General features: G+C 37.8%; 2 protein-coding genes across 2 annotated transcripts in view; one reads left to right on the top strand and one right to left on the bottom strand.

Moving 5' to 3' along the window:
• The window catches only part of ITGBL1 (integrin subunit beta like 1), a 141,184-nt gene extending 100,203 nt beyond the window's left edge, over positions 1 to 40,981 (bottom strand). The window contains exons 1-2 of the mRNA XM_018071520.2: positions 40,887 to 40,981; positions 39,404 to 39,615 (exon numbers count right to left, since the gene is read on the bottom strand). Coding sequence (XP_017927009.1) covers positions 39,404 to 39,615; positions 40,887 to 40,981 — 307 coding nt within the window. The remainder of the gene's footprint in view (positions 1 to 39,403; positions 39,616 to 40,886) is intronic.
• Positions 40,982 to 59,145: 18,164 nt separating this feature from the next.
• Positions 59,146 to 271,851, top strand: NALCN (sodium leak channel, non-selective). The gene is made up of 43 exons (XM_029960959.1): positions 59,146 to 59,358; positions 61,663 to 61,845; positions 72,674 to 72,757; positions 74,303 to 74,442; positions 75,267 to 75,395; positions 89,637 to 89,791; positions 120,048 to 120,190; positions 120,310 to 120,414; positions 123,071 to 123,157; positions 158,145 to 158,276; positions 166,245 to 166,412; positions 170,821 to 171,012; positions 178,752 to 178,889; positions 182,701 to 182,775; positions 212,019 to 212,155; positions 214,034 to 214,175; positions 227,810 to 227,883; positions 238,961 to 239,062; positions 239,502 to 239,571; positions 241,537 to 241,628; positions 241,790 to 241,912; positions 243,926 to 243,982; positions 244,337 to 244,457; positions 244,559 to 244,690; positions 246,642 to 246,809; positions 247,970 to 248,074; positions 248,797 to 248,903; positions 250,970 to 251,090; positions 251,176 to 251,274; positions 253,863 to 253,956; positions 254,452 to 254,558; positions 254,951 to 255,025; positions 257,129 to 257,248; positions 258,229 to 258,297; positions 260,473 to 260,621; positions 261,310 to 261,403; positions 262,188 to 262,320; positions 262,856 to 262,971; positions 265,186 to 265,343; positions 266,008 to 266,158; positions 268,252 to 268,401; positions 269,074 to 269,191; positions 270,969 to 271,851. The coding sequence occupies exons 1-43, from the start codon at positions 59,251 to 59,253 to the stop codon at positions 271,160 to 271,162; spliced, it is 5,217 nt and encodes a 1,738-aa protein (XP_029816819.1). The 5' UTR covers positions 59,146 to 59,250; the 3' UTR covers positions 271,163 to 271,851.
• The last annotated feature ends 16,507 nt before the right edge of the window (positions 271,852 to 288,358 follow it).

Raw genomic sequence — 288,358 nt, 5'->3', positions numbered from 1 at the left:
CGTGTGGTCTGGATATTAACTTATGTGTTAGGTGGGTCGGTATTTAGTTATTCAGTGATAGGAATGCAAGATGACAGCAGAAAGAATACCATGATATTTGTGTGAAATGAAAAGGAAGTTGGAACAGATGGTGGAGAATAAGGTTGGGATAAGACTTGGAAAAGAAATGAGTTCAAAACAGAAGAGTGCTGCAGGACTGTGCTCCTCCCTGTTAATAAGTTAGCAAAAAATATTATAATTTTGCCTTTCATACACAACTTTTTTTCAAGAATATCATGTGAAAGCAAAGGTAGTAAAACACATGTCCAAAAAGAATTTAAATTCATCTTACTGTCCCACATAATGCTGTGGCATTTCTCTGGCATTTGAGAGGTGATACCTCCAATGAGACCTATAGTAGAACAGGATCACAATTTTGAGCGGAGTATTTCTAGGTCTGTTAGGATGGAATTTTCTGTCACCAGACAAATAATGCTATTATTCTGAAGTTAAAAAAATTCCAAAGCAACAAATAAACTACATTGCCCATCCTCCACTCCCCAGTAAAATTTAGCATTAAGTGTTTAGTAATCTTCAGGTAATATCTGTTTCATGATAATGTTTTATAACAGAAATAAAAATAATAGTTTGTGATATTACTAAAGTTAGTAATGTAAAAAAAGACAAGCCCTTGCAGGGCAAGTACACAATTTCCCACTTAGCACTTAAATATATGTATCTGTTGCAACATTTTTCCATGGATGCCTAAAAGAAAGAACAGTATATAGAAAGTTTAAAGACGGAGCTAAATATTATACATTGTTTTTCTGGCATTAAACAATTCAGAAAGGTTACCTGGAAGTTTTTCCAATGCTTTTTTAGACAAATCATTTCCACACACAGAAATGTACATCCACACACAGATATAAAAATATAGGTATTTATATACCTATAAAAGTAAATATACTTTAAATAATGCAAAAAAATGATAGAAAATAACTAAAATTAAAGATAAAGAGGTATTTACTGTTGTACATACCATAAAATGTCAAGAGATTTCAAGGAAAGCAAATAGAACAAATTGAGTTTTGTTCTTTTTCTTTGCACACTCTTTTTCAATCTTTCACTTTTGCAATAATTTTTTTATTCTTCTGAAGGAAATCAAGAGATCAAATGTTAATGGCAAAAGGGTCTTATTACACATACTTCTTTATATATTAATTGAATATAGTAAGTATCCTCTTTTCCTTTTTCACACATATTGCTCTTATGAAAGAGTAATGTAATTTTGTTGATTTGTATTTTGTGATTTTTGTGCGTCTACACATGCAAAAGAGAATTCCATCAAAAACTCAAGAATTTCCAATCCTGTAGTTAGGCCTCACAGTTAACAGGACTCTGTGCAATAAGGAGGATTGCTTGAATTGGAAATGATCCCTGTGTTTCAGGGACACACATGCAACACAGACCTGAAAGGGGGAACAGTTTCCAGTTAGCCCTTTGGTCCTGTTTTGGCTGACAATACAAGAATATTATTCAATACAAGAGGGGAAAAGAAAGTTAAAGGAAAAAGACAACTGGAAAGTGATCTGTGTTCCCAGGAATATGGGATGGAATAGAATTTATTTTTTTCCAAGAACTTCTCTTCAGCCTTCTGTAAATTATATACATTTTTAACTAATGTAAGGAATTAAAGAGTTCCCTATCTCAAACACTGTCAAGGTCTCAGAAGGAATTTGCCATAGATAAGCCAACACCCCCATACTCATTTCTTGGGCCTTCCACAAGAGGACTGTGCATGCTCCACAGTGTTGCATCAGACAGTGTAAACTCCCAGGGAAGGTACCTGAGAGTTTCCACCTGAACTTGAACATATATTAACCTATTGAACTTTTCATTTCATTGGTTTCCCCTGGTAGGAGAAATATAAACTTTACTGACAGTATCCTGGAATGCCCAAATAAGGAACAATATAATCTTAGAAAAGTCGTAGAGAATTAGATAAGCATGTAACTCAAACAAACAGGATGTAAACTAAGTTCTGCGTACCCAAAAAAGATAAAGAACAAATGTTAGAGTTTTCGGTGGTGAAACACTATGACGCTGTGCCTGCTCAAGACGACAAAGACCACGAAAGGACCAAAAATGGACTTCCAATAAGGGTGTGGCTATGTAAAGCAAACTAATGAATATGGATTAAGTGAGAATATCTAATTATATGTAAACAGTATGTGTAATAAAAAGCCCTGTTTATCTGTCATTTGGCACTTTCGATTAGAGGAGCTGTCTTCTGAATGTCCAACATGCTGAATAAAGAATGCTGTTTTTAAAACCTACAAATTGGTCTTAAGAAGTTTCTGCTGCTTTTTGGTATCACCCCCACTTCTGGTGGATCAAGACTATGACCATCACTTCGACTAATGGACATCTAAATTGCAACAATCAAATCTCATTACTGGATCCACAGGTGGAGATATCACTCCACTTTCAACTCTTGTTCTTTCTCTCTTTCTCTCCTTCTTTCCTTCTTTCTTTCTTTCCTTCTTTCTTTCTTTCTTTCTGTCTTTCATTTTCTTTCTTTCTCTTTCTTTCTTTCTTTCTTTCTTTCTTTCTTTCTCTTTCTTTCTTTCTTTCTTTCTTTCTTTTTCTCTCTTTCTTTCTTTCTTTCTTTCATTTCAGTATCTACAAATTCCTACCAATTTCCTTTGGCAGGATTTGGACCAAGCCCTAAACAGCTGCTAAACTCACAGAATTATAGAATCACGTAGGTTGGAAAAGACCCTTAGGGTCTTTGAGTCCAACCATTAAAGTCAACATTGCCAAGTCCACCAGTAAACCATGTTACCAAGTGCCACAACTACATGTCTTTTAAATACCTCTGGGGATGGTGACTCAACCATTTCCCTGGTCAGCCTGTTCCAATGCTTGACAAACTTTTTGGTAAAGAATTTCTTCCTGATTTCCAACCCGAACCTCCCCTGGCACAACTTGAGGCCATTTCTTCTTGTCCTGTCACTTGTTGCCTGGGAGAAGAAGCTGATTCCCCCCTTGCTATGAGCAGTCTACAGGTAGTTGTAGGGAGTGATAAGGTGTTCCCTCAGCTTCCTTTTCTCTAGGCTAGACAACCCTATCTCCTGCAGCCATTCCTCCAGTCCCTTCACCAGCTCTGTTGCCCTTCTCTGGACATGCTCCAGCACCTTGATGTCTTTCTTGTTGTGAGGGGCCCAGAACTGAACAGAGTGCTTGAGGTGCAGCCACATCTGTGCTGAGTAGAGGGAAACGATCACTTCCCTGGTCCTTCTGGCCACACTATTTCTGCTATAAGCCAGGATGCAATTGGCCCTCTTGGCCACTTGAGCATACTGCTGGTTCATGGTCAGCAGCTGTCAACCAGCACCCCTAGGTCCTTTTCTGCCAGGCAGCTTTTTAGTCACTCTTCCCCAAGCCTGTAGCACTGCATGGGGCTGTTTTGACCCAAAGGCAGGACCCAGCACTTTGTCTTTTTGAACCTCAGACTACTGGCCTCAGCCATTGATCCAGCCTGTCCAGACCCCTCTCCAGAGCCTTCCTACACTCCAGCAGATCAACAATCCTGCCAAACCTGGTTTTGTCTGTGAACTGACAGAGGGTTCACTTGATCCTCTTTTCCAGATCATTGACAAAGATATTAAACAGGACTGCCCCCAATATTGAGCCCTGGAGAACACCACTGGTGACTGGCCACCGCTTGGAAGTACCTCCATTCACCACCACTCTCTGGGCCTGGCCATACAGACAGTTTTTTCTGCAATGAACAGCACACCCATCCAAGCCAGGAGCAGCCAACTTCTACAGGTGAATGCTGTGAGAAACAGTGTCAAAGACTTTACTAACGTTCAGACAGAAAACATCCACAGCCTTTCCCTCATTCACTCAGAGGGTCATATAGACCCTCTGAGTGAATATAGAGGGTTATATAGAAGTAAATTAGGTTGGTCAAGCAGGACCTGCCTTTCATAAACCCATGCCAGCTTGGCCTGATCACGTGGTTGTCCTGCACATGCTCAAGGTGATCTGTTCCATAGCCTTCCCCAGCCCTGAGGTCAGACTGACAGGCCTGTAGTTCCCTGAATCCTCTTTCCAGCTTTTCTTGTAGATGGGCACCACCTTTGCTCACTTTAGTCAACTGGCACCTCCCTGATTAGCCAGTACTGCTGGTAAATGATGGAAAGTGGCTTGGCAAGCAACTCTTCTGTTTTTTGCCTCTGTGGAAGTGCTTTTCCTCTGCTAGTAGCCTTGAAAAATACCTCCAGATCTTCCAGCAATAATATATAACAGATCAGGATATTTTAGGTTGGATTACACGTGGAAATGTGTGTAGAAGTAATATATAATTTTCTTTCCTTTTTTTCTTTTTTTAAAGAAAAGTAATACCATTATGACTTTTCAGACTGTAAATTACAGAATACTAAAAGCACAGATCTGGATATTCAGTTTGTTTCAAATTGGGTTCAAGGTGAGACTGAGATGCAATAACCAAATACTTCCCAGTAGAGCAATGCACTTCATTTGTGGCAGCTAATTGAGACTCATTTCTTAGTCAAGTTATAATAGCAGTTTCTTCACAATTTAAGCTGCTTCAATATGCATTTTTCCCTCCCATACTGCACAGGCAGAATCTCTCCCTTTCACTATTTCTGGCAAAAATAGATCAATGAGAAAATTCTTCTAAACATATTAATCCACTTTGTAGGAAGGGAACACCAGGACTTGAATAAAGCTGAAATGCTTGATGTCTGCATGATCTTGAGCTGACCTGAATGCAGGAGACCTCCCACATGCTATTAAGCTACAAAGTCAAGGTGAAGTCATATTTCCAATACCATGGCTTTCATTTGCAGTGAAAACTCTCAAAATAAAAAATAGTCTTGTTCAAATCAGATTTCATCCTCAAGAACCTGTGTCACCCACATCCTAGCACATTCTGTCCTGGTACTCTAGCTCAGCCTCTCTGAAGCAGACAGAAAGAAAAAAGCACCAGGGAAAAAAAATCACGCTATTTTCAGTAGCAGTTTCCACCCTAATTTCACCAGTGGAGGATAGAAACATCTCACACAATACTAGCTTCCCACTTCTGTTTCATGAATTTACTTATCCGGCAATCTGAAACTGCCATGAGTGACAATTAATTCAGAGTAACTTTGCAGGCTCCTATATGAAAGAGAGGACAAGACATTCTGCAGAGCAGAATGCAAGGAAGGCTAGAAATTTTTGGTTCAAATGAAAACATGAGGGGTCATTGTGATCTTACATCAGTATGGAAATCTAGAGGGGCTGTACATACTGATTTGATCCATGATCTGCATTTATTACTTTCTACAAATAATTTGGCTTTTAAGGTAGGTATTTATTGTATGTATCACTCATAGATTATTGAACAGGAAGCTATATGTAATTTTCTGGCCTTGCAAACTCTGTAGCCAAACATATGAATCTAAGGCTCGCTATGACCTTTCAGTGGTTTTTCTCATATTTTTAGGATAAATTTACAATTTTAGAGAATGTTTAATTTTCTGAGTATTGAATAAGTGAAACAATTCCATTGTAACATGCTATGGAAACCAGGTAAGTACATTATGTATGTGTTTTAGAGACAACAATTGCTTCAGTAAAGTGAGTTTCAATTTATGTGTAGTTGGTTTTACTTGTCTTCGTTAAATTTCCAGTTGTTTATACTTGTTGTTACTGTTGCATCATCTTTTGGTCTTTGTTTTTCTCTACTAAACCTTTCATGTAAAGATTTATTACAGTATTATTATTTTCAGATAACTTACTTAGAATATAATTTATTTATTTATTTATTTATTTATTAGAACCATCTGAATGCTCCTGTTGCTATCCTGATATCCTTTGGCTTTGTAGAAAACACCTAAGCAGCTTTGATGAGATATTCACTGCTAGCCCCTGCTTACACTCCCATTAACTGAGTTGGATTAGGGTTTTCATAAATTATCAATATTTCCTATACGAGAGTTAGAAATCAAAATATTTCACAGTTCTTAAAAGTTATGATCAGTTTTAAGTGAAAGTATTTAGATTCAACAAAGATAGTCTTATCAAATATGTCATTATGTAAACGACAGAGCCCAATGAAAACTGCTAGTGAGCCCTGAGTGTCTACCTGCTGGAAATAGCAAAATGAATGTGTGCGTAATAACAGGCTCATTTAGATGGACATTTGACAGCAATTTGCTACAGAGGTGCATCTTTCTGAATGTATAAACAACACAACTGACTTTCATTACTGCATTTGTTCTATAACTAGTAAATTTGCTGCTAAAGCAGGAGTTTGAGAAGAATGGCTTCAAACTCTATTGCCCAACTGTGAGAGATTTGAGGGCTAATAGAGCCCATTACATTCAGCTAATTCATCAAGCCAATTATCTATCGAGGCTAGGTGTTACAAGAATGCTATCAAAATGGAAATGAGATATTGTCTAAGGCAAAATACACATGCTAACCAACAGGATCTAGAAAATGGATGTAGAAATTTTGTTTCCATAGTTAACAGACTCTGACAATCATCATAACGAGTAGTACAATAAAACAGAAAAACAAAGTCTCTTGCACTTTCAGGTCTAAATAGCTAACACTGAAATTTTCTAAAACTGATTATGTCCACATTAATAAAGATAGGAGTAAAGAAGGGCAAGAGACTATACACAATTCCATAACTTTAGTAATTCTCTTCCAGTTGTCTTCGTCCAGAGGGATACAAGTATGCAATTAGTTAGTTTTTTAAACAGTAATTATGACACATTATTTAAAGACACTAAGGTGAAAGTGCTCTGAGAAGGAAGGCAGTATCATTCCCCCGTTTTTCTGGAAGCAGAACCCCTGACTGAATATCACAGAGCAAGTCACTGGCAAGTCAAGCTGGTCAAGCCCCAGTTGTCTGTCCACTAAGCATTTCTTACTGACTAGGTCTCTGACTCTCTAAAAACAGCCTTCATTTGTGAGTTTCTTATGTCCCATACAATTTCAGAATCTCTGCGGCTGACTGGAATGAATAACAATAAGGAGATTAAACTGGAAACCTAGTCCTTGGCATGCCCCACCAGTGGGAATGTCTGCTTACATATAATTACTAGCCTTTGAGCGTCAGAGCTGTCCAGGTGTTATCATTTTAACATGATCCCAGTCAGATTAAAACAAGAAAAGGCTAACAAGGGAAAAATTGCTAATGCTGGATATTGAAAAATGCACTAATCCAAATGTACTACTTAAAAAACAATACAACTCTGACATTTAAAAAAACTTTTCTTATTTGCTTTACTCTTTAAACTTGTCTCAGGTAAGGCTTTCTATATAACTCTGTATTGCTGTTTTTCCTCAAAAAGTTAAAATAAATCTTCCAGATTTCTACAGAACTGCATCTTATCATTTCTTGCTGACACTGAACTGAAACATACAGTATTCTTCTCCATGGTCTTCAAGCTATAATAATCTACCATGGCATGCCTCCATCTTAGCAGTCTAATATCAATATTTCTCTAATAGTCTAAAAATTAGCATTTAAAATGTTAATTGCTTCCTGACTAATGATGTAAATTATGAGTTAAATGTGTAAGAATTATTTATAAAGTGCAATGGCAGACTAATTTTCTCTTCATCTTATAAAAATACAGCAGCCAATGAAGAATTTCAGAGCAATTAGTAAGGTAGACTACACAAGTCTGTGCAAGTCAAGCTTTTGTAGTTTGTACTCCATGGTTTTTTGGTCCCTAAGGATAAAGAATGTCAAATTTCTTCACCTAAGACCTATTCTTGTGCTTAACTCATCTTATCTGAAGCGCAAAAATTTCCTGGACAGGCCACTCTATACCTATCAGTTAAATTCTGCTGCCACGGTAGTCAGTGTGCTAGTTCTGCATTGAATGCAGCAGTGGAATCATGACAACCTAAAGTACAGTTATTCACAGTAGGACAAAAATGTGCAAGCACATAGTTTCTCCTTAAAACAGAGATTAAACTTAAGCATCTGGCTAGAAGAAAAAATAACTAGATAAATTCACTTTCAGTGTTTTTTTTTAAACTTCCAAACTGAGTAATTCACTTCCATAAGGACTCAGTGAGGAAAAACAATAGTTACAGTGGAATCAAGTTTAATGTACAGACATTACCACAAACAGCTGGACAATTTAGCAATACAGATTTTTTACCATTGATTCTTCTAATATTTTGAATTTTCTTAGGTTCACATATTGTGAGAAGATGAATGAAGCCCCTAAACTGTCGTATGATACAAATTAGGCAAGGCAGTTCCTGCAACTTAAAATATACACATATATGTATAATATTACTGCATGGTACAGAAAAAAAGTATGTATAAATTTTCTGCTCAACAAAGAGAGAAACTGGGTTTATAAGAAGTCCCTTAAACTGGCTTCTTTGGATTCCCAAAATATTTCTACTGCAAGTTCCACAGCTGTGGTTCTGGCTCCCTATTCACTTCCTTGAAAGCCACAAAACTTGATCCTTTTCTCCAACTTTTAGTCTGAGACTATCCAAGAAATACCTGCAGAATTGCCCTAACAGGAATGAATCCTGAGTGCTCGTACTTCAATATCTTTCAAAATCCAGAGACAAATTTTTTCCAATTCATCTATTTAGAAAGTCACAGAGGAAAGCCATTGTCTGATTGTTAGGTTTCCCTGGATTTATTTGATGGCCCGTTGAAGGAAAGAGTTGTGTCCAAAAACCTAACAATTTCTTCCCAACAATAACAAAGGCAATCTAAACATGATAACCTTCTCTCACATGTCTGCACTAACCTACCTTTCAGCAGATGGAGGAGTTAAAAAAAATCCCACTCCTGGTTATGGACAACCCCCCAGCTAGAGCACAAGAGGACTCCACTACAATTCTAGTAGGATTTAAGATAAAATCGCAGCTGATCCAACATAGGGGATAGAAAAACCCACAATTTATTTCGAAAGAAGAAAATTAAATCACAGTCAATACCTTTAAAGAGCAATATTAAGGTTAGAGAACAAGATAATTACGGAAAGCATGTAAACAAGATAGTGATACATAATTAAGAGATAGAAGTAGAATGTTACAGTGACATTTTACAGAGAGTTTTAAAAAGCCTTCATTTCTAGTGTCATACTCCACTTTTATACTTCTTCTGGCCTCAAATTATCACTTTGGTAAGAAACGAGCTTTGTACCATAACCTACTTTTAGCCTATATAGTGTAGACTGAATTAATTCATCATCAGTATTCATTTATACCAACGTGCCTATGTCTAGAAGTAGAACATTCAGGTTTTTTAAAAAAGAAAGAAAATATTCTGAAAAAAAAAAAAGAAAAAAAAAAGGAAAAAGGAAAGATAACATAAATGTTCATGTATACTGTTTTAAAAGTAAATTAAAGCTGTATTTGTCCATCACTTTTTGCAGCAGTTATGCTAAGGGTAGAGCTATTTTCATAGCACCACAGGGAACATATTTTCGCATTGGTGACATATTTTTGAATAATTGCTCCAGTGTATTAGGAATAAAAGCATTCAAAAGAAGCTACACAGTGTTACTTTCATCTTTCCTAAATATGAATATATCAGACTGTAGTGGTTTGAACCAGGTTTTCCCCCTGAAGCTAAGAAAGTGGTAAACCCCAGGGAGTGGTGACCCCTGGAAGTTTTGAAGTTTTGTCCAATGGGCGCTTCTGCGAAATGTAAACACACCACAAGCAAACGGAAGAGAAAGGTAGTTGTAGTTTGGTTGTAGAAGTGGTAGCCATGTTCTGAGGCCATGAGGAGCAGAGGGCAGAAGCCCCCTGGGGGCGCTTTGGCCCCCAGCCCCCAGTGGGGGCCTGCGGGGACCTGGAACAGCATAAAGCTGGGCTAGGTGCCTGCAGCTGAGAGGTAAGAAAGTTTTCTCCACTGTGAGTGAGCAGAGACAGCAGCAGCAGAAGCAGCTTTCAGAAGCGATGGCAGAGAGCCAAAAAGATAAGAACGCAGCAGAGATGGTTTGCAGCCAGGCAAGCAGACACAGAGATGTCTAATGAAGAGAGAGAGAGCTGAGAGAGCAGCAGGGAGAGAGGAAGCTGGGGTAAGAACTAGAATAAGACCCCATACCCCTCTGAGACCTCTGAGAAAGGAGGGAGATGGACTCCTATTAAGGAGAGGAGCCTTGGAGCACTGCAGCACCAGAGAGAGAGGAGCTGAGAAGCTCAAAGACGTCCTGAAGCTGGACTAGGACGGAGAAGGAATGTGGGGGGTGACCTTGGCCCCCCTCGCTGCTGCTGCCAAGCCTGGCAGCCTGAGACAGAGCACAGGAGCTCTGGTAGAACTCTTGAGTCAAAGGCTTTCAACTGAATGCTGCCCAAGATGTTCTGACTCAGGGGTGCACCCCCCTGAGGAAGGGGCTTTCCCAAAGATGCCCCTGCATTTCGTGATATGCCTGTGGTGAAGCGATTTTAGTCCCTGCTGGCAGTCCACAGGTGAGACCTTTGCTTGGAGTCGAAGGAGAACCAAGAGGGGTGAAAGGAGACCCCCTTGTGTCTTGAAAGACCCTCATTTGGAGATGATGGGCCAAGGGGCTTGGAGACCCCCTTGTGTATATTGAAAAGAGATCCAGCTCCAACTGCTGCATGGAATGGAAGACACAGAGAACCTGCTGCCTTAGAAGATGCTGCTGCTCGGAGTAGAGACTAGAAGGGACCTGTCCTTCTTCCCTCCTGGACTTTTATTTGGAGGGGAGAAGAGATCTGATCCATTGTAAATACTTATGTCATGGTAGAGATAGTTGTGATAGTGTGTATAATGTATCATAATATTTATTTGTATAGTCATTGTAATATATTCCCTTTCCCCATTTTGAGTCTCATGTGTTTGTCAGGAAAATCCATCTCACATTGGATTAAGATGTACCAGGGGGCTTGGACTAGGGAATTAGATTTTTTTGTGGATCTCAAACCATGACACAGACCCTGCTCCAACACTGCTTTTCTATCCATTGATAGTTCATTAGGTATTGTAGTATAGCATATATTTTTGTACAAATGAAATTGGGGGACTGCTAAGTTATAAAATAACAGAATCTTAGCATTGTTATGGCTGGAAAATGCACCTAAGATCACTGAGTCCAAATATGAAACTATTCAGACAAATTATTAATCTGGATTAATTTTAAAGTCTGATCAACTTCAAAACATTCAACTGAGCTTCATTTTAAAAGCTGGAATAAGTCTGTAGGTCCTCACAAAATCTTTTCCAACTTTTCTGCTTTTTCACTACGTAGCATTCACATGAATCTTCAGTTACCACAGTTTAGAAATGATCTCCTACTCAACAGTTTTTTGCACAAGCAAACCATGATTTGGGGATCTCAGATGAAGCATGAAGGCAGTCTGTGCACCACACAGCCCTAATATACATAGGAACTCTCCATGCATTATATTGCAAAATTAGAGAGAAATAGCAGGTGGAATTATGAAGACTGACAATGTAACCAGATGCAGGATCTGGCTGTAATAAAAGAGGCCAAAGAATTATATGCTGAAAAAACTGCCTAAACCCTTTATGATCCCATTCATACCAAGCCTTGCCACCTGGTTTTGGCATTTGAAAGAGAATTTACATCAGAAGAGATTAACATTGTCTCTGGGACTAGTCAAATTTATTCTAGAAAACTAATGTGAGGCAAATAACACTCCCTAAGAGCATTTATAGGAATGAGACAAAGCAGATCAACATTTTAATATCCAACAGCATTATGTTACTCATCTATTGTAAAGGGAAAGAACTCACTATACAAATCATAATAATAAAAAAATATAAAGTAAGCACTACCTAAAATGCCATAATCATGTCTTACTATAAACAGACCTAATTTGTAAAAGCAAATGTGTGTATAAGACATCCAACACACTTTTCCAAGAACAAGACCCAATGTTTTTCCAAGAACAGCCATGTAACATAACAGCGTAGTTGTACAGAACAAAATTATTTAAAGCATTCTGTAAACAGGTAAATGATCAACTGATAGGGTAGTTGGTTGGAAAATATCAGCAAATTTTAAATATCTGCGATGTTGAAAATGAATAAACATATCCATGTGATATGTCAGTGTGCACAGAGTAGATGATGTTATTGACAGAGCTTGGTATATTTCATATTATCATTATGTTTGATCTTGATCAGTCTTATTCAAATAATTACTATCAGAACTTCCCCACATCCAGTTATTTATTTTTCTGAAAAGCTGTTTTACTTTTTCAACATACAGGATGCATTGGGAAATGCTGTCAGATATCCTGGGGCTTTCTCATGAATCTTGGTTACTGCAACTGCAAAAAATTTACATATAGCACACTGAGATATATTTTGTGAAAATACTGGCAGAACAGAATGCTCTCCAGGACAATATGTATCATGAGTATTAGTGTTTGGACAGCACACATCATCATCTTGATTGAGATTTTCAGCTAGTTTATATGCTACATGAAAACACAAAGTTGTTTTATTTTTAAGTGAATAATCTATTTTATAAATAATTTATTTAATTTATACTACGTCCAAACTTTTCTTTCCAGTCACCTGCAGTCTTTCAGTGATATTCCAAGCATAACTTTCAATATAAACATTCATTAATAAACTTAAAACATTTGAAATATTGTCTTTATCATAAAAAGAAAATCAGAAAAAATGGCATTAAGGAATTTGAGTCAATCTGCCAAGAAAAGCCAAATCATAAGGCAAATGAGGAGACAGCTCAGGAGCTGGCAACACATTTGTCTGCAGAATCTGCCAGATAACCAGATGTTTCTGCTACACAAGAGTGCCTAGAGCTTAGCATGGGAATCCTACCAGAAATAACTACAGTACAAAATTTATGACCAACACTTAATCTAGGGAAAAATGTTCATTTCAGACCATGCTTTCATTAATTGTTGTCAAGAAAGTTTAGAATAAGTACAGAAGAAAGTTACCAAACAACTAATTGATAAATGCATCTCTAATTCACTGTAACTACTGTCAGATTGTAACAAGTAACTGAAACAGAAATCCATTTCTGCAATATTTTAAAAAAGATATTTGAGATCAATCATAAAAATAACTAAGCCAAGTTCACCAGTATTTCCATAGAGAAACAGGATGTTTGAAGGAAATCTAGATCCCAACATTTGCATGTGAAAAGTAGAAAAGCGGTTAAGAGACTGATGACAGAGTATGACTTTACAGCCTTTACAAAACCACAGCATTCAGTGATATCAATAGCAATTGTTTCTTTGACAAAATTGCAAGTCATGCTGCTACAGCCATTGCAATGGAGCAAAATTAGTATTGCCCTTTAATTTTCATTCTTCCTTTTCTCTGCAGTGAAATTGCACAGGCAATAAAAAATAAAAACTCTTCTAGTGGTCATTGATGTGACCCTTTCACAGCTCTCTGCAGTAGTACATGCTGAATCTTTTGTTGACCAAATATAACTAATATAACTAAGCCTAGAGCCTAGTTTGAGTTCCTATGCCTCTAATTACCAAACATCAGTTGTTTTTTCTTTCTTTAACATTTGCAGTAGTTACTGTTTTCCATGAGAAAAGAAACATCCAGTTTGGGCTCAGCTTGTCACTGAAGATATATCCTAGCCTCTCATCTGCTACCATGGCACTGATCCTCTTCTGTGAGTACCAGAAGTCACAAGATTCTGGGCTTTGTCATTATTGTCCAGCCTGAAAAATGCCTCTCCTTAGGTACAGCTGTGCACTCTGGCTCCTGTAGCTGCATGGTGTTGGAGAAGATCTGACCATTTTTTTTTTTGTCATTTCTGAGGCTCTGCATCTGCTGACCTCCTCCTGCAGCTCCCTTACTTGGTGACAGACTCTCTACCAGCAGCTAAGGGCACCATCTCCCCATTCCCTGCCTTACCAAGAGGCTCTGGGCACGTGCTCAGACCCCAGACCTGGAGAGCTGCATCCTCTCTGGGAAGCACCGTCTGACCTGAGGCTTCTGATGTTCCAGAAGTAGTTGCTCCAGTTGGTGCTGAGAACAACCACAGAGGTGCATCACCACCAGCGCTCAGTACATGGTTTTATTGCAGTTTGCTGATAGCTCATTATGAAAAAGGTGTGCTTACCACTCTCTGTAAGCCTGCTGCAAAAGCGAACCTATTACCATCATTCACCTGTGGGTTGATAGTGAATCAATAAATTCATGATTTGCATTTTAAACACTGAATATGTCCTGTATATTCATGCTTGTGAGCACTTGAAGAAAGTCATGATTCTCCTCTTGTTCTTTCAAATGGTATCCCCAGTTCATTTCAGGGTCTCACAGTCATCATCCCACCATGACAGCATCTACCACTTCAGTGTCTTACCAGTTAATGTGAAGAGTTTATTTGCATATCCATTTTCACATAAGTTCTAACTAAAAATATCATTGATCTACTGAAAGGCTGGTGGTGCAAAGTGTATCCCTGGTAAACATAAAAATATACACTGCATTCAAAACCAGAAGTTTTTTTGTGAAAACCTTCTTTCCTATTTGACTTGTGACTTCCCCAGGTTTGCATCTACTGATGTCAGCAACTTATTCAAATACAAGAGATTCTCAATTGTGCATTTAAAGACAGCATGAAGACATGTATTCTTTTATTCAGAACTTAAAAGGTTTTTCATATTCCAGCACTCATACAAAGATGATCTCAGGTAACAATATTCCAACAATGCCCATTGTGAGAAATTTTGGGCAAATCCAAAAAATCTGCAGAATTGTTAATAGTGCAATGCCCTCCAGAGGACTCAGGGGTCCTTCCGCCAGGGAACATCCTTTCTTCTGCCTGCATCAGGCAGAGGATTATTGCAAATTAAAAAAAAAAATAAAAAAAATTAAAATCTCAGAACTCTGGACAGGCCATTAGGCAAAATTCATTCCTCATCCAAATGCACTGGAAATACTACTTCTCACAACAGGAAAAAAGATCCAGTTAAGTAGAAGCTGAATTTCTCTGCTTGTCTGCAGGCACTTGAGTATAATAATCATCCCTGCAATCCCATGGATCAGACTTTGTTCAGATCTGAAGACCAAGAGCCAGTAACCATTTGGCTAAATCATTATTCACGTGTACTGTTTAAACAGTTACATGTTTGCAGCAGCAGCAGCTTTAAGCTCTCCTTCTGAGGCTTCTCTCCTCGCATTAGCATCAAAGGTCTTCTGTTTGAACTCCCTCAAAAGGCAGTCTCAAGCTATTTTCCAGCTGGAACGATATATAGACAATCCTACAAAAAGCCTCCCACAGCCACCACCTTGTTGCCTCTTGCCTTTTCATGCCTCGCAAAGGCTCAGAAGGGTCAGTTTCCTCTCGGTGATTGGGAGCAAAAGCTTTTGCCCTGTACTGCCCAGCGCGGTACCTCTCAATCCTCATTTTAAAAATGCTGACAAAAAGCCTGAGCATTGCCATGGAAACACTTTACCCAATACTCTTGTAAATCTATTTGCCAATAGATTGGGTCTTCAAGGCACTAAGAAACCCTCACCTCCTAAATAACCAGCACATACTTTCCTCAAACAGAATGTTTTACCACTGTTTTAAAGCCAAGGCACAAGCTTTTCTTTTTTTCTTAGGAACTGCTAGTGCTGCTTGGACCCAGTAATTCTAATTTGCACAAGGAGTATTTAATTTCCTTCTCTCCTCCTCAAAATCAGAAAGTCCAAACGGGCCCCGAAGCAAGGCTTGAACACCACCTGTTGGTGAAAAGGCCATCAGCTGGGACCTTTATCATATACCTGCTTTTGTTACTGCAGAGGACAAACCTCTAGGATCATCTGAGCTGAAACACAGGAGAAATTGAGATGATGATGATGATGATGATGATACAGTGAACTTCCCTAGCAGTCTGAAAATGCCCTCTCTGTGGCTGGCCCACTAGCCATCCTTCCTTTGGCTGGGTAATGTTTTCTACTGCTCCTCTTTCCACTACTCCCATTAACTCCATTTACAACTTAATGATTTCTTTCTGTAGTACATCATTCTATTCTCCCTCCTGACCTGTGCTCTGAAACAACCTTCCTACAAACAGATACCACTGCATTTAACTCTGTATTCTTATGGGTTTTTCTCACATTTAGTCGGTTGAATAACATTTGCCATCTATTAACCCATCAATTTATCTGAATCATTCTGTAATCTGTCAGACTACTTATTTTTTCACTGTTTGCTACTTCATCTAATTGAACAGTATCTCAAAAATTTGAAACTTTATCCTTTAGTCTTGTTAAACTACCTAAAGTGTATAACAAAACCACAAAGGGATAAATAATACTCTTGTTCATAAATAATGAATTCTATTACCTCAGCATTACTTTTTCTCAATTCAGACATTAAATTTAAAGCCAATTTTTGTTCATTTTTATTCAGTGTTATATTCACTTCCAATTTTCATATTCAGTAGTTCTTTACTAGGTACCTTTCCAGATACACACAAACAGTGCATTTTGAATGGTCAGTGCCAATTTCAAGCAGTATTTTCCTCTCTGCTCATACAGCCAAGTAACTTAAAAAATCCATGGACAACACATTAGTAGGATGAAATCATCTCTTCTTGTAATAACTGTTGTCAAAAACTACTTTTTCAGAGATTTTTTTATGAGTTAATCAAAGTAACATTGGCCATTTTCCACGACAGCCTTGCAAGATATGGTCTTTATTCTGTGTCTGTCTCTGAAAAGAGAAGTCTCAGGGTTAAAAGCTGGATATTCCCTACTCCCTACCCTGAGTCCATATTACGAATTTAGTGATGAAAAGAAAATTCTGGTTCTTTTGCCACTTCTTTTATTATTTAAGAGCTTTCCTGGTCCTTTGGACCTATATCACCTAATAATCACACACCAGATCCATTAGCAGAACATGGATCACATGGGCATCCCTGGTGTCAGTTAGACTTATCACTGTTCTAGTGTTATATGCCCTGATCATCCTAATATTGACTCACAAAACTTAGGTATCCCCTGTGAGAAAATAAAGCATGAAGAACTTTAGCTATCTCCAGGCTAATGCTGTAAAGTTGCTTCCTCCTAATAAAAGGAGTACATTTAATAGACTCATAGATTTACAGTGGAGATTTTTAAGCCTGAACGGCAGAGGCCAGATATACTTGACAATGTACTTGACCATGTACTTGACCATGCATGCAAGGACCTATCCTTGACTGGAGTCATTTCACCTGAGCCAGAATAACCTCTCAAGCTAGAGTGTGTAAGGCACATCCACACTAATGGCTTGAACTCATGGTTCTGGACTGGCAAAGTTCTGTCCACTATGCCTCCAAATATACCTCTGCTAAAGGCAAAAAAATGTCATAATTTCCACAAGTGGTTTACTTCAGTTGCTGTGTTGTGTGATATGGTCCTTTGAGCCTGACTGCAGGTAGAAGGATGCCTCCCATAACACAAAGGCGAGGAAACAGGAACTCTTATGTCACATTTTTCAGACACAATACAGTAAAGGCAAGAACAGCAACTGCAAATAATAAATCTGAACAAATAGTAATAAACCCTTTCCTGTGTAGAGAAGAGATGATCACATTTACATACTGAAAAATAAGTACATGTGATGATTTCACACAGCTCAAAAATCACCTGAGGTTTTCTTCTTGTTCATAGCACCATTTTTCTGGTTGGAATTGGTTTTAGTCATAGACCCCAGGACTGAACTGGCATTTAGGGCAGCATCTGAAAATGAGTATGGAGCTATTTGGGACAAAAGTTCACAATTCCAGATTGTACCTACACTGCTTTGTTTATTATTTTAAAAGGTATAAATACCCTTTAACAAAAACAATCAGATCTCGTTAATTTAATCAAATTTGAGTTTCTCCTGGGAGTCAGTCTTTACCCCCACCATGTGCGCCATTCTTGGTCCTTCTACTCAGGCTCTCCTTTACTGCACATTCTTTTAGAATTGTGAATTCCTAGAGTTCTATTTATTGCTTTCCAGATTATATATTAATAATAATAAAGTTAAAAAATATCTTTATCAACCATTCTGCCAGTCTCTCTGTCTTGTAAATTGTAGTCAATGTCCAATGCCTTTTTAAGTCAGCAGATCACTATGAGAAAATAAATGGAATGGTGACTGTTATTAGAAATTCACTTAGTGATAGGAACTGGTAAGAATATTTTTAAACCCATAAAAAAATTAAATACATTAATAAAATTGAATCTATCCAAAAAATAGTCCCTGAGACTGATTAACGTACACGTTAATGATGGTAAAATTTTTGTCTAAATGGGAAGACTTTCAATAGTAAAACAAATACCACACAAAAATGCAGTGTCCCAGCTAAGTAATCACTTTGAACAACCAAACTTGTAATCTCTTTGAAGAATGAATTCACGGTAATTTGAAGAAAATAGTTTTTAAAAAGTAATTTCTGTAAAACCAGGTTGAATATTATAAATTCTTATTTGTTAATTCTTTATCTACTCAATCCCAAAACAATCCTTCTATTATTCCCCCTCAAACTTAGAATACCTTATAGAATCACCTGGATCACTCAATTTGGAGTTTTTCTAACAGTACTATTATATATCACTTTTTAGTTCTTATAAAATAATGTATAAGCTGAACATTACCTTATAATTTGGTGTACAAGCTTTTCACTTTTAAATGTTTTATTTTAATTATAAAATATTCTTTTCTCCATAAAAAAAATGTTTCATTTGGCCCTCGATAATAAAGCATTGAGCTGGTATTTTGTAATCATCACATGATATTAATATGTCATTCTTTCCAAATACAGAACATTAATAACCATTGAACAAATCTGCTTTTTCTGCCAAAGTACTCAGCAGCGCTAAGAACTGCCACTGTGTTCTTAATAAGAGAATTTTTTAACCACCATAGTCCAAAATAACACATCTTTCAACACTTGAAAGATGTGTTATTTTCAAATTGTTTCCTAAGGTGCTGGTCACAGTGGCAGTGTTGTGTTTAATTATATATTATCTGCATTAGTGGGACAGACACACTATTTCTAATAGATATCAAATAGTATAGGAGTAGGTAATACTTGTCTTTCCTTTGGAAAATTCTTGGTATCAAAAAGCGTTGTGGGGTTTTTTTTAAAACAACTTGCAAATTAAACTGCCTAAATTTGTAGTGTTGTATACTACTTATCTCCTTTATTTTTTGTTTCAAGTATTTTGATTTAATGTTAGTAGACAATTTAACACATCAAAACTATTTAAAGTTGCAGACAATAAGTCTTTCAGTATTTATGTTTCATCTTTGTCTCTCCTAATTAAAATCTGTAAGAAGTAATATCTTCTAATAAAGGGGAAAGAAGTGGATGAGGGAAAAAGGAAAGAGGTAACAGTGAAAAGTGTTAAAATTTCTTTCATTCCCAAGGTACTATTTGACCCATGAACTCATTTTTCTCATATTTGCCAAATGTTTTGCATTTGATTTTTTAATACTAATAAGATTATATGCTACATATATTTTAAGTAGACTGTTGCCCAATTTTATTTTTGTATTCATTTCAATATCTAATACTAGTTGAAAAGTAATTAGCAGAGAATACTCTTTCAGAGCAACATTTCTAAACAGGACTACATTTAACTTTAGTCTACAGAAACAGCCAAGGAGGCAAATGGAAGAAAGCTTTAACCAACATAACCAACCTGAGTTTAATCTCCATTAAGCCATTAATCTTCATACAATAAGGTAAAAAGATTAGAAATGCAACTTCAAAAAAAAAAAAAAAGAAACAACCTTACAAAGTCAAAGTATCTAAGTTGGATACATTTTTTTTGGTCTTTATTTGAGTAATCTAGTGAAAAATGACATAATATGCAATTCCTTGCATTACCCTAGCCATAATAATGCAAAGTATGTCACAATAAAAAGGACAACTTTCAAACAAGTAAGGCAACAGGTCTCAAGTAAGATGGAAAATATTTTTTGCCAAGAAAACAGTGTGAGTTATAACTGGCAAGAGTCAGAATTTTGATATAAGCATGCTTCATGAGAACAGACTGACAGGAGTGAGGACAATAAAATGCCCTGTAAGTGTCAGTGGTTAATAAAGCAAAGCAACATTAAAGGAAAATGCTTACAGGAGAGTAATGCCCAACTTTCTCCTTTTAAATGCCGTCCTTTATAAAGTTGTTAATGTTTATTCATGCTTTTCAGTCTGACACATTTTCAAAAAGTGCTATACGTAACTTGAATCTACATATAAATTCATTACCCATCATTCAAGAGCCAGTAGTGAAATTTTATAAAGCATATTGTTGACTTTCTCAAAGTACTGTTTCTTCTGATGTTAACATCAGTAATTTTCTTTATTTTCCCTTTTTTTAATTAAAAGCAGTGTGGATTTCTGTGTATTAGAGGGATACAGAGTTTTTGCTTTCCTCATCAAAGTTGGGAAAAGCATACCATTGTGTTATTCAACTGATTCATATGTACACTCATTATTTTTTTAAATCTTTTTCTGAACGAACATTAGGGTAAGGATAAGAGATGGTTCTAAACCTAATTACTTGGCTTGGCAAGGGTTTTGCTATACTTTTAGACAATAACCTTTCAGTACTCTATTTTACATCAAAAACCTGTACACAGAAATCCCTGGGAACATCCTGTCAGTTCCAATAGCAAATTACAGCATACATCCAATAATGTTAAAACACTATATCCCAGAAATATCAAACAAAGAATTAAAAGGTAAAAACAAGTAAAAAAAAAAAAAAAAGGCTTTCAGCCATTAACTTCCCAATGTCCCAGTGGAAATATGTGGCTCAGAACTATAAAATGAGTTCTTGTTTCTCTTTGGAATTGATCATTCCTGTCCTGGTAAATATTTTAAAAGCCAGCATGGGCTATCCCAAGACTTGCTGGCTTTTAAAATGTTTACCAGGATAGCGTATTAGGCCAAAAAGCTAGATGTGCTGTGCTCTTGTCTTCTTGTGCAAAACCAAAACTCTGTCTCTCCAGCTCTTGGTATGGATATGGAAACACATCTGTATTTCTTCTGGCAGCAGAGACTCCATGGTTCAACTTGCTTAGGCCCAGAAATTAGCACTGTTCTCCTAAATCCTCCCATAGGTGCTACACATTTTCTGACATTCAGCATTCCTGTGAGTCTCCTCGCTTACCACCTGCTGTTTGGGCATCCGGAGTAAAACTGTGTGGTGACAAAACAAGTTAAACACATACATAAGCAATATGCTTCTCTAGACAGCAGATACAGCTGCTCCATGCCTCAAGGTTCATGTGCTCACCACCTTCACTTCAGCATGTGTGATGCAGCCAGGTAACCAGCCATCCTTTTGGGTCCCCATTAAATTCCTTGCAGGGGAAGGAATTAACATCTGGCCCACTTGAGGAAGCCGGCTGGCTTTCCCTTCCTCACACCTAAGGCACAAGGCCATGGTGTAAAATGATCAAAGATATATAAACAAACTTTTAAAAGTTTAAATGTGGTTCTTTTATAAAGTTAACAATTGAATTCGAATTCACAATAATGAGACAACGTCTCATAAGAGTATCTCACTGAAGGGAACTGCCTTGACTTAGTTTCTTAGTACTGGGGAGGGACAAGTTTGTGCCACCTACTGTTGCTGCCTCCAACTCTGGGCATTCAGTCTAGGAAAGAAATCAGGTTTTAGTTGCTGCCAAACTGGAACCTCACACAGCAGTAAGTTCACAGTGCCATCCAGAACTTTGTAATAAAGCAAAACTTGAGCACCTCTTCATATTTACTGAGCACTGAAATATTATGCCAGAATTAAAGGGTATTTCAAATAGTTTGAATGTGAATCAGAGGTTATTTCAGCAGATCCAATGGGGTAATTACAGGGTAGGAAGAACAAACAGACTGTAATGGAATAGTGAGACAGGCAATCATAGACAAACTGTTTACTTCCCTGCTGATGAATGAATAGAGCAAAGGGTCACCTAGGTGAGTTTTTTTATTTAATTTTTTTCCTGGCAGATTTAGTCTTGAAAACAGGCTTAACGGAGAAGACCAGGCTGAGTATTTGGTAGCAATGTACTGTGTATTTTTAACACTGAACAGTTTAGTGGAAGTCTTCAATCACCATCCAAAACAGGTTTTATTATGGAAGAATGGTGATTATGTTCCAGTTATAAAAGGAAGGATGAGACACAAGAAGTTTAAGTTAACCTATCCCACAGTCAGATTGAGACAGGGTAACAAGACCTTCCAATTCTTAATCACAAGTTTAAGCAGTTTCAAAGCAGTTGGCTTTGTAAGGTTGTAATCAAGTGCTAAGAAAAAAAACCCTTTGACTGAAGCTCCCAGAAATTGCACCTTGGAGTCATTAAGCCTTTAGTGACCAGTGACAGCACGACTTGATGAAGGAGTGATCCTGCTAGGCATGAAGTTTGAGACAGAGATAGTAGTTTTATGATTGCACCTTATGTTAATAGAGAGATGTCTAGACCCAAGCAACAAATCCAATTTTTCTTTTTTGATTTTTTATTTGAACGAAAGATTTTCATGTTCATTCCATCAGTATATCTTCAACATATGAACTCTTAAGATCTTGAAACTTCAAAAATGCCTACTTGCATTATTAAGTCTCTGCTTTCTGTCATGTGTTGTGTACCATCTTCCAACATGTACTTGTCGTCCAACAGGAAATGTCCAAAAATGCATCTCACACTCCACAGAGAAACTCAGGAATAATCAGTGCAACCAGTTAGCATATATTCAGAAGAAAAAGTCAAGTCTACTACAGCTTGAGAGATCAAGGAAATGTGAGAAATAGAAAATAATATGGGAGAGATGTGTGTTAATGAGGTAGGCAGAACTATCCTAATTAACAGACCTTCCTTAAAAAGACAGTCCACATCAATGTTTTCTTTTCTGCTTTTGTGCTTGCTTTTTCCTGATGTAAAATAGAGAGCTTTAGAAAAGAAAACCTCACAGGATAAAGTTATTACATTTCTAATAAAGAAATGCAAAATAAGTTGGTTTAGTTTCATAACCCATCTCTCCTCATGTCAAAAACTATTTTAAACCGTTTCTAATTTTTGTCAAATGAGTCAAATGAATTAAGCATTATTTCAGTAGAAGTTCACCTGTAGTTCTGCTGATTTTTTTTTACCTTGTCACATAGACATACTTTGACTTTGTGTCTGTGATGACCCTGAGCAACTCTGAAGCCAGGTCTCCTTCAGCAGGAGCTGGACCAGCCAACCTCAACAAGTCTCTTCCAACCTAAATAATTCTTTGATCCTATTCTGATGATGGCTATGAATCAGCCCATTCTTTCTGTTTTCAAAAATTAACCAATGCTGGTGAAAAAAATGGCAAAAAAGTAAGAGCTCTGTGACTAGACAAGACTTACTTCATGACATCAAAATGTATTATTGTATATTTATAATAAAAGGTATATAGAAAAAGGGATTTGCTTCAGAGGGATTTCTAACTCATGTGTGTATTTTTCATTTTTCTCCTGCCAAAATTTCTGCTTGACCATGAGAATAAGCACTTTTCACAAAAGCAAAAAAAAAAACCAAACCTGATTACTTCTGACATGTGATGGATTTCTGGTGGGGAGTACAACTGTGTCATGGTTTGAGAGCCCCAAAAATCCAATTCCATAGTCCAAGTCCCCTCCCACATCTCAGCCCAGTGTGAGATGGTTTCCAGACACCACACGAGACTTAAATGGGGGAAAGGGAATATATTACAATGACTGTAGAAAATAAATACTACAATACATTATATACAATCTTAGCTATCTCTACCATGATATAAGTATTTACAATGGATCAAATCTCTTCTCCCCTCCAAATAAAAAGTCCAGGAGGGAAGAAGGAAAAAGATCCCTTTCCACTCTCAGAGCAGCAATGTCTCATAGGCAGCAGGTTCTCTTCTTCTATGCACCAGCTGTAACTGGATTGTTGTAGCTGGATCTCTTTTCAATACACACAAGGGGGTCTCCTTTCACCCCTCTCATCCTTCGACTCCAAGCGAAGGTCCCACCCATGGACTGCCAGCAGGGACAAAACTCACTTCACCACGGGCATATCACGAAGTGCAGGGGCTTCTTCGTGAAAGTCCCTTCCTCAGGGGATTTACCTCTGAGTCAGAACATCTCGGGCAGCTTTCAGTTGAAAGTCTTTGCCTCAAGAGTTCTACCAGAGCTCCTGTGCTCTGTCTCAAGAAGCAGGGGGGGGGGGCAAGTTCACCCTCTTTGCATTCCTTTGGTCATCCTGGTCCAGCTTTCCAGGATGCTTTGAGCTTCTCAGCTCCTCTGCAGTGCATGTTGCACTTCACCCCTCCCTTCTAGGAGGTGAGGGGTCTCTAAGGAGTTTGGGGTCTTTTGGTTTCAGTTTCTTACCCCAATTCTGTCTCTGTCTGTAGAGCTTAGTCTGCTCTCTCTGCTGCTGGTTCTTGTCTCTCAGACAACTCTGTGTCTCTCTTGCTCGGCTGCAATGCCTCTGCTGCTTCTTCAGTTATCTCTTGGCTCTTAGCCACTATCTCTGGACGCTGCTTCTGCTCTGTCTCTGCTCACTCACGGTGGAGAAAACTTCTCTAGTTTTCAGCCACAGGTACTTAGCCCAGCATTATGCTGTTCCAAGTCCCTGCAGCCCCCTCCCCAGCCAGGGCTGGGGAGACAGAGCCCCCCCCAGAGGGGGCTGCTGCTGTTTCTCCTCGTGGCTTTTACAACATGGCTACTTCTTCTACAACAACTACAACTACCTTCTCTTCCGTTCTGCTTGTGATATGTTTATATTTTGCAGAAGCGCTCATTGGGTAAAACCTCAAGGGTCACCACCCCCTGGGGTTTTACCATTTTATAACTGCAGGGGGAAAAAGTGTTTCCCCCCACCACAACCTGTATGTGTATATCTGAATTTCAGAAAAGCACACTGAAATTCCTCTTTTGATCATGAAGTTTAGTTTACCTGTAGTGTTGAGCATGTGACATAATCAAAATCATGACACAAAGATGGCTACTGTCAATAGCAGTGATAAGAGCCTGAAAATGCCATCTCAGCACAGCTCATAGTAATATTCCTGAAGTTTAATTTTTCTAACCTTGTCATTTCTGCTGTCTGAAAAAGAAACACCAATGTACTCTCTGCTACTTGCACCTAATTCCCTTTTGCATGTGATAACTTCACTATGACCACTGTAAACACTGCAGGCAATGTAACTGAAGTTTTGCAGGCAGGGTGAGTAATGAAGCAAAATGGTTGTTGTTTTTAATAGTTATTAAGAGCTGTATCTATGCCTATCTACTTCTTCCTCATTTCTTCTATTATGATGAAATCCTCTCTTTCATCCTCTGATGAAATTCTTCCACTCATCCTGTAGGATGAACTATTCTCTCTAGGCATTCTACACCATTTGTTCCAGTATCAGTGTCTCTGTCAATTCCTTGCTCATTTACCAACTGCACAATTGCTGATGAGATTCTAAGGACCACTTCTTAGGAAACAAAAAATATGTCTTAAAATTTCATGGCAATACTAGCTTAAAATATTTACATACAGAAGCCCACAAGGCTATTCAGCATCCTGTAAAACTCTGCATCACTTTTCATTCCCCAGGATTTGTAAATCAGAGAGCATTCCTACACTATTTGCAAAGCAGCAAAAGTGATCAAATTTCTCGGTCATATTAAAATTATTAAAACACAGGTGGAAATATATGTAGGAGAAAACACAAAATTTAGGGGTGGGACTGATATAAATGGTATGCAACACACTATCTTCGTATCTTCAGAGAGTACAACCTAGTATTACGTGTTTGGAAGTCAGTAGAAAATATTAACTAAAATTTCTATACATCACTAGGACAACATCTTGTAAAAGAAAAAAAAAGTGGTTTCAAGATGCATTTATAGGCGAAATAACTCCTAACAGAACTAATCTTGCTATATTACTTCTGAAACTGTTTGAAAGCCAGGTTTATCAAACTGCATCCTTGGCCAATGTACAAGCAATATCAATAGAAAAACTGCATGCAAGAACAGCAGAACAAATGGTCTTTACAGGCAGTATAGATTCTCTTTATTCCATTTACAAAAAAAAGAATATTTGTTTTTAAGGTTTACATCTCAAAACACAAAAAATTCAGTCTGACTTTGCATTGATTTGTCTCTATAGAAACCAGAAAAATGACTCTCAGTGTTTAGATGGCAAAGTTCTGCTCACGAAGTCACTCCACTGAATATGGACTGCATCTGGTTTAGTTTTCAAACTTATAAGTTTGAAAATCTATGATGCAAGTATTATTTTTAACTGCTTGTTTTACACATTCTAGTATTTTGGGTGGGGAATGAAACAATATTTTTACTTAAGTTGCATTTCTATTGCATAAAGAGTGTGAAAGTGCTTTTAACCTTAAAACACTACATTGGAAAAAGCCAGCACTGGGGGGAAAGGAATAAAGATATTTAACTAGGTTAATTTCCTTGCTCATTTCATTTTAATGCCAAAACATATCTTGTAATGCCAATACAATATGTTTCAATATAGCAGTCAAACAACCATCTTTTTTGGCTCTCTCTCATGTTTTTTCTAGAAATATATCTTACCTATCCAAATGTCTCAAATAGAATTTCCCCACCTAGCTGTTTGGCTGGAAAGGTGTTAGCATTTCCCTATTGATTTTTGGCATCTGTTAGTTTAATATATCCCTTCTGTACCACATGCACAATGTCTCCAGGCACTCGTCTCCTTCATTTTCAAGCTGAATGAAACCACTGGGTCAGGAATTTTGTGAATGTTACCATCACAAAATTAAGTCAGTTTAAAAACTGTGGCTGCTATAATAGACCTACATTTTCCTGTTCTGAGGAACACTTTGTACTGCATGAGGTCTCATACATTCCAGCCACCACTTGTATGCAAAGTCTTTACGTTTGTTTCTAGCCTTTAATCCTTTTCTTCTTCTCACTTTTACCACATTAAATTTCCTATGTGCACTTTGATTCTTTTTCAGCCAAGCAATAAGACACGGCAGAGTGGAACTCTTGGCTTCTGATGCTTGCCAGAAGGTGTTAGGAGCTATGCAGCCAATGTAATGCTCAGTCTGATCCATTTTTGAGAAAGGATTTAAAAATTCAAACTGACGGTTCAGAATAGAAACAAAAGCTTGAGATTTTGACATTGCTATAACAAAAAAAAAAGTGTGTTTGAGGAAGTAAGTACTTATTATAAAGGTGTCAAGGAGATGACCAAATGAAATGTTAGCTTTTAGGCAAGAAAGAGACTGTATATAGTGACATTAAAGTAGGGACAGAATTAGCAAAACTATATGACTCACTGAAAGACGCTTAAAACCACTTCTGTGACTCACATGGAAAGAAAAGAAAGATCAAGAGGGTAAGAACACTGTACAGTGGGAATGTCCGTTATGTGAAGAGTATTGGACTCTCCAACATCGGCTTCCGTCACTACACTTGTGAGGTGACAATTCTGTTGCTCAGTACAGATGGAGTAACATCACCGTCTAAAAGTACAGCCTTTTCTTCTGAGGTTAACCTAACAAAAAATTTTAAGCACTCCAAAGTTGTTTGGTTTCATAGAATACACAGTTCAGAAAAGCAGATACTTCCCTTACAGAAGCTTCTGAAGTCGTTGCTGCTCAGCAGCAACAAACTATTGACACATTATCACTGAGACCAAAACACAGCTCCATGAAGGGCTTGTCTGAAGGGATGTGGGGGACACTGAGCTAAAGGAGAAGTTAAGCAGCAATATTTTCACATTCACTGGATACAGGAGAAAAGGTGAAGACTGGGGAAGATTTCTGTGGGGGCGGAATTCCCTGTCTCCTTCCTACAAATGTGGACAACAAGTGTGATGAATACCATATGCCTGGGGAATGCAGGAAGATCAAGAGAAGGAAAGAAGGAAGAAGAAATATTCATACAGAACTGTGCTGTATGCTGTGTATATGGAATTATCCTGTGTACAGACTCGAGGTTTTAAGTTGAAGAAGGGAAAAGTAGGGGCAATTCCCTGATTGCCACTGGTATGAAAGTAATCAGGTGTGAGATACAAGTGTTGTCCCCCAACAATGGCAGCACCTTTTGACTTGCCATCAATCTAAGTAATGTTTTCAGCTATTGGCATAGGGTTCTGTTCATTGCCATCCAAGAATAATTAACTTTCTAGAGGGTAATATTGCACTGAGACAACATAGGGGATACATAGTGTCATGGCAGCAGTTAAAAAAAAGGCAATGTAATGTTACTTGCTACCCTTCTTTCATTATCTGGCAAAATATTTTTATCTTTTTACTTCCAGTGGAAAATGCAAAACAGACGTGGTTCCTGGTTAAGTAGGAATTATGTTACTTGCTTTTTAATGAAACCAACAAGGATAAGAATATCATTTTTGACATGCTCTGTATTATTCTACATCAAACTGCAGGGCAACCATTGGCTTTCCCTCACTGTTTTGCACATTTTGCCAGTTATTCAGTCAGTAGGTCAGTAGCTGACTAAGAATCCATTTGTTAAAACAAAGCAAATTAAAAAATAGAAATATTTCTGTTTAATACATCCACTCTTAACTTTCCATCAAATTTCAAGGGTTGGATAAAGTATGTTTTCCATGACTCTGAACTTGTTATAGGAGTCAATCCACCACTTATCTCTAGAAGGCATTAATTTATGCCTCTCTGTTGAAAAGATGCCTATACTTTAAACAAGCAAACTTGTTCTCAGAATCATTCCTGCTTAATAACTTGGTAGTGGTCATTTAAGAATGTGATCATTTAGAAACTTGAAACAGACACTCATATATTATAAATACTGCAGAAAATGAAAGTTCCTAGTATTAACGGATTAAATTCAATGGTTATGCATCAATTTCAATGAATTATTACATTTAGAAACATAATAGCATGACAAAAACTATGTTTATACTTCCACAAATACTCCTCACTAAGGCAGAACATTAAGTTGAGAACTGGTTTCACAGCAGCATCAAAGAAAATCAGCCTCAGAGACCTCTGGAAGAGATCATCTGGTTCACTTCTGTGCCTTGAGACACAAAAAAGTGTGTGTTGATCCTTCCTGACAGATACTTGTCCAACCTGTTTTTGAAACTCCCAGCAACAGAGGTTCCACAGTCTCCCTAAGACAAGCTTTTTACAACAGTCAAAAACATTCCCTCTCTTGGGAATATGCAGCACAATGCACAGATTATTGGAAGTAACTAAAATAAGCTGTAAAATTTCAGTGTGCTGTGCCACCTATCCCAGCAAGGAGAAAGGGGTGAAGTAGTAGAAGTGACAATACGGCAGTGTACACCTGATTTATGCCTATTTTAAAGTTTCTGTGGTTTAGATTCATATCCTGAACAAGATCTGTATGAAAAAAAGTGTGAGCTAAGCAACAGTATTTAACAGATTCCTGGAACACAAGAGGAGAGTTCATTGATTTGAAAAATGCCATCGGGGACATAAAAAGAGCTAAGGTGGGTCCAACTTCCACCCAGGTTCTCACAGAAACAACTGTTCTTTGATGAACTAGAGGAATGGATTAGGAAAACTGTAAGGAGCAGTGCCAAAGAATTGAGCCAGACAGAGACCACCCAAAAAGCAGAAAAGGTTCCATGAAGAGGGACTCGAATTAGGAAAAACAATTTGGCAACTGGAGATAACCAAAATGGTCAAAGTGGAGGTGGCAACCACTGCTCATACAGAAAAAGATGGAGAAAAAAGCCAAGACAACACCTGAAACCCAAAAATACAGAGAACTGGAAGCCCATATGAAGGACCAGAGGAATTATGTGCTATTTTGAAAGAGCTTGATAAAAAATGATCCAGGCAGAGTAAGACTACTTTAAAAACCTCCAACTGTGAGTTCCTTCGATAGGCACCTATGAAATAAAAGGAAGTCTGAGGTCACTGTACTATTTACATACAGCCTTCAAGATATTATCCTGAAAGAACTTAATTCAGAAATTCTCATATGATATGACCTTTTGAAACCCCCTATGGAGAAATCATTTCTGAACAATATCTGTAAATAAAAGCTTTTATAGACTGCTTGTAAGTGTAGCAGACATACATTTAAAGCAGTTGACAATTATAGTTAAAATAGAATTTTCTCATTTACAAAAACTTATATACAAAAGTATTAAGATGGTGAGAGGAGAGGGGATTGACATCCTGCTGATCTAATTACAAAATCTTAATTTTATTGGGACTTTCCAAATCGGCAGACCATTTAATAAAACTTGGCATAGTTCTGTCAGTGTAATCGATTCTTTTATTAACACAACAGTCTAAATCTTTAAAAGATTGGTTTTCATTTATTAGAATGTTTTCTCGCACAAATCTAATTTCTACTAAGTCCAACTCTGCCACTCTGGAAAAAAATTATTTTGGTAAATGTCCTATCAAACTACCACTGAGTAACATGTAACTCTTTAAAGTAGTACAATACACAGAAGAAAAAAGCAGAAAATCATGTAAAATGTTGTCAAGTTTAAAATCATTCTAAACTTTGGAGATGTCATTATTGTGGTTACTGCTTTACCATTACCGCTTGCAGATAATTGACAGGGTCTGTATTTTGCTGTTGTAATTTTGTCCGCTATTACCTGGAGATTCTGGTCAAACAAGGGAAGAAAATGTTGAGACCAATTCTCAGTTGGCATAACTTTATTGAATTTATTAGACTGCTGTCAGAAGAAAACATAGGTTTCCATTTAGATTGAAAAAAAAAAAAAACAACAAACCACCATCTGCTTTTATTAAAACATATTTTTAACCTGAAGAGTAGAGATGAGTGACAGGGTCCACTCCTAAATCTAACAAAGTACATGACTGGGGTTTGGTAATTTTGTCAATCCCATCTCCAATCCATTTTTTAAATTTTGATACACAAAGGTAGTAGAAAGTTAAGCATTATAAATCTTGAAGAGACCTTGTACAATTATTTTTTACTGTGATACACAAATTTATGCCACAGTTAAGTCTCTCTGTTTAGAAGAGGCCATATACAAAGGGAAGCAGTTTATGTCCAGTGCCAATGATATGCTCTAACATTTCTCCGCCACGCTTCAATTGATTAAGCAGCCTTTGGGAAAAAAAAGGCAGTAGGAAATGTTCCAGTGCCTCTCACTATAGGATGATGGCCTAAAGCCCTGGGAATGAGAAAATTATATGTTCAAGAAAGAGAAGAAAATTTCACTGCATCTGGGGTTGGTGGAACAGCTTAGGCAGAGTGGCTCATTCTGGGAAATTCTCAGATGGATTTTCAGCAATGGAAGCAGGAAAGATATTACTCCAAGAGCACTTCAAGGCAACCAGTCTTAGGTTAAGCTGCAGTGGCTGAATCAGACAGGGTTAAGAGCTGGGATTTTTTTGCCCCAGAAAGGGCAATTTTTAAAATAAAACTTAGAGATTTTGCCCTAAATAAAAGGATTTCCACAAACACTAAGTGTAGGCAAATTCATGTAAATGGAAAGTTGTCCTACTCAACCACAATTGCTCCTACATTCTCAGATCTCATCTAGAGAAAGTGCTCTTTCTGAAGGTATGGGAAATTTTCTTTCAGTGATAGCTTGCACCTGGACCTCTTCCTAAGCACAGGAAGTTGTGCTTCATTACATTTGCTGTGTCTGTGATGAGAATTATCTGTGGAATGAAACAGAAGTGAGAATGAAACAAAATTATTTCAAAAGACAGTCACTAGAAGTACCAGGGCTATGACAGTACTTCAATGAAGTGCTTGAAGACCATTTCTGATTTTAAATACATTTCTTACTGGTTATCTGTTTCCCACTGAATTTACCTGACTACAAAGGCACCAGACAAAAAGCTAAGTAAGTCTGTAATGCTGACTTCTATGATTCTGTAACAGGAGGTCTCAGCCTTACCTCTGGAAGTCAGACTATCGTTGTACAATATATTCATTGCCACTACTCTTTCAAGTTTAAAAACTGTTTAAGAAAAAACTGAGTCAGTGCAGATCATTGGGGCAAAAGTGTGGTTTGTTCTGAGAGACCACATAATTGTTTTTTCATGTAAAGCATATAGTGATTAAGAGGCACAATTCTGCAAAAGTGTTCAGGAGAACAGCAGTGCAACATGTTCTTATGTAACTTTTGTCATGGCATTACCACCATTCAGCATGACTTGGACTTTCTGCAAGCATGCTCATGAAATGAAATTGGTTGTCCTTCTCCATTTTAGTTCTTCCCTGTTCCCAAAGTGAGAAGTCTGAACTTCTCCAGTAATCCTTCAAAGTATGACTTTAAAAACCACTATTTTGAGGACTGTTCTCTGGAACACAGTCTACCAGGCATGTCGTTGCACCTACAGTTCTCTGTGGGATTGACCTGCTACAAAGTCACCTTATTTATACGTGGAACACTTTTAAGCCAGAAACACACTGGCTGTTTTCATAAACCAAAGCTGCTCTCACTTGGATAATACATATAGGAAATAACAATTCAGTAGTATATAATGCACAGATAGCTCTTTGGAAAAAGAATACATGACTATTTTTTGTAGGAAATAGTATTTTTAGCACCTAAACCTGAAAAAATGTATTTTTGACACAGTCTTAACTGATAGTTTTCATACTAACAGACTTTATCCTTACACCTGATGGGGACTCAATGGTTTGAGAGTCCCTGAGCAGGACTCAGATACTTGGGCAATCTTCTGAGTCTTGCCATCAACCTTAGATGATCAGGAGGTATATCTTTGATCTCTGACTTTCAGCTTCCCCTCTTTTCAATATCAGAAAAAAAAAAAATCTTTTAGTAACTTGTTGCAAGAACTGCAAAGACAGGTGTACATGAGAGCTGGATAGTCTGATCATTACAGTCCACTGCCATATACCAGACATGTTTGCACCATCGAAAATGGGACTTGCAATTCTGGATGGGAGGAACCTATCCTACTTGTATGAGCCGGTTTTGCCATCAGCTTGTGGTCCCTAAGAGTCCAATAAATCCTATTCAGAGAGAAAGAGAGATTAAAGAAAGAGAGTGTCTCGAAGATTCCCCAAAGTGAACAAGATTATCATTATTCAACTATTTGAGAAAGAAAAGGAAAGTGGTTAAATTTCAGCTTCTGAACTACAACTTTGGAAAATAGGTTATTCACAACAGAAATGTATTTGATCCATCCAGATTTGTTGTTAGTTTAAAAATCTCCCAGAATGGGTCAAAAACTGTATAGTTGTACAACTGAAAAGACAAAGAAAATACCTCAACTAATTTTTTTTTTAGAGCACATACTCACCAGGACATACAGACATAGAAATGGTTTGGATTACGTAAGTTTAGCTCTTGTTCACAATCAAATGCCATTCATTATTCATCTCCAAAAGATACACCTGTATCTTCATCTGCTGAAAAGCTATTCAAATGATATACCAGCTCCACTTGCAACCAATAATTTCTGAAAGGGTAAGGACAGACCAGAAACAAGTCTGGCTTTTTCAGGAAATGGAGAAGAAAACTGTTTTCTTAAAAAGAGGCACTTCTGGCTTCTGAGACTCAATCAGCTTATACCATTGAGTTTTGCAAATATTCAGTTACTTTCTGTAAAATATTGTTTAAAACACTTGGAGTAAGGAAATAGGATGCCAAGAAGCCCGCATTACCTGACAACAAGCTCTTTTGCCATATGTGTTCCCCATATTTCAGACAAATGAATGGAATAAGGCAAATACTTAACATTTTTATCTTGCTTTAAACATGGTATCAAGTTTGTAAACTAAACCATTTCAAATATCAGGAAGCACTCATTTTCTTCTTGTCATTGATGCCTAAGTCCACTGCAGAAAACCATAATGAATACAAAATTAAAAGATGCATAACAGTATGAATGCACAAGACTCTCCAATAGAGGTAGACAGATTTAGAATTTCGTAACTGTCAATCATGCATCTTCAAGATTTAAATAACTTTAATGTATCCTTTTAATTAAATAGGAAATTACATGCAAAACAGGAAAAACACTTTAAATGAGCTATTTTTACATGAAGTAGCCTCTAACGGTGGATCATGAAAGCTAACATCCCCAATATTTAAATTGACTGACACCACTTGGGCCTGCTGGAGGCACGCAACTGGATAAAGCATGTCTGAGAAAGGTAGGCTTTGGCAGTGTTTTCCCCATAAAAATGCCCCAGATATGCCTCCATAGACTCTGGCTGCCACTCTTTAGGTCACTCTCAAGAAAATGCCTCACTTCGTATCACTGATGCTACTCAGGTGGAGAGGCAGAAGGGTAAAGCAGGTCTTAGGAGTGTTAGGAATGTAATTGCTCTTTCAAGATAGGGGACAAGTGCAATTATAATTAAACTCAAATCTTTATTCCTCTTCATATGGTCATGTAACTGCTTGAGCTGTGTTCCAGCCCACTCCCTATGTATCAAACGTACACAAACTCTTATCTGCAAGTAAAGACTCCCTCCATTGCTAAGAAATGAAGTTTTAAAAGGTCTTTTAAAGTAGTGTTTAAAAGTAGAACATTTTTTCATTATATACTCAGACTTGGAACAGAGGAGTGGAGGAAAATATGCCTCACTGGCTCTGGATATGTGTCTTTTCAATCTAGAATTATTGTTATGAACAAGGTTTGCAAGTGGTTTTGGCCAAAACAATCCTCTCTTTCTAAGGACATGTGAAAAAAAAAAAAAAAAAGAATTAAAGGAAAAAACCTTGAATTCCAACTCCTTCACCTTTCCTTTTTTCTTCATAGTTTTTCCAGCTCTAAAGGAAATTTGACTCAGGCAATACAACCGTGTTCATCACAAAGTAATGTGGCCTCCCTCCACCACCACACCATTCAGTTAAAACACTGCTAAGTTCACACACCATGTAAATACTTTGGGGTTCTTCTTTGTATGGCCAAAGCCAAGCATCAGTCTTTATAGGCACAAATTGCCCTTTTTCCTGAGATAGCACTAGCAATGTGTTCTTTCCTCATCAAAAACCTCATGGGAACTTTTTAAATGAGTGACATATTCTTTGCCAGGACAAACTACCTGGGAACACCAAGGCTGAAAAGTCTACAGTCCTGTGTCATAAGTGATAGATAATTTGAAGCCCTTTACTCGACCAGCTATCAATAATAAAACTTTAAATAAGCATAGAAAATTTTACCAAGCCAGTCAGTTTGTCTGACAAAGGCTGTCATAAGAACACTTACTGAAACATAGCCACTGATGAAGTAGGAAAAATCATTAATAAACCCTTGTGTAACATCTACTTGCTATTCACCATATCTTTTTCCATATTAATCATCCCAACACATAAAAGTTACAAAAGGATGCAGTCTGTGAAAGCCATTTTGTCACAAAGAAAATTCTTTCAAATAAATGAAAATATACTTCATTATCAACCTGTGAATAGCATGATAATTTAAACACACTTCAGAACACTTATTTGCATGAACAAAACTTGCATAAAGGTTTGCTTTTTCTCTGCAATGGATAAGCTTGTCACCTCAAACTACAGAAGGACAAAAGGTGAAGGAGATGCTGCTCTCCTCCTTTGTTTTTGGTGATAGCCTGAGTGGTTATATTCATTGCTCTGCTAGGTGCTCCAAAAGCCTTTCCCTTCCACACGCCCAGCTTATTCCCTTTTATTTTTTAAACTAGCACCTATTTTCCATTAGTAGTATCTACAGATAAAGGTGCTCAAAATGAGGGTTAACAGTTAGCTATGGATCATTTAATGTTACTCTTAAAATGCTTCCCTTCCCTTGCAGTGTTTCTGAGTTTCCTTCTGCCTCCCTCACCATAGCTATGAACATACATGCTACATTTGGAACTACAGTAATTGCTGATATATCAAAGGCTGCTTGATTTTACCCAGATGAGATACCAAGAGCATAAAGCTGAGATTAATACAGGCTTTAGCTTGTGTTTTTTATGTCTGCTGGAACCTTGTGCACTTAGCAAGGAAGAGAACCTGCAATGAGGTCTATGCTATCATGATTTCACTTCTACTAGAACCTGAGTGACCTGTTTTGAGATGAATATGGATGGTATTATGACACCTACACACCCCTGCTCCAGGGAGAAATGTCACAAAAAGCCAAGTTCTGAAATCTGGACTAACACAAACTAGGTCAGAGCAGAACTGCAAACTCTATTTTCATCAGTAGCCTCCTGCCCTATTTTTAACTTGGTCTTTTTAGGAGGCTCTGTCTCCAATGATCACATGTGCCACAGCTGAGTCTTTGGAAACATGGCCTCTAACAGAGAAGTGGCTTACACTTGTTCTCAAAATCCAGGGCTTTGAATTTCACTTTGGATCAAATGGCAATCAATGCAGGTCACAGACTAGCTTTTCTTGACACTTTTAGCAAGAAATTCTGCTGAAAGAAAAATCAATGTGTCAGACCTCCCTTCAATATGAATATAAAAGCACAGTTGTTAGAACCTTTCCAACTCAACTGCAATAACTCTGCCTAAAGACACTATTCAGCTTTTGTGCAAAGAACAGCCTTCAGCTCAAAACATTCTCCAAGTTCCATTCTCAGATTCCTAACTCTCCCCAACTTATACATAGGACCAATAAACTCACATGGATGCATAGCTACGTATTACATTAATACTTTAATTTGGATTTATCTTGTATTTCTACATCTACTCCTTGTCGATTTAATTTTTCACTTGTGTTCTTTGCATAGTTTAAAACCTCAAAGAGCAGAAATTCCCTCTAAAGCACCTGGACACACAATGGAAGATAAATGCAGCAAAGAAGTCTCAAGGTAGAGTAAAAGGACAGAGACATTTACACCTGCTCTTCTTCATTACTCATGGCATAATCTCTTGCCATTTTCTTAAATAAGGTTATTAGAAAAAGCAATTCAATCAGATGGACATCTTCTTTATCTTCAGGCCTTCCCTCTTCAGAATACGGTTATTCAACAACTGGTCCAGAAAGTGGATCTGACACAGAAAGTACCTTTAAGATAATGAGCTGCATATTGAGCAAATAAGGATTTTGTTTAGCTTGGTACAGGCAAGGGAAGTGGGTCTGAACTGACCGGCAGGGAAACAGCTATTTTTGATGTTCATGACTCAAACAACTCTGCCTGTCCACCTCTGAACATGAGCATCATCAGTGCTTAGACATCAGTTGTTTGAAAAAGGCATCACTCTGGCAACTTGAAAAGTAGCCTGTTTGAAACAGCATTAACCATGGCTCTCTAGAGGAATATTGAAAGACTGTCTTGAAGTTCTCCATGTGGTACCAGTCACTGGGTACTGCTGTTGTATTTATCAGAAGAGATCCATAATGAAACAGGACATCAAACATCAAAATAAAAATATGAAAAGAACAGCAGGAAACAGGAATACAACTGCAGTAAGATATTTTGGCTATTCACTTAGAGGAAACACAATTTCATCGAGTCAAAAAATGTGCTCAGAAATACAAAGAAAGGAAATTGTTTACACGGGAAATCAGGGTGGTGATGTAATGTCAAGAAATATCAGAAGATGCGGTTCATTGAATAGTTGGCTGGGGGAAAATGTTATTCATACAACATAAGGTCCAGTCACCTGCCACTTATACTAGATCTGACCATCTTTTCTATGATCCCCTCCTCCCATATACACATAACTTCAGTGACTAAAAACCTGGGTGAAAAATGAAGAGGGAAACAAGCACAGCCTGAAAGGAAATATTTTACCACATGGATCCAGATCCTGTATCCCAGCCACTCTCCTGTAGTGCTGGGTAGCCCTGGACTGGAACAAAGTCAGCTGGATGTTCAGCACCATTGTCAAAAAAAAAACAAACCAAGCAAGCAAAACCCCTGCATCCTACACAGTTGTTTCTCTGCCCAGGACTTATTACTGAATTTTTTACTACTTTTTTTCCCAGAAGGGAGAATTTAAAGTGTTTGACGTCTCAGTGGTAACGTGGCTTCAATAATCCAGGTGCAAGAGGTGACAGCTACAGAAAACTGGTTTCTAAAAAACATTCAGTCACTTAACAATCACATTGCTACATGAAGTGTTACCCAAAAGTTAAATATTGCTAGAGATTTCTTGGCTCTGTTTATGCTGTCAGCACCCTTACCACCAAAGCACTGACAAAACTTGAAGCCACTGCTCATAACAATAACAAGAACGTGATAGTGGAATTTATGGCAGAATATTAAAATTGAAGGAGTTTTCGGTTTCATTTTGTGAAATTAACTCAGCAACAACAGCAAGCACATTGAAATCACACCACCAATCAGAAAATTCACATTTGGGACAGCAAAGAAATGAAATGCTATATTTCTTATGTAGCTGGACTTAATACTGGTAACTGCAGAGTCTATAAATCATTTTCTCCACAGGACTCTAAAGTCATACGTGACAAATATAAATCCTTTTCTCATAATCCTATCCTTGATCTTTTCATGTTGTTATTGAACTTCCTGGCTAAATTATTGCTAAAATAAGTTGCTTTTTTTCCTACAAAATTTGCCAAACTGCTGGAATTCATTTGTATTGTCCTTTTACTAGAAGAATTCCTGTAACATTCCCATTGACCTAATTGCAGGTTTTGGCCTGAAAAGATGACACGTTTGTGTGAATCTGGTAAAGCTGTTGAAGCAGGGATACTAGAAATGAAGTACCCTTCTGGCCCCTTTCATCAAGCTCCAGGCTGAATCCCCTTAGGAATGTGATGGCATCTCTTCTCCTTGTTTTTTTCTAAAATCTGTTCTAAGCTGCTTAAAAAAAAAAAAATCTGACTGGAATAACCCAGAAACTAAAGTAAAGACAGCTGGAAAGATGAAAGAGTGATAATGTTTAGACGCAAACCAAGCGACATGTTCCAACAACTGGCAGGGTCTAAATTCTGTCCCAGAAATGTATGTTATCAAGGAATACAGTGTCAGTGGGGAAATCTCTGAAATCACAATACAATGACGTTAAGTCTCTATCTGGAAAGCATTATCATTATTTAGAGAAAACCAGAATTTTCATATTTATATGCCTTCAGTGTGGTACCTCTTTCAGCAAAGAAATAAAAAACAATAATCACAGGATAAAATTGATTATTTGGAGACAGTTTAAAGCCTGGACAGATACTATATGCCACCATTAGGCAAGCGGTTCAAATGAAGTAATATCATATGAGCAATATTGCTTCCTATATTAGACTTAAAACACAATTTGCAGAGCCTCCAATCCAGAGCAGCTCCTACTTTTACCCCTGCTGCAGATGAAACTTGCCCTGGGCAAAGTCCCATTTTACGGCAGAGACAGTGCCTTTCACTTGTATCCTTTAATCTGGCAAAATCCTTGGATGTGCCCACAATTACATTTAGAATCACGGGTCAGGGACCCATACATAACCACGTCTCTATCAGTGTGTTGTGTTCCTAACATATTTCTAGTTTTAATATATATTCCTAATTTTCTAAGCTTCTGTCATCATAGTGGCTTCCTTACCAGCACAGATCTTCCCATCATAGGTCTCGCACACCCAGTCATGGCACTCACAGAGTGGACCGTAGTATTTGCCAGACTCAGTCACTTGGCAGATGCAGACTCCACACTCACATGTGCCTCTGTCATTGCACAACTTCCCACCTGGGACACGGCACCTGAGTTCCGACTCAGTCCGGGACAGCTGGCACAAAGTAGGACCACCCAAACTGCTCCTGTGGGGAACAGCAAGCAGAATAAGCTGGAGTCAAAGACAGGGGCTGCAGCTCAGAGGTGATGAGAGCTTGGCTCATAGGAAACCATCCTCCTTGGTTTCAGCCCATATCCAGAACACTGTTCTTAATGCCACCATTTAGTTATGGTTGCAAAATCTTATTTGCCTCATATACCCCCAATTTTCTTCATCAGCAATCTCACTGATACCTGCAGGAATGTTTCTATTCGATTTTACTTACCTTGTTAACTGTGTTAGGTTCATCTACTTCCTCATCATGCATATCTGGTATATATGCATAGGTATGTGTAGTTTGACTATCTATCATGAAACATTTTGATCTTAATTATTCCAAAAAGTTTAGAGATGACATATACATGCAAACATCTAGGTAGCATAACAGGAATATATGATATCAAAAAGTAAACCTATGGTTGATTCCAATAAAATATGTTTCACAAAGTAATCCTTTTGGTTGTCAGACATATATGATCCATGCTTTCAAAGGAAAAGGAAACTGAATTAATCACCACTTCCCATGCAATAGTGTAGTTTGTGGCTGTGGTTTTAGTAAATCCAGCAGAATCCAGATGCCGGATCAGTAGGTTTACAGCTCTGCCATGCAATTGTACCATGCACTGGAGCACAGAGACATCAGGACTTTCAGAACATACACAGGGAAAATCACACTTTGCCTTATCGGGAGCTGCATTGTAAGAAAACAGAACTAAGGACTGTGCAAGACAAATAGGTCTTTACAATGCTAGGGAATACTGGGGATTAAAGTGAGTAGTACCTGCCCTTCTCAGTAGATTTTGCAAGGCTCTAGAGCAAAGGAACTGCTGGTTCTAGGAGTCAGGGTGTGCTGGCTGTGGTGGAGGGGAAGAGTGAAGGGCAGTGTGCCTCACTGTGCTACTGCACCAAAGTGCAGGAACAAGCAGGGTTCTATGGTTAGATGCCTGCTCCACTCAGGCAGCAGAATTTAGAGGTTGGGCGTAAAGTCATCAGTATCCATCTCTTCCCCCTTTGCTGCTTTCAAAGCCTGCATCTTCGGCATCAAATACATCATTGCAAATAACTCCCGCAGTTTTCACAGGCACCTACCTGTTGAGATTCCCAGGGACCCAGAGTGCTTCCCTCAGTGTTACTTTTAAGCAGGCAGAGGAAGAGCTAACAAACTTCTCCACTGTTCCCTCTGCAACCCCAGCTTCCACGCTCCTGACATCTCAAAATCGGTCGCAACCCCCCGTGAGGCTTCAAAGCCACACTTACCGCAGGGCCAGGGGGCCAGCCGGCGGCGAGAGGTGACCGGCCGGCACCGAGGTGACCAGCAGCAGCGCCAGCCCCAGCAGCCCCTGTGCGTACATGGTGCAGGCTGTGCTATGCCGCACCTGGAGTACTCCTGCAGACGGGCCGACAGACAGCCGGACAGACCCGCCAGGCATGCGGAGAGCTGCGAGCTGGACAAGCCCGGCTCCAGCGCTGCTCCCCCCGTGCTGCAGTAGCTCTGATTAGCTGCCTGGGAGCGGGATTTGGGCAGCACTCTGGGAAGGAGGCCGGTGCCAAACCCCGAAGTTTACAGTCTAGGCAGGAAAGTAATTAGAAACAGTTGCGCAGCCAGATGGTTTATTTTGATGTTTTAAAAATGGCCCGTTCACAGATGGGAACGAACTGTCTCATTCTGAAAGTGCAGGCACCGTAAATATTTGAGGTATGTGTATTCCCCTGTCCTTTGATGCCTGGCTGCTTGGGATAATCTGTGTAACGTGGTGGGTGAAACTTGCACCGCCGAAGAGACAGGATCAGCGCTCCCCAGCCACAGCATCCCTGCCTGGCTGCTGGAGCACGTCCCTGCCGCCTGCCTCCCCAGGTCCCTCCCTTCTCTCGTTCCCCTGAGGTCACCTGCTCACGTCATTGCACTGTACGACACTGCAGGTTGCCAACCTACACCAGCCTGAGTGACTGCACATTAAAAATACTGTTAGCTAGCCATTTCCTAATGCCTTGTTAAAGCACACAGTCCAATACTTCATCACAGCAGTGGGAGATTTTGGAAGTGCTTTAAAACTAAGCTGAGGGATAGTCTCTCTAAATGAATCAAATTTCGCCATGTTCATTTCTTTATCCAACACTTCTTGATCCCTCTGGTTGTCCTGAGAAATTGCTGATTGCCATATACCTCCCTGAGATGGAAAGCTCTTAAAGAAACACACTTTGACCACAAAAGATAGTATGTTAGGGGTTTCCTACTCTGCCAATACACATACAGATTTTTAAAGCAGGCAGCTGACAGAAGAAACTTTCACTGGTTCTGGAGCCTGTATTGGATATAAAAGCCCTCAGTAGCTTTCTCAAAATGGACAACTCTTGGTTTAGTTTCATATTAAATATCTGGTATAACACAGATTATAATGTGTTTTTTAAAAAAATTAATATTTTGTTAAAATTCTTCGACTTATAGGCTGTCTCTCCTAAAAGTGTAAGTACGTGTCTTACAGTTTACATAGTGAAATCAAGGGTACAATTCTCAGCATTTCTGCTCACAAAACTGGTTCTGCTAATGGTCTTCCTGCAAAAAAATTGCATCAAGCATTTGTCTTTGCTCTGCTGGTCTTATAGATGCTAAAAGAACCCTTAAAGTCCAGTTTGGGGCCTGTAAAATCCAGTTTTCAGTAAAGTACCCATTCCATTGAAATAAAAACTTTCATCAAAACTCAAAAGAGACTCAACAAAATCTGTTCTAGCATATTTGTAAATATACATTCTTATTTCCTGAAGATATTCAGGTTAAACTCAAACATTATTCCAGTGGACACAAGACTCTTGTATTTTATTAGGTTATCTCGAAGTTCTGAAGTGCAAAACTTTGCTGTCTAGTGTACTACCCTCTATATGACATATAATTTTGCCCTAAAATACAAGCAATTAGAATTAGGATGTCAAAAATATTTGAAAGTCCCATATACAGCAGCTGCGTACTATATATAAGTTTTTACCAGTTTTGATGCCCTTTATAGTATATTTCATATCACAAACATGTTACAGAATTTTCTCAAGCAATGCAGATGGTAAAAATCCTGTGTTACGAGTAATTTGTTGGCTTCAGTCTTGTAAATGTTTGCAGTTGTGCTAACCCCATGCATTTGACTTACTTTGATGGATCTAGTGAAAAGGTAAATAATATTAGCAAGCCTTTATTTTTGACAGTCTTTGAAGCCCATGCTTAATGCAGCACTATGTGTTCTGTCTGTGTGATAGTTTTTTTAACTTATTTATAATGCTACAGTAAATATATATATAAAAGAGACATTACAAAGGGAGCACTTTTAAGAACAATGTGATTGTCAGAAATTGTATTGCCCGAAGTCTCAAGTTAGAGAAGAATAAATAGAAAGGTTTGCATTTTAAACAATAGCAATTCTCTTTTGGCACTAAATTTATCTTTAATCCACAAACTTAAATGTTGCCATCTGTTCATCTTCCCCTTTTTTCCCTGAGCAGACTGTGCTGATAGGTATTCACAAGACCTTCAGGCAGCCTGCAAACTATGCCTTCAAATCTATGAGGAGAAGACATTCATCATGATATGCTGACCTTATCGCAGCTTATTTTTTATTTATTTACATCTGTCAGAATTTGAAATAATATACACCTTTTGGCTGAGGACCTTTTGAATTTGGAGAAGGTGTACTTACACCAGTCCAAGGGTACGGTATTTGAAATGTGCACCCAGAGTTTAAATTTAATAATTGCTTTCATGTGTATGTGTCTCTAATACAATATCTCAGTGCTCTCTTAATGGATTTTAACCTTTGTTCAGATTTATTATTTAATCATTTAAGCCTAGAATGTTTGTAGGCATGTTTGCATATACATGTGTATATATATATGTATATATAATTATATACATGATGTATATGTATTCAGGATATTCAGGAGCTAAGAGGCTTGCAAACAGACTGTAAATTCCATTTAAAAGGACTCAGTCTTTCTAAATGAGAACCTGATATGCTGTCTTGAGGACTTCTCACTTCCTTTCAGCCACTCCTGTACATAATCTTAAGGAACTTTGTTCTCTACTGGGTAACATATACACACATGAAGCAGAGCATGCTTAAAATGCAACTTTTCCTGTGTATTGGAATTTCAGACTAAGGATCCAGACCTGTAGGTGCTTGGTAGATGTACACTTTATGAGTGGGAATATCACTACCTGCAGAGTAAAGGTAGAAAAGAGAAAGCCACATAGGGAACACATTGCTGAGGAGGAGGAGGAGCTGGAACGTACTGCTAATACTAAACAGCCTTTTGAAAAGTAGTCAATAGGTTTAAATAATACTTGTCAGACACAAATGTATTCAAATAAAGATTGGAATCAAGAAAATAAGTGCTGTTAAACATGCCTACACTTGGACTTCAGTTTAAGTGTATCCCTATTAGTGCTCTTTCTACAAGTTTGCAGGATTTGGTATGGACAGCAATTGGGATAAGCCTCTCCCTGCAATTTTATTTACCAGCAGAGGAACAAGTAGTATAATTTCCTATTGGTGAAGGTTAGTTTTGTGATTTCATAGTCTTCTGAATTGTGCAAAAACCAAGCCCAGAGGTAGATTCATAGGCAGTGATATTTTTTTTAAAGGCAAACAATATCTTAACTTTAACTTTGCCATAATTGTTTTTTTTTAGTAAAGTAAATAAGAATAATATTAAAACATAAGGAAAACAAACCTAAGAAAAAGCTTTTTTACTGTAAGAGAGGTCTAAAACTGGAACAGTATCCCTAGCAATGTTGTGTAATCTTCACCCTTGAAGATATTCAAAAGCCATCTGGACAGTGTTCTGGGCAACATGCTCTACGCAACCCTACTCTGAGTAGGCAGGGTGGACTAGACCATCTTCGGAGATCCTTTCCAACCTCAAACATTCCATAATTCTAAGGCTCTGATGGTATACTGTGCTACTGAACAAGATTTGATTTGGTGTGGGGAGGCAGATGGACTCTGCCTACTCCTTAATTACAGCCTCTTAGTGAACAGTTTAATTTTGCTGTCACTTTAATAATACCATTAGGTTTGCAAACCACATTCCATGCAATTCTTAAGGAGGCTTTTTTGTTTGGTTTTTTTTTTAACAAATCGAAGCAAAATGCACATCCAGTGAACAGTCTAAAGTAAAAAAAAAAACCTCTGGAGATCATCAAAGTCTGTCAAGTATTCTTCCTGGGTTTCCATTGAAGTAGCAGCATTTCCATTTTAGTAGCAGTATTGGTTAGTATCAGTGAAGATTGAGGCATTAGAATGCAGAGGCATTCGGTTACATCACAATTTTCTAAACTTAACCAGAAGTTGAAAATCTCACATATCAAACAAGTTACTGTTTCTCCATAAAATGTGGAACGAGGAGAGTTAGAAGTACTCAGTGATTCTTCTGCCAAGGATATACAGTCACTAAATGAGATGGTTGAAAAGATTTATGACAAAACACTTTAACACCCATGGAGCAAAGTACTTGATGGAGTTAACTAAAATCTGTCTAAATTAAACAGTTCAGAAATGCATGCAACTGTTGAGAGTCATCACTGTGATAGCCAATGGCATCCCTGGAAGGTGGTAGGAGACAGAGTATGCCAGAGCTGTACAGAACTGAAAACTTTGTGTTAATTTTGCTGACATGGCATGGAATCTGGGAGAGCTGATGATATCACATAGGGAATACAAATAGCTTTTGGAGTTATAGGATCAAGGTTAGAACAAGATTAAAGCTGAGCTCATCTGAAGGTAGCAGGCCTGAATAGTAGAGAATATAAGCTACCTAAACAGTTCATATATAAGCTACCCAAACAGTTCATAGGCCAATGTTAATCAAGATATTATTGTGTTATACTCTAGTGTAAAACCTTAGCTTACTCTTTAATGTCTCAGTTGAAACTTTAAATAGTTGGTAAGTCTCTCGTTTGTTCAGCGTTTGCTAGTGAACTCCCCTAAACAGCAATAACACCCTGCTTTTACAGAGGCCTTAAAGGAAGCAGAAGGTTTTTAAACATGAGCTTGCAAGAAAGCTCAGAATGCCAGCAATAACAGTGTATTTTAAAGAACATCCTACTGTGTTCTTAACTGTTTAGCACTTATTCCTGAAAGTGAGTCAAGGTCTGTGGTAAGCTGAGTTAACAGTATCCTTGAAGAGCCCAAGAAAGTAGATAAAAGGCATGTCATTTTCCAACATAAATTGTTATTCTGTGGTCAAGTTGTGCCTTATTTCTCAAAGGGATAACATTTCTTGATGCTGGGAATCTTAAAGAATAAAAAATAGTGGAAAATATAAGAATGACTATTGTTTGTGCTTTTGGACTTATGATCTTTTTAACAACCTTTAACCTGAATGAGTTACAATGAAGGATTATTCTCACTGTTTTGGCTGAAGAGTTGTTTTTAAGGTTAGCAAATTTAAAAAACAGGTACTGCTGACTTCCTAAGGTCAAAACTGCAGTAACTCAAGTTGAGTGCCTGAGTTGAACATATGCAAACCAGATTATCCAGGCAACTGCAACCACCTTGTACGGTTTCAACGCTCTGTCTTGCAGTGCTTGCTATCAAAGCAAAAATGAAGGAGAGACAGAAATTAAGAAAAAGGAAGTGTGGAAGAACACCATTATTGCTCCTCTTCTAAATACTTGGTACTTTTTGAAAGCAAACTAAACATATACATAGTTAGTTGCAGATTTAGGATTCTTTTTAAGGTTTAAAATTTTAAAAGCCATAATCCATGTCTTATATTCTGGATCATCAATGTTGACACAGATCATGGACACTCAAGAATGACAGTTTTCTAACCCATCCCAATCAAAATTACTCAGGAACAGTAACTGATCTTCTCTCATCATCATTAGTCTCAAGTTGTTCTGTGGCCATTTCTGTTATGGTTACATGATTCTGAGCAAGACCACCTCTAGCCTGAGCCATAAGGACCAGACAGGTGGAAACAAGTCAGGCTGCTCAGATAATTTGAATCATGTGGAGCTCTAGCAATACCAGGGGCTGCTTAGCATGCACAGAGCAGGACTTCTGACGATGGGACAACTTTGCGGTAACCATCATTAAGAGGACTAAGGACTTTGCATGACCTGGGGCTAGAGAGACAGGAATTGAGCAGCTTTTGACTTGTATCTTATACCTAAATGATTAAAACTTCCTTTGGGTCTGAAGTTTAATTCTGAATTGCTAAATGATATTTTGTGACCTTTTTTAAAAGCTCAAGTATAATTTCAAAATGAATATTTCATGAATTCTTTTACTCATTATAGACTATCTGAAATCTGATCAAGCACTTCATTCTTTCCTAAATGGTAAATCGAATTTCAACAATGGCAATTCCAACAAACTCAACTCCTTGGGATGTTTTTAAAATTTGTTTATATTACTCTTTAACTCCTTAACACATACTTATGAAAAGTAAGGACAAGAGACCAAATAAAGCTCAAATAAATTCAGAAATAACCCCCCACAATTCCACTATTTCTAATGTGGCTTTACTTCCTTCCAATAACAGTGGGATAGTTAAACTATGTGTCTGTCTGAGGAAACATGCGTATTTATACAGCCGTCAGCAAATGGGAGAGTAGCAACTGGATTTTGTAAGAACAAATAGTTGGCCCCCAACTTGTGTTGGGGACCTGCTAGTGCTTTCCTTTCTTAACCCTTGCTCTTCCTCACTGACAATGGGGAAGATGAGGATGTCCATTACTCTCCTTCTTTGGTGCACTCTAGAAATGCTTCACTCTAATTTTCATCCTTTTAATTGCTTGAGTTAACTGCGTCCCAGAAAAATAAAACAGGGCTTGAGGGCTCTCCAGATTCTGCAAGGAAACATGCAAAATAAGTAGATGCTTTACATTCCGCATTTTTCTTCAAGACTTATTGAGTTAGCAGGTCCACAAAACTTTCGTTTGTTAATTATCTTTTATCTAGGAAGATCTTACTGTGTTTGCAGATCATGTTACAGGAATTAAAGTGATAGGTAAGGCTGAGAATTCTCCCCTTGAAATCTCAGTATGACATCTGCAATTTTCCAAAGTTTTCCTTTTAAATGGACATTTTCCAATGATCAGTTTCAAAGTTTGATGATTGAATAAGGAAGTTCCTTTATCTGTTCCTGATTTATAGAGCTGAGAGGCAAATCTTTACTAAGACACATTTTTCCTTTTAACCTATTTCAAGTTACCATAAAGTAACATCATAAGATTAACTCCCAGATTCGGTCCTTACCTATATGTTTACGGTTTGAATTTTAGGTTGACGTGAATTTTCTAAATCAGAATAAAAACAGACTTCAGCCTTAAATACTAAACATTGTTATGGACTTCAAAAGACTGATAGAGTCTTTGCAAAATTATATCAGAAATGTTATAGATATCTAAGTTTTCCACTTTATCCTCATATATGTTATATGCCACTCAAGTTCTAAAGTGTTCATCATTGCTTTTCATGTGACAGATCTGAAAGTAAATTTGTGGTGAAATAGCAAAGCAAGACAGCACTTTTTCTTGAAAACAGCAGACTTTCTCTGTCTGCACAATTCTATAAATGGAAGACTGCTATTTTGCCCTTGTGCATAGGCAGGTACCTCAAGGCTTCAGGGGTTAAACCCTTTTTTCAGCACTAGCATCATCTGATGCAAGTGGTGCTCACAGACAGGCTGTACAAGAAAATCCAGTCTTCTGCTGAAATGTGGGTCCCCATTAGCACTTGTAGTTCATAGAGGCTCAGTATATGCAGGTAGTAACAATATAATACCAAATACGACACCAGGTAAAAGTTTGAAATATATAAGGAAATATGCATCCTATAATATAAACCACATGTAAGGAAATTAATACTTGGTTTTTGGCACTCATTAAACTACCTATAATAGTGCATCAAATTCTGAGCTCCCCTCCAACACCTGAAAGATGGTAATATGTGAGTTCAGTGGCAGGCCACTAAGGTGGTTGGGGCTGGAGCACTTGCTCCATGAGGAGAGGCTGAAAGAGGTGATCTTTTTCAGCCTGGAGAAGGGATGGCTGTAGGGGGCATCTAAGAGTAGTCTGCCAGGGTTTATGAAGAAGCTGTCAAGAGGATGAAGCTGGGCTATTCTCCAGGGTGCATTGCAGGAAGAGGAGAGACAGCAGACAAGAGAGGGTCCAACAACGTGTAAGGAAAAAATCCTTCACCATGAGGACAGTCCAGTACTGGAACAGGCTTCCTAGGGAGGCTGTGCAGTCTCTGTCTTGGGAGGTTTTCAAGACCCAAACAGATAAAGCCTGAGCAAGCTGGTGTGATCTCATCGCTGAGCCTGGTTTCAGCAGATTGGTCAGACCAGATGGTCTCGCAAGGTCCCTTCCAACTGGAAAATTGTTCTATCAAGAATTATTTTTCAGAAGCCAGTATATCCATAGAAAAACTGTTACACAAAGTCACATCTGCTGGCATACGCTGATTTCTTTTGCTTAGATATAGGTGCAACATTTCATTGTTTGCAACTGTCAGTTTTCATTTTTGAGATGCTATCACCAACAGCATAATGCTGCCTAGCAACTTATCCCAAGTAATAAAACTTAACTGGGGAGGAAAAAGACAAAATGTGAAAAGTATTATTTGTAAGCACATTTAAATTGGTTTGTTTGGTTTTTTTAGCAGCTATCAAATACACTAGCCCTGCACACACTACAATTAGGTGCTTAAATTTACTGGAATTGCTAATGCTGGTAATACACATAAGTAGTGCTGGCAGGACTGCATCTGTAATCCTGAGGCCAGCTCCCTAACTGGCTTATTAGTTTTTGTTGCAAGCGTCAAATAGACAAATAGATGTAATTTAAAGAAATGTAGTACAATTTGTGCCATATACCTTTCTTCACCTTTCTGGGTTATTTTCAAATCCTGTTCCATGTCTTTACAAACTCCATAAGTTTATGAGCTTACATTATTCACTATCATCAGGTTTCATTTAAACGCAAATTGTAATTTTTCAGAAATGTAACTTTTTTTTTCCAAGAAAACAAAAATACAAATTGGAGCATGTCAAATTCACATACAGAAACAATTTAGTATTTATCTATTTATTTATTTATTTTTAGTACCTCTTTCCTAGATTCATTCAGGCTAGAAAAGACCTCTAAGATCATCTAGTCCAACAAGTGATGCTATTTCATGAATTTAATTCACCATGTTAAGACTGAGCCTTTACTTGGCTCTTCATTAGTAACCAGATCACCCAGATGATGCTACCAGCGAAGAACAGGCAAAGAAGGTCATGAGTACTAAAAAAGCTTTAAGATGCACAAATAGGGTTTCTTGCCAAAATAAATAAACTATCCTAGCACTTGAGCATCATCATTAAACAAAAAACAAAAACAAACAAACAAACAAACAAAAAGACAAAAAAACCCCACCAAACCAAAACCAAGCAAAAAACCCAAACCCACCAACAAACAAAAAAGCTATACCCCAAACCAAAGCCCTACACCGTTGCTGTTCGGAGGGGGGCTGTGCGGGCTCAGCACGGGGCACCACCCGGCGAGCTCCGTCCCAAGCAGGTCGCCCCTTGAGTGTTTCGGGGCGCAGCGACCACAGTTCCAAGCAGCTATGGGGGTGTTTTGCGTGACGGGACCGCCGTGGGGTCACCCCGCTGCTCCGGAGCCGCTCAGCCCCCTCTCTTCCCGGCAGGAGGCTTTAGCAAGGCGGGGGCTGTTTGTCCCCCGCGCCCGTGGCCGCGGTCGGCACCGTCCCCCGCAACTGCTCCGTCCCCGCCCGCCCCCGCCGTCGTCGCCGAAGACTGAGCGCGGCCGCCGCCGGGCGGGCCCCGCCGCCGCGATCCAGCGCGGGAGGGCGGCGAGCGGGGGCTGGCACAGCACCGTAAACACCTCGCACACCCGCGGGGCCCCCTCCCGACCCGCGCCATGAAAGGAATGCTGGCGGTAGGCGGGAGGCGGCGGGCGCGGCTCGCTCTCGGTGCGCGGTGGGGCCCCTGCGCCTTCCCGCCCCTTCCCCGGCCCTTCCGCGGCCGCGGCCGCCGCGGCCTGCCCGGCAGCGCTGGCGGTCCCCAAGGAGGGGACGGGCGCGGGCGAGAGGCCCGGCCAGCTCCGCGGAGAAGGGGGAAGGGGCGATGGCGCCCTCTTCATCGCCCGCCCCAGCTGTCCTTCCCCCGCGGTGGGAGGGGGCGCTCCGGCCCGGCCGCCGCCGGCCTTCCCCGCCGGGACTGCTCCGGACCCCTCGGCATCCCTCGGTGGGGTGCAGGAGTGCCGCACTCGGCACTGAGGCAGGGCAGGGCCCAGGGGCGAACAGGCCTCTTCGGGGTGCACTGACTAATGGGGTGGCTGTGGATGGGGACGGGGATGGCTGTGGGGAGCTCTCTCCCTGAGGAGAGGGTTCAGCTGGTCCGCAGAGGCTGCGGGGTTGGGGTGGTTGGAGAGAGCGACCTACCCAGGCCTGGAGTAAATCTTTAGTTTGCAGTTTCAGGGGTTTGTTCATCAAATGGAGAGAGAGGTGCTTAATATTTTTTCGTTGTTGGCATCTTGTTTATTTTAGTACTCCCGGTAACATCAGAGACATATTTCTAGGAAGGATGAAGTTTTTTGATGGCCTTTACTTGCAAACGTACCTTTTAAGTCAGCTATGATTTGGTAGGTTAACCATTGTTGTGTTAAGGCAAATATTTACAGTGAGATAAAATTAACTAAATGCTATTTGAGTCTTTTGTCTTTGTCTTAAGCATCGTCAATTTCCTGTTAAATATTGATATCTCTATTCACTTCCTTCCAAAACAGTCCCATCCCACCTGCCCTCTAAGTGACCAACAGAGAAATTATACATATTAACAATGAACTATGTTGAATCAGGAAGTTGAACTTCAATGAGGGGCAGGAAATCACATTTTTTTGACTTAAACTCACTGGCTGCTAGAAGACTCCAGCTCTCTTCAAGTTTATGCATATACTTTTGAGACTTTTAGGAACAGTTGGGGAATTTTTTGTTTTACCATTTGAGCTTGTTACTGTGTTTTAAAATGAAATTTTAAAACTGTAACAATCAGCATGTCATTTGTGCTTTATGTGGACGCATGATCTTCTTGTTTGGTGCATTTGCTTTATTTTAATCTGAAATTTGGTCCATCACAGTTCATTCCCATTTAAGCTATACCACCGGGAAATATAACTCACTCTGATTTGACTTCCTTCCAGCTCCTGGTCATTGCTGGTACCATGAACACTTACGTAAATCTGTATGGCATTCATCCAAAACTGTATATTGAGTCAAAGAGGTTTTGGCTCTTAAACCTTCACGATAGGAGATCAATACTATCGTGCTGCACTGCTAGGAGTAACGGGCTACTGGACCAAGCTCTAGAAGAGGTGGCGAGTCTTAGACTTTTCATGGATAAGGATGTCTTCTTAAGGCATGAGTATCTCGTGATGAGATAGAACTGGTACTGGCTTCTGGGGATTTGGGCTTCCTCCCATCCTCCCTAGGTATTTAGGAATCTGGTCAGTTGCAAACAAGATTTTTGATGTGCTTATGAATAAAACACAGGTGTTGCATTCACAAATTATTTTTACTGTGTTACTAATAGGATATTTTCGTATTACTTAGATTTCCTGTAGATTTTGAGCGTGCAATCTTTTGGAGATAAAGAGCAAAGTCAGCCTAATATGAGCATTACGGATTGAATCATGTTTTCTTTCCCTTTCAGTCTTTCTCTGTTCTCCCTTTCATTACCTTCATCGCATCTTTTATTTTGTTTGAAGTTTCCTGTATTGGCTGAGTACTGGTAAATGCCTTGCTTTGAGCGATACCACTACTAGTCTATGGTTGCAAATTGCCTTGGCTCTACTAGGTAATCTTTTTTTTTCCTTTCTTTGTTTTCTGTGATGCTTTCATCTTCCATCTCTCTCTTAACCCCCCTCCTCCTTCCTTCCTTCCCCTGGTGAGGAAAATCAAGCAGTGGAACAAGTTGCTCAAAGAAATTGTATGATCTCCTTTGCTGCAGGTTTCCATGACTGGACTGGAATAACCTGAGTAAACTGCAATAACCTGGTCTTTCATCACAGTTGATACTACTTGAGCAGAAAATGGGACTGGAGACCTCCTGAAGTCATAGAATCATAGAATGGCTTGGGTTGGAAGGGACCTTAAAGATCATCTAGCTGCATCACCCCCTGCCATGGGCAGGAAACCATTCACTAGACCAAGTTGCTCAGAGCCCCAGGCAACCAGGCCTTGAGCATTGTCAGGGATAGGGCATCCACAGCTTCTGTGGGCAACCTGTTCCAATGCCTCACTATCCTCACAATATAGAATTTCTTCCTAATTTTTAATCTATACCTACCCTCCTTCAGCTTAAGGTCATTTGCCTTAAGTGTCCTATGTCCTTGTGAAAAGTCCCTCTCCAGCTCTCTCGTAGGCCCCCCCCCTTAGGTACTGGAAGGCTGCTAGAAGGTTTCCATGGAGCCTTCTCTTTTCCAGGCTGAACAACCCCAACTCTCAGCCTGTCTTCATAGGAGAGGAGCTCCAGCTTTCTGATCATCTTCATGGCCCTCCTCTGGACTCATTCCAACAGGTCAATGTCTTTCCTGTGTTGGGGGCCCTGGAGCTGGATGCAGTACTCCAGGTGGAGTCTCACAAGAGCAGAGCTGAAGTCTCTCCAACCTGATCTGTCTTACGATTCTATGAACTCAGTTTTCCTTTGTTTGTTTGTTTGGTTTTTCCCTCCAAAATAAAGTCTTCAGGTACAGTACCTACAGTATCAGAGATTATGGCTGTGACTTCTAGGAACTGCCCTGCAGCAAGGAGGATGTGTGTCACATGTCAATTACTTTGTTTTAAAGGAAAGATAAGAGGATAAAAAAGTCCTAATTCTGTTTTCAGGACTTCAGTTTTAAAATATATACGTGTTAACTGTTTCATTGGCAATTCCTTAGAGGATAGAAAGGGAAGAATTTGGGAAGGGAAGATGATCTAGAATATTTCAATTGCTTTAATAATTATTTTAGCAAAAACTGTAACAAATTCAAAATAATATAACCACTACTTATTTTAATTTTTAATGTATTTCAATTTAAATTATGAAAGGATGTGTATACAAGGCTCTAGGCACACTAACATGTAATTATTGATACACAAAAAAATCCCTGCAACCTTAAAATAATCACTTAAGCAGGCATGTCATCAACCATCTGCCTACAGAGAGGCTCCTTTCTACCCCTGTGTCATTCTGGGAAGGATGCCCTCACTCTTTTCTTTAAAAGTCTGAAAAATAGATCTGCGGTATTCATAGCATGTTACTGAATGTGGGGTATTTTAGAGAGAGGGTGGGTTGCTTCCTGAATCCTCTCAAAGAAAGACCTGGTACTGCCTGTCCCATTACTTTTGCAAAGGGCTAGACACAATTTCTACTAGGAGATGGGTAGACCGCAAAAGCAAATTACAGAACTTCACTCTCCATTTTTTCCAACATGATTCTTGCTAAGGACATTGCTGTGTGTCTTTGTCAGCTTTGGGCTCTTAAGGATATTTATATAGGCTATATTGCAGTAGACCAATCCTAGGGCAGCAAGTGGTGGGTAGGCAGCCCACAGTTGAAGTGAACTTTTGCAGTAAGATAGCTGTTAAGCTGCTATATATCCATAAAGGAAATAAATTACCATCAGTATATTCTCTACATATAATTACTGTGCATTCACAGAATCGCAGCATACGCTGAGTAGGAAGGGACCCACGAGGATCATCAAGTGCAACTCCTGACCCGCACAGGATCAGCCCCAAGAGTCACACCATGTACCAGAGAGTATTGTCCAAATGCTTTATTGAACTCTGTTGGACTTGGTGCTGTAACCACTTCCCTGGGGAGCCTCTTTCAACACCCAACCACCCTTAGGGTGAAAAACCTTTTTCTAATATCCAACCTGAACCTCCCCTGACACAACTTCAGGCCATTGTATATAAAAGAAGTGTGGTGGAATGTGCCATGGTGTGATCTACCAGCACCAACTGAAAAATCATCTACAGTTGTTTTGCCTTTTTTTTTGACACAACCAAATTTTTTAATAGAAAAATATAAAAAAGCTAAGCAATTCTATTTAAAATTAAGAAGTTCATTTTCTGACTGCATCATGGCACCATGTATATGCATGTGTAGAGTCTTTGGTATTGTATATTCTGGATGTTAGAAGGCCTGTAGTGAAAAGGACTTGTGATACATCATGTGACAATAGAGGTAGACTTTATATCTGACTCACAAGGGATCTGCCTCTGTATACAATGTGATAATTTGCTTCTGTCTGCTCAATAGTTCTGAATTATTTTGGCTGTGTCTGAATGGAAGAACTTATATGTAAGAAGTAAATACTTTGAGAGCATTGTCCTTAGTTGATAATAAGGCAAGACACAGGAGATGTGTTGGGAGCAAAGAGCTGAAGTCTGAACATCTGTGTATTTTCAGACTAGATGTTATTACATTGGCAACCGTAAGCAATTGTTAAACCTTCCTCAGTTGTGAACCCCAGTTCTTGTATTTTTTAGTCTGGGATTCTGTTACTAAGTACAAGATATCACCAGTTGTTCTTTCCTACCTGTATCCAAATGATTTGAAAATGTGAATGTAACTGATTTTTAGGATATTTCTTCAGTATACCGTCTTTGTGAAGAACCAGGTTTGTTTTTAATAAACACTAAAGTTTGGTTAACAGTATGTCGTGTACAAAATAATGAAGAGATCATTCATCAGATGCAATAACAATACCACACAGAGAGGAAAAGTACTGAAATAAGTTCTTCCTTAAAATTAGGTATGAGTTAATGGCATCCGTGGTGGCATGTGCTATGTGATTGTATCCACTAGAATTTTGTGTTTGCCCTTCTAAAATAAATATACTGTCACATATGTAACTTGCTCACTTCAATTTTTTTTCTACATGAAAACAAATAATGAAATGCCGTTTACTTGTACCTGCACCCAAAATCAGGGATGGAAGAACGTAGGGATAGAGGGAGCAGGCAATATAGAAACAGGGACAATTGGTAAAGAGGGAAAGGTGATGGCTATTGAGATGAAAGAATGAGAACTTATATTTTTCCTATAACCATATAATGCATACTACAGTTAAGAGCAATCAATTTCCTTAAGGTGGCCTGTAGTTTGAGGCTTTTTTAGCATATAGTATGGAAATGGGGTTTTGTCATCATGCTATGTGTATGGGTGTTCACATCCTCTTCTACCACCCCTTTTAGCTTTCACATTTGTAGTTATTGTCTTGAAGTGTTATGTGCCACTTTCTCTGTCCCTGCTCTGGGTGAAGTTGGAAGGGGAGTTGACATTTCAGAGAGAGAGCTGGTGTTGAGGAGAGTGCTTGTATGTGGCCTGCCTTAGGAGGACCTTCACGTAGTGCTCACGTGATCTCACGTGACCAAGTCAATCAGCAGTGAGAAAGAAGTTATGTTGGAAGCCAGACATTGCTGATTTCAAGGATTTTTCTGATTTTCAAACTCCATAAATTGTAGGTAGGAATATCTGCTTTATTTTGCTGTTTATATTTCTGTGAAGTCATTTTTCAACTGCCTTCTTTGTCAGCCAGAGCATTTATAAGCATGTTCTCTTGACTTTGTGATGGAGATCTTTTGAGCAGATTATGCTGTATACAGTGAGCTTGCTTTATAAATGAGACTCAGTACTCCAAAGAAATGTGAAGTGATTGTAGCCCCAAAACTTTGTGATATTTTCCTCTCTCAAGCCTGTGTTTTCCCTGCACCCAGTATGTCTTAAAAAACACTGGAACTGGAAGTACATGCTAGGGAATGTATTAAGCCTTTCACATTAATAACAGGTTGTGATCAAAGAAAGACCTAATGATGTGTGCCAAAATCAATGCAGGAACTGCAGGGGTGGATTTGTAGTCAGGGTTAGGGAGGACTACAGCCTCCCCATTAGCACAGCTTGGTGTGGTGCTCACTGCGTGTCACATGCTGGAAGGAGTTTGTGCACAGCAGCCCTTCTCTTCATCTTTCAGCGGGTTCCTCCTTGCAGTAACAAGTGCAAAAGGGATTTTAGTCCAAGGGTTAAAATTCTTTACATACATGGCAGAGTCCTGAAGCTGTACTAGGCTTTATGTTGCTCTACAGCAACAGACACATGGAAAAGCCTGTGCGTTCCCTGGTAAAACAATAGTAGTGAGAACAATAAAAATGCATAAAAGCTTGAAAGCAACCTTGCTATACTTTGAATAATCTTGCTGAAGACCATTTCCATGATATTCTTGGCTTGTCGCCTTTATTCTGCATTTTTTTGTGTGCATTTCTGGTCATTCCAAGTAGAGAAGTAGACAAGCTGATTCTTATATTCCATAAACGTTGCCTTCCCTTCCATCCACTAGGTTTAGATACATGAAGAGTTGTTTATTCAAGGCTTCCTCTTAAAAGTAAGAATTCTAATCTCTTTAGTCACAACATTTAAGTATGTGAACTGAATTCATTATGGACATCCATTATGAGCATTTAAGTTCACATTATTTTCTGTACCTGGACCAATTAAAAAAAAAAACCTTGAACAAAGAGGCACGGGATAAAAGGAAAAATGGGAATTTCATTAGAAGGACATGGCTAATCTTCCTACACATGAGATGTATGAATAAGCGGTATTGAGAAAAGCATAAAAACAACAGAGCCTTGCTGAAAGACAGTTGATAATTATCTACTTTTTTCCCTAAATGGACATAGCTTGTTATTTAGAGTGTCATTTATTTAAAAAAAAAAATCGGTAGTGGCTAAACAAAAATCAGTGTTTCATCCTGAGCCTTTTCTCATAATAACTGATTGAGCTTATCTTATTAATTCTCTATTTATTGCTGCATATTTTCTTAAAAGCTTAGGAGCACAGTCATAGCCATTACCAGAAATAGTAAACATAAAATTATTATTTTGTTAATTCACTGATTAGCTTTCGAGTAACAATTTCCAAAAAACATATTTGCAAGAAACATTTTAAACAGTGTCTTTTTTTTCCCTAAGGTTTTGGGAAATGCATCTCCCAAGGCATTGCAATGACTTCTTATCACTGTGTTAAATGTAGCCATTTTAAAGTTTCATGACTTCAAAAAGCACACCAGCATCGTTGAGGCTTCAAGCATTTCTAGTTATGCTTTGGTCCAAGTAGAGAAAAAAGGTCAATATATCAGGCTTAGAAAGAAATAAGAGAAAGTGGAAAAAAATTGCTAAAGAGAAGGAATTCAGTGAATTCAGTTATGATAGAGGTGGGAGCACGAAGTTTGAGCATGAAGACTAAGATAACCTACAACCTCTGTGAATATTATTTCAGTCTTCATTTGTTAGAGAAAGATTATTAATTTGTAATGTTCATTTTACAGCATTTGCATGGTTTTAGTGACAGCTTACCAGCTTCACTTGTACTAAGGGTGGTGTGAATGACCAGATGAATATAGATGTCAGAAGTTGTCCCTTATTTTGTGCTTTTGTGTTATTTCTGTTTATTTTAAAAAAACCAATCATCGCATAATGTCAGCTGCTCTACCTGGGTATGTTAGTACAAGACCTCAGCCCTGTTGCTGTGTGGTTTGTGCAAACAGAGACCAATGGTTCAGACTTGCTTTTAGAGACACAGGAGCTGTCCTCTTGAATCTGAAAGAGAGAAAACAGAGTAGGGGTAGACTCTGAGGGACTTGGAATAAGTGTAATAGTTTACATTTGCCATAACAGCTAAAAGACAAGACAGCCAAGGATGCATGCATAGTGTTTGGACATGAAGCAGGAGCCCATGTCATTGAAAAGGCCAGCTGAGACCAAGCACACGGGACTTCTGCAGTCCTAAGTCAACTATTGCCTCCAACTAATCGAGGACTAATAAGATCTAACTCACCTTTCTGCTCTCTTGTTGTGTCTCTTAGTTGTGGCTCACATCACTGAGCATGTAGAAGTCTCAGTCAGTGCCACCCATGCAGGAATGTCCAGATTTGGCCTGACTCCGTGCAAACAACACATTTTCCTCAGTGCTTCTGCGTGCCAGCACAAGCCCCAGAGACAGCCATCTGTCTAGGTGTTGGATAGATAATTGCTAACATTAAAAAAAGTATTAGAAAAATACATGTTAATAGTAGTATATAGCAAAAAGGCTCTTCCGATTTCAGTAAAGAACATTAATATGTGCTGGGGGCTTAACATTGCCTGTTTGCCTTTGGCATGTTGGGATTTATCTTAGCCTAGTGTAATAAATGGAAATGTCACCATTTAATTAAATGGCTTCAGGTCAAATCCATCCAGTGATTACTCTGTGTTGAAGTTCACAGCAATAGCATTCTTTGCATATTGGTACAAATTTTCTGTCAGCTTTGCTAAGTTTCTGGTAATTGTTTGTGTTACATACCTTTGTGTAAATTTTTTGTAACATAATGAGAGTCATGTCAGTGATTTATATTTAATCAAATGAATATCCTGTTAATCAGTAAATACAAAAGCAGTTTGCATGAAAATAAAATGCTTTAGGTTATTTATAAAACCGTTCAAAATGCATTATAAAATGGTTTTAGTGAATTAATGTTTGCTGTCTTTTTCTCCCGAAGGAGGTTTCATGATTGTAGATAACAAAAGTTAACTTCAGGATGCTAAAAAGGAAACAAAGTTCGAGGGTGGAAGCCCAGCCAGTTACAGATTTTGGTCCTGATGAATCTTTGTCAGACAACGCAGATATTCTATGGATTAACAAACCAGTGGGTATCTCTTTCTGTAGTTACTGATTTTAAGTTAAATGTATCTTGTATTGTTGAAATATGACTTCCACAAAAGATTCTGAATTAAATATTTGTCAGAAACAAATATTGAGCTATAGTTGCTAATCTACCAGTTATTTTTTGAAGAAAGTCCAAAACTAAAAAACAAGTTTCTTTTGGCTGTTGCAAAATGATGGGATGATCAAGCAGTGTTTTCCAACCTGTTCATCTACTGATTGATTCTTTTAAAACAGCCATCCTTTCAATGTCTCTGGTTCCTAACATGGTTGTTGAAATTAGAAGTTCATAAACTGTGCTTTTGAAAAGGATGTTAAAAGGAGCATTTCACTGCTCAAGTGGTAGCCAGCAGTCAACACTTTTGACTTTCAAATCTCTCCTTTTACATCATATATATCATAATAGAAGTGTATTTTGGCTGTTTATTTTGAAGTACAACTCTCATTTTTCTGATATCATTTCCTTATAATCTGCCATAAGAAATAGATAGGTGGAAAAGTGTCTGACAGCTTGAAACTGGGGAATATTTCATTAGGAGTGGAGTTAATAATGGATGATGCAGTATTAAGAAAATGTCTTTCCTGTGTAAATACGTTTTTTATGATTAAATTATTCAGCAGTCAGCATGCATCTGGGATTCCTATATGGTGAATGATTTGTGTTTTTGTAGAGAAGGAATTTTCACATTTCTCTTAAAGTAGTGTATAAATTTTTACTTTTTAAAAGCAGAAAGTAAAATATTCTGAAATAATACCTGTTTTTGGCATTGCATGCATTTTATGGAACTATCATCTCATTTGCAGTATGAATGCTAGATCCTTTCAGCTTTGCTGCTGAGTTTTGACACCTAAATCATCTACAAGACAACACCCTTGTATTTATTAATGCTAAATAGTTTTAAGTAGAATGTTTGTATTGACTGCTGTAAAAAGCTCAAAATGTCATTGCAGAAATATATGCTGGGTTATTTACACATGTTTCTCATCACACAATACATGAGGTTTTTATGGAATAATTTTTTTATTGTCATGCTGATGAACTAGTTGTATATTACTTAGGGCTTGTAATACTGACCTTTTACTGCAGCAGAGAACGAGTTTGATATCAGCCACACTTTAATATTTATGTTAATTTTCTCAGTTGAAACAAGGTTCAAAGCAAAGTAGATGTTAAAGGGACATTAGAGATCTTCGTTGGGTGCCTTCCACTTCCAGATTATTAATCTGGGCTGAGTATGCAAATGATAGAGCTATTCAATTCAGGTCAAATATCATTACACTTAGGTGAGCGAACAGTGAGTATTAAATTAGGTGCCTATTAAGTCTTCTGTATATCAGAATATCTGAAGTGCTGTAAATGAGTGTCAGATTTTTCCCCAGATGGAAAAATTTTAAAAATACCTTTCAATATTTTTTGTTTGGAGTTTTTTCTTGCTGAAAAGAACTTCTTGTTTTGATAGGTATGACCTTACCAACTCTGATTCATTACACTTGTGTGGCTTCAAGCTGTTTTGATTTAAAAGAAAAAAAATCCAACCTTAAACCCTTGTATTAATATATTCTACTTTTTTTGTTACACTTCCCTCTCTAACTGGCATTGAATATCAACCTTTTATTAATAAGGAGTGTCTGAGACCTAAGTAGTAAGAGAAATTAACTGTTCTCTTATAGCAACAAAACTTGATTGGAACAAAAGTGAATCCTGATCTTAAGAAGTAGCTTTCTGTGACATAGCCTTTTTTATATTTATTCTTTTCATAAATGGAAGGATGCTTTTAATCCTGTGCCTCTCACTTAATTTTTGGAGTTGTAAATTGATTTAAAAATAATTTCTTCTCAGTGTTGAACTAAAATTGTCGACAGATATTTTCATTTAATGTATTTACCCAATTTATAACTTCAACTAGTTCTACTTATTGTCTGCCCATAAATGTGGCAAGCTGTCATTTGAAAAGAAATTGAATTACAAATGCTGCAAAGTAGAAATGGTGGAATCCTAATTCTCAGTTTCATGGTTCTTAATTCTTGGTTTCTGAATTATACAACCTCACAAATTACCTAATAAAATTCTTTATATGCATATATAATTATAAATAATTTAGGAGTGCTTGTTTGTGGTTAAAGACCTTTAATATGTGGATCATGACGTAAAAGAACACAGATGTGCATTTACAGAAGGTGCCAATATAAGTTATGGAGGCTAAATATTTGAGCTTTTTTTAAAGATCCAAACAATCTTGCAATATCTTGTGTTTGGTTGTTTTGTTTGGTTTTGTTTTTTTTTCAGTGGGTACACTCTTTACTACGAATCTGTGCCATCATCAGTGTTATTTCTGTTTGTATGAACACTCCAAAGACCTTCGAGCATTATCCGCCTCTCCAGTATGTGACATTTGCTCTTGATACTTTGTTGATGTTTCTTTACACTGCAGAGATGATAGCAAAAATGCACATCCGTGGGATAGTTAAGGTAAGCATTTTAACAGTATTCTATGTGTGCTTCAAGTGATCTGCATTTCTGCTAATGACATTTGGTATTTGTTTTTCAGTTTACCAGCTCTTCTCACTATGATTGTTTTTAACTGCAGGCAACATTATGGCATATAAACTGAAAAGACAGATTGACAAAGATTCAGCTTTACTGCATATTTAATCACCCCAAAATATAATGCCAGCATGCCTAATAAGGTCTACTAGTAAGAAATAGATAGTTTCATTGCATTGGTATAAAAAATGGAAGGAATAAAAAGCAAAATATACATTAGGAAGAATATTTTGTAAATGTCTCTTGGTCCGTATATGGAGTTAGAATTTAGATTTTCGTTTCAGAAGGCTGGATGTGTTCTTGTGTGGCTACTTAAATAAGAACATATGTCTTACTGTGAGCTAAATGAGAAAGTTATCTTGCTTTGAATGTTTTTTCCTTAATATAATCCATGTTGGTAAACAAATGCTTCTGTTATATGTCTGCTGTTGTTACTGGGCTAATTTGTGTAAGTAGATACAATATTGCAGGCTGCAAAACTGCAGAATTTTTCAGTAATCATTATTTTGTACCATTATTTTACTAATTGTTTCCAGTCTTCTACAAAAAGATAGAAATCAGCTTCCATATAGAAAATCCACCTACAGACCTTATTGACAATGCAATTATGTCACTATGGCACAGAATAGATGACCAGTGTTATCCTTGCTTTTCACTTCTGAAAGGTCTGGTGACTCCAGAGACATCTGATGCTGTACTTAAGCTCTTGAAGTTTTTCTGAGTTTGCAGATAGCATTTTTTGTTCACTTCCAAGCTGAAATATTATTCATCATACTTAAAGAATATTAATAGTAAAATTTAAAGTGTCATTAATATTAATATTTAGAAAATCACTGAAATAAGATAGTTATGAGAAAATCTTCATGGACTGTATAAAGCCCAAGTAATCTACTGTGAAGTACTATTTCTAGCTGCCACCTATGCTTTCTTCTTCAGAGATGTCTATTAAGCAGGTGAAGATAAGGACACAGGATTATGAATGGAGAATTGGTGACCGTCGTGCACATTTGAACAGTGTGAGAATAAAAAGTTACTATTACAACCAGTACGGCCTTTGCAGAGAAAGAGACATGTAGATATTAATGCAGAGAGAGAGAGGGAAGGGTGGCCAACAGTGTGACTTTTGTAGAAAGCTTGATTTCTGAGCTTTTGTGTATGCAAATGCCAACTTCACTCACAGTTGACACCTAAGGGCTATGAACAATATGCTGCTTAGTCTGTCTTTCACTGGATTGTTTAAATTTGTGGGTTTGTGGGAAGAGAAAAAAGAAGAGGCGAGGTGAGGTGAGGTGAGGCAAGGAGAAGGTGGAAGGGATTGTTGGAAGGGACCTACAGCCATAATCCAGTCTCACTGCCTGACCAATTGACCAGTTCAGGGCTGACCAAAACTTAAAGTGCATTGTCCAAATACCTCTTAAACACAGGCTTGAGGCATTGACCACCTCTCTAGGAAACCTGTTCCAGTGTTTAACCACCCTCTTTACAAAAGGTTTCCCAATTTCCAGTCTGAACCTTCCCTGGCACAGCTTTGAACCATTTCCATGTATCGGGTCACAGGGTATCAGGGAGATCAGCACCTCACTCTTCACTTCTCCTCTCCTCAGGAAGCTGTTGAGAGCAATAAGGTTACCCCTCAGCCTCCTTTTCTCTGAACTAGACAAACCTAGAGTCCATAGATGCTCCTCATAGGATGAACTTGTCTATAATTGTCATATAATGAACTTGTATTTGAAGCGTGTCTGGTGAGCCTGGCCACACAGAATGAGTAGCTGTCTGGAGTTGGTTTCAATGCCTCAATTTATGTTATACATATATAGATAACAGCACAGATTATTTCCTTTGCACTGACATTTTACTATTTGTTTATTAGATAAAAATACACTAAAACAGATTAGACATAACCACTGTTACACAAAGATCATCATCATGGCTAGGCTACGCGAATGAAGATTTGGGAAGGGCTCTACCCACATTTGCTACAAGCACGCTGGTGGCTAAAGAGGCCAATGCCAGATAGACAAGTCTGGTTGCAAAAGCCACAGCAGAAAGACTCCTTGGATGGTATCGACAAGACACGATTCTTTCTGCATTGTCTTTTCTCCTCGAGAGTGATCCTGTGTGCATTCTCAAAGGAAGCAGCAGCGTTATAGATAATGTGTCTCCAGACCTCCCGATTGGAGGCCAGAGTAGACCAGTAATGAAGATCAATGTGGCCAAGGCTGAGATGTTGTTTCAAGGAGTCCTTGTATCTTCTCTTCAGGGCTCCTCTCTTGTGGCAGCCAGTGGCAAGTTCACCATAAAGCACGATCTTAGGGAGACGGTGGTCCTTCATCCTGGAGACGTGTCCTGCCCAATGCAGCTGTGTTCTCAGCAACATGGCCTCAATACTCGTAACTGCTGCTTGTTCTAGAACAGATAGTTTAATAGAAAATGGCTGCATTTTTTGTTTTTTTTAACAATTGAGCATTTGCTTAAAGCTTGATGTCTTGTAGCATTCATCAGTGAATATAGTTGCATTGAAATGAAGTGCCTTCTTTGGCGCTTATTCATGGGGTCATAGAATAACTTAGATGGTAAGGAGCCCACAGAGGTCATCTGGTCTGACCTGCTGCCCAAAGCAGGTCCAGTTAGATGACGTTGCCCATGGCTTGGGTTGTCCAGGGGAATTTCAGACTCCTCCAAGGATGAAGACTTCACAAGCTCTCTAGACAACCTGTTCCAGTGCTTGACCAACCTTATGGCAAAGATATTTTTCCTAATATTTAATAAAAAATTTCCATGTTTCTTTGAATGCTAATTAGTGAGTGATCCTTTTTAGTGAACTATTTGGATTTAGTGAATTTTGGATTATGGATTTTAGCGAAAATATTGGTTAAATATTATAATTTTGCCAAGAACATATTGATCCATGGTCTTCCAAAGACAGTGGCAATTGAAGTAAATAAGGCACTGTTTAGAACTCTGTTAGCATTTATTAAAGATGTTTGTATTTGAACCATCTTTACATAAGAAAATTTGTTTATGAAATGTAATCCTAATTTAAGTGCATTCAAGATTTTTAGTGAGCATAGGATCAATGAATGCATTGCCATATGGTTCTACTGAACTTTACCATGTCGGTATTTCTGTAAATGCTTTAGAAATTGAAAGGCTAATAAACATTTGAACCATGATTAATGCAAAATTATAGTCCAACGAGAAACCTAATTTATGGATAACATAGGCACCATCCACTTAAGTCCTAATTAATAAAAATGTAAGTATAGCTGAGCTAAGAAGATTTTGAAAATGTTAAGTCATGTCCAATTAACACTCTCTGAGGACAAGTGAGAAATATACTTCCTTTGGTGCCAAGAGTTTTTAGGCAAAAAAGTAGTTTCTGAAACTGCTAGCCTTTTCTCTGTAAAAAGTTTTCCTTTTCCCCATGTAAACTAAATGACAAAATAAAACAATGCCTCCATCCAAGAGTTTTGTTACCCCAGAAGGAAAGCTAAACTGATGTTTAGCTAAACTTGCTCATGTTTCCTTCTGAGTTATTGTTGCCGTGCTAGTAAAATCTATGCAAAATTTGGGCTGTCCATGCCTTGTAAATGCTGGTTGCTGCTTGTTCCATTTGTGAAGGCAAATGATACAGGGAACTCCTGGAATTACGCAGATAGATATCTACCTTCTACAAAGAAAGTAGATGTTGATGTGTTTAAAAAAGGAGAACAAAATACAGGTATTAAAGAAACCATAGCATGACAGCATAGGATATATCTACTACAAAGTCTGAGCTCCTTTTGTTTTCAAAACTATATATTGATGTTCCATATTATTGCTATCATTTACTGTTTGCTTTTAATAGGTGTTATGATAGGTTGACTTCTCTGAAAGAAGTGAAATGGGCAGTGTAACAGATTATATTCAGTATACAGGCACTACCTGGGAGGAAAGTACTGAAAGTACTGTTACTGTTCAACATTTCTGTTGGCAACATGAACAGCAGGATTGAGTGCACCCTCAGCAAGTTTGCTGATGACGCGAAGCTGTGTGGTGCAGTTGACACACTGGAGGGAAGGGATGCCATCCGAAGGGACCTTGACAGGCTTGAGAACTGGGCTGATGCAAACCTCATGAAGTTCAACAAAGCAAAGTGCAAGGTCCTACACCTGGGGCACAGCAATCCCAGACACACTTACAGGTTGGGCAGAGGTGATTGAGAGAAGCCCTGTGGAGAAGGACTTGTGGATGATGGTTGATGAAAAACTCAACATGAACTGGCAAAGACAACCTCATCCTGGACTGCATCGAAAGGAGCGTGGCCAGCAGGTCAAAGGAGGTGATTCTCCTCCTCTACTCTGCTCTTGTGAGACCTAACCTGGAGTACTGTTTACAGTTCTGGTGCCCCCAACATAAGAAGGACATGGAACTGTTGGAGCAAGTCCAGAGGGCCATGAAGTTGATAAGAGGACTGAAGCACCTTTCCAGCCAAGACAGGCTGAGAAAGTTGGGGCTGTTCAGCCTGGAGAACAGAAGGTTGTGTGGAGACCTCATAGCAACCTTCCAGTATCTCAAGGGGGCCTACAGGGAAGCCAGAGAGGGACTCTACATAAGGAACGGTAGTGATAGATCAAGGAGTAATGGGTACAAATTGAAAGAGGGAAAATTCAGGTTAGATATTAGGAAGAAATTTTTTATTGTGAGGGTGGTTAGACACTGGAACAGGCTGCCCAGGGAGGTTGTGAAGTTTTTGGTATTGCAGGCTATTGTCACATGTCATGAACTAGTGAACTAATGCTATTAATACATCTGTCTTTAATTTGAGTCTGAAGATGAAATTCAGGCTATAATTTCTTACTGATTAAGGTCTTTTTAAAAACAATATTCTAGGACAGTCTGCCTCATATTGTCTGGCTGTATTGTATAAAATATATGTACAAGCAGGAAGACAACTTGCAATGGCTTGTGAAGTTTTATATGAGATGGCAACAGGGAATTAGACCAAGTCAGTTTGTTTCTTATGACATATTTTTATGCTTGTATTCTAAATGATACTCTAGATTGCAGAATGATGGCCTGTGACAGTAAATGTAATAAAAAATTTAATAAACTTAGTTTGTGGTTAAAGCTTACTGAATTCAATTTGACATTGGTATTTTCATGATCTCTTCTGTTCAGAATTCCACTTTCTTCAATTAATCCTAGATTTGTTCTCATGCTCTTTATTTCCCATAATGTAAACGGAGTTCAGTGACTCTTTGGTTCTGTGTTTCCAGTGGCCACTGATATCTAATTGCATCTGGCTTTTTTTTTCTATCTTTGCTTGCAAAAAGTAGATTTTTTGACTTAACATAGAAAAAAATAATAGCATTCATTAGCACTAATTTGAGGGACTGCAATGGTCTGCAATTAGTTGTTTGTTGTATCTCTTTCGAAAGATAATTTATAATTTATCTGGTCTTTTTTTTCCCATTGACTGAAACGGAAGCTTAAAGTACCTACGCTAACACCCAGCCGATAGATATCTCACAGTCACCAATTGCTCTAACTCATTATTATGTATTATATATTGTTGTCAATGGACAGGTAGGGACCACAAAAGTTATATAGACAATGAGATGCCAACTTTTTCTTTAACATTTATGGCATTAATTCATTTATGTTTAAATGAGTTTCTTCTATAATCATCCTAATTCAGAAGTTTGTCTTGAGTTATCGATTACAGAACTGATTTTTAATGCACCTTATTACAAGTATCTGTTTTGCCTTCTTTTCAGTAGTTTTAATACTAAACATTCCATCTTCATCAAACAGGAATAAAGAAATTACAAAAGTAGATTAATCCTTCTGATAAATGATGAAAATATTAATAGAATTGTGGTGAAACACTGTCAGCTTGCTCACCGGGTTTTGCTAGCTTTGTTAAAGGAGTTTCTGTTGCGTTACAGACTGAAAATGGAAGACTGAAATTCTGAAATGAATGTGTTCCATGACTTTAGAAGTGCTGTATACCCGTAGTGTATGAATGAGTTAAGGATCAGGAAATTGTGTTCTTTTCAAAGGTTGGGTAGTAAAATAGAATATGTGGCTCCCATCATCAAGCAAGAGCATGCTCTGATGTGCTTGTGATGCCTTGTGCTGAAAAGTCAGTCTCAGGATGTGCAAGTCACGAACAAGAATGAGAACCTTGACCTTGAGGGCAGGGGCATAACCAGTAGAGTCATGGCAAGAACGAGAAAATTCTGAGGTTTTTTGACTAAACAGAGTGGAGGGGAAAAAAGAAAGTGAGAAAACTACTTACCTGTGGTAGTAAAAAGCTCACAGAGTAAACACAAAAAAGACCATTTGTCATAAGGTTTGAGTTTCTCTTTGCCCAGTGTCTTGGGATTTTAAGATGATTTTTTTTTCCTTATGACAAATTATTTTGCATACATATATTAGAAAACTGAAGTTTTGTACAGTGTATAATGGTGTTGGAAACCTAGATGTGTAGTGCAGGTCCCACGCTATTCTTTGTTGGCAAAGAGTATGTTATTTCAGATTGTTTTAAAATGTAACTTAAAAGAATACTGGAATATTTTGGTGTTGGCAGCTGTGATTCTTAGTTGTAAATATTATTTCATAGAAAACAGTATTTATATTCATCATGTGAATAACACAGTCTACAAAACTTGATTCTTCTGACTCACTTTTTTCCTGTGTTTTTTGTTGTTTTGCTAAGCATGTATGTCCATTGTAAAGGACATCTGTTCCCAGCCTACTGGGGTTGTGTTACTAGTGAAATGCTCCGATGCTGTTTCCAGTCACAGGAAATTAAAAAAATTAAAAGTGATTATCATGAGGAAAACAAATATGAAGTTGCCTGCAGCATGCTGCTGATTGTCTGTTGCTGCCTGTGGACCAGGGAAGGTTAGAGACCATGGCACTAGAATATATGCACCTGTTTCTATGGTTACTTGTGTCAGGTTTTTTTGGAGTGTTTATTACAGGAAAGTAATGACTCATATTACACGGTGGGGCTTTTTGCACTATTTTTGCATTAAAGCATTAGAAAATTTAAATTACTTGGTGAATGTACATAAGCAGTATTTCTAAAATATAAACAGTATTTTTTCTGACTGGTCAATGGGTCATGGAAGTTTTTAGTGAGAAATTATTTTGGGGCATGGATTGAAGTATGTGTCCATATAATACTTAGCAATACTTATGATCAAAATTTATCCTAAAAGTTGCTAAGAAAAAATACACTGCATACTGACTTTCATAATGTAGTTGGAAATTGCTCTTTCAATATATTTCAACACACCAATTAGATGAACAAAACTTTACTTTTTGGTAATGCTAATTTTTTCCTCTGTAACAGCACTTTCAAGGGTTACTTGCTTGTTATTCTTCATGACAGCAGCTATTACTGAGGGATATTTTTAATGTATCACTTCATATCAGGGTAGAATGACACAAAAGGAAAGCAGTGAAAGCAACATAGTGGATAACATGTTATGTATTCAGGTAGCAAGAGAAGGAACTTGGTCCCTAATGTACCTTTCTGTGTTGAAACTTGCATTTTCAAGGAATTCTGCTATAATTAAACAATTCTATTTTATTTTATGCCCATGTTTTCTTCTCTCTTAATTTGAGAGAATGAAACAAGACATGAAGATGAACAAATCTTAATAACATCTAAATCCCCGTTGAAGAGAATAAGAACTTTTCTATGCAGCTGTGTTTTCATGAAAATGATGAAATTTGTGTAGGATTTTTAAGGGAGTAAGTTGAATGTAAAATTTGATTTCAGAGTATTGTGTTCTCCAGCACTAATATAAATATGTCTTTCTTACAGCTACACTGTGATTTTTGTTTCAATAAGCTTTTCATGGTCTCTGGAGTATAAAATGTATTGTTCAACTTTTAATAATGCTAATTACCAAATAATACAATCTTCTTTCTGGAAAATGCATCCTTCTTACCTATTCCATTTCTCGGTGTTGTGGCTTTTTTCTGTTGAATAAGAGCTTTGAATGTCAATTATAAATCTGAGTTGTTGTCATGTTAGATGAGACTGTTTGCCTGTCAAACCTCCCTGTTCAATCTTCAGGCAATATTTGATGCTTCAAAGTGAAAGCTTTCACCTTGAATCATTTGGCTCCCAATCCACCCATTGCATCCACCATAAACACTGGAGCTGGGGGAGGACAGAATACTGCTGGATGAAGCACACCAGTGTTTAACACACATCACCTCTGCGAGGCTACAATTTCAAACTTATTTTTAAGGCACACTAGAATGTAGTCCTGCCTTAAAAATGCTTCCAACAACAACTAACATCTAATAAGGCCATACACAGTAAAATGAATCAAAGATTCCCAACCACATCCGCTGCCAGACAAATAACATTAAAAGGACTTAGCCCAGATCTCCCTACATGCAAAGTGGAAAGGGCCAGGTCCTCCCCCGAAATGAGTCGTTTCTACAGATGTAATTCAGGTGCCCTAAGTTTCTGTGGTCAATTCACTGAAAGCCTCCCTTACTGGGAGGATTTAGTGGTGGAAACTGGCCTGGTGTGACAGTGAGAGAAGTGAAGTGGTGCAGCAGCTTAACAGGTGAGAAGACTGGAAAGGGTCATGACATCTACTTTTGTAAGGAGAAAACAGCAAAGCTGTTTCTATTATACCACAACTATTGTGGAGAGAAAAAGCAGTTTCTAAAAAAAGGTTTGGCTTTCAGTGAGAACTTGATGGGTTATTCAGAAGAGTGTGAATACAAGAACTCGTGCACAAGTTCCTGCTCAGATCTGTATGGCTCAACTCAGGGAAGACTTTTTGCTTTAGACAAAGGGTACTTAAGAGAAGAAATGTAAGTTTCAAAGAATTCTTCAGCAAGAGAAAGACCAATCAGCATTTTTGTTCAGAGCCACAATTGAAGGACTCAAGTTGCATGTTGATACAAATCTCACTGGAGATTTATTCACTAGGAGAGAATGGCAGATGAGAGAGGAGTAAGAGATTTAGGGTGCGGGTAGCTGATTTCTGCAGAGAAATAACATGAATCTGCTTCAGGGTTACTGAATATAACCACTAAACATCTGAATTCTCTCAGCCCTGAGCAAACAGTTACTGATTAGCCTAGAGTTTACTTGAGGAACTAAGTCTACTTTCTTTAGGAAGGACAGGTAAAAATGTTGCAAAAGTTCCTGTTCTGTTGCTTCCCTAATTTGCAGTCTTCCTTCTCTTAAGTCTTGATTTGAGAACTTTAACCTCCTTATGTGTTAGAAAATCCTCATTTGAAAATAGTGTTGAAGTTCTCTGTCCCTTATTTCAGACTTGAAAATCACTTGCCGTATTTTCTTGATATCCTGTGTTCACTTCTACCCTGAAGAATTTTTGCAACTGAAATAAATTAAAAAAAAACTAAGCCAAACATAGTTTGTCTCTTTACACAATATATCATGCTGTCACCTACTGCAAGGAATGATAAATAATTTTTAGGATAGTGTATGTCATTGAAAACATTAGATTAAAACAAAACATCTTGTCTGTGCTTACAGAATCAATGAAAATGCTGAGACATTTAAAAACAAATACTGAAATAACTATCACTGAGATAAGGAAAAATGTGTATAAAGCCAGGAATCACATAAAAGGACAAAGTCCAATAATGTCTTCAAGATTCTTCAGACATGACAATAATTTTTTCCCCAATTATACCTTTGAAAAGTGGATTGTACTTTGTAGCTGTAAGATCTCTAAACAGAAAAGAAACGAGGGAGTGTATAAGGCAGGGAAGGCTATATTGAATCTGTTGTGAGAAACATCATTTGGAAGGGGTCATTTTGTGCCCTGGGATGTCATTGTCTCTGCATATGTTTTTACATGAAACTGTGATATTTACTTTCCTTAGGTATATTTTTGTCTAGTCTCCCTTTCAACAAGCAGCATCTATCTGTATGCATTTGGACCCCAACTTCCTCTATGCTCCATGTGGTACACAAAACTAACACTCAGCTGTGATCTACCTAATAAGTGTAGGTGTTTGAAGTATCAGGCATTAGCAGCCCAGCAAAGAAGTGTCGTTACAGCTTGCAGTGGAGGGCCTGTGTTGCATGTCAGGAATGGTGTGAAACATGAGGATATTGAAGCATGCAAACTGGAAGAGAGATTGAGAATTGTGTAGTGTAGAGGAAATTGGATGCTGAATTCTCCATGCTGCCTTTTAGGAGTGATCTTTGGATTGGACTGTCACCAAAACCATGTTCAGATGTTTCAGTGGTTACTGTTAAGTGTTTCTGATAGCAAGACTTCTCTAGAGCATGAAAAATGATTGAAAAAATATGAAAAAATGAATGTAAAATGATACTGACTTAATTGAAGCTGTTGAACAGTATTGAAGTAAGTGAACGACACAATACTATATTGCTACCATTTTACACTTACCTTCCTGTGTATTTTGTAATGGGCAATACAATGGAAAAGTAAGTGCAGTGTTAATTTTTTGTGTGTTTTTTGATTTACATCAAAGTCTAAATAGTAGGTTTATTTGTAAGTTCTCTCTGACAGAAGTACCACACAAGAATGAAGCTGGCATTTATTCACCCTGAAGATATGTATATATGTTTCCAGCATATTCTAATCCAGATACTAGACTTGAAGTCTTTCAAAAGTAGCATTCTAAAAGTCCACAAGGAACACTTCTTCTTCCAAGAACTCTTGTTTATGATATTTGTAAATCCTGACAGTAAAAGAACAATTAACCTCTTAGCTTTTCTTTCATGTAGGGTGATAGCTCCTATGTAAAGGATCGTTGGTGTGTGTTTGATGGATTCATGGTCTTTTGTCTTTGGGTGTCACTGGTTTTACAGGTAATCATTTCACTTCTTTTTTTTCAGTGAATGGTTCCTTAATTGTGAAAAATATATGGCACAACCAAAAAACTGTGAGTTGTGGAAGTACAGTTGTACTTGGGTCAAATTGTTTTTAAAAAAATGTACTGAATTCAATAGCTCTGTAATTGCACATTGCAGCATATCTGCATTAGTAGCAGAATTTATCTTGTTTAATTTTTCTTATTAAATCTGAAGCTGGTTACCATAAACTCTCTGCATGGTCAAAAGGAGAAAGAAGGATCTTCAGAGAGCCATTTATCCCTTACTCCATATGACAGTTGTGCTCATTTCCTTCCACTGAGTCTAGCAGGATGCCATGGTGACTAGCTTAGGCACCTAAGGGGAGAGTGATTCCAATGGTAAATGTTTCCCATGCTGCAGGTGTATTGATATGGTGAGTGGAGTGGTTTCATGTAAGATTGATTGCTCACAGCTAACAAAACATTTTCCAAGAATCAAGCTAAAGCACAGTGGGAAAAAAATCCATATTTGGAAATAGTTTGATAAATTTTTATAAAGAAGGGAACCTGGACATGTTGCAAAAAAGTACAGTGTTAAGGTAAAGGTGTCCTGCATATCAATCAGTCCTTAACCATAGGCAGTTTTTTGGGTAAGAACAGGTTGAAGACTGACGTTTGACCTGCAATAGTGTAAGGATTGTAAAAGTTCTGTAGTGATTGCTGTTAGGCACGTATACATTTCTGGCAAATTTTCAGACACATTATTTTTACACAGGGCAGACTTTGGTGGTACATCTTGTACACATGTAGAATGAAGGTTGATCATTACTATGTGTGTCCAGGTTCCCCCTCCGTTTTCTTAGTACTTTGAGTAAACATTAAATCAAGTAGTTACTTTAAGAGAGTGATAGACAAGGATTAAAACAAGACATTTTCACCCAGTCATTTAGCTAAACACTCTTTACAGTGCGTAACTTATCAATGTATTGAGGAAATGGTTCCCCATTCTGTGTCTTGGCTGAAATTTGTGTCATAAGTAGAGTCTAGGAGAAAAAAATGCAGTTTTGTCATGCACTTGGAATTAAATGGAGAATTTATAAGCATGTTGCAAGTCATAAGGCAATCTGTGTGTATGTATTTTTATATCATAGTAAAAACCTTAGTGCTGTGCAACATTAACAGATACTAATTTTCATATTTGGAAATATATATTAATCACTTCTAACAAGGTTGTGGGAAACCTATGGGGTAGGACTAGCACAGAAATAGGCAGCTAACACAGGCTTGCAGAGTCTTCTTGAGTTGTTTGAGACTGAAGCATTATGAGCATGGGCAGAGTATATTTTTGGAAGCTCATTAGGATAACTTAGAAATGGATTAAAGTATTTACAAAGACTTTTCTTTTTTAAAAATGTAATTAAAATGAATCATAAAATAAACCAAGAGAACACTGAAAATTAAAATAAAAAATGTGTAGTATTCATACTTTTAAAAGTTCTATAAATGAACACAGGCATAGGAGAGAGTCATCAAGACAAAGTACCGATTCTTTTCTTTGTAGGTGTTTGAAATTGCTGAAATAGTTGACCAGATGTCACCTTGGGGCATGCTACGGATTCCACGACCGCTCATTATGATTCGAGCATTCCGGATATATTTTCGTTTTGAGCTGCCAAGAACTAGGATAACAAATATTTTGAAGTAAGTAAGGCTATTATTCTTCAGATAATAGAGAATATTTCAGTGTTGGGTTAGAAGACTCACTATGCAGTAAATCAACAACCCTTCATGCTTAATGGGTATTTTCCTCCTGAGTTTTAGTTCTGGCCAAAAATTCTTGCTATTTTCCATATGTAAGGAATAATGAAGTTTTATAGAAAATGATCAAAACTTTCAAATATTTAAACACATTTTAAAGCACTTTGCTAATAACCGTAGCCAGCAATTTGCAACCAATGGCAGTAAATTCTGTTCCATTAATATCCCAATTTAATAATCAAGGTGAATACCCTTACTAGGGTAATATTTGTAAATAAAAGTACATGAGCACAGACCCTAACCATTACAGTTACAAGTGTACATGTATTGGTGTGTATACAGAGATGCCTATTTGCAAGCAAACACACATAATTATGCTTGGTAGAGCATGTCATGGCAAAAAGTATAATGGTAATGTGAAAGAGTTTTTTGGTCTTTATTCAGTATCAACTTTATTCATCACCATATCTTGTCTGTATAAGTCATTAGATACTATTTTACAAAAGCTAGACTTTATACATTTTATTTGGGCATTTTTGTTTCACCCTTTACAGCTTACAGCTGGTTTAATTACCCTAACTTAGGGATTTAGAAAAAATCATGTCCCCCTTTTCTTTTTGTGCAGAGTAAAAGTACAGTTTTAAGGACAATTTTTCTGCAGGATGAAATACTGCTTTCTTTGTATGAGCATATTTTCTATTCTAGAGATTTTCAGAGGAGGCTTCACATTGCCTGTGCATTCAGAGTCCTGTTTGTCTTTTTGCCAGGCGTTCTGGAGAGCAAATCTGGAGCGTTTCAATTTTTCTTCTGTTCTTTCTTCTCCTATATGGGATCCTGGGAGTGCAAATGTTTGGAACTTTTACATACCATTGTGTGACCGACGACACGCAACCAGGGTGAGTTAACCTGTGCAGGGCCTGTTCTTTCCTTATATATGTATAATTGTAGTAGCATCAGCAGATGTAAAATGAACTTAATGGATTAAAAGCAATCCACCAAAATACATTAAGGTAAATTGGGGAAACAAAAATGTTAGGAATTATGAAAAATACAAATTTTAACTGTGACAGAGAGGTTACAAATTGTGTCATTTGGCTGCAGTCTGAGTTAGAGAGTGAGTGACTGTATGTAGTGTGGGACAGGGAGGTGAGAGAGCAGGAGAGCAGAGGATACTTTAAGAGGAGCATTGCCATTTGTGGCTGCTCTGGGTCACTGACGATTCATCAGGTTTTGCGCTCTTCTATCTTTTCCTAGAATGTCTTGATGTGGGACCAGACCTAAAGAATGGGGCAGAACCACCCCTGGAACCATAGAATCACAGAACAGTTTGGGTTGGAAGGGCCCCCCTGCAATGAGCAGGGACATCTTCAACTAGATCACGTTGCTCAGAGCCAACCTGACCTTGAATGTTTCCAGGGATGGGCCATCTACAACCTCTCTGGTCAACCTGTTCCAGTATCTCAGGCCCTTTCTGGATTAATAGTTTGCTGGGATCTGATACTCGGATTTAAAGACCCTTTTTGTCCAGCTTCTGCAAAATACTTATGATATATATTTTACACTGGTAATCGAGTATACATCACATTTTGATTCAATATATACTTAATCACCTTGAAGTACAATAGAGCCTCTTGTCACTGGGATGACTGATAAAATCACAGATAATATGCTTACATGTCCTGTTGAATTGAAGACTTAACTGTGTCCTTGAGCACCGTTACATTGTGAGAGTCTTTTACATCTATTTGTTTTGTCCCTGTTTCTTTGGATAGTGAAACATTAGCTCTGGGGTTGTGGTCTTTGTTTTAGTCAAAATGGGATCCTTTTATTCCTGTATTGAATTTGTCAGAACATAAAATAAACAAAGTAAGCATGGTAAGAAAGCAAAACACCACTTAGTCTGCTGCTGAGCTCAGTAGGTCTCATGATCGCAAAACTCTGTATTAAAGATTTTTCTAAACTAGGGCCTAAAAACTATCAAATATAAAATGAGAGCATTAAAAGTGGCAGATTCAAAAAAAGAGTGCAGAATTATTTGAGAATATGCTAGATATTTTATGGTACTTTGTTAGATGAAAAAAAGTAATTTTGGGATATTTTCTTACTGATGTGGAGCTGATCTTCACCTCGACTGCACATTTATTCTTTTATTCTAACTCTTTTTATAAGAAAAAATCTTTATAGAACAGATTTTTTTTTGCCATTTCCCATAGACATGAGAAAAAAGTTCTTTGTGAAAAATTCATTTGTGTTAATAAGAAGGTATGTAATTCTGCAATTTACAGAATGTTATTTGGAAAAACAAGAAGTGACATAGACAACACAAGAAAGATCAGGCATCATATAATTGCTTGTGTGGGTGAATACAGCTTTTCCTTGAAATCAGCAGAAAAAGATGAAATGGGACATAATAATGTTTGCAATATGGAAATTTAAATTTATAACTTTAAGGCTTTCCATTAAGTTTTGGCTGCTTTCTCTGCATGTGTTGGGTTGTTCTCTGAATATGGCATTATTAAAAAAAATATACAGAAACCCCCTAAATTTTAGGTTGTTGAAGGTCTGAATTACAGGAAAAGGTTAAAAGCTACAAATATCCAGTGTATAAAATATTTAAAATCTGCCTAGGTGGGGTTAATGTTCAAAAATTCAAGTGTGCAGAATCAAGGGAATTTTAGACTTGAGGTTGACCATGTACCCCAAACTCCTTTTCCTTTCAGTTTCATCAAGTTTATATCTTTTTAGCTGTTTAAAAATTAGAAATCTAATTTAAGTTACTTTTTAGGTACCTAGGAACCAGATTTATAACTTAAAATGGCTCCCATGATTGTGTATGAGGACTACAGTTACATTGACACCACTTTTTTTCCCCTGGAAATGTTCCCCCATTTATTCTGATGAATGGTGCTCATACAAAGAACAATATACTTTTTTTCTTTGTTGCTTGATATGTGGATTTTTACCTTAGTCTTGGCATACTGCTCATTCCTACTCTGAAAATACTGATTTCCTCTTCTTGTCTGTAACATTCATCATTACACCCCCAGAAACACTTGCCCCTATCTCTTCTGTGTTTAATTTTTGAGGAGTGCAGTGCAGAAGGTCAGAGCGGAGTTGGCATGTGCCTTCTTCATGTAGGTCAGGGCTGACCTTTCCAGAGCTAGTTTATTAGCTGGGATGTAATAGAGCACAAAAGCATGAAAATTGCTTAGCCAAGTTTTACTTTTGTCTTTGAGGTTCAGTTTCTCAACTTATAATGAGGATTAAACATTCCTCTTAGAGGTTGAATTGGTCGGTCAGTCTGTCTGTCTCACGTGGCTCTGTTCCAGGCAGTGGAGAGTCGCCAAAGTTGGCTGTACTTGTCCTTAAATAACTTCAGTCTTTAATGAGCCACAGCTGTAAATTTTCGGCAAACCAGATTCCAGGCTCCCAAGTCAAGATTAGAAAATGAAAACCATCTAATTAGCAACCACCTGTGAGAAGTTTAATTTTAGGTGATTTTCCTGGTATTATGCAGAATTCTATGTCAGGCAACAAGGGTGAAATCTTATTTTTGCGGTCAAGGCTTCATCTATTTGTGACATTTTAGAAATCACTCTTTTTAAGTTTACTGCCTTATAAATTATTATTATGAAGGAGGCAAATGCCTTTTGAAAATGGTATCTTAAAATCTTGCCATTCTTTTTTATTTGAAAGGACATGGTATCCTCACCAGACAAGCGTTGCCTCTTTGACTGCTGCAAGTTCTTTTATCTTTCCATCTCTCTTGATGCCCACACTGCCTGACCTCCTGTCTCTCCACCTCCTCAGTCATTTTATGATGATAACTCTGACAAACAGAAATACTGAAGTGAGCTAACTGCAGTCTGAGTTTTCATTCTGTCTGAGAAACCAACAGAATCTGACTTCCTTCCAAAGGCTGAAAAGTTTATTGTTGTTGTTTGATGATAAGTCCTTTTTTCCTTTATTCTCACAATAGTCTTCCCTATAAGGAACACTGTCTTCTTCCGAGACAATTTTATCATTCTTTATTCCCTCATGATTATGACTTATCTTTTTTCAGCTATGCAGTAATAACTTTTCCCTGATGATTTCCCTGAGCAATATATCTTTTTTCTGTCAATAAGTGGTATATTACATGAATTTCCTTTGAACGGATCTTCTTTAGTTGCATGAAAGACACACTGTATGGTTGGAATGTAATCTATATGTAATCCAATTATCTTGATAAATCCATACGTTATAAGCAGTTTGATAGGTTTTTTTGTTATATCTGAGATTAAATTCAAAGAGTCAAACAAAATAAAGTGAAAAAAGTTGTGTTTCCAAAGCTACTAAATTTAGTCTTGGTCACCTCTAGTACATACAATGTATTTCCACAAGGAGAGGAGAGAGAAAATCTTTCCAAACCCTTCCTGTGGTTGTTAGAATATTTTATATATCCTCACATGCTACCTACTGAATGTTTTCTGTATTTTTTATTCCTAAGACATGTTTGATTACACAATAATGCTTCCAAACTGCATGATTAGTTTATATTTATTATATATTATATAATATAATATATTTAGATTATATTAAATATAGTTTATATTTATATTATCTCAGTCTGCATGGAGCTAAGGGAAAGGAAGCCTCATCAAAAGAGAAAGGCTAATGTGGCTAACAGCCATAAATTGTGGTACTTACCTATTTCTTTTCCCAAAGTTATTCTTTAGATCCTTTTTTTTTTAACATTTTCAGTGATGTATAGGCTGAATATTTCTGTAGACTGGTCTACCTCGTCACCATGGCAGTCAATTTAAAATCCTTCTTTTTTAAGGTTTCTTGTTTAAAGTAGGAGATGCCCAGGAAAACAGATAAGAAAAATAATTACTGTGTAATAGAAAGAGCTAAGAAGTTCTTGGTGATCTTTCCATCTGTCTACGGATAGGCCCCGAAAATGTCAGAAAATAGCTTCAAAGATTGGAGCTGAAAGCTCACCACAATATCTAGTAGAGGAAATAAATACGATTAAAAAGAACAAAAGGAATTTGTAATACTGTCTTACACCAGCCATGGGAAAATAAGCATTAGTAATCAGGTTTCTGAGAAAGAGAAGGAATCAAAGACCAAGCTTGAAAAATCAACATAACAGGACTTCATTAGCAGAGCACATTAATTTATTGATTTTAGTTCAACAACCAGCACCACTTTAATATTGTCTTTGGGATTTATTCACAATCTCTCTTACTGGTAATACATGTCTACTATAAACTCCTCAGGAAGAAGAGAAATGGAAAAAAATCTTATTTTTTGAGGCCTGATGTTGTTTAAACCCCAACTAAAAACAATTGAAATAAAGCACCAGTCAAAAAGGAAAGTAATTCATTTTAAATGGGATTCAGTCAAAAGGGTGGAAAGAATGTTGAGGTGGTGGCCTATGTTGGTGGCCTGTGTTGGGAAGCAGTCTTCAGGAGTGAGACTCTCGAAACTTTCAGAGGGCACGTGATTTCTGAGCAGAAATACTATTTTTTATTAGAACTTTTATACAGATAGCTGTCCAAAGTAATTACACTATTGATTAATTTAGCACAGACTTCACAGTGTTTTGTTTATCCAAATGCATTTTAAACAAAAAGGTGACCTTTTAACAACAGTCCAGGATAGAGTGATGAGAACCCAATTACCTCAGCTCCCGATGGCTCAGTAATGACATGTACTTGTTCGTATTAAGATTTGGAGCCATTTGGGTTCACACAATTCTCTGTCCCAATGCAGAAATCAAATTTATTGAACTTCTGCTCAGCCTGTCAACCTTTGTGGGATTTTTTTGAGAATAGATCCTTTTGAGTAATCTGCAGTGGATTTTATAGATTATTGTGAAGTTGGCTCACTATACATACAAGAATTTGAAGAACATAACTACCTAATCTCTTCTTTGCCATAAGGAAAGTTTTATATTTAGCCACAAGATTCTTATCTTATAATTGCTGTACAGAATTATTGATGAGTATTGAGCTTTCTACAGGAAACATGCAGGAGGCCAGGATGCCAGAAGTCAGAATATCCTCCGATATATCATAAAATTGAGAGAAAGACAAAAATCACTAGAAAAACAGAATTCTAAGAGTGATCTCCAGCAAATTTGCCAAATGGGTGATTGGGTATTGTTTGCTTTCTTAAATATAAAGGAAGAAAGAAAACTACTCTTCTTTATAGTGCAAGAGGAAGCCGGACAGCTAATGAAGACGGCTGTCTGTAGGAAAGATTTCTTCTTTCACTCATTTTTTTGTGATCAACTTCAGTGACTTTGTTACTTTGACTGGTAATAAATGAGTGATGGGAATTTAATTTCCCCTAATGCCAGTAACTAGTTATCAAAGCAATAGCTTGTCAAAATTGTTAATTAGCTGCAACCGCCCTGTTTTCATTTGGACAATGACAGCATTGGCTTTGCTTAACAGAAGCGATCTGCCATGAGCAGAGTATCATCTGATTTTGATGTCAGCAAACCTGTGTTAGAAACCTAAATGCCTTGAATTTCCTCTCTGGCTATCAGAGAGAAAAAGGTGCTTCAGGAGTGTGGCTGAACCCACCAACCTCTGAACTCGGGGGATGTATTTCTCTCTCTCTGTCTTCATTACTTAAAATGAGGCGGGATAAGTCAGGACATCAGACCTGCAGTCTTTTACTGTGCAGTTCCCTCTAAAGATTCAACTAAGAGGAGCTGGAGCTTTGAATTTTTGCATCCGGAAGTGTGAGATAGGGTCAGTGATTTAATTTGAATCTTTTCAGAGATACTGTGTGGTGAGTAGCAAGAGATGGAACATCAAAGGCACATTTTTTAGACTCTAACTTAGGTCACATATGAAATGAAAAAATGCTACAGTCAAAATCATATCAAACTTTACTCAGAATTACTGCCTCATGGGTCTGCTGGGTAAACCAAAGAGAAGAAAGTTTGAACTAAGGCATAGCTCCAACTCTGCTGAATGGGCATACAATAATAAGAAACACCTGCTTTTCTTCTCGCTTGTATTCTCTCAACCAGCAAATGAAAATCCTTATTTTGGACCAGTCCTAGGGCAATTTCAAATCAGACTTGAAAAGCTAATCATGGTGAGTTCTGGTCTGAGAAAAAAAGCAGTCAATAATATTTTCCATTCATGTTCAGGGTGATTCTGACTTCCTGCTTACAGCACAGACTTTTGATATAAAAACACCCAAAATGAATTGCTGAAAGTTACACATAAAATCTTGTACTATTCACCCCATTATCCCAAGGCTTCAATGAATGTCTTAAAATTCATCATTTTAATTAATCTTGCTTGTCCACAGAAAAGGTGAAACTCTTTAGTCTGCCCTTTAGTATAATTAGTATCTTACTTTTCTTCTGAAAGTCCTCTTCTTTTAATCTAACTCACAGATGCATTTGACGACTAAGTTGGGTGAACAGAAGCTTTCATTACTTTATTTTTATTGCTTTCATGCACTGCATGGGATAGCAAGACATTAATTGAAATCTGTCAGTGTGAAACCAAAGCTTCCTACAAAATTTTTCCTAGACAATCATAAGTGCCGAGAAATAACTATAGGTGCACCTATCCTGTAGTCATTTCTTTATGATTACCAGAGAGACATACATATCTACATGGATGCACACACAGACTTGTACAATTCCAGATGAAGTTTTAAAGAACACCCTCAAATTTAGCTGTGTGTGTAACTGAAAAGATAGACAGATACACAAGCATACACGTACTCATTCCACTTTTTGTAAACATGCTTAGCACATATAACTCAAGGATTTAAAAATTAATCTGGGCACCCTAATTACTTTATGGTAGAATATGTTAATTCGTACCCAGTTGTATGCTTTATGTTAGATTTATGATACTGCCATCCAAAAGCCATTATAATATATAGGATTATCATAAGACAGTATTTTACAAGTATTTTTAGAAATTAAAATTAATACATTGACTCAAGCAGATTCAGATCCCCAGCTACTGGTAGTTGATGAATTTCACATTATGGTTTGCATTAGAAAAACCCTCAAATCCCAAGAGGCCAGCAGTGTGAGCGTATATTACTAAAAGTATTGCTGCCTAAATCACTACAATGCAAAGCATTCATTTTAAGTGCTTAATATAAACGTAGATTATTTTTTTATTTAACCTCCTCTTGAAGAAAAAAAAAACTCTTACATGCATTGAGTATGATTTAGGCAAAAAAGGAAGAATCTCTGCTTATAGTACCTGTACAGATACAGGCCTTTTTTGGGCCACTGTTACTATGGGCTAATTTTGTTCTGCCTCAAGACAATAAATAAGCATAAACTAGTACACATGGACTAGAAAATATTAGATATTTAGAAATGGGTAGAATATCACCAGATGTTTTCAATATAAGATGATTTCAATTGTTTTATTCCTTCATAGGCCATATTCAACATCAATTAAGTACTGAGATGCGGATTCAGCACATAACTAATTTTAAGCATCTCAAAAGTTCAATTAGGCAATGTGCTTAAACATCTTGCTCAGTAGGGTGCCTTGATAAAATTATGAACAAGAAACAATTCATCCCAGTAGATCAACTGAATATTTCTACGCAGAGTATAGAGTGCAGTATGGAGTGCAGCATCAACCCAGCAAACAAGCTCAGAAATTAGTTCTTCAAAGGAATGCAAAGGATCCAGAAGGAGATAATTGACTCCACATCACTTGATAGACATCCTTCAATAACAAGATTGTTGCAAAAGACATAGGACTGTTACTCTGACATGTTTTTAATTGCCTGAAGAACATTCTGACTACATACATACATATGTACACCACAAGAAGAACCTGAGTTGATGTGTCTTGGCAGTAAAGTGGCTGTTTTCCACAGCATCTGTTGCGAAACTGGTCTTTCAACCATCATGTGCCCATGTGAGCACAATCTTTTAGTATCTTCTCCTTATTAAGGCAATTCTTCAAAGAGAGCTTTTGACAACTTAAGAGACAAATTACCCAACATAGCTTCTAGCTTCTTGTTTTCTGTTAGCCTGATTTCTCTGCTGAAAATAGAAAAGGAGGAAAAAAGGGATTTTTTTTTTTTTCTGGTATTCTGTTAATTTTCTAAGATATCACCAGAAAGCAATTCAAAATTACCAAGCTACTCATGTAGTTTTCAGATCCAGAAAATTAAATAAAAAACTAAGATATTTATTGATAAGATAATAAAAAATTATTCCAGTTGGCTGATTAGGTAAAGAAGTCAACAAGTAAAAATGACTTAGCTGGAGCTGAAGGATTTTCTGTATTAGTTGAAGGGAACCCTATGTCTATCTTTGCACCAAAACCAGGTACTGCACAGCACAGCTGCTGACTGAAGAGCTACCGCGTTGGTAAAAATACCACAGCAGACACAAAAAATGGCTGGTAGATCATGAAGCAAGTAAGTAGCAACCATACAGCAGTGAAACAGGGAGCAATACATTAACTAGGATCTCAGAGGAATTGGCACTGTGTTCTGTGCTATCCATTTTCATTAGTGACCTGGGGGACCTTGTGAACCCTGCATCATCAAAATCACACCGAGCATATGATGAAGGATAACAAAAACCTTTGAGAACAGAGAAAGATGATGCAGTTCTGAAGACTTTAAAGGTTACTCTCAATAACTGTGATTTAATGTCAAGTAATGAATTCAGAAAGTGATAGAACCTTAACACAAAATGGGCACTGCTGTATAGAAAGTAGTAATACAGAAATAAGTTTGGATCAGATGACTGATAAGAGTTTTCTCTTTAAGATATCAAGAATTAATAGTTTCCTCTTCTGCTAGACATCTTACTCTGAACATACAATTTTGATAAAAAATTTCCATTTCTCTACATGTTTCTAAAAGATGCTTCTGCTTTGCCATATTGCCAAAACACAAGGGCAAAGTAACAAGCTAGTGAGAATCTAGCAATAACTTAAAATAAACTCAGAGAGCTCCATGGTGCAGATAACTTGTTCCTGAAGCTCACATTAAATGGATTCTGGCCTAGGATCTCTCAGTAAATGTTTTCTGATGAAGTGATACTGTGGTTCTGCATTGACTTTAGACCATTTGTCTCATGAATATTAGTATACTGCTCTCTTACATATATAGGTGAATTATATCTATTAATTTGTCATCATTTTGAAAACCAGAGTGATCTACTGCTCTGGAACAACTTCACTGCACCATTCTGGACAATTAATATAGCCCGTTAATTTTTTTATTTTAGGCTCTAAATTCCATATCATATCAGTATTTTATGAAATGAGATGTAATTTACAAGCTGAATTCATAGTGGGAAAGTAAGGTCAGTTGTGCCACAAGCATCCTGATTTTAACAATGCTGTAGAGAATTATTTGAAGCAACAAAATATAAGTGCAAGATATGTATAGACTGACAGATTAATGGTAGCGGAATTTCCCAGGTCACAGATCTGATATAGCAAATGCTAATTGCTAGGGTAGCAAATACTAACTTCTTTTTGCAAATGCTTTACTCATAACACTTAATCATACAAAAGAACAGATTTTCACATCAAATGCAGAATAAGATGTTTAGTCACCAACACTTCACATCCTAGATTTAAAGCTCCCTCCTGCAATTGAATCCATGCAAACACCCAAGACTTGTAACTGAATTTTATTTTCCTCACAGAGATTGCTTGTGCTTTTCGGATGCGTCATGGTAGCCTGTGCCCTGCTTGAGTGTCTTGAATACATTAGTAACACCAAATGCCTACATGTGGATGAATACATCAGTAACACCAAATGCCTACATGTGGATAACTTAAAGGATAACAGGCCCTTTAAGTTAAAAAAAAAAGCAATGACACTTCCTATTGCCATCCAAGTCATCAACCTTAGTTTGCTTTCCCCCTATGCCACCAGCCAGTTTTAGAGCACAGAACATTGGATTCCAATGTAAAGATTTTCCTTAAAGAATTTAAAGAATTTACCGAATTAAAAAAAAAAAAAAGATACACATGGCATAAACATAATTAATGGCTGTAATTTTATACCAATAAAAATCAGAAAATATGAAATTAAGGTTCTTGCTATAACCAGTAACATCATGCAGAAGGGAAGTTTTGTATAACTTTTCTCTTTAGAATATATCCTCTTAGAAGCTCAGATGGCAACTGCTATATAGCTGCATTAGGTAGTCAAAAATATTAAAATATTTCTTTTTTATTCCAAGTTACACTTGTTTTCAGAGACTCTGAGAACTTAAAAGATAGGAAGCCTAGATGGAAAAGTGCTTGTTTTTTATCTGAGTCCTTGCAAAAAAAAAAACAAACATGGAGAAAGATTAAAGTTTATTTGTTGCTTAGTGACCATGAAAAGAATCTAAGCACCTAGGCAAATTTCCTTTGATTTGTCCTTTTAAACGTGTCTTATTCCCAAAGCCATATCTTAATTCTTACTGTGCTGATCCAGTCAAATCCATTTTCTCCAGTGGGAAACTCTGAACGTCCAACTGCTATTAACAGATGGTTCCTAGACCACTTTCTTACACTAGTGCTCTTTTTACAGACCTAACAGTAATAACAGCTGCTCCTGCACAATTGTTAGAATAATGATATTGTACTTTAATAATTACAACAGCTTTGTTTCTATAATGAAGTTTTCTATTTATCACTTTCATAATTATTACCACATTATGACCTCAGCTTAACAAGGACAATATTAACATATAAATCAGTTATATTGGTATTTCTAAAATTTGCAGTAGTAGTTTATCATTATTATTGGGTGTAGTGTTTTCCAAGTATACTCAGTGTCAGCAAACTCTTCTGTCACTGAAGTCAGACACATATATAATCATTAACTTCAGTGAGCGAGAGTAGTACTGCAGTTAAGATCTACTGACAGATCTTCTAATTTGTGCAGAAAGAGATTACAGCTTAGGACAATGCTGCTGCCGGAGTCATTACAGGTTCTGGAGACTCCAGTAACAGAGTCACCCAAAATAACGTGACAGTTGAAGAAATTTCAGAGAGTACTTTTCTAGTTTAAGGATTACAGATTTGTTTAGGCACCAATATTCCTCTGATATTTTATAATCTTAGCATTCCAAGGGTCATTTTTAAATGTTATGTTTTACTTTTATTCAAATTTAAGTCTAAAGTCATCATGTACTGTACTTACAGAACCAGTTTTCTGTTTTTAATCCAACAACAGTCTGTTTTATCTTTTAAACTGTGAGTGTGAAAACTTCATCCATATTTAACATTTTTCATAATTATATCTGTAATTACAACTATAAAGCTTTCAACCCTTTCTGGTAACAGATTGTCTCTGATATCTATTAATTATTTTTGTCACATTAAAAATAAGATAGGGCATGCTTACAGGACTCATGGCTTTACAAACAGTATAAACACAAAGCTTAAGCTTTGGCAACATTCCATATTTTACATTTTAGCTTGGCAAACACAGATTTCACTAATCAAGAATTAGTAATTGAGGAGAATATCAGAAAGCATCTGCTAGGGATAATTTTATTCAAATCAACAGGCCCAAATAACTGAGGGCATCTCTTCTATTAATTTTTAATAAATCTTGAAATAGCAGGGAAATTCCAGAAGAATGCTAGTATGCCATTAATTTTGAAAGAACAAGCAGCAAAACTGGTTAGCCTGACATCAACCAAGACAAAAGAAAGAGTGAGCTGATAAAAAGTCTAACTGGTAAAGAGTAAAGAAAGTTATAATAAATGGAAGGAAGAAGGGTTTTAGAGAAAATAATTCTCATCATAGTAACATGATTTTTATAAGATTACAGATTTGTCTAATAAAATTGCCTAGCTTAGACTTTGTAAAGCAATTCATTCAATAACATGACTGATTAAAAAGTTTGCACTATATAATATCAATAAAGCACAAGCTAAATGGGCTGAAAATTGATTAACTGATATGTCAAAAAATACTTGTGAGTGAAATGATTATCATGATCTACCAGAATCAATGAGGGAGAAACATGTACAAAATTAAGAATAAGGATAGAAACATAAATAATGATAAGGACAAGGCACTCTGACAAATTATCAGAATCATTTGGTTACCTTGATCCTACAAACCAAAATGTGCTTTAATACAGCCAAATGCAAAGTTATAGCAGTAGGATCACTGAAAGCCAATCTTACGGCCTATGGCCTCTGGAATAAATAGAGGATGGAAATATTATAGAATATAGATGCTACATGAGAGTTTGAGATGAGGGGATATAACAAGGTATGCTCTCATATTTGTCCCAGTAACATCATGGCAAGAAAAAGCCAGTGCTTTCCTAGACTGTACACAGAAAGAAAAATTAATTAATGTTCCTTTATGTATGGAACTCATACAAATTATGATTAATATTACATACATGGTTTTGATCCTATTTTAATATTTGAAAAATTGAGAGAATAACAGAAAAACATGAAAATGAGAACACTGGAGAACATACTTTGCAGTAAAAGACCTAAAGAGCTCAATAATGTTAGTTTATTAAAAAGCATATTGAAAGGTGCTTAATTTTTTTTCAGTGGATTCACACAGAGAAAATACTAGGAATTAAGGTTCTGTACAGTCTAGTGTAAAAAAGTATAACAAGAATAGGAAGCCAACAGTTGAAGACGGACAAATTAAGGTGATAAATTAGGAACATTTTTTAACAGTGAAACAGTTTTTGCTATTAAAAAAAAAGTTTCCATGCTTATGATTGTTTTTCTGCAAGCTAGTCAAGAATAGATACACACCTAGGAGACAGATACAAGCTATAAGGTTTCACAGAAGGGAAACAAAATGAAGTTTGATTAGATGACCTAATACTTTCTTTTAATTCTAAATTCAATGTATAAATACTGTAATTTTTTACTACTGCTAATATATTGTCTTTCAGTATATTTGCCCTAAGGTACATATATTTCCCACTTCTGTGCTGTGTTGCTTTGCAGACACTAACAGGGACGTGCTCAGGATGGATGGGAACAGTTTGCTAAAGTTACCTCTTCACTAAACTGCAACTTAGGAAATAGGACGATCAGTGTTTGGTTTTGGCAAAGTACTATGTATTGTGATTATTAACTGGGTGTTGTAAATTATTAGGAGGAATCAACTACCTGAGCTTCTCCTTCCCAAAGTTTGGAGTACTTAGATAAGCCATATTTATGTGTACATGCCACAGGCACATATTTAACAGAACAGGGAGCAACAAACTTGTCCTCCCTCTCCTTTTAGCTTCTATGTCCCTTAGTGTTGGGCCTACCTGAACTCCCATTGTGGTCCAGCATGACAGAGCCTCCAGCAGCTCAGCCACAGCTGCCAGAGGAGCTGGGAAGACAAGTGATGCTCGACCTCTGACAACAGTAAAAAATGATCAACACATTGTGTTGAGGCACTGGCCCTTGTCTCATGATCTTTCTATTTTTCAATGTTATAGTCACCAACATAAATCAGTTTGAACCAATTCAAACCAGTTAAAATGTTTTCACCTATTCTACCAAATCATTACTGGACTGGTCTAAAAGGGAATCAGATCTGTTTCAGTCATAGCAGAGCCTGTCACAGATACTAATGATACTACACGTGTAATGGTTTGACTTCCTTCCTGTGACCCTCCATCCATGGTGGAAACCTGGCCTGACCAAATTACAATCTGAATATTCAGGTGACTGACAAGTCATCCACAGTGATCCTTTTAAGGAGTGTCAAAGCTAGCACAGGTAATGCCTTTGGAAGTCAAAGTCATAGTATTGACTGCAGTTGAACACACTCTCAGGATCTGCAAAGAAGCCTGAAACACTAAGTGTCCAAATTGCGTTAAAGAGCATTTGGAACAGCTGAATGTCGAATCCTCCATTTCTTGGAGAGTCTCTGTTTTTATGGGGTCTCTAGGCATTAGTATGAAATTTCTGCTGTTAGTATTTGCACTATCGCTACATAAGGCTGAAGTTTTAGGAGAGTGTTAGCTTGCCCTTTACAATAAGTCCTTAATTAATGAAAATAGCGTATACCAAAGAACATCAGATAGTAAAAATAACAGCTGATGTACTTTTCACTATAGTCCTCTCGCTTTCAAATATTTAGTTTTGCTATTGTCTTAGTTTATGTAACACCTTAATTTTGTATTTTTCACAGAAACGTAACCTGGAATAATTTAGCTATCCCAGACACCCACTGTTCCAGAGAGCTAGAAGAAGGTTACCAGTGCCCACCAGGATTTAAATGCATGGACCTTGAAGATCTGGGACTAAGCAGGCAAGAGCTGGGCTACAGTGGCTTTAATGAGATAGGTCTGTCTTACTGGTAAAATCAATTTCAGTATCCATTTAAAAATGTTTTTTAAATGAATAGAACAAATAGTTCATGTTTGTGCTGAAAAGACATCGAGTGCAGTCAGTATTCTGCTCAACTAGAGCACATGCCAGAAAGAGAAGCTTGCTGTTTGCTTTGCAGTTGTGATACATTTTGCCTGGGATCTCAGGATTTAAATAACTTTAAAACAATGTCTTCATAAGGAGTCAACTGTTGATTATCACCAGTATACAAATGTGATGACTAATTTCTGTATAATTATATATATATATAATATATAATTCATCCTGTTTGTCTGATTTTAGTAATAATTCCTATGGGAAAAAAAAAAACACCCAGAATTACTTTGATAATCATCTTGTTACTAAGAAGAGGAGTGAGAAAGTGATATCATGTGTATCTGTACCAATCTTGATCCAGACAGTGTTAGTCAGAACGTCACCCAGAAAAATGATTGAGAGTCAGGAAGATTTTGCAATACAGGTGCAATTTGTGTTCTGTGAAAAACCCTGCAGAGTCACCAGGAGAGTATGATCTCTGATAGATGCAATGTGTCATGATATCCCCATGGGGAAATGAGTGTAGAACAAAAAATCAGGAAAGGTGGCAAGAGCATGGGCAGCTGTGGCAAGATCCACATCCCAATGGAAAATATGCAGTTACTCTGTCAGAACATTTTGGTTATCTCATTTATTTAACAGACAAAGGTCCAGCAGGAGCCTGCAACTGTAAATTTTTATTTCTGGACAGATAGGGAAGTCCCTTCAAATGACAGAGCATACACACAGGCTGCAGTCCTTCTGATGCATCTCTTTGACTTTGATAAGCTTTTTTTTTTCACTTTTCCTGGCATGTGCTCCAGACTATTGTCTTGTCCCCAGTTGAATTTGAAGGTAGTCAAAAGGTTTAATGACTGAATGACTGTACTCCAGAATAGTTTTTTGAGTATTGAAAGCCTTTACAGCTGAAATTACTTCAGTTGGTTCCCAGGTTGCTGAATATACAGAATGAGCCAGAGAGTTGCAAGAAATAGTTTCAGAATCCTGCTACAAGAAGTACTCTGTGATACCAAATAATTTCTGGACAGTAACTGCCATTTGTGTCCTTTCTTTTTTCTTGTGAGAAAGGGAGAAAAACCTGATTTCAACCAAGCACTGTTCTGTTTCCTCTGGGAGTCAGAAGCATACCAGTTGTACGAGTACTGTTAGCTGAATAGCACTATTGATAGTATCAAATTTTATATAAATTTTTTCTTCAATAGATATCAAAGGATAACCCTGTTGGATCTCTCAGTCAACCTTCAGAGTTATTGTTATACCTGGATGAACATGGGCTGAGTTCACAGTAGAGCCTAAAACCATCTGCACATGAGTTCTCAAGTTCAAGATGGTTTGACAGGGGAACATAAGATAGATGTATCCTCAGTGGAATAAGGCCTCAGATTGAAATCACCCTTCTTATCTTGACATGTGAAATTATTTGTGGCAATGAAGGGTGTTATTCTAGCTGCCTACCTAGTCACCCACAAAAAGCAGTTACAATGCCTTAGACAAGCTTAAATGGGTAGATGATTTGAATGAGGTCCAGAGTGCTTAATAAAGGAGGCCAATATGTTTTTAATGATGGAGGCAGGTTGGCAAAGACAGGTGAAATAGTTTGTCCATGCCTGCGATGCTGGGTAAAAAAACAGGACTGAAGATTTGGTCTCCTGAGTCACAGTCACACTTATCAATATGTCTTTTTGAGTGTTGCATTTTAAAGGTCAGAGATTGCTAGTAGACCTAGAAGACTTGTCACTGATAAATTGTTTTTGTCTAGAAATAGGTAAACAGGATATAGCACCTTTCAGTACAGTAGCCAGCAGTAAATTGAATATCAATTGAAAGCTGATTACTAAACTTTAAAATACTGGGTAAGACACAGGGTTTGCTACAAAATGTTAAATACGCTTCCTCAAATCAGGAGTGTTATAAAACAGGATTATAACCAGTGAGTTTATCAATATTTTATAAATATCCATTTTGTGATGCACATTTGTATGTAATTAATAGGTAAGTAATGAAGTCTTCTCTATGCAACTATACTGTTTTATTGTATACATTCATTGATTTTTACTTGAAGAGGTTATGATACAGCCTATCCTGTTGGATCCTGAAATCTATCATTACACAAAACACAAAAGATAGCAGTTTGGCCGCTATTGCAAAATTAGTAATATTTATTTTGCAGCATATAAGTACAAGCCATGAACATTTGAATTTGATAATTTCTGTTATTTTTCTTCTCTATAAAGAAAAAAGGAGGGATTTTTACAATTTTATTACTGGGTGAAAACCAAGTTGTCCTAATCAGATAAAAGCTAATAGAGATTTTAATACTGGGGGCTATGCCATTTAGGTAGTTTCATATTTGGAAAATACCTTGATTTTAGCCATACTCTGCTCCCACTTTTATAAATGGCTTTGGCTTTAAAAGGATGGAAATTGGAAAGATAATAGTGTAAGTTTTAATACTTATTTAAAAAAATAAAATTTATTTCTTTCCCAAGTTTTTTATTTTTAGTTTTGAGGTGTTCTGTTTATCTATTTTATGTATGCTTCCATGCAAGTATGTATGTACTGCATAAGGAAGAACATAGTTATAGACTACTGATAAATGGGGCTTGAATTCATCTTGTCAAGACAATCTAGGCCATCCCCTTCTGATGAGAAGCAGGCTTCATAATCTTTCGAGGCACCCTATTGTGCTGATTCATTGTCTGTACTCTTAGGAAGATTTTCCTAAAGGATAACCTGAATCTTTCTTCTTTATGCAATTTAAGGTCATAATTTCTCACCTTATTCACTATTGGCATAGACAAAACCTTAAAAAAATAGCTTTTTTGCATCTTTCCTTATGCCTCCATATCACTCTAAATGCTTCAGTCTTTTGCTGTTATATTTTATACCTTAAATTGTTCTTACTGTCCTTCTCTAGACCTTCTGTGGCTGATTCACCACTTTGTTGAAGTGCAGTACTGTCAGAATACCCCAGTAGAGCCATTACTTTATGTGTTTTTAAGCTCTGTTACAGTTTCTACATCCCAGTGAGATGTTTTCCATTTTCAGAACAACATGCTGTGGATGATTCATGTTTTTGTGATTTATTATAGCCCTTGCATCCTGTTGAAAGAGCTGCCATGGCTGTTTCCCATCCTTTATTTGTTTACTTATTTCTTTTTAAATGTACATTTGTCTCTGTTGAATAGCATACTTTCTTTTGTTTTTCCAGACTATTTCTTCAATTTACAAGATCTTCTGTAATTTTAATTCTTTCCTCCTGAATACTTTCTGTGCCTTTCCACTTACTTGTATCTGAAATTAGATGAGTGTAATTTATTTTCTATCAACCTGGTCAAGAGGGAAAAAATAAATAGAAACAGACCAAGATCAGACTCTGGAACCTTCTTTGATGAGTCTTACTCTTCTGACAAAGTTTCATTAATAGCTGTTCATAAGTACACCTAAGAAATGGTTTTGCACCCATCACAGAGCAGCATCACCTAGCCATATTCCTGTACGTTGCCATGGTGAGACAATGTTAAAAGCTTTTTAAAATCAAGATGTAGGCCATCAAGTGTTTCCTCTCTCTTTACAAAACCTGCCTCCATTCTGCATTTGTACAGCATTGATAGAATAAGATTTGTTCTCCGGTTCTCCATATGTTCTCCAGGGCCTGTACCCTTTAATATATATTAATATATTGAGACTTACACCTGATGTTTGTGAAGATAATTTTTCAAACATGGGCCACAACAGCTAATGCCTCTGTTCTTCAGTGTACATATTTCTAGATTGCATGTAGGATGAAATAAGCACTAATTAGTATTGCCAACTTCATCAATGTAATTTTAAAGAGAGCGAAGTTACTAAAAGCTGGGACAGTTCTGTCTGGCAATACCTCTGGAAAAGTTATAAGCAAAAGGCACAAAGGTCTATCTCATAAGTGTTTGTGAAACTGAAGAATTAATGAAACAGGAACCAATTAGCTAAGGTCCCAGTATCTCAAATCCCTTTCTCTGTGAAGTTCTGAAATGGAAGGAAGAAATAGTAAGGAAAGAACAAGATGCCCCTCTAAGTAAACTGACTTCAGCTGTTTCAGGTTACAGGTGATGAGAAGCTACAGGAAGTTACTGCTTTCTCTTAGAAAGTTGCTCATGAACTCAGTAGAAACCTAAGTACTCTTTCCAACAGTTTGACACAGAACTTGTCTTCTTAAGTATGTGTTGTTCTTACCCAGTGTAAGCCTTAATATTAAATTACCTCTTTTATCCATAAGGATGCCTGAAAGACTTTTGGAACACTAGCTATGGGGCTGAGTGGGAGTAAGAGAAAGTCTATGAATGAAAGGCTTGGCTGGCTGTGTGGATGTGGGTGGCAATATTGACTATACCTGTATGGTACTGTCAAGCTCTTTGCTTTCTCAGACTTAGCTGGTTTCAATTCAGACTTCTATAAAAAATTAGAACAGCCTTCAGCCTTGTCTCCCACTGAGAGCATCAGGTACATTCACAGATGGCCTGTTTCTTCTTTCTGATTTTATTTTCTTCTTCTTTGTATTTTTCCTAGCTGTGTTAAATTTCATAGGGTATAGCTGATAGCATGACAGTATTATGAAGCATGTAAACAAAGTTGAGCTAAATATTGAGAAAAATTGCTTTTGTTTTGTGAACAAATAGTAATTGTACAAATTATTAGTCACGTATTTGTTTAAGTATTTGCATCTGATATACCTAAAAAGCATAAATATAACTGTTGAATTAAATAAGAGTATGCAAATCTTGGCAATTGGGGGGCTGTGACAAGCACTTCTGCCTTATATTTCACTGTTTATCTGAATGTGCATCTACTTTAAGTCACTATTTAATATGGCAGTAATTGCTATCAGGGGCACACTAAGGGTGTTGGCAGAGCTGTCTTTATGGGTGCTGTTGGAAGGGGTGCCTCGTAGACACAAGTGTGCCAAAATCTGCACTGTCATTGGATCCTGTACAGTTTTCCTCCTTACCTATACTTTGCACACAGTACAGATGCTTATGCATTCAGGTTTTTGAAACATCAGCTAGTAATCATTCCACATGCCTCATGGGTGCATCTGTAATCATCTACAGATGTACACTTACAGCTACATTACTGATTTTACTCATCACATAATCCCAGAGAAAGGTTTTTTTAATGATTTACAGTGCTACATATTGCTTCAAATATTCTCAAAAGGAAAAGGGAGTCCTGAATAAAGAAACCTAAAAGTTAAAAAATATTCTACAAAGCAAACTAAAGAAGTTCTAGGCCATGAAAGATCTTTTTGAAAGGAGAAAAAGGAAATCTAGTTCTATCCTGTATTATTGACCCATCTGTCAATAGCTAGGGCCAGTACCCTATGAAATGATACTAATTACTTCTTGTACCTGCAAAGAGTATTTCACAAAAGCTACCATATTAATGGCCATTTTACATATAGGAGATAAACATATACATATTATATCTTGGAGACAAATAACAAAATTTCAATAGTAAATGGTAGTCTAAACGTAAGGTGGAAGTGACCCATGTTTTTATTTAGTAGTGCAGTGGTCAAAGTGAAAAACCTGCATTCTGTAAGGATACCCTGCTAACCTCCATTCAGGGACTGAGGCAGAGCATGGCTCCTTCCATCTCCCTCCTTCTGAGTCTGCAGCAGCAGGAATTCGTGCTGCAGGCGTCAGAAAGCAAGCAACGTGAAACTGGTTACTAGAGGGAGTTCTATAAAGACCTGCTCTTTGTCATTCTTCTGTGAAGTTATTTCCAATTTTTCTCCATGGACCACCTCACACCAAAATGGATAAAATAAAATCACTTCTAACATTTAAGAGGCTGAATTCTAACAAGGCATACCAGCATAAAACACTTGAAAAACCAACTTGCCATTCCTACTGCCATTGGATGAGAAGAGTGCCTCTCACGGGTGGCAGAGGCTAACCTTTTAATTACTCTGTCACCCCCACACAGGCTGCTTGGCTCTTGGTGGTGCTATTAGCAGACACTTGGTCTTTCCACATCCCAGGCATAGGCAAGAGAGGAAGGTGGGTTTTGACCGGTTAGTTGTCCTAAGCAACTGCCTACTTTGCCAGCTCTGAGACTTCAAGGTCCATGAGGAAATTATGAGTTGATGAACTGAAAAGAATTTACATTTGCAGGTTATTTGCTCAAAGTAGGAGATACAACTGATAGTGCAAAGGATTGAAAGGGTTTTTATCAGCCTCCCAACGTGCCTTCTTCCCCCCTTCACTACCCTTTCACACCATCATCTCTACCTGAGTGAAGCCAGTGTCATTTTGCACTGACATAGATGGACAGAAATGCAGATCAGCATCACCACCATAGCCTGAATCCCTTGGCCCTCAGTCATTTTGTATCTGGAATTATAGAAAGCAATGAGGGCGTGTAATTGTTTAGTCAGAGCCTCCATTTAATTGTACCCATTAAGGGCTGAGAAGTTGAGCCTTATGAAAGAAGCATTAATTCAATAACAATTTCATCAAAATTTTTGGTCAGACTCTTTTATTCTATAGATGATATGGATGCTTGATACATGTATTGAATCATCATGCTCTGTTTATCCTAGAAACTACATTATAGTATTAAATACTTTAGTAAACAGGTCTAATCTTATTCCAGTTATACGGCTCTTTCATGTAAAGTGTCTAATAAGGAGGCCTTCATCCATGACTGCAGCCTGTGGAGTTATCATGTGATAACATGACAAATGATAGTGATGTTAATGTGTGGTGTCAAATGTAATTAGGGAAGCCATTCAGACTATCTAGTAATAAAACACATTTTTTCTAAATGTGAGCCAAAATGATTTAAAGTATGCCCCATTACTCCACTGATTGAGAAACCACTGAAAACCATTATTTCAAAAATGGCGATAGATTTTTTCTTCACTGGAATTCCTTCTTACGCTTGCAGACAGAGAGCAATGGGGCCCTGACACCATCTGTGACACTGTTGTGGGGAAAAGAGTCTCCACTCAGGGAATTTCACTTATTTTTTTTACTGCCAATTAAGGTAGTATAATTACTTATTCAGGTATTAAGAAGCAAGGAAGACAAATAGTTAAAGAGACACTTACAGAAAACATCTTTCCTCCTTCACCTGTCTCAGCTTCAGTCCTCACACCTCTACTCCCAGTGTCCTAGTCTCCTCTCCTGTGTTCTTGCAGCATGTGAGGTAGGGAGTGGTGCAAGAATCTGGAGTAGATGCATAATGTTTGGGGGGTTTGTGCTACCCCTTCTTTCTTACTCTTCTGCTGCTGCTCCTTCCTTACTAATCATCTCCTCTGCTCCAGGATGGACTTGGACATGGGCTGCAGTCCCCTAACAAGTGCTCTGGAATGCCCCCTAGTACCGAAAGCCTACCGGTTATGATCACCAAAGGCACCTAAATAAACTTAGGCGTGACAGTCACCTTTACATATGCACCTTTAGAAGGTTGTAGAGGGTTTTGGTGAGCACAGAGGAGTAAAGCAAACAGTCTATATGCCCTGTGCAGGTGAGAACAGTTTGCAATCTTCGTTGTGTTGTTCAACTTGGGAAATAATTGTACTTAAGAAGGATGCAAACACTGTGAGGAATGAAGCATGGGTATGTTAATAAAGTAAATAAGTTCAGCCTTAGATATAATGAAAAAATTGAAATGGAATCAACTAACAAATCTTTGGGCTTAAGGCACACTAGTGTTTTCACTGGTTGCAGCTTGTTAAGGACCTGCTTACAAGACCATGTTTAGTTTCTCATCAGAAAGAGTTTAATAACAGAAGGCTTTGTGAGTTTTGTTTTTTCTTTGGTATTTAATTTTATTTGGCAGAAAAAGTACTAGTGAAATTCAGTGGTTGGAAGTCAAATGTAGACAAATATACTTAGGAAAACATAAACATTCAAGGCAGCTTGACTAACTTGATATCCTTCTACAACAAGGTGATCCAGTGGAAACAGACCACTGTTTCACTTGACTCCTGTTTTTATGTTTTCCTATTTCCCAAATATGATTCTAAACCTGTTCTTTCTCCCTGTAGTGAAAAAATGCAGATCTACAATATATTCAGTTTTCACAGAATACAAAAGAGAATTTTTTGACACAATATTCCTTTCTCTTGATACTCATCTTTGATTCCACTCACTGTTTAGTCACTCTTTCCTTTGAGGTTCCAAATGCCAGTTTGTATAGAGGCTTAGATTCAGAAAGCAGTAGCAGCCGTCTTTCTGTAAGGATTTTACCCACAAATACCTTTTTCCATTATGCTATTCAGCAGAATATGTAATTTTTGCCATCAAGTGAGTCTGAAAGTATTGGAAGCTCTGTTTGTCTTTACATTATGCTTGCTTGTGAGTTTTTTAGTACTAAATCTTGTGCAGGATACAGGATAATATCTTTTAGATCAAATTTTTCTCTCACTGAAATTTTCTTAAACTGACAAAATTGAGAGATTTAGCAATGCATTGTGTAGAAAATTCGTTTTGCTACCAAAGAATATTCAGAGTTGTCGAAGAAGAAAAATAATATGATTTCATTCTCAAATTGGTGCACCAGGAAAGGACCGTTGCTCATGAGAAGAAACAGAAATGAAGACTAGGCAGACTTAATTTATCAAAGTGTGCTTATTTAGCACAAATATTTCCAACCTTGGCAGTGTCCATGGTATATGCTTATCTTGCATTGCACTGGAAAGCAGAGTCTGGTAAACCAACACCTTGCAGACGACAGACAGCAATAAGTTTTTTCTCTTGACCTATCTCCATGTTCTGCAAAGTCGACTTTGTGTTTTGATCGTGTTTCTGCACCTTTCAAATAAGAAAAATTAGCAGGAACTTTAAAATTAACCACAGAATTTTCCAAGTGGGTCACCAGTTCTGCAGTTTCCACGGCTGCAATACTGTGGGGTGTTGTGGTCGTGGGTCACTGTTTCTGTGGCTTGGCAAGGATGTCGCACACTATGTTTGTCACTTGTCCCCCTTAAATGAATGCTTACAGTTTATTGCTATGTGAACTTTAGCTCAGCTCCAAATAGAGGTGCTTCTGTTTTACCGCATTGGGGCGGCTGAAAGACACTTATACTAGGTTGTTGCCTCTGCAGAATTATTTCTTTATTTGGAGAGAGCTCTGTCCTCATTATACTTGTTTTCTCCATATAGATTTAAGTTTTTTTGAGGGTTTGTAAACCTTGTAATCATACTAACAAGTTTTAAGCTATTTCTCAGGATAACTGGCTAACAGCAGAGTGGTTTTAGAAATGCTGATATGCTCAGTATGGAGTTTTCTTCTGAGCAGACACTGAGGGATCAGCCCTTATTTACTAACTTTCTTTGACCATAAATATGTATACTGTTTATCTTTTGCTGTCACTTGCTCCTGCAGCCTTACACTGTGGGGTTTATAACCCTCTATAAATGTAAGTGAATATCCCTGTACATAATACATAAAAAATACAGGTTTTATTACTTAAAAGTTATACAGAAATGTTTATAAAATGCAGATGAATGCATATGATTCACTATTTCTTCCTAGTAGAGATGAGATGTGGTAGTTATCAAACAATTTGGTGCTGATAGTGTTTCCAAGGTAAGTGGCAATTAACTCTGTTCAGCAAAAATTCTGTGGCACATGGTAAAATTATTATTCCTATAGAAGGACTGAACATGCCTTTCAAATATGAAGGCTTGATGAGCCTTTCACTGAAGAGGTATAGTTTGCCAGACTTCTTCAGATTATTTCAGTTTTATTCTTTAGTGTAACAATTCCATCTAAACAAGCAGAATCATTTTAAAATGGAAGTGCTCTAGCAGGGCCATGTTAGTGAGTTTCCATGTGTTGTGGAAAGGAGAAAACAGGTAATTTCTTGATTTGCAGGGAACACAATGCCAAAATGAGCAGGCTCTAGATGGGGGTATATTTCTTGAAAAATTTCAGTCTCTTAATTCTTTTAATTCTTGCTCTTGCTGAAGGAAGTCAAATCTGTCGTGTCTTTGTGAGGGTGATGTAGACTAAGTTTGATTGGTTTGAATGTATTAATAGAGAGTCTTTAATGAGAAATTTTTGGCAGATTAGAAACAACTGCATCTTAAGGACATTATGTCAGGCCATGAATTTTCAATGGAATGCCAATGGCTTAAACTAAAGATTATGTCTCAGCTGGTGGGCCTGCATGTCTGAGGTCTTGGTCCTATATACTTTGACTGTGTCATAACCTTATACCACAGACATATTTCATTGCTATTTCTTTATTCCTGCTTGCTTTTTGTGGGAGAAGGAAGCCTGATATGTAGACCAGAAGGCAGCTCCAGTCTCCCTTCGCCAGGGCTGAGGCACCAGTGTCCTGCCACTCTACAGCACACACCTGCTGTAACTGACTGCTTAAACTGCTTGTAATATGTGGGTACAAGGATGTGACTGGGATATAAATATTGGCTGTTACTGATGGTCACAGTGAGCTCTTTGTATTTCTGTTTTGGAAGAGTAACACAGAGATAGCTACAACCACAAACTTTTCACAGAGGATAATAAGACAATACTTGTGATTTTAGAAAACTGAATAAATGGTGTGAATTAAAAACAAAAAAACTTCCTTAGCTATTTGATGTTTCTCTAGGCTTCACTTTTCTCAGTGAGGCCATTCTCGTTGCTTAGTTAATTAAGACTTTTTAGTTTTAAGCAATGGTTTAGAGACACACAAAAATTGCACAAATAATGTCCATTGAATTAGCTCTTACACTAAGAAATGGTATGTGGGAAGTTGCAGAGGTTTGGAAACTTAGAGTAATTTGAGCAGCCCTCCAGAACTGTAATTTATTGCTGTGTTAATCCCAAAGTAATTGAGTCTTGCATTAAACCAGGCAATCGGGTGAAACTAATGTGAATAGATTAATACAGTTGTACTGACAGTCAAAGAAAACTTTACTGCTGCTGAGAGGCTTCAGTGGAACATACTTTCCCCTGCCATTTCAGGCTGTTTTGTGTTAGAGTCAGCAGCTAAATATATAACGGAATAAAAGAACTTTCCAGAAAGCTTTACTTTTTCTTTTGTTCTCTGTTTTGTTTGTAATTGTTGACCTTTCCTGGTGGACATCTTTTGCTGTCATTTATAGTTTGATATATCAGTTGTGTTATTATAGTATGCTGCACAGAATTTAATCATGTGTCCAATGTCTCTGCTGTCTTCTTCTTTCTATCTCTCTTTCATTTCCATCTGTGCCTGGGAATGCAGAAAGGGTTCTTTTGGTTAGATTTCATTTTGAAAGTAGGTATTTTGAAGTTTTCTTTCTAATATTTCTCTGATTAGTACTTGCATGATGGAAATGGCAATGTTAAAAAAAATAAATTCATACTTGCTACTTTTAGGTAAAAGGCCTATAAACTGTCCCTGATCATAAGCTGAAAAGGTGAAAGAGCAAAGTGGGGCAGAAAGGCAGTCTTATTAGATGGGTATAAGAAAAGGAAAGTTGAGGCAGGTCAAATGCAAGGTTTAATTACATCTGATTAGATTTTTTTGAACTGTAAGCTCTATCACCTCACACATATCAATTCCTTATTGACATAAAACTTCCTGTACTGTTTCTTAATTTAGTTGAAGTAGGATAGTCTTAAATTCTATGTAAGTTTTCCCCTGAGATCAGTAGGAGATCACAAGTATAAGAATAACGAAAAACCAAACCAAAACAAAAAAAAGCCCCAAACCAACAAAAAACCTCAACAAAAACAAACACACACATTCCCCCCCCAACAAAAAAACCCAGTGCAGTAGCACCAGTTCACTGGCACCAGTTCACTGGCACCAGCTGTTTGCTTCTTAGTGAACCACTTAAATATCCACACCTCTTGCTCCCTGCCACTGTGCATGGCAAGAGGACATATTTGCTCCAGCATAACGGTTTGAGGAAGCCTGGAATGGAGCTTACTGGGAAATGTGGTGCTGGAGACCTTGCAGCTGGCTCTGCAGGACCCAAGCTCCCAGAGAGCACCCTTAGCCAAAGGCAGCCTTTGCACTGCATCCTCCAGAGGGCCTGCAGCCTGTCAGTGCCCACTGCTGCTGTGTGTGTTACAAGCAGTGTAAATACTATTTCCGCAGGTGACCTTGTCATGCTTACTTTCTGCTTCCCCTTCTCCAGCATAGCAAGGCCTTCCAGCATGATTTTGAGATGATACATGCTCTGTGAAGGCAAAAGAGGAAATTTTCTTTTGTACTGCTACTACAATTTACTTATAATTCCCATGGAAGGCATGACCAAAGGGTCAGATAACTTGGAGAGGCTAAGTAAAGCAATCAAGGGACACATGCATGCTAGGAATGCCACGGTCAAAGGGAAAAAATGCACATTAAGACCATTTTCTTAATGAGGATTTACTAAGAAAACAGATAGAAAGAACTGCTTCAAGCAAAACCAACCTCCCAGTGCACCAGTTTTCACTCTGCATGAGAGTTGAAGAAAGGCTTATGTCAAAGACAATAGCTATTTGTGTGGATAGCTACTCAATAACTCAGTCTGACAAGGAATGGAGAACAATCTGAAAAAATGGAAAGAGAAGTTAAAGGTGTACAGGTGTGTGAACATTCCAGAAACAAAGGTGTGACTAATTTCAGCCATGCTAAGGAGCAGGAAACTCTTAGCCAACAGACAGAGAATGGAGTTAGACAATTAGAAACCTGTCATTCCATACCAAGAAAATTAGATCCTTTCGGTTTAATTATCAGTCAGTGCCATTAAGACAATATAGCTCTGCATAATGAAACCTGCAGTTACTGGGTAATAGAGGTAATTTTTTTCACAGTGGAAGATCTTCACTTTCAGACAAAAGCTTCAGGATGTGACCAGTTTACCAGCTTTGACCTTCAACATTTGTGTAGTGCATGGGACACATGGTTTTTACCTTGCCTCCTGAGATCTGATTATTTTATCCTTTTCATAAGGTTGGTGGAAATGAGCTAAACCGCCCACTAGAAATACAATGTGCAATACTCATGCAACATGCCCTCTGTTACAGTAATTAGAGTAGCTTACCAAATTATCTTTGATTTAAGACCTTTGATTTGATAACACAGGGCCAGCTTGCATCTTGGCTTTCCCAATTCTGCTGGGGAACAAGGGGGAATAATGCTATTCCAGAAAATCTAGTTCACAGATGGTGACTCTAGCGGGGGGAGCGCTCACAGAGCAGCAACTTAGGTGTGACACTCCAGCACATCAGCTCATTTGTGATAACTGGCTTCATACATGCTGCTACCATTGCAGTACCCTGCAGCAAATGTGTAATGCCATGCTCCTTCTTCATTAAATTGTGCACTGTGTTACTCAAATATTTAAATATTGAATGTTTCTTTTCCTAAGTGTCTTTTGTCTGTTGTTCTTAGGGACTTAGTGTAGTTACTGTATTCTACTCCATCGTCAGTGTCATGAAATTGCCACATGAAGAAATTCTTACACAGTATGTTGTATGCACTGAGTGGTATTTGAAAAGATCTAGGTTCCAAGCTAAAAGAACAGTATAATATTTCAAATCCCATGTGAACTTCTTTAAAAAAATGTAAGACCACTTCTAGTTACTGCCTTTCTCACAGCAACTGAGAAAGAATAGGAATGACTTGAGAGAACAGTCTTACCTAAGAACATTAAATACCTTACGTATACTTAACTTTTATCATAGATTTTGGTTGTGAACAAACTGGGGGCTAGATCCTGCAGTATCTAGCAGGTGATCTGAATAAATCTTTTGAATAAGACTTTAAGACATCTAACAAATAGTTACCATTTTTCTATACTTAGGACTGTGTTAGGAAATACATCTTGATTTCTTTGCCACAGAGGCATTTTTGTCTTATGAATTGTTTCAATATGCAGATAATTGCTATCTTTCCTAAAATGTCTATGGATATTTTTCAGTGGACAGAGTCTTTAATTGTTCAACCTGCCTTGGAGTTTGAACTGTGCAGATTTTAAGACTTTTTGAAGACGTGCTATTCCATCTCTAGGGAAGGTGTGACTGGTCATCTTGGCAAGTGTCAACATACATCTTCTCCCATGCTACAGTCAGAATTTTCTACTACATTCTGAAGCTGTTTTAGAAGGTTATCCTTTACTTTTCCAACAAATCTGTGCTACTGTCACCTTGCAATAGAGAGTACCATAATGGTCATTACTTTGCCTCATTTCATCATTGTATCAACCCTCAAGTTAAGAATCTCAGTCCACATCTGAAAAGGAGTTAACTACACAAAACTGTCACCTTTTCCTTACCACTGTAAAGAAGATTGCAGTAACTTAGCTCCAAATTTTGGCACTTAATTTAAACAACTACAATGAGATTGGATGACTTTGAGCCCCTGTTTTCAGCTAAGCTGTACACTTTTTAAATCAATGATACTGAAAGAATTAAATCACTTCTTGTATAAAATTCAGAAGAAGCAAAACCAGTTAGCAAATCTACTGTCAGAAGATCTTGTCAGTCACCAGTGGGACAGGGACATCTAACCGTTCATAGAGCATAGATGCTCTGTGGTAACATCCACAAAGTAAAATCTTCAGAAATGTGTTCTATTGCTCGAGGAGCTGACTCTACATGTAGTTGATTCATCTTGACAGAAGTTACCCAGGGGCTGACAAATTCAAATAAGATAGATTAGTCACAACAGGACTTCTGTATGTCTCCTCGGATAAACTGTAGTGTGCTTTCTTCTAATTACCTGCCTGTGGCAGGCATTGCATAGTTTTAATACTGGTATGTGTACTGCTTACATATCCTTCTGCATTAGCCATTGCTGTATTGTACATATGAACGTATTTATTATATTTGTTTTACATCTGATGTTTTTAGGCATTTTACTTAGAATTCTGAGGTGACAATTAATTAAATGCCTATCACCATCTCTCAGAGAGCTTCAGTTGTATTATTACTGCTTAATCCTCTTCTCTAAAACAAACTCCAAATGTGTTTTCTTTTTCCTATTTTCATTTTTTCACATAGAATCATAATTCTGTTATTACTTGGATGTTTTCTTTTTGTCCTCATTATCTGATACAAAACTATGGATCAATAATGATGATTCATGGAGGGGTAGTAGCAATGAATGGAAATGGAATACTTCAAAAACCATCTAAAATGCAGCATTCTACCATTATTATACCATATCCATGAATATTTATTTCACTGACATTCACACAGCAAGATGTAAATGCTCTGGAGATAGCTAAGGGTATTGCCTGCAATCATTGGGTAACTAAGAAATCCTGAAGAGAGTTTGGAGTATCGGGGGAGAGTACTGTTTTTGAAGAGTTGCTGTGGGATCCTTGTAGGATTAATTTAATAGACATCTATATGGTTATTTCACAGTCACACTAGTCTTTGCAGTCTTTCACCTGGTCATTTTATCCAGTGAAGAATGCTGCTTGTACTGTGCACTTACTCAAACTGTGATTAACCTGCTTTCTACCATAGTTTCACAAGTGTCTTAAACCTAATTGAAATTGACTGTGTTAGTTACTTCACACCTGTCTGTTTTTTATTCTCTTCTCAAATACTTTGCCAGATTTGTCAGATAAGATGCTTTATGTTATACCAGGCAACCTAGTCTCCAACAGCATGTCTTTCTCCAGTTACTTTCTAATTTCATTCATTCCTTAGACATTCTATGAAATCCATAACACACATGCTTCCATGGATATGTGGCCTCTTGATATCGCCAAGAGCTATGACTTCTTTTTTTCTTTTTTTCCCCCTTCTATATGCATCCTTAAGCATTTTAGTTAAATATTAGAATTATAAATAGATTTGACCAACTATGCTGACAGCAGTTTTTAGAGTGCTCAAGTGGTTAGGGCTGTTGTAGTGAACATGGAGATATTGTTCGTTTCATATGCAATTCAGTTACCTTAAACAGATGCACAATTGCAGCTCTGTCCACAGTGTCCTCAGGCACAAGGGGGAAGGTGAAAGGCAGGAAAGAGTTTTCACTGGAGAATTTCAATGCAGTTCAGAGTAAACAGATATTTTGTAACAAAACCAGTCTCTGTACCAAAGAATTACTTGCCCAGCTGTGGTGCCGTACTTTATTAGATGAGCCACATTGCTGCTTTCTTCCTGAACAGACCACAGTGTTAATCCTTCCTGCATAACTTCATTAGAAGCATTCTTAGAAATCTTCCCTGTCAGGAAGCCAATGAAAATGAATTTTATTTTTGTACTGTTTGCTCCTTGTGGATTCAGTCTATGTTATTTAAAAAATTGGACTTTATTGGACTTAGAAGGAGTTTGCTTATGGCCTGTATCATCACATTTACAGATGAAACCTTGTTTTTCAGCTAGAAAGAACCTCAGTGATGCTCTTGTTCACTTCTTTTTGTGACCATAGAGAACTGTGTCATATCTATCGTTCATAAAACTATGAAGTAAGTTCCAACTTAGGAGGAAGAGGTAAAACAAGATTAAAAACTCTTTCAGGACTTCATTTTTCTGATGATTAGAAAACGCCTAAAATCAGCCTACCTCATATTCATGTCTACTTGTTCTAATGCCAGTATTACCCTTTGTCTTTCTTTATGGTCAGAGACAAGTTCTTAGTGATATTTTTACCCTCTGTGTTTTCTATTTTTTGGCAGCCTGAACTTGGGCACTTTCTATTGTGTTCGCACTTAGATATTTGGCTATGTATCTTCTGCAAGCCTAGTGCTGCTGAGCCATATACTGTGGAAATATGAACTATGGAACTATGACAGGGGCAGGATTGTCACTAATAAAATCATCTACTTGGCATTGGTCTTTGGTCTATACACAATGTGATGTAGGCTGACAAGTGTTTACACTGCTCAAACCTGGTCCCTTCAAGAGCTGTATGTGTGTGTATCCATATGTACAGTACATGGGTTTGATCTTCACTGGACTTCATGAGTGGCCCTAAAATATAACTAAAAAATATGAGATTTCTCAGTCCAAAGTTCCCATGAGAGTTGTGTCACATCCCTGTGGCTGTCACATCCTACCAGGGATGTGGCTTTATAATCCAGTATCGAAGATACTGAGTATGGCATTAGGCAGTGTCAGCCTGTGGAAGATGTAAAACATGCAAGCCTATTTGGAATAGTACAGGAGTTGTGCACGGGTTGGAGGGAGCTACACGTGGTGCAGGCACATCCATTGGAAGATAAAGGCGGGGAACAGGAACTACAATATTTCACTACTGAGTGCTGCAGGAGTGCTGCTTTGCAGTAGACTCGGGCCGTGGTCTGACATGTGATAAGACCCACTGTAGCAATTGCTCAGGATGAGGCAGGGTACATAAATGTGTTACTGTCAGCATCCCTGAGGGAGACACAAAATGCTGCAATTATACCGACTTTATGCTGGAAGTAGGAGAGCAGATAGTATCTGCTGTTGCACAAATTGGGGTGCAGGTAGACAGTGCAAGTTGCAGTGTATAACCTTTCAGTAAAAAGTGAAGCCCTAGAAAAAGGGTATTTTCTAAGGGGCTTATAGTAAATCAGTGCTTCTTGTCATGTGGCTGTGGTGCTTCTGATATAGTAGTCTTACAGACAGAGCCTTATGGACAGAGTTAATTTATCATCTAATCATGTCTTGAGTGACATTTTATTTATTCATAGTGTTACTTTACATCTTCTACAGAAGTTAGATCCACAGCCTATGACTCATGAATGCTTCCTTTATCAAACAGAAAGAAAAAGGGTTTTTGCTGAAGAATATGATTTAGCTGGTTCAGAAGCAGTGGAACTTGGCTCTGCAAAACCCTAATGCAAGGTACTTTTTGCACTGTGAACTCCATTTTTTTGTAGTGTCTATGTGCAGCATTTGGAAGAGGTAGTGGCTATATGCAGCCTAAACACATTACTTTATCCATGTTAATATATATTTTTAATAACTAGTAAAGATAAGATGCTGCATGGGCCTTGTAGAATTCTTTAATGCTCTAAAATTGGAGAAAATTAGTACAAACCTCAAAAAGATATCTATTTGAAGGTCAAGCTCATTGCCACCCCCAGATTGAGTCACCTGTGCCTATGTCATTCCTTATAGATGCTTAGCTGATGTATTCTTAAAGAGCTCCAAGGAATCAAATTCTACAGTCTTGTCAGTTATTCCAGTACTTGCTATTGCCTGCTAGCAGTTGTTTTTCCTCTATTTCAGTTAATTCTGATCTGAGCACATGAATCCTGCTAAAAGCATTTAGTTGATACCTTTACAAACTTCTTAGGAAAGTCACTGGAAAGAGTTCTAATCCCAGAGCACCACAGATCTGTCTGATGGTCAGTTTTGGAAGCAGACATTTCTTTCAGGTTCTCAATTGCATTTGTATTCATTTAGGAAGACCATCTCTCAGATATTGTGGAAATAGTTGTACTTTCTTCTTGTGACTACATATTGTAGTATCAATCTCTAGCTTTATTTTTAATGTGGCAGGCAATATAATAAGTGTTTTGAAAACACCACATTGATCAAATATACTTTTTTCCCAACATCTTTTATGTTTTACAGGAACTTATGTGGTAAATCTAGTTCTGTTTCTACTAAAGGAATGATAAATGCCTCTTTGGCTTCGAGCACTAGCAATTAGGCCAGGGTCGAAAATTTTGGTCTTGCTTCCTTCAGCATCTCAAAGAATCCAACTATATCCAGCTATCTGAACAACAGCTCACATGACTAACTTTGGGCAGTGTGATTTAAAAAATTGTGATCATAATTTTCTCCTCTAAAATATTACAGAAATGTGCTAGCAGAGATTCCGAGTAAGGCTTGGGATTTGTTTCTTGTTCTGAAAAATATGGGGACATAATGTAACAACACAAAATTTCTACCCAAGCCATGGTAGGACTTCTAGATGCATTACTGGGGATAACAATGTGTTTATAATGTCCAGCAGTAACTGTCCTTATGTGCGCTTTTAGGGGTGCCTTTGACTTCAGTGAAGGGAGTGGATAGACTTCCAAAGTTGGGTTGTTTTAAAATTGAAGAGTAGAAAAAGAGGTAATCACTGTGAAGTAAATGGCATGCAGAACATCAACCCTGAATTTATAGATAGCACTTTTTTGCGCCTTCAGATCTAAAAGTTCTGATTTCATTTCACTCACTGAAAATTATTTTCATATGGAAAATGAGGTCTGTGTAGCTCATGCTTTGATAAAAAATTTCTAGGAGTAGATCTGATGTATATTTCTTGAGAAACTACTTCACCAAGCAATGCCAAAACTTTTTTTCATGCACAGTCCTTTTTTTTTCAAACCACATGTTCATGTGTCTCAGTACAAAATGCCACATTTTCTACTTTAGCAAAAAGCTTTAAGAAAAAATATGTTAAATATCATAAGTCTATAAGGAATTAATGCAGATTTGAGTCAAAGCACGGAGTTGACACACACCTACACAAAGAATAAACATCTTTGCAGGTAAACTTAATGCTGAGAAAAAAAAGAAAAAGGCCTGTCCAAGGGAAAAAAATAATCATTGATTTGACAGAGAGAAATCCAGGAAATTTCTGTTATGGGTGTGTGGAACTATTTTCAATAGTGCATAAAGATCAGAAAGGATTTCTGAAGAAGGAGGTAATATTGAAAACAATGTTTAAACAGTGTATTAAAACTCTGGACATTCTCTCTCCCAAGAAATACCTGGCAGTTTATACAGCTTTTCTTGCCAAAGGTTTTGATTTTCATCTGCTTAGTCTATTAGTGCTAGGCTTCCAAGAATTCTTTTGATAACCAGTAGATCTCTGGTCATGCAAACACTTTCTTTAAGACAGTTAAGAATGAAAGGAGTCAGATGTTAAAAGAATAGGTTTTCGTTTCAATTCAATATTTTGTTTTCAGAAGGAAAGAAAAAAAGTTGTTGTATATTTTTGCTGACATCCATGTATGGTTTTTATTAAAAAAAATACCAGGTTTTTTCTCTCTTTACACCCAGCTCTTTCAAAATCAGAACTCTTTAAGATAGTCACATCTTAGACATTGGTTATGTTGCTGTTTGAAGAGAGTCTCAGAGTCTCTAACTTAATACAGCCATCTCTGAAACAGAATTAAAAATATACTTATCTAACAAAGATACTGTAGGATTCAGTACACTAAACCACTTCTCTGTGTCTGCACTCCCTCTAACTGCACAAATGAGGCTAGTGGGCAAACCTCTCTCTCTCATCAACAAAGTAGGTAAATTATTTTACTTCTAGTGGCATGTATAAGGCACCAGGGAGTCCTTATTTCATTAATAGCTAAACAAGTCATTGAGTGAGTGTCATTTGGGTTTTCTTGTAACAGTCAATCATAGAGCTCCTTTCTCCAATTTAGGAAGAGAAGATATTGTCTCTTCAGTTTGACTAGTCTCTTAAGATGCATTTGACACCGTATATTTGCACCTGTTATTCAGATGTTTGGAGGCTAATGAGATTTCTAACATGGATCTGTTTTTGTAATGTCTCAATCACCAGCTTTACTGTCTAGTCTTTTTCTGACAGAAATGCATTATCTAAGTGCTGTTACTGTCTTATTTCCATTCACTGAATACTCAGCAGGTCTTGTTAGGTGAGATTTTCTGCTGTTGCCCTTTGGTGAAACTTTTATACGTAAAAGAATATAGTCTTATTCAGATATGCACTATAGTGGAGCAAATCAAATTAGGATTCTTTGGGGAGGGATTTTTAAAAGCATCTTATTTAAGATGACAACATTTTTACAACTGTTTATGGTAAAATTTCATGGAAATGCTTTTGAAAATTTTATTCATTCATGAGAAAGGGGCTGATCTCTTCATTTTAAGAGAGAGAGTACATCCTCAGAGAAGTACCTACAATGCAGAGGAACTGAATGAAACTGAAATAGAGCTTTAGGGCCAAGCAGTAGCTTTGGTTGTCTAGGTTCACTTAAACGCTTGTTTCTCCTATCCTACAGTAAAAAGAATAAATAAATATAGCCTTCATAAGCTGTTGAAATTATATACTGTGGAATTTCCTCCTTCAATACCTTCCTGTCTACCAGAATACCTAGCCTGCTGTTACTCACTGTCAGACTGACCAGTCATTTTGCACACACAGTCACCACCTTGGGTTTTGTAGAGTGAATTTCAAGCTCTCTTTGGTCCTCTTCTTTTCTTAAATCTATGCTGAGGGTGAGGAGATTCTTCACTTTGTTACATATTTGTGCTGTAGGGTTTTCTTAATTGCTGATTGTTTGGACTGTTTGAAACTTCAGAATGAAGAGAATGCACTACAACCTGGAAATCAGGAAATACATTGTTGTGAAGGATCAATAAAATTCGCTGTTATGGGTACTTGCAAGATCTTTTTTAGCAGTTTCTGGACATCATAATCTTTTCTTTATGGACTATGCTAGTCTGTTTTTTTCCTTAAGGTTTTTTGTCTTGAACTTCTCCGATTTTTCAGAGAAATACCACTCTGGAAATGCTCTATTTGTGTCAGGCAATTTCTTGTAATCCATATTTCCCAAACATGCATACGGTTTTAGGTTCTTTCTGTATCTCCAGGTTTTCCAGGTTTTCATCTGTTCAGCTTCTACTTCTTTTCTTGTAGTGCATTTTTATTGCCTCCACACAATTTCATGTTTTTGAGACAGTTGCTACTAGCTAACCAAACTCAAAACTTAATGAAATGATGTCTCATTGTAAAGCTTAGAGTTGTTCTACTTATTTAACTCTACTTTTGGGTAAAGTGTTGTCATGTTTGAACCCCAACAGGCAATTAAGCACCACAGAGCTGCTCCCTCATTTCCTGTCCTCTGTGGGATGGGGGAGAGAATTGGAAGGAGAAAAATAATTCCTGGGTTGAGAAAAGAGAAAAATACCCAGCCAGTTCCCAAGCAGCAGCCCCCAACCAGCTTTTCCCCCGAATTTATATGCTGAGAATAATACCATATCGTATGGGATATCCCCATGGTCTGTTGGGATCAGCTGTCCTGGCTATGTCCCTTCCCAACCCCTTGTGCACCCCACGCCTGTTCGCTGATGGGGCGTAGTGAGATCAGAAAAGATCTTGACCTAGGGTAAGCATTGCACAGCAGCAACTAAAACATCAGTGTGTTATCAACATTATTCTCATCCTAAATCCAAACCACAGCACTGTACCAGCTACTAGGAAAAAAACAAACTCCATCCCAGCCAAAACCAGGTCAAGTATCATAATGGTCACTTAGATACGGAAATGTTACTATGTGAATATGTTCTGCAGTTTCATTGTTTCATAATTCTTTCAAAGCAAGTCTTTAAAAGCAGATATATTTTTTATCAATTAAGCAAATTAGTTGATACTATGATGCATGCTAACTTTGCTGTTTCATGACTGTACTTAAAATGAATTAGATTTCTCTGTGACTTGTGAAAGCTTATGCAACAAGTGAATGGGTTTGATTAATAATGTATGAAAGTCAGTGCTGAATTTACATGCCTTGCGTCAAGGAAGATTTGCATACTTTTTTTACTCTCTAACAAAGGAATCCATCACTACCTTGTCTTTAATAGTCATTCCCAGCATTTAATATATGACTGAATGACAATCCAAATGCATAGTATCTGTACTAAGAAATTGTCTGTCATTTGTCTTTTTAATATGGTAACCCTTAAAATGTTTATGAAATTTTAGATGTAACCATTTTGGGGAATTTCTAAATTTTAATTTCTAGACTGCCACTTTTACTGTATAGTTTTAAAGGCAGCTACATACATAATGTATTTTAAAAGAAGTAACACTCCTATAAAAAGATGGTTCATTTTCAAAGGAATTATAGAGTTTCCTCCATTGAACATTTTTTACGTTACATGGTTTTGTCATAACGTTTACTGTAACAGTCATTTACTCTACTATGACTGTACTTTAAATCAGAGGCATTTCTTTGGAAAAGCTGAGGTGGTAAAAGGCCCATCTTCACAGTGTTTGTCGCTCTTTTAACCAGGGTATAGGGATTTCTGTATTCTTGGGTTCTAGATCTGGAAAATGAGTATTATTACAGTTTGATAAGGACAAGCACAGCTATGGTAGTGTCCTACTTCCAGGCTTCAGCCTGAAGCTCTGCCCATTCTGTTGAGGATGAGAGCCCAGAGATCTGAGAAAAGATGTATCCTTAAAAATACTCTCTAGGGCGAAGTAGGGGTGGGAGTGTTAACTGTGATGGCGAGCTTCCAGGTAGCTGTGTGTGAGGTGCGAACAATTCACAGTTCAGCATTTCCTTTATTCTCGTCAACTGCCAGTAAATTTTGTAAAGTTGCCACACACACAAAAGTGATTATAAGAGAGACAGTATATTAGCCCTACTAGCTATGTAATTGCCAAAAGAAAGAAGCAGACAGTATTTCAGCACATAAAGCCAGCTTATGAGCTCTGCTGACATTTTGGATCCCTATTTACTGAGTTATTTGTGAACATATAGCTAAGGAGTGCTTTAATTAAAAAAGTATTAAAGCAGATATAAATGCTAGCCTGGCTAAATATCCATAAACAAGTACACACAGAGTAACTTTGAAGAATGTTCCTCTCTGTTTACACCTTGGACTTGTTCACAAATGTAAACCAGATTCCTCTTTTTAAAGCATAAAATATTATATCAGGGAGCTCAAGCACTATCACACATAAGACATTAATGGTAAAATTAAGCATGGACTGCCATGCTCCTATTGACCCTGTGCAGTCACTACATATGCCAGCATTGCTACATTCATATCAGTAAGCTGACTCTTCTCAATATTAAACAAGTTTCTAAAATATCTCCAAACAGTGCAGCTAAGTCCATAATTTTTTTTTTCTGGAAGTTGACTGACTTCCTATCTGTTATTAAGTCTGTAGATCAAATTGCATTGATCCTAGCGCTTGTATTTGCAATGTTTCTTTATCTCCTTTTTGGTGCTTTTATGCGTACAATCTCTGTTTATAGTCTTTTCTCATATGTAAAAGACTAAGAAAAGTTGTATTCTTAATCTTCTTTTAAGGAAACAGATTTTCCAAATGAAGGTTTGGTAACACATTACTACTGTATGATGAAGTCACTACACTTAACAAGGGTTAAAAGACTGTGTTCAGAATGGCAGTGTGTTTTTTCTGCAGTTGTAAATCAGTCTTTTCCACAGCTCAGTAACAGAAAGATGGCACTGGGGTTTGAGGTTTCAACAGAGGAGCAGAGCATTGGCATGTTTTGGCTTTCTTCTTTTCTTCCTTATTTCTTCTGGCTGGCGAACTGGTTGGTGGGAGTCAGTTTGGGAGAGTAAATTAGATCACTCACTCAGATGCAAGCAAGAAGCAACCCCCTGTGAAGCCATTCTGAATTTGATCTTTTTGTTGATTTCAGTCCTGTCTGCCAGCTGCTTCCCAGAAGTGCTAACAACTTTGTCCTTCCATTTCTGGGCAATTTTTGTTCCCATCTAGTTTCACCAAAGCAATAGTGTAAGACAGCTGGAAAAGCCTGACTGCATGCAGCGTTTTACAAATACCTTGATAGTGAAAGACAAGACGTAAATTAAAAGCTGACTGCTCACTTGGAAAATCCATGCCCCACAGAAACATCCAGCCTTTTGAATTTATGAGTGAAAGTGAGCAGGGATATAAACAGGCATGATAACATTTCTGTAGCTAAGTGAGAGGTCATTGCTTTATGGACAGATCACTCACAGAGCCATGTTAAGGAAGACTGTCTTTCAGTATGCAGCACAACAGAGAAATTAGACAGCAGCACCTGCCAGAAGGCGGCTTAGTTTTGCCGGCAAATAGGAAAATCAATCCTTTTGCTGGCGCACCGGGAGGTTGTCACAGCCCGCGCTCTGCGGGGTGGGCGCTCCGCCGCTGCCTGATGTTCCAGATGTGCTCGAGGTGCACGACCACCATCTAGCGGCTGCTCTATAGTAAGGGTAAGGAGCATGTCACTGCCTGGCATGGGAGGCATTTCATGGCCGACAGTAGGTAATGTTTTAAGCTTTTAAGAACAACGCATGCATTTTTACTTGCCTGAGTGATTCCTGATTAAACAGGAAAAAAAACTCACACACATATATAAGGCTAGTTTAAAGTTTTTTCTTCTCACTTGGAAAGCTACAAATCACATAGCACAAAGATACTAATTAATAAGAGACAATTCCTCGACACCATATATTCTCTTCCTCAAATAAGATGGGACTTTGAATCAAGAAGCAAGAAGGCAACATATAGTTAGGAGGAATGGGTTCTGTTTCCAGATTCAGTTAATTTTTTACTTGTGACCTTTTAGATCTGCTCCTTTAATTCTGACATTATAAAGCTACAGTATTATTCAGTGCACTCCCTTTTTCATTATGTCCATTTGCAGAATGAGTTGATTATAGAAGGAAAGGATTTCACAGAGCATGGGGGTGTCACACAGTCACAGAAACAAGCAGAAAATCCCGTGTGTTTACAAAATATGCATAAATATAAATACAGTGTGTAAAATAGCATCCCTGCATAATGATACTATTGTTCTGTCAACGATGAGTCCTTTCTTAAAAAATAAATACCTTTTATATCCATTAGTTATTTAAAAGATAGGGTTTCTGTCAGGATAGGTTTCTTTACTCCCCATGGGAAATCATTACTTATGTCCTCTAGTTCTTTTAATTTTTTTTTTCTGATACTCTATTTATCTGTGTAGCATGGAAGAACCAGGTTACCAGCTTCCTGATTAGATGTGGAAACTACTAGAATTTTCTTTTATTATAATGATTTAGGTTTTAAAGCAATTACTTCATCCATGCTCCTTCAGGCTAATGCTCCCATCTTCTAAATCTGAGAAAAACATATACTGAAGAAGACTTAAGCCCCCTGCATTTTGTTACTGAATGCCCATATGCCTAAATGTGCAATATGAGTACAGGTACAGTTTGTCTGCTGTCTTTTGTTCTACACAGTATGAAACTAAGGGAAAATGTCATATAAATTGATCAAGATTCAATCTCTTTTCCAGTACTTCACTAAATCTTTCATTTCCTGAACTTTTTTTTCTTTTCTTTTTGATAATGACCATTTACAGTTGTAAAACATTTTCAAAGGTAGAACTGTTTATTGCTTGGATAAAAGCAGTCTTTTGAGATTGATACACGTGATGATATCAATTTACTTAGTTTTAATCTCTATTGAGAAGTGTTTTCCTTCCTTTTTATGTTTAACTGTCTTTGTGATTAAAGGAATTGTTTTATTGTTACATCAAAATGTGGAATTTATTAGACAAGTTCAAACAAAAGCACTGAAACACAAAAATTTCAAAGCCTGTTACTTTATTTTACCTCTTTTGTCATCAGAAAATTCTGATAAATTAACCAAGGTTTAGCCATCTACTGAAGCAAATGGGAAAGTTATCATAACTATTTGCTAGATATTTTTCTTTACTAAGATCTAACAATATTTAGATGCAGATGTTGAAATCCTACTCTCAAACGCTGCAAATTGCCCATGCCAACATGCCTAAACTGATGAGCAGTGTCATAACAACCATGTGTTTAACCCTCTTCATGATTCAAAGCCTTTTCATGACTGAAATGTCTCACTGATGTCTGTAGTTATATTGCATGAATCATGATCTGATTGTTGAGGACATTGACAAGAGGTTTTGAAGTAACGGAGCCTGTTGCAGATTGAATAGCCAGGCTCTGCAGGTTTTCAAGCCCTTGTGCCCCGTGACACCCATGTTCCTGCTGTTATACAAACTACAGAGAGATATATGCTCTCATCTGCCCTAACCATGGGACTCCTAGCACTATGCTGTCATTACTTAAACCCTTTGAACTAGTAGAAGGCAGCACAATGTCACTGATTGAATACTGACATCTGTGAAAAAGGAGAAATTTGCCATTTGATATAAGGGACATATGTTAGGTTTTGTACATGGCAGCATCCCCATGTTTGATTTTCTGGGATGTATCCCACCATCACTTAAAATTTTGATACTTTCTCTCCCTCCATATGGCTTTGAACATGTTGAGAAAAACAGAGCATGTTGCTGTGAAAGTCTTTTAATAACTTACTCGTTGGCTTCAGGAAGATGTAGTCAGATATTAAATAAATAATCAGAAAAATGGAATCGATTGCTGATTGTCTTTAATTGTAACTTTTGGAAGAGCAAAAGATGCAGTAAGGCAGATGTTAACTAAGAATTACTCTTCTTTTTGAAAGCAAAACATTTCATGGTGTTGAATCCCTTAGTGGCATGCTTTATGCTGTATCCAGTTGAAAGAGTATTTACAGAGAGAGTTAACAGCATGGTTCCTGGCATCAATAATGAAAGCTTTATCATTTTCTAGTCACATATGTTAAGCAAGAATGTATATTCATTAGAGTGATTGCTTTCTAATAGCCTTAAGAACACTTCTACCAGTCATACGCTAAATATGTTTTTACTTTAGTATCACAGATGAACACACATTATTTTAATTGGGCTAATTGTGCATTTTTGTCCATTCACAGTATTGCTTTACTATGGCAGATGGCCCAGTGATGTGTTATAAACACTTTGCATGACATCCCCTCTATTTTACTGATCTTCACTGTGACTTTCCCATTGGTAATGACTAATGACAGTTTCCTAGCCAGCAACTTTTAATAGATTCCATTTTTTTCTTTAATCTCGGCCTGTCCTCAACAGCACTGTTTTGTTCAATAATTTAATCAGTTCAGCAACAGTATTAGACAATTGAACCATTACTTTTTGAATTTTTGAAATGCAAAATACCCATGAAGTAATCACTGATGAATATTTCAGTATTGATAGAGACCACTCTCTCTTCCAAAGAAATGGAAACGGATTTGCTATCTGTGCTTGAATGCTTTTCCTTTCCTTTTATTTTATTTCTCTCCCTTGGTACTGAGAACCTATGCAGTAAATAGGAAGGAATCAAATAACTAGAAAAATTAACAGAAAGGATTAACAGTTTTGCCTACCCACCATGCCCATCTTAACCATTTAACACCAACATATCAAAGAATTGAGTTTATACAGAAAAAATTCCATTCATCCCTGCCTCCTCTTATCAGTGAAGATTTATTTGCAAAAGGGACACCCTGAGGCAAAACTGCTTCCAGGTTCATCCCATTTGTATTAGCAGACTAGGATGTAGATGCTGCAAAATCAATAGGGGCTCCTTATAGGCTGGTGTGAATTTTTGGGAAACTCATGGACTCTGACATTTCTGGCCAGAACCACTCCTTTCTCTGTGAAGAGGATCAGATGGTCAGCTTTCTATCTTTATGTTGCTAGCAGCTGCTATGTTTTGCTAAGGGCAATGCTCCTCACGCTCGCTCTCTTTTATCCAAGACATTTCATGAAATGAAGCAGCAGTTAAGCAGAGCAAGCGGGTGGCTGTAGGACAATTCTGTGATTTCACAGCAGTTTGTGAGATTTCACAGTTTAATTTCACAGTTTAATTGTGTTTCTTCTCTGAACAAAAAATTACTTCAAACGAGAAAACCTAACAAGCCCTAACCGGTCTGTATTTTGAAGCTTTCGTTGCCGAGATAAGGAGGAAGGACAAACTGGCTGAAGCCTATTATCACAGACATTATGCTGAGTTTGGACCCAGAGTTTAAAATTAGTAACTTTACAGCTTTTAATCAAAAGTGGTTTCATAGAATCATAGAATCAGCTGGGTTGGAAGAGACCTCCAAGATCATCAAGTCCAACTCTTGATCGACTACCACCATGGTTACTAGGCCATGGCACTAAGTGCCACATCCAGTTTCATCTTAAAAACCTCCAGGGACAGAGAATCCACCACTTCCCTGGGCAGCCCATTCCAATGCCTGATTACCCTTTCTGTAAAGAATTTCTTCCTAATATCTAACCTAAACCTCCCCTGGCAGAGCTTAAGACCATGCCCTCTTGTCTTACTGATAGCTGCCTGGGAGAAGAGACCAACCCCTACCAGGTTACAACCTCCTTTCAGATAGTTGTAGAGAGTGATGAGGTCTCCCCTGAGCCTCCTCCTCTCCAGTCTGAACAACTGCAGTTCCCTCAGCCTCTCCTCATAGGACTTGTGCTCAAGTCCCTTCACCAGCCTCGTTGCTCTTCTCTGGACCTGCTCCAGCACCTCAATATCCTTCCTGAACTGAGGGGCCCAGAACTGGACACAGTACTCCAGGTGTGGCCTCACTAGCGCTGAGTACAGGGGCAGAATCACTTCCTTGGTCCTGTTGGCCACACTGTTCCTAATCCAGGCCAGGATGCCATTGGCCTTCTTGGCCACCTGGGCACACTGCTGGCTCATGTTCAGCCTCCTGTCAATCCAAACTCCCAGGTCCCTTTCTGCCTGGCTGTTCTCCAGCCACTCTGTCCCCAGCCTGTAGCTCTGCATGGGGTTGTTGTGGCCAAAGTGCAGGACCCGGCACTTGGCCTTGTTGAACCTCATCCTGTTGGAATCAGCCCAACTCTCCAGCCTGTCCAGGTCCCCCTGCAGAACCCTCCTACCTTCCAGCTAATTGACACCCCCCTCCCAGTTTAGTGTCATCTGCACATTTGCTGATGGTGGACTCAATCCCCTCATCTAAATCATTAGTAAAGATATTAAGTAGAACTGGGCCCAACACTGATCCCTGGGGAACACCACTAGTTTCTGCACACATAAGCCTCTCATAACTTTCCTTTTGTCTTCTCTCCCCCTCCACAGAGTGATATAGGAAGTTCAACCTAAAAATGCTTTTTTAAGGCAACACATGTGTGTTAATGCAGCTACCCGCCTGAATTTCAAAACTGTTCAATAGCTTACTTGTAGGTGCTTAACTGTGCTTGCTAGCATCAGGCAATCCTCTTGGTATATTGATGCTTACCCAGTGTTGCTGATATTAGTAGTGATTTCTTTCACCTACTGAATGTTGATCCTGAGAGTTTTAATTAAATCTGCCTTTTCTCAGACAAGCTGCTGAAGTCACATGAGGGGACAAATTCTGCCTTTGGAGACATTTGCGTACTGCCAGTGAATCCATCTGAGAGATTATGCATGTGGGTCCAGTAAGAGAAGGGAGTCAGTCTGGTCTGTTACAAAACCAATTCATATTCAGTTGCAAAAGGAAGAAATGTGGAAATGCAGAAGAAAAACTTCTCTTTGAATGAAGAGAGGAAAACTGACACCCTTTAGAAAAAAAGGAAAATAGAATGGTTAAAAGTTTATTGTTTGCTGATACTGAAAACTTTCAGGGAAGCTTAATACCAAACTTTTTATTTTTTCCCTCTGACAGGCACAAGCATATTTACTGTTTATGAAGCTGCTTCTCAGGAAGGCTGGGTGTTCCTCATGTACCGAGCAATCGACAGCTTTCCCCGATGGCGTTCATATTTCTATTTCATCACCTTAATTTTCTTTCTGGCCTGGCTTGTCAAGGTACTTAAAAATATGTCTTTTTAAAGCAGTTTGAAATGTAGATCATATTAGAATTAATTTCTTCTCTTTTCTACTTGCTGAGCTTTATGTCAGCCATTCTTTCTTGTTCTGTTTTTCAGAATGTTTTCATTGCAGTCATCATTGAAACGTTTGCAGAAATTAGAGTGCAGTTCCAGCAGATGTGGGGGTCCAGGAGCAGTACTACTTCAACTGCTACAACCCAGGTGAAGCACTTGAGATGTTGAGATTCTCTGGGGATTTGATTTGGTTTAATTTATGAATTAATAATAAGCAGAAAATTACTGTTACATATGATATATTTGACTTTGCATGTTACTACCTATATTCTAAAGTTAATATATGAACTTTCATATAAAATTTAATTCTATTATCCATATCCATGTAAATTGCATTACCCAACAACTCTTTTTTAAAAAAGAATTATAGAGAAGAATGTAATGTGGTTCCCTACATGGCTAGGTATGCTCTAGCTGTGTTTGTATTTTCTTTTAATAGAGTAGGATAATGGTTTTTTATCATGTCATTGGTGGGTTTGAAATTAGGGTTGCTTTTGCATATCACTTTCTGTGCTAAGAAATAAGATCTGAAATTGCATAGTCGTGGCTGGAAGAAGAGAGGTCAGAGGGTAGCTGAAGCATTTGCAGAAGTTGGTCCTGGAACTGAGAAGAGTGTATTGAGACCAAGGAGGAAATGAGGTGTTGGGACAATGAAAGAACCATGCTAATAGCTGGGGAAGTCACAGACAGTGAGACCCTGAATAGAGATAATGAGTAAGAAGAAGCCATGATAGGAAGGGTGCTACATGTGGCCTGCATAGTGGGAAAGACCCAGTATGAAAAATGAGAGCTAATGGGCTGAGATTTAAATTCTCTCACTCATTATTTTAACAGTCAGATTATGTGTTTTGAATGTACAAAAGACAAGGCTTTTCCAGGCTAGTGCAGCTTGCCATCTTTAAGAGGAACCAGTGCAAAAAAGCTGCCTGCAAAAAGCTCTTATGAGGACAGATGTGAGAAACATGCCCATGAGGGAATTTTTTCTAACTATGTAGCTAGAGATTATTTATTTTCCTAAACCAGAGGATTTAAATTTTCAAAATTATTTATTAAATATTTTCTCATATTCCTTTGGTTATATCAGTAATCCATATGTAAATCTAGTTCTTTTCTGCCTGCTGCTACATTTTTTGCCTCAAGTAGACTTCATGGCAATAATTTCTAATCTATATATTTCTTTGTCAAAGCAGACTTTGTGATATCAATTTAAAATCTGAAAAAAAGGACTTTTCTACAGGACACCTGCTTAGCCTGGGGAACTTTGTTCATTTCCTCTCTGATAGGACAAATTCCTGACCTATATAGGCTTAACCAACATACTCTGAACTAGAAGCTGGAACAGAGAAATCAATGTAGGGAAACACAAGTAGCAGCTAACATTAAGGAATTTCAAATACCCTGCTGCAGACAAGCAAATGGTTGCTTTGTTCCTTGAATCACTGACGTAATGACACATAAAGGGAGCCCAGCTCACTAAATTGCAAAAACAATTTATCTTTTTCTGTTTTAAGAAGGGCAGAAAATTTCTTGCAGGATTTCTTATTCAAAACACCAGAAGAAAGTTAGAACCCTTGCTTGTTTTGTGCATGATATGACCTTGAGAAAATGCAACAATATCTTACTTCATTTGCTCACTTCATAAATAATTGAGCTGTTCCCCAAACTTATTCCTGTAGGAAAGAAAATGAGTGTCCAGGAGTCAAAGTCTAGGAAGGGGTCTTGGGAAAAGATAAAAGGACATTCTTGTAAAGCACTGCACATTAAAGCACTGTACAAAGAGGAGTAACTAGGAGCTGGTCTTTGTTGGCAACTCTTCCTAGTGCAGAGACGCTAAACAAGGACTCAGAAGCATTACAACCATATTTTTGTGACACTGTCCCCACTCTAATGAGCACTTATTTCAGGATGACTTTTAAGTTTCAACCATGTTCCTGTGACTGTGTTCTTGAGGTGACTTGTTTGAGTACTGGGTGTCAAGGAAAAGGTGGGAGTGAGATGAGGACTTTGTCACACTTTATTATATAGTATAAGCAGGTGGCAATTAAAAATGCTAGAGCCATTCATTTTCTTTCAAGGACATTTTAAAGGACAGTGTTAATCACTTTCAGACATGGTTTCTGACTGTTCCTTATGTCCAGCAATTTGCATCTTTTTGTGTCCTAATTTCTGAGAAAAAAAAAATTCAGAATATCTACACCTATGCTTCCAGAGGTTATTGGTAAAATGTGAAAACCACTGTGGTCAAGAGAGCCTTTTCCACTGACATCATTAGAACCTGGAAATATTCAGCTACTTACAGGAATTATAAGCTCTGGGAAACAATACAGAAGGACTGTACAGCTACTCTTGATATGCATCAGTGCAACAAAAATAAAGTGGTCCTTGGAGTAAAATAATTTTTCCAGTAAAAAAGACAAGGTTGGCTGCTGTTGCCAAATACACCATGAAACTTATTTACATGGTCACAATGTGTTTGTGTTTCCTCAGGGATAAGCTTACCATTGTAAGGAATTTATTCTGAACAGGTACCACTATCTAATGATACTGATCAGAGATTAATTGAATCAGTTTCTACATTAGGACTAATAGGGACACGTGTTTGATGTTATCTGAGTAAAATTCAGACTCTATTAATGTTGGAAAAAGCATGTTACTTTTTTTTCTGTAGCAGTGAGGACCATTTCTCTCTTATTTTAAACTAGCTATCATCAAAACATATGGTTATCCTTAAGGTGAATGTATTCGATTTCACATGTATTTATTGGCACGTAAAACATTTCTGACAACAGTCTTCCCTTTTAAGATGTTTCATGAAGATGCTGCTGGAGGTTGGCAGCTTGTGGCTGTTGATGTGAATAAACCACAAGGCAGAGCTCCTGCATGTCTACAGGTATGACATTGCTTTTTAATAAATCAATATGTGTAACCAGCACCACTCAAATGTTGCCATACAGAGACTGCAGTGAGAAATAGCAACAGTAGTTTTAGTCATATTTTTTTTTAATTCATTGCTTTCTGCAGTGTAGACTCGTTCTTGAAAATCACAGATCAACAAAAAGAGATCTACCACACCCAAAGGGAGAAGATTAGATAAATCCATTCTTTACAAAGGCTCTGTTTTGTGTACTCATGAGAGAAAGATTTAAGATTTTCAAATATAAAATAAAATAATTAGTCACCTTTTATATCTCAGAATTTATATACAAATGGTTTCCATTCCTAGGGTATTCACAACAGAAATGCTTGTTTATTAAATGCAAAATACAATGACATATGCCAAGAAGCATGACTAATCATAATAAACACAGAAGTACCTAATTTCTCTTGTTTAGTTGTGAAAATAAGCTTACAGAATAAGGGGGAAGATGGATGTAGGTATTAAGCCATACAGTGTTTGAAACTTCCAGATTTAATATTCTTACTTGGATATAAGTGAGTTTGTAAAACTCTATCCTCATTGTTTAAATAAATCGAGACTAAGTATTTTTTTTTATAAATCCATTTTTAGTACAGAACACTGTACAGCAGCTCAAATTTTTATTTGCAGGTTAAATAATATCATTTCAGGATAAGCAAACTAGCTTCAGAGTAGAAAGCCAAATCTACTACAGCAATCTTATAGCATGGTATTTTCTCGCAGATTTGGTTATGTTTGGTTTAATGTGTCAACTAAAATACACACACTTGTTGGCAACATGTACATTGCTGAACTCTAAACTGGCAAGGCACTTCAGTCACCTATAAAAGCTGTTCATTCTCAAATATCTTTGCTTTGCCAAACCACTGCCATATATTTGATTACAGCATATGTCTTAATGGATAATTCCTCTTCCCAAATTTCATTCTTGATTTTGACAGCAACAGGAACATCATTTGTGGTGTTTTCAAGTAACAGTTTTATGTATGTGGATAAAATGTAGCTGAACTCACAGTGAAAAAAAATCCATATGAAAGTTTAGATGCCATCTGAGTTACCTGGACTGCCTTTGTCCATAGTATTTCATTTTTGCTGCTTTTAGGAATCATGTGAACACACGGTAAATTGTGTTGCAGTGGACATAAGCATCATGCATCAGTGGATATTTCAACTTTTTATAATTGCAACTCAGCTAGCAGTTTTCTTCTCGTTCTTCATTTCCTTGTGATATAGAGGAGGCTCTAAAACAGTACTTTAGTGCTTGTTCTGACATTAGACTATATGAAGTCCATTAGGAGTCCGTTAGTCCAATAGTCCATAAACTATATGAAACCCATGTCCTAATTTCCATTAGGAAATTTATACTTCATGGCATTACTGTCTCTATTGACAAATAAGCTGTATTGATGTTTGTCATCATGGAGGCAATAAAGGGGATTGCTGTTCATGTTTACACACTCTAACTTTTAGATACCAGATATATGAGCATTAAGACTTGATTTGTATAATTTGGAACTTCTATGTGTTAGATACTTCTGCATTCAGAAATGTAAATATTCTGTGTGCTCTAGGACTTTTTGTGGTTTTTTAACTGCTAGTCTACACATATTAAGTTGGTCTAATGATTTTAAAATGTTCTGAGAAATGGATGTTTTTTTATTCTACATCAGACCATAATGAGAGAATTGCAGAAAGTAGATAGTCTTATCCTTCCTCATTGCTATACTTCCCCCTTACTACCTGTCTGAACTGTTTATTCAGTTGTTCAGGGCATGGAATCTAGGTTGGCAGTGGGAAAGGATTTGTTATTGATCAGACTCACTCCAGCTGCATAAATGTTTTTCCTGACACAAGAAAGGGGCCAGAACTTTAGTGGGAGCAGTCTGGGAATGTGAGGTGGTTTGTCTGCTGGCCTGTGCAGCCAGCTCCAAGTGATCCCTAAAGTATCCAGCCCTGGTGGCTTGCAATCACCCAGGTTCCTCTGTACAGCTCTCAGGTTTATTCACAGGTACGCTTTATATATGTGTATTTATATATGCCTGTGTATCACATACATACACACACACACATTTAAAGATGTATAAATAAAAGGAAACAAGGACAGCAATGATCCACCCAAAAAGGTTACAAAAAACCCCAAACCAAACCAAACCCAAACAAATTTGAAAGACCTAGACAATGGGTTCATGAATTGGAACTTTTATTTTGAAGAATTCTATGTATTCAGGTGGGTGGTGAAAAGGTTACTCTGTTCACAGCTGTGGGGATTCTTTAGTTACCAGTGTGGCTGTGAAGGGGTACAGAAATGGAGCATAGTTGAGAGGCTACTGTCATCCATGGCTGTGTGGAGCTTCCAACTACCTGTAGGATAATGACACGGTGCAGCGGTGCGGAATATAGAGGTCATAGGTGGTGTGGAGGTGCGATTCTCCATGGCCATGAGTAGAGTAGGTTCCAGCTGCTTGTAGGAACACGATGGGGTACAGACTTGGTGGATGGTAGTGTTGATAGTGTACAGATATGGTTGGTGTAACGGTGCTGCCTTTGCCCATGACTGTGATGGGCTTCCATCTGCCTGTAGAGAAGTAATGGGGCGGACACGAAGAGAGGTGTGGACATCCCTTTGTGCTGAACTTCCATCTGCCTGTAGGCCCATGATGGAGTATGGAGAAGGTGCAGGAGGCAGGCATACCTTTGTCTCTGAATGTGGGTAACTTCCATTTGCCTGTAGGGCCTTAATGGGGTGTGGAGATAAAGGGTGATGCAGAAATAAGAGGTGAGAAACAATAACCAAAGCAGTCACTTTCCATCACCTCAGGCCTCTCCTGCCCCCCCAACCTGGGGCTCTCCCAGCCTGAAAGGGTGCAGATGTCCTTTTGCCCATGGCTGTGAGGAGCTTCCATGTCTGCTGTGACATCACCAGAGCTGCTGCATCCCTGTGACAGTGGACCATTCAAACAAGAAGAAACAAATATTAATAACAACTGATAATGCTGTGGAGAGAAACTAAGTGCCTGTAGCAACAATTTAAAGAACAGCTCAGCAAATATTTAAACAGAAGCAACAGGCCCTACCTACTACCTGGTTTTAAAGACTTGTGCTGCTAGAGTTGTCAGTTTGAAGGCTAAATTGTGCTGGAAAAATGTTTGTCAAGTTGACTGGAGGTAGTATTTCACACATTTGAGATTAAAGACTTGACCCTGCATCTACAAGTTGATGATGGCACTAAGAACATCTGTACATTTCCTGCAGTTCATGCTGTGATTCTCCCCTGCCATGAACCAGAGATTTTGCCAGGGACTGTCCTGTGCTACGCTCTTCAGTTAGACACTGGAATATATAAACTAACTTCCAACTCCTTGGTTCATTGCAAAAATGTTAATATCCTCTTTAACTGCTGGGTCCGGAAGCAATGGGCTAGTGGGGTAGTGATTTTGGGTGCATGAAGACTTGAACCCTGTGTACATGGGTTGTGTGATGCATGAGGGAGATATAGGACTGTTGGGGACAGTATTGGAGGACTGGTTTTGGTGCATGGAGCAAAACTGTTCCACACTTCACTTCAGACAGGCAGAGTGGGTGTAGACTGTACCTAGTATGTTCTTTCAACAGGCCTTCTTCCATTCATGTGGGCTCCTGACCAGAAGAAGCCAACATTTAGAGAGGTGTTGTGGCTTACTGAGGGACTAGTATTTGGGAAAAAAAACAGAACAGGACAAACTCCCAATGTAAATATATCTGCAATGTGTTGACAAAGGACATTATGTAGGGAGCCTTCTACCTCTGAAGTACAATACCAACAGCTATATGTAGAGGCTGTGGCTGACTCTGCCATCACCATTCCCTCTCCCACTTCAGTAACTAGCCTGAGTAACTGCTTGCCTGCAGTTATACAACTGATTGTCACTTAAAAATGTTGGTGCAATTACTGACTAGAAAACAAGCATTTCTTGCTTAATGAGAGGAAATGAGTGTACAATTTCTAAGAGAAATTGTAAATGAGAACTTGCAAATGCCACTGCTGATCTTGAGTTGTGTATATAAGGTGATTAGCTATGCCATGGACAATGCTCTGTTTCTCTTTGTTAGGAGTTCCTACAAATAGACAGTTCAGTGTGTTTGGATCTTAGGGACTGACCCTGATTTTATTTGGGAAGAAAACAATTGCTGATTAAAAGCTGAATTCTAAAAAAAATTGAGACCTCTTCTTATCTTCCAGGCAACATATGCAAAGAGTATCTGCAATATAAAAGAGATGACTATGAGAGTTGTAAACTGCCACTTATTTTGACAGGATATTAGCTTTGAAATCTAACTCTGGCAGTAAGTACACATTATTAACGTGTTTGGGTGAGTGCAAGAACTCAGATAATGCTGATGTCCTTTAATTCTCCAGTTGTTTTAGAATATGTATCCTGATGAGCTACAAAAAAAGTGTAATGCTGTCACAGTAGGCACCTGTGCAGTCCATGGAAAACTGAAGATGAACAAACATAACACTGAATTCAACAGAGAATGTATTTTTTTTGTTGTTTAATAAAACCTCAAGCCTTTCCTAAATGTGTTGATGTTGCAAAGTCTCAATGGCTGCATTGGACTACTGGAGGATATGGCCTCAGAGTTCTGCCCTACATCTGATTCTGACAGTAAATTTTTTAAATAGTTGTTTAAAGTGTGTGTTGCATCCCCAGCAGGCTCATCCTCTTCCCTCTTAAAAGCCTTTGCAACCAATTCAAAATTTAGCTCCACAGGGCCACTAATACAAGTTATGTGATGTTCCTGACTGAGAGCTAAAGTCACAGACTTTGCAAGGTAACTTGCAAAACACATTTTTTTATAGGTTGCCCAGTGAGATCTCCCTCTCTGGAGACACTGCAAACACACCTGAATGTGTTACTGTCTCCTGCTCCAGGTGACTCTGACTTGACAGGGGATGTTGGACTAGAGGATCTCCAGAGGTCCCTTCTAACCCTAACAGTTCTGTGATTCTTTGATTTTATGAGGACATAGTACTACCTTTGCCATGTATGTATATTAGTGTAATTATTTCACAGGAAAAATTAATGCATAATTTTCTTTTTTCCTGGAGCTCACGTAAGTACAGAACTATGTTCAGACTCTTATCCATGCAGTAGCCTGTCTGTCTCTGTCCCAAATGTTTCATGGTTCCATTTTCTGTGTGACAGTGAATCAGAAGCACTGAAGGGCAGGGTCTGATAGTCTCATTTTCTTTCCTCCCAGCTTGGTAGTAATGCAAACCTGTGCTCTCTGTGAGAATGAGGGGATTCTCTGGATATACTTGGTAAAGTCTACTTGAAATGGGATAGGAAAACATTCCCTGACCTCTGGTTGCTCTTTACTTTGCATGCATCAAATGACAAACCTCAAAGCTATTTAAAATTTAAGAATTCTTCACAAATTTACATCTTAAAATGGTAGATTAATGTCTGTGATGGCATGTGCAGCATCTTTGTAGGTGCTGCCAGATTGAGAAGTAAACAATTAAGAGCAGAGCTGCTATTTAGGCAGAAGTAGGCAGGCCTAGGGTAAAGACCAGCAGGGACATTAGGTTAAATTCACTGAGGACCGGCTGTACTTCAGGAGGAACCCACTGTGGCAACACAAGATGGGTCTGGGCTTTGCTGGAAAGGCCCTGGGAGTCTTTGTAGAAAGCATGCTGAACAGAAGCCAGCGGCCTTCCCTGACAGCAGAGGCAGTCAACAGGATCCTGGGCCATTGTGTGGAAGGAATTATCTCCTGTTGCTCATCACTGGTAAGCCTGAATCCAGACACCATGTCTGGTTTTGGCCCCCTTGGTACAATATAAGTACTGACAAGCTGGCGCAAGTTCAACAGAGGGGCTCCAAGATAGTTGCGAGACTTACTGTTTTTCGGGTCCCTTTCAGTAAAAAATAGTGAATTAAAGTATGCAAAATAGGTATATGGGCAAAATATGTTTGATTCTCCAGTTTTATGAGATTAACTTTTTATTTCATAACAGAAAAATATAGTGGTTCTCACCACTCACATTTACACTTTATTTGCCCTGTCCTTTCCTTCCTCTAGTTAAATGAACTTCAATCATTTCTACTGTCTGAATTCATAACTTCTTTTAATAACATGAACTGAAGTGGATGCCAGTTTACATTATTAGATGAGACAGAGAACTGAGATGTCCCAGGAGGAAACTCACTGCCTCTTCAGTTGCAACTGCTACTGTGGCTAAAGCGGCTAGAGTTAGCCAGATGTTGGAGTTTCTGACCCTTTACTCCATTCCCTTTCACCCTTTCTTCCCATACGCTGTGTGCAAGTAGAAATTAATGGGAATCTCTTTATTTTTTCTTTTCATAATGGCCGATATTTACGATCTTCCTATATTCAACTGAGGATAGCAAGATTGGATGGGGCTGGACTATATTGTGCAGGTTCTTCTGTCACCAACATGTTTAATTTGTCTGCAGAGCCTTCCATTTCTCCTCATTTTTTTCACTGCTTTTGCCTCACCGAAACTAACCGTTTGCTTTTACATTACACTTTTCATACTCTGGTTGTTTTTCAGTACTTTTCGGTACCAAGTGCACCACTGATTTATCCAAGCTTCTGTTAACCAATGCAGTTCCTAGGCTTTTGAAATGAGAAGAGGGCATAGAAAAAAAAGACGTAATTTTAAAATTTTTTTTAACTGCAGCCTCAGAAATTTAGGATTTGGAATCAATTAATCTAATTAATTTAATAATAAATTCATGTAATATGCTCAAATAATAAACTCATTCAAATCAAAACTTAATTTTAGCCAACTGAAAGAAAAGATGTTTTTTTCACTGTAAGAGAGGATCTCAGTTAATTGGAAAAAAATACATATGCATATAATTTAATGAAAGCCACTGTAGGTAAGAAGAGAATAGGATTGAGTAAGCTCACCTTCTGCTTTTGATTCCAAAGTTACACTAAAGGGCAAATTAGTAAATAAACAGACCACCACACTTTTCTTGTTCACCAATAATTACTTTCCATGAAAGAGAAAACCCACTTATGCTCTTTTCTGTTACTCCTGCAGTGAAAATCCCTAAGTACTGTTTTGTCTCATTTCTCTCTCTCTCATTCAATATATCCTGCTACAACACTCAATTCCTGCTTCTCTGGCCATGTCTCCTCCACCCTCCATATGTTTTATGTCTTTGATACTACTTTTCATCTTTTTGTCTCACCTTCAAGTTTCTCTAGAGTTTTGTCATTATACAGAATTCTTTAACAAACTGAGATAATAGTACATATCATGAAGGACTTTTTTATGCAAAAAGATATGCTTAAATTTCTGACATTAATCATATGTTCAAAAGCGCTATACTCGTAATAATGTCATTGCTTGCTCAGGTCATAGCTTTGTGACCTTCTATTTCTTCCCTAGGTGGAGCACATATAATTAAAAGTGAATATAGTATTTCTAATCAGTTGAAGATTTTACTATCAGAGTATGACTGCAGATACAGGTTTTAAGTGACTGCTTCCGTTCATGGTGACACATCACACACAGCATTCCAAAGCTTTTTCTAAACATCATTGGATCTCCGGTTATGCATTTCCTTTTTGCCCAAACTATACATTTTTGCGTGTGAACAGGGAATTGTTGTCTAGCTCATTGTTTCCCACAGGAGCCATAGTTCCATATTTTCTCTGTTCATTATAAAACTGTGCATTGAGAAAACTGCAGATGTCAGTACTTGGTGTTAATAATAACAACCACAGTTTCTCCGAAGATGTGAGCTTAATCTCCCCAGTTCAGCTTTAAGTGAGTATGTGTACTTTAAGGAACGAGTGATAAAAACATTAGCAACCTCTAAAATTAATAGGAAAACTAAAAAACACGATGTGCCTTTAAAAGCATAAATACATGCTCCAAGAGTTTTTTAAAGGATTTTTCCTGGAACCTGGTGCTCGGTTTTTCTTTATTTGTGAACTGAAGCTTCCTGCTGGGCTTGTAGGAGTAACTCACGGTAGGCAGAAAGTTCTAGCACACTACAGTGTGTTAAAGTAATATCAACAACAGCAAAATAATATGGCAATGTGGAAGCCTCAGCATGCATTCATGCCAAATGGTTCAGGTTGAAATGGAAAACACAAAGATTATTTTTCAGTAAGAAAAGAAAATCAATATTTTAAATCAATGCCAGTCATAGGGAACAGTGAGAACAAGTAATAAAAGACCACAAAGCACCTTTGGGAACACTCAAAAGAAAAATACAATAAGTATAAAACCATTATACCAAAATAAAAGCTTCTTTGCCCTACATGAGGATGGATTTGCAAGACATAATCAGAAACCATAGTGACACTAATTTTTCGTGTTGCCACTTCCAACCACTTATAAAAAATTAAAGAAAACTCAGTTAGGTGACCAAGTTAAAGTTCTTCAAAAATACCATATTAGCGGCCATCTTTCTTGCCCACTTGTCATGGTTTAGTCTTATTTACTTTTAACTGTTATGCTGCTGTATGCAAGAGCCCCTTGCAGATCCCAGATCTGTACGTACATCCTAGTTCTGCTCTGCCTATACGCCGTGCGCCCAGGGGATAGGCAGGTGGGCTCTTGGGAGAGACGAGAGGGGGTTCTTTGGCAAGCTCAGTGTCACTCACCTACCCATCAGTTTAGACGTACCAAGACACACTACACTCTAGGAGGGATTCTGAAACTGCTTTGTAATCCTCTTTGCAGATCAGCTGTGGTTAACCTTCTTATTTGTTTTACCTAATTGAGCAGTTTGGTGCAAAACCCACGTCTGTGTGAGAAAAAGTGAGTTACAAAGGCTCTGCACAGAGCCTATATGGTATCTCTGTCTGAATTGTTGTTTGCTCAGATATAACACCAGACCTGCATTGCTTCATGTGCCATTGCCTGCCAGGCTGAAACCCTGACCTGATCTGAGGGAGTAAGCATGGTTGTACAAAGGCCAAACTAGTAAAACCCAACAGATCCAGCTAGTCCATGTAAAATGGTTGTAGCTGGAAGTAGCTGGACTCAATGACCCTTGTAGGTCCCTTCCAACTCAAGATATTCTATGGTTCTAAGTGTCTTTCAAAACTTGTGTGAGAGAGAGTTTTATGTTACACACCACAGTTATCACATTATTCTTTCCTCCATCACTCCCCACTTTAGACAGCTGGATATATCTGTTTGCCAGCTTAGATAGCACAGGCCCTATCTTTTTGGAGTGCCTCTCAAGTAGTTCGTTAGTAGGTTTAGACAACACAGTAGACAAATCTCAGAGGGATACATTTTTCCACAATAAGGATTATGAACTAAGCAAGAAACCTATAAAATCTACAGGAAATTTGTGCTTAGCCAATAAATCAGACACAGATCTTCAGAGTCCTTCTTCATTCCATTAGCCACTAGGATATTTCCTTTCCCAATGTACAATATAGTTTGTTAAGGAAGTAAGTTCTAAATAACTCAATACACTAAATAAGTGGAGTTTCTCCAGAGGATAGGCCCAGACTCATGTCACTGTAGAAACAGAACTTTTAATAATGTTCCCTTTCATATTTGGAGCAGTAATATTTATAGAGCCCAGAGAGGAATTAATAAAACCAAACTTAGTGCAAATTTTAATTAAAATTATACAGGGCAATGGAGAGTCTTGACTACCTTTTCCTAAGAACTCCATCTTTCACAGGATATTGAATGACAATATACTTGGGCAAGAAGGGTCAGAAGAGTGCATATTAATTACCTGTGTCCTAAAGGCAGGATATATATTCTCCAATCTGATTAACTCTTTCCTAGATTCAGACTTATGCACCATGTTCCTAAGGAACAAAATTCACTCAAAGTCTTTGCAAATAAGTACTTTATCTCTCACTAGAGACTTAATGCATAAAGAATGCCTTTAATATGTTGCAAAAGATTTAAACGCATGAATTTTATAGGAGGCCTACTTTTATTTTACTTTGATAGAACTGAAACAATAATGCATGGTCAGATGAATAAAGGTGTCTGTGTTTATTTAGGCTTTGAGATTTTGCCTTCTTTGAGCAGTATTTTGGTCAATATTTAATATTTAATAAGCTTAAAGCCTATTTGAGGTGCTATCTCAATAAAATAATACTTTAATGCATCACTTTCCTTTTGATTGCTTTCCTTGGATTGATATCTAGCAACGTCATAGATTACTGGAAACTCTGCAGTGCTCATAAAACTAACAGATAAACAATGCATTTGCCGTGACTTAAAAATTGACCAGTACCAGAAATAGGTGTATATCATCCTTCTCTGGGCTCCTGGATACCCATTTATGCCCTTGTTCTCTGTCTTGCACTCCATCAGTAATTCATTTGGGGACTTTCTGAAGTGGATGTTAAATTTAGGTCATTATATTTAGTATCTGTTGATGGATTTATCACGTATTAACTTGTCTAGCCTTTTTTTTTTGAACGCATTTATCGTTTTGGCTTCCAGAACATCTCGTAGGAACAAGTTACATAAAGTAACGATGCAGCATTTTAATTGATTACAATTGCAGATTAATTTGCTCATTTTCCTGAGATTATTCAGAAATAAAGCAAAATGATGCAAAGATTGTTCGTTTTAATTTTGAGACAGGTGCTCATATTCAATAAAACAAAGAATTTGAGACAACAAAACTTTACGATCAGGATCACAGGGTGTTGTAACATGCAATCAGTAACAAGAGGAGGGCAAACAGGAGCGTCTGAGGACTATAAACAACCAGCCATGGGAGATGGTTGCTTTTTGTTTGTGCTTGTGTATCCAAATATAACTACCAGTACCAAGGAAACATCAGAAAGGGAAATAGACTTTCACTATCACTAAAGATTGTTATAAAAGACGTTAGTGTGTTTGGTGACAAGGCTGTCATTTGTAAGATAACTTTCAAATCTTTCCATAGGTAACATTGTGGCATTAACGAATAATAATTAATTTAATGATTATTAGATTCCTATTGTATTTTTTTCTATGCTTCTATTTCTCTGCTGTTGTATACAGGCATCTAACAGAAAAGCAATTTCAAGGGGATTCAGGACTGCACGCATATTGCCACTCTGCAAGGCATACAACCTCCTTCCCTCTCTTCCTCCTTCCTATCTTTCTTACCTGCCTGCCTTTTCCTTTATAACCATTATACCAAACCACATTTGTAACAATGAGTTAGAGACACAGTTCTTTTATGTTCATAGTTTCTTCTCCATAGTTTTTCATTTACTTGCTGAACTGTCTGTTCTTGTTCATTACAAAGTAAATTACTAGCCGAGTTGTAGCAATGTAACTACAGAAACTAAACAAAAAAGAAAGGAAACATGTCATTGGTCTCATTGTTTTGCATTTGATCAAATAGAAAATGACTTCCTCAGTTTGATCATGTAATTTTCCTGCAGACTTAAAATATTGGAATCACATCAAAAAGACAAAATAGATAGGTGTTTAACTATGATTAAGCTTATAAAAGGGTAGTTGCTTTCCTTGGCAATAGTCCTTATTAGACGACAGCCTCGCACAGCAGAAAACTGGGTCACATCAGGCCCTTGGCATCAACTTAGGAAATTTAGGATCAAGTATTTTGAATTTCTCTGAGGAAGCAGATTTTCAAAAAACATTGTATGTCAGAATTATATCATAGAATCATTGAGTTCTTAAGGTTGGAAAAGATCTCTAAGATCATTAAGTCCAACCATTAACCCAGCACTGCCATGTTCGCCTGTAAACCATGTCCCTCAGTGCCACATCCACGGGTTTTCCTGAACACTTTCAGTGATGATGATTCTACCAGTCCCCTGGGCAGCCTGTTCCAATGTCTCACAACCCTTTATGTGAAGAATTTTTTCCTTATGTCTAATCTAAACCTCCCCTGACAGAACTTGAAGCCATTTCTTCTCATCCTGTCGCTTGGTAGAAGAGGCCAACCCCCACCTCATTACAACCTCCTTTCATATAGTTTTAGAGAGTGATAAGACCCCTCTGAGCCTCCTCTTCTCGAGGCTAAACAATCCTGGTACCCTTAGCCACTCCTCGTAAGACTTCATGCTTCAGTAGCTCAACGTCTTTCTTGTCATGAGGGGTCCAAAACTGAACACAGGATTTGAGGTGTTCACCGGTCACCTGTGCCAAGTACAGGGGGATGATCATCGCCCTGTCTTGCCGACCACACTATTTCTGATATGAGCCAGGATATCATTGGCCTGCTTGACCACCTGGGCACACTGCTGGCTCATGGTTAGTGACTGGCAAACAACACTAACAGATCCTTTTCCTCTGGGCAGCTTTACAGCTACTCTGTCCCAGCCTGCAGCACTGCATGGGGTTGCTGTGACCCAAGAGCAGGACTTGTTGAACTTCATACCATTGACCTCAGCCCATCAATCCATCCTATCCTTATCCCTTTGCAGAGCCTTCCTACCTTCCAGCAGATCAACATTCCCATACAGCTTGGTGTCCTCTGTGAACTGATTGAGTGCACTCAAACCCCTTGTCTAGATCATTGATAAAGATATTAAACAGAACTGACCCCAGTACTGAGCCCCAGGGAGCACCACTTGTGACCAGACAACAACTGGATGTAACTCCGTTCACCACCACTCTCTGGGCTTGGCCATCCAGCCAGAAGCATTGGCTGACACAGTTAGTCAAAATCTCTGAAATTCTCCTTGGTTTTTGACAAGCTGAAAATAGAACCTCTTGTGTAGCCCCTGATTTTCAAATGCATCCACAGAAAACCTGCTCCACAAGTAATACATTTTACATAAGGAACTTTTATAATTCTTGATCTTCTTTTGTACAGTCCTGTACAGTTGTGTTGGGACTGGCTGAGATGGAGGTAATTTTCCCCATAGCAGTCCTTGTAGTGCTGTGCTTTTTTAGGAGGGTATTGGTAACACACCAGTTGAGCTATTGTTGAGCAGTGCTCACACAGCATCAGCACTGTCTCCCCAGCATTCCCCCCTTGCCAGTAGGCTGAGTGTGGGCAAGGTCTTGAGAAGGGACACAGTCAGGACAGCTGACCCCAGATGACCAAAGGGATATTTCATATCATTTTCATTTCATTCATATCATATGGTATCTGCTCAGATATAAAAGCTAAGAGAGAGGACACACACACATTTGTTATTACAACATGTTGTCTTCTAGAGCAACTGCTGTGCATGCTGAAGCCCTGCTTCCCAGGAAGTATCTGTACTTCACCTGCTGATGGGAAGTAGAGAATAAACCTTTTGTATTCCTGTGCTTCCACATGCTGCCTTTGCTTTTGCTTTATTAAACTGCTTTAATCTTGACCAACAAATTTTTTCCATCTTTTCCCCAAGCTCTTCCAGCTGAGGAGGGGAGTGATAGAGTGGCTCAGTGGGAACCTGGTATTCAGGCAGGGTCAACCCACCACAACAGTTCACTCATTAGGCAGTCACATTCAGTTCTTACAACATCATGGCCAAATTAATAAGCTAAAAATCTCCTACAATAAAAATACAGAAGTTATTTTAATGTTTTTTAAAGACTGCTTCAGTTATGTGTTTTGCTTTTTTTTTTTTTCACCTCAGTCTTTTTGCTTTGATCTAAACAGGCAGACTAGAACATTTTTCTAGCATTCTTTTTAGCAATGGACTTCAGTACAGCTTGTACTCATAATTTGTACTTATAAATTTTAGGGCACATGAGTGTCAGTGGATTATAGAAACTATTCAGTAATGCCACTAGAGTTGAAGTTCAGCTGAGTTTCCTTTAGAAAATTTTATTTCTGGGGTTAAATATGTCCAGTGTTTCAAATCCTATCAAACAGAAAACAGGTATTTAAATTGTCATGTAGTTTTTTTGTGTTTCACACAATTAGAGCAATCAAAGTGTTGAAAGCAGCAGCAGGAGCAGCATGACTTCCTTTGGAGCTGTAACTTGGATGACAAATCTGAGCAAAGTGGAAGACTGCAGAGTCTTAGAATAAAACTAGCAGGATTTTTTTGTCTTCATGTGGGTTGTTTTCCCTCCAAGATTTTCCATAATTCTATTATTTCGCAAAGAAATGTCTCTTTTCACTAGGACTGCAAAGAATATCATGTACTACAACCATGTAGGTTATTAGCTAGTTCTTTTTAGATATTATTTTTAGATTTTTGAAACTTTTTAAAACAAATCACTTTGCAATATCTCTTTGTTACTCTTGAGGTCTCTAACCCTATAGTTTCTCAATAGTGAGTGGAGACTTATTCTCGTCATGAACCTGAAGATAATTCACAAGTTGGGGATGATGAATTGACTTTTGTGTTGTCTGTACTTCTTCACTGTCATGGGGAGGCGACACAAACTGTGTGGTCTTCACAGCACCTCAGTGAAATGCCTAAGAACATTCAGGATGAGTGTGAGCCAGTAGGTATTTAGGCAAACAACTCTTACTAAATCCTGAAATTTTTAAGTGGCTATTTCATATTCAGATTAAAATCTTTGTTTTCAATTATTCATTAATATATCTCACTAAAAAAATCTATAAGAATGGCTTTACCTTTTCTTATCATATTCTTGGTGCTCTAAATGCTGACTCTTAACTCTTGAGAATCAGCGTGGTCTTGTTTCGTTTCATGTCTTTAAGCCCCAGGCAGATACCGATGGTAGGATCATAGTGGCACAAAGCCAATGGAAAACTATGGACACTGTCAGAGGGCAGCTGAGAATTGGAATCCAGGGGTGCCCATCACTCTACAGACTGCATCAGAGTGCAGGGTGTTTGCCTTCCTATTTTAGGTGTGTCAGTGCTTCTGGGGTGAATCTTGAATGCCAGAATCTCTACCTCCTCTGTCTCCAGTAGGCCATAATAATATATTTCTGGTGCGCAGATTTAAAGCAAGATTAAGTCCTGCTTCAGCAGGCATGCATACTGAATTTTCATAAGTATTTGCATTTATTAAATCGTACTGAAATCACTAGAAGGTGCCTAGAGTTTTGAGAATCGTATTTTCATGTGAGTGATTTCATTGACATAAATGCAGCTGTTATACAGAGAAGTATTTGTGGTCATGTCAAAGTCTACATCCTTTATCCTTTTGGAATTTTTAAAGTGTTAGCTAAAGACAGAAGCATCTTCCGCTGCCCTATGCATTTTAACAAACTGAAGGCTGCAGTGCAGTAAAGTAGATTCAAATCTTCAAGCTGATTCTCTCACAATTTTGCATCCCCTTCCTGAGATTCCATTTCTTTCCTACCCGTACCTCAAACCTTTGAAAAGAGGATCTTTGAGGTCTGATAGGAGCAAAGAGGAAAGCTAGCAGTGTGTCACATGGACAAAGGAGACTAACTTTCTTCATGTTTAATGGATGTGAACTGATAGCACATGTTCACAACCCTTCATTGACATAGATATACTTTGATTTCTAGCCGTAGATTTAGTTTTATATTCAGGGTATTTTGAAGTTTGAGCTCTTTTTTTTTTTTCTGTATTATTTTAATTCTTCCATGTAAAAAAAAAAATCCTTTAATGTTCTTGTCTCAGAGCTTTCAGACAATGTACAAAACTGAACTGTCACAATAAGAGTGTTCATTCCCTTTTATAGACTCTCATGCTCTTTATTTTTCTAGCTAAAGAAGGTGAGGATGGATACCTGGCCTAGAGGCCATTGGACATGGACTATGGCCTTCCATACTTCCTTGTCCAGAACAGATCAATCATTCCCACTTTATATAGTGCTTGTCCCTTTGTCTTGTGTGGATCCCTGTGGCACTCCTGTATCTTTCAGGCACAATTATTTCTCTGTGGTATTTTCCATTCCTAGTATCCAAAATAAATTAAGGGTAGTGTTTACAGCTCACCAGAATGATAATGGTGTGATGCTGAGGTCATGCATTGCGTGCTCTCAGGTTTGATAGCGGTGGGAGTGAAGTTGTTCAAGGGTGCAAAGACTTCTGTGGTGTTAGACAGTGGTATTGAATGGAGGGAGCCATTCTTGGCTGTAGTTTCAAGGAGAACTAACAGAGGAGGTCCAAACCAGAGCCATGCAGGCAGATAGCAGTTAAGCAGACTGCATATGACCATCAGTTTTTGTGTTTGCTTCTTGACTTTCATTCTTTTAACAGAATAAAAGTACCAGATGGTAGCAGAGAATGAGTTTTCCTCAAGTGAAAAGATTTTGCAAATTCTTTCATAACACAGGGGCAAAAAGGATACAGTGCAATACTTAAACACAGAAACCAAACGTGCTTGGTTGTTAATGATAGGTATTGTAAAAGATCAAGTAGAGACGACAGAAAATTAGGATAGGGTACAGCAGGCTGTACGTTGCATGGTACAAACAACTATGACCATTACACGAAGTAATGGGTACAAATTAAAAGAGGCAAAATTTAGGTTAGATATTAGTAAGAAATGTTTCATTATCAGGGTGGTTAAACACTGGAATAGGCTACCCAGGGAGGTTGTGGATGCCCCAACCCTTGTGGTGTTCAAAGCCAGGATGGATAAGGCATTTAGCAATCTGGTCTGGTCTGGAAGTATCCCTGCCCATGGTAGGGAGGGTTGGAACTAGATGATCTTTAAAATCTATTCCAACCTCTTAACACTGTGTGATTCTATGAGTAAAATAAGAATGAGAGAATTTATGGTGAACAGTGAATGTTGTTGATTCTGTAGTAGAGTTTGAGTGGTAGCAGGAAAATATCCTCCAATGGCTGCAGCCATTGTCAGGCCATGCTGGTCAACAGCCTAGAAAGTCATTCTGCATCAGTAGGGATAAGGGTGTGATGCAGCAGATACTTCTTTTACTCTATTGTAAGATAAACCACCTTTCAGTGATGCCCAGCAGGGAGGGGCCATAACATAAAACACAAGTTCTGCCTCAACATGAGGAAGAACTTCTTTACATTGCAGGTGGCAGAGCACTGGAACGGGCTGTCCAGGGAGGTTGTGGAGTCTCCCTCTCTGGAGGCATTCAAAACCCACCCAGATACCATCCTGTGTCACCTGTTCTAGATGACCTGGTCTTGGAGGGGAGGTTGGACTAGATGATCTCCAGAAGTCCCTTCCAACCCTAACTATTCTGTGATTCTTTGATTCCTTGAGAAAGACAAAAATTAATCACAACTATAGAGCTGTCACTCAGCTATGTTGGATTCTTTTCCCAGCTTTTCCTTTTATCTACACAAAGAGCCTTGATCTTTCCAGCTCAGCTTAGTGCAGAGCTGTAACGTGGGCTTCCTTTTCTCAGGACAGTTGGCAAAAAACTATTCTTTCCTCATACACAGTAACCAGTTTCTGTGGGCAGGAACAGGCATTTAATTTACTTTTAATATTTAAAAATTATTTATCCAACTGAGGCACAGAAGGTTATACTTAGTGGAGAGAAGCAGATGCTTTCTTTGCTAGTTGTGACAGATTTTTTTTTTAATAGGCCTAGATCCATAACATTCTGTTTCATATTTAAATTGCAGTGTTTCAGGAACTTTCATCATTCATTTCCATAATCAGTCATTTCCATTCAATCTTCACCTCATCTTTTGAATAGTAGCTTAAAACATCATACTTTAAGTACCATGCATTATTTTGCCATTAATTCCACCTGGTGCATATATTACATGTAATGACATTTTATTAATTGCCCAGTACCTAGAGGGTTCCTGTTCTCTATCGTAAAAATTTCAGAAGGTTCAACTGAGAAAAGCAGATATATGCAGTAGTGGGCTTGATTTCAGAAGGTATTTTACTACAGACACTGCTAATATAGCAGAGTTGGCAGCACAAGTGCTGTGCTTCTTTCTTTGTTTCTGCCCTTAACTTCCTTCTGTAGGATCCTAGATAACTCAGAGGAGGAACTGGAACACTAATTAGTGAAAGCTGACTGTATACCCAATTCCCTTCCTCATACTATCTTTGTCTACATAAAGTTTTTATTCTGTTGACTCAGAACTATCTTCCTGGATATCTCAGTTTTCTTCAGTATCCTCTAAGTCATTTCTCTTTTACTGAGAAACTGCCTCCCACTGACTATTCATGGTTGTTTGCAAGAGAAGCCTTACTGTTTTCATACTCAGTAGCTCCATTTCATCTCCTGCCCAAAGTAGAATTTTCCAAGGCTGCATAGCATAGAAGCCACTAACAATAGAACTGATTTGATCTTAAACTCTTCCTTTTTCCTTAGCCACAGTAGAGAAGTAAAGCAGAAAACTGAGCAAGTTTGTTATGGGTGACCAATCTCATGTTCTGCCACTGGAAGATAAGCTGAACCATTTCTTCTGGTGTGGATCTTGCTTTAGTACTGAATTCATGCCTGTTGTATGCTTTGTGGAGCCATGATAGGTCCTGTACTGCTCCCAGTCCGAAGGATTCCATTGGGAGAAGGTATTCCTTTTTCAAGGATGCTGCTGAGCATGCTTCACATGGAGATTATTGCAGAGGATGTTGATGAAGTCAGGCAAGGTATGGCTATGTTATGGGATCTTCCAGTTCATGTCAGGAGACTGAGGTGCAGTAAGTCTGCATCCTTCTAGAGGTGATAGGTGATATCCCCCAGGATAGAGCAAACTAAGCAAAGTTTATTGTAGCTGAAAATGCCATTGAGTAAACTAAAACCAAGCCTGATGTAAAGATCTAACTGGGGAAAGAGCTCTGTATGATACAGAAATACAAACTTTGGCTTGTCAGTCTTAAGTGTTCTGAGGCAGGTTGTTATTCACTGATTGAGCTTCAAAAGAGGATAATTCATTTACTTACTGGGTTTCTGAGAGAAAATTGTTCTGCAAAGTAGAGCCAAACGCTAACGGTCAGAGACCTTCTTGTGCCTGTATCTCAGAGAAGAAGTGAGGAAGAAAGGGCACTAGACTAGCACAGGTTTATTTCTGCTCTGTTCATCCAGGACTTTCTCTCTTTCTGTTTAGAGGAAGTGCAGAAGAGAAACAGTATAACCTGGGTGCAGTTAAACTCAGAGTTTTGCCACTGACTGCACTGGAGAAGAGTTTAATTTCTAATGTTTTGAATTTAGAACAGTGGTTTTCCAGTCATTAAAATTGGCAGATTGAAACAAACTTATATATCAAACAGTCTTGAAATATAAAAAATACCATAAACCCATGAGGCAAATGGTCGTGCTCTTGCTAACTGATTTAGGGGTGTATGGGAGAAACTAGCTGTTTATTTCTCCTACCTATAAATATAATGGAAAAAGGGAGTTCCTTAAATTTACTCTAGCTGTAAAAAAATTATTTTACTGGTTATGCTTAACATTGAATACATTTCTAGAATACTTCCTATTTCTCAGAATTAATGTTGTTCTATGCTTCAGCAATTCCAAGAATTGCTTTCTGTCTATTTCATTACTGAAGTGGAGCTTACATGTCTAAATCCACTTGACTGCTTTGAAACTCTTCGTCTCTAAGACGACTCTTCAACATCTAAGTGTGCTGTGTTTTCATAAACAGGTAACGAGCTTATATTGAGACAGATAAGGGTATGTGTAAGACTCATGTTGGACACGAAAAACTTACAATTTTTTGTGGATTGTGATTATGCAAGTGTATTCAACAAAAAACATTATGAACTAGCATCATCACTGAAATGAAAGGACAGTAATACCTGTTGGTATATATGAACGAGTGTAGTTACTTTTGCAGATCATTTGAAAAATTGGCTGTAGTAATGCTGCCCCTGAAGTTCCTTTTTCATAAAAAAAACCCCCACCTTGTAAATCAATATACAGTTTAAGCTATTCACACTATTTCAGTTCAGAATTAATCATTAATATATAACCACTAAAGTTAATCCTACTGGTTGTTTAAGGGAATAATAAGATATGGTGTGCAAAAGGTGAATAATAGAATAAAACTGTGGCTTAGAATGGGATGTGTGGCAGTGATAGATACAGTTTAAATTTTAATGATTTTATTCTTTGCACTGGTGGGATAGCAATATTAACTAGAAATTAATTTTAAAAATACTTGAAAGCCTTAGGGGTGGGAATGAGGGCAAGAATAGATATTTATACATAGGTGGAGTTGTACAGACATAGACATAGAAGGAATGGAATTTATTTGACCTTCTTATGAGTCTGGCAAATAGATATACTGATGGGAGTTGATCACCTTAGACATTTTATAATCAGAAGTAAGAGGCGTCAACAGGAGATGATTCATGTAATTTTAAGATAGTCATTGATGATAACTCAAAACCTTGGTCATTTAAATGTTCAAGTTGAATTCACAATGCAAATACTGAATAACATATTGTGGTAATGGATTCTCATTACCACATGAAGCTCTACTCTTCATGTAGCTTTAAAACCCCATTGTGATCATAATGAGAAGTAATTGGAGGCCACATTCAAGTTTATAGAAACAAAACTTCATCTGCTGAAACTAAAACTCTAGTTAGTCAAAATTGAAAATTGGACATACAGGTCTAAAGAGGTCCTACTTCACTGATATTTAGTAGACCATGTTAATTCAGTATTGTGCAGTGTGTCAGTGATAGCAGTTCCCCCTAAAGAATTTGTACAGATAAAAATACACTGAGATTGTATATCTCATGATCTCTTGCAAACAGTGCTTCAGTTTTAGGTGTATTTCAGTGACCATAAGTAAAGAGATGGTTTTCATTAAAGGCAAATTTCTTCATACTTGATATAATCAAAATCATATAAAACTATCACATAAAATAGCTGGAATGTCTGTATTTTCCCATTTTTCAGGAATGACTATAAATGGAAATGTTACTTAATGACATATATTAATGTGACAGTTTTTAAAAGTGCTATAGATCTTCTTTGGAAAACTAAAATAAGCTGAATGATTTGCAAATGAGAAAACATCTAAATTTGCAGAACTTGGACCAATATTGTCAGACATGTTATTAGTTTGTTTTATCATTTAATTACAGGATCCTTCTTCTTTTCTAAAGTCTTATGAGATACCTTATAATCCCATTGAGAATTATCAAATAAGAATTATATATTACAAATATAGGACAACAGCATTTTTTTATCAAAGGATATTCCTTTGTTGTTCAAAAAAATGTTTGATGCTCATATTTTTAAAGAAATCCTTTGAAGTTCACTTCAATAGAAACTCTTGCCATACAGACCAGAAGAGATTTGGTTTACTAATTAACTGCTTCATTTTGATTTAGCATATAACAAAATCAAATCACAATTATAGATTTTTTATTAATTAAACTTTTAAAAACATCTAGGTATGTGCTGATGGTAAACTTTTAACCTGCCTCCTTATTTTATTTAATTTTCTTTCTTCTTAATTCTCAGCTTGATTTAATGTTCTACGTTTTTAGGCAAACAGTGCGCTCACCAGTTGAAGAGCAGGAGTTAGAAGTGAGGTTCATACAAATCCTTGCCCTTGAATGAGTTTCACAATCCAGGAACAGCAATTCCCCTATGATTGCCACCCATAGTTCTGTCAAATACTCTTACAAGTTCAACCTAGTACTAAACCTTTTTTTCTCCTTTGCTCTTGTTCTGCTTTTCTGTCCTCCCCCTGCTGTGAACGTAAGATTTCTTAATTCCCTTCCCATGTGCTTTCCCATCAGATAAGTGTTTCTGAAGTGAAAATTCAGGAAGGTCATATGGGAATTTTTGAAAGGATGGGTTATAGGGAGAAGAGCATTTTAGGAGTTCAGAAATTTGTAGGAAAGGAAAATTGTATTTTCTTTCCTCTCCCTTACTTAATCAACTTCTCTCTATCCATGTTGCTTCTCAGTATTGAGGACATGCCCCAAAATTTACAATTTTCATCCAAAATCACACATTACCTTGTGTGTCTTTACTGCTTGATCAAGCCCATTTATTTTGTGTAATCCCATCCATCTCTAGCAACATTCAGTGAAGCAGCTCTATTTAGGTGGTGTTAAAGCTGTCAGTGTTGCAAATCAACTCTACTCGGAACTGAACCGCTCTTTTAATTTGCTGGCTATAGATGAGCAGAAGCCAACACAGCTCTATGAAGCTGTAGTGGTGAAAGCAGCCAAAAAATTGAACTGTACCCCCCCCCATACAAACTCTCCCAGGCTCTGAAAGAAGACTTACTAGTACCTGCATTTGGTGCATCTCTTGGTTTGTCTTTTGTAGGACCTACCTGCTTGGTTTTATGCCCTAAGTGTGACCATAGTTATGAACACTACACGTTATCCTTATCTCTTTTTACATGGCATCTACATTTTAAAATTGTCTTAATCCTATTTGAAAAACCAATCAAAAATGGAAATGTGTGGATATTTTTAGAAGACACTTTGTGATTTGTTTTTTTGATTTTTTTAAGGGAGTGGATGATTTTCAAAGGAGACTGAAATTTGAATTAATGATGCGTACATTAGGCTTGAGACAATCTTCATCTTAGGTCTCTTGCTTTAAATATATTTCTTAAAATAACACCTTATAAGAGAAAGCTAGTAATGTTGAACTATGAACTCACTGAAAATGACAATTACAAGTCACTTCCATGTGTGGTTGTGAAACTGAAGGGTTATCGGCTGTTCATTCAATTATCCAACTAAAATTTAGTTGAATTTCCACTAAATTTGGAATGGTAAGCTTCAAAATAACCAGAAGGTTGCAGTCTCCTGTGTCCTATGACTCCAGCCTCTGCAACAGATTTACAAAAAAGGATTCCTGAGTGGTCCAGTCCAAATCCAACCTTAATATCATGCTCTTTTTAGAAAGTGGGGAAATAATTTCTTTTACTACTACCTATGAGAGGGAAGCAATTTAAAAAAATCAATGTTCTTTCATTTTGGAATGATACCATGTTTCATCCAAGCCACATTAGAGTTGTCTTTTTGTTAGACAGGTCTACATCACTGGTTTTACCTTTGTGAAGGGAAGGGGATATCACAGCTTGACTGCAGTAAAGGTAGTCTAGCTGATGAAGCTGGAGAACAGATGCTTTTTAAGAAAAAGGGAATTATATAGGCAATCACTACCCCTTGCCCTCTGAATTAATGGCAATCAAAATCCCCGATTAGCTTTGCTATCCCCTTGCTCAAGGCAGTAGAGCCTAAGTTGCCAGCAGTTTCCAGCACTATTTAAGTTAGGGAGAAATACTCCTATGATTCTCTTCTGTGTGTTTAATTTTTTTGATTGGAAGCCACTTTACTAGAAAGTAGGTTTTGAGTCCAAGTGCAAAAAATATTTTTTCTTCTAATTATTCATCTGATCACTTCTTTAATGGAGCATTTGATATATTTCAAAGTAATCTCTGCTTTTTATATGTAAATCACGAATCTGAGAGTGTGCTAATTAAATTACACGAGGAAAATGCAAGGAAAAACCATTCTAATCTAAAGGTGGAAATTCTATTGAAATTTTTGATATTTATTTATATAGCTGAGTAACTCATTTTAGAAAAAGTTTTTGTCTAAAAGAGGTTTTCTGAACATACCACTGTCAGTATGTTCTTTCTGTTTCCTATTACACACCTGACTAGATTAAGCCTTTTAGTGTGAAGCAGATACACATACATGTTTTCAGGCATATCAACTGTGTTCTGAATTTCATTAAATTATCAATTTCCTACCATAAAATCTTCTCCCAAAAAATGAAGTTTTTGTTGTCTCATACCAGCACACCAAAGTATAAAAGTGACACAGAGCGTTTCAAAGGAGGTAGCTGTTGCCAGTCTGAACTGGACTGTACACCATGTTCCTAAAGCAGTCCATACAGTAACTAGGAAGATTAGTGTCCTACGTTAGGCAAGGCATTGCAATCAGAAACCAATAATTGATACAAATGACCAGTCTGACCCAGGAAAATATTTTCATTAATTCTGACTAGAGTTGTCTTAAAGTAAGTTGTCTTAAAGCACACATTTGGCAGTTTTTACTTCAGAAGGGAAATTATCAAAGAATTGAACTACTCTACTTTTTCTAATGCTGATCAAGTACTTCTGTAAGTTTTAAACAGTTGAACTATACAACAGCTGTGAAAAAGCACTGAAATTTAGCTCAACCACCTAAAGAATTTCAAAGCACACATTATAATAATCATCGTGCTAAGATAAAAAGCTGCAATAATACTAAGAGAAGGTAAGAAGCTCTAGATGTGTATAAAACTTTTCCATGAAGGAGAGTTTTGTCTTAGTGAGTTTTCCAGGAAATATAGTGATAGTAATAAGAAAACCTACCAAAAAAAAGTTTCCATTCATGAGGAATTTCTTTTTTGGAAGCTTATTTTCCAAGTTTTCATGATGTTTGGAAATACTGACAGCAAGTTGTCCAGAGATAGAACTGAATGCTTCCACATGTATCTTTTGATGTTAGAAAAGAAATTATTTAGGTGGAGAAAAATATTCCACATCTCTTTTTTTTTGTTTGTTTTCTTAATCTTCTTTTCTGTTAAAACATCGGTTTGTTAGTGTTTTCTTGGTAGTTGGGAATTCAAAATGGTGCTGTGTTGTTGTACAAGAGGTTGTGGGCAAAGAGAGACTCAATTTCTGTTTATCCTGAATTGCTCCGTGTGTTGTTTTCTCATGAACTCAAAGGAACTAGAAGATATGTCCTGAAGTCTTCTAACAGCAGCATTTATATTTTCAGTCCTCCAACTCATTCTGAGTAGTGTCAGCTCTTTTCTATCTTCTGTCACTTTATACTATCAGAACACCCACGTAAGTCCCTCATGGTATGTGAACACTTTTGTGAGGAAAGGTGGGTTGAAGCACATGTGGCCAGCACTGAGTTTTGGTTCCCCCTGAAGAGCCATGTCCTCTACAGATTGTATGCAGAGTTAGTAGATACCAACTTTGATACAAGCAACTGGCTCCTTGGAGTTGACACAGCAGTAAAGTCACAGTGAAACAGAATCTGTGCTAAATACTTGAGAAGGTGGTTTAAAATGTGACAGAGCAAAAAGGGAAGGGCAGGCAGATTATTTAATTCCTCTCTAGCTCAGCTGCACCTGTCCTTGTATGTGGGTATCCTAAAAATAATGCCAAGAATTCTGAAGGATTTCACGATGACCCTGAGTAAGTACTAATTGCAGAATATGGTGCAATACTTATGTTACAGTCTATTGTTCTTTCAACTCATTAGCTACTAATTATAATGAGAGCAAAGTTTTTCTTCATATTTATAAAGTGACTAGTAAAGCTACAATAACATAAATAAAACTGCAATAACATAAAAATAGGAATTATTCTAATGAATCAAGAAATAAAAAACCAAAAGAAAACAGAGGTAATGAAAATGGCTGATTCTCATCAGGTTAATAAATGACATTTCAGAGACATGACTCTTGAATTGAAATGTAGGTAAAAGAGTAAGTAGTCTATTGAAGCAATTTCAGAGAGGCCTTCCAGGTGAAATCTTCAGAGGCATATAATTCAAGGAATAAATGTTAATTGAAAATTTTTGGAAATGAGGTTCCTGGAGTTGTAAAGTGTAAAAGTTATGTAAATTTTGAAGACATGGAAAAAAATTACAGCATGGGTAGGGTCCAAATTCTTTTCATTCTTACTCATCTCCCCTGAAATTTGGGGAGAAAGTTGAAGCGCATATAATAAACAATTACTTGTCAAAATAATATCTAATGTGTTTCTGAAGGAGTGAGCAATATATTATGTACCACAGCTCATAAATGGGACAGCTTCTAAATAATAGCAAACAGATTTAGTATTAGGGATGAAGCTGTCTCACTCCACAGTAAGCACAACATTATTACTTTTTTTTTTTTTTGTGGTTAACATGTTCTCAAAATAAAAATATACAAATATAGAAAATGTAATAAAATAGAAGATTATATCTAGAGGGTTCAGCAACAATATGTAAATATATAATGCAGATAGTGAATCAGCTGAAGTTTTCAGAGAAGAACTTAGAAAATGTAGATTAAGAATGTCAAGTGCATCCATTATAAGGTGACTGACCGAGCACAGCATCAGCAATTGGCTATAAATTTGGCCTACCCTATAAGTGCGTCTTTATAGAAATGTTATGGGCATACATATATATTTTTATATAATTATGTATTTGTGTGGTGTTCATCCATAATGTGACCAGATGGGAGTGTTTGGGTCTATACCTCTTCCTGTACCTGAGGTTCACAGAATGGGTAAGATTGGAAGGAATGACAGTGGGACATCTGGTCCAGCCTCCCTGCTCAAGTAGGATCACCCCAGAGCACACTGCACAGGATTGCATCCAGATTGTTCTTGAATGTCTCCAGTGAGGGAGACTCCACAACCTCTCTGGGCAATCTGCTCCAGTGCTCAGTCATCCACACAGGTTAAATGCATTAAGTTTGACATATATAAAACATATTAAGGCTAAATGCATTTTAATGTATATAATATGCATTAAGGTTAAATACATTTAGCATTGTGATTTTAAACTAGTTCATATGTCTGGATTGCTGCTGAGACATCACTGACAATTTGTGATTTGCAGTTTTTTTTATTGTGAGAGGAAAAGAATTTGTATACTTTCATTTTGCAACTGCTGTGGGACTAGGCAGTGTATTAATCCACATAGAACAGGTTGGTGATTTATCACATTTTAGGATAAAGTACAGAGTCCACTTCAACCCTACAGCTTTGATGAAGTCACTACATATATACCAAAAATTAATTTGGGCTATTTAATTTCACCTTTTATTCATTAATTATTTTGACTCATTGTATTTTCTGAATTGATCTGTGTTGCAGTGTTTAGAAAAAAGAGCTAAAACTTCATTCATATTATTTGGGTTCTGTTTTGCATTTCATAGTATATAGCTTTAAGAAAATTACTGCTGAGGTGATGATATACTTACTAACAGTTCTAAAAATCTGACAGGTAGGTAACAATTTCTATGCATTATTGTTATCATGAATAATTTAAGGAGTATTTTTAGGTTTCTTTTATGTTGTAGCAGCTGTTCTCCATTTCTCTAAGTCAGATTGCAGGCACTGAAAGGCTGCTTACTTCTTCTCTATCTTCTTGCAAAGAAAATGACATATCTGTGCAAGCTGATTTATAAACTGATGAGGAGGATCGTTTAGTTTCAAATAAGCCATTATTTCATGGATTTTTAGGGCAGAAGAGTCACCATTTCCTTTTTGACTGTTCTATTAGAAGTTTGTGGGAGGAGAAAAGTGACTGCTGTTAGTAAGAGGCGTACAGAAGTGTATTTATGCAATGCTTTATTCTGTTATTGCAGAATGTGAATTAGCAGGATGCAGCTAGTCTGAAAGAGGCATATGCAACAAATTCTTTAGCCCTATAGCAGAAATAGGACTTTGGCTTTCAAATCTAGCATGTAAGGAAAAAAAATATATCTAATTTCTGACAGAAACTTTTGCCTTAAAGGTTTGGTTATTTTAAGAAATCTGAAGATGCAAGTTTTCCATTTCTCTTCAGTAGGCTTTTTATCATTATTTCCATGAATTTACTTCCTAAGTGTGTTATTTTCTCATTCCTCCTAAGTTACTATCTTTACCTTATTCCTTTGATCAGAATTCGGTGTGCCTTTTTTAAAGTAGTTTTAACTTATAAATCAAAATTAGCTATGCTAAAAGGCAGGAGAGTCGATGTAAATATGACAGGTTTGTGAATTGCCTGTATTTTCAAATATTACAAAGACATTTAGACTGTTGGAAGATAGTGCTTGGAAATTGCTGATTTCTGTATCATTTTATTTATATTATGTCATCTGAAAATGACATTTGTTGCTTTAAAAACATATGGTGGTGATAGCAGGAAATCTTATGCTTACCTGTCAGAGCACATATTTGCATGTCCTGAAATGTTGCCATTTTTCAGTAATAGTCCCATTTCCAGGCTATTTTGAGGCTACATAGTAGGAGACCCTGTAAAAATACAGTTAGATACAGTGCCTACCTTGAGGCTTGCATGCTAATCAGATCAGATGGAAGGTGCAACGGGAAGCACAGTAAAGTGAAATGAGTAGAATGTTTTACAAGCCAGGACCATGCTGTTCTTTCTACCAGGCCAGTGTCACCTCTGCTGCAACCACATAACATTTATAGAAAGGTTTCCAAATGCGTGTTCTAAAACTTGCAAGAGTTATGATGTTTGTGTTTTTGGGGAGCATTTTCCTTCCTTGAATATCACCATACCATCTATATTATCTCCTGAAGCTGATAACAAAGGTTCTCTGAGCTAAGGTGATCTCAAAGTAACCTCGAGTTTCTGAGGAGATTTTTCATTGGACCATAGATCTCTACTACATCACTACCCTAAGAACTTCCCGTGCTATCATAAAAAATGTTAAAGCAAGTCTCTATAGACAAAATTGGTGAAGAATCACCCTGCTGTCATTGCACTGGGGCAGGCAGCCTGTACTGGAAGGCCAAGACTGCCCCCCTGTCATCACCAAAGTTAGTAACATCTTAGCTGTGAGTACTGACTTGTTTTCTTTGCGATATCTAAAAGCCACCCCTTCCAGCATCTTTAAAACTCACCCTTCGCCTTGTTTCCTCAGTGAAATTGCATTATATGAATTCATCTAGCATCTGGAAGTTCCTCTCAAATACAGTAGATGGTATGTCAGATTTACAATATTTCTAATGTCCCACACTGGTATATAACTGCATCAATATAAGATGTGAAAAAGCTTGATCCCATAAAATTTCTGGTTAATCCTTAATAATTTTCAGAAATGTTCAGATTGCAGAGCATGAGAATAATTGCTAAATTCTCCTTATAAGCATATCTTTTTCAGGCAGTCATAAAATAAGTTGAAAGCAAAATGGTTTATAGAAAATTAGTTACATAGCTTGTAAAATGCTCTACAATGTACTGCAAACAAAAGGGAAAATTTCCTGCAATTTCACAATTTTGTACTTGCTCAGATGGCCATTAACCAACAAGATGAAAATCAAATTTATCCTATTCACTCCATGAATTATCTATGATTAACAGTGTATAGAATGTGATTTTCTAAAGCGTCTTTCATATTCAAGGTACCTTCAAGCACTTTGTAAAGAAAAGGGACAAAATAAACACCACAAGTATACTAAACATGTATAGGATAAAAAACTTGCCCTTTTCTTTATGCCACAATTGAATCTTTGCTCAGTGACTCTTAGAAATCTTGTGTCATAGAATCCTTAAGTCAAGGGTGTTTTGCTATTTCTAGTCTTGTACATTATAATTATTTCTGAGGCATTTTATGTATCTTTATTTCAACATCAAACTGAGTGACTGACCTTCATGTTACTTTCTTAGTGGTATAAATTTTATGCATACACCTTAAACTTGTCCTGCTCTATAAAACCCATGATCTCTTTATAAGTATTTAGCAGTCGTGGGCTGAGCTCTGAAAAAATGGCTAGAAAGAACGAGAACTTACTTAAAATACTTTTTTTTTCATTTGACCTAGTGTTTTCCATGCTACTATGAATCTGAGTTATGTTTTGTTAGCTCTTCTGAACAAGGCATTATGATGCCCAAATAACTTCAGCTAATGGAACTTTATGAAGTCATTGGGTACCATAAGACTTGCAGTGTCATTACAGAATGTAACACCACAAGTTGTGGGGGTTCTGTGCATGGAAGTAAGCTGGGAGTTTTATTCACCCTAATGTCATTACAGTGGTAGAGGCTTGGCTGCATCAGGCCCATAAGTAGAAAAGAATGGAGTAGCACAAATGTAAGCTTTTCAGTTGCAATAACTGTTCTATAATATCACCCAACTCTTTTGCGCACATCTAAACAACTTTAACAAATCAAGATCTGTTCTAGCTACCAGAGAGGATGGTCTTCCCATAGGCATGTGTAGAGAGGAGTACATAATAATCTACAACATAATTATAATGATAGGTGTAAATTTAACCACAATGATCAGGTAGCCAGCGTAAGGTCTTTAAACAGCCATAGCTGGAAGCTTGCCAGGAATCTTTTAGCAGGACCTAGCTTCCTTGGGCAAAGAGCAAAAGCGAGTGAAGATGAAAAGGGAGTAAGCAGCCTTCCAGGGCCATTCCATTAAATCATGAAGGAGGAGATACTCTGTTTTGTGAAGTGATATACTATATCTAAAATATGAAGAAATACAGATACAACTATATATTTCCTGTTGATGAATGTGTAATTCAAGAGTATCAAAATCTGCAAAAAAGCTGCTTACCCATATAGTGATTATCAAAGTCTTTTAGTTAAATGATGTTTACATTGTTCCTTAATTGATTTGGTACTTTCAAGATCTACCCTGCCAGTTTGACAATTATGCACTCTAAGCTTTTCACACACTAAATGGCCAAAATAAGCAAAGCTTTCCTGCATATCAGATCTTCACCATGTCTTACTCAGTACTAATAAGCTTGAGGGCTTTGTAGGTAATTTTTTATCAAGCCAATTTTTCCTCTTTTTTGTTTTCTTAGATTGCCACCAAGAGTGTTAGTTTTGTCAAATGCAGTCTGAATTTCTGTGGGTCTGAAATGAAACAATGAGCCCTTTGAAGACACCTCTTTCAAGGTTGCACGTGATAATATTGAACATTACCAGCTGGATCAGTTTTGAGCTAGTAATATGAGGGTATCATGGCCCATGGGTTCTTTCATTATTAAGTTTGTCAGACTCTAGAAGTTTGCAATACTTACTATCTTGCTTACTAAACATGATCTATTACGGACTTGAAAGAAAAATCCTGTATAAAGGATGGTGATACAAGGAGTGACCTGATGTACATATCAAGCCCCCAAAAGCAGTTTAGCATTAGGAAAAGGTAGTTTCTTATTCAGTTATTCTAGTTTGCTTAGTGACTGCATTTTGCATGGACCATTGCTTTCCTGAACCAGCATCTGTGTGGCTCTGGCTGTGCAAGGTGGCAGCTGCTGTGGATTTTCTCCAGGGCAGTGAACTGGCAAAGACAATTTATGTCACTCATCCTGCCTCTGCCATCCAGGAATATGGGAGGAGTATTGAAGTAATGTACCCCATTCTGATACTCGTGGCATGTCTAAAGACTGCTTTAGGCCATACGTGGTAATGCTCTGTAAGACTAAGTGAGCCAGGTAGTTTTCGCCTGTCAGCAATCGCAGTGTCATTGCTTACTTGAGTTTTTGGGTGAATCTGGGGTAATAAATACAGTTTTTCATCCAGAGTCCCTCAGCTGCACCAAGCACATCCCTAGTGTTGAGTAAATAAGTAGTATTTTAGAAATCTTTTCTGTTGTTGTGAGATTCCCATCTGGGCACAAAGCAAATCCTTGGCTTCTTTGTACATTTCCAAACACTGAAAGAATTTGGATCATTAACAGTTTTTTTGGGTATTGATTTTTATGGCTACTGCATCTTTAATGCATTCTGCCATCCACATTCTTCACAGTAGTGTGGACACTGAGAATCAGTATTCTGCATGAAGTCAGTTGCCAGTATTACAAGTGATTCGTAGTAAATGTAAGAACTTCATCACTGTTGTAATTGCTTGATGGCAGTAACAAGGCATTTCACTTGAGACTTCTTCAACATAGGTAATCTTAAATCCAATTTAATATTAGATACAATTTTCCCACCATACAACTGGCTGACAGCAACATCAGAACATTTCTTTCATCTCATTCCTACACAGTTTAAGAAACAGACATCCGAGGCCTGAAAAAAGTAAATTAAACAAGAACAAAAATTGGCATTATGTCTCTTCTTTCAAGTTTGCGTGGAGAATTTTCCACCCCTGTGTGCTCTGAAAAGGGCTGTAATCCAAATGACACACTGCTGATGCGGTGATCCAAAATAGTTTTTAAGGCTTGGGCAAGTGCTGTGGGCTAAATTCAGCTTTCACTTAGACCTCATTCCAAATACAAAAATACGTAAAGAGGTGGTGAATTCTCATGGTCAAACATTGCAGCAGAGATGCATCTAAACCATTCTGTGATGTAGAAAGAGCAAACTAAGACAGATTAAAGTAGGGGGAAAGCTGGGCATGGTAAGTGTATGGGCTAGAGCACTGTGATTGATCTCCTAAGAATATTGCAGTCTGTCTGAGAGGCCAGCGGGAAAACTGCTTATCATGCACAGCATTCATGCCAAGTGAGCAGCTAGATTCTGACATGCTGTAGAAAACATTAAGACACCAGTCTGGCCTCTATGAACTGGACAGTCCTGGGATCTAACAGTAGTGAATTTCTTTTTTGGATCTCCTCAGCATAGTGTTTTTGCTGTGCGTGTGGTGGAGGTATTTGCTTGGATACCTCCACCTTGCTGACCCTTTGTGCTCTCTGTCTTTCTGCCAGCAGCTAGGTGCTTTTCACGTTCCTCATCACAGCTGCATCCTCATTTGATGCCTCAGCCAGCTGTTTCTGCCTTTGCATAGCCTGTGCCTAACTTGTGTCCTGTCTGAGCCTCCTTCTGTATTACCTTAATGTTGAATCATGTTATCCAAAGTAATACTCTCTGTTAGCCAAATAGTCTCCTTTTAGTTCAATTGAGAAGGCAACTTGGACAAGAAGCTTTATTGAATTTTAGTGAAAAGTAAAAGGTGCTGCAATGAGTCCAGAGAAAGGCAAGGAAGCTGGTGAAGAGGTTGTAGCAGAAGTCTTTTGAAGAGCGGCAGAGGGAGTTGGGGCTGTTTAGCCTGGAGAAAAGGAGGGTCCCTAAAACTACCTGAAAAGAGGTTGCACTGAGGTGGGGGTTGGTCTCTTCTCATAAGTGACAAGTTACAGGATGAGAAGAAATGACCTCAAGCTGCACAAGGTGATGGGGGGAGCAAGTGAGCAGCAGCAGGGTTTGAAGAGTCTCAATAAGAGCACTGAACTGGGAAGTGTCATTCCTAAATCACAACAGTGTCCAAAGGTACAGTCTATATGAGAAAGTGTGCATGTATGTACATGTATACCAAGACAGTTTATCATTTTTATTCTTCCTGTATTACCGTTTTGCTTCCTTGTTTTTTGTGAAAGGAGAGATAAGTGCATTTTGCAGCCTAACTCACTAGTTTCTTTTAGCAAGTCCTTTCACAATTGAGACAGAATACTTTGTTATTATGAAGAAAATTCTGACACTTTTAAAAATGCAGTGTAAAATATGCAGAGAGACTATCTGGTTAGAATTCATGTGAAATGAAAATGTAGCAGATAGGATGCTACCTGTTTTGAATCACACCGCTGAAAAAAATGCATGCTGGATGCCAGTAGCCCTATCTTTACTTATTGTATTCTTATAGCTTGTCTTGTGGATTAAACATAAAAACAAGACTTTATTTAGCCACTATTTTTGTGACTTACCTGTCTTTAGACATTGTTATTAACTCAGGCTTGTTCTGTCAATTTCTGAATGTAAGGCTTTATCTCCTGAGCCTCCCTTTCTAGGCTGGAATGTACAACCATTTCATGTCACTAGGGTCAAAAGGAAGCCAGCTTGCATGAGAAGTGTTTGATCTGTCTTCTGTCTATAATGCGATCTGTAATTCACACAAAAAGTCCAAATATTAAGAAACGAGGGAAGCCTATCAGCCAAAGGCTTGCAAATTTGTACTTATCTCCATTCAGCTTCAATTTAAGCAAGCTACTTAAAACTCCAGTGGAATTCAAGAGGCATGAATTCTTTAGAGAGTCTAATAGAGGGCTGCAAAGATGATAAGGGGCTGGAGCATCTTTCATATGAGGAAATACTGAGAGAGCTGTAACTGTTTAACCTGGAGATAATGAACTCAGGAGTAGATCCTGACAGTATGAAAAAATACTTGATGTGAGGAAATAAAGAACACAGAGCTAGGCTTTTCTGAGCAGTATCCAATGGTAGGATAAGAAGCAATGGACACAAACTGAAACACTAATAAATACTAATTAAACATGAAAAAAAAATTTCACTGTAAAAATGCAGGACAAGCATGCCCAGGCAGGTGTTAGAGTTTCCATCATTCAAGATAGTCAAAACCTGACTGGATATGGTCCTTAGCAACATTCTCTAGGTGATGCTGCTTTGAGCAGAGGGATTGGACAAGAACATCTCAAGAAGCCCTTTGAGATTCTAATCTCAGAGATTCTGTGATCTTATTTGCCTTCCACTGGGACATTTGTCTAATTTTGAACATCTGAACAGAAGAAAAAACTCTTTCACTGTGAAGGTGGCCAAAGAGTAGAATAGGTTGAACAGACAGGTCATGGATCCTTCTTCTGTCAAGATACTCAAACTCTGACTGGACACAATTCTGGAATACCTGCTCTAGCTGATTCTGCTTAAACAAGCAGCAGCAGACTAGATAATCTCAAGACATCCCTTTCAACCTAATTTACTATGTGATTATGTGAACGTAAACCAGTAGAGGCATACGGTGTCTTTAGGAAAAAGCTGAGAGGAGGCAGAGTTCTTCTATATTTTGAATTTTATTTTCCTGAACAGCTGTGGCTGACCCAATGAGGATTGTGGTTAGTTTTCAGGGTAAATCATAAGTCCACAATCTTTGTGGTGGGGGCTTAGAAGTTACTTCTTTGAACTTCTACATACATTTTATGTATCTTATCACTCCTGACCAGTGCTTCTTGCCTCCATTTCTCTTTCCTCCTCTGGGGTTGTGGCAGCAGTGACATAAAGCATTGAGTGCATAGATACGTGAATTATCTGTGAGTACTTCATAGCTCATAGACCCAGATGTGTATATCTACTATATGTTTCATTACTTTAGGCAATAGTTTGACATCAGATGAATCCCATATTACACGTCTTTCTTGAGGAAAAGCAATGCACAAGATAGAATTGATGTTACTTTTTCCTGAACAAGATTTTATTAACCAGGGCCAACTGAGTAGATAGAAGTACAGTTTATCCTTTAAAACATACTCAAGTAATGGATATCATATTAAGTTATAAACCTTCAGTAAGAAGTCAGTTGGCAAATAAAAACTGAAAAGTAAAAAAAAAAAAACCAAAACTTGCACATGTAAACCAGTTGAAGGAATATATTAAACTGTATTTTAAAGAGATATAAATTACAATCATATAAAGAAGATATAGCTGTTATTATAGCTGATTATGTTTTGACAATGTAAAAGAACTTTAAAATGCATGTAGTTTGACTCATTTTGATGATAAAAGTTACTTTTTCTTTTGCAGAAAATGATGAGGTCATCCGTGTTTCATATGTTTATACTAAGCATGGTTGCTGTCGATGTGATTGTTGCTGCTAGTAACTACTACAAAGGAGAAAATTTCAAGAGACAATATGATGAATTTTACCTAGCTGAGGTGAGTATGCTGCAATGACTATCTGGATAATTTTCAAGATAAGCTAAAGTAAAAAATGTGAATGTCAAGAACATTTTAATATGTAATTTTTTATTCCCTTAAGCATTCCGAGAATACTTTGCTAACTTGTTCAACTTCCTCTGTCTGACAATAGCTGACAGCTCTATCTTACAACCTTTTGAAAGGTAATTTCCTCAAAGAAAATGTCACTGGTAATGAGCTGAGGCTTAAGAATAACATCTGCAGGCAATACATGACTGCTAAGTTGCTATCTTTCTCTAGCAGGAGCATAACATTCAGAAGACTTTAAAAAGATGACAAAACACTTCCTTTTAAAAAAAATAATATAGGACTTCTTCCTAAATCATTTTTACATACTTAACTTCCAGAAGGTCCTTAAGCATAACCAAAATAGTGTTACAAATAGTCTGGCTTCAGCAATCTGGAGATCATACTGCAAAAAACCACATTTATCCAGTCATGAATTTGGTGAAGGAGGAGTCTATGCTCCTGAACCAGTGAAATGGAGGTACAAGTGACATTCTGACAGGGAGCCTGCTTGAGTCATTAGCTGGTCAAGGATTTTACTGTAGAACATGCACTAGAGATACTAGAACCTTCCATACATGTCTTTTTAGTACTATTCAATTCAGTTAAAAAAAATAATTGAAATCTTTGGTACTAATGTACTGGCATAGCTTCAAATAGATACTTGTTTTTCCTGTATTGAGTGAAGTCGGTATTGTATGATTCTTTGTTATAAAGATTTATTTCCATGGGCATTGTGAATTGTGACTTTATCTGAGTAAAAAGCCAATAAAAAGATCAGTTCTTTCACCAGTGCACCAAGATCAATTCTCTCAAAGTGTTGATCACAGTTACCTGGGTTGGGTACATGTTTAGCTTTATGGTTATTGCAGTTTCCCTGGCTTCAGTAGTTCCACACTCCATTTTTGGAGCCAGAGAAGACTTTCTTAGGCTAGAGTGCATGATAGCAGAATATTCCTTCTGGTTTCTCCTTTGTTGGTATTGCCTTGTTGGCAATACTCTGTGGTTTTATGCCCCACTTTAAACCCTTTAGTTCATAACAGTGTAATGCTTCATGAATCTCCTTTTTTAAAGGAAGGTTGAGTCAATACACATTTTTTATCTTTGTTTTAGAATTTGTGTCTGATCTCTTAAAATTGTATGAAGCTGAGAGTTCACCAGTTATGGGAACTGGTGAAAATGAAAATGAAAGCAAGAAAAAAGTTAAAAGATAGCACCAGAGTCCAAACCTTAAAAAAAGCACGTATTGTGGAGACAGCACTGCTGCTCATACTCTGTTGTCTCTCATGCTGCTGGAAATAGCTGTAGTTTGTGTGAATACTGAGTCAATGTTGGCCTGGCCGACAATTACGAGAGTAATTGTGAAATGTGTTGTGCTTATTCTATCTCGAGTTTTAAGTGCATTTGTGGTGGGTTGACCTTGGCTGGATGCCAGGTGCCTACCCAGACACTCTATCACTCCCTTTCCCAGCTGGACAGGGGAGAGAGTAAGATGGAAACAACCTGTGAGTTGGGATAAGGCAGTTTATTAAAGCAAAAGCAAAGCAAAAGCTTGTGTGTGCAAAAGCGAAGCGAAAGATAACATGGTTTATTCTCTACTTCTCATCAGCAGTGATGGTCGGCCACTTCCAAAAAGCAGGACTTCGACATGTTCCTTAGCAGGCAGCCATTGGAGGTAACAAATGCCTGCCTTCCTGCTTCTTGCCTTAGCTTTTATATCTGAGCTGACATCATGTGGTATGGAATATCCCTTTGGTCAGTTTGGGTCAGCTCGCCTACTTGTGTCCCCTCCCAGGATCTTGCCCTCGATTGAGGAAGGAATGTTACACTGTTGGTGTTGTGCTCAGCAGTAGCCAAAACACCGGTGTATCAGCACCGTTCTAGCTACCAATGCAAAGCACAGCACTGTGTGGGCTACTATGGGGAAATGAACACAATCTCAGCCAGACCCAAGACAGCATTCAAGAAACAACATTAACATGAAAAAGATTCTCCTGAAAATAAGACATCAGAATAAAACCCATCAGCATATGCTGGGTTCTCTTATTCTACCCTACAGATGAGGGTAGAATTGAGGACAGGGAAACTCATTCTACTCTCCATCATGGTTTAACCCCAACCAGCAGCTCAGCCCTACACAGCCTCTTGCTCACTGTCCCACAATGGGATAGGGAGAGAATCATCAGGGTAAAAGTGAGACAAGTCATGGGTAGAGATAATGACAGTTTAATAGGTAAAGCAAAAGCCATGCACACAAGCAAAGCAAAGCAGAGGATTCATGCACCACTTCCTATGGGCAGGCAGATGTTCAGCCATCCCCAGGAAAGCCAGGCTCCACGACCCATAACGGTGCCTTGGGAAGACAAACATCATCACTTTAAATCTCTCTGTCTTCCTTCTGCTTCCTCCAGCTTTATATGCTGAGCATGACACCATATGTTATGGGATATCCCTGTGGTTAGTTGGGGTCAGATGTCCTGGGTGTGTTCCCTCCCAACTCCAACACCAGCCTTTTTGCTGGTGGGGTGGGGAGAGAAGCAGAAAAAGTCTTGACTGTGTAAGTGCTGCTCAGCAACAACTAAAACATTCCTGTTTACCAACAGTTTCCAGCACATATCCAAAATAGCACTATATAAACCATGTTGAGGAAAGTTAACTCTGTTGCAGGCAAATCCAGTACAATGTCCTTGGCCGGAAACAAATAATTAAGTCAGCATTAAAGCCTGAGACTGTGAATTCACAGTAGGCATTTTTGCTTTATGCCTAGCATACAAGTGGAGCCCAGATTCTTAACAAAATAACATTAATTCTATTTTTATTCAAAAAAGGGATCACTGCATGTCCTATTTCTATTTTGGTTCTGAATATATAGTATAATTATGCTTTTAATAATCAGTGCTAGAAACAATCTCTTCAACATCTATTTCAAGTACAGGGTTTGTGAGCTTGTTTTCCAACAGAAATACTTGCCAGAGTTTATTCAAGGTGAGTATATCATGAAGACTAGTGTATTATAAATCTGTCCTATAAATTATGTCCAAATTTCTTTAACAATATATTATTGTGTTTCTGTATAGCTTAGATAATTGATTTATTAGTGGAGAGGTTGTCAGAAAACTCATTTGCTTGCATGCTACATTTTACATTTCTGATTATATAGCGTGTAAAGTATTCTGGGATAGAGAAAGGGGGGAGTATTTTAAAGCATTTTTTATGTCTGTTGATTTTATTATTTTTTTAAGCCTGTTATGCTTTTACTAGAGGCACTGTAAAAATCAAACAAGAACAAAACCCTAGTATCTTATAGAAGGAGGTATAAAGGAATGTATAAGAACAGCAGAAGAGTAAAAAAATCATGGGAGAGAGGAGGAATTGATAAACGGGTGTCATTTCCTACTTGGTTATTGTGAAACTTGCTCTTTCCAGTACAGGGTGAACAAAGAAAATGTTTTTTAAGAGGCTTGAGGAGGCTGAATACTGAAACAATGCAGATTATTCCACAGTGGCTACTTTGTTTCCTTGGTGAAGAAGACTGGTTGGAGCAGAATGCACTGCTGTTGCTCTGTCTTTTCCATTAGACTAGGCTGCAGAAAGCTTTCCCTTCACTGGGAGCTGACTTGAGCAGCCAACAGCAGTGAGGATTCCCCTTGCTAAAGGAAATGGCCAGATAAATTACAGCAAGCATGGCTTTCTGTTACATTTTCCAGAAGTCATCTTGGGAGCTGCTGGCTTTAGGAGCAGATAATGGCCAGATAAATTACAGCAAACATGGCTTTCTGTTACGTTTTCCAGAAGTCATCTTGGGAGCTACTGGCTTTAGGAGCAGATATGTCTAAGAAAATAGCTCTCTTGGTCCTTCTCTGGATCAGACATTTTAGTGGTCTGGAACTGTAGAAATAAATCTGCTTAAGCTCAGCAGACAAATCTAAGTGAAGCTATTGTGATGCCCAATACTGAGAAAAGAAACTTGTTTTCATTGTTGGAAAGAGAAGACAGACTCAAGAAGGCAAAAGCTATATGAGAAGATAAAATTAATTCTAAACCCAGATCCATTCTCTGCATAAGTTTGTATACCTAGTAGTAAATAACAGTTTCTGACAGGCATTTCAACTTTTATACATCAGCCTTGCAGATTAAGCAAAAACAGAATTTTAACAGGATTACTCAAAACCCCAGCGCAGTATTTGAGAACCTGGAAAGAGTAGGGCTTCAAACTCATTTCGGTAATTTTTAATGAGGATGTTGGCTTTAACTGCTCAATATCTACACAGAATAGAGATGGATGTTTGGTTTATATGCATCTCCCATATTGTCTTCCATTAAAACATGTTACAGGCTAGTAGTCTTATTAGAGATGTGTAAGATTTCCACAAATATTGCTTGAAAGTGTCTGGACACCAGAGTTCAAAACCAGGTCTTATACAGTTCCTCCTAGATTCCTTCTGTAGCCTGTCCCCTTGCACTGCTGACTTTGCCCTGTCCTGGATAAAGGACGGATTGAGTGCTGTGTCAAATCTGGTAGTGAGAGAAGTGTGAGAGGTCTGTGCCCTTAATCCCACTGGTCCTGATGGGAAGAATCCTTGTCTTTCCCGACAGCTTGATAACCCTTCAAATGAGCCACTGTTACAAAGAAAACAAACTGAGTCTGTCACTGTTGGGTTTTCACTGATACTGAACTCTGCCTCTGAAAAAAAACTTGTTAAGTGGCTGCTGGCAAAACTTAATGTTGCTGAAGGTGCCATTAATACCATAAAGCTTCCAGGTGGAAGCTGATCAAATGGGAGGTGGCTCTCAGAGAAACAGCCCATTCCTGTTAGCTCCTCTTTGCAAAATTAGCAACCTGATGTAGAGTGGCTGCTCAGTGGCTGCTCAAGTGTTACACCTGCTTTTTCTCTGTGGGTCTGCTCTGGCTTCATATCTGAGTTTGCCTTTCCCATGTCTCTACAGCAATGAAAGGAATTATTTGAGCTTTAAAAAAAAACCCACAAAACTATAAAGTTGTATTACATTTCACGTCTAACAAAAAGTTCTAGTCAGATATTCTGAATCTTCTCCTGTAATTAGTTACAAGGAAGGAAAAAAATACAATCTCTGTCAGCAGGAAGACAGGTGTATAAATGTAATCAAATGTTATGCAAACCATTTGATACATTTTTAAGTGCCAGTGGTTTGAATTGATTTGACAAGCATGTGAAATGCAAATGATCCTGCCCACACATTTTTAGAATAAATTAAAATACACTGAACATCATATTTGTTAGTCTTGTTCTAATAGGAAGCCTATGTGCTCTGAAGTGTATATGTGTGTATTTAAGTGGTCTCCTCGGACGGTGAGATCAAAGGAGAGATAGACAACAGCTTAGCAAAGGCATATAGAGCTTTTGGAAAACTCCATAAAAGAGTTTGGCGAAATAAACACCTGAAGAAAAGCACAAAGATCAGTGTTTACAGAGCCATTGTGCTGTCTACTCTTTTATATGGATCCGAATCATGGGTCATCTACCACCACCATCTGTGACTCTTAGAATGCTTCCATCAACGCTGTCTCCGTACAATCCTAAACATCCACTGGTCAGATTATGTGACCAATACATCTGTTCTAGAACAGGCAGCACTTACGAGTATTGAGGCCATGTTACTGAGAACACAGCTGCACTGGGCAGGACACGTCTCCAGGATGGAGGACCACTGCCTCCCTAAGATCTTGCTTTATCATGAACTTGCCACCGGCTGCCGCAAGAGAGGAGCCCCAAAGAGGAGATACAAGGACTCCCTGAAACAACATCTCAGCCTTGGCCACATTGATCTTCATCACTCATCTACTCTGGGCTCCAATCGGGAGGCCTGGAACACACTATGTATAACGCTGCTGGTGCTTTTGAGAACGCACGCAGGATCACTCTTGAGGAGAAAAGACAACGCAGAAAGAATCGTGTCTTGCCGATACCATCCAAGGAGTCCTTCTGCTGTGCCTTTTGCAACTGGACGTGTCTATCTGGCATTGACCTCTTTAGCCACCAGCGTGTTTGTAGCAAATGTGGGTAGAGCCCTTCCCAAATCTTCGTTCGCAAAGCCTAGCCATGATGATGGCTATTTCACCTGCTCTGAGCTGAATCCCAGCTGCTTTCTACCCACTGTTCCATTTTTCTTACTTTGACCCTCTTCTCTTTCAGGACTCAGTTAGATGTGTTGTCATTAAAAGTGAGCTTTACTTTTAAGATTTTTTAATAAAATATTTACCTTGTGTCTTAGATAGAGATTTTCATGTAAAGATGTAGTCTCTTCAGACTTGGCTCATTGTTCTCCTAGAACTCTTTGAGATCCCAGAGTGCAGGCTAAAAAACTGGCCAGATCCATTTGAGAATAAGAGCCTGAAAGTGTCCCTGCATTGTCCCCATGACTGAAAGCCCACAAATACTTCTAGTAGTTTTCTTTCCTAATGTGAAGAGATTTTTGGAGTGCTGTGAAGCATTTTGCCTTGATTTAATCATTCGGAAGACATTTGAAGCCTGATAACTATTTTGCACGCCTTGAGGAAGCTGTATGATACAGCTGGTAGCACTTCTTGTAAATAGGTGTGTGGACTAGGGGAATAAACGTAAGACATAAACTTCAGCATTTAATTTCCATCTCCACTCCTTCTTGTGGCAGTCCTGTACACATAAAATAAGTAAAATTTTTTTAGCTATCTCACAACTTCCCTCTTTTATGTTGATAAATATATTTTTGATGCACTGTAGAGTTTAAATTTTAAATAACATAAGTACTTAAGGCAGCATCCCAGAGATTGTCACTGTCAATTCAAAGTTAAAATGTTAGTCTCTAAATTTTTTATACCCTACCAAATCTAGTAAACATTATGATTCACAGTCAATTAGTCTCTCCATCTTAAAAGACTAATAATGCTTTTTCTCAAAGGAGATTTAAACTGTTTTTCCTTAATACTTGTACTGCACTTTGAAAGTATTAGTTGTATTTAGATGTGACCTAATATTCTTTTAGTGTCTCTTTTAAGCCCCAACATGTGTAAAAGAGTCAGAGAGGAACATTTCTGAGGCAAGGAAAAGCATCTTTTCCATTGGGTTTCCTGGCTGTTGGAGAGTGAGGGAGAGAGCATCTAGAGTACATACAATGGTAAAATAAGAAGGTATGTGAGGAAGAAGTGTGTCTAGGCAGATGTATTTTTGGTAGTGAGAGAAGTAAGAGAAAATAAATTTTGAAGATGTAAACTTATTCAAAATTGTCTCCTTTTGTCCAAGCTGAATGTTATGCATTTTATTGTGCAAATATTTCAAAGCCTCTGGAAGAACCTCAAAATCATTCAATCCTTACAAGTAGATTTCTTCTCTTGTAACTTCCTACTAGGCACAACTTCTTTAACACCTTTGTGAAAATTAACCAATTCTGGACTAAATTTGAATTTTGTCTCTTTTTTAAATTTGTTTTAGGTGTTTAAGTCCCATTACTTCTTTGCTACCTGTTTTGACTGTCATATTTCTATGGATATTTTTGGAAATTGAAATAGCAATTTTCAAACTAGAGACCTTAAACTGTGATTTGTTCCTGAGGTCTCTTAAAATTCTTCAGACGGCTTGTCTATATTGCTTTGTATTTTGAAAAAATAAATCTCTTCATATTTTCCTTTTTATATGTGTACATAAACTTAAAGATCAGCTGGATTGATTTATTATTTCATGCTTTCCAATCCATGAAATCTACCTGTCTGCATTGAGTCTTTGGAAATTTTCATAAAGTGAAATCTATTATTGTTTATTTTGTTTAGAATATGGTTGGTTTTGTTAAACGTTATGAAGATCTTTATTTTTGCCCTACAAAACCTCTATAGACATCATGACATAAAAACTTCTAATTTAACTCAGTGTTTTGAATGCATCTTTCTTGTCTTATATATTTATCTAGGTTGCTTTCACAGTTCTGTTTGATTTAGAAGCTCTCCTGAAGATCTGGTGTTTGGGTTTCACAGGATACATCAGCTCATCTCTTCACAAGTTTGAATTGCTGCTTGTAATTGGAACTACTCTCCATATTTATCCAGACCTCTATCATTCTCAATTTACATATTTTCAGGTATGATCATCTACTTTTACTTTTTACCCTATATATCAATTTAAAACATTAACCCATCAACATTTCACACAAATGTCAATTTTCTCACAGTATTAACTCATTTTGAGAATAACTTTAAGATAACAAATCTCTCTGTTCTTAACTGTGTTCATTGGGTGGATTTACAGAAATAGGATTCTTTCTAACTTTGCTGAGAAATCCTTTCTGTTTTCAGTAACTCCCATTTCTTATCTGAGTTGCACTGTTCAGTAAGTTCTGGATTAGTTTCTCCACTGTCTTTCATTGAGCCCTGACCCTGTATATGGCTGTTTACAACATTGCCTTCCTGTAGTGTCCACCACTGTTTTCCTGGCTGGTCTCCCGGAGTTCTCAGTACACTTGCTGTTGCTCCTCCAAATCTTCATCTCTGTGACAGTCACATGCCTAACTAAGAGGCTCTGCTCCAGTTACTGTGGGTCTTCTGAGGTCATTTCTCCAGAATCTTCTTAGAGCTGGGTTTAAAGCTCCTCAGCCATTCCTTATCTAGAGGGAAAGTGTGTGAGACTGTTCCTAAATTTTCACTTTGTGGAAGAGTGGGAAAGAGAGACAAAAAAAAGACTTGTTAATTCAGACTTCTGATCAGCCTGTCAGTCAGCCCAACTAATTCCCATTCATCCTCCCTGAAGTGCCTGAGATTGCTCCAGTTTTGGGAGAAAGCACTGGGATTCATTACAATGTGTTATATTCTATAGTGCTAAAGAAAGGGAATTTTAAGTATATATATAATAAAGGATTCATATCATTATTCAACAATGGATTGGCATGGTGAATAAGTAATAATTAACAAAGGAAAATAATAAATTGTCCAACAGAGTCCTGTCAATCAATTTGATTAGTTATAGTGACACATACTATGAGTACTCCCCAAGTGTGGGTTGAAGTATAATGGTCTTTTCAGATTTCTGCAAATGTCATCCTGTATTTTTTCTGAATGATTCTACAAACCTGTTCAAGAAAGCTTTCAGGTGAAAAAAATCTATTTTGCTTTCACCTGATATTATTTGAAGACTTTTAGATCATTATAGCATTGATTTTGCTTTCCAAATATATAAAATATGGTTACTCAGTGCAGCATGGTACATCTAACCTGCAAGAAAGGATGATCTGTCAGGACTATGCCGTTGCACTGCTGTGTCAAAAGCACAGAGGGAACATAGCTGGGAGATCTCAGTTAAAGAAGTTAGCAACTTGGTTAATAGTTGGTCCATATTTATTAGGGAAGAGTCCACTTATGACTGGTGGTTTCTTTCTAAGAATTTTAAGTATAACTTATGAACATTTTGGACTAAATGGGGAACATCATCACTAAGTCATAGGATTGAAAGTGTAATTAAAATGTAGCCAGATGTTGATAATAAAATAATAAGTATTTTCTTTTTAATGGATTTAATTAGTTTTGTGGAGCTGAGGTGGTGTTTGTTTAATTACAACGTGCTAGCTTTTATGACAGAAGATTCCAAGATGTGATTTTTTTTTTCCAGAATGTATGAAAGACACATATTTTACAAGCAAAAACACCTGCTACACTGAAAGATTTGAGTTTTATTTTGCAATCCAAAACCCCTAAGAGGCAAAGGATAGGAAGGCTGAATACCTTTGATGTCAACTTGTAAGGGAGGTACACACTGTATTCCTCTGCAATTAAGTTCTGGGCAAGCTAGATAACACATTTTTAAATCAACCAAGGTCAAAAAGTCTTTTTCGCATGAATACATCTTGATGTTAGGCAGATTTCCAGACCTTTAGATATTCATGATGACAGGTTAAATGTGTTCCTTGTCAGTGAATAAAACAGATTACTGGAAACAGAAGTCTTACTTGACACATTCCAGGATAGCAAGCAGATTTATTGTTTGGCATGTCTAGTCTTCCTTGCATATATTTCAGTTTGCATTATTCATTGGTCTTTACCATTACCTTTTGCCAGCACATCATTCACTCTTTACTACACTGGCTACTGTCCACTGTCCCTCTTATCTTTCTTGCATTCACTGTGCATTTATTCAAAACACTTTGGAAAGTCCTCTGTGAAAGACTACAGCAAAGAACTGTTACATGGCAATAATCCATAGGGCACAAAACTGGTGGAGAAATGACAGATTTTGCATATTTCTGCAGAGATCTGTAATGAACCAGCATAAAAGGGAGAGATTTAAACAGAATTTGACCTATACTGTACTGAAGAGATGGTACTGTATTTCTGCTTGGGGAAAATATGGCTGAGTCATTTTCTGAATAACTATCATTCCTTGTAGGAGATGCAGCCATTCTTTGTAACAAAGCTGTGGTTCCTCTTTTGTATTATTCATTTTGATTTGTTCTTTAACATATCTTTATATTTAATCCAAATAGTGTGTCTTCCACAGCTCCCAAATTTAATACAATTTGCAATCCAATTACACAAAATGCATAAATGTTCATTAGAGTGTACTTTTGTTAAATTCAATTTGTCACCTAATGAAAATAAATGAATAAACCAAATAGTAGCAGTAAGATTAGTGTGTTGCTTAAAGGTCAATAAAGTTCTCCAAAGAAAGGGGAAAAAAGTAAGGCAGATAATTGCATTTATCTAAAACAGAATACTGACTAGCATGAAATGTTCACCTCACTGGGGTCTGTATTGAAACCAGTATTGATGGGAACAGAGCTAACATTTACACCATGAGTAAATCTTGTAAGTAAGAAGGCACCATATTTACATATTCATAGTACTTGGAAATCTCCCTCATCTCGCTGTCTGCCTTGGTATCCATTTTCATGTAATGTAACCACAGTACCTATATGAAAGAAAGGACTTTATCTCACCTTGTGCTAATGTTATGAAAGTCTAGTCTAACCTCTGATCTGGCACTCTTGTTTACCACTGAAGACAGTGGAGACTCATCCCATCTCACACAAGGGATCTCGTATGTTTGGAATAAGTTGCTCTCTTGAGTCGACTTTCTCTCTCTCCCTCCGCTTTTGCAGTAAAGTCTAAATGACAAGCATATTCTGCATACCTTACAAATGAGTAGGAAGATGAGTTTCATGCAAAATCCAAAGGTGTACAGTCTTTAGCAAACTACAAAGTACAGTGATCTCATTCTGTGAACAACTGTCATACTTATTTTCTCTCCAAAAACAACATAGTAATTGTATTTGACTTGCACATAGTTCAACCAATAACTGCATTGTAATTACTACCTTTTGATTGCAATATGATTCTTGTGGAAATCCAGATGATACCTTGGGCTAGAGAGTCTTTTTCTCCCAAAGAACTGCAGAATCTCAGTTGCCCCATGTGCTGCTGTCTGTTATCTTCAGCAACTACTGTTGTTGCCACTGCCTCTTGTTGATTCTGATATTCATGTCACTGTGCCAGCATCAGTGGCACAGTGAATAAACAGCTCTTTCAAGTAGACTCAGCAGTAAATGGGTCAGGAGTTCCACACATGATCAAAGTTTTGCTGCCAGTACTAATACTGCAAGGTATCAAATATGTCAGTGGCACACATTGCTTTTTCCTCTGATACTGAGAAATGCCACCCAAAATTTCCCATGTTATATATAATATGAAATAGCAAAATATGTTCATTACCAAATTTGCTAGGTTACATAGTACACAATGCCAAACAATTTTGCCTTCGATCACTGAAATGGAAAGATTTGGCAACTCTTTATGTGAATATGTAACCTGGTACAACAAACATTATAGAATCATAGAAAAATCTAGTTTGGGAGTGACCTTTCAAAGTAATCTCATCCAGCTGGCTGCTCAAAGCAGAGGTTTCTTCAAAGACTGTTCAGGAGCCTGTCTGCTTAGAATAAGTACGAACTTTTAGAAGTGATGCTAATCAAAACAGAGCAATTTACTAGCACTGCAGTAGATTCTCAGTTGCTAAATCTAGACTGATGTGCTTGGACCCCTGCCTGGAGCCATTCTTATATTTACTAACACACTATAAGCCTCCATTGGTCTCTAATTCCACATTGCATTCAGATTTACTATCTGTCATATGTTTTGCCTATGTCTTTGTTCCCATTGTTACCTCAAAACCAGCTTTACCCAATTGCATTTCTGCAATGACTCTTAGTGATCTGCGAGTTGTTTACAGCCTTCAGTCTACAGGTCCTTCAGTCCTCCCATGCCTGTCTATCAAGACTTCTGCTGTCATCCCGTGCCTATATGCTTAAATGCTGCTTATGTTCTGTGTCTTATATTTTTAACCTAACACAACTTGTCATCTGTTACAAGTGCTGTCAACCTAATATTTATTGGACTACAGGGCTGCAAGTCCATTTTTGGCCGTGACTATCTGATATTTTGAAAAGTTTTGATTAATGTGATAATCAAATCATTGATACAGTTGTATTTTCTTTTTCCATGCAGGTTCTTAGAGTAGTTCGGCTTATAAAGATTTCTCCTGCTTTGGAGGATTTTGTGTACAAGATATTTGGACCAGGAAAAAAACTTGGGAGTTTGGTAGTATTTACTGCCAGCCTGTTAATCGTAATGTCAGCAATCAGTTTACAGATGTTTTGCTTTGTGGAAGAACTGGATAGATTTACAACCTTTCCACGGGCAAGTATAAAAAGCATTACTCATTAATTACTCAAAATGATTACTCATTACTTGTTATTATTTTCTTATCATTGATATTTTCTTACCATTGATGGTGAACTTGGCAGTGTTGGATTAATGATTGGACTCAATGATCTTAAAGGTTCTTTCTATCCTAAATAATTCTGTGATTCTGTCGTGGTTTAACCCAGCCAGTAGCTAAACTTCACACAGCTACTTGTTCAATCCTCCCTCTGACTGGGATGGGGGAGAGAACTGGGAAAAAAATTAAAAAAAGCAAAATTCATGGACTGAGATAAAGAAATTTTAGTATGACAGAAACGGAAGGGAAAACGATAATGATAAAAGCATTAGAATATACAAAATAAGTGGCACACATTGCCATTGCTCACTATCCATTGACTGATGCCCAACTAGTTTCCGATCTGCAGCCACCAGCCAGCTTTCCCCCTAGTTTATATGCTGACCACGATGCCATACAGTATGGGATATCCCTGTGGTCAGTTGGGGTCAGCTGTCCCAGCTGTGTCCCCTCCCAACTCCTCATGCAGCCACAGCCTGCTCACTGGTGGCGTGAGGTGAGAGGCAGAAAAGGCCTTGACTCTGAGCAAGCACTGATTGGCAGTAACTAAAACATTGGAGTGTTATCAACATTATTCTCATCCTAAACCCAAAATACAGCATCGTACCAGCTACTAGGAAGAAAATTACCTCTACCTCAGCCGAAACCAAGTCACATTCTGTCATATTTTTTATTACATTAGTGGTCTTCCTTTCCTTCTGAGAACCATGAAGCAGTTTATTCCATATGTATAGATAAAAGAATTGTATTTTCTGGGTATAACAGTCTTCCTGTAGTCCTTCTGTAGTGAAGGCTGTCTTTCTTTGAGTGAGGTGTTCTATTTCTGCTGTCAAGGGAATATAGAGAAATTTTACCTATGCACTGTGATGATGACACAACAGCATATGGCTTAACAGTACTCTAGCATGTTACAGAAAGAAGATTCATGCCCACAAGCGTGAATATTAGCCACAAAATTTATATAAAATATGTCTATACATGATTTCTATCTTCATGTTATTCTTGATTTGTACAGGAATGCTTGTCTTACACAGGGTTATAAAATCAGTCTGCATTGACAAAATAAGTGTTTGCCTTTTGGGTATAAATAATGGATATTTATGAGCATTACGTTAATTCAGAACAGAACACTGAAAATCAGTGGAAATTGGAGCTAATGTATTTATTGAAGCACACTGTTCTGAATGAAAATACTGCCATTTCTTTAATAGTGGATTAGATTGAGTGTACATGGATTGATTCCAGTGACAATTTATTTGTTTCTGTCATCCCAGCTTGGTTATCCAATGTATCTATTTTAGTGAAAGTGCATTGTTTGGAACAATTAAATAACAATGAATAAGGCAGCCTCAAGGGTCATGCATTTAGCAAACAAAATGGCTAAGCAGCAATTTATAATTATCAACCTGAACTTGATGTATGGGAAGCTGGCCATCAAATGTGAGACAAAAAATGCCTACCCACTGGGAATAATGTAACACCATGCTTTCTGTTTTGGAAAATGTGCTTAGAAAAGCATCCAGTAGAATTCCATATAATTAATTGTTTAAATGCTGAAGAAAGGAAATAAAAAAACAAACCACACCAAAAAAAAAAAAAAAGCTTAAACTTTTCTAATGTGTGACCAACTCCCATGTGTAACTTCTGTAAAAAACTTCCAACTTCAGATTTCAAATCACCAAGGAATTTTGTTTTAGAATTATTTTATTATTTATGCAAAATGGCAATGGAAGTCCTCAAAGAGTTATTGTAGTATGATTAAAATAAGACAGATTCACAAACACCTGCACATTTTGACTAGATAAACTGGTATCTGAGTAAAGATCCACTTGCAATGAAAAATTACCAATATATATCAATACATTAATAAAGTTTTGGATTATTTTAAGTATTTTAATCTGTTGCCATTTAAACTTCAATAAGAGCTTCTAGAATATTGAGTTTTAACAGATATATGAATATCCTAAATATATGTTTGAAGAGTGAGAAAATATTCTTTCCAGCAAATTATACATTTTTTTTACAAACAGAAAATATCTTTACTTGTTTCCTCTTTTCTTACTTAAGTATTGGAAAATCAGAAGACCTGTTACCAACAATAAAGGAGTGTTCCAGCAATTCTGAATTGAAAATTTTTTAATATTTTTCATATGATGGCCAGAAGTAAGAGTCTCTCCTTATTTTTTCTTTTTTTTTTATTTTTATAGATATTCACCTTGTTATGATTGTTTCAGAAGTGTATAATTTACAGTATATGGCTTCTTTTTGCAGTTTTATACTGAAACATCTCTTAATAGGTTTAAAGTCAATGAAAATTTTGAACTCAAAATTTGTGATTGATTATGTGAATAGTGGTGTCCCTCCAAAGGAGTGTGACTTCCTAGAAAAGGCTGCCCTGGATAAAGACCACTGAATCAGTTTGCAATAAGACAAAATTATTTTCAAAACATGACTGAAGACGTACTATATAAAGTAGAGATGATATGAGATCTGCAATACCAGAATTTGCTAAGATAAATTTTTCGGAGCTTACCCTCAGAGAAGAGCAAACCTAAAAATTCCAGCATTGTTACTGTGGCATTTTTTTCGTTACAAATACAGAGAGGACAAGCATGATAACAAAAATGGTGACATTAGAGGCTAAATTTTGAGTTTGTACAGTAAAGTGTTTTCTACACGGAAACAGACAAAACCTACAATCATTTTGAAACTCTAAGTGCTTTATAAAAAGGCACAGTATGGGTTTTGGAACAAGTAGACCTCCTCCTTTTGCTAATGCCTCTAAATTGCATGTTTTCACATGGTTTCCTGATGACAGTGAATAGGCACAAGCTCAGTGTTGCCATGGCTACTAATTTCACCCTTCTTTTGGCCATTACTTCTTTTGGCCCAATGGACTGGCTTTCTATCTAATACCAAGTATAAAAATATAGATGTTTGCTACAATGTTTTTAACCCATCTGCTGTCTGTTATTTTTACATGTCTTCTTGGGCTGCACATATTGAGCCATGAGAAAGTACAGGGGTGGCTGGGCCCCTGAAGAAGGAATGGGAGGGGAAAACTGTTCAAAGGCACAAGTGTAAGAAGACCACTAAGAGAATTTACTGTATGGAGAACAAAACACATTGTTAGTGTCTCCAACTTCCATGTCCTGGTATCTCTTGGAGCTTGGGGCCATATGCTGACTGCTCTGTATCTCAGGTTACAAAGCTGGGAATGCTGCCTTTCTTTTAAATGGGTCATTACAACATGAAAGCCAGGCCCAACTGATCTCAGCAGCAAAAATCCTCCAGTCTTCACAAAACCAGATCTTTGCTGCTAGCCTTAAACTTGGAGAACGTTCAAGATATGAAATATTAGCTCAACCTAAGCAACATCCATTTGAAAAGTTAAACAATGCAGTCTTAATTCTCTGATGCAGGTAAAATCTCAGTATGACTGCCGCATTTTTACAGGACAGCTACTCTCCTCTCAGTGCATTACTGCACATTCATGACTGTGTTAGGAGGAAAACATAAGTTTATGGTGGCAGAACAGATTGCAAGAAAGTTATAGCAATGTCCTAAATCCCTTTAACTTAATTTGCAGAAAAAATCCCACTGATTGTAGAACAGCTTCCATGAATACGACCATTAGGATTTGTCCCCTACAAGCTCCAGTTACAAGACAAGTACATTATAACTGTTAAGTAGTAATTTGTGTGGCACCACCCCTGTAATAGCTGGACAAGATATCAGAACTGGTGCTTTGGCTCATATATTCTACCAAACTTTTGCCAATCTTCTACTATAAATAAAAAGGTAGTTTGACTTCCATCATCAAAACAGCTCATTAAGTAATAGGGCATAAATACTCAAAGAAATTGACAGTCTTTTCTATAACACAAATTAATGCAGAAAATCACCATTTGCATAAATCTCTAAGTCTTGTCTTCACAGATGTTGATTCTGTCAGCTAGTTGCATTTCAAATTAATTTTAAAATAAACAGTGGGAAGTCTATCTTTCAGCTAAAAATAACTTGCTCCAAAGGAGATTGCTAGTTGCAAGGTGCATACTCATTGTGCACTGCCTTATTTACTTAAAACTAATTTTTTTTCATAAATGGTATAATAAAATACTTAAATTATATTGAAAGGTCATTTTATATAACTATGTGCTTAATGAACAACTGGTTTAAATGGAAGATTAGATTTTTATGATGTTCAAAGAATATCTTCTCCACATTAATCTAGTACTTATATTAATGAGAGGTCACAGTATTGGAGGTATCTTTACACTTTGAAGAATTAAGTAAAATATATATTTTTAAAAAACATTAAAATATTGGAATTTGCTGTGATTCAGAAGAAAGGATACTGCACTGGTTCAGTTACCCAGTCCCTCAGGTGTTTTTAAAATCAACAGTGGGGTATGTTACTTAATGCAGTGCGCACCTTATATTTCAGCAAGGAGTGCCACACCAGTCAGGTACCACTGCCACTCCAGAGGTGCTCTGAGTGCAGGGAAATGACAGCTGCCTGGTTTAGCTTCACCTCCCCATTACGAAGGGAACCTGAGAGGCAGTGTTGAGGGCTGATGGGGTCATTGTCTTCTTCATCCTCAAGCATCACTGGCAGCTGTAAAGGAGGCTGAATTTTCTGCTTCCTTCATGCATGCTCAGCTGGCTACACAAGGCCTCTCCTAGATAAAGATCGCAAATGCTTCCTTCTCTGCATGTTTTCCATGGGGAGAAAATTATTTATTGTAAGAAAATGAATCAGTAATAAGAGTTTGTATTTTGCGCAGTGTAAAGAGTCCGTGTGCACGGCTGTAAGGGGACACTAATTTGAAGGGAGGATCTTGGATTCAGGTTGGCAGGATGCTAGTTAAGGCCATAGTTAAGCAACATAAAGTAGAGGGCACTGTGTAAATTCCAACCATCATGTTTAGTCTCTCCTAATACATGATATACCAAAAACCTTAGCCACCATAAAGAATTTACAAAAAAAGTAGTTGCGAGCAGTTTTCTCTGCTGCTTCTAGTTCATGATAGCCTTTGTTCTCTGTGGGATCTATATGTTCAAAAGAAAGGTTGGGACTTTACATTTGGTCAAGATGTTGCTGATGTAAAAATTAAAGTCTGATGTAAAAATTAAAGTCTGATGTTTAACTTCTCTCCCAATGTGTGTGATTGCTCACTTGGATGCCTTAAGCTGCTCCATGTACATCTTAGCTTCACTTTTTGTGAGTAATTTGGACTTGTAGGCTTAAGCATCTCTGAAAATTTGATTAGTGTGAGTTAATTCTGAACAGCAACTGTAAAAATAGCTCTCAAACTCCTTGGTCTTAACATAACAATGTGTTTATGCTTCTGTCTGCTTCAGAATGCCACAGAACATATCAGCAGTAAAAAACCAAGTTGGACTCTGGCGAGGGGCTTTTTTTTTGTGAGAGTCAGCAGGCAATTTTTTTACAAACCCTTGAGTTTCTAAATGTTTGTGACCCCTCTAACAGAGCAAAAATTCACAATTCTTCCTCTGAACATGATCTAGAGGCAACATGATCCAATTTTTGTACTTTAAAATATGTATTAATTAGACAGAGGAGAAAAAGCTTTATTCCTAGGATCCTTATCAGTGGTCAATGAAAGAATGGACAGACAGTGAGTATCAGTGGCCTTCTGATGCTGTTTAGTTTTTAACTTTCTTTCTACTTCCAGAAATCCCTCTCTGAGGCAATCCCTGGGCATGGGCCATTCGCTTAAGAGTTGGACTCAATGATCCTTGTGGGTCCCTTCCAAGTCAGAATATTCTGTGATTCTGGGAAATTGTTCTCTCCAGCTGGGCACTCCAAAACTCCTTTTTTGCAGTGATTGCATAACAAGATGCACTGGATTAGACTGTCCCTGCCTTACCCAGCCCTGTTACAGCATGCTTTGTACTTGCAGGCCATCGTTTCAAATTTTAAGCAAAAAGCATACACCCTTGATTTCATGATGCAGAAACAGAATGTAGTGAGTCATGCCACATCCTTCTTATTATTTCAGATAGTTGGAACCAGCACCTTTCATCAAATATTACTGGTGTGTTGCACCCATAGGGACCTTACGTAGACCACAACCAAGTGCTGTATGTATGCACATGGACGGTCTTCTCTAGAGTAAATTAGCCTTCACTGCAGGTGAGAAATCACATTCTGGAGTGGCCTCCCTTAAGGGTGTAGGTGTAACCTTAAGAGTCGTGTTCACATTGGAAGAAACTGCTTAGAGAAGTCATTGTTTTGTTTGGAAGACTGCAAACTTGATAAGGAGCCCAAGCAAAGTTGCCTGTAATTTATAATAGGAATATAAAACTGAAGTCTCCCACCATTATTTTTGCCAGCAGCTTTAAAAATTAATTAGAACTAATTTTGTTGTTTCCTAAGCACATAAGTTTATATACCTACATGTTTTCAGCTTTTCAAGCATGCATTTTGACTTAGGGTAAATTGATGTGAATAGCTCTCTGGGTACTGTTTTCTCACAGGTTTGACAAGAAGAATGCTGTTCTTTTTGTGCCAGTGCATTAATGTGTTAATCTGCTGTTGCTGGGAGTGTCAGGCACACTGAGCACAGACCTAATATATCTTTATAACATCTTGAATTATAGGAATCCTGTTAGGTGTAAGCTGCATTGTTAATGTCTTCAGTTCCTAACACTTTTTTGTTATGCATAAATTTCAGTAAGATACCAGCTTTGATCCTGTCTGGAAAGAGAGCACTTTTGATGTTAGGCAAAAGCAAAAGAAACTTGTGCAATAGTTTGGCCTCATTGAGACAGTTAAGACTATCAAGATCCACACTTCACTTTGATACTATAGTCCAACTTCTGTTTCCTAGGCAGCCTGCAGTCCTCTGTAGCTATGTAGGATGTCTATGCTCACGTTGAGTTCGATTCTGGTCGATGCTGTAGGCTCCAGTTGGGGTTCCAAAGGTCTAAGGCATCTGGGTTCTAGATTTATCTGCTTTCATATGTTCCTATCACCAAATGAAGTTGTTTGAAACATTTCCATTATTTACTCTGTTTCTGACATGTATGTCTGGTCTGAAGGGATTTGAAAATGTTACAGGAACAGTTCCACAAAGAGTGTTATTTACAAAATGTAGAGGAACAGGCTGACTGGCTAAATCAAGTGCAAGTACCGAGACCTTGCCTTTTGTTGGTCAGTCTCATCTGTGGGGTGCCTCAAATGCTTCTACTATTAAGATTACATAAAAGTGTGGTCACATTTAACTATAACACTTCATTATAAGTATATTCATAAAGAGGTAACATGGGAGAAAAAGCATAATCAAAAAATCACAATACAGTATAGCATTCAAAACAATAATATCTGATGCTCAGGATCTTTCTCTTTCTTTTTTGCAGCCCTGAAGGAAACCAAAAAGCTCTTCATATGGGCTATTGGAGCTAGGACTATGTTACAAATTGCAGTTTACAGTTCAATGGTCAAGCTATTGATTTCTCCTTTAGCTCATGAATAGCGTTTTGCTTGGCTTTAAAAGTTGAAATACATTTGTTAAGGTTTAAAAAGCAAAACAAAACAGGTGTTCTGCTCTGTTAAATTAACTTTAGGAATGTGTCGATATAACCATATTAATATAATTTGTTAATATGTTGACAATTCTCTTTCCTGCAGGCATTCATGTCAATGTTTCAGATTCTCACACAGGAAGGATGGGTGGATGTCATGGATCAGACACTGAATGCTGTAGGACATATGTGGGCCCCAGTAGTTGCTATTTATTTTATACTGTATCATCTTTTTGCTACTCTGGTAAGTTTTCATTCTTAAATATGCTGTGCTTTTGAATTATTCTCATAGCTCTTGTATTACTTAGAATTCTCAGCTAGTTAAAACTAATTGTGGTGCCCATTTTTAGCATAGAGGGCTTTAGGACTAATTCTTTGATGTGGTAGAATTAATTTACCCTTCAGCCATGTGGCATAAAGTGGTGGGCTTTGTTCTGGTGTGAGGTGTTGTTCTTCTTAGATCCAAGTAACACTGCTAAACTAACAGTATAATTGTTATCTGTCCTGTACTTTCACAGCTCTAATGATTGCGGAGTTAAGCAGGTGATTTTATTTATCATGTAGAAATGGTCTCCTCAGCTTTCGTTGCATTCTCTTTGCAACAGTAATTAAAGTAAGAAGTGTAAAGCCTCAGGATATAAACTTAACTATTAATCACTACATTCCTGTTGTCTGATGCAAAATCAATGCACATATATGTATGACATAGAATATCAAGCAATAAATGGACAAGAACTAATACAGCAGTTCCTGCACATATACAGAAATGGGGATTATATCTAAAAGCCCCATTTTTCTGTATACATTTAAAATGGGATTTTTACATTCTTTTATAGAGAAAATGGGAAGGAAAACATCTCTTTGGTTATCCTATATCATTACGGGCTCAGTACTGTATTTGGAATACCAGCACAGAGAAAATACCACAATCAGGGGGACTAACCATTTTATGCTCCCTTAATTCACTCCTACAATTACTCATTTTGTATTCTCCATTCACTGGACGTTTTGATACACTTACTCTTCATTCCATTTTCATTCTTTACTCAATTGTCTACTTACATAAGGTATTAAATGTATTTATACAATCTTCATCAGCTTCTATTTACTTCTTTTACTTTACAGTATGTCCTGTTTCACTGCTAAAGACTGAATAATCAGACTGTAATTGTGGGTGCAGCAGACAACTTTGCAGAATTACCTGGGCTTATGAAGTTTTTAGTTTCAGTTCTAAGACCTTCCTCAGACCCTGGCAGAGAAAAACTATGTAGGACAGAGTTTTCTGTAGGTAAAAGAAGTTTAAAGAAAGAAAATAACATGGAACTGGTAAGGGAGAATGAAAACAGTTGGGCTGCTACTGAAACCTAAAAGAAGCATTCTAAGAATAAACAGCTATCAGTGAATAACAAGAGTGAAGTTAAATGAAGAAATTACTTTTAACAACTGGAAGAGGGAGGAGGATTAGAATTGAGAAGAGATAATTGCAGGCATTTGGCAAAGCACACTGTAGAGCCTTGGAAAGAAATGAATAGGTTTCACATTAGAAGGCAAAGAAAAGTTGAAGCTCAGAAAAAAATCCCACTCTTGGAACCAAGGACTGTTATTAGTTGAGATGGCAGCAGAGGAAATTAAACAAATAACAAGTTTACATTTAACTTTGTGGTACATCGTCTTTGGTTCTTGTTGGAAAAAAGAAAAAAGGAGCAAGAAAGTCTTGTCTTGATACATATCAGTTCGTGAATCAGCAAGACTGTAAGGGGTGATATCTTTCATGAGTGCCATACTTCTTTTTACTGTGGAACAGCACTTCCTTAACTGGTATGCTTTGAGCTGCAGGTGCTGGAGTATCATGGAATGTATAACATATCTGAAGAAGGAAAACACCATACTGTAAAATCCTGACAGAATTATAGCAAAACTGTTCATCATTAATTAGGGATCGAAGCAGTTTGTGTGTGACAACCCACCCTTAAGGGGAAGGAAGCACCTAAGATTCATAAATGCTTGATCATCTAAAGGAACGACAAAAGTCAGAGAGTCCACAAACAGTCAGAAAGTTCCACTTGGCATGGAAATCGGTATATTAGTCCCTGACCTGCTATATAAGCACATGGCAGTGGGTTTTGGATAAAGGGGTAGGATAAAAGGGAAGACAGAAATTAAAGGGGAAGAGATTAATTAATTAAGAAAGAGAGAAAGGAAAAGAGAAAAAGAAAGAGAAAGAGAGTCCTGTTTCCAGTGTCAATCCCACTGGGGGGACGCCAATCCTGGGTTCAGCATTGATCAAGCTGGTAAGTGTCAATCCAGCTGCATCAGTCTGGCCACTGAGATGTCCACGGTCCTGAAGGGCACTGCCTGGGCTTGGGTGGGTACCATTTTATGGACAGGTTTCTCCACCCCAGAGATGGGTTTCTCGCTTTCTATGCTAGTTAGTTATCATGAGCAGTCTGTTCTTTCAGGCCTTTCTGGAAATGGGTTGTAGGGCTTTGAGGGACTTTGGTGGTCACAATCCCAACCTGTAGTACATGACCACTTCCTGCCACTCTTGAGCTTTCACTGTACTGTGTTGTGCTTATTTCTCACAGAAAAGCGCTGCCCTATCTCTGCCTGACCCCCCTTCTCCAGCCAAATCTTGTTCTTTCTCATGCCATGTTAATACCAGTAGTCCTTGTTTATTGCCAGCAATTCATGTCTGTTATTACTAATAGTCATTGACTGGATCCACAACCATCCAGTTATCAGCATTTGAGATACACACATTATCCCCTTCTTCTGGGAATCGAGACCTCAAAAGCATCTCACTTTGGACCGCTGTTTATAAAGTCATTAGAGAGTGGGCTTTAGTTATAGTAATTTTCCATTCTGGCCACAATTCAAGACAGTAACTTGCTTTGAAAGTTCAACAACAAAAATATTATTCTACTTGAGTTGTTATTCAGGCAAGAAAAATAAGTTTTCAAGGCAGTTCATTAAAAAACAGGTGCTTATTAGACACCTGTTAGTTCCTGGGAACAGACAGTGTTTCTAATAAACTCAGGAGGGGCTTAGACCTTGTGCAGTTCATCAAGGTTGAGGCCTAATGAGTCTTTCTCAGATCTTAGGGTGAACTGGGGGGAGGCAGAGGAGGTTACATCACCACAGTCCATCCAGTGACTAAAGTCAGCTTCTCTGGGCCTCCACATTGTGCCAGGTATTATGTATTTTATCAGAATTCTGTCTTGCTTTGCCATTCTGAATGCCATCTTTACTTCCACTGTTGGTTGTAGTTGGATCATTGAAAACTGTGTGAGGTACTCTTTAAGTATGTGGCACATATAATATGTCTGCTAAAGCCACTTTCCTGTTCAAAGAACACATTTTTTTCTGAACACTGACAGTTTTTGAATTTATGGACCAGAGTCCTTCCTGTGTCTCCTGTACCTTTATAGTTCATGGAGGGAAAGAAAATTCTTCCTTGGAATAAGGTCCAGACACTCAACTGTGATGCAGTTTGAGTTCCAAACTCCTTGCTGGCATACTAAGCCACTTAAATTTTATCTTCTATATAGGTGGGACAGGTAAACTTGCACTTCATTCATAGTAGTGCTGAAACAATATGTCTGCTCTGGTTGTCACTCAGGGGTCCAAGACTACAGAAATATTCTAGGTCTGTAACTCTTTTTAAAAAAGTGCTAAGATTCCTACCTTAGTTGAAAACTACCTTAGCTTTACAAGCTGTTTTAGGATTTTGCTTTGCGCGGTTTTTAATTATTATTTCAGATTAATTTAATTTTCTTTGCAAGTGAAGTACCTTTTAATAAGTATATTGCATTGGTCATCAAACCTAGAATTCAACATTTTTAAACTCATATTAATTTTATGGTAAAATAAAAATCAATTTAGTACTTGCAAAATGGCTAGGAGATATATAGTAGCTAGGAGATATTAGTTCAACAGATGTCAAAGGCAAGAATCCAGTTTTTGTCCATAGGGCCATCATTTTTCCGTGTCATTTAATAGTACTTCTTAACAAAAATAAAGTCAACTTTAACAAATCATTTACAATTGTTTTGTAGATTCTACTCAGCTTGTTCGTTGCTGTTATTTTGGACAACTTGGAACTCGATGAAGATCTAAAGAAACTTAAACAAGTAAGAACATATTTTTGTTGTGCTTGGGAGTAGTTTCAATAAAGCATTACTTTACTGGTATTTTATGTGGTAAAATAATATATGAGGGAAAAAATTAAAATATTGTAAAAGAGATTTAGAAATTGGTTGAAATATTCAATGAAAGTCAATTCAGATACTCACGTAATTAAAATAATTTAAAAATCACAGCTAGGTCATCTTTTTGCTTTTAAACTAGTGAAAGCTGTCCCTGCCCATACTTTATGAGCACAGCACAGCTCCACTGCAGGGGATAGTACTGACAAGGCTCCAGAGACAGGAAGGCATAGAGCGATAGGGTCAATGTGTTAGGGGAGGGCTAAAGAGGCTTGGCAAAGTTGTCTTGCTTGGTTGATTCTCCACATCTGGGGACCAAGAAGTCATTCTCTCATGCTTGAAACCCCAAATTTCAATCATATAAAACAAATTTAACTAGAGAGTTCACACTGGCTTTTCTGACCTTGTGGACAAATGACCAGAGAGGAAGGTGTCTGTAGCTTTTACATAAATCTATGGCTGTGCTTTAATTTGCACAAAGAGGAGCAGAGCCATCGACGTTTCATGCACGAAATATCATGAGTTGACACATGGGAACCTCTTTTGTAGTATTGGGCTTACAACCTTCTTTCACCCATCATTTGCTAGTTTTGTTCATTTTAAATGTGCATCAGCAATTGTCAAAGAATTACGTTTTTTCAATTCTTGAGTATTAATCACCCAGACAATTGAGATATTTAACACTGAATTCTTACATAAAAATGTTGTAATCTTGTGTTAAATTCATCTTTATAGAATTCAATACAGAAATCAATATGGTTTTTGTGGTTGCAGTATTAAATTTCAGTATGTATTGCAAACTTCAAATAAGTTAAAAGACCAAGTTTTTTCTGCCACAAAGAAATACAAATACTGGATTTCAGTTAATCAGCTCATATAAGCAACAGATCTTACAGATGATTTTGAGATGGCCTGACAGTCTTGAGTATGCAAACCAAGTAGGTCAAATCAAGTGCATTCATGTTTCTCTTTACCAGTCTCAAGATGTAAAATGATCTGAAATGAAAATGGCTCAGATGTATGGCAAACAATGTTATATCATCCTGATACCCTTACAGGAAATTTTTCAAAATCTCTGCATGAGTTAGAAACACAAATCAACTTTCCTGGGTGAAGAGCTTATGATATGAAATCCAGTGTTTTTTCCATGAAACATAGCATCTCTGATTCATAAACCACTTTAATAGTCTACATTTTTGCATAGCTTTGTGCTTTAGCAACTTGCTCTGGAACTGGTGAACAAAAAGCAATGATGAGAGGCCACCACATGCAATACTTGTCACTGTGTCAGTCTGAAATCTTGTTAACCTAGTAGGAATTCTGTCTCTGTAATAGCAATAAGGCACACCCCAGTGAAAAACATAAATATAATTTTTGAATGAGTCTTTCAACTTCATAGACTACAGCAGCAAAACTACATGAGTATGGTGCTGGACCAGAATAAAACCACTTCCTCAGTCACCAGACCTTCCAGCTACCATGCCACTGACAGACTATTTCTGTGACCCAGGTGGTCATTTAACCAGAGCACAGCACTCTGCTAATGGGCACAGCAGTTTGGTTGACTGGCATAATGGTATATGCATTATACACCATTTTGATGTATAAAAATATCCAAGGTGGCTGACACTGGTTCACTTGTACTTACGCTTTTGAAATGTTCTTTTAAACAGTTGCCTCTCTTCAGTACTTCAGTACTGCATTTCCTTCTGGTATTTTAAAACAATTTAATGTTATATGAAGTGTTGCATATTTTAAAAATTACTAAGGTGAAAGGGGTAAGGGTTTGGTTCTTGGAGCTGCATGATATAAAGTTAGTGGAATGAATGTACAACTGATTAAATATCTAGAACCAAAAAGGTTTCCTGTGGGTTAAAGGTTTCCTGTGGGTTAAATGCAATGGTATCACAGGCTCAGTGCTGACTGTGGTCTAGTATGCTGAAATATTGGTTGCCTTGTCTCAAGAAGATAAAGTAAAAAGAGTTTTTAATTCAATGATATTTTGAATTCTCTACTAAAAATGGACTGTAAGAAGAAGAAGGATTGTAAGGTAATTGTTATGTTTCAATCAAGAATATTTCTATAAAGAAATAGATCTGTATTGCTGCACAGGAAAATTTTTGACATCTATAATTAAAAGATAAATGGTGTTCCAAAGGAGGAGTCAAATAATTCAAATTCTAATTCAAATGTAAAAGACCTTGATTGGTTGAAAATGGTGAAACTGTAATGCTCTACAAAATATTTCCATCCTCATGGGTCTATTTTTTTTCCCTGCCTTTACTGGCTGTAAAGGTCAAGGCGTAAACCTCAAGGCACAGGGCATTTTCAGATGATGAAATACTGAATGTTTTTGAAGGAAGGAAGGAGAATATATTTAGACCAGAAATCACATCTAGCTAGTAGTCCCTTTTGGAATGTGTTCTTCTTAACTATCACTGAATTTGTTTTCTGAAACTTGATAAGATGTATTTTATTACTTATCTTTCAGATTATTGGGGAAAGGACTAATTAGTTAATATTTGCAAAGTGTAAAATGATATGTAAACACTTGGTATTTGTGTTGCTTCAGTAAATATGTTTAAATATGAATAAATCAAAGCATTAAATGACTCAGGGAATAAGATTGTAAAATAATGTATTTAAAAGCAAGTAAACTTTTAGAATTAAATTTGCCAGTGCAAATTTAGTTAAGGATATGCATCATGATTCAGGTTTTAATTACATCATTACATAATATTCTTTCCAAAGGTCTGGCCTCATTTAGTGCAAGGAGTAGATAGAGTTCATTTTAATAAACCACTAGTCGATATTTTTTCTCTTTATTGTACAGTGTGATCATGTGCTTTATTTATTGCCCAGTATTCAAGCTTTGATGCAAAGACAAAACTATTAATCTCCTTTCTGACTTTTTTATGGTACCCCTCATAAGTATGTACAATGAACATAAAATTTGTAAAATATTTAATTTGAGTGATTTACTTAGCAGAAGAAGCATACATAGGAGTAGAATCTGTTTTTCCAAGACACCATTCAACTTGTTTAAGAACAGAATAATTCTTTGTATTTTTACAGCTCTGTTCATTTGCAATACATCTCTCATCCTCTGCCACGTCTCATCCTCTCGTCTGTCTGCCATGATAGCTCGAGTGAGAAGGGTTTGTACTGTCGCTAATAGTCACCATCTCTCTGTGCATTAAACTTGATCCTCTGCAGCAATTCAGGCTGACCCTAACACACTACTTGATCTCTAGGTATGTCGTTGATCTTGCTCATCATCCTGTGAGGTCCTTTTCTTTGGTGATTGGTACATCAGTTATGCGGGTGATATTGATCTTAGGCACAAGAAATCTCTCAGCTACAATACTGACTTCCTTCTCTTTTATGCCTCTCTCCATAAACTGTTGCTCCAAAGTTAAAAAGAAACTGAGAGGACTTCTTGGATTTCTTTTGCTTTTTGTGATAAAGTGACAACTTTCTTTTTTAGAAATTCATCACTCTTCACAGCATTTGAAGCATGACTTTCCCTTACAGCAACTGCATTAACTTTTCACATAATATTTTCCACATATTTACTAATTGTAGTATTAATACATTTCTATCAAATTGCCTAAATGTGAAGTCAGACTGATTAGTTTCTCATTTCCTGAATGCTCTATCCTGAATCCCTTTTGTAACATTAGTCACATTTACCACTTTCCTTTCTCTCACTCCAAAGTTTATTTAGGTGACAAATTATTTACCACTGCTGTATGTCAGCCTTGTTGTAGCTGAGATCCTTTAGAAGTCTTGAGAGTGTGTTATCAGGTGTTGGAGAGGGACAAGTTGAATTTGTGTCAAGTATCTTCCAAAAGCTTTTCTCATAACATTTTGTAGAAGATCAGTCTTTGGCATTGTTTAAGGTCTCCTTTGACCTCATCTGTGGTCAACACTATTTATTTTTCTTTCTTGCTTTGGTTTTATTTTACAGAACACACTTGATTAATAGTATGTTGCTCTTTTAGACTTGCTGCTTTCTTTATGTTCTTAAAAGCTTTCTTTTTAGATTTTATTTCTTTAGAAAGTAGTTTCTCAATTTCTTTAGAAAGTAGTTTCTCTATATCTTTCATGATCTGCCATTATTTTTATACCAAAAAATTACTAGTACTTATACTTTTTTTTCTCTATTCTTTGCTTAGCATATGGATTCCCTTTCTGGAACATATCCGTTTACTTTTATAAGTCTTCTTTGCAGTCCAGTTGACACTGCTGGACTTCTTGACTTTTTTGGAATTTTTCTGTAGTTGGTAGATGTGCACTGTCCTTCTAAAACAGGATATTTAAAGTTACTCCATACACCTCCTTCCCAGTTTCTGTCATTTGGCCTTTCCTCTAAAATTCTTTTCAAAAGCCTTATGATTTTACGTAATTAATTTTTTTTTCATTTAAATTCAGCGTAGTAGATGGATTTGGCCTTTTACTTGTAAACTAAAATCTGAATTTAAGATCATTTTTCTTACTGTTATGGAATAGCTTTTTGATATTTATATTTAGATCTTGTTCAGTACTAAACCATAATCTACTTCTTCACTTAGGTGTTCTCTGACTGCATAATTCAGCAAGGATTCATGCATGAGTAGAAAGTTCATTTCTTTCTTCTACCCTTTCCTAAACATACATGAGGATAAACAAAGGCTTCCCATTATTATTACTGCTTGTCTTTAGGCCTTGAATACTACTTTGCATATTGAAGTTACTTTCTTATCCTCATTTACGGTGGCAGAATATTTCTTCCAGTTTGGCACACAGTTTCAATGCAGAGTGATCCTGTACTGTTTATATATGCATTTACCTTATTTACTTCTTTGACTGTAGAATTTCTGTGTAGAATAACACCAGTCTTTCATTGATGCCATGTACTATTAATCTGGATAATATGTTGCCTGTTCTGCATATTCTCATTCTGATCAGAATATGATCAGGATCCTGCTGCTTGTTACTTCTGCCAAATTTCTGAGATGTGTTTTGTGTCAACACTGTGGAGTTTTTAATAACAGGAATTCTAATTCAACCATGTTAATTTTTTTAGGGTTTTACTATTAATATAAAAGCCTGTATATATGTTATTCTTGTCTAGTTTTATGTCCCCTCCTTAATATGGCTTTATTTCTCATGTTTTTCTGTTTCCTATTAGAATTTTGTAAACTTTTAGGTTTCCCATAGCCTCACTCTCTACAGAAAAACTCACGTTTACCTTTTTATTACTCCATTCTGGGCTTACTCTACTGTTTTAGTACCTGGTCCCTTAAACAGTTTTTGCAGCCGGTGAGGTTCCCTTAAAATGTTATGGAGGTTTAAACACCTGGGTAGAATTCATCTCACTTCACCAGTACATTATAAAGTTGTATATGCAGTTTAAAGTATTCATGTAAATTTCCTTCCCTAGTCACTGGAAAGTAGTAAATACTTTTGGAGGGCAATTTGGAGAGACATACATTTTGTTTGTAGGGCAGCTACTAGAAAATTTGGAGCCAGCATAAGATTACCCATCTACCCTGGCTGAATGAATCGTCTTTCCTTCATCTACAGCATAGTTTGTAGCTTACAATAATGACACCTGTGTGACACTGCTTCTCAAGTGTATATCCCAGCTTTCTCTGTAACATACGAAGTGGATCCCTTCTAAGCTTACACAATTTAAAAAGAAATATCTGTTGAATAATGAAAAAAAGAAAAAAGATATAAAACAAAAGGTAGGGATAAATGACTGTTTTTTCATAACAGAGGAAAGTAGAGGTCCATGATGATCTTGGCCGGGATCGGTGCGGTTCAGTATTTTTGACTTATCTAAAAATGAGGTGAACAGTGAGGCAAGAGCATTTGCTGATGGTGAAAAGTTAGTAAAGACAAACAGTATTAAAGCTTACAGTGAAGTATTTATATTTCATGGCTGAGAAATAAAATGTCAGATGAAATGTAATGTCAATAAATACACATAGGGAAGCAGCTGACTACATACAGAAATGTAGGGTTTAATTAAGCTATTACCAGTCCAGAAAGATTTTTGAATTGTTGTATATATTCATTGTCGTGTCAGTTCAGTGTTTATCAAAAGAGAAGGCAAACATATTTTTTAAAATTATTAGAGAAAATTGTTAAACAGAATTGAAAACATTACTGTTCTGCCATCTGTATCCAGGATGCTTCCTTGTCTTGAGTACTGCATGCAGGTAAGATCAAAGCATCTTTTTAAAAATAAGATATAATAAACCAAGAAGAGGTATAGACAGGGATAATGAGGATGACCTTCAGTTTGTAAATGAGAGGACTGAGGAGGAGGCTAAGTAAGAGTTATATTAAATCAGAAAAGGTATGAGAAGTTGCATAGAAGACTATTTTATTTCTTCTACAGTAAAAAAAAAGAGAGGGCACTCAATCAAATCAAATGGGTTTAGTTTTAAGACAAATTAATGGAATAAAAATCCTATAAGGGCTGATAGTTTAGATGTATCTTTCAACTGCAGAGGTTGTCAAAACTGGGAAAGCACACAGGAAGTAAAACTACTCTTTGTTCTATTCTTACATCTCAGAGCTCTTTGGCTGGTCCTTGTCAGAGACAGGGTAATGGAGAGATGGACCATTGATCTAACCTAGTGCACTCCTTCTTACTCCCCTGGTGTTTCATCATCTGAATGGGATTTCAGTTTTCAAATAGCGTAAGGACAAACTCATTGGCGGCTAAACCCATGTGCACCCCCACTGTACTCTTTTGTAATGCCCCAAGGGGAAGGGCAAGCATCTCAAGCATCTCTGAGCACAAACCACAGTCTAACTTCCTTGGCCATGTAATCTTAATGCTGTAATCCTATTTCCTGGAATACCACTGTTAATATATATATTATATACAATTATATATATATATAATTATAAGACAAAATATAAAATTTTCTTTGTTTACCTTATACTTGTGATAACAACCCCAGCTTACTTCACTAACTTTGAAGAGTTTATCTTACAGTTTGTGTCCCTATTTTAGTACTGGAGAATCAAAGCTGTAGTGACATCTCTGGGTTCATATACAAATTCCCAGTAGGATGAGGAATCAAACAAAGTCTATTCTAGTGCTTAAGCCCCTCGAGCCAATCAGGAACATAGATCCACTTTTAAATTATTGAAATCTCACATAAGTGGAGTTCTACTGCTTCAAAGGGATATTCCCTTGAGGAAGATCAGATTTCTGTCTTATCGCATGGGTGCTGTCTGTGATCACTGCTGCACAGTCACAACATGAATACAGATGGCAGTCATTACTAAAAATATTATCTCCATGCCTTACTACCTGGCAACAGAAATTCTTGGACAAAAGTGGGGACATTTCTCTCCTAATTTAATTAAATTCACACTCTTACCAGTGAGGGTACTTGTCATATGTACGTGCTCCTTTCCCTCCAGTTCTGCTCCAGACCATGAAATATATACAAGTTTTTTTCCCCCAAAATCCATATCAAGGCAGCAGATCCGCCAGAGGTTTATATATATATATATACATATATATATCTACTATATCAGGGTATATATATATATACATATATACTTACAGTATACATATATTTTTTTAAAAAGTGATACCTTTCAAATTAAATTATCTTGTTCCTGTGCTTTTAAAAATAACAGATTTTTACCATGTCCATTTTCTCTCTTTTAAATCTCACTTTTAACTATTCAATGTTGAAACAAAAACTTTCATAAACAAAAAAGCTTGGAGATAATGATAGATTCTTTGCTGGTTTTGTCTGTTGAGACAGATTCTTGCTTTCAACAATGTTTAATGTCTGAATAGCTCAATTTGATGCCAGTAGTTCAGGGTCACATTTTGAAATGCTTAAAAGCTTTGCAAAAAAGAGTCAGTTAAACAAACATTAGTAGTCTTGACAGAGCTTTCAAAGCAAAAGCATAAAAGTAATAAAAGGAATGCATTAGGCAATCTGTCTCAAAGAAGGCTCAATTGCAATAGAAGAAAGTTGATCAAGATTTGAGTGCTATCAAAAATGGCAGTGCTATCAAAGAACTATCCTGGACTCTAGTACCATGATGCTTGGGGTTTTTGATGGTGGTAGTGGTGGTGGTGGTAGGAGCACAAGGAGGTCTATACTTGGATCTACTACCACCTAATTGACCAGAACTACAGCAGCAGGATGCAGAGGTCTTTGAAAAGCATTTTAAAAAATAATAATAATTTTTAAATATTAATCTCTCTGATCTTAAACTCAGGTTTTTTTCTGGTCTTGTTGTCAGGGAAACAGAGCAATTAATACTTTTTTCTCACTAAGTAGTTACTTCTCCTTCTTCCCTACTCAGATTAGAAAATCTCTGATTTATAATGAGACTTTTGTTTTCCTTCTATCTAAACTGAGAGTATCTGATTTCTGAACATTGTTCAAGTAAATTCTGGCACATATATTCTAAATGTGTATTTGAAACTGCTTACCTTTCATGCAAGAATACATAACTGGAATTTGTGTTAATCTCACTCAAGACAAGGCAAATTAGCTCAAGAGACTGTGCTGAGTCCTTTGACATTTTTCTCTAAAGTGAATTTGAATAGAAGTTTCAAATCAAACATTTATAGTAAGTAGAATAAAATATTTTTCAGTGTTGCAGGACTCTGATCACCACAGCATCCTGTTGATTTTGAGAGTTGAAATATTTATTAAACTAGAGCAGTATTCACATGTCAAACAATTTGAACTTACATCCCCAGAGCAAACATAAAATTTTCTTTCATTGATTGCTGTAGTATTCAGCTTTGCTTGTATCAAAGCTGGAGAGAAGCAGCACAATTTGTACCTTTGATCCTGAATTCATGTGCAATCAGTTGTTGATTTTGCAGTTATTACTTTGTTTCTAACTCAGAGCAAATAGATTCACATTTTTAATTCATTTAAAAGAAACCTCTCAAGAATAAAAAGCTTCATGCATTTAAATACAGGGGGTTTTAATAAAGAAGTAGGAGTATCTTCTGACACAGACTGAAAAAAATAAATCATGATAATACTGTGTACTTACACAGTAAGCAGCATAACAAAAGTTTTAATGCTTTTATAATTAATCTGACACTCAGAAGTTTAGAAGCAACTATCCTCAAGTTTTTGAACAATTATATACAAAGAAGAAAATTCTCATTCATTTAGATAATGGCTAGAATTTTCTAAAATGTCAAGGGATAGGATTCATATCATCTCGTTAGCCATGCAAAAAGTTAGGCATGTGGTCTAAGCCAGTCATTTGGGCTTTCCTGTAGTCATAGTTACCCTCCAGGGAATGATTCATCCCATCCAAGTTGGATGCTTTCTTTTTTCTGTTATAGAGGGAGTCTAGACAGCTAATTAGGCAAAATGCCTGATTTTTCAGTAGATAAAGTTAAATTACATGAATATCCAAGATTGAAGAATTAGGAACCCACATTTCATTGACATTTAATCATACGGGTTCCTTTACATTTTGAAGCCAAAAATCTTAGTGTGATAAGGTGCCAACAGTGGCACCTTACTGAAGTTAGGTTAGTGACTTAGATGATAATGGCAACAAAGAAGGATAAAAGTCAACATTCAAAGCTGGTCACCTCTCTTCACTCATAGCAGAAAAAGAAGTCTACATTTATGAACTTAGGTTCATAAAATAGCAGGTCTCTTGCATTGGCACTTGTGTTAGTTTTCTAATGGTGTGTGGCACAAATTTAAGAGGATCATTGTAGAGGTTCCTGACTTCAACCAGGGTTGACTCAGACGATAATACAGGCCCCGGCTCACTTGTGGAGCAAAAGGCATGCTCAGAGGTGAAAACAGTGTAGTCACTGTGAAACCAGACATTCACCATTTGCTATGGGAATATGACAAAAATGTGGCTCTCACACATTTTTATGTATCCTACTAAGACTTTGTAGTTATGTTTGGTCTTAAAAGACAAAGATACAGATAATTGCTTCCCCAGAGAATAAGGCTCTCACTGCATTTCCAATGATGTTGAAGATATCCATCTTATATTCTCTGCAATGATATGAGAACAAGTGTTGCTGCATCAATATCAAGATACTGGGGTTTATTTTTTTTTTATTTACTGTGTTACTCCAGTATTATTCTTGTTTGACACCTTTCATTATCATTATGGTTCCCATTTCCTGGGCTACTGGTTATTTTTTTTTTACATCAGACACAGTTAGTGCAGTCTTTTGTTTACATTAGATCATACATTTCTTACTGCCCGTGATCACTTCCCCATATTCAAAGGAGTTTACTCATCCATCCATTGTTGGACATTTGCAAAACAAACATCTGTTTATTAGGAGAACTCCCATGGATTTACAGATGCAGCACTGGTTTCCTTGACACTTTTAAAGGTGTCTCACTTTTAAAGTTGAGCCTTGCTCTGATCACTGCTCTCTTTTTTGGACTAAAAATCATTATTAAATTGTTTATCGGTATTTCTCTGTCCCAGGCATACACCTGTTGCTGAAATTCATGATATGAGAGAAAGCTTTCCCACAAACTATGTTTCCATTATGAAAGTCACACTGACAAAGAGATAAAAATGAGAAATACACTGATCTTTTACAGAACAAAATACAGAATCAGGTCTGCAACCTAATCTTCCATTAGCTTTTTTGTGTCTCTCACACATAGCATGTTTCTACTTTCTGTGCTAGGGATAGTTGCAGATTTTAACTCATTTTCAGGTTTGAGGTTTTTTTGTTGTTGTCATTCTGTTGAAATCAGATGACCAGGAAGAAAAGGCCAAGGTTTTGCCACTGCCCTCTTCAGTATACATTCACGATGATTCGTGAAGCAGTCGATCTGTATATTTATACCTTTCCACTTTTTGCTTGCTTTTTTAACTATTTCTAGATACTAAGCTGTGAAATTTCGTTTCCATACACTCTTGTCCTCCACATATTCATCATGTCTTCACATAAAGCAGTTCTAATAACTGAAACAGCTCACTACTCTTCTAGCTAGTGAAAATACATGCTATTTTTATAGCTTCTGCTAGATGCTGCTGCTACTGTCTTCTTATATTAATGTCTGAAGAACAAATGAAGGAAGCAACCTGAACTAAGTGCACTGCTTTTTCTTTAACTTTTTACTTTGAGCTTCTAAGAAGAAATGTTTCTGCATTGATCCATTAGTTTTTGTCAAGAAGTCTTCATAATTAAACCCCTGTGAGAGCTTTGCAGGTGTGAGTGCTAACAAAGAGATGTATTCAGCAGAACTGGTCATAGAAAGAAGATAAGTCAAAATCTGACCATCAGCCAAACCAAAACCCATGACTGAGGCCAAGTTCTACCTAATCTTGGTTCTGGGATGCTGGAAACAGTACAAAAGTAAAATATTTTCCTCGATGTGGGTTTGGGAACTGAGAAAATATAGTTACACACTGTAGGAGAGCTCTGAAAAAAGCAATTATTTTCATCTCTGTTAAAGTGAAAGCACATAAGCCAACTAAGGCTGTGCATGGCTTTTTTCCCCATGCAGAACCCTGGTTTCTCACAGAACTGTTCACGTGGCAGCTAGCCAGTGGTTTCGCCACACAATGATGCATGACTTACTAAAAGCAAAGTACTTTCCTTCTGGGAGGGAGGTAATTCCTTGGAAACAGTCCATTTCAAAGAGGACTGTGCTTTCTCCCTATTCTGAAAATAAAGCCAAAACCAATTCAGGTTTCAGGGTAAAGCACAGTTACACAGCTATTTGCAGCCCAAACTGTCCGTGATTTGATATCTAAAGTGCACAAACCTCCATTATTCTGAAACCAGAACATCTGCAATATTGAAGCTTTAAGCAGTTGGCACTTTTACCAACATTACCAATAAAAAAAGTTGTATTGAACAAGGGAACTGTATTCAGTAGCCTATTGTTTCAGAATGCTTCTTATGTTGAGTAAAAGCCTTGTGCATTTGGGTCTGGATTGCCGTATGGATAACAGAAGAGGAAAATGTAATACTTTCATAAAACCACAGAATATGCTGAGTGGAAAGGGACCCATCAGGATCATCAAGTCCAACTCCTGGGCCTGTGCAGGGCACCCCAAGAATCACCACGTGCCTGAGAATGTTATCCATTTTTGCTCATTGGTTCACTCTCTGTTGTAAGTAAGTTCTTGATGTGCATCATCTAACTATCATTTTGTGAAAAGATTTATGTGAGCTTAGAGAAAACAAGCTGCTTGCAATATCTGCAAGTAGTTTTAGGACTTGGCAGAGCTACTCTAAGAACTAAAATTTTTAATGCTGTCTGTAGGGGTAGGTACCTTTCAGAAGAATTTGTAACAAGGAGTTAGGACTTGTTCTTGCTTATGAAGTCTTTCCTGCCTAAGAGGTCTTTTCTCCATGAGAGCCATAATGTGATCTGCATTTGTATTTGGCACCACTTATATTTTATTTTTCTTTCAAATGTTTCTGGCTTGAAAAACTGACTTGAAAGCCTGTAATGCATTTAAGTATTAGTGAAATTAGGTAGCATACTTGTGGAAACTTGTTGAAAGTTGCAATTTGCAAGAGATGGTAAGAGTTTCGACAGATACTTTTTTTAACTTAAGGTATTACTGAGAATGCATATTCTTATTCATATGTGTGGGAATTTCACTGTCTCTCCCTAAGCTTACAATAATATGGCAATTTGAACTCAGCATGAGCAGGGGCAGGAGAGAGTCGTAAGATCATTCACAATGAGATCACAGAATACAGAATCGTTAAGTTTGGAAGACACCTCTGGAGATCATCCAGTCCAACCACCCTGCCAAGACACGGTCAGCTAGAGCAGGTGACACAGCAATGCATCCAAGAGGGTTCTGAATGTCTACAGAGAGGAAGACTCCATGACCCCTCTCGGCAGCTGGTTCCAGTGCTCTACCACCCTCACCATAAAGAATTTCTTCCTCAAATTGAGGTGGAACCTCTTGTGTTTTAATTTACAGCCATTACTTCTTGTCCTGTTGCTGGGCAGCACTGAAATTGTGGAGGTGGTTGTTATTTTTTGTTTTCTAATGTACAACAATTAAATATTTCTTTGTCTTGTTAGTGTTTCCTTGAAAATTAATAGTGTATTGTTCTTACTTTGTAAAATACTGTTTTGTCAAGCTTCCTCTGTGTTATACGTGCACACACACATGTGCTCACACACACACACACATCTTCTATAAAGTCTTACATTAAGTCTTCCAGGACTGTCCTCACCGTGTCATGCCCAACCCAGTAAAAGTGACCCCTTCTGTGGTTTCAAATGACAAGGGTGACCCATAGACCCCACTTGATCTTTTCAGACACCCATTTGTTTAGTGCCTCTCCCACTACCCCTTTTCATTCTGGAGCTCCAGGAAGTCTTGCAGTATCCTTGCGAAATCTGAAGAAAAGAACAAGACTCAACTTCTTTTTTTAAAAAAAAAACTTCTGGCCTTGACAATATAGTTACATCAGTTCTCTGAGGAGTGGAGAGGAATAGGCTTCCTCAGAGACAGTGATATCTCAGATATGTTAAATTGTCTTTCCATCACATTCTTTCCTGCAACTGGAGTGTAGGATACTTGTTTTACAAAGCTAGATGCCTTTACTTTTTTCTTATAGGTCAAAGGATTCCAGACACTGGGTTAAAATCTCAGATGGGGGAGTTCAGACTTAGCACCTAGCAAAGAATATATATTCATTTGCATTACCACAACCATCTGACGTACTTCAGTCATGTTTAAAATATTTCACTAAGGTTTTAAAAAAAGAGAGGAAAATAACCCCAAAAAGTAAAGAATCTTCATATTTATCTTCTAAAATATACTAAAAGGACTATGAATCAGTTATATTTTGGTTATACAGTCAGTACCTTTGGGTAGTTAAAAAGCTTTCAATGTGCTACATTCCATTCTGCACTAAAAATAACGTGAATTATGGGAGGATGAGGTACCCTCTAGGCATTAGTATAAGCAATTATGTTTAGGACAAAAAAGCAACGATCAAAATGTCAGGACAAGCATTGTATCCATGTTCTTTGAAGAGACTAAAGAAAATTAGGACCTCCTGAGTGCAGATGCATATTTTTCTGTTCTGTGCATCTGATTATCATTTCCTAAATATATGCTTTTGGTCTGTTTACCACAAAGACATAATGTATATTTTTGCTCTCTAATACAAGCAACCTATGTGATTTTGAAACTATACAGAAACACACATACGTGCCAACCATTTCAGAATCATAAAATTTTTCCTCCATTTCAGGACCTGCAAATACCTTTGCTACATATGCATATGTGAGTGCATGTGTACACATACACCCACACACAATAAATTTCTCAAATATACAAAGTTTTGCAAAGTGACCGAATTTGTACAGGTTACAAAATGACGACAGATCCCTTTTAAAATCAGGCCAGTTTTATGTAAGTGTTGAATGCATTTCCAGGGCTTGAAAATGTATGTGCATGCCTTATATTGTTCTTTAAAACAAAATCCTTAAATTTTTAACAGCTCCAGCAGTGCCTCTAATGAGCTTCCCTGTGTTTAATACTTTTTTTTTCCCATCAGGCATGTCTTAATTCCACAATATTATTTTATCCATTTTCAGTAATGAAATTATGTGGAGTGCCTACATATCTTGTTTGTAATGGCAGTGGACTGTCCTAAGAGAGCAAGTCCTACTAGAGACTTTTACTTGGTAACCCAGGTGTACTGTGTACCCTAAAATTACTGCTCTTTAAGTATGATGTTGCTTGGTATTCACTATGATGGTCCCTGGCATCAGAGAAAAGTCTTCCACATCCTAGTAATCCGTAGCTTCATGTCTCTCTTATAGCTCTAATTATATCACTACCAATGTCACCTGACAGTAGAATGAAGGCATTCACAGTCACTTGGCCATTCCTTGTGACCAGTGATTGGTGGAATTTCACTATATATGTTTCTGGTGAAAAAATAATGCCAAGATTGTCCTTGGAAATTTATTATGAAGTTTACTGAGGAAGAACCTGTAGGCTTGGAATATAGCAAGAGATCTACTGGCTCGAAGCAAAGGTCCTCCTGGTTCAGTATATCTAGTCCCTGATGGTGGCCAGAAAAATATGTTTAGGAACTAATACAAAAATAGGGAAGGCACTTAGTACTCGCACGTCTGTTAAATCTATTTTCAAATCTGTGTATATTCTAGCATTGACTGCTTGCAGCAGGAAAGATAAATTTAACAATGCACTGTGTGAGAAGATAATTCCTTTTCAACTTATGAATCTGCCATTTGATTATTTCATTTGATGCCTGCTAACCTGTGATGTACCTTCCAGTCAAATGCTTCCTCAGTGCTCTCTTCTTCCTACCAAGCCTGTTATTGCTTCCTGTTTTCTGTCTTTGTGCACCTGTACATGCAGCTTTAGAATCAGACCTGAGTTTCTTTTCACTGGGTAAGTCTTTTTGAAGTGATCTGCATTTGCAAGATAACTAACACATATTGGAAAAAGTAATATTTAATATTCCTTACAAACACCCTCATTTTTTTTTAAAGTAAATAAATCAGTATGTGAAATTACTAGGATAGAATTTCTGTAACGTCATTTCTTGGAATTGGTTTCTTAACAAGAATTCAAAATATCTAGTCCATAATAGAAAAAGTATTAGAAAGTCAGTCTGAAATAATAAGAAGTCCTGTCTCCCTTCATGCAGCTGGCTCGCTGATGCTTTGCTGGAACTGGTTTTCATGGATTTCATCTTCTTGCTTTCCCTGTGTCTCCATTTGCTTTTCTCTGCTCTCTTTTCTGGTGAGGCAGCTTAGTATTTGAAACCAAGGTCTTTCTAGGGGAAGTCCAGGCCATCCAGATACAGTCATTATTCATTCAGAAGACAGTTTCGACCTTACTCCTGTTAATACCAAGAAGTCTCACTGTCCTGGTAATGCAGATATCATTTTGGCAGACCTATTAACAACTCCTTTTTTCAGCAAGGAGCAAAACTGTACTCACACTTTATGACCCAGTATTCCTTTTCCTCTGCCCCCTTCTCCCCAGATTCTTGTTAAGTAGAACCAAAGCACATAGTTCACTATTGCCTTTAATTGAGACCATGAACAATGACAGGTCAAACACTGCTAATTGTTTTTTTGAGTACCTGGCTGCAAAAGCTATGTTGAGTGATATCTCAGAAGTGAAATTTTATCTATCAGAAGAGGAGGAGATGGAAAAGATAGGATTTGGTATGCTGAACACGTTTGGTCAGAACATGTTGCCGGAGCCCTCTGCCTTTCACCCAGCATCTCCAGTCATTCAGTAGATCTAGGAAGATGCCAATGACAATTTCAGCAGTTGCATCACTTCCAAATTTTGTGTGCTGAGGTTTTAGCATTAAAGTGGGAGTTTCAGCATGGGGATTTTTCATGAACATATTGTGTGAACAAGGTGTTATAATTGGTATATCTAATTTAAACACACTCAGCATAAAATTCTATAAATGTGAATGTGTATGTGAAAATCAAGGAGCTTTTTTAAGCCTAGTTAGTTTTACTTGCCTCCAGAATATTTTTATTCTTAGGACCGTACTTGAGGTAATTCTAAATGGGAAATAACTATAAAGTAGAATAAAAATGGAAAATTACCTTTTCATTATATCTGATCCCGTGTAAATGGATTTTTAACAAGTGGCAGCAAAGATAAGTGTAGAACGCATTTTATTAATAAATGTAAAGTACAGTAATGGTTCCAAACTGAATTTTAAGTACTACATAAAATGCATAAAATCCTTCTTTTCATTGTAGAGGAAATAGAAAGTTCACAAAATTCAAGTTGGTCCCCCATTCGTGGACCATATGCAGAGAATTCAAAGTAGCACTGTTTCAAAAGTAGCAAGTTTTACGGAGACTGTGTCCATTTCTAGAAAACAAGCTGACCTTTCAAGACTGGAAAACACGGTCATCTGGAAAACTGCTCATGCTAGACTATTTCTTTTTTAATAACTAAGAAAGTTTTCAAAGTCTCCTGAAGGCTGTAGCTTCAAAACACCTTTGTTGTTTGAATTTTTTTGCTATCTCTTACCTCATCTGCCACCTTTTTAAAAAACAGTATCAATGGATCACAAATTCTGGCTCATACGTTTTATTTTCAGTGGTGAAATTAACACCTAAGTATCAATTCAGAAGTTGCCAATTCCTGGTATATGCAATACCGTATTATCTGTGAAGAAAACTCAATAAATTCAAGAGCTTTTCTCTTGGAAGAAGGTTTTATGGTATAAAATAGAGACCTTTGAAAATTCTTGCCAAATATCATATTCAAAGCACACATTTTTCAAGGAGAGATGGGAGTCAAATTTACTATGAATGTGTGAATAGGAGTAATAAAAATATAAATGTAAGCTTCTGCTGCTTCATTTATATTACTATGGAAGAAAATGCTTACCTATCTTTTATATCTCCAGGAGCTCACCTAAATCTTTATTTTTGTTTTATTTGGTTGATAGCAAAGGAAGATACAAGTGTTTGTCAGGGCACATACATGATTCTAGATGCTCCATCCTCTGAATAAAGGGACAGCCCTGCAGCAGTTTGGAATGAAGGACAGGGCTTATGTAGCATTACTAGTTATTTGTATGGGAATGGATTCTTGAAAATCCATGCTGTGTTTGTACCCCCTTTTTTTTTTTTTGTCTGCATCACCTTTCCTTAACCGTGTTTTAGGCCCATAGCAGCATGTGAATCTTTGCACTTGTGCACACATTGTAATCGACTTCTGCATACTTAAAAAAAAAGTAGAGGCTTGGCCTTTGCATGAGATTTAATTCCTTTTTCAGTCATTAAAAATTCTGTCTACTTAAAAGAACTAATTCATTTTATTTTTACTGCCATTTTTAGGTACCTGAGTGTAAGTCAGTCACTTCCACTTAGAATTCAGAGGGTTTCTCCCTTTATAGTTCCTCAAGAATGGATCAGACACTCTTTTAAAAACATGACAGAAGATGAGAAAACCTGCACGGTTTTCTTGCATAATATCCAATGAGTGGGAGCACTATTTCAAAACCGAGGGAGAATTCTTACCCATATCTTCCTCTTTAAAAAAGCAGTCTATCACCACAAGGATACAAAGAAAACTCTCTCCATCTCTTGTGAAAGGGAATAACAGAATGCAGGAATGTAGCCCTGGCTAAAATTTCATCAACAAACTTGTGTGGGAGAAAGGGCAGCCAGTAACATCAAATTATCTTTGTTTTCATCTAGTCCAGCCTAGAAGGTTTCTGAAGTAATTTGGATCAGCCTCTGTGACCTCCCAGTTACCACTCATGTAGGTTTGCCTCTGCATGTCCTTTGGTAAAATTAATTTTCTGTCTGAATTCCTGTACTGGAGAAACACTGTGAAACTGCAGTGAATCTAAAACTCAGGCCACTTATGTCAAATTAAATGTTCTGCCTCTACTTCAAAATGAACAAACCAACCAGCCAACCACAAAAAGCCAAGGGGTAGCTGATTTGCTCAAAGTCTCCCCTGTTGAACAAAATGTACTGGATTCTGACCTCAACTACATCTGTGAATTTTTTCTTAACTTCAGTTACATTTTCTAAGTAAGGATACTCAGCTGTAGGAATTGGTCCACTATGTGAGTTACATATTCTCAATTTGAGTTATATTATCTTCTCACAGAATCTAACAGAGCCTCGTAATGGTTTGAACAAAAAGCCAAGTTACTAAGAGATGACACATGCATATACACAAGAGTGAAACTGAAGAGCATAATAAGGATCTGTTGTCTTGCAGTTCACAGCTATAACCAAATCATACAATCACAGAAAAGTGTAGGAGGAAAGGGACTTCTGGACAACACCTAGTCCAACCTGCTGTTGAAAGCAGGCCATTAGATATGGTTACCTAGAGTCCTGTCAGGTCAGTTCCTGAATATCTCCAGTGATAAACTTAGCATAGCTTCTCTGGGCAACTTATTCCAGTGATTGTCTTCGTAAAGAAGAATTACTTTTTTCTGTCTAAAGAGATTTTTCTTTCATGAAGCAGATGGTGCTCTTTGCCTCCTGTCCTGTGACCAAGTCTCCTTGTGAAGAGTATTCCTCTATATTCTCTAGAATGACATTATAGATGAAATTTCTGTGGTCTCTCCACAAACCCTCTTCAGTTTTCCAGTCTCAAACAAATCAACTATGTGGAGCTCAGTTCAAATGTACAGCCGCATGCATATTTAGCCGAATACATTTAAGGAAACAAATGCACATGATAATGGTGGTTATTATAAAAGCACCTGGAAAAAATACAGAAAAAAAAGTACTGTGCGCTGTCGTTGATGTTTGCTTACTCCTGTGAATAAAGACCAAGAATAATGCATTAATTATCACGTTTGATAATTATGTTAAGGGATTTTTAGGAATATTTACCTGGTGTCTCATCTGAATTGTGTTCCACGTTTCAGATGAAACATTCTTCTCCTAGCTACAATAGGTCATCCTTTTTGTCTTTGTAGAGATCCTTTATGTGTTAGAAGGCATTGTCATAGTAGTCTGTGCTACCAAAGTATCCATTTACAGGAATGTCCAAACACAGTGTAGCACACCTAAAAAGAAGGAAACACAGAATTGCTTTGCCACAACCCACAGAAACAAAATGCAACCTGCATCAATATGTGACAAATATTTTTCAGCATCTACACCTAACAGCTTCCACCTCAAGCAACACTCACAAATTCATAGGAATCATATAGGTTGGCTGTGAAATCTGGAATTAGGTTCACATAGCATAGGGAACTGTCAAGGTTTAATCCCAACTACACAGCTGTGCGTTCACTACCCTCCCTAACCCCAGTGGGATGGTGGAGAGAATCAGAAGAGTAGAAGGGAGAAAAATCATGGATTGAGATAAAGATGGCTTAATGGTAAAGCAAAAGCCATACATGCAATCAAAGTGAAACAAGGAATTCATTCACCACTTTCCATGGGCAGGCAGGTGTTTGGCCAACCCCGGGAAAGCCAGGCACCATCACACATAACAGTGATTTGGGAAGAGAAGCACCATCACCCCAAACATCCCCTCTTCCTTCTTCTTTCCCCAGCTTTATATACTGAGCATGATGCCATATGGTATAGGATATCCCTCTGGTCAGGTGGGATCAGCTCCCAACCTCTTGTGCACCCCCAGACTGCTTACTGGTGGGATGAGAGGCAGAAGAGGCCTTGACTGTGTGCAAGCACTGCACAGCACTAAGGAAAACATCCCAGTGTTGTCAGCACTGTTTTCAGCAAGAATACAAAACACAGCCCCATGTCAGCTACTACGAAGGAAATTAACTCTATCCCAGGCAAAACCATCACAGTGTGTTTCCTACCATGCAGATGAAACTTAGTAGTAAGTCAAGTTGGGTAATCCTTACATTCATAAGAGTTTAATAGAGATCTATCTCATGTGATACCCCCAACAGTGCATAGAGTAGCCTATACAAATCACATGGAATAAAAGTTTTGCATGTATGGATGAAAGTCCAGGCTTTCTATGTCTAAGAGGGCCTAGGTAAAATGTATCTCATTTGTTAAATTATGAGCAGAGACACACAGATTCTCTGCATATTGAGTCATTTATCCCTGTGACCTCTCTGCTCTTCAGTGTTTTATATACTTCACACTGTATCCTGGTAGGAAGTCAAGATGATGACTTCCTCAGTCAACCACAGCTCCTTTATGCGTAAATGGCAGCTACCTGTGTTGAGAACCTTTGAAAGTCTGTCCACAATTATAATTTCCCAGATTGGCTCTGTTTTTCTGTAAATCCAGCAGGGTAGCTGAAGTTGTATGTCTCAACTACATTTAGGTAAGCACCATTTACAAAGCTACCTCCAGGAATCTTCCTTTGTGTAGAATCTAGAATAAGAAAGTAAACATTAAGTCTCTGAATTGTCTTGCAATGGTACTTTCTTTGCTTCCTGTGCAGAAGCACCTTTTCAGGTTGTACTGAATTTTGCCCTGAATCTTGAAGATAAACACGTTGTATTAGTCCATGCTGAATGATAATGTTTGTACAAGAGCAGAATTCATACATGTTCCTTTGTTCGCTTGAAAATATTTTAGTTGCTTATTGTTCATAACAAATAATGATGCCTAGTTTAAATGAAGTCTCAAGCAGTTTCTGCTGATGTAATAGAGCATGCAATGCATTTTTTATTATAATGGATGTTCTTTTGGTACTCACTAACCTTTGTATGGAAACAAAAATATTTCTGCCACTTATCCCAAGAGAAAAATAATGAATATGAAAATGGTAAAGCTGCATTTATATGTGAAACAGCAAAAAGAAGAACTATGCATGTTAGCATTAGATTTATGTTTAATTTTCATTATCTACTTTAAACTACCCATCAAAAAGAGGTACCTACCCCTGAACTGTTTTAGAATAAGGGTGGGGTTTATCTCATCTAAGATAAAAGAAATCTTGACAATCTTAGGTTAATGGTTTGACTCGATGATCTTAGAGGTCTTTTCCAACCTAAATTATTCTATGAATCTATAAACAATTTACCTAAACCTTCTTACCTAAACTAGAGCATCTTCTCAAAGCTAGTAATTTAGCTGATGTGTATTGAGATAGCAGTCCAGAACCTGCTCTCTGTCCCTAAAGCTGGCTAAGTGGCACAGCCTGGCTTCTATGTACAGCTAAGTTATTTTCCCTCCCTAAAACTACTACCATTTAAATAGAAAGTGTCCATACTGCCTATAGGGAATGTCCCCAGCTAGGGTAAGCCCCAAACTGTGCTCAAGCATGATAAGAGGCCAAAACCGTGTAGTCAGTCTTGGTAACAGTATCGACAGTCTTACTCCAGTTCTTAGGCCCATACCCCAGTAGATTACTGGTGTAGATGTAGCCTTAAACTGTCTCTACATTCAGTGAAGGAGTTACCCTGAGGTAATAGTCTATCTTGTTTGTCTTACTTATATGTTAGTATAGGGTGAGTCAGTATCTGGGGATACCTTTTTCATTTAAATATAAGTGCCTAAATGATTGTACAATTTACTTCACATTTGGACAACTATAATTAACTAAGATGAATACCATCATGGATGCTATGGCCTAGATTCATCCTGCCTAACATTGGGAATCAGACATCTGATTTAAAGAACATACTGGATTCAAGTTGCCTAGTTAGTCAATGGGAAAAGATAAACATGTGTGAAATATATAGCCAACCCAAGACCTGAACTGGTCTCTACACATCTGGTCACTTTTGGCTATAAAACAGACCTTAACTAAGTTAATTCAGGTAGGTACCTCAGTCTAAAAGCAAGAAGGTTGAATCTTGTCTGGTAAGCACATGCCTGGGGCCCTGATTACGAACACTGACTGCACAGAATCTTGGATCACCTGTTTTTTTAAATTATATAATGCTTGCCACTGCAGAGGGAAAAATATTTGTAAATATGGCTTAAGTGTAATCCATGTAGCAATGTTTACCAGTCTGTAGGCAGTATGAAGTAATAGCTCTGAAAAATTTGTCTTATTTATCTCAGTTGATCAAAGGAAAACTCTCGGAAAATTTGGATTTCTGTCCTCTTTTAGATAAATAGACTACATCTTAGTCAAGTTTTGCTGGGTAAGTTTTGCACTATGGGAATTGGAATCATATCCTGTCAGCAGGATTTTTTCCTGAAGAACTGATAGGAGCTAGAAGGAAGCTATTAAAAACCCCCCATTTGTGAAACCTTACTCAATATCTGTTAAATTTTGAAGACTTCATGCAAAAATGAAGAAAAAATTATCTAAATGAACAATTGGGAAATAGCAGGCGCAGCACCAAATTGTATTACACACAGCATATAAACCTGATGACAGAGAAATGTTGCTTATAAGAAAAACAGATCTTATGCGTATAAGAAATATATGTAATCTTGTTCCTCCATCTGCTAGGAACTTTTTCAGTTTATTTTACCTTTATCATTATCAACAATGCAGTCTCTGCTCTGAATACCAGCACCACCATAATCATAGTTTTTGGTATATTTTACTGAAAATTCCCCATGGCAGTGCAGAATGTGATTAAAATCAATTGGGGTTCTGTTTTACAGTACCCACATGGGAGAATTTTTTATTACTTGCAATGTACCCTTTTATATACATGAGCCCAAAGGGCAGAATTCACTACTGGTACATCTAACCAGTTGCCTAAAAGAGGACAAGAGAGCAAGCTTAAGCATTGACCACTTGTCTGTGCATGCTGCTTAACTCTTCCCTCACTGCTGGCTCTCTCCTCTAGCTCCTCCTACTTTCTTGCAGAGAATACTTTGATGTAGTTCAGAGAATATTTTAATTGAGGGACTGCTTTCAAAGAAAGCAGAGACAAGGTTTCACCAGGTTGGACTCTAAGACAAACAGTAATGCTCTCCCACCTCCTACCAAACTGCCTCCCAAAGTAGGCACTACACAACCCAAATGTCATCCTATGGAGGTGCTGCACAAGAGAATTGCTCATAAAATCTCACATGTTGTTTTAGATACCTTGAACAACTGGAAAACCTGTGGAAAAATAACTGATGTAATTATGTCTCAGGGCCTAGAAGAACCAAGAGCCAAATAGTACAGCCTACCCATATGCATATCTTCTTTAAGTATAGCTCATTCGTGTCCAAAAATTTTCCTGATCCATAGGATTTGAGAATAATAACAGAAAGGAAAAAAAGTAGTTTGTTTGGTCTGCCTTTCTGATTTTTAGTTCTTTAATTTACATATCATTTTATGCTAATTACTTGGATTTCATTCAAAGCTCCTTTTGAAAAGCCAAAGGTGATGGCAATTCTGAGAATCTGGATCGGTAAAAAATTATGCAAAGCTGTTGGTTGGGTGCTGGTATCAGTTTATAATGTCTTTCATCCATGTGCACTTTTGTTTTCAATGTTTGGTGTTGGAGCACGTAGCATATCTTGCTAAGCATGCAGTGCAGATACTGTATAGTCATTTTATTCTTCAAATAGAGCCCCTAAAGGAGATTTGCAGTGAAAAATGTTGTTATTTAGTTGTCCACTATAATATACCAAACAATATTAATTTAAAACTATCCACAAGTGACTCCCCCTGAACTTTCACAAAAGGTTTGAACTTTTCAGTCACCATGAAATTATTCTGGGCAGCTGGCCAGTTCCTAAGTAGGCTTTGTGTACATCAGTAGCAAAGCTTTTAATTTGGAACATGATTGATCTCAGCCTGTTTTGAAAACTGTCAACTAAAATGAAAGAGTTAGAGTATTGCTGCAAATTTTTATAATCATTTGATTTCATTGAAATATTTACAGAGCGTTTAAGTGAATTTCACATACATTTGCCACCATCTGAAAACTACATCTGTCACTCTTTGAGTTTTGCACATTACTGGCTCTTCTTCCATTATCAGAACTAAATGAATACAGAACAAAACAAAAAGTTAGGAATGGTAGGTCTTATCCCTTTGGATATGGTTAATTCTGTTTCTCACCAAACTGTCAATATCTTAGAGACTCGATGACTATGTTAAATTTGAGCTTTTGGTTTCTTTTGCCCAGATCAATACTTTTGAGGATGTTTCTGTCTCTAAATGCAAATTGGTGATATTGAGAGTTACTGACCTTAGTTTACCCTTTGAACTGTCCAAGTGATCTTGTTCATATTACCAGACCCTGAAGCACTTCTACCTTTCAGTCTGTCAGCTCCCACCTGAGTCCATCATGAGACTTTTGCATGTGCAGACATTTCTCACATCCTGCTTCCACAGAAGAGGATGTCAGCTGGAGGGCATATGTGATACTGCCCTACATTCACCTGAAGATCTGAAATTCACTGCGCATGTCTCTTCTGCTGAACACAGGGAAAGACTGGGGAAATGCATCTCTCCTAATCAGGTCCTGCTTCTTGTCTCATTCCAATTCTTTAGTGATTTTTCAGCAACTCCACTCACTGCTATCAAAGGTATTGCAATATGCACTTTAAGAGAACTCACTAATTTCACCTTGACCACATTTACAGTGATTGCTATCTGGGTGACTATAGTGCTACAATGTTTTAAGATAAAAAAAAGTAAGAACCATCATTTATTACCTTACTCTCAAAGTTCTAGATAACAGTGTATACTGGGTGGTTCAAGTACTGTAATACATTTGTGATACATAGATGAGAATGCTTTAGTACCTGGCAGAGGTGGGATGGTGTGTGAATAGTCTGGTGCTGTGGCTTTTCTGACCTGGTAGGACTAGTGTGATTACACAGGAGACACTGGCTTCATTACAGAAAGGATACTCTCTCCAGCAGGGCAGTGATTGCTTTTCAGACCATCCTAGCACAATTGTCTGACCACAGCCAGGGTACCTCTGTGCAAAAAAGATAATCCTGACCCTTTTCCTCATTGACAGTCATTACCTGCTGTCTCTTTTATTGCACTCTGCCTTTCCCGGTCTTCCACTTTCACCACCATTCATCATACTGTGTGTATTTAGGACAACCACTTACAGATTCTTTTAATTTTTAAGGGCTAAGATGTTGATTATACTAAAGCTGATTTTGGTAATCATGTTTTTGTAAGCAAGCCTTGAAGTCACAAAAAAATTTACAACTGAAGCTGCAATGACTAATGTGGATGAGACTGTACTATGTAAGACCTGGGCTGTGCCATCGGAGAGAATTGGCACAACAAAGCAGTTGCTGCGGCTGCTGCGTGTACAGTGTGCAGGTCAGAGAGGTTTGCTTCAGAACAGATTCAGTCTCACATTGGACTATGTGCCCCATCACACATGGAGTTCAAGGCCACCCTAAGGACCAGCCACTGGTTGTGATCCTTAAGCCTGGACTGCATTTTTTATGTAACCAAGCTGGAGCCTGTGGTTTTGTTTCCTCCAAGAAGAATCTGGTTTACTTACCAACACAGCTCATAAACTGAACCAGAAAACACATGCTGATGATTCAAACTTCAAACTGCTCCAGACCAAATGGAGACATGCCCATAATGCCTTTCTGTGAGAGACAAATAGTACAAATCTTCTTATTCCTGTAAGTCTACCTTTCTCACAGCTGTCTTTTGTATTGATCTGAGACAATTATGTGAACAGATCAGGGAGAACTTGGTTTTTAGACACTTGTTCAAATGACCACAGGAATCCTAAATTAAAATATCCTCTCTGACACTCCTCACCATTTATGTACTATTTGGGTACAGGTTTAGAGCAGACAGTTTTACTATATGTGTGTGCCACTAAATCTGCTCCTCCAAACTCAAGCATCATGGCAGTAGCAGACATAGACACAAATTCCTTCAATGGCTTTACAGACGTAGATCTTTTCCACCATCCACAAGAGAATTCAGCCAGGCCAGGATGACAAAATATTGTTGAACCATTCCCAGTAGGCTCTTGGGGCTGGAGATTGAGGGCCATGCAGAGCAAATCAGGCCAGTGTACCAATAGGAAGAGTAATAAATAAAACCTAAAAATCATAGAGAAAAATGTCCTAATATTTTGTATGTGTTTATTGGGTTATTTGGGTCTAGCTGTTACTAGAAACTCTGCACTATCATATGCACTATCATAACCTCATTTCACCATAATCCTGTACCTTTAAAAATATGTGATTGTTATGTGTTAAAGAAAGTTGAAATATAAAGGTTTTAAGCAGCAATACAAAACTGGATGTATGTCATGTGGAGCAATAATTACACCTTAAGTGCATGGAGAAGAACTTAGTGAAGCTAAATGCCTCATGCTCCCCAATATGTAATATTATCACAGCATGAGTAATTGGAGATATTCTATAGAACTGCTTTGACTTTAAGTTATTTTAAAGCCTATCTTGAATCATTCTCCTGTTGCCTTGTTTACCTTTTGAACTACACAGTTTCCTGCTTTCAAGTTCTCCCTGATCTGTTCTGCACTAAGACTTCAGACAACATTGCAATGGTCTCTGTTCTATATACACTGACTTCTGCAAACAGGAGTTCATAGCTGTAAGTGACATTGTCCATGCCAAAATACGCATATTTATGCAGTGTCTTCTTATTAAAAAATCAAGTGTCAGAAACTGGAAACCTTTTTTTTTTCTTCTAGAAATAGTCCCTTCCTTAAGCTTTTCAACAGTACAGTTTTGCAGAGAAGCCTGGTTTCCTTGTGAGTGATTTCTTGCAGCAATACTCTGGCATTTCGGGGGTTCTGAGTGGTCTGAATTTGAAATGATGAGGCACTCCCCTCCAGAGATCTGTCTGAACACTCAGAGATTTCCCCATAAGACTAGAAATCTTTATTCTCATCCTAGAAATTCTCTTTCTAAATTTCATCCTCTCATTCCTTTGTTGGGTATACACTGTTATATTCTTGAAATAATTTGTTTTCAAATATTTCTTATATAAATTTACATCTCCCCTGCCCTTACTTTATTATCCATTATTGCAGATGTGGAATAAATTTTATAAATAGTTTTTCTCTCCTTTTTTCTCCCTTGCCCCAATTAGTTTATGTAGCACTCTCCTGGTTTTCGTGCCTCTCTTCAGCACTATTTTGGCTTGTGAGTATGAAAATGGTAAAATGGTATTTAGAAATTTATGCATACCCTGATATGGTCTCTTTAAAGCAGCACAGAGAGGAGCTGTGGACTTCTGTACCATTTTTCATACCTCTGTAATATCTACCCAACAGAGCTTGGTTGTGAGTATAGCCTTTGGCAGGTAATGTAATTGGTGCCCAAATTGACCTTTTGATGCTATATGGAAGTTCAATTCTTGTTTAGCTTCTGCTCCTATTCTTTATCTAGAATTTTTTCAGTCTGTTACTTCCTGACGCTGTTTCTAAATTCATCCTTTTCCTTGTCCAACATGGTATTTGTAACTCTTCACATTTTAATACCAAGTGGGTGTTAATGTCATCATTTATTCCTTTTAAGGATCATTAATAAAGCAATGAAACAGGACTGGACACAATACAGATATATGCAATATTCCCCTTTTATTCTGACTCAGTGCTTCACCATTAATTAGTCTTTGTAGCTCTTCAGTTTTCAGCTACATGACAACTTGCATCCAACCAAATATGAATTGATTTTCATTTTAAGCTGTCCTGTGGCTGGAAGTGATGATGTTGCTGATAGCATGACAGTGCAGCAGAGCGGTTGTTCTTCTATAGCATGCTGTGGGAGCATGCATTTCGGTAGGCAGGGCAAATGAGAGTTAAAACTCTGTTCAACTTTCTGGGCAATTGCCCCTGGTAAAAATCTATAGCTGATGTCTATCAGCAGTATTTTCTGCAGGGTGCTGATGGTGAAAATCTCTGCTAAAATATAAGCTTCTAATCCTTTGCTCACAAGCAGGGGTGAAAAGGAGAATTGAAATTTCATTTAGATATATTCTTGTTGAAATAGCATACAATACACATACAGTTTAAAATAAATGTGAAAATTAATTTCACTGCTTCTTTTTGACATGGTATTTTGTTGAAATGACACAACTGAATTGCTACATAAGGTAGTCAGAATTCAGGAATCATATGTCTGTAGCATATCTTTTTTATCTTATATCATTTGATTTAGCCATCATCTGTCCACATAGATAGATGCATCTGCCTTTTCTGTACTTGGATGTGTGATGTTCCATGGAATACCTGTTTGTGGATAGTTACAAATCCGAAATTTTTTATGTGATGTGCTGCAGCTCAGTATTGCTGATGTAGATGGATTCTTTTGAGTTCTTTATTATTGCTTATAATACTCATCTAAATGTGATTTTCCTGTTATTTTTGTATTCTGAGAGCTGGATTCCTTTAAAATTTCTGCCTTTTAAAGTGCTGTGTTGTCCTTGAATATCAAAGAGCTGTCAGCGTATACAAAAAGATATGCCTAATAAGAAAAGATCATGCGTGTTTATTTGCTTGATAAAGTGTTAGGGATCTGTGAAGAAAATGTAGAAATAGGCATATTGAATAGGACACTAATATGCTTTGTATTTTAAAATTAAAATTATTTACAATCCTCACATTTTGTGTCTTTCAGTTAAAAGCATGGTATTGTTATGTATTTGTCTTTTTCCAGCACAAGAAGACCAAAAAACTCGTATATCAAATTTACCCTCCACAGGTCTTTGCTGCCATCTTCTGTTTCTTAAAATGATTGCCATTATTATTTGGATTCTGAAAAATAAGAGTGGTATATTATGGAGTAAAATTTCTCTTTATGTCATTTGTTTTATTTCCCTGTTTTCAGCTAAAGCAAAGTGAAGCTAATGCAGACACAAAGGAGAAGCTTCCATTGCGTCTACGCATCTTTGAAAAATTTCCAAACAGGCCACAAATGGTGAAAATCTCCAAGCTTCCTTCAGATTTCACAGTTCCAAAAATAAGGTATTGAAATATTTCCTTTGCTACTATGCTGTAAACTTTTCTGGGGCCACATAGCACCCAAAATATTTAACATTTTTTCTTGTGGGTTAGTCAGATAGTTCAGAAAATCAGAAATTAAATAGAATTAACATAGGCATTCAAAAGATGTGACATTTTGGGTTTATCTTTTTTTACGTTTGGGGAGAAAAAAATCCTAGCACTCCTGACAACAAGCAGCTAGACTGACCAAAACTGACACAAGTACAATATAATTGAAAAGTGTGTTGTTTCTCCGCTCCCATTTGGATTTTAGATTCTTGCTCACATGAACAACTAGCAGTTGGTTTTTAGACAACTAGGAGGTTTTTAGAGATAGGGTGAATTGGCAGCAAATATTAGAGGGGATAACATAGACCATCCAATACCAGTTACTTTGTGATGACCTCATCCCTTCTTTGTATTTGCATAGTTATCACTTTTCTATAAGACTCACCTTAACAAAGGATCAGACCCTCAGTTATCTATTAGATGATTCTTTTACTGTGAGGGTGGCGAGGCACTAGAACAGTTTGCCCAGAGAAGTTTTGGATGCCCCATCCTTGGAAGTGTTGAAGGTCAGGTTTAATGGTGCTCTGAGCAGCCTGGTCTAGTGGAAGGTGTCCCTGCCCATGGCAGGGAGATGGAACAAGATGATCTTTAAACTCCCTTCCAACCCAAACCATTCAGTTACAGTACAATTATTTTTGCTTGAAGTCAAAAAAAGCTTACATAAAGGACTGCTCTAGCATATACAGGCTGCAAAGTTTGTTGAAACAGCACAGGCTGGCTAAACAGGTCCTCTGGCCATGCCCATTCTAATATCCTCAATAATTACATGCTGGGAGAAAGGATGATGTGAAAGATTGCTGCCATCTTTCTGAGTCTCCTGAGATTACATTTGTTTTGATTAAAGTCACAAGAAAGGTAAGGCAACTGGTTTGTCCTGTTTGTAGTATCTTAGCTGAATGAAAGGAAGAGTCAGGAAAAACACCTTGAGGAAAAACCTCAAGGAAGCAATCACAGATATTTTGCTTTTAGTATCAAAATACTCTTTGTTTATATATGGAGGGCATTCTTCTACTAGTCTTAGTCTTTTTTGGGTATTTCTTTCCAGCTTTGTTTTCCCTAACGTACTCTATACTACTTCGTAATCATACTAACTACTGAAACAGACTTCAAAGTAGCACTAGCAAATCATATCTTTAAATCTGAAGTTATTGCACCATATAGAAATATCTCTCCAGAGTAAAATTAGTTTTGACATAGTCAGTTTACACTGAAAAGAGGCAACTCTACTGAACTTAAAGTACAGCAAAATGAATGTACATTTGTTGTAAACAGAAATGCTTCTGCATTTTAAACATGACATATGTGAGGCACAGAATTGCTGAAGCACCCTAATACTGGCATTCAAAGCAGTTATATGAACAGATGTTGTTTGAAATCTTCAAGAAAGAATTTCACACAGAGAGTATGTTTCCTTTGGGTTATATCACAATTTGATTTACAGTCAAGTAACAACTTGCTGTTTAATGAGCTCAAAAGAGCTGAAAACTGCAAAAGGCACTTGAAATATTTAGCATTTATATTGGTAAATAAATAAATAATAAAAGCAATATAATTATTTTCCTTGAATGTACACACAAGTGACCTACCTCTCAATTCACTTGTGGATTTCTTTAATAAATGAAGTATTATCAGTTGTTCTGGCACTCTGTTCATTTATAAATCTATAGTCCAGTACAACTTTTTCTCCGAAGTTTATCCATCTTAGCACTAGTGGGTTGTGACATCATATGGAAAACCAAATATTAACTCTTCCTGGGGTTTTAATGCATCAATATCTTCTTTGTTCACAAGGGAAAGTTTTATGAAGCAGTTTATTGATCGTCAGCAACAAGATACCAGCTGTTTGCTGCGAAGACTTCCTTCAGCATCTTCTTCCTCGTGCGACCACTCTAAAAGATCGGCAATTGAAGAAAACAAATATATTGATCAAAAGGTAAATCAGGAGTACAGGGCAGTGTATGTCTTTCCTTGAGTATTGTGGGGAAAGACTTCAGATTATTCATAGCTACATAAAAGATAAATACAAACTAGGATGACTGAACACAGGTTAAAGGGCTATATTTAATTTAGCCTACAACAGACATCATAGATATGTCTGTTAAATTTTCCCATCTCCTTTGAGTTCAAAATTCAAGATTTGATACATTATTTTATTTAGTGCATGCATCTTCTGAAGCTATTTTTTGAAGTAGTTTTGCTGTTAATCACTGAGAAGCTAGTGGACAATTAAAGTTTCTGAATATAATTTTTGAGTGCCTCGATACTATTACAACATTGAAAACACACAGCACTGAAGCAAGGTCTCTGTGTAATCACTGAAGATGAGTAAAAATTTTTAATAATTGTACTAATTATTTAGAGGACATTAACCTAAGCCTGAGAATCACTAGAAAACAGATGCTGAACACATATTTGATACCCATTTTTCTAAATGCTGCTACTCTCCCAGTCAGACTGACATGGTATTTGAAAAATACCAAAACTGCTCGGAATGATGACAATGATGATGATGATGTAACATAACTAAATGTATGTGATTTCTGACACCTTACAAAACTACAGGAGCAGAAAAAAAATTTCATGTGCATCCTGGAAGATATTGGCTTCCCTGATTTCTAGTGGCATCTAGAGTGAAATCTGTCCTTGATCACTTGTAGTATTGTGCAGCTTAGTGACATTTGAACAGATAAAAGTACTCTCAGTATTATTACAGGGTGCTGTGTTTTTTAGATATGTTTTAAGTTACAGAATCATATACAAGAAAAGAGTCTATGTGTTGCAGTTACACATTATAACTGACTTTCCTAAAGTGTGGTTTGCAACCATAACTCAGAACAGCATTCATAAAGGCAGGAAGCAGACCTGGAGAAAAGATTACTCTTCTGATAATGAATGAAAATAGTCAATTTTCAAGCTACTGTTAATTGCCTTCCCTAGTTTGGTGCAAGAAGACATTCCTGTGGCCGATGTATTCTATGGCATCGGTAAGCCAAAGCTGAACAGCATGACCTGAGAGGGAGGTCTGTGGCAAAATCAGTCCAGGAAGGCCATAGGAAGGAATCAAGCCTAAATGGTCATCATCTGTTTTAACAAGCACAGAATCAAAATTGGATAAGTTATTAAATGACAAGCCTAGGGGTTAGTAGAACTATGCTAAACATCACTGATAATGGAGCTCAAACACTATGTCAGGGAAATCAAAATACATTTTTACCACATAATGAAGAGATGAACAAAGTTGTTTCAGACACACAGGTAAGTCCATAGTGTGCAACACAGAGCGGTGCAATAATGCAGTAGATCTGTTTACATGAGTATAGTTTAGGTATTTTAAGTTGCAGCTTAATTCCTTATTCCTGCTGTTCACAAAAGTGAACTGTTTTTATGTTTGAAGACAGTTGAATACATGGTACTGTTTATTCAGTGAGATCTTGCAATATGAAAACAGAATGTTGGATTCTTTTCAAATATTCACTTCAAGAGCAGATATGCATGATCTGACGTTCATTTTTTAATTGAAGTAAGCATTTGGAAATTGGTTTTGTACTATTAAACCTGCTTTAAGCACATACTGTAGGATTCTCATGCCTCAAGGATAGAAACAATGATGAGTAATATTTCAGGTAAATGTAGCTTAAAACAAGGTATTTACACATCCCTATTAAGAGGAGAAAGTACTAGGAAGGATTTGTGAAAGTAATTACTCTGCCTTTCTATAGTTACAGTTGCCAAGGCAACCTCACTTTTGTATGAACAAATCTTGTTAAAAATATCCTTAAAACATGCTTGGAATGATTGGTTTGCTTGAGTATAAACTCTACATACATACTTTACTTTTCTTCATAGAAAAAGAAACCCAACAAAACATTTTACTAATCTCAATGCCTAGTAGGATGCATTTTCACTGCTCCTGATAGCAGGAGGATAGCTTCAGAGACTTTTCACATCTTTTTTCCATTGTAGTTGATGAAAAAAAATGTGGAATCAAAAGGTAAGATCCTGCTGGCAGATTGGACTCTTCTTCCTTTGTAATGCCTGAACTGTGGCTAATTCTTGAGTTGCCCCTGGACTTAAGTCAGTGTTTCTATGTTCGACACCTGCTGAAGGGATAGGAAGTACTTAATCCATACATTCCTTTATTTTTCCCTTATTTCCATTTCAGCAACATTTTTTCTTCCTTTCTCTAAAAACCTACCACTATATATATATGTATGTATATATATATACAGTGTTGTTTTTGTGTTCAGAATCAATCTGATCCATAATTTGTGATGATCAATAGAGCAGATCTTATATATGTTCTCTTATATAATGGATGTAGTGAGGTTTTTTCAGTATTATAACTATCCACCTCCTTTAAAAGTTGTTTTAAGTTGTAAAAGGTGAGGAGATTTTCACTGAATTCTTTCTTCTTTTTTTAAGGTATTTTACCTTCTCAAAAAATTGAAAAAAATATATAGTTGTGTATATTACTATAACTATGACTACAATCAGTTTAAAATTATATTCATCTATGCCAAATCAAAAGAACAGCTTTGGAAAACAGATTTCTTTGCTGTACTCCTCTTTTTCTAGTCAAGTCTGTGAGTTCCAGCACTTTTTCTAACTCTTTAAAATTTTTAAACTATTATGAATGTAATAAGCTAACCAAACACTAACATAAGAAATCACCTATAGATACCTAAATGCCTTTTCCCTTTATACATCCCCTAAGAGTTCACTCTCAGTATGTGTTGTCTGAGTGGATGTGTATATACAAATTGTACAATGCTTCTGCCTCCAGTGTTGGCTACATCTGGGCTTTCTCAGATACAGATGCTTGATAGGCAGCTTAGCCCAATGCTTTGTTTGAGTTATTTAATATTATCTGTAACATTTTGTGTGTAAAACTGGGGTTCTCTGGGGTTCTCTGAACTTAACACTGCTGGAAATGCAGGATGTTCATTTTTTGCTCTGCACTTGAGGTCCTGCAGAGCAAATTTTCTTAAACTCATTGATCTTGCCACAGACCTCCTCCACTGTGTGCTGATCTAGTTTGTCCTGATATGGTCTGCAGGCCGTTAATTGAAAATTATTCACAGTATGCTGTGAATTTCCTTAGATAACCAATATTTCAGTTAATTCTGGACAGAAGAACTGGATGAAGTATGGAAACATATAATTTTAGTGTGAGTGGGTGGATGAGAAGAAAGCAAGTTGGCAGAAGATAAGGATGTCTCCCTGTGGTGACTTTCACAAGAGACTGAGGGATAGTTGCAGCAAGTTTCAGGGAACGAAGAACTAAACAAACCCTGAGATTTACAACAAATAAGGTGTCCAGTAAAATACATCTGAGTTGGCTGTAGAGCATTGGCCTTGCCTTCTTAACTTCAAGAGTAGAATCAGAGGGGCACAGAGACACTTCAGGGTGCTTTCCTAAGAGACATACAACTTTTAGGAAGCCTTGCAGAAAATTATTGTGAGAAGGACACTTCTGAACTTGTTACTTATCTTTGGCCACAAAACATAGCACATGGCTGTTAAATTAAAAGTCAAAACTGAGAGGCTCATGAGACAAACTTTGAAAATGCCTATGGCTCAATAGGTACAGATAACCCATGTATATGTTTACAGCAGTAGCACAGCAAGATTGAATTACAAAAGAAAGCAGAAGAGCCTTTGATATATACATGTATTTTATAGTTCAGACTTTGAGCATCTCCCATTTAATTGGAGGAATATAAGCAAACCAGATCCCTTATTTCTCCATGTGTAAGAGTAATTGCATAGTAACAAACATAATTTCTCTTTTCTCTCCTATTTATCATCTTGTTTCCTTTCTGATTCCTTTCACATGTATGAGTTTTGGCTTTAGTTTTGCAAACATTGAAGTTAATAATAGCCTGTGCAAGTTTTGAACTGGCTTCCCGACAAGTCTCCAAAACTTGACAACAGGGCCTGCTTCCCAGAGAGGGAAGAAAAAAAACGAACCACAGGAAAAAAAACCTGAAAGAAGTTTGAACGAAACAGGATTCTATCAAAAATATATATATTTACAATTACATATATACAATTTGAATATATTATCCACAACAGGGAGCTCCCGAGGCGGAAAAAGGGAAAAGGGAGGGGGAAACAGGGATAAAAAGAAACCTAACAACAAGTATCTCCTACATACACCTGTTAACAGAGAGCTGATGAATAAATATGAAAACGAATTAAATACTTCCCTGAGCTGAAATAGCCTTTCGGCTTTTTTAAAACATGGCTTTTAGTATGAAAGACAGGACGTTCCAAGACATCTTTCAGAAAACCATCAGGTGTGAAGACATACTCATATAACTTGTTTGTATTTTTTCCTTCTTAGAAAAGAACCAAGGGTAGAGTATTTATTCATAAATTCTAATTTTCAGAATTTCTATTTTTTATTGTAATAAGCTTATGTCCCAAGTTAATCAACTTCTCTGAACTTTATTTTGGGCATTCTATTGTGCAAAGCAGAATTTTGGCACAAAAAGTACAATAGCATTCTGTTGCGTTCCTGATTATTCTTTTCTCTAAGTAATTTGAAAGAATAATTTTATCACATTCATTTTGAATATAACAGAAACTAATAAATTTTAATTGCACATGAACTCCAAGTAGAAAGCATTATTTATTTTTAAATACTACTGAATACTACCTTTTTTTCAGAAGTAATTCTTGCAGGACTTTGTTCATAAGTATCAACAAAAATCATTCAAGCTTTTTCTTAATTTACTGAGTATCTGAGTAGAACTCTGTTCTACCATTTCAGTTTCCATATACCACTTGTTAAATAAACATGGCCAAGTCCATCAAGTCTTATCTATTTATGTCATTCAGAGGATAATGCCAAAATCTATCTTGCTGTAACATTCAGAAAAGTCATTGAAACAATCTACCTGCTGGAACAATAATGGCCTATGGATCCAGCATTTTCTTGCTCATTACAGTCATAATATTAAAAGATTTTTGTCCCACATCTGTTCTCATCAGATCTTTCTAATGAAGTTAATATATGTGAATGCAATTATGTTTCAGGTTTACTAAAAATCAGGTGACCTCTTTGTCTGTTTCACATTTTTAAAGATTTTGTTTCTTTTCAGATAAAATGGATATGTAACAATGTCCCCATGTCTAAATAACCAATTTATAGATTTCCTTCTCATTAAGCATTTTACCAAATATTCATTTGTGCTGGTAATGTTTTACTTCTCTGACTATGTTTGCCTTCAGAGCAGAGAAGACACAATTGCAATAGTAACAAGACTCTGTTCTTGTTATGGTCTGTCTCTGACTTCTGATGATTTTAAATTGCTTTGTCACTCTTGCCTTTAAATAGTATGTTCAAAATTCTGCCTGGAAAAGTGCCAATTTTCAATTATATTCTGAGAGAAAGGAGGCAGGGGACTTGATACTTTTCCATTTTCAAAAAGAGCCATAAATCAGCACTACTTTCTGGCATTGCTTTCTACTTCATCAATTTTACACTAAAATATTTAAAGTGTTTGATACAAAGGCTGTGAAGATGCATTTATATACAAAGGGATGATCATATTTCTCCATTTTCTTCAATCAATCAAAATACAGACATGGCAGAATTTTTAGTCCTGTTGTATTTTAACAGAGAAGAGCATGCATTAGTTAGGAGTGAAGGGAGAGGCAATGAGGAACTGGGTTACAGGAAAACTCTTCTCTCTGAGTCTTGTACTCTCCCTTTCCCCACTTCTACCAAGGAATCCAAATCTCCGTCTCCAGACCTTTCAGTCTCTACCACCGATTCACAGAACTCATTCACAAGAACTGGTTAACAACCCTAGTCATGATGGCTTCTTTCTAGGGAACAGAATTATATGCATGTGCTTGTACAACCTGGAGTAATGTTCTTCCTTACTTCCTGCTTGAAAATCCCTGTCTATATCTTCCATTCCCAGTCCAACCCAGTCTGATGGTCCCTTCTTCCCTAGAGCCTCAAGATCCTTAGCTCTAGATGTGGAATGGAGCCTTCTCCTCCATCACTGTGCACCCAGCAGAATAAATGAAAACCCCTTGTCAGCCTGGCCAGGAATCCTCAGTTTCACCCTGCTGTTGGCTACCATAAGTAATCTATCCAGCCTTCTTTACTAGCTTTTCACAGGGTCTCCCTGGCTTCTGCATTGAGTAAAGATAGAAAACAAGGTTGCATTTGCCAAAATAAGCAGAGGGATGGATTGCCTCTCCTACGAGAACAAGATGAAAGAGTCAGGGGTTTTCATCCTGGAGAAGATTCTAGGGAAACTTTACAGCAGCTTTTCAGTAGTTAAAGGGGGCTTATAAGATGAGGACAGACTTTGTTTTGCAAGGGCCCATAGCAGTAGGACAAGGGTTAATGATTTTACACTAAATGAGGGTAGATTCATACCAGATATAAAGAAGAAATTTTTTATTATGACAGTGGTAAAACACTGGAACAGGTTGCCCAGAGAAGTGGTGATTTCCCCATCCTTGAAAACATTCATTGTCAGGTAGAATGGGGCTCTGAGCAACCTGATCTAGTCTACGACGTTGCTGCTCATGGCAGAAGGGTTGGACTAGATGACATTTAAAGGTCCCTTCCAAGCCAAAAGAATCTATTTTTTTGTGAAAAATCTACCATTAAACCTCTGAAAGTTAAAAACTCAAGTATACTAAAGGGAAAAAAACCCAAGCATATTATTACAAGACATAAAAGAGAGGGATTCTTCTCCCTCCCCAGAGCTGCTCCCCTGAGATGTGTCTGAGATGGACTGTTATCATCCTCTTTAAGTCTTTGGAGGTTTTATGAGTATGCTAATATTATCCTTGTCCACATTTTCAAACTTAATTGAAAAAGGTTCTTGGTTATGAAAGGACATGTAGATTTTCCAGACCAGTAGTCAGCTAATTAGAAGAACATTGGTTTCCTTAGGAGAGAGGCAGCAATCAAGGTCTAGAAAATGAATTAAGGCTATTTCAGGTCAATGACTCCCAAGATTTAAGGAGATTATGCCCACTTCTCATTCTAGACATCTGATCCAAAGGGACAGCCTTTGAGTCCTTGTGGCACTTACCTAAAGCTAGACCACTTTCTTGACTGTTTAGTAAACCTGTTTCTTTTATAGGACAACCTCACAAAGGGTCAGATTTCCACAGTCCAACAGAAAATAGTTAGTTCTACTTTGAGAGAGGGAAATGGATTAGGTGATCTCTAGACACCCCTTGTAATTGCATCCTTTGTGATTCTGTAGGCATTAACCGAAGTTTTCAAAAGAGCTTAAGAAATTCCACACTACCTATAGGATTTAGTCACTTAACCTGCTTAAATTCTTGTGAACATTTTGTTAGGCATCTACCAAAAACTTGCAGTCTGCCCTTCTGTCATTCTTCATGTGACTTTTGTCACATTCATTTTGAAAGAGTCCGGTCTCTTCAAACCAAAGATGCATAGGCAGAATGTTGTTGAACACATAATACTATTTGCATTTGAGAAGCTACACAGCAAAATCCTGTGGGCCAAGAATATCCTATATTTGATGGAATACTAAATCTTTGAATGGATTCTTACCAAATATTTCCTTGCTTTTCCTTAAAAGTCATTCTATATTGCTTATTGTACTGACTCTTCATATTTTCCCTAGAAGCTGTACATATTTAAATAACGTTATAATACCTAACAATCTGTTCATTCTGCAAGTCTACATAAACCATCTATTGTCATACAACAAATCACGATTTGAAACAGAAGCTTTGGATGATTTTTTTTCCTTGCTTGGAATTTCTGGCATGGCACAGTAGACTATTCCTGTATGGTCCTGCAGTTGTCTATAAAAGATTACTATCAACAACTCTAAGCTAAAATTCCTAATTTTCATATAACACTTAAGTAACTGACTTAGAAAAATATATTACATGAGCTGCGCTTTTTTTTCCCATTGTCAAGCAAACATTTCAGGTATTTCTATCTCATTATTTACTTATGACCTTGTCTCACCTTGTATTGCAGAACACCCACCAACGCTTGTCTCTTCTACCAATTCTGAAGTAGTCTGATACAAAAATGATACACTACATCACCACAGATTTTACCTGTTGATAGCATGCAATTCTTTTGCAAGTTCGATTTGAAAATAATTGCTTTATGTAGTGTTTGCTGGGGTTTGTGCAGTGCAAACATCTTGCTAGAAAAATACATCAAAACCTTGACAATGAATAGCATTTCTCAAAACTTTAAAACTTTAAAACTTAGCTGGTATAAACTGGGATAGATCGCTCTGAAGTCAGCAGTGCTGTGCCAGTCAGTACATCTAGGCTGTAGGACTGGTCCGCAGTCATTGACTGACACTTCACAGAGGTTCCTGTGTTGCTTTGCTTTTAATCTTATGCCAAGGATCTTCTTATTCCGGGGTAGAAAGCCTGGATTTTTTTTAAACATGATACTAAATAAAAACTATCATTGAAAATATCTGCAGTACCTTTTCAAAGCAGTGGGTGGCACTTGCAGAGCAACAATGTTCTGTTATTTAGCTCTTTTTACAACACTTACTGTGGTTTATTGCTTTGTCCTTGTTGACAAATGGGATTTCATAGGGTGTAGTGTTCAGACCAAGTTCACACTGACTTGACTGAGTCATTTTTTGTGCCTGAAAGTCAGCAGCAGAGAAGGGTGCCAGCACTTGTGGAAGAGAAGCACTACCTGCAGATTTCCTAATTCTCTATCTATGGGCATGTGTGTGCAAATAAAGGAGTGTGGGAACCAAGACATGAACTTTATTCATGGTTTCATAGAAGCACATACTTTCCATCTAACACCTTTCATTCAGGAAATACTACTGGTAATTTGCTGACCTGCCACAGTGATTCCTTACAGTTTAAAGTAACCTGCAAGAGTTCTTTAAAATGTGTTGCTGAAAACATATCTAAAAGTAATCAGATGCTGTTAGGTGATTTCAGGACAGTGTCATATGCTAAAAAATAATGCTCTATAGCAGAAAGCTGTATGGCACTGTTATTTCTGCACTGAGTGTACTTATAGGTTACATAAAGAAGTACATAAAGAAAGAAAGAAAGGCTAATAAAGATACACTGAGGGTGTCCTCGCAGTACAGCACAGTCTGTAATAAAAAAACCCAGCAGGCTAAACAGATATCCCTAAAATAACCTCAGCAGAGTATACTGTATTTATTTAATTCCACATCATCTGATTGAGTAATGTCTTTTATACATTAACACTGCTCCTAATTTCCTCTGTAAAATTCAAGAACTCGGCAGGTATCACAAGTTTTAATTGCCAGCCTCATTCTACACCAGCATGTGGCATCTAGACATTATTAAACAAAATACTGATCATCGTCCACATTTTCCATTTGTACAGTTCCATTGCACTTGCCTGGTGTGCTGTGCAAATTTGGAAAATTAAATGGGGAACAGTTTAGTTTATTTATCTAATATAGAAGTAAGGATACATATTTTAAAAATCTATAGTATTGTTTGATTTTCTTCAGCATGAATATTGACATATGTGTTGCTATTTGACTGACTGCTGACTTCTTTAAATATGAGAAATGGATCAGTTGTGTTTCTCTAAAAATATTGTCTTGTATTGGTGCTTCTGGATATTTTAAACTCAAGATAAATTCACCAGGGTTCTGCTGAAGGAAGGGCTCCTGAATCCTAAAGAGAAATGAGGACCATTAGCTTCAAAAATCATAAGGCAAACAGGATGGTAACAAACCTTCAAAACTTCACCTAAGCCACAGTCCATTAGGTATGGACCAAGGTTGGTGCCCAAGGATGTCCCTGGGGTGCTTTGAGTGCAAATTTCACAGCTAGTTGTGAAAAAAAATGCAGCAAAAGTAAATGTACTCTGCCCAAATAACATGGTGTAACACCCTGTGTTCTGATCCCTTTCTCCATTCTCATGACTTCTTAAGCATAGAGAGGAAGCCATATGAGTACCAGCTGTAGTCACTTGGTCTGTTCAGCCTGGAGAAGAGCAGACTGAGGGGACACCTCATTGCAGTCTACAACTTCCTCGTGAGAGGAAGAGGAGGGGAAGGCACTGATCTCTTCTTTCTGGTGACCAGTGACAGGACCTGAGAGAATGGCCTGAAGTTGTGTCAGGGGAGGTTTAGGCTGGATATTAGGGAAAGGTTTTTCACCCAGAGGATGACTGGGCACTGGAACAGACTTCCCAGGGAAGTGGTCACAGCACCAAGTCTGGCAGAGTTCAAGAAGCATTTGGAAAATGCTCTCAGGCACGTGGTGTGATTCTTGGGGCTGTCCTGAGAAGGGCCAGGAGTTGGAGTCAATGATCCTTGTGGGTCTCTTCCAACTCAGCGTATTCTGTGACTGTGATTATTTGTTCAAGCATCACTGAATAAAAGTCATGAACAGCTTTGGGTGTATGAACTAGAACCCAGTCTTTTCTTTCCCATCTCAGTGTCTCCAGACACGGGCTCCTTCCTATTGCTTCTCTTCATCTCTCTGGCTCTGTGGATTATGCACCTCTGGCTATGTGGCGGCCACATACCAGAGTGTGGCACTATTCTTGCACATCTCCAGCAGACAACTAAGCTTGTTCATTGAAGAAAACAGAAAAAGGGAGTCAAGCCATTTCCAGCTGAGGCATGAAAGAGATTTAGTGCTATACTTTTATGCAAAACATACAGCACTATTTCCTTCTTTGTTAGTCTTGCTACCTAGAGGGCAGATTCGGCAGTTCCTGATAGTATGTAAGTAGCCCTTGCCCTAGACCTGACAGCACCTTTTCTTGAGCTGTTCTTTTTCCTTGCTGGCACTAACTGGTTTAATGCTTGGCTTGGGGAAGCACTAAGTGAATCAGTTCAAGTGCTCAACATCCTTTTGGAGTCTGAAAATATGTAGACTCCTCACTTCTGCTTTTCTAGGACATGTTCCCTTGCTGACAACCTTGCTTGGGCCACAAGCTTTAATGCCAAGGTGTTTTATCACCTACTTTATACACTGAAAAGTGGCCTATGCCAGATAGGGAACTGTAGACAATTTCAGCAAAATGTATTTGCCTCAGCTTTTTGGCCAAAATCAGATGAGCAAAAACTGGAAATTGGGAAGGAAATTAATGCTTCCTCTTTTTAAAATCTTTTTGATTTCTAAGATGTTAACAAGAATTTTTATTAGAAATAAATGGACATAACACATTAGTAGGCAGCACATATTTTTTCTCTGATATTTAATGTAATTGCAATTATTCTAAAGCAATTATTTATAACAGGAAAAAGCAACTGAAACAAAACTGCTGGTTTTCCACTTTTCTTATTCTCATAAGTTTGAGGTTCCTAGTTGAACCCTAAAAGAATTATTGTGTAGCATCTTGTAAAACAGATACTCCTGTGGTTTGGAGGCTTCTTTCTGCAATCCTCAAGTGGGCAAAAACAGTTTTATGGGATTCCACTGACATTAATTTCACTGACATTAGAAGAAAAAAAATATGTGAAAGAGTTGCTAGTGCTTTCAGCACTGTTATATCTAAATCCATAATAAAGTACCTTGCTTATAAATCCACTAAAGCTGTGTTGAGATACTGCAAATGAGTTAAAACCTACACAAGTATGTTTCAGTATATGAAATATTTATACCTACACAATATTTATTATAATGGTATGTTAAGGAAACTTCCCTGTCTGACCATCCAGGAGCCACTCTGGCAGTCAGACTGTGGCACCATCTGAGCTGTGACCGAGGCCCCTTCACAGCTACACCCCCCACACTCACAGTCAGACCAGGTTTCCTGACCGCCTCGACCCCAGGTTTCCCATAGCAGATGCTTAAAATAATTTAATGATGGTGTAATAACTAAATAACAAAATAACAGCTTGTGCTGGTGTCTCTGAGGAGGAATCCTCAACAAAGGGACCCCTGAGCGCTTATACTCTAAGAGTCTAAGAACAGAAGAGTCTGGGGGTCATCAGCTCCTGCCCTGTCGCTGAGTGTCTGGTCCCCTGGATGGGCCACAGGTCCCTGTGCCCTTTGTTAGGCAAAGGGTCAACAGTTCACAGCGTCTTGCCTTGGGCTCTCATCACCCAGACAGAGCTCAATCTGCAGCTTCACACTGAGCTACCTGCACTAAATACATTCCTTAACAGGTATATCTCATACATTGATTTTCAATTTATATTTATGGGAACCATATCCAGGAAATGGAATCATTTTTTGTTTACATTCAACAAGCCTATTACTAATTTTTTAATCTTAATTGAAAATCCAATACCTTATTTTCCAAACTACCTTCTCAAGTATTTTCAGTTTTCAAGTTGCAGGTTTTTTAAGGAAGCCACAGATTCTCAAAATAGGGGTGTTTTCAAATAATCTGTGTTCTTACTTCCACAGGCTGTACAGAGATGGGTTAGAGCATGAAAAAGGTTAAAGGGGCCATGCTTGAGAAGACAAGGGGTGGGAATGAGATTGTAGCTTGCAGGTGTGGGTTAAAAGCAGTAGCCATTTTATTAAGTGCAGCCGGTACAATTTAAAAGTTTAGGTATTTTCTAGGCTTCTGTTTCTCTTCAAAGTAAGATATTTAACTGTGACTCAGAGTCAATCCGAGTCTTGAGAGAAGTTCTAGAAAAATTATTTGTCAAATGACTGGAGGTAGTGTTTTAGAAACATGTAAAGAAGATTTAAAGTAATGTGCTTAAAGATTCCATTTCAGATTGATCAAAAACAGGGCAAACATTGCTCAGAGTTTCCAAATCTCTCTCAACCATTTTCTTCACGATAACAATCTCCAAACAGTTGACAGATTTAAGTCTTACAAGGTGCCAGGGGCTTTCTGTTCATCACAGGTGTAGTTCCTGACCTAAATTCTTCAGCTGTTATTTGTTCCTTGAGTTGCCATATTTGTTAATCACTTGCTTAGTAAGTGCATGTTTGTTTTTTCATGTATCTCAGTCCTTTCATTTCCCATTCAGGAAGTCCTGTTCACAAGAATATGCCCGAAACACTGTTCATGACCAGAGGCAAGCACAAGCACATTTTGCTCACCACACTTTTGTGCTCTACATCTGTGGGGGAAAAAAGGGGCCTACTTTCATCTTATCTAGTTCTATGCACTTAAATTATATATCTAAGCTTTGTTAGCTGGCTCTTTTGTATAGTCAAGGCATCTCCAGAGTACAATCCAGCCTAGTCAAAATCCAAAGTGGAGAATGAGTAGCAAAAAGGCATGACTTGGCCAACTGGAGAAGAAATGTGTAATAAAGGAAATAACATTTGTGCTAGTCAACAAAACTATCTGCTTCTTTCTATACAGAACTACCTCAGGATTGGGGTAGAGAGGCCAAAAGCTGCAAGATAAGGCTAGGATCTTAGGTATTCCTCAAGAAATTTGCTCTGTGTAAACATTTTTAGTTTTTCTGCCATCGTTTTCCTGGAAAAGAACACCCATGATGCAGACTGTGAAAAATAGCTTTATCATAGAGAACCTTATGTCTTTAATTTTTACGTACACTCAACATCATAATGTTTCATTGGTCTGTCACATACACACTATATTTTATGACAATTAAAAAGTACACTGTCTTTTTCTTAATTTTATAGCTCCGTAAATCTGTTTTCAGCATCAGAGCAAGAAATCTTCTGGAAAAAGAGACGGCAATCAATAAAATTCTAAGGTAAGAGTCAGATGTGATTTTGGTATTGTTTTGACTGTCGTCTGATTTCTCATAACCTTGTTTTTCACAAATGTTACTGGATGTATAGTATTAATAGTGTATCCCTTTGTAGTACATCTATTGCTTTCATTATAAAAAATAAATTGCTCTTTTCTCTGGCTATATTATATGTTTAAACAGCAATAAGAGAGAGATTGTTCTTCTTTGGTATGTATTTGAATTCTGTGTCACGCAGAAAGATCACGTTTCAGCTCATTTCATTTCTTCCTTCTAAATTAACTAAAACATGCCCTTTCATAAGTGATGTTATTTTGCCTAAAGAATTCTAACCTGGACCTGGCAAGTATATGCACATAAACATTCACAGGGATTGCACACTAGAAAGTGTAGACTACAGCCAATGATATTCCAAGTACCAAATGGATAAAGAAGAAGATTTCAGAACTGTGACTTCTGTAGAAGGATTTCCTGAATGTTTTAATAATGATCACTCCTTTTGGTATTCTATATCAAGTAAGTACTCAGTACCATAAGTGACTAATGCCAGTCTGAGTCTCCAAGGCCCATGTCTGAAGTTATCATATAGGTAACACCATGCTGCAGTTTTTCATGCTACTGTTGGTTTTACATTAAAATGGCTGTTCTTGGTATAAGGTGCATTAGCAATGCCAACACTTAATAGAGCATTCTTTTTATATTTAAATTCTCAGCAAAGCAGATGCATCTCCAGAGTATTGTCAGTGAGAGGTCCCAGGTAAGCACACAGTATAAACAGGAATAACTTTGCTGAAAAGTATAGATTAAGTGAGGCAGTGTTTTGTGAGGAGCAGTGAACTAGAAGTTCAGTGTGATTTCTGAATTATGAAGTTTCTTGAATCCATGCCATTTGAGAAGTATTGGTTCTTTTTAATGCTCTATCAGAATACAGAACAGGGAGAACTATAGCAATTAATGTGAAACTTTTTCTGTCTTTAAATCCATGTAATGAAAACATAAAATTACTAATTCAAATGAATTTTCAGTGTAAAGATATTGTTCATAAATGTAAATGCAGTAGTATAAGTATTCAATTTTAACAAATCTCAGAGCTCCATTTGTAAGCATTTTTTCAGTTGTGGGACTGTACCTTGATTTTACAGGCATAACTGTTACAGATAGATTAATCAAAAAACTTTTTAAAATATGGTTTTAGATACAAGCGTCCTGGCATCATTTCAGTAAAACATTTTTAATGAAATTCTGTGTTATACGAGAACTGTGAAATGCTATTGACATCTTCAGGGTTACACAAATGTCATGTTTTTTGATGTGTTTCTTATACTATACCACAGAGAAAAAATGTAGACGAAGAAAATATCCTACTTTTATATATTTAATTTTTTTTTAATTACATCTGTAGGGACTCCATTCTTTCTTAGACAGAAGAAAAAAAATTAAGTTCTGCAAAATTGAAATTAAGAATTCTGATGAATTCTCCCATCAGCATAGATTTTTCCCCTTTTCAGGATAAATCTGAAACAGAATGGGAGGAGAATCTAAGCAAAGCATTGTTTGGATTTCACTGATTTCTCAGACATACTAGGACAGGATCAGAAATCAGTCCTTCCAGTTTCAATCCTACTGAATTCCACTTGGTCCTACAGATCATGACTTCTGCCAAAATCTTGTGTCTAGAAGGACTTCTCATCAATTCACCCAAATTCCTCTGAAGAAAAGTTTCTGAGGAAGAAGAAGAAAGTTTTCATTTACTAATCTATTATTTTATTTTTAATTAATCTATTTAATCTATTAATTTAATCTGCATTTACTACTTTCTCATCTATTTCCTGGTTCATCAGCAATGAACTTTGAGAAACACAGAAAAAGGGGGGAACTTGTGTGAAGTAAGAAAAACGTGGGATCACGTGCCCTCTAATGCTTTCTTGGGATGCTTGTAAGTCATTTACAAAGAAGCAGTCTTATTCTCCTCCTGAGAAAAAGGAGCAAATAGTGTTTATTGTTCCTTGGGTTTGCCTCAAAATTGTTAAATAAACTCTGATCTATGACATTTACAATGCATCTGTTTCAGCATAAAAAAACTGTGTTCATGGCATATCTGGTGGGCAAGCTGATAGAGAGCATTGCCAGTGAGGGTCTGACTGGTCCTGAGCACTGACAGTGTTTCCATGTTGATGACAGTGTTGCCACTGTTGATGCAGGTGAGTTTTACAAACAGAGGAAGTGATAAGATTTACATCTGAAATTTTAGATTCAGTTTAAGTAACACAGGAAAATTCAAACTCTCAAGACTTTTTCTCATTTTTGCTATAGTTGTAAAATACATAAACCCCTTCATAAAATTAGGTGACTCTCAGCTATTCAGAATATCTGAGAAAAGAACAAATGGCATTTATGCCAAGAACAATAAGAGATAAATCAGGATGTCCCTTCAGAAAAAATTGCTTCTAGCATCTTCTTAATTTTTGTCTACCTGAATTAAGGAGCATTTATCTAAAGCAATGCCTCTACACAGTAAAACCGCCCATGGGCAACTTCAGCTTGACAAAATTGCTGCCCTGAAAGAGAATTTTAAGTCTATTCTAGCTTAAGTCCACCTCTGACCTTTTCCCCTCTATTTTTTAAACCTTGTCAATTTATATTTTAGTCAAATTGTGAATGTTTCAATATAACCAACTGTACTATGCATTACACAAAGATACCTCTATGTCTCTCTTATGCATCTTTCTCTATGCAAACCTTGGTTTTCCCTTTGTATGATGAACTGCAGTTTGACTTCTCCCCCAAGAAGAGGAAGAAGGACATGAATAGCCCTGACCACCCAGAGAGACAGTTCATACATTCAATCCTAGGTGTCTCAGCTCCTCATCTAGTGTTACATTATGCAGCAAAATGCAGGTCTTGGGTCTCTTCTGAAGCTTTCTTGCTGCACTCCAGGGGAACTACCTAGTTTCTGAACATCCTTGTTTTGAAACTAATCTTCCCCTGGCCTCCTTGAGGTCTTTGTGCACTTAGGCATGGGAACCAAGTTAAGGATGTAGTAACTACTGTCCTGAGTATTTTACCAATGGTTTGCATCTTTGCTCTGCCGGTGTCAGAGCATCGAGGGGCTTAACTCTTCATATAAATCCATTCTGAGGTAGGGACTCCACTGGAAATGAAAATGAAACAAGGTTAGAGTATAGACAGTTAGAACAACTTTTTTAGAACAAAGTCCCATTTAGTAGTGCCTCTGAATTGCAAACAACTCCATTCCTTTCTGAAAATTATGATACGTTTCCCTCAGCAGCAATAACCACTTCTAGCAAATTTAATTCCTCCTGCATATCTTCAGTGATTCACACTTTTTTCTCACTGTAGCTTGCTGTGAGCACTGCTTTTCCTCTTAAAAGCAAGTTCTGTGTCTGTGGTTCTTGTGACCCTCATTCCTTGAAGGATCATTATCTAAGAATGAGGTCTAGTCCTTTAGTCTAGTCCTCGAGTCCCACTGGCTTTCTGAAGCAGACAGAGTGGAGTAGGTCCAGTCAAAACATTGTGTATAAATCAGTCCATTCTCTCCAGTGCTGAGGATAAGTTATTAACAGTACAGAATGGTGGGGAAACTGAGTAAATTAAAATTAGTCTCACAAAGTCCAAAATATAATTAAAGTCTCAGCGTTGCAAAACCTTATTCTGTTGTCTATTAAACTGTGCTTCAAAGAATCAGAGAATGTTTGAGATTGGAAGGGACCTCTGGAGGTCATGTGGTCCAACCTCCCTGTTCAAGCAGAATCACAACAGCCAGTTGCCCAGGACCATGTCCAGATGCCTTTTGAATATCTCCAGGGAAAGAGACTCCTCAACACAAATGTATAAAACTATGTATTGTGACAGTTTGGGAAAATAACATTTCTTTTTAAATGGGCAGCTTTTTATTTGTTTTTCATTACAGCTGACGCTATAGTCAAACTGCAAACTGATGCTAAGGGTGTGCAATAGGATTTTCACTGTTCTAGATAAGGTTTACCTGATGTGTTTCTTGGGCCTGAGGGAATAACATAACTCATGCTTAAGTGGAATCTTAAGTTTCACGAACACCTAATTGAGTGAAGTGCATTTATCTTATGTTTGAAACTGAGACTACCATGAGTGCATTAGGGGTGGGGGGAGGAGAGAAATAATTGCTTGAATTAAGTATTCCATTCTACTAATTTGCTAATGTCCTAGTTAGAACACTTGGGACCAGTTCATCACTGTATGGGTGTAACCCAAAACTGTGTATTCTATAGCCTTCCATGCCATTTCCCAGGAACTGTTATCAATAGACCATTTACACCATCTGCCCAGAGCACAGCCTGACTCCTCAGGCTATAAACCGGGTCTTAAGAGCCCTGTGAGATAGGAGGATGCTCCTGTCCTCACACCCATTGTGGAACTCCCCACCCTGAGGGAGGTACTGGGCATTCCTGCCTGAACTGGAGGATATCTAATCTTGGAGTCTTGGGACTTTTTTAACCACTCATGGGATCCAGAGGAAGACTGCAGACCACCACTTTCAACCAGACTGCAACCATCACTCTCAACCGGACTGCAATCACCGCTCTTGACCAGACTGCAACAGCACTCTCACTAACAGGTTTTTTTCCCTCTCCTTTTACTTTGGACTCAGGGAGCCCAAGGAACACCACTTTGTTCATACCCCAGGGTGGTGGGTTATATGTTTGGGTTTTGTGGGTTAAAACCAACTGTTTGTCTGTATAATCATATTTATTGTATTATTTTATTAAATTGTTATTCTGATTTATAATCTCTCCTTTGAGTTGAGTTCATTTCCCCTCCCAGTTTACCTTTAAACCAGCACAGCTAATACGCTAGAAGTTGATTCAGACTTTGTTCCTACAAGTATTTCTGCAAAATACAGTGGGTTTTTTTTTTCTGAATGAGCAAGAAACAAGGTTCTCTGTGCTTCTAGGAAAGTTATAAAGTTTATCTCTGAATAAAATCTCTCTGAACACTAATGTATAAACACCTTTCACAAGAGACTGAGCAAACATTTTCATTAGTTTATCACAGGAATTTGGTCAGAGGGGAACTTTGTAGGCCATGTGTTCCAACTGCCCAGTTGCTAACCCTGGATCAGACCAGCTCTTGTTTACCCTGGGTCAGCTCAGCTCTGCATCTTCCACCTGGTCTGGTTCTACAAGAAGGGCCAGAAGGAGTATCCAGGGAACTACAGGCTTGTTAGCCTGACCTTGTGGAAGATCATGGAGCAGATCATCATCAGTGCCATCATGCAGGACATACAGAATAACCAAGGGATCAGCCCAAGCCAGCATGTGTTTGAGAAAGGCAGGTCCTGCTTGACCAACCTGATCTCCTTCTATGACAAAGTAACCCACTTTGTAGATGAGGGTGAGGCTGTGGATGTTGTCTGCCTGGACTTTAGTAAATCCTTTGGCATCATTTCCCACAACATTCTCTTGAAGGAACTGGCTTCCCATGGTATGGATGGGTGCACTCTTCACTAGGTGAAATCTGTCTGGATGGCTGGGCCCAGAGAGTGATGGTGAACAGAGTTACATCCAGCTGGCAGCTGGTCAGCGGTGGTGTTCCCCAGGGCTCAGTATTGGGGCCAGCCTTGTTCAATATCTTTATCAGTAACCTGGATAAGAAGATCAAGTGCAACCTCAGTAAGTTTACTGATGACACCAACTTGGGCAGGAGTGTTGATCTGCCGGAAGGCAGGAAGGCTCAGCGGAGAGATATGGATAGGATGGATTGATGGGCTGAGGGCAACAGTTCCATAAGACAAAGTGCTGGGTCCTGCACTTCGGTCACAACAACCCCATGCAGTGCTACAGTTTGGGGGCAGAGTGGCTGGAAAGCTGCCAGCAGAAAAGGACATAGGGGTGCTGGTTGACAGCCAGCATTGTGTCCAGGCAGACAAAAAGCCAATGGCATCCTGGATTGTATGAGAAGTAGTGTGGCCAGAAGGATCAGGGAAGTGATCGTCCCCCTGTACTCAACACTGGTGAGGCCACACCTTGAAACCTGTGTTCAGCTTTAGCCCCCTCATGACAAGAAAGACATTGAGGTGCTGGAGCATGTCCAGAAAAGGACAGCGGAGTTGGTGAAGGCTCTGGAGCACAAGTCTTATGAGGAGCAGCTGAGGGAACTAGCGATGTTTCGGCTGGAGAAAAGGAGGTCGAGAGGAGACCTTATCATTCTCTACAACTGCCAGAACATTGTACTGAAGTGGGGTTCAGTCTCTTATACCAGGCAACAAGTGACTGGACAAAAGGAAATGGCCTCAAGTTGCACCAGGGGAGGTTTAGATTGAATGTTAGGAAAAAAGTCTTCATGGAAAGGGAGGTCAAGCACTGTAATAGGCTGCCCAGGGAAGTGGTTGAGTCGCCATCTCTGGAGGTATTTAAAAGACACTTAGGGCCATGCTTTAGTGGTGGACTTGGCAATACTGGGTTAACAGTTGGACTTGATCTTTAATATCATTTCCAGCCTAAATGATTCTATGATTCTATGATCCTAGAAGACATACTATTCTTTATTAGAAATTTGCCTGCATTAAATAAGTGACTTAGTTCTGAATCATTTGCAACAAATTTCTTGGCATATATTTTATGTTTTCTCTCTTAAGAGTATGATTTCTTTCTTCATAACTTTGAGGGTTTGATACCATGCATTTCTCAGAAAAAATGTTCCAGATAATTTGATGTTAGTTGTTGTCAGGCGCAAAATCCAGACTTAGTCCACCTTCCTCAATATCTACAAGCATATGGCATGATTGGATTTCACCTACCTAATGCAAAGACAGAAAAAGGAAATTCTGGAATGCACATATCCATTGGTAAGAAGTTACTCTGTTCCATGGGGGTTGTGCCAACTGACCACCATGTTATGGATCAGTGCAAAGCACAGTTGTGAAGTAGAGTTATTGGGCTATGGAGTCTCCAACACTGCAGGTATGGACAAAGAAGTTAGACAAACATTAGCCCCAAATAATGTAGCTATCGTTGATCCCATTTTGAGAGAGGTGATAGACTGGATGGTCACTTGAAGTTTCTTCTTCTATATTGCTTTTATTAATTCTTCTACAATCCAATACAAATTGTTATTATACTAATATCTGTGAGAGGAGAAGCTGAAACAGCAAGGCAAGAATGGCAGAGTAAAAAATTGCTAAAGAAAAAAGTCCGCTACCATAGCTCATCTGGCTGAGCAGACACTAAAGATGTGACTGGTTTTGCTTTAGAGGCATATGGAAGGAAACAAGAAAAAACATGGAAAAGAAAAATCATAGATTATACAAGTTGCATTAATAATCCATTTTATTTCACCAGCCAAATTCATATTTCTTTAAAAAAAGAACAGTAGTATAGCTATGGTGAAAATGTGCATTCTGCTTACTATTCAAAAAGTACCTTATTGAATTAAATTTATAAATGAAAGAAACACTACAACATCTATCAGGTGGATTCCCCATAAATCTTAAATTGGCACACTCAACCATATATTCCAAGTTAGATGGAATTATAATGAGAGCAGAGAAAGATTTAGTAAGGTTAGAGAGTCAGAGAGAGTGGAAACAGTGCTGAATGAGGATGATAACTGAGTGTTGTACTGCAGGGTACCACACTGCTAAGACTTCAGTTTGAGCACGTTTCAGAGAGAACAAGAACAAAAGCACACAGTAATTTATGCAGTTGCTACAGTTACTACATAAGTACTCACTCATTCAAATAACAAAGAAAAAACCCAAATTGGTGTTATACTGGAATAAAAGATGAGTAAACACTTGTTGCAGAAAGGATGCCTGACTAAGAAGTCCAAGCATGAGCCATATGCATACCCTCTGCAAGAGACCTTGGAATACTGATAAAAGGTACAGTATTTTAAAGTATTGATCAAAACATTTAACATTTTATATTAGGTCAAAGAATGTTGCTTGAACACTCTGTTCACTACTTATTTTTCAGGGATCCCAAAGCAGGAAATAGTTTGAAGAACTTCAGAAGTTTGGACCTCCTAACAGGTTACAGGTAATACAAACTATGTGGCACAAACTATGTGGTATCCCAGTAGTATATTGTTCTGTGTAATCTTCAGCTGCTTTCTAATAACCAAAAAAATTGCATTTTCTCTTTCAGGATATTTTATTGTATTTGCGCTTTTCAAGGAAGATTTGGAGCATGTAGTTGGCAGCTGCTGGACTCTGTTCCAAGTTCTACAATAAAAATAGTGGAGCCCAGTGAGTTCTTTAGCTGACTGCTTTGTCTTTAGATGCCCATTTTATGATTACTTTAATACTTTCAGAACATAATTCATTAGATTAATTGACCAAGCATTCAATGAAGTTGTCCACATAGGGACATACAGTACTGTATGAGATGCCAGAGGATGTCAAAGACATCCTCTTGAAAATGGGAGGTAATACAGAAATTTGTAGGACTATTGTACCTTGTACCCTGATGGAGCAGCAGCTGGAAGCAAGGCAAGATACTCCAAGGCATGGCAGGTGGTGCTGGACACCTCTGTACAACCAATTTAATTGAGTCCTACATCTGTGTTGGTTATGAGGGAAGCCTGGACACATGGATCACATGGAGGCACTGAGAGTGAGTACGTAAGTGTACGTCTGCAATGAGAACGCAAATCCTACTGCAGACTTTTAAATTGGCAACCATGCCATTCTGAAAACTTCATGGCACTTGCCTTCTTTTTCAAAAGTCCCAAAGATCTGCAACTCTAGGTGTCTAAGCAGCTGAAAAATATCCAGATTCTGAGTCAAAAGTATAAGAAAGTATAACAAAGTATCTGGAAATACAAGGAAGATTAAGGCAGTCATTCCCATGAAGTGGAGAATGCTCAGAGAGGGACTGTCAAAAGGAGCCATGGCCTTTTCAGGACAGCATCTTTTTCTCTGGAAATGCAAAAAAATTTCTTTGCAATTACTTGATAAAAATTTCTGATCTCTCTGCTATACAACTGGCATTTCATTATTTCTCTGTTCAGTAGGAGCTGCAAGGCTTCCAGAGGTATTGAAAATAAGGCAATGGATGTAAATTCCAAATATGGATTTAGTAATCTAATTTAGAGATCATAAACAATACTAAGTCTTTCTACAGGTGTTAGTTACTCTTTATGCATGCCCATTCTGCCATAGTATGCCCATAGTATATGGGCTAAGTCTATTGTATTATACAATTAATAATAAAATAAGCCATCTTGTTCATTAGTCAGGTAAAGAATTGTGGTGGTTTCACTCTAGGCCTTATTGTTTAAGCATTTAAAATCTCTTTTATTGTGAACACTAAGAGTTTATGTAGCTTGGTATTCAAGTAATTGTGTACAAGAATATGAAAAGTTTATGTGCAAGTCACTTTTTGATGTCAAGAAAATAATTTCTAGCTGTTAAAAGCAAAGCACAATAATTTATATTTACAGGGGGAAAAAAAAAGATAAGTTAATCTCTTTGTCACAGCGAGAACCCTCTATACAGAACTTTCCATTGTCTTTCCTAGGAAAAACTGAACTGTCATTTTAATGGATTTAGATATAATCCATTTTTAGGAAATAATTTTTTGCTTTTTTCTTTTTTTAGTCAAAAATTGCACAGGTATTCAGATATCTCTGTTGTTTTCTGACAGTGTTATATGGTATCATCCTCCATAATATAATGCTTAAAATCCATTGGCATTAAAATGTTCATGATTTGCCTAAGATGAGCTGTGTTTTATAAGACATGTAGTAATTTTCTTAAATGTCATGATGCTTCAGTTCAGTGTAGTATAACCTAATGCTTTTTATAACAAGTGTAGCACAATGTATTTTTTTCTGGCATGCTAATCTGACGGGCAGTGATGACACTGATAAGCATTCTAAGCTTCTTGTTTTTGTTCCAGATCTCAATTTGGATTCATACTTCTATCATTTATGTGTTTATATCCAAAAGAAGGAGAAAAAACACAGAAGAGTGAAAAACAAAGTCACAGTGGGGAAAGAACATGCCATGTACACCTTTTGCAATCAAGCATGCTCATTCCATGCTGTCAAGGCCAGCATTTATCTAAGCCTTACAGCAGACTGGCAAACTGAGTGGTTACTCAAATGGTGTATGATTTTTTTAATCTTTTTTTTTAAAAAAAGGAGATTCTATTCAATAAAAAGTATGGAATATTACCAGTTGGGTCTTGTGTTTCTCTGGATGGTTGTATAACACAAAATGAGCAATAAGGATTGCACAGTGTAAACTTAAAATTGAAGCATTCCCGGAATGTTAAAATATGTTTCCAGTGTTGAAATTCCATCTCTCAGGCATCAGAATATTTGTGTGAGCTATTTCAGTGGAAACATCTCTTTTTCTTAAGCAAATCAATTCCATTGTAGCCATCAAGGTAAAGATATGCATGCTCTGTTTAGCTGTAGCACACTTACTAGCCAACAAATACTCATCTCTGCCAAAATGTGTAAAATGTAAAATGTGTTTGCCAAAACAAAATGAACTGTGAGCAAACAAGTGAGAAAACCCACACAGCAAAATGCTGCAAGTTGAATGCATTCACAGAGAGCAGACATTTCATTTGCAGGATATCAGCAACGTGCAGCTTTTCATTTCATACCATATATGGTTCCAGTTATTTAGAACACTCAAAGTTATGCTGTAAGTCTTAGACGTGTACATACAGCCCTGAAAGGAACTAAAATTGCTGTTGTACTTGTCCTATTCCCTTCTTTATTGCTGAGAAGCTGGTTTTACTGAGGATTAGTGCGTCGCTTCAGCCCTTTCACACTTTGTGAACTCTTGAGGGACCATAAATTCTACAGCAAACTGGATAAAAAAGTTGTAGATGGCCCTTGCTAAGGCATGAAGGAGGTTCATTGGATGACTGGTTGTGTTGCAGAGTGAGGACCATTGCTTTGGACATGTTTTCATGGAAAGTACATTACTCTTTTATTATTTTTGTCTGTTATTATTGAAGAACTTGGTTCCCACAAAGCAAAGCTGACTTTTCTGAATATGCTACCTCTGAAATTATCATTTATACTGAAAACTCTCTGTCATCATATTTATATTTCTTTGTAGGGCCTGCACTAGACAACGCATGCTGAGTGGATCATTTGAGGGGCAGCCAGCAAAGGAAAGGTCAATACTTAGTGTCCAGCATCATATACGACAAGAACGCAGGTAAACATGGACAAAAGAGATGGTTTTAAAACTATTCTTAAAATAAAGGTGACAAAAAGAATTAAATTTGAGCAATACTTAAGACGTGAAAACCCAAAATTACCTACTTGTACAAAGAACTGAATTCTACATTCTTCATTGTAACCATGATGAAATTCATTGTACTGTATAAATGGAAAAAATACCTTTTTATTTCAAATGTCATTCCCTTTGCCAACTACAAAGCTATCAGTTTAAAGATCAGAAGGAAAGAAATTGGCTTATGTTAGACCAGATTGAAAACAATTGAAGAACATATAAGCTTCTGATGTTAGCGAGAGAAAAATGATAAAAATTTGAGATATTGGGTGTCTGGAGAGCAGTGCTTTATAATGGCCATCTTATAAAGGTCAAAATTTCATCTTGAGATGTATTGTTAAATTGATTATTATTGTTTCAGGTCACTGAGACATGGTTCCAACAGCCAGAGAATCAGCAGAGGAAAATCTCTTGAAACGTTGACTCAAGATGTAAGTCCTCATAGAAATGATGGTTTTGATTTTTGGGAATGTAAAAAGTAAGACTACATACTATCAAATAAATGCTTGTGTAAGACTAATTTCTATTTATGAAGTAGCTTACAATTTATCTTTTGAAATCTTGAAAGGAAGTCATATAACAAATACTGTAACTGCATTAGAATTATCCTCAAAATAATTGCCATGGTTATTTCACTGATAGACTTACTGGTTTTGGAACACTTGCTGAGATAGATTCACTGAAGCTGTAGATACTACATTAGGAACACAACAATTGCTACCCAGGACACCTTAAAAAGGCTTACTCTGGAATTACACAGATCACTCAGGCTGGCAATACAGCACTTCAGAATTTCTGGTGGAAGTTTAGCAATATTTTTCAAGCAGTAGAACTGTCAGATGAAAGGACAAAGACTAAAAGGGAAAATAGTAATCATGAATTTCACTGTGGTGTAGTTTCATACAGTTAAGTGCGTTTTCATTTCTGCAAATTCATACCATATTTTATGGAACTCTGTGACGATGGAAATTCAAGGGGCAATATTAGTCCTCTCATTCAAACTATCAAAGTCTTTAAAGAAACAGAATCACAGAATCACAGAATCAATTAGGTTGGAAAAGACCTCTGAGATCATCGAGTCCAGCCTATGGCCTAATTCACCTTGTCAACTAGACCATGTCATTAAGTGCCACATCTAGTCTTTTCTTAAACATCTCCAGGTATGGTGAATCCACCACCTTCCTGGGTAGCCCATTCCAATGCCCAGTCACTCTTTCTGTGAAGTTCTTCCTAATGTCCAACCTAAATCTCCTCTGGCACAGCTTAAGACTGTCCTCTTGTCCTGTCACTAGTTGTCTGGGAGAAGAGACCGACCCCCACCTGGCTACAACCTCCTTTCAGGTAGTTGTAGAGAGTGGTAAGGTCTCCCCTGAGCCTCCTGTTCTCCCAGCTCTCCCCAGCTCCCTCAGCCACTCCTCATTGGTCTTGTACTCAGACCCTTACAAGCCTCATTGCCTTTTTCTGGACCTGCTTCAGCGCCTCAATTTCCTTCCTAAATTGAGGGGCCCAGAACTGGACACAGTACTTGAGGTGTGACCTCACCAGCACTGCATATAGGGGAAGAATCACTTCCCTAGTCCTGCTGGCCACACTATTCCTGATACAGGCCAGGATGCCATTGGCCACCTTGGCCACCTGGGCACACTGCTGGCTCATGTTCAGCCTGCTGTCAATCAGTACCTTTCTGCCTGGCTGCTCTCCAGCCATTCTGTCCCCAGCCTCTAGTGCTCCATGGGGTTGTCATGGCCAAAGTGCAGGACCCAGCACTTGGTCTTGTTGAACTTAAACTGTAGATAACTAAAGCAGATGTGACCTTGTTAGTGTCCATTAGTAAGGATAACACCCAGCATTACCCCACCATGAGTGCTCCAAAGACTCACATAACTCAGAATAGTAATACTGATTGTACCCTTCACTGGATGAGCTCAGACGGCATCCTCCCTCACTCTCTCTGTCCCTGCACTCAGCATTCACTGCCTGTATGTTCTGCATGCCCCGCAGCGTGGCAGCCATGCAGCAGGCTTGAGAAGCTTAAGGGGTGTCTAAAGCCTTTTCTTTCCCAGTCTTTGCCCTTAGTAACTTTGATGATATTCATTCCAGTTCAGAGAGACTGGCTGAGCTTACAGGACCTCTGTTTTTAAAGTTAAAAGTTAGATTGGATGGAACCTCGAGCATGAAATTAGAACTGAAATTAACCTTGATGAAAATAAGGAGCCTTATGTTGTAGATGGAAAATACTGTGCAATATGCTTGACTGAGTTGATGTGCAGTACAATTGGAAATAAAGACCTTTCATTTTAATATTTCTATGTAAAATACCATATCTTGCTTTCATCTGAAACATTAAAAAACAACAACCCTCAGACCTTATTTAAAAGGAATCATTTTGCTTCTAGCACTCTAACACAGTGAGATACAGAAATGCACAGAGAGAAGACAGTGAGATAAAGATGATCCAAGAAAAAAAGGAACAAGCTGAAATGAAAAGGTATTTAACAGTCAAAGTCTGAGTGCACATTTTCTGTGTTAACTATTCTCTGTATGAAGTAAAATGTATTGAGAGTCAACATGAAAAAAAGAACAAAGTGTAAGGGTTATTTTTGCCTGTTATAATGCATAACACTTAATAATTTATGTTTTTTTCAAAAGGAAAGTCCAGGAGGAGGAGCTGCGAGAGAATCATCCATATTTTGATAAACCCCTTTTCATAGTTGGTCGTGAGCACAGATTCAGGAATTTCTGCCGAGTGGTGGTACGAGCTCGCTTTAATGCGTAAGTTCATTTCGTATCAACATTGGTTCCAACACGTTTACCTTCATATCCTCCAAAATCACGTTCTAACTTTTCTTTTACAAGAAAAACTGCATATAATGTGGTCACCAGACAAGCTGGCGGTCAGTTTTCTATGGTGTAGTCTTGCTGTTGAAAGAAAGGAAGCAAAAAAATGCTGTGTAGGGGCAGATGTGTTAGAGCAGTCTGTGGTGCTGAGATGGGACAAGACTGTGGAGAAACCACTGACATGAACTGAGAGGAAAGGCTAATGTTTCCCAGTTTTAGACCCTGGGGAATCAGCTTGCTATTTCCTTCCTATTCCTCATCATAAAGCGAGAAGTTTTTATACACCAGCAGTTAGTTACTCATAGAACAGAAAAAGGTAAAGAGAAATGAATCACACCTATGCTCACCCGAAGACTCTGCAGCCCATAATTAGGGACCCAGAATGGGATGGGGAGGTGTTCAGCTCTGGGAGATAAAAGAAGAAAAGCTGAAACCAGATGAAAATCAGGAAGACTCAGCAACTAAACTGTGTGTGTGAGCATGGCAGATAGAGATCTATGTACAAGCAGCTTGATATAAAACAATCTTACAGCTCTTCTTTTAAACCTCTGTCTGTGACTGGCATCCTAATTTTTGAGGGTTAGTGCATGTCACCTTGCAAACAGTGTAAGACTCAAGATAGCTCAAGACTATGAGCTTGGCCCTTGTAAGGACTGGTTTCAGTACCTGCTTTATCACTGATTTTCTCTGTGCCCTTCAACAAATTGGTTAGCATGGCAGGAAGGTTAGATATTCAGTTTTAACAATACCTATATTTAAGTGTTCTGCCATGTGTGTAGAGGCACGTCCACTTTTTTATACAACTGCTAACTTGATTGTGGTGCACTGGTCCATGAAGCACTGCAAATTAACACAGAAAAAAAACCACACAGTCATTCCAATCCACTTGTCAAAAACTTGTCAGTGCCTCTTACCATTGTGGAGTGCCTGATGGTAGTAGGGTATTTACATTAAAACAGTTTAAAGAAAATATTTGCAATTATAACAATAAACTGATTTTCTTAAACAGTACATTTTTTCATTTCTTTAAATCCTACCTGCTTTATTCATTGTCCTACCTAGCTTGCCAAGTAAGGTATTTTAGATATGTTTTTCAAACTGGTAAGATACATATTTTCTTCTAGTAAAAAAGGCTGAGGAATGCTACTATGTAAAATAGGGGGAAAAGACTTGACTTTAAGAATCAATAAATAATTGCTGCAGCCAGAACTTAACTCACGTCTCCTAGATATGTGTATATTACTTATAAAGTGGTTCTCACTCTTTCTGACTTCCTAATGGGTGTTTGGACATGGTAGGTGGAGCACAGCAATTACATAGGAAAATTCAGATATGGAGAATCTAAAAATATTAATCAGAAAAAGACTCAAGAAATAGTAAAAGGAATAGGTCATGTGGAAGGCTTTGTGTGTGTGTATGTTAACTGAGGATATCATAGAATCACAAAATCATAAGGAGTGGTTTAAGTTGGAAGGGGCCTTAAAGATCACCTAGTTCAACCCCCTCTGCCATGGACAGGGACAGCTTTCACTAGGACAGGTTGCTCAGAGCCCCATCCAGCCATGGTCCAAGAAGTTTTGAAATTAAAGAACTCCTGAGGGAATACCTTGGTACATAAAATTCAGTAGCAGCTTAGTGCCATCATTTCCAAGCAAATACAAAATTAAATCCTTGTTTGCAAAAGCAAGACCCAAAAAACTCGCAGTTCAAGGAATCATCAGAGGAATTACAGGTAAGCAATGAGTTAAAGTGATACCAGCTGTGTTGGTAATATGACTGAAATTGCATAGAATTAAATGAAACTTATTCAGACATTTAAAATTAAGATGAGATAAAATGGAGCCTTGATTTTGGACAGAAATTACTTTGAGGTGACAGATGCATGGTATAATTATAATGTTAACTAAAATAAAATGTAAATTACTGTATCTTTTCTTCTTTTTATAGTTCTAAAACAGATCCTGTTACTGGAGCTGTGAAAAATACCAAATACCATCAGCTTTAGTAAGCACTGTAAAAGTAACTTTGCTTGGTCACATAAGCCTGCAGCATAAGTGTGTGAGCACACACCTGCATGTATGTGTGTATATGTGCATGCACATGTATATTTTTTTTTTCCCAAAAAGTTGATTGGGGAGGAGGATGAATAGGAAGCAGATGTTTTAATCAGACTTTTCTTCTTCACTTGCATGCAACTTCTCTGGTTTTAGTACACATTTCTGAAATACTGAAATCTTTGATACTCCTCAGCTTAATTTATTTTTCATAGGAAAGCACTTAACTGTGCTGTAGGCGTGGCACAAGTACACAGCACTCTAGGCATTTCTGTAATGGAATTTCCTTATGTATTGTTCACAGTGACTTGCTGGGTTTGGTTACTTACCTGGACTGGGTCATGATCATTGTTACTATATGCTCCTGCATTTCCATGATGTTCGAATCCCCTTTTAGAAGAGTTATGCATGCTCCAACACTCCAGGTACTACCACCAAATCATTTTACAATTAACGAAGCACAATCACCTCGGTTTTCTCCACTGCCTGTTCTTAAATTATGCCTGTTTTCTGCTTTGCTTTTCAGATTGCTGAATATGTTTTTGTAATATTCATGAGCATTGAGCTTAATCTGAAGATTATGGCAGATGGCTTGTTTTTTACACCAACAGCTGTCATTAGGGACTTTGGAGGCGTTATGGACATATTTATATATCTTGTAAGTTTTTGTATTTATGGGAGGTTTTTGTAGCATTCATAATTTTGATATCTTCGGTTATATAAATGTTTAGTAGTATGAAAAAGTTTGGCTCTGCACCCTGATGCAAATATAGTAGTATAATTTGTGTTCAGACACTGCTGTTTTCATGTGCATTTCTGTCAGTTATGTGTACAAATACTTGTTTAGACATCTAAAAATACACCGATGTGATAAGCACCTGGCAATTTAGTGTAGGGTCATTGTATGGTCCCTTTTAATTGTTTATTTGGTGATATGCTTTAAGTGTCAGATCTGATTTAATTCCAAAGTAAACTCAAGATCTCTGACCTCGCTTCAGCATTCTTATGCAGGAGAATCTTTATTTTATCTGTTTCATAGATACTCATTGCTTCTACCGCTCTCCACAGTATTCTTGCCTTATAGAAGGTGTTTCAAAAGCCTTTAATATTTGATGAAGGGCACATCCTTGTTGCTGGTGTCGCTGTAGCAGAAAGCAAAACAACATCTTTCTATACCCTATACCTATCAGTAGTGGTTCTCAGGAAAAAAAATTGCTCTACTGTTTGCTTTGTACCTGAGAAATTTCGTGCATTCAAATACAGGAGAAGGGTGTCCATTTCCTCTTCACATATGACAGTAAACACCACAGAATGTCAAAACCAGTGCCCAGTATAATGCAGTATGAAATATTTTTATTTGTGGTTGGGCACTAAAACAGGCTCCTCAGGTAAGTGGTCAAAGCACAAAGCCTGAAGGAGTTCAAAAAGCAGTTGGACAATACTCTTGGGCACATGATGTGACTCTCAGGGATGGTCCTGTGCAGGGCTAAGGGCTGAACTTGATGATCCTTGTGGGTCCCTTCCAACTCAGCATATTCTGTTATTTAGTACTGAAGAAATTACTGAGAAAAATGGCTTTGATGGATTTAGATTAAATCTTTCAGAGATAAATTCACCAGGCAGATGTGCTGCATAAAATTTGTCATGATCAATTTGTATCTAAGATTCCATTGTTAGCAAATAAAAATATGCATACTTGTACAAAACTCCTACTGTAGTATGCATAATTCTTCAAATCTCTCTGAATCCCTCTGCTTGTCTGAAGGAAAATTTAGGTGGTGTAGCTTGGATATTCCAAATGTGCTTGTGGTGGTCTTAAAAGAATATGAAATATAGTTAGAAGCACTGGCAAATCATTTTGTCTTGATGGAGCAGCTGTCTTTTGTCACTGTTGTTTCAACAATTCATATTATGTTTTAAATCATATTGGTGATATCAGCTTGATCCTCCATTTTTTGTACACTTACTTCATTGTAACACTCTCGCCTCTGTCCCCCTATAATAACATTGGCTTTTAAAAAATAAGAAGTAATTAACAGACTTTAAATCAACAACCATTTGTCAGAGATTGCTGAGGCTACAAGACACGACTGTGCTGTTTAAAAATGTTTTCCAATACATAACATTTATGTGATGAGACCACGTGGTGACAAAACTATTTATGCCTGTAACAAAGTGGTAGGAAAAACTGTCGAGAAAACTGTTAACAGATTTTCCAGGTGAGGATTTCTAAGATTCAGGATAGAATCTCTGAAATGAGAAGGGGGAGAGCAATAATGCTGCCTGCTCCAAGAATATAGTTTCTGACCCTATTCTGAATCAGCCAAATTGGTTTCCTCTTTTGGAACAGTTCCATCTGCTGAAAAGTATCAAGTAGATTCTGAGTCAAAGGGGAATACAGAGACTGAAGCTGATGCCTGTTAGTTAAGACAATAAGCCAGGATACAAGAGGTCCAAGTCCATTTTCTAAATTAGGTGCTTTTCTGCCTTATTCTTTCCTTTAATTTTAAGGAAGAGAAGCAGCCATTGATCTTCTGTGCTGTGTCTATGTCAAGTAAGGCATTGTAAACCTAATCCTTCTTTGCCCTTTCCTGCCCTGTCATCTCCAGGTCAGTTTGATATTCCTGTGCTGGATGCCTCAGAATGTCCCTGCCAAATCCGGAGCTCAGCTCTTAATGGTACTCCGCTGCCTCCGACCTCTTCGAATTTTCAAACTAGTCCCTCAGATGAGAAAAGTGGTGCGAGAGCTGTTTAGTGGCTTTAAGGAAATTTTTTTGGTATGTGCCAATTATTTTTTTTCTTGTTAAAATATATGAAGGAGTAATAAGATAACATTTTGCTATAACATGTATGTTTTCTATTCTTTTCACCATTGTTGTCTGTTTACTTTTCATCGTGGCTATCACTGGAGATGACCACAGAACAGGTTAAAAATTAGGAATATAAGTAACTCATATTTATACTGAATAAAGCTGCTTTAATAATTCTTTTATAAGTTATATTAATTCAGCATACATTTCACCACAGTTACATAGGAGGACTACTGAAAAAAAAAATATTCCTTATTCACACTTCTAGTTGGGCAAGGAAGATAAGAAGTAGCATATGGCAGCTCTGCAAGAACAAAAGTAAATCTGGTTTCTGAGCTGAAGGTCTCTACCTCCAAGTTTTTTAAGAGGCAACCAGAGACAATAGAGCTGCTTATCACAGATCTGGATCTCATTGTTACGTTATTGTTATTACTATGATCATAATTATGCACTTATAGTAATAATAACAGTAATGGAGTCTGTGATTGCTTGATCAGAACCTAATCTATTGCCTTGAGACCCTATGTGATATTTGTCAGCCTAAATAACAGATATTTTATTCCTTAGCAGGATGCTGTATTAGGTCACATTGATATAAAAGGCAAAGCTACAAATTATTTGCAGGCAGTAATAGAACAAGGACAAAAAGTATAAAGCTAGTTAGTATTTCATAGATACAGTATTCTGTTAAAGATATTTACATCATAATTTACTCATGCGTATCTTTATTGTAACTATCCTGGATAAATATCTAACAATATCTTACTTGGATTAGTTAGTAAAGCCTGATTCAGAAAAACAGAAGGAGCACATATTTAAGTACTTGAAAAGTTCTCTTTAAAGTGAATGGTAATTCTTATGCATACAGAATTTAGCGAGGTGGTACACTGAATGCAAGAAAGCTTTGATCCTTATCTGCTATTTTTAGATCCTATGTTAATGATAAGACTAATACTAAGGCAGCACCTGGTTACTGCATCAGAACCTAAAGTAACGTATCTGTCATGAAAGCCATATCTCCAGGTTTATGCCACAAAACTATCCGACCTGCAGTTCCCCAAAGGAGCTGACCCCCTTTTTCAAGTCTGTAGGAGTAGAGCTTAACAAATCTAACTTCATCTTTACAGGTTTCTATACTTTTGCTGACTTTAATGCTTGTTTTTGCAAGCTTTGGAGTGCAGCTATTTGCTGGAAAACTGGCCAAATGCAATGATCCTCACATCATCTCTAGGGTAAGAACTACTTTTCTGCTTCAAAATATTGGTATGTTGTGCAATTTCTACCTGCTAGGGAAAGCAAGTGAGGAAATCAGAGCTGTCATATGAGAAATGGAGATCTTGGGCACTTTCTTGTTCATAATCAGAATGATGGAGGAAGAGGTAAAAAAGGATTCAGTGAATGAGGATAAGGATGTGTTTTGATTAAAAAAGTAAAGCAAGTCCAAATATTGAGGACTGTCTTGAAGAAAATTGTCAAATTAATGCCATTATTATCTGCAAAGGACTGGATGGCACATGGAATTAACAATGGAAAATTGCACCTCTGCATTCCTAGGTCCACAAATGAAAAACAGGTTAGACTGCTAGAGGTTCAAAGCACTGGGAACGCTATGTGGATTACATGCAGAAAGTTATCCTTGTTTCGTACTCCATTTGGGGAAATATCGTCATCACCTGAAGAGACCAATGGTCTTTAGGAAAGAGATGAAAGGCTACATAGTCTTGCAAATTGAAAAGCATTGTCAATCCTGGGAGAAAAAGAGCATTTTGAATCCTTGCTAAGATGCATTTTTCATTTGGATAAAGGTCCATGACTATTAATCACAGACCTGTAAATAACCTTTCATTTCTCTTTACATTGCTTTCCCATTGTGGCAAATGTCCTGTTTATGATGGCATGTTGGCATCTCTCAGGGCATTTGTTTAACCTCAGGCTGTGGTTTATTTCACTATAGGAAGACTGTCATGGCATCTTCAGAATAAATGTAAGTGTTTCCAAAAACCTCAATTTAAAGTTAAGACCTGGAGAGAAAAAGCCTGGATTTTGGGTGCCACGAGTCTGGTGAGTTGCTACATATTTACCTATTTTTCTTCCAAAAATGCAGCTGTTGGTGTAGAAAAATGGCTCAAATCTCATAGCATTAAACTATTGATTGAGGGGTTTTATTGTAATTTAAATGATATTAAGGGTAAAAATTCTGGCATATTTAGTAAAAAGCCATATATATGAAACTTTTCTGGACTTAACCTTAACTTCATAAACCAGAAAGGTATAAATCCCTTATAGATTTATAGATACTGTAAGGGATATCTATATCTATATCTATATCTATATCTATATCTATATCTATATCTATATCTATATATAGTATCTATATATCTATAGATATCCCTTATAGATACTAAACCTATATAGGAATTAGATTTGATTTGGTTATTATTACAGTGGGAGTTATTTTCTCAAAGAATTATCACTTAATTGTTCTTTAGTACTATTATAGAGACATCGTGAGAGCCATACAGCAACACAGAACCTAAGAATATATACAAAAAGATGGAAGAAAAAGAAATGTAAATCAACTTTCCTACAGCTACCCATAAAAACAAATGAGCAAGTCATGTCTAAAACCAGACTTTCTCTTCTATGGCCATCAACCATGCCAGCTAGCAGCTTCTTTTTTTTTCCAATGTAGGGAGTCCTTGTGGTCTATCTATTGCAGAAATGCAGTAAAAATTATTTAAAAGCTAACATATCTTTTTAATTAGTATTCTAATAAAGTCCATTTAATATTTCTCAACACCTGAACAGGCAAAACTCCCTCTTTTTAATTTTTTGTATTTTTCACTTGGTTGGCATTTTGCAGAATCATCTTAACAGCCACAATTATTTTAATTGGCCATGTGTGTGCATAAAGAATATACCAGCAGTGGTGGTTTCAGATCCATCCTATACTAATGAAATAATATGCTGTGATTTGAACAGTCAGTGAAATTCTGACATCTGCAGATGTCTTTGTTTCTGTATGCTTCAGACAAATTCTTCCCCAAGTAAGCAAATTCAATCCTGTTCAGCTTGATCCAGAAATAAGCAAAAGCTGCCTTAATCAGCATAATTGTAAACTTTGGGGAATATTGCAGAAAAATGTTTTACTGCAAGGACGTTTATATCACCTGTTGGCTGTGTCATGCCAGATTTTCAAGAGCCAGATGTCAGTATAAGGACTGCATTAAAATGAAATATCTGCATCTGAGAGCTCTATTTTCACTGACTGATTGGATTTAAGAGGCACCAAACACGTAATAACTCTTCTGGAATACAACTATTTAGCTTATAGACTGTTGAAAAGTCATTGTGCTCTTTGGATTGTCTGTTTTGGATTGTAGAGACAGAACACCATGCTAACCTAGCCCAAGGAGGGTACTTTTAATGTTCAATTGCAAACAATCTTTTGAATGTCAACTGATAAAAAAGATTAGAGCGTATGGTATAGGTAAGCCAAGAAGATATGATGTCATTGCACTAAGTTTTGCTTTAGAGTGACAGTTCCTGATGATAATGTAACAGGGAACTACGTTTTCTAAATAATCTTGCTGACTTTGGAGTCCAGATTTTCTATGTGTGTTAGAGAATGATCTCCTACAGGTAAATTTATTTTAGAATCCGGCCAATGCCATCAGATCTATTTTTTCATGAATGCTGTATTTTTCTAATTTCAATGGCAAAACCACTAAAATGCAGCAACATACTGTCATAGAATGGTTTGGGTTGGAAGGAACCTTAAAGATCCTCTAGTTCCAACGCCCTTGCCATGGACAGGAACACCTTTCACTACACCAGGTTGCTTAAAGCCTCATTCAACCTGAACCTTGAACATATTTTAAGCTTTATTACTGTGAATCAGATTCTGAATAAGAAAATAAGCCATACATAGGGATCTAAAATATTATGCTTTAAATATTTTTTGCTGTTGCTACTGTTTTCTTATTCTTGATACAGAACTTTGATGTGTTCCAGAAGCTTTCACACTAGCTTTGCAGGGTATTTAAATGTTAGGCTATCAAGAATCAAGGTATCAAATAGAACAACTTTATTGCTGAAGTTACACCTATTTGTGTACTGCATTTCAGGGCAAATCCTCGGAATTTTAATTTTGACAATGTGGGCAATGCAATGCTGGCACTATTCGAAGTTCTTTCATTAAAAGGTTGGGTGGAAGTCAGAGATGTTATTATTCATCGAGTTGGGCCGGTAAGGAAACACATCAAAGCCTTTGAATTCTACAACACCTACCTTTGATTTGTCTTAACTATAAATCTTACTTTTGTCTATTCAGATCCATGGAATCTACATTCACGTTTTTGTATTTCTTGGCTGCATGATTGGACTGACCCTTTTTGTTGGAGTTGTCATCGCTAATTTTAATGAAAACAAGGTACTGAATGAGGTGGCTTATTCTGAGTGAGACATTTTATTCAGTAGAACTGACTGTAAGAAACGTGAAACTGATACTACACTGTCTGCATTACCTGGTAAGGCTGCCTTGAAGACTGGCTTACTGATCTTGCATTCCGCAACACTGCAAGTCTTCAGATCCGTCTGATCCATGCTTGCTACAGAACTGAAACCTGTGATGATAGCAACCCATCACATACTCTGTCAAAGCTGTCTGAGTTTATTTATATTGCAGCCATGCTGCTAGATGGAGACTGAACCTAAAGCACAATGTATTTACAGATGCTGCTGGTTTAGTTTGATGTAGGCATACATGCCGTGGCAGATAAAAAGATGCGTTATACTTGTATGTGTTGCAGCTAAGAGGTCTCATTAGAGCCCTCTCATTGCAGTATTTCATATCCAGAGTAAAGCTGTGTGACTTTTTCCTGGCAAACAGCAGAGTACATTGTAAAAATAATTGTCCATCACTTAAACAAAAAGGTAGTTAGTTTTCTAGAGAAGTTCACATGGGCTTTTTGGATTACCCTGAGAAATAGAAAAACTTGTCCCCAGGGGAATTGTTGCAGAGCAGCTTATGTCTACACTTGTTAAAGATAGAATACTCTGGATAGATTTGCTGCATACACACTGCCCAACGCTTAATCTGAGGGGATTTTCTGAGCCTCTTATGGTGCCCCTGAGGCATCGGGACATAATTATTAATTTTTTTCATCTTTTGGTTCAAAGTGACAGAAATAATGAGATATGATATTTTTATCACTCATGGCACTGGAGAGAAAGGATTATTGCAGACTCTGGGGTGTGGAGATGTGCAACAACCCAGTGTGCTAATGCTGGAGACTGGTTGCTGGCTATGACCCTAATCCAAACTCTGTAGCAAACGCAACTGTGGAGTTTGTCCTTCAGGAAGACCCTTTGACTCCTTCTAGAAGGGAGCTGAGCAGCACACTACTGTGCATGTAGCATGGGCAAGCAAGGCATCATGCAATTGAGTCAAACACTTTGTGAGCCAAATAAATGGCCTAAAACCTCTGCTATTCTGAAGGTATTTTTATATTTGCATAGCTCCAGTGTAATTTTGGTGAGATAAAGTGTGGTCATTCCTGTTAAAATGTATCTGTTCTAGAGAACAAGGAGCAATGTGTTATTCATTTATTTTCTTATTCACTAAATTTTGACAGAGAATTCCATTGGATTTTTATAGATGCTTCTGCCTCTTCTTGTTCAGCTGTGCAATATTACTTTTCCTTCAAATGTGTCAATACTCAAGTATTAGCTACCACTTTGTGATAAAGTCCAAATGCAAACACAGCTCCTCCAGCAGTAGTCCTACTCGCAGGGCTCTGCTCTGTGGTCCCCTTATAATGATCCCACTTGTGGAACTGCAGTCTCTGAGCGGCAAAGCAACGTGGCACCATTATTTCTAGATTTTAGAGGAGTCCACTCTTTTTTGCCACCTTTTATCTTGTTTGCAGTGAAGGCTCTCCAAGAATATAAACCAGACATGCTCATTGGGGTTAATGAGTTCCTTTTAATTTAAGCATTTCTAAATGGTACGATTTGGCCCTGACACAAGTAGCCAGCATCCTTACATCTATCACTTTTTCTGGATTGTGTTGGAAGGCACCTCTTCCCAGGGTGCTGTCTGGGGACACAGTTCCATAAAGAGATTATGTCCACTAAGAGGGAGGAATCCTGACCTTATCAGTTGCACAGCCAGCCTCAGTTCAAGCATCTAAACAAGCCAATTCCCAGGTGAGCCCCAAAGATCACCCCAGCCCTCACCCAGCTCAGTGCAGCTCCTTTCTAACGGGGAGAGCAGCCTTTTGACACTTACCTTGAAAAGGTCTCCCTTGTTTTTGTAACTCTAGAATCCTTCCATGAGATTTTACAGTTCTCTGAAGTTACAAGGAACTCACTTTGCTTTGAAGGTCATTTTAGATAACATTGAATTCCGTTTGGAGTCTGCTTTTTCTTCCTATGTTATGAGAACATTTACACACATACCAGCTACCACCACCCCACCCTAAGGGTGTGTCTCCACCTCTCTTTGTGCTTCCTCCATGGAGAGCTCTTGTAGATTCATAGCATACTATTATTTTATTTCAATTACACCCCAAGCAGAAGAGCTGTGGAGAGCAGCAGTGGTCTCCTGGAGGGCTTGTTCCCTGAGAAACTGTAGAGACACTGACAAGCCACAGGATTTTCTGCTGCAAAGTCCAGACAAAATCGACCAGTCTTTAAAATAGTGCTTCCTGGCAAATGATGTTCAGTCAAACAGAAGACATCCTGCAGTGTTTCATTGCCCACACTGGGCTGCTGCTACAAAGAACAACTGTGCCTGCTGAGTTGAGTTCCGGAAACACACAGCTAATGCATCCAGAAATCCTCTTGAGTAACAGCTGATACTTCAGACTCCTTTACCCAAACAGTGTGTTATTTAAGGAAAGTTGCATATGTAACTTTATTTCAGGCACCAAAGAGAATGTTGTTTTCATGTTACAGTGTTGAATGTTCTAGCTGTTAAATGACAAAAGCTTTATACGCTTCTCTTTGTTTATTAAGGGGACAGCTTTACTGACTGTAGATCAGAGACGATGGGAAGATCTGAAAAGCAGACTGAAGATAGCACAACCTCTTCATCTCCCACCTCGTCCGGGTATCAAAGATATTTTGATTTTATACATGTTAAGCCCTAGTGTTCGTAATTCCCCAGGAATCTGCAATTCAAATTAAAACTGCAATCGTGAGGCCACTAGGAGGTTGTGCATAAGTTAATGTTGAAACAGGCTCCAACTACAGATCTCTCCATAAGGCTATTAAAATCAACCCAAAAAAGGTTCTACTTCGATGGCTTTAGGATAAGCCTTAATGATAAAATGAATTTCTAAATGAAAAATGTTTGCAGTTGGCTGTAGTGATATGAATGGAATGTATTAACCTGACAGCAGTTGAACGATGCACTTACACTAAAACTACCAAAACCTTCATGCAACACTGGTGTTCAGTATTTGAAATTAGATGTTCAGAAGCCCTATTTGATATGGAAAATTGTAGCAGAAAATTAGAAATATATTTTGATGTTCAGAAGTAAGGGGAAAATGCCATTGTGGTTTTTAACTCTCCTCCTCGAACTCTTTTTTTTTTTTTTCAGATAATGATGGTTTTAGAGCTAAGATGTATGACATAACTCAGCATCCATTCTTTAAGAGAACTATTGCTGTACTTGTTCTGGCGCAGTCTGTGTTGTTATCAGTTAAGGTAATTGTGATTTTTTTAAGTGTTTCTTTATAGTAGTACAGCATGTGTTGCACATTTCCTAACACGACTTAACCATCAACTGAGCCATTACTGTGATGAATGTAAGGAAATATGATTTCTAGATACAACAATCTCAATTGGGGCAGATCACTGTAGATTAATTGTAACTTTTAGAGCTGAGTCAATTTGTGCCTTTTTGTGGTCCAATCCACTATTTTTAACTTCTATAAATCTACAAGAGAAGAGTATACCAAGATACCGTTCCTGTCTGAGCATATTTTAAAGTGAAATCTATTCACTAACAAAACCTTCAAGAAAAGTTAAGGCAATGAAGAGGCATTTATTCTGTTGAACAGCTACTCTTCTATGAATGGATTTTGTTTGTATTTCAGTGGGATGCTGCAGATCCAGTGACTGTACCTTTAGCAACAATGTCCGTTGTTTTCACCTTCATTTTTGTCCTCGAGGTAAAGTAATATATTTTGAGACTTCTTGAGATTAAGCCTCATATGTACATATTTCATTTTGTCTTTAGGAAATCTGTCTCATTCTTCACTATGGTATTTACTTCTGAACATGTACATTCAGAGTTCTCCATGTCACTTGTCTTTAAACATGTATTATAAGAAGAAACTTTTAATGTTTCATAGTCATACTTCTCTACAACCTTGAGCTTTGTGTCCTTTTATATGTATTCAAGTCTGAGCCTTTAAAAGTGTATTTTGGTGAACCCAGTGAACTCTTTTCTTGCAGAACATCTCAGATTAAATTCTCTCTGTATAACACAGAGTCTGTGTTGTCTCATGGAAGTTTTGCTTGTTTTGGTTCTATTTTGCCCGGTGCATTAATCCCCACTATTCTGTATCTGTGACATCATCAAACCTCTTAGTTTTGTTTTGGTTTGGTTTAAGTATCATACTTCATTTTAATACTTTAATAAGCTATGTCCATATTGTCTGTCTTTTGGGGCACAGATCTGGCTCCTGTGTGGTAGCAGTTCTCTTTCTATGAGAATATTGTTATTACAAACAACTGTGCAAGGTGTCTTTAGCCTATTTGCATAAGATTGGAATCTAATGATTTAGCCACATTTTGAAATGCATATGTTTTTTAATGTGTAAGGATATCCGTAGTGTAACAAAGCACACATTTATGATGTTAAAGAAGATGTTTCCTCTGTGGTTAGGTTAGTACACAATTCTTTATAAGTTTGTGGTTGACTACTTTTCTTGTCAGTCCATTCTACACAGCTGATACTGACCACTATCAGAAACAGGATAGTAGACCATGTTTCCCACTGCTCTAATCCAATATGACAGTTCCTATGTTCCACTGATAGGTTTTGCCAGCAGTGATGAATAAACAATGAAGTGAGTAGCTTGTATACACTAGCTGTAGCTAGAGTATGGCCACGTTGTTGATTTTTTTTTCCCTACCCAGGAGAGATCAGTATCTCTAGGGAGACTGAGCAACACAGAAAAGTTTTGTGTCATATGCAGGCAGGTTTTAATTTACCTAGTAACTGTGTCTTTGGAATTACTTTTTTCTTTTATACTGTCAGGGGAAACAAACACACTTGTAGAATTTCAAAGGAACTTTGTCAGAGCCAAAAAAGAGCCTGTTGGTTGTCTCAACAGGCAAGCTATCACACTGTGAGTGCACACCATTTATGGAGACAAAGCAGCTTCCTGCCCAGGATCTTCCCTAAGGCATCATTGTCTTGTTACAGAATCTGCTTTGTACATGGTCTGCTACCACTAGCAGGCATGATCCATGAGGAAGCTTTCTGCATAGCTAACAGCCCTATGTCTAATCTAACGACTCCTGATTCAATCTTAAACCTCTACTGCTCACATCAATATATGTGGTATAGAAGAACAGGAAGAATTTGAAGATCTCTCTTTTGTTACCACACTGATGATGACAGAATAAAGAGAGATGTGGGGGTTTTTATTTGCATGGTGTGGTATTCAGTTCAAGACTGTAGGTACCTGAGTTTAGGTGCTTAAATTCCATATTCGAGGTAGGTGTTTAAGCTGTAACTGTGATCAAGGAAGATGAAGGGTGAGATTCAGTTACCTCCACTAGCCACTGCAGAAAGGTAGGGATGTTTACAGGTCTTCTGTCATCCCTTCCAGCCCCATGCATCTATCTCCAGTTCTCTAGGGCACCTCAGCTAACTGGGTAGAAGGAGGCAAGATATTTTCAGATACCTCAAATCACAATTAGAAATTCAGAGACCATATTGTTCATTCTGTAGTCAGGCTTCATAAAACATTATAAGGCAAAAAACTACCTGGAAAATCAGCCTTTTACCTCAACATTATATATGGTTTAGGTTTCCAAAATATTAAATGGCAGGGTTGCAAGGTGGAATAGAAAAAATAATGTAATGAATGCCTGACATTTATGGTCTTTATTTAGTAGCTCTTAACTTGAATTGTGTATGAGAAGCTCTCTGGTGTTCCCTCTACATACATCACCTTACATCAGTATCTGGTTTATTTGGTTAGTCCACATAGGAACATTTAACTTTTTAATTTAATTTTTTTAATTTCTTTTATCCTTAGGTCACGATGAAGATTATTGCAATGTCACCTTCTGGCTTCTGGCAAAGCAGAAGAAATCGGTATGATCTCTTGGTGACATCTCTTGGAGTTATATGGGTGATACTTCACTTTGCCTTACTGGTAAGATTTACAGAATGAAATTGCAGTGATTAAAGTGATTTCATCTGTTAAGCACCAGCAGTAGGATTGCTGCTATACATTGAGATAAACCCTCAGGAGTTTAATAAGGCTGAAATACGGCTGAAGAACATTAAGCTTGATACTAAGAAGGAATCACTGTCATGGACAACTGATATGAGTTAAGAGTCTGTAAATGTGGTAGAAAACACATTCTTTAGGAGTAATGTGACTGAGAAAAGGAAGGAGACTGAAGAGACTGAGAGCTCTTGCCAACAACAGTCTCATGAGCAAAGAAGGAAGAAAGAGGCAATGCACAGAATGCAAATGGGAGCAAAGGACTGGAAGAAAGCATTGGTTCAAAATTGCTGAACAATATAGACTGTCCCAAACCCACCAGCGATTCTGTACCACTGGTTTTGGTTAAGGGGGGATGATTAATCCAAGAAGACATGGAGGAGAGGGAAGGAAATCAGCTCTCCCTCCATCCCACACCAGTTTTTTAAATTTAAATACACTTCTGGTTCTTTTATTTACAAGGGAAGGAGAAGGGATGGTTGATACTTGTCATCGATCACAAGTTGTCAAAGTCACAACCCTGTAATGGCTGTGGGATTCTCTCTTGTCTGCCCCAAGCTCTGTTTGAAAGAAAACCTGTCTTCTGTGACTAGACATTTTGCCCTGACATTCACAGTTTGCCCCCTGCTGCTAAGTAGCTTGGAAGGCCTGAGGAGTTTCTGTAATCCGGTGGCTGCCTAGACAAGTAGACTGGGCCTGATGGACATAATTAATAGAGGGTTGAAGGTTTTTTGGTTTGATGTGTGGAGAGGCTGGGTTTGGGTTTTTTGATATTGTTGCTACTAGTTTATGATTTCTCTTATTTTATGTGGGGATTGCCCTATATTATTAAAAGATCAATTGTCATATCTTTCCAAGAAATCCTTGGGGCACAATGTATTAAGTCTTCTGTGTTTGTGTTCCAGAATGCGTACACATACATGATGGGGGCATGTGTAATTGTCTTCAGGTTTTTCTCAATTTGTGGAAAGCACGTAAGTATTAATTAGGAACTACAGCTATTGAAGTGCTCAGGTATAGGTTAAAGGACTAGATGCTATGCATCTCTAAAGCAAAATCTTTAGGGCTCCATTTTGTAGGCAAAGAAAAAAAAAAGGAGACTTCAAGCAGCAGTCTCCAACTTTACATACTGTCTTTAAAATGTCAGGATTTTAGGTATATTGTATAATAGTGCTCTATTATGCTTACTGGAAAAGTTGCATTTTTTTCAAAAAACAAAGTGCCACTGCAATACCACAGTTTTAAAAATGCTTTCTGCAATTCTGAACATACACTGCGCTACTTTCAGCCCTTGCCATTTCAGTGCAGTGTGATGTGCATGCTATTTGTTTAATTTTGCTGCAAGACTACAGTAGTAGTGGTTGATGCATTCATCTTATTATGATAGTGCTCTTTTACAGAAATTTCTTCCTCCAGAGTGCAAGTCTGTGTCTTTTGTCTCTACAGTGTATGTCTTATCATGGTAAAGGACTTACATTCAATTTTAAAACAATATTGGGCCAAGATGTTCTTCTGGAAACACTTGCATGGTTATAAAGCAAGTCACTTCTCAAGTTTACATTTCTTTTGTGTTTGGATTTTCTCTGGTGTAATTGAGAGTAGACAGGCAGAATAAGCATAGGCAGAGAACAAACACATTTATTTAACAAGCGGTGACACTGCATTCTCTTGCTGTGGAACTTCTTACACTATCCAAATATCTTCTATGAAGTCTGACATATTAAAGTAAATGTGATTAAAAGACTGCTGTACTAGGTTGCTGGGGTTAAGAACAGTAAGTCAAAGGATTTGTTCAGTAGAGGAAAAAAGTTTTCTTTCAATCAAACTACACGGAGCCTGAAGAGCTTTTGGAAGTCAAATGAAAAATCCTTGCTTCTCCTATGCATCCAGACCAAGTGATTGCCTTCAAATGTTTCAGATTGATTCTAAAGTTTTTTTCAAGGTTTTAACCTAGTCATTTGTGCTTTCATGTTAGAAGCTGTATGAGTTTCACTAATTTACCTGTTCTGTTGCAATGTGATGACTAAAGGTCAGCATGAATTTGGTTTGATTATAAAGAAAACTGACTCCCTCAGTCCCATTAAAGGGAATTTTCCATCACATTCAAAGCAGTTAATGGTGTCGGGACAATCTAGGGCAATAACTAGGGCAATCAACAGTAAAATGTACAATATACATGCATGAGAAAGTAATAGCTATAATCTAGGCCTAAGGCCTATGTAATTTCCAAAATTATGTTCTCATCCTAAACTCTATGGCCATCTTTGCAGAATCATAGACTCACAGAATGGTTTGGGTTGGAAGGGACCTTAAATATCAGCTAGTTCCAAGCCCCCTGCCACAGGCAGGGACACCTTCCACTAGACCAGATTACTCAAAACCCCATCCAACCTGGCCTTGAACACTTCCAGGGATGGGGCATCCACAAATTTTTAGGGCAGCTTGTTCCAGGGCCTCACCACTCTCACAGTAAATATTTTTTTCCTAACATCTAATCTAAACCTTCCCTCTTTCAGTTTAAAGCCATTTGCCTTTGTCCTGTCTCTACATGCCCTTGCAAAAAGTCCCTCTCCAGCTCTATTGTTGGCCTCCTTTAGGTACTGAAAGGATACTAGAAAGTCTCCCTGGTCTTTCACAAACTTGCATGAGAAATTTATAGTTTAATTAAGCTGCACCTATCTTAAGGAAATCCCCTTCTCTATACATCAACCCATTCCTTTAAGTAGGCTGCAGTGTCTGTAGTTTCTATCTAACAGTTAGAATCACTTTCAGATAAGCTCAGAGTAGTTTATTGCACCACTGTTCATGCAATGCTAATTCTGATACTTCAGGAGTATACTGATTCTAGAATATTATAGTTAGGCTTATGCTATATTTTCACTGTATTATCCTAAGCTGTATTATCTTATATATACTTTTTGAGGAGTTGTAAATGACCTTGTAAATGATGAAGATATGCTGATGTCTGCAACAAGTAAAAATGACACACACTTCAAATCAGATTTATAACCTACCTTTTTACTGGGCTCATCCATTAATGTATGTGTGTAAAGAATTTATTGTCAAATGGCAAGTGCAAGAACTGTCTTTTCTTTTTTTCTTTGCTTTCCTGAATGGCATCATAGATGATTTTTTCTCTGTCCTTCCAGGTGACACTAAAAATGTTGCTCCTTACTGTGGTTGTCAGCATGTACAAGAGTTTCTTCATCATAGTGGGAATGTTCTTACTACTTCTTTGTTATGCTTTTGCTGGAGTGGTTTTATTTGGTACAGTGAAATATGGAGAGAACATTAACAGGTACAGTGTGTACTTCCTACCTTGTGGGGATGTTCTTTAAGCAGCCTGAAGAAATCACATTCTGCTAGAGAGAAGTTTATCCATGGTAAAAAAACAGACAATTCTCCAGGTCTAGCTGAAGAGTTCTAAACAGAATTTCTGACAGGAGACATCCTATTCTGATACTGAGCCGTCTTTCCAGTCCTTGTGCATTGGCCCAAATGACACCTAATCCAACCGAGAGCATACTGAGAGCTGTTCTTCATTATGCCAGCTGGAATATGCTTCAAAGCAGCACCGCGCTAACCCGCAAGCTGCTGAAACATGGTGTACCTACTACATCTCATTGGCATCACCCAAGAACAGGATCCATATTCCAGGCTGATACAGAGAGGAGACAGTTAACTGGAGATTTCCCAGTCATCATCAAGCTTATAGAAGAAAATGGAGACAGGAAATAGGATCTGGCCTTGAGTTTGCTTTAGGTCTAAATAAAATGCACTAAAATACTCAGACCCATGTCTGAGCTAGAGTTCAGTTATTATATCTTAAGTCATGAAATAAATAATTCAATGAGCTCATTCAAATGATACTGTAACTATTTTTAGTTTAAAATAGTAGAACAGTAGAAACTGAAAACATTTTTTCTTGCCAATGTTTTATTTCTGGAAAGTGAAACAATCTCTCTCTCTCTTTTTCTTTAAAACAGACATGCAAATTTTTCATCAGCTGGCAAGGCTATTACTGTACTCTTCAGAATAGTCACTGGAGAAGACTGGAACAAAATTATGCATGACTGCATGGTAATTACAATGCTGCCAGAGCTAAAGTAGACAAGAAATTAGATACACCCTTCCATCTCAAACTGCTATCACTATCTTAGCTTTGTAGAAGGAATACTGTGCTTGCCTTTGTCTCTTCAAGAGATATAATGTTCACTAAACCTCAGAACATGACACACACATTGCAGCTCCAATTCCATACTCACAGTGTAGTATTTCTTGGAGCTAGGCTATTAGATGGTTTAAAAACAAAAATGAAACTATTTCATTTACAAATGAAAATGTTTCAAAATCAGAAGTGCAATAACTTACTTTTTCACTCTTATCTCTTCTTTGACTGGGGCAAGATGTCTTTTCAGATTAACTTTTTCTTTAATGCCTGCACTTAGGTTCTGTCCATGATAATGATAGTCTTGATGACCTCAGAATTAATCCTCAAATCATTATAAGTAAATGTTTGTCTGTGCTTTCCATTACAAAGAAAACCATATGCCTTTCCTTTTTAAAATTAATGAGCAGGAAGGAAGATTTCTGAAAAGCATCATGTTTCAGAGCACCAGGTTATTTCTGTACAGTGGCATAATGCACAATGTGCCCTGCATGTGGACTGAGATCCATGCCTAAGCCTTTTTTGTCATATGTCTCTCTGTTCTCTGGTTTTTGACTACTAAAGGAAGAAAAAAAACCTGCCCACAATAATGCCCACAGTATTATTCCCTATCTGGGAAGCTTTAAAGAAATAATAGTCTTAATTATTGTATTGTTTGCAGAGAAACATTTTACTTTCTTTTCTTTTGTTTTGAAGGTTCAGCCTCCATTTTGCACACCAGATAACAGCACCTACTGGAAAACAGACTGTGGAAATTATGCTGGTGCTCTTATGTATTTCTGTTCTTTCTATGTCATCATTGCGTACATCATGCTAAACTTGCTTGTTGGTAAGTGAAAATATGCATTAATAACAAAAAGGTAAGGTCCATCTTGGCATATAGTGTGCTAGATGTGAGTCTGTTGTGCTATTCAGGTATGAGGCTACCTTGTACTTTCAATGTTATCTTGTATGAGTATAATGGTTTTGATACTTCTTTGGTATGGTGTATGCTAAAACTCAGGAAGTTTGGAAATGTAAGCTTTTTGAACGAATATGTTGTACTTGTAGAGTACAGTTTCCCTATGAAATACTGTTTTCTGAGCTTTTCTTTCTTCAGTTAATATTTTTTGAACATCATTGGAATTCTCTTAATTGATATTAGAACTTTAGGTCAGGATCTCACCAGCATTTAAAATACAGCTTTTAAAAAGTGAACATGGTGAATATTGATGTGGTATAATGGTTTACTGTGCATTCAAAATCCTTGTCTGAACATACAGGCATTTATTAATATGAAGTTGGCACAATAGAATTAGATGTTAACCAGTTAGAATGTAACTACAGGCATTCTTTGTGGTGTATTTTGTTTTTATGGTTTTCAGCTATCATTGTGGAGAATTTCTCATTGTTTTACTCAACCGAAGAAGACCAGCTTCTAAGTTATAATGATCTTAGGCATTTTCAAATTATATGGAACATGGTTGATGACAAAAGAGAGGTAAGACATTTGATAATAATCACAGAAATCTAGTAAATTTCCAGCTTTCCTTGTAAGAAAGTATGGGGAAAACAAAGTATGTTGGCAAAACTCACTCAGAGGTTAGATTTTAGAAGTTCAGTGAGCATGATCTGAAGTTGTTCATGACCCTTCGAATACTAACGTGTATTCTGTGAAGTACTTATAGTAGCAGATTTACAAACGAACATGCCTATTTAAAGGATTAATATAATAGCATCTTTCCTCACAGCTTCCAAAGAGTTGTCCCCTTGAAAGTCTACAAACTCATATCCATTTATGTGTCTGATCTTTGGGAGAGCTTGCTGAGATTTCAGCACTGTCTCCTGTATGATTCTTATGGAGAGGCTGATGAAGTATGGGCTGAGTGAGAAGACAATGAAGTGGACTGAAAACTGTCTGCATAGCCAGGCCCAGAGGGTGATGATCAGCAGCACAGATTCTAGTTGGAGGCCAGTAACTAGTTGTGTACCCCAGGAGTCAGTACTGGGTCCAATCCTATTCAATATCTTCATTAATGAGCTGGACCATGGAGCAGAGGGCACCCCCAGCACGTTTGCTGATGACACCAAACTGGGAGGAGTGGCTGATAAATCAGAGGGTTGTGCTGCCTTCCAGAGGGACCTCGACAGGCTGGAGAAATGGGCTCGCAGGAGCTTCATGAAGTTCAACAAGGAAAAATGCAGTCTTGCACCTGGAGAAGAATAAACCAGGGCAAAGTACATGCTGGAGGCCACCCAACTGGAAAGCAGCTTATCAGTAAAGGACCTGGGAGTCCTGGTGGACACCAAGTTGAACATGAGCTACCACTGCCCTTGTAGCAAAGAGGACTAGTGGTATCCTGGGCTGCATTAGACAAAGTATTGCCATCAGGCCAAGGCAGAGGGTCCTTCCCCTCTACTCAGCCTGGGCAAGGCCACACCTGGGTTCAATTCTGGGCTCCTCTGTACACAGAGACACAGACATACAAAGGGCCACAAAGATGATGAAGGGACTGAAGCATGTCTCCTGTGAGGAAAGACTGAGAGAGCTGGGACTGTTCAGACTGGAGAAGGCTCAGGGGCAGCTTGTCGAATACCTGAAGGGATGTTGCAAAGAGGACAGAGTCAGGCTTTGCCCCATGCTCCCCAGTGAAGGACTGGAGGCAATGGGCACATCCTGAAATATGGGAGGTTTCCTCTGAACATCAGAAAACACTTTTTCACTGTAAGGGTGACTGAGCACTGTCACAGGTTTCCCAGGGGGGATTATGGAGTCTTTGTCCTTGGAGATATTCAGAAGACATCTGGACATGGTCCTGGGAAACTGGCTTTAGGAAGCCCTGCTTAAACAGAGGGAATCAGACAGGGTGAGCTCCATAGGTCCCTTCCAACCTCAACCATTCTGTGATTCTGGAGTAAGAATAACATCTGGGAGACTGAGGTGTTCAGATGCTCACACAAATGAAGTCATCATCTGAATGATTCATGACATCACTAAGATTTGAATATGAACAACATGGCAGTGAAACAAGTTGGCTCCTTGTAGTTAGCACATGGCTGTGCTGGAGATGGAAGCTGCTGATACTGATAGAGGTACTGATAGAGGTAGAGAGTTCTGGATCCATTGTGCCCAGCATTGACACTATCTCTCTGATGTGGAACAACACATTACAGCAAAAATAGTTCCGGTCAGGCTTATTCAGTAGAAAAAAATATTTGAATATTATGAGTACCACAGTTTCAAAGGGAAGTATCTTGAGTCCTAAAAAAATAATAAAATAAAAACTCCCAATATTCTTCTGTCCAAAGATGCAGAGAAGGGAACAGGTTTACAGTGAGTTATAGGCTTGGCTGTGAGTGTTTAAATTGTAGTTTAATTTCCATTTTTCAAAGTCAGTTCTTCAGGCATATGATTCTCATTACAGATGAATGCAAATAGAAAAACTCAATCCCCAGATAATTTTGAAAATTTCTGGCAAAATGACCAACATAGACTGTATATGAGTCAAATAACAGCAAAGACTTCTGTGAATGTGCTGAAGAACTGGCTTCATGTGCATATTTTTCAGTAATGTATTCACAGTGACTTAAATAGGCTAGGATTAGGCACAGAGTCTTTGGAGAAATCGTGTTTCTCTCACTGTTCAAGTTGAATGTCTGAGCTGGTTGTTAGGTTGCAGTAATAATTTACCATCTATTATGCAATTTTACACAGGGGGTAATCCCTACCTTCCGAGTGAAATTTCTGCTGAGGCTTCTGCGAGGCAGGCTGGAGGTGGATCTCGACAAGGACAAGCTCCTGTTCAAGCACATGTGCTATGAAATGGAGCGGCTTCACAATGGTGGTGATGTCACTTTTCATGATGTGCTCAGGTACCCTGAGATTTTCTCTACATTTTTAGAAGATATATAATGGCCTGTGTTTCCCTCCAGGCTAACAGGTAGTCATTAGACTTGGGAAAAGGCAAGACTGGTAGCCACAGAGGCACTGCAATTTTAAATGCAGTACAAAAATTAGATTTCCATTTTTTTCCTGCAAAAATATTAGTAATGGAAAACACAGGTCCTAGGGAATCAGCTCTAAGTATTTTAAGATTTTCATTGGAGGCAATTTGTCACAAACAGCAGTCACATGTTGTTCTTGTATCCTTCTAATGAAATGCTGCACCTTCAAGTGTAGCAACATGACAGCAAGCCTGACTGGAAATAAAATAGAAATGGGAACATTATCCAAGCATAAACACTTAGGGGGGAAAAAAAATAAAAAACCAAAACACCACCACAAATGCCCTAATTGCTCACAGTTCAGCAGCTCGCCTGTTTTCAATAGCTACATGTAGGTGATAAGGTCTTTGTTTTGAGCACCACAAGTCTCTTCTGGAATCATCTCAGCAATTTTTTAGCATCAAATGTGAATTTATTGCACACAACCTTGTTATGTATTTTTGCACTAAGGTCTCAAGTATGAAGTTTGATTTTCTAGATTAAAATGTAATGACACCAGCATTTAAAAATAAATAAATTGTGTTTCTTCCAGCATGCTTTCATATAGGTCTGTTGATATCAGAAAAAGTCTTCAACTGGAAGAGCTGCTTGCTAGGGAACAGCTGGAATATACCATAGAAGAGGAGGTGGCCAAACAGACCATACGCATGTGGCTGAAGAAGTGCTTGAAGCGAATCAGAGCAGTAAGTCAAGCAAAACCAGGATCTAAATGGTTGCATAAATTGTACTGTTCAACAATGCTGGAATTTGCTGCCACTATGCTTCATTTGCTCTGGAGTCATGATAATACTTATTTGAAGAAGTATGTAGCATTTGCTAACTCAACAAAAAACTGTGTTACAGCTCAATTGAAAGTGCAACAAAAATAAGCATCTTTTGAAGGCAAAACCTGTCTTCCTGACAAAAATCTATCTGTATTTTCGATAGAGCAGGAAGAGGCATGTGCAGAGACCAAAGTCAAAGGAATAAAGAAAAAAACAATATAATTTGATGAAACTTCATAGGCCTAATCCCTCCTCACAGAATGTAATTGTATAATTTCCTTACCTCTGCTGGTAGATCTGTCACCTGAAAATGACTCTTCAAATGGAACCTGTATTAAGATAAATCATTTGACTGAACCATTACAGTTATTTTGTGTGCAAATGAGCAGTATGTGTACATGTAAAGCAGGTATATGAACCATGGCACACCGTAGCTGTGTAGCCAGTAAACTAAGCAGGGACAAGGGCTTGGCTCAGGGCTGGGATGGGATCACCCATTAGCATGTTCTTCAGCACAGTTTTGGCCAGTTTTGGCCTATGTGTACTCATATACCCCCAGACCACTGCCATATGGTCTCCCAGACCACCGCTGTGGGAGCATCACTGTCCTCCAGGCATATCAGGGTGGAGACCACTGCCAGTAGGCATTGGTTGAAGCTAGAGGCAGAGGGAAGCTTAGCCAGATCACACAAGTCCTGACCTGTCTCTTGGCTTCAGCACTGCAGGCAATCCCAGTCTCTTTAACTTACCCGTATAAACCTAGCCAGTGCTTCTGTGTTCTGTTTATGAAGTGCTTCTGATTGTCAGAAACATTTTTACCTTTGCTCAGGATAGCTACAATATATGCTGGTTGAAGTTTGACTTGGATAAATTTATATTAAAAAAAAAATCAAAAAATTTTGTTTAGGTTTTGCAGTTATTCTCATGTTGTCTTCCAAAACCAACTCTTCCTTTATATAAAAAATCACAACCTGGTTACACTGATGACTGATTTTTCAGTTCCTGTAAGTCTGAGTCCAGCTTTTGACACATATATTTTTTATTTCTATAAAAAATTACTTCTTGTGATTGAAGGTTTTCCATAGCAATCTGTATAAAAAATCATAACAGGACATTTTGAATGTAATGTACATTCCAGCTGAAACCTCAGTGTTCAATGATACATAATTTCATTTTTTATCTCATCTCTGTATATGAATAACAATGGCAGTAAATTTAGTCTCAGCTCTCAGTTCTGGGTTTGTTCAACTCTGTTGTTCATTTCATTATGATACTGAACTACACTATGTTAAAGTAAATATGCTATTCATTTCACTCCAATAATATGGCTCAGATCATTTCACATTATATGAACCTTTTATAAACTGAATGTAATTATGGAAGTTAATATCTGTTTTCAAATTCTCTTGTTATTCTCCAAGTGTCTCTAGAGGGAGCATGTGAAAACTACCCAGGAAAGTGAAAACCTTCCTAAAGGCTGTTTATTTTAATTTAAAAGCAAATTAGATTGTAAGATCATAATGGTGGTAGGTTTGTTTTTCTATTTGTACTATAAATCTATACTTAGTCCCAAGGTTTTCACTACAGTTTTATTCAGTCTTATTATCAGCCTGTTCCAAAGTCCATGAAAGAAATCAGAATTTTTTCATTGCCTTCATGTAATTTCCTGTGAATCTCTAACAATTTCCTTGTTTCTTATTTTTGGAAGAACTTTAACTCATCAATTAGAAACTTTGTGTGTGTTTAAACTGTAGGTTTAAACCAACAGTTGAGCAACATGCCTTCCACTTAGTATAATTCTTGATTTTAATCCTCTATTCCCTATATAAAGGTTAGAAATATGCTGGAAGTCACTTTATTTAAATAGCAACATCTGATACATGGATCTTTATTGATGCACCTGGGATCCACATCTGGCTGTTCAGTTAAATATTTAGAATGCTTTAAAAAAAATCAAACACTGTGACACACCAGTGAGAACATTTTTTTCATCACATATTGTGCCTTGATAGAAACAACAGCAGTCGTGCAGCATTATCCATAGTCTGCGAGAGAGTCAACAGCAGGAGTTGAGCCGATTTCTGAATCCTCCCAGCATTGAGACAACACAGCCAAGTGAAGATATGAATGCTATTAATCAAGATAACAGTGCACAGCCAGAGGTATGTTAAACTGAAAACTATCAGCTACTCATAACAAATTCAGAAAACTTCTCTGTTTCTTATTTCTTCTTTTTTAAAACACCATTTTAACTGAAAGGGTTGAAAGCAATACCTTGTTTTGCTTTGGTCTTTGCTGTCAGATGTAAAGGCAAGATGGTCTAAGGCAGTAATTCCCCAACATAGTTAGCTGTCTTGCTATCACTATAAAGGGCAGTTGTACAATTCTGACAGCACCAGCTTTCAGCTCCAGCATGAGCTTTGTACAGGCTTGGGGATGTGAAGCTTTCCAGTTCAGGCATCCTGAACCAGTGTTCACACTAAGAGAGGTAATACTGGTCATGCTGTGTCCTCTGAGCAGGAGCCCTGGGCTCTTCCAGACTGGGGAACCCAAAAAGTACAGCATAAGGGTTACTTTCTACAGTGGCTGTAGAAGGCTGAGAATAATTTCATACTCTTCAATGGGACTGTACAGTGGCATTGAGCCCATTTTACGTTTGTCTGTTAGTAGTTTTCTGGGGCTTTAAAGAATAGAAACCATGCTACCTTAACAAATGGCAATATGTTTTGTTTTATTCATGGAAAAAGCTTGAAATAGGATAGAAAAATAAACCCCCTTAGGATTATACCCATGCAGTGGGGAACTATGACTGAGATTCTTTTATCTCTGTTCAGACGAGTAGCCAGCAGCAGCTCCTTAGCCCCACACTTTCTGACAGAGGTGGCTATCGACAAGACTCTGGAGATGCTGGGAAACCTCAGCGTAAATTTGGACAATGGCGCTTGCCATCAGGTAAGTGAAGAAGGTTTATCAGTAGAGTCCTTACATGCAAAATTGCTGCTGTACAATAGCAAGGCCATCAAGGCCATGAGAGGCTTCGTGGTTCACAGTTCTGCCCCCTGGCTGCTGCTTACACCCACATCAGGGCTTTCCTACCCTCATGGCTGTTACAACAAAGCAGCTTCTCCCCTTTTTCACAATTCTGAAAGTTTGGAAGATGGACTCAAGCACTGCCCTGTGCAGGTGGTTGCATTTTTTACTTTTTCATTTATTCAGGACCTTTGGATTGGGGACTGTACCGACCCGTATGTTTGGATAGCATCTTGTGCATTTAGAGTTCTCTTTTGTCATGTGAAGTATGGTGAAAATGAATTTTTTCCCAACAACAGTAGTAATTTCTGACTGCCTTGTCTTGTCTAAGCATGCCAGATGTATGATTTATAACTTAAACCATAATAACACATTTTTAGATCTTCAGACAGGAATTGGCCATGTGTACAATCAGTTTCCCATTTATTTTCTCAGAAACAGGTTACTCTAGTAACTACAGTCCACTAGAAGAAAAAAAGGCTAGGCTATGCCATAGAGGAGGGTGCTTATAGGAGGGTGGGAGAGGTGCATAGCTACAGTCTGATGCCTCTTATTAAGTCCGTATTTCAAGAGTCCGTGTCTCCCCCACCTCAAATAGTCTCTCTTAAAGTGTATGTTGACCTCTACAGCCTGCTACACCCATGACGAGCAACACATCAGCCTGCTTTCAGCTGTCATCCTGTTCTGAGTCAGAGTGCTGCCTTCAAAGGCTGCCAGTGTTCAGACCCCAGTCATACCTAAGTGGAAGAGATAGTCATGCTATTCTATTGACTACCATTGACCCTACTTTTGTGACCAGTGTACTTGTCCAAGAAACAGGATAGTTTAATAGAGAGCTTGCAATCCATGTTTTCCAAGTAAATATCACTGAGCATCAAAGATCAACATTTTGCTAGAACAGAGAGAAAGAGTGAAAGAGGAAGCTTGCTAAAGAGGAATCATACTGCTGTAGCCAACTGGACAGGTTTTTCAGGTGAGAATGAGGAGCTCAGGTTTTCCTTTCTTAACACCGACCTGGTCCATGTCTATCTTAAATGTTCCTCAGTGGATAGTCCTAAAAAGGAAGGTCATCTCCATGCATAGTACAGCGCCCAACAGATAAGTAGTCTGCCTCCAGTCCAACAAAGACATGTATTTAGCATCATGAATAGCATAATTAAGATCAACTGTGGGGTTTATATAATTAGACATGTTTTAGTACCATACCAGCACCTTGTACTGGCTTCAACCCCTAGGCCATAGTAAAGTATCATTTTCTAGGTGCAGCTGCCAACCCCAAAAGCACTTTTCCTCCCCTTTTCCTCACATTTACCACTTTGACCATTTTGCCAGCAGGTCAGCTCATGTAAGTACTGCCTAAAATATTTAGGCTGCAATTAGCTAGATAGGAAGACATCTCTTGGATCAGTTATTCCAGCAGAAGGAAATGAGGGACTGCTCCATTAAACTGCTCTACCAGCAGATTAGTGGGAGCAGTGTGAACAGTGAGAGATGGGAAAAAAACAAAGAAACAAAAAACAGCAACAAAAAAAACCCAAACAAAAAGCCACAACAACATTAGAAAAGACCCCTACTCTTTTTGCAGTAAATCAGTTTGAAGGTGCCCCCACTTCAGCTAGTTCTGTATACGTGAATTCCAAGCAAAAATGCTCAAGAAGCAGATCTACTCTAATACAGAACTTTCTGTTTGATTTCATAGCCCCCAAACCACTAAGCCATTCAGTGTCTTCAGTCAACCTCCGTTTTGGTGGACGTTCAACTATGAAATCTGTTGCATGCAAAATGAATCCTATGTCTGATGCTGCTTCTTGTGGATCAGAAGTCAAGAAATGGTGGACAAGACAATTAACTGTGGAGAGTGATGAGAGTGGAGAGGACCTTCTTGACATCTGAGAAACATTTAAGTCATACTACAACAACAACAACCACTTCAAGTACAGTCTTATTTTCTATGTTTAGAAGTAAAGACGCTGTGTGATGTACAATTTCTTTAAAATCAATGTCATAAATTTTTTCTATGCTTATCCTTCTGCCATATGAAGCATAGCACACATTTAGGTGTTAGAATTGACCTCTATAGGTACTAACTGTACTTTAAGAAACCTGTATACTATAGCAGTACTAACAAAGCCAGAAAGACTGTATTGCCTTTGGCAGACAGAGTATAGAAAGATTTCATGTGTTCTGTAGAATCATAGTGAAAATATATTTTGATATACACACCTCTGTGTTTTTCTTCAACCTATACTGTACTTTAAAGTGGCAACACTTTACAATACAGGGGTAATGTATTTCATCTTATGTTTTCACTCAGTTCTTATTAACTAACATTACTTTAGAAAGATTTTATTATTCACAAATGACCTGAAGAGGTCAGCACTGACTTCGTGTTCAAGGGAAGTATTTTTACAAAGTACAGATTCTGAATTACAATTCTAAGCTTTTTCAGGACCTTTTTTTAAAATATACAAGATACAGCATAACTCATTTTAAAATCAGAAGGTGAAGGATTGGCTTTTAAAATGTAAATATCTTTGAGGTGTGGTTAATTATGCAAAGAGCTTGATTTTCATAGAGAAAACAGGGAAAAAAACCCAAGAAAAAAATACATGAAAACTGTGCATTTAAGCATCCAGCAAAAGACCTCCAGTTGAAAAACATGGGTTTATGCTTCATTTTCAGAATATACTGGCTACATATAAGTGCGGTGTCATTATTCTCCTGTTAATTGGGTCCCATTTCCTTGTGTAGTTGTAAAATAATTTTCTTCTTTTCTGTGATAAAAATTAGCATGTTGGGGATTCTAATTACAGAACAGTATTGTATGTCTTTAAAAATACGTTCAGTTTTGCCTATATAGGTAGAAGCAAATTTTACTTACCTATGTTACTTCTCATGCTACAGCCCTGCAAAGCTAAGGCATGACATGTACTGAGGTTAAGTACCTTTGTCCCCTTTATCCTAATGCATCATATTTTGAGACGTTAGCCTTCATTTATTTTATGAACCACTAATAGTGCTACATTATCGCCAGTGAAAAAGCAGCTATCGCTTTCATAAAAGTTTTTCCAGTGAAAGGCCAATGCTATACAGATATGGAGGTAGAGAACAAAAGCCATGAAATACAACAGTGTTTGTTAGTTTCAGAATTTAAGGCTGTCAAAAAATGTGGGGTAAAAATGTGCCCTTCCCTCAGGGAAGAACTCAGAGTTTGCAGATTTTGTTCCTTGTCCCCCGACTGGGATTTTTAGCATAGCTGGGACCTTTCTGTTACCATTGTTTCCTATGGAAATGATAGGTTGCTCTAACATGGCCTGATGTGAGATCTTCTAAGAGGCTCACAGTTTATTTACATCACCAGTTCAAAAACATATCCTTTCAAAAGCAGACAAAAGCCAGTGTTTGGAAAATTTTTTCTTGCCAAGATATTAATGTAGAACAGTCAGAATACAACAGTGAAAACACACAGATGCCTTCATCAAAAATGCAAAATTAGTTTTGGCCATGAAATACAGTTTTCTTGGCATCTATCAATGTTTTGTTCCCAGTGTATGGTTGAACATTGTTTAGATTTTTTTCTGAAGTAGTCATACTGAACACATCTGTATTTTCTGGGCATTTAATGTGGTTTGGGGTATATTTAAGTTTAAATCTCGTCAAATGTAACTATAGTAACAGAATGTGTGCATTCTCTTGTTTACTAGATTATGAACCATCAACAAAACCTCGTATGCAAATCCATTATTTTGTGTTCTGTTTTGTGCTTGTTTAAGTTAAGCTTTTGTATATACGATAAAAAGATAAATATTGGATTTATAAAAGATACTATCTTTGAAAGTTCAATAATATATTGAACTGCAGATCACTCTTGCTGCAAACCTTCTTTTTAAAAAATCTGGCAAACATTTTTTCCTTGCCTTACAGTACACTGTCAATAAAAGTGAGTTGCTTTAAACAATATCCCTCCCTACAGTTTTCATTCTAACTGCATTCGCTATACCTGGCTTGTCTGTGATAATGCTGCATAGTAACTAGCTCTGTGGCTTATTTAGATTATTTAGAGCTGCTTTCAAATTCTTGTAATTGGAGGGCCTCTTTTTTTTAACTCCAGCAACTGACCTCATCAGTAGTGCCACAAAGAGTCTCAGTCAAAAGATGGGACTAAATAAGTCTGTTCATTATTTGTTTTTATTTAACCCACTTTTTCTTTGTTTGCTGTGGAATTTGGACATGTGTGTGTGTTTGTGTGTGTGTGTGTGTGTGTCCCGTTTTACTTTTGCAGATATAGAAATGGAATGGAGTTATAAAGATATGAAAGTAATATATACTAGAGCACCCAGGTGACTAGGTTAAGGTAAAAACTTCCTTAGTGAGATACCCCCAACATAACTGAAGAAGATGATAACCTCCTCCTTTGTGGCAGAGCAACCAATGCACATTTAAACATGAAGGTGAAGAAGCAGAAAAGAGAGTTGAAGAATGCCTGGAGTTCAAACAGCTTGCACAAACAATAGAGAGACACAAAGTGGAAATAGCGCAACAGGAAATCAGAGTCAGTGCAGACAGCCTCAGAGAAAAGTTCAAACAAGAATAGATCCTAAGCAAAGGTAAACAAAAAATTGTCAGGGGAATATTACTACCTACGAAGTTATCCTATACAAGTGAAAACAGGAAGGTGTTTAAACTTCTTTTCAGCCACTAAGAGAGCTCTGTTCCTTAGGAAGCAAGTTGTAAAAGTCTTCACAGCTTGGGTGGGTAAAAAAGTGAGTGCATATTGTCAGTGCTCAAATAAAAAGCACCTTGTGGGAAATCTGAGAACATGCAGCAAAGATGTATCTCAATATCATTCCAAAGTCAGGTCAGATTTCAGACAATCATTATTGTAATGAAGAAACTAATAACCTGAAACCATTTGCTACTGGAAGACATCCAAGTGAATTAAGAACTGAAAACATAAAGTCTGCTTTTGTCAGGCAAGCTGAAACTACCATCTTTGTTTTAACTAATGTGGAACAATCAGGCTTAAACATCTTCAAAATAACATTACGTTCAGTGTTGTCTGCATTTGAGGACTAGTATCACAGCTTCTGAAAAGCCAAAGGAGACTTAGATACCAAAAGCAAGCAAATGACTTTGTGTGAATAATCTGTTTTGTTCTCTTCTTTCACAACATGCCCACAGCTCTTGTTTTTGTGCAGATTAGGGTGTCCATGAATAAGTGAAGTAGAAGAGTTCACACTGTTGTACATTTGGAGCAGCAACAAGCACCATCTCATCCAAGAATGCCCACTCCTTCTCCTGCAATATTTTCACAAGTGAAAACAAACACTGGCCTGAGTAGTCAGACAAAATTTCTAATAGGATTATCTCAATCTCCCCGAAACTAAGTTTTGGAGGCTAAATTCATTCCTTCTATTGAAGGCAGTTTAGTCATACCACAGATGAACTTGCCACAATGCATAGGCTGATGCTGGGAAGTTGGCTGCCCTGGTTTGTTCAAATACTCTGCAACACAAAGGGAGCTTCACTAGAATTCAATTAACCTTCCTCTTCATCCCAAGGGCACTGGTGTCGGACCCCATTAGCTGTTGTTGCCCGTTGTTCTCAATGAAGAACCTCTAAGCACCAAGTTATTAACCCATCAGTGAGCTAAGTGTATGGCAGTGGCATTTTATCCCCCTTCCACAGGTTCCTGTCTCAGATGCTTATTCCAATACCCTTACTGGTTTCCTGCTGTTATCTGACTTGCATATCTGCCCTGGGGAATTTGGGTGAATTACCTGAGCCCCTATAAAAGTGTCTTTCAGACAAGGGTAGCTTACTGGAAAGGCAAAAAATGTCTTAAGTACAGGTAGAAAAGAGAAAAAAAACCACACCACTATCCATCAGCCTGAAGAGATGTTGACATTAGACTTTTCTTCTTTCTGAATTCAAGCAGCAGCCACCAGTGGTACAAGCTTCCATTGTCTCAGTGGGCATTTGTTTCAGGAAAACTTTTACCTAGATTGGAAACAAACTAGTTTACACCAGGCAAACATCAGTGTGTCCTAGAGACTTGGGCAGCCAGGTTCTAGCGGGGTCCTCCACATGTTGGAAGTCAACATAGTGGAATTGCTGTTTGTAAGTACGTCTTCCTCCGAAGATAAAAGAAGAAAGTTGGTCCTTGAGTTCATTGGCAGAGAAGCCAGATGTCACATCCCCTCTCATGCCCTGTTTTCTGGTTTTCTTTTAGGTTTTGCTCTCCAATTTCATGTAGGGTGGTCAGTGTCTAAGCATATTCTCCATTCTCAGTATGTCCTCCCAAGAAATGGAGAATTCAACACAGTTATGATTTCACTATAATGCACCTGATGCTAGTTTATAAGGGCAATGAGTCTTGCATTTTGGGCCCAGCACCTATTCCACCAAACTACATGTTTTACAGATTAGATATTTTCACCTCTCAGATTGTCTAAATTCGTACTGCCTGTGGAGTCTGTTCACTGCAAATTTAAAAAGAAGGGGGAAAAAGTGAAAAAGAAAAAGAAACAGGAAAAAAAGGAAAAAAAATTTAAAACAAATAAAAAAATAAAAAAGGAGAAAAAATATATAAGTGGTTACCTGGGTGTTGTTGCGTTTTAGTTTCTTTTTTGGCTTTTTCATTTCAGCAGCTCCTTAAAAATTAAAAAAAAAATCTCCTTTTCTTCATAAAGCCAAGCTTCTCAGTTGCTCTAACCAATCTAAGAAAACAAAAAAGTTTTACTTTTTTCTTAATGTGTCCATTTCTCAAATGCGCCTCAGTTTTGAAAGGAAGAGTTTCACATCTTGACTCTTCTTTTTAGTTGTGTCATCAAAACCTATTTGCTGTATTTGACTAAAAATTGTCAATACTTTGGTTACAAAAAACTGATTTTCCCTATAAATTTTTATCATGCACAAAAATTCACTCAGATTAATTTTTTTTCTTTTAAGTCCACCAGGAAAAAGTTCATCTGTCTGAAAAATTGGACATGACTCAGAAATGTGAGCTTCCATCCCAGAAAGCCAACCATATCCTGGGCTGCATTGGAAGCAGTGTTAGCAAGAAATTCTTTACTGTGAGTATGGTGAGATACTGGAGCAGATTGCCCAGAGAAGTTGTGGATGCCCCATCCCTGGAAGTGTTCAAGGCTATGGTGGATGAAGCTTTCAGCAATTTAGTCTAGTGGAAAATGTCTCTTTCTATGACAGGGGGCTTGAACTAGATGACCTTTGAAGACTCCTCCAAGCCAAAGCATTCCATGTTTCCTGAGCTGGCATAAGAACAATGTCATACAGAAAAATGACAACCAGGAGAAAGAGGAACACTGCCTTTGTTATCACTATGTTGAAAACTGCACAACAATGAACATTTTACTCTATTTGCTGAAAGTGATTAAGAGAAAATGTTGGTTTGCTGACCACAGGGGTCTTCTTCCTAAGCATTTCAAGTACTTCAAAAACTACACATCACCAAGGAAAAAAAAAAATCACTTTTCCCAGTTCCTCCTCAGCTGCCTGCCAAGTCCTCCAGTGCAACCATCACTTGGTGAGTTTTGCAGTGCCTGCTCACCTTGTCCACCCAGCTGTTGGAGACAATTACTTCCTTTTTAAGGCTGGTAGATGCAACTAGGTGCCTGTGCCTCTGTCCTCCATGACAAAACTTGACTTTTCCACTGCACTCACAGTGGAGGGGAGTTAAAGTTCTAAAGAGTCCAGCAGAGGCTGAGCCTATGCAGGTCCCCTCAGGCTGCTCTGCCAGGAGAGGGACACCTCTGTCACCATAGTGCTTGGGCAGCAAAGAGCAGCCAACAAGCACAGAAAGGCTTGCCTAAGCTTTTCTGCCAAAACTTTCAGGTCAGTGATGTTAGGTGTGAAGTTTATACACCCCTGTGCTGCGGATGTTCCCGAGGGTATGATGCACTGAATTGATTTAGCTGCTGTGATTAAGAAGGTATCGAATTCAGCTGTTCATAGCCAGCGCAGCTCTTCTACCAGGAAGTACAATGTCCTGAACTTGACCAGTTTAACTCTTCACCCAATTGCTCCATAAAATACTCCAGATTTTAAAATCCTCATATAAAACCTTCATTTTAATTGGATCAGCAAAAGCAAGAATAGTTATCTGACATTTGCCTACAGATATATTTCAACTTCATATGTATTCATCAATTCAGCGTGTTTCTTCAAGAGGTTATCTATGTGAGGAAGTTGCACCAGCTTAAATTTAACCTGTTATTGCACATTGATTTCTCTAAATCAGTTTGAATACCTGTAGAAATGCTTATTTCAGTTTAAAGATTTTTCCTATTGATCAGTGTTTACACCCAAATAACCCAAATAAAATGCTTTTATTCTAATGGCAAGAGTGCTCCCACAGGTCTGCATGTCAGCCATTTTAATACCCGCACCTTTAATTATATGGTTTTACACCCTTTGCTTAGAGGAGGCCCTTCTTAGCATCTCTAGAAGTGGCTGAGATGCTAACTAAAAGTGGTCTCAGGACCAGTTTACACCTTGCTCCCTGAGCATCCTTGGAACCCGGTGCCAGGGCAGCCCTGGTTCTGCCATGTACCATTCCAACCACTTTGCCCAAAGATATTGTTGAGCAGTTTGGGGTAATTTACACCAGGAACCACCCCCCAGGATTCATTTCGGATGAGACTGTACTGGGTAGGGTTCCCTCCACCTTGTGCAGCCCTTGAATATAGTGTGAGCAGCTCTGTAGCCCCCAGTATTCCTACAAGCCCCCCTGACACACCACAGAGCATATGGGACATTTTCTCAGTTTCATGCTGTGGCTGGTGCAGTAAATTCCTTGCCTTATTCCAGGTGATTGAGTTGAACAATGAACAGAAAGAATATGTCAATTATATACTAGTCCCACAAAGACACCAAATTGGGCCCAGGGTATGGGCTGTAGAAGTGATGGGGCTTCTGCAGAGGGTCTCACACCATGCAGTGTGGATGCACAGCTACTCCACATGCACTCAAGAACCAGGGACAGCAGTCTCTGTCTTCACTTTTAGACACAAACAGTCATCTTGGGATCAGATGGCTTTCACCAAAGCCTTTCTTTTTCAAGTAAATCAGTGCTTTTCATTAGGAAAAGGGTTTGGTACAGTCTGTAAGATCAGTTTTCTGAGCCAATCTAACTACAGAGTTTTAGTCTATTAAAGTCATCCACAGTTGTAATCAAACACAGTATTCCCCCTTAGCTGGATAGTCAGAAATGCCAAAGACAGACCATTTCAGCAATTTTCAATAGCTGAGCCTTCTATTAAGGTTTTGCAGAACTATGACAAATGTAAACTCTTTTTTAACACTAGAGGGCTGGCATTACTTTACATTGGCCTCTGCGCACACACACACACATAAGTAGCTTGAACCTCTCTGTGCTAGTGATTTAATGTTGGTTTAATTATTTTGGTTTGTAGAGTGTTTAGATATGCAGTGACAAGATATTTCTACCATCATTATATAAAAAGGGACCTTTCATTAACTTTATAGTACTTCTAGAAAAACTGCTTTGTTTTGTTTGTGGAAGCATGACTTTTTGGGAAACTAATAACATCTGAATTCCCACTTAGGTATGATGTGCACAGAAGTTGTAATAGAAAATTGAATGAGCAACAACATTTCATTTTCTGTATCTCCAATGATTGTGGTATTTGCATGTCAGCTGAAATGAAGCTTATATTTGCATTTCAACTCCCAGGAAAATTCAGGAGTGAGACCATTTTCAAAATCCAGATACTAAAGTTGAACAATTAGCAAAGGACACCAGAAACCTTATGCCACAAAATAAATGCATATTTCATTTCTTGGAAAGAGAAATTATGCTCAATAATTAGAACTGTGACACCTGCTTTTTACAATGCCTGCTTTTCATTTCTGGATTTTCTGGCCCAACTATATGCATCTACATATGCTCACTTACAAGCTATGATTAGATGAGAAATGCTTTTACAGATTATGTTTGTTGATGGATAGTTAATAATTTTGAGAAATATTTGAAAATGCAGCTTGCTTTCTGTGTTCTAGCACAAAAAGCAGGGAGTGCTTGGGGTCATTTTTTTCATAAAAATTTTTACAATAAGAGGGAAACGGGAGAAAAAGGCACAGGATGATGTACAACATCCCCTAAAAGTAGCATGAAGTTTCCCTTTGGCTGCAGTGAACCCATTGTGTACCTTCTTAGTGGACACTTTAGACTAATGTAGTTGATTTCCATTTCAGATGCCCACATGTGTGCAGTACCCAGCTGTTTGCAATGACTTGTCCAGCTGTGGTTCACCCACATTCAGTTACATGTCCAAATCTTCACTTCACATTAGTGTTGCACTATTCATTTTGGGCTTCCTCCTCAAGTGTTCATCTAACACAAACCGCAAGACTTTATGCCATATCAAAATATTTGCTGGGTAAACTGTCTCACCAGGGCATTCCTCAACTTGAACTGCATATGAATTTCATTTAAAAATTTCAGTGCCCATCTGCATCATCTGCATCTGAAAACTGCTACAAGTGCACTGCGAAGTGGTGTCTAGGAATCGGCCCACAACCTGTGAGCATTGCTACCTTGCAGTGAGGGCTGGTTTGCTGTTGTGGTTGTCTGTAGCATTTGGCATTATGGTTAAACACTGCTTGCATTGCTTAGCTTCTGTGTGCTGAGAGAAGCAGCAAGAGAGAGATGTTTTTCTCTCATGTGTATAGTGGGATACCTACCAGCAGGAAATATACTCTGGAACCCAAATTAGTGTAAAAACCTTCCATTGTTTCTTTCCATTTTCAGCGTTTATCTGGGAGGGAGGAGCTGAGGGTTAGCCCATGTGGAGGAATTGCTGGAAACTTCTGTGATCACCCTGTTGATTAATACAAGCAGGCTGTGGCAAAGAGTCGTGCAGTGGTTAGAAGACTGAGGCAGCAAAGGCACAGAAGAAAGATGAAGGAAAGATCATAGAATGATAGAATGGTTTGGGTTGAAAGGAGCCTTAAAGATGATCCAGTTCCAACCCATGGCCATGGGCTGTGACACCTTGTGCTAGACCATGTTACTCAGAGCTCCATCTAACCTGGCCTTGAACACTTCAGGGACGAGGCATCCACAACATCTCTGGGCAACCTGTTCAAGCTCACTTCCCTCAGCCCACAAAGATGAGGCTGAGGAGGATCTGGGTGTTTTTTTCCCTGAGTATGTCTCCTTATGAAAGCCCTGCAATGGCTGCAAGTCCTGCTAAAGCTGTGCAATGGCCGGCAGCAAAGGCAGAATGTAAGGTGCATAAAATAATTTTTCAGGAAATCTTTACAGAGCCTCCCTGCAGACATTAGTTTGATTTTCATCTTTAGAAGAGAGCAGGCAAGGCCTTGTTGGAGTCTGCTGTTCCACCGTCACCACTGCCTGGTTGTTAGCTAGTGTGGGGCTGGTCCTTAAGGAGCCAGGGGTGTCATGGTAGTGGTGGGTGCAGCCATGAACAGGGTATCCAACTTCAAGGGTCATTATGTTAGCCAGTGGGCTTTAGGGTTTATTTGCAAAGGACATGGGACCATACTGGGACTACTGTCACACATGGTAGTAAGGATGAGCTCACCACATCAGCAGTGCAAGACTGGGTAATCAGAGGCAACTGTTGTCTCAGATGTGACTCCAGTGACTTCTGTTTTAAATTATAGGAATAGCTCAGGAAGACAGGTCTTGCCACTGTTTATCATGGTTCTGTTCCCAAAGCTGAGGTATGGAATTAAGAGGGAAACATATGTTCTCCAGGCAGGAGAAAAGCAACTTGCAAAGCTGTATGATCTCTGTACCAAGTCAGAACTTTAATTGGTACAAAAATTATCTTTACTAACACCTGCAAGTGAGTACATAGTACCCTGCAAAATTAATAGTCAGAGGTAGAATGAATCCCTTAAAGCACAAATAAAAACCGTTTCCTCTTGTAGATGATGGTGTATCAGGTATCTCAGGCTGCTTCAAAGCCAAGGGCATTAGTGAAACCTAGAACCAGAACCATGACACCCTGCTTTATTCCAGGTGTGAACCTCTTCAGTAAAAGTGCTCTCTTTCAAACAAAGGAATCTGGCTGAACCTGTATGAGTTTGTCAGCACAGAAGTTAGTCAGGTGAGAAGGAGCAATATACAAGCACAGCTGCAAAAAGGTCTGGGTTATGTTGAGATAGTGGAAAAGAGAGTGATGTTGATCTCCGTGGAGGCTTTTCTGTTACAGAGCAATGGGTGAAAGAGATGTTCAAAGCTTAAGCAGCAATTCTCTATCATGACAGCCTTCTAATTGAAGGTGCTTGCTGCTATCTTTTATTGGGCTCATCATACATGTTTCCTCCATTGCTTTTCACAAAGGGGTTGAACAGTACCTTCCAAATGCTTCACTTTTCACCAATCTGCCTTTTTACAAGTGTTCATGGATGACGTTGAGCACATGCCAGCAGGCAGATCATGTTTCTGAATTTTTCTTCAGGTACTGGATAACCTTCAGGAATGCTCGCTTCTGTGGCAAAACAGCATCCAGCAGAGAGGAGCTCACCTGGGGTGGCTGAGATGTCTCTTACATCACCCATCCCTTCACCAAAGAGATCCCTATTTGCAGTTCGAAAAATACAAGTTTCCCCTTCCAGTTGACACAGCCAGTTGCTCAAAGCCTGAGATTTGAGGGACCAGCAGGGTCTCAACAGCTGTGTCTGCCTTGAAGCAAACAAGTTGTTTTGTTCTTGAACTTGAATCAAATAGACATTCCTAAAAATGCAGTGTGTAAGGGCTGAGCCCATCAGCAAGTATATGCATGTGGGTTTTTCCATTGTAATATAGCATCCTAAGACCTCTAGTTCTCTGATGCTTAAGGTTTGGTTTGCTGATTGACTCCTACATGGGCCCTTGTTTCTGTTGTATCCCCAGTCCTGCTATGGTCAAGTTCACAAATTGTTCACCATACAAAGTAGAATTACAGAGCTGCATTTTCCCAGGTGGAAAAACACCTCCCATCTCAGTAATAGGCAGCCTTTGGGAAGCCCTTATGAAGAACGTGCGAGGAAGCTGAGCCCAGCAGTGCTTTCTAAGGGTGTGACCACAGGCCATTTAGGTCAAGAATAGCTTGTCCATGGCTCCAGAAGAAAAAGATTTATACAGTTTTATTATTCATGGTTTTTTGTTGTGGTGGGAGGGGGTTATTATTATTGTTGTTGTTGTTGTTGTTGTTATTTTTTCCCTGCCTTTTGGGGCCCTTTTGCCTCCTGGGGACCTGGGCAAGTGCACAATCCAAGGACACTGAGCCAGAAGTCTGATCCCTTTTGCGTCATAGCTACCCCTCACCCCATGTGGATACATGATGCTAGAGTGGTTACATAGACCCATAACATCCTCAAACACACGGCAAGGCTCTCATGTGGAAATATAGGGAGGGAAGAAAACCATGGAATTATCAAAGTTAGATTTATCTGATGTATTCTAGAAAGTAAGGTCTTAGACTTAAGTGAGGAATCATGGATTCATAGAATGGTTTGGGTTGGAAGGCACGTGAGCAGGGACACCTTTCACTTGACCAGGTTGCTCAAAGCCCCGTCAAACTGGACTTGAACACTTCCAGGGATAGGGCATCCACAGCTTCTCTGGGCAGCCTGTTCCAGTGCCACATCATCCTCACAGTAAAGAATTCCTTTCAAATATCTAATCTAAACCCACTGTCTTTCAGTTTAAGGCAATCATGTTTATTCAGTCACTTAACACATTCATAAAGAAGGATGTTCAACTCCTGGAAAACTGTATCAGTAAACCATAGAGAACTGTATTTAAGTTTTATCTCTTTTTTCCTGAAACATGCAAAGTTACAGCTTTCCAGCAATAAAAGTTTTCAGGAAGGCTCCTGGAAAGGCTTGTGTTTCATATTTCTTCCTTTTTTTTCTTTTTTGTTTCTTTAATTGTCATTTTGCCCCAAGGAACAACATTGCCTAGCAGAGCACCTGTGCCAGGGTGGCTTTGAGGGTGGCCCGGGACTCAGCACACACAGTCACCTGCCACCTGGGGGGCAAATGAGTGGCAGGTCCTTCTTTTGCAGGACTGTGCCAGGCAGGAGGTCTGCCCGAGGGACTGCACCTTGGAGCCCTTTTCAGGAGCCGTCTGGACTGTGCCCAGCTCCAGCTGGCGCAGAATTACTCAGGACCTAATTACAACAACCTGGTGACAGCCCAGTGAGAGGAGTTCCTCATTAAACATGACGGTCTGGATGCTGGCACGGGAAACTCTTAAATGGTTATTGCTGGAAACGGGGAGTGCATACCAGGGGAAAGATCACTCTATAAATGAGCTATTTCTTACATTCTTTCTCCAAGCATCTGTTATTGCTCTCTGACAAAGACAGGATATTGGATCTTTAGATTGGCTCAGTGCAGCCAGTCTTCTGGTTTTATGGTTAGGTCTGTAACAGCAGCTACAAGAAAAACTTTAAAATACTTGAGTGGAAAAAAAATCCTTTAATAGCATTTGTGCCTTTTTCTCTTCTGAAGTATTAAGCAATACAAGGCAGATGCATCAGTATTGATCAGAACTGTCCCACTAGTAGTATTTGCTTTCTAGTATAATAATATTTCATAGGATTAAACTTAATATATATTGAAATATTTCATAAACTAGAAGGCAAGCCTTTGCTGATACAGTTGTGCTATGGTGAACAATGGCTCTTACACTGTGTGGCACATAGTGGAAAGCCTTTTTTACCATTTTACTCTGATGAGATAGCATAAGGAATGGGTCTAGCCAGCAGAAATCTATCTGATCTAAAAATAAAATAAAGGCCTAAAAAAACTGCTCAGCACCCATAGACCTTTGACAAGAGCTTCTCAGGGACTGAATGTGTGGCCTCCTGATTTCAGAAATGTGCTTTCCCATCCCTTTCTTCCACTTGCTTTGCTAGTTTTGGAAGGCAATTGCCATTAAGCCAGTTCAGTGATTTGGGGCGCCAATAGCTCATCTTTTGCCAAACAGAGAATTAACAAGTTTCTACTTGTGTTTGGTTGTGCTATGAAGGTCTCAAATATTTCTTGTCCCTTAGATAAAACATCTCCATCCTAGCTACCACCAACACAAATGGATCCTTGTTTATCCTTCCCAAACACCTTTATATCTGATGTGCCTTATGACTTATCCAAGCACACGCAGTTGGTTCCCTCCAAGTTGAATTCTTCTCTAGCTTTAACGTGCTCTCCTGAGGCACCTTTTCATTGATTGCATCCTCTTGGGTATGATGTCTCCCTGAAGCAGCAAACCATGTGATCTCAGGGAAAATATGCCTGTGGCTTCTCTGGCAGGGGCAGTAAGCCTTTGCGACTTTGACCTGTAATTAGCATTTCATTCCTAGTATCACAAATAATTAAAATTGACCTGAAATTACTCCAGCAGTTTTTTAATTGCTACTCTTCTGTGAATCTCTATTAGTAGCAATAGACAAAACAACAGTGCAACATAGAAGCAGATTTTAATTTCTTTTTTATTATTTTACAGTGCTGATTCCTGCTGATGTGGAGTGCTGCAGGACATGTAAGCATAAATGCAATATGAGCCTCCAAATATGAAAGCCTTGACCACCTGTTCTTTTGCTAAGTAATGAAAAAATCCAGTTAAAACAAACTGGATTAAAGTAGTTTTGCTTTAAAATTAATCTGAGTTTGTGAAGTCAAGCTTTTCAGGCTCAAAATAATGATTATTTTAGCATCTCTTTTTTTTCAGAGAAAGCTCTTCTTGCCAGGAATTGTCTTTTTTTCTATATTTATGTGGGAGCCACACAGAAGCAATGCTTTCTGTTTGACAGTTCCTGCTAGGCTCAGGTCTCCTTGATGCTCTAAAATGCACAGGAAGAGGAAAGCTCAAAGGACTTTAAGGCTTAGAATCTTTAAGGTAATATGGAAAAAAGCCTGGGACCACACCACTGTGGATATGGAGAGCCTTGACACCAGCAAGAATGGAGAGTTTTTGAAAATGCTATTGCAAGGATGTGTCCAGCCCATGGCATACAGCCGTCAGGCACCCAGACATTGCAGAAAACACTCGGTAAAGCCACTTGCACAAGGCAGTGCTGCAGACCTCACATGCCTATAACCAAGATCCCCAGCAACACCCACATTCTGCTCAGGTGTGCCAGGCACTAAGGCTTCTGCTGCTAGCTATCAGCAGCCCACAGCCTGATGCCTCTCCAGAAACTGGGTTTTATGATGCTACCTGCTTAGGAGAACTTACTTGTTTTTACCAAAACCTTGACCAGAAGCGCTCTTGCCGCACCAAAAATGTTAGGTGGTGCTCCCAGCCCTGCAAGTGCCTTGCTCCTGTTCACTTCAATAGAAGGCTCACTGTACCTACTTTCAACTGGAAGTTTATTTCCCAAAACTGTCTTCCTTTGAAGCACTGAAAGACATGTCAGCACTCACTTCTGAGCTATGGAAAGTGGGTGTAGAGAGCTATGGGTTACAGAAATTTAGTTACAGAAATCTGGAGGTATCTGACTGTGGCTGTATAGTGGCTGAGGATTGTCTCTCTGTAGACTGCAGTTTATGGGACAACACATGACACAGTTCAATTGGATGAGGGTCTCTACTTATCATATGATGCCACTGTCGAATGAGAGATTTACCCAACTTACGTTGCCCAAGCTGATAAATAACCCACACACATAAATCCATTTCCATGGTTTGGTTCATTCTTTTTGATCTGGTTTCACATCCACACACAACTATTTTCATCTATATTTTAAAAGCAGAACTTGGATTATAAAGGTTATTAATTTCCAGAACCTCCTTTTCCAGGGCAGACTTATAAGGTCCCTGACTACGAACAGCATCTTGCTGCTTGTTCTCATTATGCTGACATGTAAGTTTATTCAAAGACCCCTGAAGAACTGGAGGTTTGTTGCACTCATAAATTTCCCAGGGTGTCTGCCAGAGGCATAACATGTTCCCAACTATCTGAAAGTCATCAGTGGACTCTGAGAAGGCAATATTTAAAACCAAAGCTCACAGTGAATATTTGCACTTTATATAAAAACAGTTAAAAAATATAAATACTCAAATTAATTTCTTGATGTGGTTTGGAAAGCTGATGATATGAAAACTACGGAAACAATTTTCCCCTCCTCAAATACAGCAAGGTGACTCACTAGCCATAGGTAAGAAAACTATTGAAGAGTGTGCGCTTCTTAGGCAAACACAGTCAAAACTGAATGCTATAAGCAAAAGCCCAGGACACTTAAAAACTGGAAGTGAATCTAGTATGGATAAAACATGTCTGTAAAGGCACCTCCAGGCTTATGTCAGTTTGGAAGGAGCAGCAGAAGCTTGAGAACTTCTCTAGGAATGGCAATAAGAAATCGTGGCTTTACTTTGGCACTTTACACTAAATTTTGGAGATACCTAGGCAAGGTATCCTTAGCCTGGGGCAATCAAATGGGAGCTTGTTGTTGCTATTAGCAGCTATTAGCACCAAACATTGCTTGTGCCAGGGAAGCCTTCGATTATTTGATTTAGCCACACAGTATGAAATTAAAGAAAATATCACAATGGAAGTTGGAAATCTTACTCTGGCCATGCCTGAAAAAGATATTGTTTCCTCAACTGAGAACTGATGAGCATAGTGAGAAGAGAAAGTTAGTGACCTGACTTGATGGGAGTTTTGTTGATCATGTCGAGATTCTGGAAGTTGAAACTTTTCAAGTGCCCCTGGTCAGAAGGAGGGGACACATCAATGAGGTGCAGGTTTTGTTCTGATGTAGAGGCTGATTGGTAGCAGAGTTGCCAAATTCTACTGCCTCCCAACAGCTCTGCAAATGAGCACAACCAGTTCACAGATACAAAGCCATAAATCACTTCTTCACTTCTCGCAGGAGCTGTCAAAGAGGTTCTCCTGGGACAACACATTGACACTGGCAAAGTGTTCCATGCTGATTTAAGCATTCTTGCATGCAAGGTGAAGCAATAATCTGTTTTTCCTTTTGTTTAATAAAATCTAAGTTAGAGTAGCTAAATCTCCAGATGAAGGTTCAACTTTCTTCTGGAGAGTTTCTTCCTTCCCTTGGAAGCCATCTAGCATCAGGTGTGGCAGTTAGGATAACGGCCAAAGAAAATTTGGCTTCCACTCTCAAGTGAAGCTAACTGTGTCCCACTGCATGTAAAATCCCTTATAATAATGCATTTATTGGTTTTCATCCAGAAATCTTTCCTACTGTTGCTAGCATTCCCCCCCAGCTGAGAGTCTGGCTTCCATGTAGCTCTCACAACAAGCTGTTCCTCCAGCCTTGAAGAATTCCTTGAAAAATGGATTTAGGATGCACACAAGTCTGCCTGGCTGTTGGAGCTTCCTACCAGGCCTCCAGTGCTGCAGCCTGTGAAATAACTGTTATTCAGACTAATGAACATTGCTTGTGCAAGCACTGGTGGGTAGAAAGTGGCCATGAATAAATTTAGGATGGAAATCAGACAAATATTTCTAAGCCTCAGAAAAGGACGGTTATGGAAAAGACTTTTGTTGTTTCAGTGGTAGCTAAATCCTGAAATACTTCAATTAAAAATAGAAAGTTCAAGCAGTTTATGATCTGCCTGCAAAACGGGGGACCAAACCAGGCTTTTCACCCACTGTGTTGCCGAGGCCAGGTTTCGACACAAGCACATCAGCACCACTACATTGCTCAGCGGGGGCTACAAAGCACACGGCAAATAATGCATATGTAAAACCTCGTTTAGGCAGGGTGTGGGGACGCAGACATGACAACCACAACGTGATGTTATTAACAAAGAACATGGGTTAAGTTAGGCAGCAGAGATGGCTCTCTGGAAATGCCAGGGCCCCTGGGGGCTCCCCCTGTGTTTCAGCAGGTTGGGGGAAGCAGCAGGGCTACCCATGAGGCTGAGGCTCCCACACTTTGCACTGCAGGATACCCACTGCCAAGGGGACTGTGAGACGGCATGGGATTAAAACATCCTAGGTTTTGTTATAGAAGGATCTTCAGAAAATTCTGAACATTCATTGAAGTTTTTCAACATCTAGTGCTGTGTTTTACCTGTTGCATTTGTCTTGAATATATGCTTCAGTGGTTTCTTGCT

The sequence above is a fragment of the Manacus vitellinus genome, unplaced genomic scaffold (assembly GCF_001715985.3).
Source record: "Manacus vitellinus isolate BGI_N305 unplaced genomic scaffold, ASM171598v3 scaffold_2_pilon, whole genome shotgun sequence".
NCBI classification, from domain to species: Eukaryota; Metazoa; Chordata; class Aves; order Passeriformes; family Pipridae; genus Manacus; species Manacus vitellinus.
Note: the sequence above shows the minus strand (reverse complement) of the source record. Positions and strands in the feature narration are given on the sequence as shown.

What these genes read in the sequence shown, in the direction of transcription:
- NALCN (XM_029960959.1), top strand. Translation starts at nt 59,251, where the DNA reads ATGCTAAAAAGGAAACAAAGTTCGAGGGTGGAAGCCCAGCCAGTTACA. An exon ending in TGCATGCTCCAACACTCCAG is followed by an intron (nt 244,458 to 244,558) that starts GTACTACCACCA and finishes TTTGCTTTTCAG; the next exon opens with ATTGCTGAATATGTTTTTGT. An exon ending in GCTTTAAGGAAATTTTTTTG is followed by an intron (nt 246,810 to 247,969) that starts GTATGTGCCAAT and finishes TCATCTTTACAG; the next exon opens with GTTTCTATACTTTTGCTGAC.